Below are 255,478 nucleotides of genomic sequence, written 5' to 3' on the forward strand. Positions count from 1 at the left end.
GTTCCTTCAGGGAAAATTCACTGAGCAAACTAAATTAATTATTGAAGGAAAAACTGTACTGCGGTTGGAATCATCTTACGCTAACCTTATAAGGGACGTTCCAGTTCTCAAAAGAAGTGAGTTTGGAGGAATATGCTGACTTCTTATATCTATTGCCGGGTGAAAGTGCTGATCTTTAGTTTTACTACGATTTTCATTTTGCTGCAGAAGTCATCAGTTCCCTCTATTTACACCTGCTCTATGTGACTAGTGGGTTGTGCTGCTACTGTCTTTTTGTTACACAAAGAAAAGCCCCTTTGTGCCATCACCTCATTACCAGTCAAACTGGGCACTTTATCTGGGTCTAACTCCTTCAGTCTCTGTTTCCCTTGTGGATGTTTTTTTCCAGGGAATATTTTCTATGTCTGGGTCTCTCCTTGCTCTGACTTGAAAGTGAAATGACTTTGTGGTCAGGGTCTAGACTGCAGCATTCTCCAGAAGCTCATATGTCCCTCTCCGTAACCCAGGGATTGGCAACTTTTGGCATGCGGCCCATCGTGGTAATCCTCTGGTTGGCTGCGAGACATTTTGTTTATGTTGACCGTCTTCAGGCACAGTCCACTGCAGCTCCCATTGGCCAGCAACGGCGAACCGTGGCCACTGAGTCAGGGCCTTGAGTCAGCAGTGGGGAAAGCCCAATTCCAGGCATGAGGTGTTGGAAGAGCAGGAAGACAGAGCCTCAGGGAGAAGGGGCTGGGCCTCCCTGACACTGGGATGAAGACTGCGTATGCGAGAGTTCTATTCTGAAAGACTGTGCAGCACTTAACCAGCTGGACTGCAGAACTGGAATGTTTTGAATATCTGGCATGCATAGACGGGCATGACCTTTGACAGTCATCCAAGCCTTCTGGAGTAGAACCCAGCCTGTCCTCACTGTGTTGATTGTTTGTATTACTGTAGTACCACAGACCAGGACATCATTGTCCTGGCATTGCCAGGTGCCAGGTTTTCTGCCCACTCTGTGTCACTTTTACTCCACACATCAGTAAAGAAACTACCATTTTTGCTGCAGCGAAAAAGTGATGCTTAAGGAGAGCAGCCTGAATCAAATGGCTTGGCATTTTTCTCCTCTCAGCTTTGCCATACAGCAGGGGTCGGCAACCTTTCAGAAGTGATGTGCCGAGTCTTCATTTATTCACTCTAATTTAAGGTTTTGCATGCCAGTAATACATTTTAACATTTTTAGAAGGTCTCTTTCTATAAGTCTATAATATATAACTAAACTATTGTTGTATGTAAAGTAAATAAGGTTTTCAAAATGTTTAAGAAGCTTCATTTAAAATTAAATTAAAATGCAGAGCCCCCCGGATTGGTGGCCAGGACCCGGGCAGTGTGAGTGCCACTGAAAATCAGCTCACGTGCTGCATTCGGCACGCGTGCCATAGGTTGCCTACCCCTGTGCCATACAGGATTCGGTTTCTAGACAATATGATTGATATACTGAGTTCTGTATATTTTATTAGGTGAAAAGTACCCACTGAGGCATAGTATCATTTCCAAGGGTGACCTTGTGACAGCAGCAGTGTACATAAAAATGATAAGTCTGGGTAAAATCCCTGGCTGAACAGTCTACAGGGATGGCTAGAAAACTATTGATAGATGGGTCAGATTAACAGATAAGTGCAGAGTCAAAGCTTGATAAACAGTAAATCTGGGGAAGCAATGGGTTTAAATGAACATAAAGAAAATTAAAGGAAAAGTGGAATGCAGCAAAGAAATTGGAAGTGGGGTAGTGGGGACAAGATGCCTTAAAAGAACAGGTATTCTTCATGAGGAACTATGGCCATTCCAAAGTGTTTGCTAGTTGTTCTGGGTTGGAGAGGGAGAAGGGAACATTGCCTCTAATAAATAAACTACTCAGGGTTTCTTCTATGCCCAGTGAATTATCTTTCCTTGCTTTACTTTGTTGTTTGTGTGCTGTGAGTTTTCAAGCAGTGCAGATAAATACCACATTGATTTTCTCTCTCACTTTTAAGCAATGATGTGGAGTGGTTTTTTGTTTTTGTTTGTTTTTTTGGTATAAAGAAAAGAAAGTTTTCTCTTAACAATCACTCTGCTAAAGAGACAGACTGAGGCCCCAGCCAGAACACTGAATCCAAACACCTCCAACGATGAGGGAGCTGCAAATTGTGTCTGAATGTTGCATCTCCAGCCCATCTCTTATACTAAATATGTTGAGTCTTGGCTCCTAAGGGAGCATGTCTATTCCAGCCCAGGTGTGAAGATGGAAAATATCAGACAGTGGATCATAAAATCCATAACTTACGTGATCACGCTTTATGTTGTTGGTGTTTGAAGTAGCTGAAGTGGGAGTACAGAAATAATGCTTCCTGTTCTGTATTGTTTAGCTTTCCTACCCTCCTACAATGTGACAAGGCCATATATTAAAGTGGATGAGCTAGGAAAAGGGCATGAGACAGTCAAAGGAAGAGAAAACAGATTATCATCTCTGCTGAGGCACATGAGATGAATTGGGGTAGATATGCCTGCTACAAAAACTACCTTTAGTAATTCACCTGCTGATAAATGTATTGGTTGATCAGGAACAACCATTTCCATGAGAGAGAAGTGTGGTCAAAATATGAGATTAGAAGCCAGGAGCCTCCTGTGACTTAGTCCTAGCAGCCACCCCAACTTTGTGTGGTCCTGACAAGTCACTTAGGACCTAATTAGGAGTTGCAGTTCTTCAGCACCTCTGAAAATCAGGACTTTAAGATCTCTGTCTCAGTTCCCCATCAGTAAAGTGGCCTGCCAGGATGGTAAGGATTACATAAATGGAACTGTGGAAAGCACATTGAAGATTAAGGTTGCGATAAATGGTGCTCCTTGTTAGACTTTAAATAGTCACCAGTTACCACACTGTATTCCCCCTGTATTTGGAATGGACAATAATTTGATAGCTATGCGGTCTCGGTTGCCGAGTGTTGACTGATTAATAACCAAGGTAGGCACTCAAGCATTGAGCACTTTGAAGAACAAAGCACTGTCTGGGCGCAAAGTGTTACTTCAGAAAGCTATCAGTGCATTTTAATTTTTGCTGAGGCCCTTGTCATACCTCCCTAGAGCTTCACCTCATGCCTCCTAATCACATTTTTGTTCATCTCAGCTTGCATTGTGCTCTTGTATCTCCGTGAGAGTCTCTTGTAATATGATTCCCTCCTGTGTGGTTTTACCTCCTACAATTTACATGGCTGCATACTGTGCACTCTTTACAATGATTTCATTAGCATAAAAACATAGAGTATAGTCTCATTTTAAAAATTTAATCCATGAACAATTCAAACTAAAAATCTATATGTACTGTAGAAAAGAATTACAGGTGTGTTCCATTTTGTTGATGGGGTGGTATTATTCCTGTGAGACTTACGTACGCCAGGTGCTGTGCAATGCTTTGGACTGAAAGATATTACAGAAATATCAGCTGTGGTGGTGGTCATTATGGAAAAAAATCATGTTAAGTGTGAAAGGGAGCTCACACAAAGTTTGACCCTGGAGATCTCGGGGCTTCAGAAGAGTTACAACAAGGATAAATGTGACCCATGTACTTTCACGCGAAGTTTTGGAACTGTCCAGCTGTATATGGCAAAATTGACTTTCTCAGACAAAACTAGTGAGTTTAATTCATCTCTGTGTAAGTAGCCAATAAGGTTAAGGAAAATAAGAAATTTTAAAAATAGAACAAACCAAAAACTCCTTGCAAACGGCATAGGTCTGTTCCTGAATAGGTATGCTAAAATTGCTAAAAATGCAGAATTGTTTAATAAATATTTCTGTTCTGTGTTGGGAAAGAAGCTTGATGACCGCTTACAGTGATGATGAATCAATTCCATCAGTAAACAGGGAGGATGTTAAGCAGATAAGTGTGTCTGTGCAGGCACAAGTTTATGTGCTTTTGTCTTGGATTCATAACAAACTTGTATGACACTTGATCACGTGATAGGTGTCCTGGATTCTAGGCAACACAGAGAGAGCGATTCATAGATTTTAAGGCAGGAAGGGATCTTATCTGACCTCCTGTATAAATCAGTTAAAGAATTTCACACAAAAATTTCTGCATCAAGCCTAGAGCTAGAGCATATTTTTTAGAAAAACATCCAACTTTGATTTTAAAACTGAGTGTTGGAGAATCCACCACATCCCTAGGTAAGTTATTCCAATGGTTAGTTACCCTCATCATTAAAAATTTGTGACTTATCTCTAGCCTAAATGTATATATCTAAAAGCTTCTGATATAGTATGCCTTTGCTAGATTAAAGAGACCTCTATTATAAAAAATCTTCAGCCTACATAGGAGCTTTTAGATTGTTATCAAGCTAGATCGAGCTTCTTTAGTCACTTTTTAAGGAAGGTTTTCTGGAACTTGGATCAGTCTTGCAGTTCTTTTCTTGAACCCTTTCCAATTTGTCAACATCTTTTTTGAAGTACGGACATCAGCAATGGACATAATTCTGGTAATGGTTTCACCAGTGCTGTAGCCAATGGTGGTAACCACCTGTGACCCACAGGTGCCTAGGGTAGCCAAGAAAATGCTAAGGTCAGGGCAGGTTGCAAAAGGAGAGCAGATTCTCCCAAAAGAGGTGGTAAACATTGAAGTTAGAGTCACCAACCAGCAACAAACTGTGCTCCTGATTACCCCCCACACCACTGGTTATTAAGAAGCTGAAAAAAGTAATCACACAGTCCCCATTATTGCATTCCAGTTCTCTTGCTCCCAATCAGCACATCGGTCCAGTAAAGTGAGAAGTTGTTTAAAAACTCTGCTCACTGTACAAAATGTTCTTCTGATCCCCAAAGGGCCAGCCACATTATTAGTTTGGATCTTACCCAAAATACTGTGCTGCCAGCCAATCTTTTAATATCTAAAACTAAAGGTTTATTATAAAAGAAAAGCTTTTAAAATAAGAGAGATGTTAAATGGTCCAAGCAGTCAAATACATATATAAAACTTCAGTGTCCACATATCAGGTTCTTAGCAGCACTGGTGAGTTTGCTGGCTTGTAGAGTCCCTCTGGAACACATCCAAAGCTTGGATGGGTCTGTCAGTACTTTGTTCAGTGCTTCAGTTTGTAGAGAACTTGCTCCAGAGGTAAGAAGCAGGAGACAAAATGGAGAAGATGCAGCTGCCTTTTTATATCCTTTGCCATGTGGCTTTTTTCCCAAACACGAACTTACAGCACATTGGAGTCCCTGTCCACCAGCATGTCCCTACATGTCCTGCTGACTCATAGGTGAAGCCCCTGGCTTCTCTCAATCTGTTCATTGTGTAGCTGATTGCCCTTGATGGGCCATTGGACAGGCTAGAAAGTGCTGATGCCATTCTGTTTGGGGATGTCGGCCAGAAACACAGCACAAGTTTGAAATACAAATATACCATACATATTTATAACTCAGAATACAAAGGTGATACATACATATAAATACAATTATCATATTTTTACAAATTATAACTTTTCCACTGATATGTTACATGGCATATCTGGTAAGATTCATTGCAATTTTATAATATTGGTGTCACTAATATCATATAGTGTCTCAGATATTCCATACAGCATCACACCTCCTCCATGCTCCTACTCAGTATTCTCCTTAATAATGTCCTCAAGATACACCCAAGGATAGTATTCAAATTCTTTGCGTTAGTATTGCACCGGGTCTTTGTCAGAATCAATACTTTCCAAGATACAATCCCTCATCCTATAAGAGTGACCTACATTCTTTGCTCCTAGATGTATAACTTTGCATGTGACTATACTAAAAAGCATGTTGCTCAAAGGAGCCCAGTCCAACCTTACCAAGTGATCCCAGATCACTCTGCAAACAGACATATCCTTAGCATTATGTACTACTCCACCTGTGTGTCATCTGCAAATTATTTATTAGCAATGATTTGTATTTTCTTTCAAATCATTGAAGATATTGACTAGCATTGGGTTAAGAACAGACTTGTGAGGTTCCCCCAATAGAAACACCCCTTTTTGCATGATGATTCCCAATACACAATTACTTTCTGGACTTATCGGTTACCCAGTTTTTAACCCATTTAATATGTTCTACATTGATTTTGACAGTGCTAACTTCTTAATTAGAATGTGACGCAATACTAAGTCAGATACCTTCCAGAAGTGTATTATGTCAACACATCTACCTCTATCAACTAAACATGTAATCTCATCAAAAATATTGTTTGTTTGACAAGATCTATTTTCCCCTAAAACAATGCTGATTTCTCTGAAATATCTGTCAATCTCAAGGCATGGATGGAACTCGGCTGCTTTTGTTTCTCTATTTGAAACCAAACCAAATGAAACTTCCACACAACACTAGTAACTGCTTATCAATTATCTTGTGTTGTTACTCCAGTCTAGCTGTAAATTCTAACATAGTTTTGAGGGGCAAATTTATCCCTAGTTTAACATAATTGGCTTTATGGGTGTCACGCTAGGGATGAATTTTTATCTCCTCATTAATTCCAAGTGGATGCGGATGTGGGTGTGTGTATTTTTGTTACCTTCAAACTTCTGTTTGTGTTCCTATGATGGGGTGTGCATCCCACACAAGCCCTGATCTGGCCAATGAGGGTCGGAGCAGCCAATTAGGTCACCTGAGAGGAGGAGGACCAGGGTTAATTGAGAGTGAAGCCCAGCTGGGGAAGGGCTGGGCCAGCATCATAAAGCCAAGAAACCGAGAGCAGGAAGGGGCTTCAGGCGAAGAAGTCTGCAGTCACTCTCTGGGATGAAGGAAGTCATCACGGGGAAGTCTAGGGGGAGAATTAGCCCTGGGATTCTGCCCTAGAGTAAGGAGTCTAGGAAGAGGCCAGGAGGGGGTGAAGTAGCCTCGGGGAGTAGACTAGGCTAAAATAGGTCACAGAAGATTATAGAGGCTGAGTAGGAAGGAGCTAAGTGAAACAGGGACAGTAACTGAGGACCTGGATTGCTCGTTGTAGGGTCCTTGGGCTGGAACCTGGTGTAGTGGGCAGGCCCAGGTTCCTCTGCCCACCACTGGTATAATGGCACAGAGCCCCAAGCCCAGGGTCGAACACTGTCCAGAGAAGGCATTTCGACAGTGGGACTTTGTAATCCTGGAAGGGGTAGCGAAATGGTGAACTGACCAGAAGGCCACATTATCAGAAGAAAGATTATTACAGAGTGAGCAACCAGCCCCAAGGGGGCAGCCGAAGCAGCAAGAACTACTATCCCAGACCTAGACAACAGGAGGCATGCCTGTGGTGAGTGGCAACCCATAACCAATTAACTACTTTGTAGCTTCTTACTTCCTAGCCTTGATCTTTTTCTGAGTCATGGGTCAAATGTCATTAACTACTAGACACTGACTAAAAGTCAGAACCTTCTGTCTATCCAGAAGCAGGACTTTTAACCCCCTGCTGAGAAGGAATCTTTTAAAGGACACTCTAAAGGAGACAAAGCTGCTGTCTACTTGTAGAAAACACAAAGGGAACAAAAGAGCTTAGATTGAAAATGTAATGCTCTGCTGGCCATTTCTTGAAAACTCCATGGATGTGGCTATTTTCTGAACCTTGTGATTATATGAATCAAATTTTACTTTACAGTTGTCACCTCAATCTATTTGATAAATATGACCTGAACACACATTAGTCTGGGGATGAGCTAAAGCGTACAGAGCCACATCTGGATCTGGACTTTCACCAAAGGCTAGGGATGACTGGTCATTCCACCTCAATAAAGGCATAACAGAACTAGAGGGGGTTCCAGAGAAAGGCAACAAGAGTGATCCAGGGACAAGAGCATGGGAAAACTTATATCCAAAGAGAGATTGACAAGACTGGGATTGCTTGCCTTTGAAAGAAGATGAATAAGAGGGCCCATGATGAAAGTATATAAAATAAAGAATGGAATAGAGAAGGTAGATCAGATATTTCTGCTCTCCCTGTCTCATAATAGAAAAGCAAGGGGACACTCAATGAAACTAAAAGGGAAGAAATTCAATACCAATAAAAGGAAATACTTTTCTCCCACAATATATGATTAAACCATAGAACTAATTGCCACAAGAAGTCGTTGAGGTAAAGAATTCAGCAAGGTTTAAAAAAAGGATAAGAAATTTGTATGGGTATCAAGAATTTCCAGAGCTGTCATAATAGTGCTAAAAATTGTGTGTAAGTGATATTAAGTCTTGTGCTTCCAGGCTTATCCCTGTCTCTAACCAATAAAGATCAAGATGAGATCTAATATGGAGGACAGGTTGCACTACATCTGCCTATTGCAAGATTCTTTCACCTTCTTCTGAGTCATCACTGTCAGAGACAGGACACTGGACTAGATGGACCTAGCTGCTGATCTGGTATGGACATTCCTATGTTTGGAGCTGGAGTTTCAATTGAGGTCATTGTCCAACTCTTCTCATACAGTGCCAGCTCCTGAGCTAGTGTAAATCAGTGTAGCTTGTCTGACTTCAATGGAGTAATGTTGATTTACACCAGCTGAGAACCTAGCCCATGATTTATAATTTGCTCTTTTGCCTTGACATGAATGTATCAATCTGTAGATTAGGTGTGCACTGTCACAACTCATGTCATTTGAATGAAATATGTCTCTCAGAGTAACAGCATTCTCACATAATTTGCACTACAGGAATCATTAGTACATCCAAGTGTCTCAAAAAGTTGTTTTTATCTTGGGTTCAATAAAGATTTGCAGTCAATTCTGAATTTGCACATCAGTCAACAAGATAATAGCTAATGCCAAAATGTCATGTGCTTCCATTTTGGGGGAGCCCAACTTGTGGCACCCAAAAGTAGTAAACATTTTTCCACATATGAGATCTCCTTTCTCTGGGAAACATTTGTTTGATTTCCTCAATTGTTCAAATATTAGCATAGATGGTAAAGTTACACTTAGATCTTTTAAAATCACCCATCTCTTTTGAGCTTGCTTTCCAGCTTTTAAATACAGTATTTACTCACAAACATACAACTTCATTTCGGTCTCAGATCTGCACCATGTTGCTTCTTTATTTCTAACTGCATCATCTTTATCATCTCTAGATACCATATGCCTGGGCTTTAGAAAAAACACACATAGTTCCAAAAACTACCACTAGATGTCCACACAACAGCACATCATTTCACAGCTCTTCTTTTACACCTCTTTGAACCGATTTCTCATGGCTCTCTAGTTAGTAATAGTCTCAGTTTGAGTTACATTTCAGCCACCTTATGTGATTTCTGTACCTTCAATTTTCTTCTCAGCATGCTGCAATATAATTCCAAACCATTCAAGTGTATTGTACAAAGAGCCTAAATGAACAGGCCTAAATGTAACATCTGAAGCATCTGGTGTTGGCCACTGTTGGAAACAGGAGACTGAACTACATGGCCCATTGGTTAGATCTAATATAGCACGTCCTATCTTCTTGGAGTATCTGCAGGAAGTGTTTTGAATAAATTTGGCACAGCCTGGTAAGTCTATTTACCTGCATCTGGTCAAATAGCTTCAAAAGCTGACAGACTGGTAACAAGTTACAGCTTATGATGCAAAGTCCTTTGCTAGCTATTGTTTGTTTTTTGAAGGAATCAAGGGGCTCTTGAAATCCCACCACTGAAAGGGCGGTCTTCAAGAAAAATATCAATCGGAGGTGGCAAGTACCTAAGAAACATTCACCTTCTTGGCCTGCTTGTGCCTACCTCAAGTTCAGATCAAAGGAAAGACTAGAGCACATTTTAAAATTTTTATAACAGGATGTAAACAGGTTGGATATTAGGAAAAACTTTTTCACTAGGAGGATGGTGAAGCATGGGAATGAGTTACCTAGGGAGGTGGTGGAATCCCCTTCCTGAGAGGTTTATAGTGGCCAGGCTTGACAAAGCCCTGGCTGGGATGATTTAGTTGGGGATTGGTGCTGCTTTGAGCAGGGGGTTGGACTAGATGACCTCCTGAGGTCCCTTCCAACCCTGACATTCTATGATTCTATGAAAATGATTTTGGGGGGCCCAAGAAGTCATGGCCTAAGGCCATTTCTCCACGTACAGCGCTGCAGCGGCGCAGCTATGCCAATACAGTTGTGCCACTGTAGCATGCGTGGTAAAGATGCTCTATTGCCGATGGGATACAAATAAAAACCCCACCCCCATGAGTAGCATAAGAAACTCTCCCACCAAGAGTTACGCTAGCACTTATGTCAGTGTAACTATGTCACTCGGGATGGTCTATTCACACCCCTGAGTGACATAAGTTTTGCCAACATAAGTGGTAGTGTAGACATAGCCATAGTGTTGATTTTTTTGCAATGATTCTGCAGAGTATGTTAAATGCTGATAGGCAAAAGATAGAAATATATCTCTCATTCACAAAGGGTTTTAGATTCTTCATCTAAGCAATCAACTCCTTATCTAGTGAGCTGTTATGATAATGGCACACACAATTCCTGTACCTATTTACAACTGATAGTCTGACTGTGAATTTGGATATAAATAATGATTACGGTCCTCCATGAGGAAGGGAAGCATTATCTGCATTTTACAAATGAGGAAACTGAGGCGTAGAAAAATTAAGTGCTTAAGTTGTCTTACCTGTGAACCTAGTGCACAGCTGTCATGACAGAGACCCAGAGCTTTGGTAGGATGTGGTGTGGCATGCCTCAGAATGCATCTACATCTTGGGGAAATCCCTCAGAGCTCAGGAGCTCTATAGATGATGAGTGTGCCATACAGTCAAAGCCAACGGGCACACGGCCATAGTGACAACAGAATGAGGCAGGAAGCAGTTGGTGTTTACTTTCTCAGCAAAGGTAGAGTGAGGAGAATCTAAAGACGGAGGAAAGAGCTGAATGAAAGAAGGAAGGTGGATAAGACAAGGTGCTTGATCTAGACTGGCACTCCTCTGGAGGAATGTACCGGAGCTTTGCAAGTTAGTAGCACAGTGGTAATTTTGGAAGTGTGAAATTGAAAAACAGATGTGTGGAAAAAAAGTTTAGCTCTATCTACTAAAATATCTGAAATAGGAGCCCATGAACGAGGGGTGGATTCTCCTCTGGGGAAAAAACAAACAAACTAGCAAAGTGTGGATTTAGTCTTGTTCTACCATGCAATCGTTCATAAAAACAGGAAGGCGAGATGTGCACCTCCCTTACCCCATTGGGATGTTGTCTCTGAGGCTGATGATCAGCAGTTGCCTCGGGGGCACCCGATCATTGAAAAATAATAGAGGTTAGACTAGGAAGCATAGATGACTTGTCTATGAATTTCTCCTATTGAAAATAAAACTCCTCATTTGGCAAACCTTTAGCCCTGACATGAAAACAAAATTGGAAAAATGAAATCACTCCATAAGTGCAGACATGTTCTGAGCTGTTGAGTGATACAGAGCATCCTGAATGTTTGCTCCAAGGCAGGTTGGAGCCAATAGTTTATTTACTTTGACTCTAAAGTGTATTTTCTGCCATTTTGTAGCCAAGAACAATTGGAAGAGCACCTCCAAGCTGGCATGGAATGAGGAGCTCACAATGCTTTATACAATATTAAAACTGTATGGCTAATATAGCTGTGTCAGATGTGTGTAAGGGACACAGTTATTTAGGAAGTGTTGGGTGTTTAGCTGCAAAGCAAAAATGATATGAATCTGAGCTTGGAATTTACAACATTCTGTTTTCAGAGCCAGTTTACATTCTGTTATACTGAAATCTGGAGCCAAAGGAGATATGTCTGGAAGCAATGGATGCAGTGAGCCCATCTCAGCAAGACTCAAAACTAGAATCATAGAAGTGTAGGCAGGAGCAGCGCCAGAGTTTCTGGTTCCACTCCCATTGCGCCGCCGAAGAAGGACCCTCCGCCGAAATGCCGCAGGCGACAGCGGCAGTCATTGAGCTGCTCAATTGCCTGCCGCTGTTTTCTGCGGCATGTCAGCAGAAGGTCCTTTGGCGACGCAACGGGAGCGGAACCTGAAGCTCCCATGTGCCCCACAGGGAGCGCACAAAATGCCGCTCCCCGAATCATGGCGCCCTAGGCGACCGCCTAGGGTCACCTAATGGAAGCGCCGGCCCTGAGTGTAGGACTGGAAGGGACCTCATAGGCCATCTAGTCCAGCCCTGCACTCATGGCAGAACTAAGTAATAACTAGGCTAGTCCTGACACGTGTTTGTCTAACCTGCTCTTAAAAACCTCCAATCATTCAGATTCCACAATCTCTCTAGGCACTTTGTTCCAGTGCTTAACCACCCTGACAGTTATGAAGTTTTTCCTAATGCCCAGCCTAAACCTCCCTTACTGTAATTTAAGCCCTTTGCTTCTCGTCCTATCCCCAGAGGTTAAGAACAATTTTTCACCCTCCTCCTTGCAGTCACTTGAAAACTGTTATGTCAGCCCTTAATCTTTGCTTCTCCAGATTAAACAAACCCATTTTTTTTCAATCTTTCCTTGTAGCTCATGTTTTCTAGATCTTTAATAATTTTTGTTGCTCTCCACTGGACTTTCTCTAATTTGTTCACATCTTTCCTAAAATGTGGCACCCAGAACTGGACACAATACTCTCCAGCTAGGGCCTTATCAGCACTGAGTAGAGTGGAAGAATTAACAACAATGTACCCATCTTCTTATTTTATCAGCACCAAAACATGGATCAGCAACAGCTAACGAGAGGTGCCAGCTAATAACAGGAAAGAAGCAGAACTGTACACTCTGATTTAGGCAGCAACATGTAAATTTGAAACTGAAACTGACGTTTGTTGAAGGGAAAGGTTTTAAAGTCAAGATGGTTCTCTTTGAATCCTCCAGTCTCCCATTAGGGAGATAAAAACGCCAAAGTGGTGATAGTCAGTGGCACCGGAACGGGGGTGGGGGCAGGGAGCCATGGCCTTCCCACTTTTTGAAAGTGGACGGGCCTGCCCACTCCACTTTTCCTCAGGGTGGACCCTGTCCCCTTCCCCTCCTCTTTGCCCTGAGGCCCCACCTCCCGGCCAGGCCAGCGTGGCGTCCAGGCAGTTGTGAGAACCATGTGGACCCTCCACCTGCCCACGGTGCGGGTGGTGGTGGTGGGGTTGAGAGTAGCCCCCAGTCCGTGGCCCCGCCCAGCCCAAGGCAGGTGGAGGGTCCATGACTGTGTGCCGGCTCACCACAGGCAGCTGCCCATGGCCCTGTGCGGCTCTCCCTGACCCGGCTCCGGATGGGGGGGCTTGGAGCCGGAGCCAGGCCATGGTAAGAGCTGTGCAGGCAGGGGAGCCGCGGACCCTCCACCTGCCCTGCGTGGGGAGTCTGGGGAGCGGGGACACGGGCCGGGGGCTGCTCAGGCCCACTGCACCATGGGCAGGTGGAGGGTCCACTGTGGCTGCCCACAAATGCCCACACAGCTCTAATCATAGCTGGAATGTGGCTCTGAGGCACCGCTCCCCGTCCCCTGCCCCCAGAGCCGGGTCGGGAAGTGGGACTGGGGGTGGGGACATGAGCAAGGGGCTGCTTTTGGCCCCCCGGCCCTGCTCTGGCCTCTGACTTGGCCGGGAGCAGGGCCTCAGAGGGAACAGGAGGGGAGGGGCAGGCCCTTTGGGGAAGGGGAAGGGGCTCAAAGGGGCTGGTGCCCCCAGCTCCCTCACTTTTGGGAAAGGGGCGGCTCCAGGCCCCAGCAGGCCAAGCGCGTGCTTGGGGCGGCAAGCCACGGGGAGCGCTCTGCCAGCGCCACGAGGGCGGCAGGCAGGCTGCCTTCCGCGGCTTGCCTGCGGGAGGTCCGCCGAAGCTGTGGAACCAGTGGACTCTCCGCAGGCAAACCGCCGGAGGCAGCCTGCCTGCTGTGCTTGGGGCGGCAAAATCCCAAGAGCCGCCCCTGTTTGGGAAGGCTCCGGCACCCTTGGTGATGGTAGTGATAAATTTATCACTTTCACTCCTTACTTCCCACTCTGTTTGTCAGTTGTCTTTCAGCATATTCACTGAATATCAGAGTAAAACCCTGGGCACTATAACATGAATATTATGGATCTGGGTCACCTTGAAGAGTTACATGGTGCTAATAACTCTAAAGCCTCTGTTGTCTCAAGTGGAGGGGATCTAGCAGAAGCAGTCTACTTAGGAGGGGGTTGGATGCCTTTACTGCACCATCCCCTGCTCTCCAAGGAAACCCTTCTGTAGGTGTTCAGCAGGAGTTTCCTTCCATAAGGCTTTGTGGGTGGATGGGGGAAGCAGGGAACCATTTTCTGGCTACAGATATAGCAGCATCTCCTACTCTGCCCATGAATAAAGAAATCTGGGTGGGAGTATTCATGATGTTGTAATTAGCACTGACTCCTACTGAGTCCTCTCCTGCAAGAGCCATTCTGCCAGGGGGCTAAGGAGAACAGCAGAGCCACAAGGAGGGGTAACCATCCATGCACAATGGCTACTGCCTGTGTGGATCTGGAGGACAAGCAGGGTGAGGTAGTATTTTTTATTGGACCATTTTCTGTTGGAGAGAGAGACAAGTTTTCGAACTTATACAGAGCTCTTCTTCAGGTCTGGAAAACTTACTCAGTGTCACAGCTAAATACCAGGTGGAACAGACTGTTTAGCATAAGTACTTAACACACTTAAAGGGAGCATTCAAGGTGAAATGTCCTGTTAATACCCCTCCAGACATAGAGAGTAAAGAAAGTGTATGTGGGGGTTGTTATTGTTGTAATAAGCCATAAATCCAGTATCTCTATTCAGTTCATGATTTTTAGTGTCTAACAAAGTTATAAATTTAAGTTCCCAGGCTTGTCTTTTGAACATGTTGTGCAGGTTTCCTTTGAGGATGAGGACTGATAGGTCAGCTATAAAGTGATTGCTTTGTGAAAAGTGTTCACCCACACTTGATATGGTGTTTTTGTCTTTGATCATTTTCCTGGGTGAGTTCATTCAAGAATGTAGTGATTATCTGGTTTTGCTCACATAGTTGTTTTTCAGAGATATAGCACATGTTGTGATAGGCAGGTGTAGGACCCAGGGATCTTGCAAGGTGTGTTGTGGGGGGTGTTGATCATAGTAGCAGTGGAGTTATGTCTGTGGATTTTGCATCTGTTGTTCTGGCAGAGTCTGGTGCTGCTTTGAGTTTGTGTCCTGGTCTGTGGTGAGCTTGCTTCTGATGATGAACTTGGAGAGGTTGGAGGGTCTGTTTGAAGGCCAGAAGAGGAGGTTCAGGAAAGATTTCTTTCAGGATGGGGTCCCCATCAAGTATGGGTTGTAGGTTGTTTGATACTCCATATGGGTTCCAGTGTGGGGTGGTAGGTGACTTCGGTATTGAAGCAGATTTTCTTCGGCTATTTGGGTGGCCTGTTTCATGATGCTGTCTACTTCTCTGGTGGAGTTTGGTGAAAGCGTCCTTGAGTATGTTAAAGTGTATATACCAGAATTTCTCCTCAGAGTGTATTCTGGATCTGAAGGAGACCTTTTCTTTGGCTCCAAGGGATCTCTGGGGTTTTAAGAGCTGTGTCCCCTGCCCTTTCAGTAGCCCCTTCTTCCCAAGCCCCTCTTCCTAGAGAGGATGGTGTCCTGAAAACTGCAAGATAAACCTTCTAGAGTTTCCCATCACACCCTCCTGTGGGCTTCTCCCCAGATGTGATCTGGGCCTCAGAATGCTAATGCCAACTACTCTTTCATGTACTCGGTAATAACATGAAAGGACTCCATGTTTCTAAAACTAAACTGGCTCTTTATTAAGAAAACTATTTACAGAGATGCTGCTCCTGTATCCAGCCATGTGCATACAGACTGACTTCCTCATACCTTATCAAATTTCTGTCCCCCACAACCTGTGCAAGAGGTTGCAACATATTCCTGTTTCTATCATGTTTTATGTATATGGATTAAATAATTTTTCATTTTGAAAGTGAATTTCATGCTTGGGAAAGATATGACAGCCTACGAGAATAAGTCCTCTATTTAGCCACAGAAAAGGCCAGGTTTTCTCATGGCTGTGCTTGAACCCAGCCATAAGGAGACACCTCGAGGGATTACAAAGTAGTTCAGTGTTCATTCCATTCTCAGTGTTTCTGTTGTGGGTCCCAACAACAAGGCCGGTTCTTATGAAATGGGGTACCTGTCCAGTAGAAATGAGCCCAAAGCCACTCATTCCTTTTTTCTCATAACATTGATGGTAACAATATTTAGTCACTACTGACCTGGGTTATCTAGAGCCATCCATTTCCCTGATCCTTTTTTAAAATAAATAATTTCCAAGCAAGGCTTAAAACCATGTCCTTCCCTCCCAGCATTGCCACTGAAAGTCCCTAACACCCAAAGGTGTCTTGTATCTCAGTGAGGCACCTAAAAATGGATGGAAATGGTGCTAAATGGTGCACCGTGTTCTACCACCATTGCTCTTTGGCATCCAAGGACGGATCAGTCAATTCAAATGTTAAGACTGTAGCAAAACTGGGTTAAATGTGAGCCATTCCTTATTCTGGCCACAACCACAATCACTATCACTACAACAGATGTATGTTCTATTTTCTCTACTCATTACAGTTTTGTCAAGAGAAGGAGACATCCATCAGTTCCAGGATGACACATACTAATGAAAAGCATTACTCAAACCTTTTTAGCAGTGAGAAACCCAACAAAACCCTCTACTCAAAGTTTCCATGTGCACCTTAATACTATTTGTGGGAGCACTAATCATCTGTGCTGTTTTGTCATAGCTCGAAGCCCTGCTGCTGGGAATAATCATGGTCATAAAATGCTAGTCAGTGTGTCCCAGCCATGGAGGTGGAGTCTGTCTAGTGGTTACAGCAGGAAACTGGTGGTCAGGATTCCTGGGTTCAGTTCTTGGTTCTATCAGTGAATTGATGTCTGCAAGTCAATAAGGCCAACATTTTTCAGAAGTAGCCACTAATTTTGGGTGCTGTTCCTACAATACCTGATAGTCATGGCACCCAGAATCAGGAGACATTTTTTGTAAAATGGGCCTGAGCCTCAGCTTACTTGTGTATAGACAGGGCATTTATAATAACTAACACGTCTGGGTCTATCTGCACTGCAGCAAAAGACCCACAGTCAGAGCTGGTCCCGGGTCAATTGACTTGCACTTGTGGTGCTCGTGCTGACAGGCTAAATATTGCAGTGTAGACATTTGGGCTTGGGCTAGGGTGACCAGATGTCCCGATTTTATAGGGACAGTCCTGATTTTTGGGTCTTTTTCTTATATAGGCTCCTATTACCTCCCACCCCCCGTCCTGATTTTTCACATTTGCTGTCTGGTCACCCTAGCTTGGGCTGGAGCTCAAGCTCTGAACCCCACAAAAGGGAAGGGTCTCAGAGCCTGGGCTCCACCCTGAGCCCAAATGTCTACACTGCTATTTTGAGCCCCACAGCCTGAGTCAGTTGACCTGGGCTTTGAGGCCTGGTGCTGAGGTTTTTTGTTTTTTTTACTGAAGTGTAGACATGCCCCTTGAGGTAATGAGGCTTTGATAAAGTTTGTAACTCGCTTTAAGAGCCTCATATGAAAAGAGCCATCTATGTGCAAAGTATTCCATTTATTATTAATGATGAGGAAATCTACAAAAGCTGTTAAAAATCAAATGGCACCAACTGTACTTGAAAGTGCTGAGGGGTAGCAGACCTTCCACTCCCTGCTTAAAAAAAAATACCACTTTGTTCTTCTTCAGATTCCCTCCTTAAAACTGTCCTCTGCCACAATGGCCACAGAACGCTCAAGAACAGTTAGGCAGCTGGTGCACTGGGACTGCTACTTATACTGATTACAATCCTCTGACTGCTACTTTGTGCTCTACCACCTTTGTTGTATTCACCTGTGGCCTGTAATCTGAGATTTAGATTGTAAACTCTTTGCGGCAGTGATTGTTTCTTTGCTATGTCTTTGTGCAGTGCCTAACACAGTGGGTTTGGAGCCTGTGATACAACTAACTGGCTTTCTAATCCACATGTGGTCAGATTACTCTAGTTTTCCTGATTTATTTGGCCTGTCCATGGTGGCACGTGGAGCCCACTGGATAGCCCATGGCTCCGCCCCTTCTGCCTGCAGCATTCCCCATGGCCAGAGCCTCAAACCCTCCCTCCGCCCTGCCTGAAGGAGCCCCGAGTGCCCCCCTCATCCGGAGGGGCCCCAGGCCAGCTGAAGCCCTGACCCTCCCCCCCACTTGCCCGGAGATACCCCAAGGCCCCCCACCTGCCCGGAGGAGCCCTGGACCAACTCCCTCCCTGGGGAAAAGCGCTCACTCTCCTTCCAAAGAAGCTTTTGATATGGCCCATGCAGGTTCTGGGGCGGCAGAGGAGGCAGTATCTGTTACTTAGCTTCTTGGGATCATCAGTAATCTCTCTGGAGTCCAGGGAGATTACTGATGAATCCAGGAAGCTGAATAGCACATACCACCTCCTCAGCCACCCAAGAACCTGCATGGGGCAAAATAAAGCTAAAACTTCCCCCACCAAACTCCTCAACCAGAGGTCTGGTGGCCGTGACAGCACCAGAAGAGGCTGAGCCTCCCCTGGCCTATCATACCTACCACCCATGTGCCTGTCTCTGCCTGTCAGTGTTTTGATGTTTCATTCACCTGCTGTTCTAATTTTCCCCCTGCAGTGCAGCCTCAGTAAGCTGTTAAGATACAATATAGGAGAAATAATGTAGGAGATTATTGTATTTCTCCATCTATACACGTGATACCCATTCTGATACTAGTTCATCCACTAGGCAGAGTCTCATTAAAAATTAGAAACAGAGTCATCATAACTCATTTTCATTACATTCCTAATACTGTGTTCTTGTCCTTGGTTATGTGATGAATTAGCTTGTGAATATGATTGTTCCGTTGCACTCTAATGAAGTATGATAGCCATACTCAGATTACCTTTTTATTTCCTGCCACCCCATGCCCTTTTCCATTTTGCTACTGAAAAGGAGGCAGGAAAAGGGAGAAATTTGGGAGAAAAGAAACTGGGAGGCAATGAAATTTTTTTTAAATGTTTGGGGGAAAAAAACAACTTTTTGCAAAAATTTCGGATTTAAAAAAAGGCCACTTTTTGAATTTTTTAAGTACCTCTACTAAGCACTGAATCTGGTAGGCCCCCAAACTGGTCCATTATTTTGTGATAAAATTCAAATCTTCTAGAACATTTAAAGAGCACCATGTAGAAGAGTCCTGAAGCTCAGAAAATGTTCAGCTCTGAATATCTATGTGCTTTAGTCTCAGCAATTTTTGGGAGCCTTCTCAAATTGTCAAGAAGGTTAGGCAGTGAGAGGCCTTTCAAGTGCCCTAAATGCTACGTCTGGTTTTGGATTATTAAATTTACAAAAGACTCTTGATCTTTTTCCACAGCTTTTCTTCTTTTATTTTGTTAGCAGCAGCCATATCTTCTTTTGTATGGTGTAGTATTGTTTGACTTAGGGTGACCAGACGTCCCAATTTTTGGGTCTTTTTCTTATATAGGCTCCTATTACCCACCACCCCCTGTCCCGATTTTTCACACTTGCTGTCTGGTCACCCTAGCTTTGACTTCATATTACTATTATTACTTATATGGCAGGAATACGTTGTGACAGAATGTGCCCCTGATCTGTGAAGTCACCACTGATAGTGGAACAGTTTGGATATTGTAAAATGTCTGTGGCTCAAATCCCAGCTCCAATGAAATCAATGGCAAGATTCCCACTGACTACAGTGGGACTTGGATTTGTCCGTGTATCTGTGAGTGTACCTGTGCACATATGTACAGTCACTTTCATTAGTTACAATCCCCTCTTTCTGAATATGAGTTGTGTTATTTACCATACCTGCAAAGCAATTCACTCCAAAGCCCTCTAAGTTGCTTTTAAGGATCATGGAGCATTTAACTACGCTCCCCTATCTATGACTGTCTCTGAATAGCTGAAAATGAGATACTGGCAAGGACTATCACCTACATTCTAAGTGGCTTCCTCCTTAATTTGTTGATCTCAGAGAACAAGTCAAAAAGAATTATCAGGTCTGACATGGAACTAATCCATTCACTTTTAACTAAAATATGCTTAACAGAGCAAAAGGGAAATGGAGTATTCTAAAGACAGCGAAATTACCTCAGCAAAAGAAAGATGATTTCATAAGTACTGCTGCTGAAATGGCAGAAAGTACATTATTAAAGGAATTATTATTTTGACCTCCAAACAATTTAATCTAAGAGGCCATAAAAAGCAGATTTTAGTCAATAAGTGAGTGTTAAGATAAATCCATAAAGAACAAAAATCATAAATAAAAATTGGGAAGGTTGCAGGGTATGAGCACAGCTACAAAATATTTCATTTCTGCATTGTTAGCAATATCCAGATAAATATGGAATGTGCACAAAAACTAGAATCATAGGACTGGAGGGGACTGTGAGAGGTCATCTGGTCCAGTTCCCTGCATTCATGGCATGACTAAGTATTATCAAGACCATCCCCGACAAGTGTTTGTCTAACCTGCTCTTAAAAAATCTCCAGTGATGGAGATTCCACAGTCTTCCTAGGCAATTTATTCCAGTGCTTAACCACCCTGATAGGAAGTTTTTCCTAATGTTCAACCTAAACTGCCCTTGCTGCAATTTAAGCTCATTGCTTTTTGTCCTATCCTCAGAGGTTAACAAAAATATTTTTTCTTCCTCCTCCTTGTAACACCTTTTATGTACTTGAAAACTGTTATCGTATCCCCACTCAGTCTTCTCTTCTCTAGACTAAACAAACCCAGTTTTTTCAATCTTCCATCATAGGTTATGTTTTTTAGACTTTTAATCATTTTTGTTGCTCTTCTCTGGACTTTCCCCAATTTTTTTTTTTGCAACAGTGTTACACTGTTGACTCATATTTAGCTTGTGGTGCACTATGACCCCCAGATCCCTTTCTTTAGTACTTCTTCCTAGGCGGTCAGCAACTGATTGTTCCTTCCTAAGTGGAGTACTTTGCATTTGACCTTATTGAATTTCATCCTATTTACTTCAGACCATTTCTCCAGTTTGTCCAGATCATTTTTAATTTTAATCCTATGCTCCAAAGCTCTTGCAACCCCTACCATCTTGGTATCCTCCACAAACTTTATAAGTGTACTCTCTATGCCATTATCTAAATCATTAATGAAGGTATTGAACAGAACTGGACCCAGAACTGATCCCTGTGGGACCCCACTCACTATGCCCTTCCAGCTGGACTGTTAACTACTCTCTGGGAACAGTTTTCCAACAAGTTATGCACCCCCCCCCCATAGTAGCTCCATCTAGGTTGTATTTCCCTAGTTTGTTTGAGGTCATGCGAGACAGTATCAAAAGCCTTACTATATACCACATCTACTGCTTCCCCCCATCCACAAGCCTTGTTACCCTGTCAAAGACAGCTATTAGGTTGGTTTAGCATTGTTTGTTCTTGACAAATCCATGCTGACTGTTGCTTATTACCTTATTATCTTCTAGGTATTTGCAAATTGATTGTTTAATTATTTGCTCCATTATCATTGGGTGTTACTGAAGTTAAGCTGACAGGTCTGTAATTCCCCGGGTTGTCCTTATTCCCATTTTTATAGATTGGCACTATATTTGCCCTTTTCCATTCCTCTGGAATGTCTCCTCTCTTCCATGACTTTTTGAAGATAATTGCTAATGGCTCAGATATCTCCTAAATCAGCTGCTTGAATATTATAGGATGTATTTCATCAGGCACTGGTGACTTGAAGACATCTAACTTGTCAAAGTAATTTTTAACTTGTTCTTTCCCTATTTTAGCCTCTGATCCTACCTCATTTTCACTGGCATCCACTGTGTTAGATGTCCAACTGCTACTAATGTTTTGGTGAAAACCGAAACAAAAATGTCATGTAGCACTTCTGCCATTTCCACATTTATGTTATTGTCCTCCCCGCAACTGAGTAATGGGCCTACCCTGTCCTTAGTCTTCCTCCTGCTTCTAATGTATTTGTGGAATGTTTGCTTGTTACCCTTTATGTCTCTAGCTAGTTTAATCTTGTTTTCTCCCTTGGTCTTTCTAATTTTGTCCCTACATACTTATGTTATTTATGTTCATCCTTTGTAATTTGACCTAGTTGCCACTTTTTGTAGGACTCTTTGTTGAGTTTCAGGTCATTAAAGATCTGGTTAAGTCAGAGTGGTCCCTTGCCATATTTCCTATCTTTCCTACACGGTTTGCTCTTATGCCCTTAATAATGTCTTTGATAAACTGTCAACTCTTGAACTGTTTTTCCTCTTAGACTTGCTTCCCATGGGGTCTTACCTACCAACTCCCGCCATTAACAAATGTCTAAGCTTTGAAAATGGTTGAAGCAGACTGTAAGAGCCTTGAAATAAGAAGAGCTAGGTTCTGGTCCCAATTCTGACAATGGTGGTCGAGCAACAAACTTATGTTCACTGTGTCTCAACTCCCCCATCTGTAAAATGGGGAGGTTTTACTTCCCTATCTCACTCAGAGCCCGTTGGACTTAAATAATTAATGCTTGTAGAATGTGTTGGGATCTGAGGGTGCAAAGCACAATAGAAGTGCAAAGTATTACAGGCTCCCATTATTAAATCCCCAAGGATGGTTTGTTGCATGCAGTCATTCACGACAAAAAGTTTGTTTTTCTTTGGCACGTAAGAAAGTGATAAAGTAGGACTTTCTTCTTCAAGTTTAGATTGAGTTTTCACTGATCAGAAGAACAGAAACGTCTCTTTTCTCTGCACTCGTTGGCTTTGAGCCATCTTCATGAAGCTGTTGCAGTAAACATCATCTGACAGTATGTTACAATCACATCAGCACTGTGAACCATAACTTGTTGATGAAGTTGTGGAAGTGTGCCTACTAGGTATAGAATGTACACAGAGTACTTGATGCGTTAAATGTCAGTTCCCAACAGCTTGACATCCTAGAAAGAAAGTGGATAATTCATTTCCATACATCTTAGCGCATTCTTTTAGAATAGTGACAGCAGAAGCAAATTCTGTTTCCAGGGGTTGCTGGAGCACCTTCCTGGATGGGAGATAATTTGGGAAATGCTGTGTCTGATTGCAGTGTGCCATTTATAGTACTTAACCTGATAACCAAGGAAATGGATTACAAAAGTAACGCTGGTCAAATAAAATGAAACATTTCTCCCCTAAAATAGTTATACATGAGATTACTCCTGCTACCAGACACTCAAATTGGTGGGTCCCTTCTTATGAAACTCCAGATTCACTGCAATTCTCATCCCCTGAAAAAATTGTCTTGACCCCACGAAGACCGACCACCCCCATCTTTGTCATACCCATTGCACTAGAGGCTATGCCACTTGTGAGCTCCCTGTACAGCTTTTGTTTCTTTCTTTTGAAATGGAGGAATGTATTTTACCATGCAGGAGGCTCTGGGTTCCCTCTTGAATTGAAGCAAATCAGGGTAATATTTAATTTGATTAATGAGACTTTTGTTCTATTTTTCTGTTTCAACATGTAATGTTTGAATAATGTTAATCAGGACTGCTGCATTCATTTACTTGAAGGGCGTTTATTCTTTGTTTCTCTCTCTCAGAAAAGATGGAAGAACACCAATATAAGAAGACATCCCTAGGTAAGTCACAATGTGTAAATAGTACTGCTGAGAGCATAACATGGGCTTAGTTGTGCTATCATACAGCAAAGCCTATAAGGAGACCATATTTGATGCAATGTTTGCTGTAGTAATTTTAATCTGCAATATGTATGTGACACTGATAGACTGGCCAACCTGTGTATGACCTACAACAATTTAACAGGAGGCATTAACAATTGTAATCAAGACAATCTACTTGTATGTGAATTTCAAAAACATGTACTAGACTAGCAATCATCAACTCATTCATTTGTAGTAATAGAAATCAAAGGTAGATGCTAAGTGTATTTGTGTTTACTTATATCTTGTTAGAAGTTTAACTATGTAACCAGATTAGTTTATAGATGCTAATTCCCTTTCATGTCTTAATTGCCTTAATTATGTATGTGACTGTGTCCAGTTAACCTTAAGATCAAAGATGTAACATACTGCAGGAATATTAGCTAATATTATCTGTCTTCAGATTATCTCTGATAATAATATAATAGGATGCTATAAGAACTATAAAAGAGAAGCCTCTGACTGATTCTGGAATCTCTAGTCTGCTTAAACTTTGAACAGGGAAAGTATAAGTTGTAAGACCGAGATCTTCCAAATTATTATTTGGAATACCCTGGAAAATGCATGGAAGGACTTGAACACACTTTACACCTGGACTGCCTATTGGAATATAATCCTTTAAATTCATTCCAGAAAGACTTTTACAAATCAGCAGCCTTACCATCTTTGCTATAAAACTGATCTAATGACTTTACACATATTTGTATGGCTATTGATCTTGTAACCATTTGCAACTCTTTGCTTTCCTTTTCCTTTTATTATTAAACCTTTAGTTTTAGTTACTAAAGGATTGGCATCAGTGTGATTACTGGATAAGATCTGAGACTTATATTGACCTGGGGATAAGGGTCCACATCTTTGGGATTGGTGAACCTCACATATGGTGAATCAAGTTTTCAGTAACCCCTCCCTATATTAGACTTGGTTGTCTAGATAGGAGTCAAGGGCTGGAATGCCCAAAGGGGACTGTGTTTAGCTGCTTGTTAACCAGTGTGGTACTATAGAAGCTGTTTTGTTACCAGCTTAGTGAATCTAATTATAGAATAATCCACCATTCTGGGGGGATTATCTGCCCTATTTCTTGCAGCCTGCCCTGACTGTGGCATTCTCAGTGTGGCCCATCCAGACACCCGGTCACAATGTACCTTATATCATCCCAGTCCTGCTTTGAGACCCACATGGGTGCACCTCTGAGCCTTGCATGGGGCACAGGCCTATGAAGTTCTCAGTGGAGGATCAAACCCAAAGTGTGACTAAATTATTTAAGTCTCAACATATTTTAAGCATATTTCTACTAACTGGGATCACTGCAGATTTGATGTGTCCCATAAGACTAGTGGCTGATGTTGGTTGGCCAGGAGAATCTCATAAGGATCTACCGTCTATTGTCTAAGCTTTGATGTTTACTAGAAAGGGCTAGTGAAGACCACTAGACTGTAAGGCAGAGGTCCACTTCTCACTACACGATGAAAGCATGGGATCCCTCTGTATTCTCTAGGATGATTGCAAACTCAGGGTGAGATTCACAAAGGTATTTAGGCACCTGACTCCCATTGATTTCAGTGGGAGTTAGGCACTTAAGTACCTTTGAAAATCCTAAACCTCAGTGTTTTAGGAAAGGTCACTGATTACCATTGGAAAGGCCTGAGGCTCTCTGAATCTTAGGAAGCAAGGGCCTGTTATCCACTGGGTTGCTGTTAAACTGCCATCATTGCTCATCACCTACTTGTTTTCTCACAGACATCACTTCTAACCTTGATAACGACATTTGCCTCATGAGTCCAGGAGCAGTGACCTTTCGAAACAAATTAAAGGCTGCTGACTTGTCTGCCAACCAACTTGGAAGAAATGTTTTCCAGAACTAAAACATAGTTCCTTCCCTATTTGGCTGACACAGGGATCAGCTGATTTCACAGGAGAAAATCTATACTAACCAACTGAATTGAGATATTAGTCCATTTATTATCAATTAGATGGCAATCTCTTTGGGGAAGGGACATTTTCTTACAATGTCTTTGTACAACACTGTCACAGGATGGTCCCCTGAGAGTCCTTTGCAGCCTTAATCACAGACCACAACCACTCCAGGTCTTCTTAATCACCAACCTACTTTATTATATATTATATTTACAGTCAGTAGCCAGCTTCCCCAATTACTTCTGGGGAATGGTACAGTTCTACACACATCTGCCTTCCTTCAAGCTCCCAATTCTTCTCTGTAGCACGTCCTTCCTGTTTGCTTATATAGTCTCAACTGCTGACGGGTTAGTTTCACCCAAATAGTTCCTCAGCAATATCTCTACTCTGTTAATTGGCATCCTTTGCCAACAGCCTATCTTTCAATCAGGTCCCATTTGATGTATACTGGTGGTGATTTGAGTGGCAGGGTGCCGAGTTAGCTCCTGCATCAGCACACCCTGTTCCAAATACCTAACGCAATGGAGCTCTGATCCTGCTTGGAGTCTCTGGGTGCTGCTGCAGTACACAAACATTTCTTTCCCCACCCAGTGGGCATGGAGATGTAAACTCATTTGCCTGAACTGGTTTTGGAAAACTTGAAGAAATCAAATTAAATTGCAAGAAATCCTCATTCACTCCTTTAAAATTTGTTTTTAAAGCTCTTTTATGCTTTCATTTTATTTATACTTTAAGGAAGTGGAAATGTCCAAAATGATCATTACCGTTATGACAAATTCTAAAGTTTTTTTCAAAGACAGATTTTACTCATTAAAGACAGGAACACAGAATTGCTCTTTGGCTTTGTGACAGGGGACACTCACCTCTCTTGAATGCATCCTGTTGGTTGGGTGTGAACCTTTACTCCCTCTCTCTGTCTGCTCTCGGCACCCCTTGTAGGCTGTTATCCTCATCAGGTGGGTCTTCAGTGGCCCAACCCTTCTGCCAAATCTCACACAGTCTAAAATACCTGAACAAGCCCTTTCCAGGGTAACAAAGGTCCTACAAGGACTATCACTGTGCCCTTGTTGGCATCTGCAGCCTTGTCTCTGGGCTCAGTCCTCGGCTCCTTCAGTCTGTCCTTGCCGTTATAGAGCAGCACCTCCAGGGCTTTCTGTCTGGAGACTCTTTGCCTTTAGCTGTTCTGTGATGTCTGAGCTCTTAGACAGCTGACTACTTAACTTCAGTAAACTTCCAGGGATGGAGTGGGGGTAACAAAGTTCAATGAAGAGTTGGCTCTCTCCAGGATCTTCAGCCCCATCTCTGGGCCTGTTTAAATTCTAGCCCCTTTCTTGGGCTTTTAGTACTGAGTCTTATCTCCTCCTTGGGGCTTTGGCCACTTCTCCAGTGGCCAGTCGGGGGACGCAGGCCTGCGCACTACTCTGTGTCCCACCCAGGGACCCTACAATTAGCATCCATATGCCAGTACCTTTAATAGTTGCTGCTACTATTCCCTGGGCTACTTCCCACTTGGTCCCATCACCTTATTTGGTTCTCTGTCTGTTCCCTGCTTCAGCAGGGTATCTCCCAGGCCACCTTGCCTGGAGAGTTTCACAGCCTTCCAGCCCTTCCTGACCCTTCTGGTCTCAACCAGCAACTGACCTGCTCAGATCCCGCAGCTCCTTTTATCGGAGCCTGCTGTGCTCTGATTGGCTGCTTGCCTGCAGCCTTTCTAGGCAGGCCTGGAGGACCCATCTTCATTTCTCCTTTTCTGGGGTGGGTTTCTGTAGGACTGTGAGGCCTCCAGAAGGTGACTTCAAAGGGCCTGGTACACCCCGCCACAGGCTTTTAGAAAAACATCATTTGCCACTTTGTAATTTTATGTGAATTATTTAGATGGCCACTGTATTTTATAATCACAGATTTTAACATCAATTGGCTGGATTAATCCCAGTTTATACCATCTTTTAAGCCCCTGTGAAGCCTCCTCTGCTAAAGCTGCTATAGACCCTCTGGTGTAATTTAAGTTGCCCATTCATGACACATGCTCTTTCTTTCCCAAGAAGGGCAGGCAGCTGAGAATTTAAGCATCTCTGGAAATCAAAGGTTGGTGTTCATGAAGGGTGATTTGGAGGAGAGATCTCTTTGGGTTTGTGCCATATTTCTTTCGTTGTTGGCCCACAGCAAAGTCCCCAGTGGTTTCTGTGAGTTTCAACAGTATCTGTCCTTAGGTTGAATTTGTTCAGAAAGAGCTGAGCAATGGCATTAGCATAACTTTCCAGCGTATCAGTAAAACATCATATAACCCACAAAAAGATTTACAAACATTAGATTTGCAGTGTATAAAGTTCTTAGTATTGGTCACTATGGTTACGATCTGATTAAGCACTCCTCCACTTTTGTACATTTATGCATGAGAGTAACCCTGTTGAAGTCAATGGGATTGATTCACATGCATAGAGTTTGGAGGATTAGGGCCTTTGTCCTCATTACGAGCCAGTGAAGGCTCCATTTTGTGGACATATATTGTCTTAGAACATGGTCTCCTACTGTGTGTACTTTGTCATGAATCCTGCTGAAGGCTTCTGGGACTTTGTAACAAACATTAATGTTTCTATCAATTAAAATTTGTTAATACATGTTTAAAAAACATCTGTCAACAAATAAGAATTTTGTCAAAATTATATTATGGTTGCAACTGCAGTTTAGAGATGATACACATGTTTTACTTAACATTCCCTTTGGTTCTCTGTAGTCACCTTGTTCAATTTCAGAAGTTAAGGCAATGGCTTGCTTTGCTTGACCTTGAGGCTGTGTTTATAAAAGCCCAATAAATGTACTTTTCCAGACGTTTATTTATTTACTTAGCTTACAGGTAGTTTATTTCCTATAGTATAGAGACATTTCAGGAGCAAGAGAAAATGCCAAAATGGTTTAGATACCATATGTAGCATTATGAACCCCTTTCAGGCTGGCTGCCAAAGCTGTTGCTTGCCTTCCTAAAAGCTAGGCAAGGCTATGTCATTCTTTTCTGCTTCAGTCCAAATGAATTGATATTGGAAATGTCATTTTCTTTGTGTTCCTCTTGCATCCCTTTTTATTTATGTATGTGATGCCATTTCGGTTGCTAAGGTATCTTTCATTCCTGCAACATATTGGGTTATATTAATCTCCGGTCTAGCTCCAGCGCTGTCAATGGATTGCATCAGAAATGAATTTGACCCATTATATTTCTTTTTGTAACTGACGGGACAATAGCTGACTCTAGGGATGTGTTTCAAATGCAAACAGAAAGAAAACGAACCAACGTGACTTGGTCATGCAAATTGCTGAGCTCTTGCTTCAGTTAGATAGGAGGGTGCTCTGCACCTCTTATGCAGTACTCTTCCCCTTACAGAATTAGTCCAAAGGTGCGTGTGGCGTAGCATCCTCATTAGCACGTGTTTTTTTTTAACAAGGATTATTTGCCATCTACTTCCTTTCAATTTTGTGAATAGTGTGATTGATCTGCTAAGCAGGAGACTACAACTCCCATCAGCCCCCTCCCCGCTGCACTTCTCTTCCCTGTCCAGGAAAGAGGAAGGGTCCTGGACCAAAAAGTGGCTCCTGGCTCAGCTGTATTTGGAAGCAGCAGCTGCATGGCAAGCCAGGAGCTGCAGAGAAGCTGGGTGGAGGAACTGTGGACAAAGTTGCATATGAAACAGGTTCTGACTGCTGGATGTTACAGCTCTGTGTGGCACTTGGGGGGAGGGGGGGCGGTGCTGCTGTGGCTGGGCAGGGAGACAGAACAGAGGGTCCCCAAGAGAAACACTAGGTGAGCCTGATATGCAATCTTTTACTTGCTTGAAATAGAGACTGAACTGGAGAGGGCACCCCAGGCACTAGGCCTGAAAAGCCTTGACTCTCAGCTGGACTGCCCCCAGGGACCCAAAGAGAAACCACTATTGCTTGACCTGTAACTGTTTAAGCCTCTGGACCTAGGGTATTTGCAACCTTTCCCCTTTCCTGCAACTCCTATTAAAATACCCTTTCACGTAACCATATGTCTGAGTGGTTAGTGGGACCTATCAAGGGTCCCAGTATGTCTACAAGGCCTAGTTGCTGAAGCACCTGCAGTGAGTGCATCCAAGTCAGTGTACACCCGGCACACTACTGGTACCTTGGAAGTTTGGTATATTCCAGAACTGAGCAGCCCCAGTAATTACTAATAGCCTGTTTCCTTTCAGTGTTTCCTATGCAAGAGACTGGCACCATGGAGGAATGTACAGGTTAATTTCTTTTGAAACAAGCTACTATGTACACTTACCATTGTAGCAGCCCATGTCTATATTGTGCTAGTGGTGGATCACAGTGTAAAGTGCCATGTAAACACACTCCCACTCTCTCACACACTCACACACAAAACAAATGACAGTATCTGTGAGACTGATGGAAAATTTGCAGAGTTTCCTCTGATAGTCTTACCTACATTTTTCACTGTTGCCTTGTTTAAATTATTTTTGTTCCATATGATACTTCTCCAGTTGAAGTCAGTGAGAGTTCTGTCATTCACTTGAATGGGAACAAAACCAGGCCCTAGACTGGCCCTTTAACAGGCAGCGTTTCTTTCCTTTCCTGGCAGTGGATAAAGCGCTTTCAGTGAATATGCTATACTGTAATTAGATTTTCAAAATGCTTTTGGAAATGTTCCATCTCAGAGATTGATGGCTAAGATGGAGTCATGGTAGAAGTAAAATAGGATTCTGGGTGGAAAAATGGCCCCAATAAAGAGTTGTCATGGATGCAAACTTTATTGGTTGGAAAGGGGTTCTTAGTGGACTGCCTCAGGAGTCATTTTTTCCAATATTACTTTTGTTGTATCCTTCCACAGTTAAGATTGCAGGCATTTCCATTCTAGTTCCACCTGTTCAGTTGCTTGCAAGTTTCTGAATGTTTCACCTTTGGGGCTGAAATAAACTAGACATGAAGATCAAGATTTTCAAAAGTGCCTAGTGATTTTGGGTGTCCAATTTGAAGATACCTTAAAGTCACCTGATTTTCAGAAAGTGCTGAGGACCTGCCCTTTGAAAATAATGCCCCTTTATGGTGTTTCAAATTGAGAATCCAAAAATGTATGCACCCAGAATCATTAGGCATTGTCAAATCTTGGCCCAATTGATCTCTGTTCAAAGGTGAATGATTTCTTTGTGGAATGTTTAACTAAAAATATTGAAGACATTTTCAGTGCCAGGAAAGTTTTTGGGTTTTTTTTAATGTACTTTTCCAATTATTAAAAAATAGTTTGACCAGCTCTTGAGCTGACATGGTTGGGGTTTAAAAGTGGAAATTTTGGCAGGGAAAGGGCATTCATATCACTGAGAAACAGTGCATAGCCTTTGTTATAGATCCAGGCCAGTTGGGTACAAGAAAGTAGTAGAAGGCAGATATACTGGCCCCTGGATTAGCAGGTTTCTGTTCACTGACTGACCAGAGCAGGGGCTGCTCCAGGCTAATGAGAACACCTGACTCTAATTAACCTGTAAAGAGTCAGATGAGTCCATTAAGGTAATGTGACCACCTGACTCTAATTAAGGCCCTTTTGATACTATAAAAGGGCTCACTCCAGTCAGGCAGGGGAGAGCCAGGGAGCCAGAGGAGAGGAAGTGTGGCTGAAGGGCTGGTTAATGAAGACACCCTCAAGTCATTGGTAAGGCAGCCCTAAGGTAAGGGTGAAGAAGGGAGAAGCAGGAGAGCTGTGGGGAAGTGGCCCAGGGAAATGTAGCAACTCTGGCAGTGAAAGGTCGGCTGCCAACAGTTGCGGCCATTAGGGTCCCTGAGCCGGAACCCGGAGTAGAGGGCAGGCCCGGGTTCCCCCCAACCTGCCACTACAGAAACACCTCCTGGGAGGGGAAGTCAGGCCCCTGTCAGGACAGGAGACTAAACTGTTCTGAAATAAACTCCCAGGGACAACAGAGACTGTGGGAGTTCTCTCACCAACCTCCTTGCTGGCTTATGATGAAAAGGGCTCAGTAGACTGTAACCCTGGCCCTAGAGAGAGAAGGGCTATGTGGAGGGTTGCAGTGAGCCACTGAGGCTAGCATAAACCGCCTAGAAGCGCAGGACCCACGGGGGCAAGGTCAGAGCTCTGCCACACCTTATACTGGAGGATTTTTAATTTCACTGAACTATGAGAATTTGGAAAATTATGTATGGACCATGTGTGGCAATTTTTTTTCTCAATAAAGCTTATTAAGTGCACAGGTACAGAAAAAGCATACTCTTTCCCCCATAAACATTCAAAATCTCAATAATGTTTCCAAGTTTTCTGAACCCACTCTATAGCAGCTCAAAAGTAACTTCTTTTTGGGGAGGACTGGTTGCGTAGGGAGGTTTTGCAGTCCCCCAGTAGAAGTTCTGGATGTCATTGTGCTCCTGGCTGATGTGAAAAGGGGTTCTTTTTCCCTTTTGGAGAAGATAATGCCTCTATGGCTGCTAGGTTTTGTGTCCTCTAAGACTGCAATTGTCTCTGTATTCCTGCCTCACTGCAATTTGCACAATCTGACCCTGTAGATGCATTTTTGGACTAATTCCCTTCATCTCCCACCAAAAAATGTTTCAAGGTAAGAGAAAATAATGATGTGGGTATTTAAAGAAGTTGCTCCAGAGTGAAAGAGAAACCCTTCCCCAGAAAGAGCAGTAATGATCCACAATGGGAAGAAAGGAAGGGAGGAAATAAATCACTCCTGCAAAACTGAGTCTGTAGGTAAAAAAGCAAAAGAAGCCAAGTTTAGTGCCACTGGATATCTTGGCCCACATTCAGCAAAACTCTCAAGTAGAACTAGTCTGAAAATGGAAAATATTTCCCACAAAAAATATTCAGAAAAAGGTAAATATTTTCAGTTTTTTAGACATTTGTGTGTGAGAAATGTTTGCTGTTTTAACTAAAAAATTCCCAGTTTTTCAACACTGAATTTTTTGTTTGTTTTTCATTGAAAACCTAGACAATGTCCAAAGAAATAAAAAACGTCCATAAATTTTATTGAAATAGAGCCATTTTTTCAGTAAAAAAATGAACAATGTGTCAAACAAAAAATGTCAAACAGCTCTACACTTAAATATATGCTTAAGTCTTATCTGTTCTGCCTACCGGTTTTAACAGTACTGTATATATAACTAGCAAGTTGACCGTGAAGCTGATTTATTGTTAGAACTAGCTGAAGTTTTCAGACTCTCCATTTTTCAGCTAATTTTTTTGTCAATGTTGAATGTTAATGAAAAAGGGGGATGGATTCTTCACAAAAAAAATTCATTTTGGTGGGAGATGAAGGGAATTAGTTCAAAAAATACATCTACAAGGTCAGATTGTGCAAATTGCAGTGAGGCAGGAATATAGAGACAATTGCAGTGCTAGAGGACACAAAACCTAGCAGCCATAGAGGCATTATCTTCTCCAAAAGGGACAAAGAACCCCTTTTCACACCAGTCAGGAGCACAATGACATCCAGGACTCCTTCTGGGGGAGTGCAAAACCTCCTCACACAACCAGCCCTCCCCAAAAAGAAGTTATTATCTCAATTTCTACAACTGGACAAGATATGCACAGAGTACTACAGACCAATAAGTAAAAGGGAATGTTCAGCGAAACACATTTAACATTTCCAAGATATGTTTGCTATTTTTGGCAAAATTCCTGTTTTGTCAATGTTTTTTGAGTATGGATTAAAGAGTTTCAACAATGTTTGTTACAAATGTTGATGAGGCTTTCCGGGACACTGTAGAATTGTCCCACCTCCGCTCAGACAGCTCCTGTGCTGTTGAGGAGGAAGAACGGCCCAGGGAAGTAGAGCAGTCAATGGGAGCAGAGGGAAACCTTCCCGTAGTCAGGACCCTCCTTCCAGATGGTGCTGGGGTTGCCTCTCGCACTGAGGTTGCCTCTCCAGGGGAGGGAACTCCAGTTTCTAGGAAAAGGCAGGTGTTAGTAATGGGAGATTCGATCATTAGAAACATAGATAGCTGGGTTTGTGATGACCGGGAGAACCGTATGGTGACTTGCCTGCCTGGTGCGAAGGTTGCGGATCTCTCGAGGCATCTAGATAGACTTATGTGTAGTGCTGGGGAGGAGCCGGTGGTCATGGTACATGTAGGTACCAATGACATAGGGAAGGGTAGGAGAGATGTCCTGGAAGCCAAATTTAGGCTGCTAGGGAAGAGACTGAAATCCAGGATCTTTATGGTGGCATTCTCAGAAATGCTCCCAGTTCCACGCGCAGGGCCGGGTAGGCAGGCAGAGCTTCAGAGTCTCAATGCGTGGATGAGACGATGGTGTAGAGAGGAGGGGTTCACGTTCATTAGGAACTGGGGAAACTTCTGGGATGGGAGGAGCCTATACAGGAGAGATGGGCTCCACCTAAACCAAAGTGGAACCAGATTGCTGGCACTAAACATTAAAAAGGTTGTAGAGCAGTTTTTAAACTAGGAGATGGGGGAAAGCCGACTGCTGCAGAGGAGCGTGTGGATCGGACACAGACTTTTCTTAGGGGAGAGTCTGATGATAGAGAATCTCCAGGTTATAGTCAGGAGCAGAGGACTGAAAAGTATAATGTAAGGGCCGGATCAGACGATAAACAGTCACATAAAAAAGAATCTGGCACATCAGAAAAAGGCAGGCTAATAAACAGGGACAAGTTTTTAAAGTGCTTGTACACAAATGCCAGAAGTCTAGATAATAAGATGGGTGAACTAGAGTGCCTTGTGATAAAGGAGGATATAGATATAATAGGCATCACAGAAACCTGGTGGACTGAGAGCAATCAATGGGACACAATCATTCCAGGGTACAAAATATATCGGAAGGACAGAACAGGTCGTGCAGGGGGAGGAGTGGCACTATATGTGAAAGAAAGTGTAGATTCAAATGAAGTAAAAATCTTAAGCGAATCCACATGTTCCATAGAGTCTCTATGGATAGAAATTTCATGCTCTAGTAAAAATATAACATTAGGGATCTATTATCGACCACCTGACCAGGACAGTAATAGTGATGATGAAATGCTAAGGGAAATTAGAGAGGCTATCAAAATTAAGAACCCAATAATAGTGGGGGAATTTCAATTATCCCCATATTGACTGGGAACATTTCACTTCAGGACGAAATGCAGAGATAAAATTTCTCGATACTTTAAATGACTGCTTCATGGAGCAGCTGGTATGGGAACCCACAAGGGGAGAGGCAACTCTAGATTTAATCCTGAGTGGAGCGCAGGAGCTGGTCCAAGAGGTAACTATAGCAGGACCGCTTGGAAATAGTGACCATAATACAATAGCATTCAACATCCCTGTGGTGGGAAGAACACCTCAACTGCCCAACACTGTGGCCTTTAATTTCAAAAGGAGGAACTATACAAAAATGAGGGGGTTAGTTAGACAAAAGTTAAAAGGTACAGTGACTAAAGTGAAATCCCTGCAAGTTGCATGGGCCCTTTTTAAAGACACCATAATAGAGGCCCAACTTCAATGTATACCCCAAATTAAGAAAAACAGTAAAAGAACTAAAAAAGAGCCACCATGGCTTAACAACCATGTAAAAGAAGCAGTGAGAGATAAAAAGACTTCCTTTAAAAAGTGGAAGTCAAATCCTAGTGAGGCAAATAGAAAGGAGCACAAACACAGCCAACTTAAGTGCAAGAGTGTAATAAGAAAAGCCAAAGAGGAGTTTGAAGAATGGCTAGCCAAAAACTCTAAAGGTAATGACAAAATGTTTTTTAAGTACATCAGAAGCAGGAAGCCTGCTAAACAACCAGTGGGGCCCCTTGACGATCAAAATACAAAAGGAGCGCTTAAAGACGATAAAGTCATTGCGGAGAAACTAAATGGATTCTTTGCTTCAGTCTTCACGGCTGAGGATGTTAGGGAGATTCCCAAACCTGAGCTGGCTTTTGTAGGTGACAAATCTGAGGAACTGTCACAGATTGAAGTGTCACTAGAGGAGGTTTTGGAATTAATTGATAAACTCAACATTAACAAGTCACCCGGACCAGATGGCATTCACCCAAGAGTTCTGAAAGAACTCAAATGTGAAGTTGCGGAACTATTAACTAAGGTTTGTAACCTGTCCTTTAAATCGGCTTCGGTACCCAATGACTGGAAGTTAGCTAATGTAACGCCAATATTTTAAAAGGGCTCTAGGGGTGATCCCGGCAATTACAGACCGGTAAGTCTAACATCAGTACCGGGCAAATTAGTTGAAACAATAGTAAAGAATAAAATTGTCAGACACATAGAAAAACATAAACTCTTGAGCAATAGTCAACATGGTTTCTGTAAAGGGAAATCGTGTCTTACTAATCTATTAGAGTTCTTTGAAGGGGTCAACAAACATGTGGACAAGGGGGATCCAGTGGACATAGTGTACTTAGATTTCCAGAAAGCCTTTGACAAGGTCCCTCACCAAAGGCTCTTACGTAAACTAAGCTGTCATGGGATAAAAGGGAAGGTCCTTTCATGGATTGAGAACTGGTTAAAGGACAGGGAACAAAGGGTAGGAATTAATGATAAATTCTCAGAATGGAGAGGGGTAACTAGTGGTGTTCCCCAAGGGTCAGTCCTCGGACCAATCCTATTCAATTTATTCATAAATGATCTGGAGAAAGGGGTAAACAGTGAGGTGGCTAAGTTTGCAGATGATACTAAACTACTCAAGATAGTTAAGACCAAAGCAGATTGTGAAGAACTTCAAAAAGATCTCACAAAACTAAGTGATTGGGCAACAAAATGGCAAATGAAATTTAATGTGGATAAATGTAAAGTAATGCACGTTGGAAAAAATAACCCCAACTATACATACAACATGATGGGGGCTAATTTAGCTACAACGAGTCAGGAAAAAGATCTTGGAGTCATCGTGGATAGTTCTCTGAAGATGTCCACGCAGTGTGCAGAGGCGGTCAAAAAAGCAAACAGGATGTTAGGAATCATTAAAAAGGGGATAGAAAATAAGACTGAGAAATTATTATTGCCCTTATATAAATCCATGGTACGTCCACATCTTGAATACTGTGTACAGATGTGGTCTCCTCACCTCAAAAAAGATATTCTAGCACTAGAAAAGGTTCAGAAAAGGGCAACTAAAATGATTAGGGGTTTAGAGAGGGTCCCATACGAGGAAAGATTAAAGAGGCTAGGACTCTTCAGCTTGGAAAAGAGAAGATTAAGGGGGGACATGATAGAGGTTTATAAAATCATGAGTGATGTTGAGAAAGTGGATAAGGAAAAGTTATTTACTTATTCCCATAATACAAGAACTAGGGGTCACTGTTGTGTATTTGGTTGTCATGGGTTTTGTTACTATGGCAACTGAGTTAGACTATTAAGGGATAGCTCAGCCGGTTTCAACCGGCTGAGTGAGCTCTCTGTTTCTGTAAATAAAATGGAGGTTTTGGTTAGCTGTCTGTTCTCTGGCCTCAAGTGATTGCTTCCTACACCGGCTGCCCCAAGGATATAACACTGGCGACGAGGATGGGATCCTGGTGCTGCTCCAGTAACAGAAGGAAGTAGAAGTCAAGGTAAAGACCAAACAAAGAAAAAAAGCTGCTTGTTTGCACTGACTGTGAAAGTGAAACTAAAAATCATGGCTACTCTGACCAGACCCCTGGAGCCTTTTGATGAGAATACAGAGCAGTGGCATGTGTATACTGAGCGTTTTGAGTTTTTGGTATTGCAAATGACATTACAGAAGCGAAGGTGCCAATATTCTTAACTGTTGTAGGGGCTAAAACCTACTCTCTGCTACGCAGCTTACTACACCCTGTTAAGCCTGAGACTAAATCTTACAGTGACATTGTGGAAATCCTGGGGTCTCATTTCTCCCCAAAACCACTGGTAATTGCTGAAAGATATAGGTTCCACAAAAGAGACCAAAAGGAAGATGAAACAGTTGTACAATTTGTAGCCATTTTAAAAAAGCTAGCAGAACACTGTGAATTTAAAGAGATGTTAAATGATGCCCTGCGTGACAGGTTAGTGTGTGGCCTCTGCAGTGAAGCTATACGGAAGCGCCTACTGACAGAGGCTCAGCTTACATTACAGAAGGCTGTTGATATTGCTGTCTCCATGGAACTGGCTACAAGGGAGGCACAATACATCGGTGCACCCCCTAGGGTGCAAAAAGTGTCACAAGAACCGACCCACAAAACTGTGCAGAGTCAAGAATGTTACCGCTGTGGTAAGCCAGGACACCAGGCATCAGAATGCTGGTGTAAGGACCTGGTGTGTCGACACTGTGGCAAAAAGGGACACATTGAGTGTGCCTGTAAACAAAAGAAAAAGAGGCCTGTGGTCTGGCCGACAAAAAGAGGAACTTTGCATACCCTAGAGCAGACCCAGGATGATCAAGGTGACACCGCCTCACAAGAGGAAGTGCCACTGCATGTTTTGTCTTTGGCAGCGGGCTCACATGAATACTGGGTAACCCCCTTATTGGAGGGCAAACCTATACGCATGGAACTAGACACCGGTGCAGCTGTCTCGCTGGTTCCTGAGACTGTGTATAAGGAAAAGCTACAGCATCTTCCGCTTAAGGCAACAAAAACTGTTCTGAAGACGTATACAGGTGAAGCTGTGCCCATGTTGGGCACTATTGATGTTAAGGTGGAGCTCAATGGACGGGCGGCTAAATTGCCACTGTTTGTGGTGAGAGGTAACTACCCAGCCTTAATGGGTAGGTCTTGGCTTGGGAAGATTCAGCTGAACTGGGCAGAAGTGCACCGGATGACTAAAGAAGAAACCAGTCTAACCCCTATACTAAGGAAACATGCTGCTGTTTTTGGAGATGATTTGGGAAGTATGAAGGGAATCACTGTGACATTGAACATTAAACCTGGCAGTCCACCAAAATATCTGAAAGCCCGAACTGTGCCATATGCCAACAGGCCAAAAGTTGAAGCAGACCTGGAGCGCCTGGTCACCAATGGAGTCCTAATACCAGTTACCCATAGCTCATGGGCCACTCCTATCATTCCAGTAGTGAAGAAAGATGGCTCTCTCCGGATTTGCGGTGATTTTAAAGTCACTGTCAACCCAGTGTTGTGTGCAGAGCAATACCCGCTTCCCCGCATCGATGACCTCTTCGCAGGCCTGGCTGGGGGACAAAAGTTCAGTAAGATTGATCTGAGTCAAGCATATTTACAGATGCACATCGATGAAAAGTCCCAAGAGCTGTTGACTATTGTGACTCATAAGGGGCTTTATCGATACTGTCGCCTACCCTTCGGAATCACATCGGCTCCCGCCCTGTTCCAGAGGGCTATGGACCAGATCTTGTGTGGCTTGTCAGGAGTTCAGTGCTAGCTGGATGATATCCTGGTCACTGGAAGAAATGAAGAGGATCACTTAAAGAATTTAGAGGCTACCCTACAAAGACTGGAAGAGTATGGCCTACGAGTTCGCAAAGACAAGTGTGAATTCTTCAAGCCCTCTGTTGAATATTTGGGACACATCATCGATTCTGCAGGTCTTCATAAGGCCCCTGCAAAAGTTAAAGCTATTGTGGAGGCTCCCCCACCTCGAAATGTAAGCCAGCTGCGCTCATTTCTAGGACTACTGAACTATTATGGAAAGTTCATCTCACAGTTAGCCACACTGCTAAAACCACTTCATGAGCTCCTTGGGCAGAACAAGGCCTGGAAGTGGACTGAAGCCTGTGATGTTGCATTTAACAAAGCTAAGGATGCATTGTTAAATTCTGAAGTTCTAACGCACTTTGATCCATCCTTACCCCTGCAATTGGCCTGCGATGCTTCCCCTTATGGAGTGGGAGCGGTCGTGTCACACATTATGCCTTCGGGAGAAGAAAGACCTATTGCTTTTGCTTCACGCACTCTAAGCAAAGCAGAAACTAACTACGCCCAAATCGAACGTGAGGCATTAGGAATTGTTTTTGGAATTAGGAAGTTTCATCAGTACCTGTTTGGGCGAAAGTTTACTCTTCTTACAGACCATCGACCTCTGACATCAATTTTTGGACCCTACACAGGCATTCCCCCATTAGCTGCTAGTCGTATGCAACGTTGGGCATTGATACTTTCTGCACACACATATGAAATCAAAAATATCGGAAATCCACTCTGCATGGCAATGCAGATGGCCTCTCAAGGTTGCCTTTACCGGTCAAACATCAAGATAGTGCCCAAAAGGAAATCTTCTACTTTGAACAGGTAGAGAATACACCCATCACTGCTACTCAGATAAAGAAGGCAACCCGCGTTGACCCAGTATTATCCCAAGTTATGGACCTGGTGATGCATGGAAAATCTCGACAAACCTCTCCGGTCTCACCCGACCTTGTTCCCTACATGTCCAGGCGGACGGAGTTATCGGTCCAATCTGGTTGTTTGTTGTGGGGGAGGCGTGTCATTATTCCACCACCCCTGAGATCACAGATGTTAGAACAGCTACATTCCGGTCACTGTGGAATAGTGCGCATGAAGGAAATTGCACGAAGCTATTTTTGGTGGCCTAGATTGGACAGTGCTATTGAAGAGAAGGCAAAAGCTTGTATGTCATGTCAGGGTGTAAGAAATGCACCCCAGTGGGCACCCCTACACCCATGGGACTGGCCTGAAAACCCGTGGCAACGTATTCACGTTGACTTTGCTGGCCCCCTTGAAGGAAGCATGTTCTTGGTGGCAGTAGATGCCCATTCTAAATGGCCAGAAGTCTCTATAATGCAGTCCACTACTGCAGAGAGTACTATTCAAAAACTACGAGGACTCTTTAGTCGTTTTGGTCTGCCAGAACAACTTGTGAGCGACAACGGACCGCAGTTCGTCTCTCAGGAGTTTCAAAATTTTATGAAGGCAAATGGGATACACCACATCATGTCAGCACCATATCATCCGTCCACCAACGGATTAGCTGAAAGATTTGTGCAGACAATGAAAAACGCTTTGAAATCAGCAAAGGGACAACACTCCATTCAAAAGCGTCTGGATACCTTCTTACTTTCCTATAGAAACACACCTCATGCTACGACCCAGGCTTCCCCAGCCTTTCTAATGATGGGACGACAGCTGCGCACTTGCTTTGATCTGCTGAAACCTTCTGAACCCAGACAAACTGTGCAACATCAGCAGGAATATCAAGTCATCAGACGGGCACCCAGAGCAAAAGACCGAACCTTTAGCCCAGGACAGCCAGTTTTGGCTCGGAATTATACTTCCAGAGCTAAATGGGTCCCGGCCACAGTCATCACTCAAACAGGACCTGTTTCCTATACAGTCCGGACTGCAGAGAATCTTACCTGGCGGCGACATGTAGATCAGCTGTTGCCAGGTCATGCCAGTCTTCAGGACGCATCTGCAGTTGAGGGGTCTGACTTCACCCCTCCTGGTGAGACACCGAATCATGAGTCACCTGTTCCTGACTGTTCTCCTCCATTACCGCCGGCGGCTGAGATACCCCTTTGCCCAGCACGAGCTGATACCACCTCCTCACCTATTCGTGCTGCGGACCCTGAGCCCCTAGTACTTTCGGGTGCAACAACACCAGAAGTTCGCCGTAATCCACCTAGAGACAGAAGGCCTCCTCATCGGCTGGATCTTTAGTTAGGGCGAACCCATGGTTATGGGGCAAAATAATCCCCAGGGTTTAGCCGGGAATGGAGGCAGTCTACCCTCCTTCTCTAGTTTAGTGTGTGTTTTATTTTGGGAATGTTCTTATTAGGGGGGGAGGAATATATTGTGTATTTGGTTGTCATGGGTTTTGTTACTATGGCAACTGAGTTAGACTATTAAGGGATAGCTCAGCCGGTTTCAACCGGCTGAGTGAGCTCTCTGTTTCTGTAAATAAAATGGAGGTTTTGGTTAGCTGTCTGTTCTCTGGCCTCAAGTGATTGCTTCCTACACCGGCTGCCCCAAGGATATAACAGTCACCAAATGAAATTAATAGGCAGCAGGTTTAAAACAAATAAAAGGAAGTTCTTCTTCACGCAGCGCACAGTCAACTTGTGGAACTCCTTACCTGAGGAGGTTGTGAAGGCTAGGACTATAACAATGTTTAAAAGGGAACTGGATAAATTCATGGTGGCTAAGTCCATAAATGGCTATTAGCCAGGATGGGTAAGAATGGTGTCCCTAGCCTCTGTTCGTCAGAGAATGGAGATGGATGGCAGGAGAGAGATCACTTGATCATTGCCTGTTAGGTTCACTCCCTCTGGGGCACCTGGCATTGGCCACTGTCGGTAGACAGATACTGGGCTAGATGGACCTTTGGTCTGACCCGGTACGGCCTTTCTTATGTTCTTATGTACAAAGTTAGAGGCCTTCAGCAGGATTCATCAAGGAAAAATGTATAGCGAAGTCACACTTGAGCTCATAGTCTGTAGATGTAAAACAAATGACCCTTGGATAACATCATGCCTTAGTCTCTCTCTCTACTTCTAACTAGGTATTTGTACCATATTCATCACCATAATATCAGTGGACATGTGTTATTAACCAATATGTTATCCTTTATATTGCATTAGTGCCCAGAGCCCCACCTGAGATCCAGGCTCCATTGAGCCAGGCACTGGACAGACAGATTGAGACTGTCCTTGCCCTAAAGAGCTAACAGTCCAAATAGACAAGACAGACAAAGGTGGGAGGGGAATAGAGGCTTTGGAGAGATGATGTAACTTGCCCAATATCATGCAGCAAATCAGTGGCATAGCTGGAAATAGAACCCAACAAAGCTACCTCTGAACACATTTATGGATAGAATCCTAGAAGATTAGGGTTGGAAGAGACCTCAGGGGGTCAGCTAGTCCAGCCCCCTGTTCAAAGCAGGACCAACCCCAACTAGATCATCCCAGCCAGGGCTTTGTCAAGCCTGACCTTAAAAACCTCTAAGGATGAAGATTCCACCACCTCCCTAGGTAACCCATTCCAGTGCTGCATCACCCTCCTAGTGAAATAGTTTTTCCTAATATCCAACCTAGACCTCCCTCACTGCAACTTGAGACCATTGCTCCTTGTTCTGTCATCTGCCACCACTGAGAACAGTCGAGCTCCATCCTCTTTGGAACCCCCCTTCAGGTAGTTGAAAGCTGCTTTCAAATCCCCCCCTCACTCTTCTCTTCTGCAGACTAATTAAGCCCAGTTCTCTCAGCCTCTCCTCATAAGTCATGTGCTCTAGCCCCATAATTACCTCGTTCTGGTAATAATGGCGTGTGTCGGGGGGTAACTTCATATGTTCTGGAAATTTTATAACTGGAGAAAACACTGGGGGGAAAAGTCTCTAAAAGACTTGGTTAGAAGTGCAAGAAATTTCCATGACTACTGAATACCATAAACAAGTCTAGATGGAAGAGACCCAGAGGTATGACATAAGGCATAAAAATAGATAAGTACATACATATTTGTACAGGGAGAAAGATGTTTTAAGCTTTGCCATTTTTGCACGTGTCCGTAGCGTGGCAAATTGTCAGCTTGGATTCTTTTTTATTCCCCTTGGTGAGGAGGGAGGAAATACGCTTCTAGATCCTCAGTTGGTGTAAATCAGAGTAGCTCCATTACTCAGGTGACAATAACCTGAAGTACCTCATAGCAAATAGCTTAAAAAGTGAGGTCAATTTCCACCTCTTGTAGCAAGAAGCATTTATTTATTTATGGAGAATACATCTGAGTGCTGACCACTGATCCAAAACAGTTTTGGCTCTTCTGGTTGCTGGCCAGCAACCAGAAATTTCAGTATCTGTCTCTTTCCAATCCCTATACATGTTATAATTCCGACCAATTCAGGGGACCTGACAATCCCAAAGCAGTAGCACAACAAGTTGAGCCCTCCCATAACTACTCTATCTAAGTCAGTGGGAATACTGTTAGGCTCATTTTATCTAGAAGTCAATCATGCAACAGTGGTAATTAATTTTAGGAAATAAGTGCTTGTTCTAGGCAGTAGCACTGGGACCATCTGAGATTTGCCTAATATTCAGCCTGCATATTCCCATATATATTTGGCACACTCTTTAAAAAGTTCCCTGCGTATTTGCTCACAGCACTTTTTTTTTAAAGGGCTAAGCGCAGATTTTTAAAGTTATTGCTCTTTTGCAGTGCTCAGCATTTAGGAACCTAATTACCATTGACTGTCAATGGGATCTTGGCTTCTAAATGCCTAAATTCCTTTTGAAAATGAAACTTAGGCTCCTAAATCAGTAAAACAGAGCATCGCAATGCATAAATACCTTTAAAAATCTGGGTCTTAGGGTCTTGTGAAAGGGAAGATGCAAAAGACAAAGACATGAGTGAGGACAGAGATGAAACAGAAATATAAGGAGATGAGATCCTAAAAGCCCACATGGTGATGTGTGGATGGAATTCTACAAGTTCATGCTGAGTTTTAAGGAATAAACATACTTAATCAGCTGATACAGAGAATGATAGGAACTCTCGGAGCCAGCTGGGAATTCAATCACTTCTCCCTGCCTGTTGCTGCCTTTGCCTGTGACTAGCATTTGCAGCTCATCTTTGTATTTTTGAAGTATCAGATGCTGCTGCTGACTGAGTTCCTGGAGATGGGGATGTGGGCTAGATTGAAGCTGGATGTTATTTCTTTGCTATTATGGGAGGTTTTATTTTTGGTTCTTTCACCTCTGAGCTGCAGGTACAACTTATAGGTTTGGGAGGGGGATAGAAGAGAAACAACGATGGCCCTGAACTGCAGCGTTCCGATTCAGATCCTGACTTCCCCCAAAGCTTTGGGTACCTTGATTTTGCCTATGATACAGGCAAGGGGCAGCTGCAGAGTTTTAGATCTGGATCAGGAATTGAACTTCCCCAAAATTCAGAGGCATTTAGAGAGAGGGTCAAACCAAAAGCCCAGATCCAGAGTGGAGATAGGGGAAGGTGACTGATAGGGTAAACTGGAAAGGGAAGCAAAAAGAAGAGACGGGGAAGGGATGATGGTTCTTTTTTAGTCAGCTGCTCCTGGAATCAGAGCTGAAGAATCTCTTTCTCTTAACACATGCAGCCAGAACACTATCTGTCCCAAAGAGTTACTGCAGTAACTGTGCTGGGCACCTGAAGAGTCTTTTGAAGGACATAACTTTTCTGATTATAGTTCTATTTTTCAAGTTCACAAGGTGAGTATTGTATATAGGATGCAGCTGACTACAGTGATTAATAGCCCATTCTTCCCAGAGTTCTTCTGCAGATCCTTTGGCATTTCATGCATTCAGCAAGTTTATTTCCACATAACTGCAATCTCTCTTGGTCGCTCAAATCCATTTTCGACCATTATGAAGAATAATCTGGATGCTAGTCCATCTCTGCTGTTGTCAAGGCTCTATGCAGCAGGCGCTCTCTCTCTTTCCTTCTTCATAAGCTTTAAAGATGATATCGTCTTAGTAACACACATTAACTATGCCAAGTGTATATAGGCTGAGATTGAAAATAAAATAAGGCTTTGTCATTAAAAGAAAATACCTTTGGAACTGTTACTCCTTTGTTCAAAAGGAAGTGGCACGTCCCTTATTCTGTACCATTCTCGTTAGGACCCCTGGTAGGGAAGATATCTTTAAGGCAGTGGTGCAAGTACAGGGTCCAGTATGTCGTACCAGTAAGATATTTATAGCCAGTACGCTGTACTGGAAAGACACAGGAGGTGCAGAACGTGGGGCCACCAGGCAGCCGCATTCCAGCAGCTCCTCCAGCATGGCTGTACCACCCCTAGCCCTGCCCCCAGCCCCGTCCTCCGGCGGTGCTGCTGTACAGACCCCAGACAGGACTCAGGAGATGCAGCCACGTGGAAGGGCTGGGAGTGGGGCCAGGGTGGTACAGCCGCGCCAGGAGGAGCTGCCAGTGTGGGGCCTCCCGGTGGCCCCAGGTTCTGCTCCTTTTGCTGCTGTGGTTCCAGAGAGCCCTGCGATTCAGAAGTCTTCAGTGCAGCGGGAGGAGGACAGAGCACCCCCCCTCCAATGGGATGGATCATGGGGAGAGGACGGGGAGAGCGGGGGGGCCCAGGCTGGGGGCAGGGCAGGGAGGAGTCACTTGGGGAGGTCACGTGCCCCTTAATAGCCGGTGCCCCCCTTTGTGTCCCTCCCATAAGTGCAGCGTACCAATAAGAAATGAATTCTGCTTGCACCACTGCTTTAAGGGGTCTGAATGAGAACTGGTCGGATGCTGGATGGTTTAGCACTGTGATTTCCAAACTGATCATTTGAGCACTGATGGTAATTGGTAGTGAGATTATAGAAACCATTGATTGCCAAGTGTCTGGTTCAAATCTAATACGTGCCACAGGACAAAATATGGTTGTGCTTCCCTTTGCTTAAAATACTTATGCTGTTGGCTGCTGCACATTTGAGACTGTTATGGGAGAGATTTTCAAAGGGGAATTTGGTGCTCAACTCCCCCTGACTTTCAATGCCAGTTGGTTTAAGTTGTCTCTCTCCCAATGTTGCTCTGTACCAGCTGCTCTTGGAAGCAGATCTCATCAGCACCAGCGTGGAAAGGGTGGAGTCAAAGACAATGACATAAAGGGTTGGTGAGGGGAAGCTTGCTGTGAATGTGGGGGGGAGTGCATGGAGGGATGGGAGGGAGCGAAGGGAGTTACTGAGACTTGGTGGGGTGTGTCTGTCCTGTGCTCACTCATTTTGGTGGCTGGCACCTGAGTGCCCACATGGCTGGTGTACATGCTCCAAGTCCTGCCCCTCTCCTAAACTGGGTGTCTCCATGAGGTGTTTCCTACCAGCTCCCTGGCAGCCAGCCTGATCTCATGCACTGTAGTGGCCACTCCAACCCATCCTCCAGCTCCTGCTCTCACCTCCATTAGATATTGTGGGGGTGGAAACATATATCAGGCCCCCTGAATATTTCCCTCACGGGGAGGTAGGCCCTCCCCACCCCCCGGTTCTGCTGCCCCTATGGTGGTTGACAAAAAGGAGGAGTCTGTAGTGTCAGAGCCGCTGCTGAGGGGATGGCAGCTTGTGCTCTAGCACAGTGCTCCTGGACACCTTATGGTTCAACAGCAATGTGATTGTCAAGAGGTAACTCAACACTAAGCTAGGGGTCGCGCCTGCTGGCTGTCATGGGCATCCCGTTTGCACGCCGGTAGCACAAACGTCTTCAATGCCACCTGGCTGAAACTCTTCTATGCCTTCTCCTGACTCCAGCGTGTGTACTGCAGTGTTCTTCTCTCTGGCCTTTCCAAGCCTCATCTCCCCAGACTGCATAGTGTGCAGAATGCTGCTGTTCATTTTCTCCCCTGTTAGACAGCCGTGGTGCTCAACCTTTTCCAGGCCAGGATTCCCATATCCATACCAGGATCCCAACTAGTGAGGACCGGCTTCCCATTTAGCATCATGGGAGTGACAAGGTGATTGTGATCTTCCCAGCATGCTTCTTTTAGTAGCATGTAGTGTGCCCAGGTATAGATAGCAGTGTAGACTGAGAGGCATGGCTTAGGTGAGTAGAGTAAAGACATGCCTGAAGGGTGGGGGTATGTACCTGATTATGTACCCTACATGGCTTTCTATTCACTCAAGCCTGCCTCCCCATCTACAAGGCTAAAAATAGCAGTCTAGTGTCCTCCCCATGCTACAGTCTTTTCCTGCCGCCAGTGGTGTGCAGTGTATACATAGCCCCAGATAGCTGGTGGAGAATCCCTGGTCTATTAAAATGCAATCACGTCTCCCTCAGTACCAAACAGTTCCACTAGCTGGCCACTCATTGCAAGCTCCAGTTCAAAGTTGCTCTGCTTAGTTTTAAAACTTTACCTGGACTTGCTGTAGCATAACTTTCTAGCCTTCTCTCTCTCCTCTCCTTTCTCTTGTCTGTCCCTGATCTCCTCTTCTCTCCATGCAATCTAACTTCGGTTGGAGAGAGTTATTTCTCCTCTGATTATGTCGATTAATATACAGCACTTGTCCCAATATGTAGGCAAAGTTAACAATTGCATTGAAAACATGGTGGTTTTTCTCACACAGTCAAGCATTGGTCTCTGTCATTGTTATATTTAACCCTGTAAAGTCGTTTGAGATACAGTGTATATGAAAGACCCTGCTACACAGGAGGTGAATTCTATTACAAATGTCTATGCCATTGTTTGTTTGGTATAGTTAGTAGGAAGAAGATTGTTTCTCTGAGTGTCCTTGTCCTTCTTGCTTTAGCACCTGTGTTTGCTAGCTGAATATCATCCTGTATAAAGGTTCATCCTCAGTCCTGTGACTGCTGCTAAGCTGTCTTTCCTCCCCCAGCAGTAAATTCACCATTACCAAAAATGCTGAGCCTTTGCTTTCACATCACATCCCTCAGGGACAAGGACAAAATTATCTGCAACAACGTGCCCCAGTCGTACTAGAGGCCATAGGCTCCCTTTCCTTTGCTTTCAGGGATTGGAATTTCTACTCTCTCCCTAGGCTGACACTGCAGGGTGACTTTAGCATAAGTCAGTGGCACAGTAGTAGTGCTTATGGAGGTAGTGGGGGGTAGAGGACGATGTGGTGTTAAGGAAGCAGGGAAGCATTGATATTTACTAGATGTGGGCTTGAGAAGCAGTGATCTAGATCCAACCCCCTGCAAAGTTTGAGGATGCTTAGATCTGGGGTTTTGGTTCAGCTGACTGGGGCGGGGGAGGGGGTGGAAAGGCCAGCTTTAAAATTCAGAACAGAATCCAAACTGTCCCAAAGCACAGAGAAATGCTCTGATTCATAGCCCTTTGTACTAACTGCACGACTTCTGCTAATATAGTAGACTGGCGTTAGCACTTGCTTAGCATAAATGCACCGTCTCCTTTCTGCACAGGTGCAGCAGTTTCAGCTCATTCACCTAGCTGCCTGATTTCCTCTTGGCAGAGGAGGAAGTGGCAGATGAAGCAAATCTGCCTGTACCAGGCTTGCATGGGCGGTGCATGAGCCCCCACTTTGGGGAGGCTAGTCACGCAGCCCTGCCCCTTCTTCCTGAGGCTCCGCCCCAACTGCCCCCCTCCCATGGGTGGAGGAGTCTCGATCAAACTGCCCTGGATCACCTGCTGGCCCCAGCACGGGCCACCAACCAGCCCCAGCCACCTGCTGGCCTCCAGCCGGAGCTGAGCTCCCACTCACCTGGGGGAGATGACAGATCATGGGCAGGACCAGAACCAGGGCCTGGGTTAGGGAAGGATTAGCCTCCCCTGGCTTATTATACCCACCACCCATGTACATGGGGCTTACACATTCTTTCCTAGTGGCACAATGAAAGATTCTCTCTTCCCTTCAACTCCCACCTCAAGGCTGGTATTACTACCCCAGCTGCAATTTGTGACAGTGGGAAGGCAGGAAAAGAGAACTTGGGAAGGAATGTTTTATTCTAGCGCCTTCATTTCTGTAAATGTAGCGAGTGAATGAACCGGGGGGTGGGGGGATTAATGAGACATTATTTGCATACTTCTAATAGAACTTTGCTTTTTCATTAGTCTTTCCCCAATATTTGTGAAAGCCAAGTTTTGCTCACGCATGTGGAGGCAGAAATTTCTGGCCTGTAGCTGAGAGTCATTTAATCCCCAAACAACTTTTCCTTTTTGTGGCGCGGGGTGAGGGGACGGAGCAAAAGTGGTTTGTGAAGGCTAGGCCAGGAAACAAACAAACCATTTAGCTTAGGCATGCAGCTTGAATGACAAATACTTAAAGGCATCCCTGCAGCAAACAGGCTGAACAGTTCCAACTGCTGTTAATTATTTGTATTTGGGGGGAGGGATAGCATGTAGGAGCCCTAGTCATGGATCAGGGGCCCACTGTATCAGGTGCTGCACAAGCACAGAACCAAAAACCAGACCCTGCCCCCAAGAGCTTACAATGTCAGTATCAGACAAGAGATGGATTCAGGCAGAGTGAAGAGGGACCACATGAAAACAATAAGACAATGTTGTTGAAACAGAGAAGACTGAGGGTGAGGGAAGGGCTATAATGCACAAGCAGTGTGAACCATGTGATAGCAGCATACAGCCCATTAGTTCCACTTCTTTATTTATTTTTTGGTGAGTGGGTTGACTAAAGAGGGAATCAGCTAAATGGAAGGAAAAGGGGAAAAAAGGGGGATGAGAGGGAGAGGAGAGTAGGAGAGTGAACAAATTTGTCCAGTCTCATTGTTTCCCTGGACTTGCTTTCAGGGTGGATGCCATTGGATTCCTGTAAAGTAAATGCTTACTTGCTGCAGAACAGGTGGCATTTTAAAGGGCCAACACTGTACGTATATACTATTCAAAAGTGTGTATGTGTGTGTGTGTGTGTGTACACAGTATATAGTCCAATTGAAGCCAAGCACTAAGGGTCAAGCGCTGCCCTCAGTTACATCTATAGACTGCCTTGGACTTGAGTTTCACAGTGTAACTGACAGCAGAATGTTTAGGCAAACAGGGCCCTAATTTTCCTCTCACTGGCATAGATCAATAGTAACTCCATGGAGGTCTGTAGCATTACACAGGAATAAAACAAAGATGAGTGGAGGAGAACCAGGCCCCAGGATGTTTGTGTATACACCCGGTTAACTTCAGCACTTTAATTTATCATCTTATGTTGCAGCTCGGTGGGAGACGTTCACCTTCCAGGGCCTGATTCCATCCACTAGGAAAGGCTTGCAGCAGCACCGCTATGCTCTCTGTAGATTACAAAGAGAGGCAGGAAGTCTCTCTTTCAGATTCAGAACATAAATAATGTTAAAAATCATTACAACAGCACTCTATTATGCAAACACTGGGCTCAGTTAACTACTGCTAATACAGGGTGATGCAGATTGCTTTGCCCTGCTGCACGGGGAGACAGCGGCATCCCAATAGGAATCCTTGCACCACTGCCCTCTCTATAAATTTTGCTCATGGAGAGAAGATCTGAGCTGTGGTTGGAGGGGCTCTATAGGAGCTGGCACAGGCTGCTGAGAATAGCATCGAAATAGCTCATGCCCCAAGAGTCCTGGCCATATCTCGTTGTGTGCTTGTGGTTAAGTTGGCTATAGGCCCCACAATGGAGCTTCAGCCCTTTGTGATGCATCAGGTGTGGGCTGCACCTATATTCGTATCACATTCTTCTCTGCAACTTCAGTTACTGATATGATTTGAAGGTCAATGCCGAAGACAAGGCTGTGTAATTAGTATCTCTCGAGTCAGAACCTTGTATCTTAATACATCTGATTTACAGTCTGATTCAGTAGATTAGCTGCAGACTGTGCAGCTTCCCAAACTCCATGGTGTAATGAATATGCATACATTCAAGAGTTGCAATTATCAAGCACCCACTGATGGGGAAACAAATCCATAGGACCAAAGTTTGTAGTCCCAGTTGGAGAAAAGCTCCCACTGATGACAATGGGAATTTTGCTCAAATATGAACCATGTGATTTGCCCTACAGAGCAGCAGTTAATATGTCCTAGGCTTTGATGGAGCTATTTTAGTGGGAGCAGCACTGCGAACATTTGGGTTGGTTTTAATTTTATCTGAACTAATTTGCGCATTCCTAAGTGGCACAGGCAGGAACTCTATGGTACAGTACCTACGTTTGTGTTTATTCTAACAGCAGACGTTTGTGCAAGCCGCTTCTCTTTACTGAACTAAACAGATTAATTAGCTAACTTCAGGAAAACAAAAGGATTAAATTATCAAATTGCTATGTTCAGCTGTGTGAAATTGTCATGAAAATTTACCAGACAGATACAACTGGGATATTGGGGAAGAATTGTGCACAGCTACAGTTAAATGCCTTTTTCTACAATTCAGCTTAACCCTTTGTTGCGGTATGTGATAGAGTTCTTTGTTCAGGACTTTTCAGGAAGCAGCATACAGAATCAGAGCCAAGGCTATTGTATTTAAACTCTGGATTTAGGTTTTATTAATAGCTGCCAATGACTTGCAAAGAGACAGTACCACACAGATTTTTTTAAATATAAAATTATCTACATTTTAATAGAAACAAGCCAAGCATTTAAGACCACACAAGAATTAGTATTCAATTCTCAGAAACCTAGACATACCTAGGGACAGTGAAGAACTACACTACGTTACATCTCAGGGCTCTGCTATGACTAGGCAAGTTTTCCTCTCAGTAAAGAGGGATTTGAGCGGCAAAGGTTGGAGCTGGAGCCTGATCAAGTCTTATCCAAAGCTGAAGTAGGTGAGAAGGGTCATATTACAGTGTAGGCGTGTAAAGTAGATCAATTTGGGGTGTGGTTGGTACATCACCACAAGGGGCCACTTCACTCTATATTGTTTTCTTTCTCCTGGCCCACCCAAACCAGCCCCCGTTTTCTTGGGGCTTGCCTAGACTAGAGTTTTGTGGTCCTTTTGTAACTTGAGACAATGGACAATTAACTCAAGTTAACTAACACGACTATAAATGCTAGTCTAGACACTTCAGAAATGTTTGTTCCAGGACACACATGTTTGTGACTTACCCTGGGGCTCAATGTAGGGCAAACAAGAGGTGATTTGCAATTTTAGACTTGGTTTCGCAAGTAGAGAGGACATCATAGAAGAGCTGGTTGTAGTACATAAACTTGGATCAAGTGGTCACAACATGATTCAGTTTAAATTAAATAGAGGCCATTAACTATGATTTTTTTTTATTTCAAAAAAGGCAGACATTAGCAATTAAGGGAATTGGTTAAAGAAGTCAGTTGGACTGAAGCGTTCAAGGACTTAAATGTGGAGGAGGCTTGGAATGTCTTTAAATCAACTATACAAAAACTCTCTGAAATTTGCATCCCACGCATGGGGAAAACACTTGTAGGGAAAGGCTCCCTACAAGCAGAGAGCCTATTGGGAATGGAAAAAGGGATTGATCATCAAAGAAAGCTCCATTGTAGAGTTAGAAAATGTAGGAATAAAGTGAGAATTGCTAAAATTCCAGCTGAATTAGCTCTGGCCAATGAAATTAAAATAGAGGTTTTTTAGTTATATAAATAAAAAGAGAATAAGGGAGGATGAGGTTGCGCTGCTATGTAGTGTGGATGGGAAGGAGACTAAAGATAATCTAGGTATGGCTTTAAACCTAAATGACTACTTTGCCTCAGTTTTCAGTAAGGATGATAATATGGGACATGAGCATGAAGGCAAGATGGATAATGGAAATAAGTGATATGGAAATTACAGGTCTATCGCATCTTACGCGCATTTAACATGCGCGATTTCAGCTTTGTGCGGTCGGGAGAAAGAAAAAACAAAAAATGGGCGATTCCACCAGCATCAGACGCGAATCTGCTGTTCCCACTAAAATATTTTTTTGGGGGGACTTGACAGCAACAGCATGTCTTTAGGCCTGTGATAAGGGTCTCCCCTATAGTAACCCTGGAGGACTGGCAAAAAAAAAAGTTTAAATAGTGTGTCTGCCTCGGAGTGAGTGTGAGATGGGAGAAGCGAATCTGCTGTTCCCATTACAGTACTCAGTCCCCCTGTGCCTCTCATACTGTGCGCATCTCGCCGCGCTGAGTGAGATTCTGCTGTGCCTGTACTGTTTAAAAAGACAGTACGTATTTTTCGTACTGTATAACATGGCCCCTAAATGCAAGGCACCTACTTCATCTGGTACTCAACCGAAGAAACAGCGATGTGTTCCAACGCTGGAGGAAAAACTGGCCGTGTTGGACTTATTGAGAGATGGTATGTCCATCACCAACGTGGCGCGTAAATACGGCCGCAACTAATCTAGCATCCGTGCCATCAAGATTCGAGAGACAGAAATTCTTCAAGCCGTGGCATCAAGTGCTCCAGTAACTGCTAAGGTGATGAGCCAAGTACGTGATAAGACTTTAGTGAAGACTGAAAAGGCATTAAACTTATGGCTGGAAGACATGAACCGTAAACGTGTGCCTATCAATGGCAACATGTTGCGAGAAAAGGCTCTTAGCATCTATGCGCTGTTCAAACCTCCCGCCGAAGAGGGACAGCCTTCTGATAAGAAGGAATTCAAAGCCAGCCAAGGTTGGCTTAACAGTTTTAGGAACCGCTTCAACCTCAAAAATGTGCAGACTGGCAGATGCAGCTTCACCAGTAATGAGGAAGCAGCAAAAGCCTACCCCGAACAATTAAAGAAAATCATAGAGGAAAGGGGCTATCTTCCAGAACAAGTTTTTAATGCTAACGAGACTGGGCTCTTCTGGAAAAAAATGTCCACCTGCACTTACATTTCAAAATCAGAAAGACAAGCCCCTGGCTTCAAAGCAGCTAAAGACCATGTGACTGTGTTGCTTTGTGGCAATGCGGCTGGGCATTTAATAAAGCCGGGCTTGCTCTACAGGGCTGCAGATCCCCATGCACTAAAAGGCAAGAACAAAAATCTCCTGCCTATGTTCTGGCAATCAAATAAAAAGGCTTGGGTGACGGCAGCATTATTTCTGGATTGGTTCCACAAGTGTTTCATTCTGGAGGTCAAGCAGTACCTTGAAGAAAAAGGACTTGACTTTAAAGTGTTGCTGATCGTAGACAATACTCCTGGCCATTCTGCGGCACTCCGGTTTGCGCATAACGATGTTGAAGTCGTCTTTCTCCCCCCCAATACCACCTCCAACTTCTCGATCAAGGCGTCATTAGCTGTTTCAAGGCCACGTACACGAGGCTTACATTCTCACAGATCCTTACCGCTATGGATGCTGATCCCAATGTTAATGTGATGGAGTGTTGGAAGTCCTTCAACATTGCTGATTGCATCACTTATATTAAACAGGCAATGGATGCAATCAAGCCTGAAACAGTTAATGCATGTTGGCGAAACCTATGGGAAGACTGTGTGAGTGAATTTAAGGGTTTCCCGACCATTGATAAAGAAGTGCAACTCATTGTTCAGGTGGCCAGGCAAGTGGGTCGTGATGGCTTCGTCAACATCCTCGAGGAAGAAATTGAGGAATTAATTGAGGGCCATAGAGAAACATTGACTAACGAAGAGTTAGAGGAACTGATAAAATCGTCTACAGAAGGCGAAGATGATGACGAACAGGAAGAGCCAGCAACTTGGAATCTTCATAAATTTTCTGAAGTGTTCCAAGCAGCGAAACACTTGAATTATTTAATTTCTGAATATGATCCCTCTATGGAACAAAGCCTCAAAATCACACGTAGTATTATGGATGATTTGAGACCATACCAAGAAATATTTGAGGAGCTCAAGAGACAACAGCGACAGTTGCCAATCACCATGTTTTTAAAGAAAAAACAACCAGCAGCAACCGAGCCTACACAATCAATTTCTCGAGCTGAACCAGAGCCAACCACTTCGTCTATGACTCGCTCTCCATCACCCAAGCCTGGCCTATTGTCTCCTGGATCGACATCAAGCCCTGACAACTCAATAATAGTGTTGTCAGGGGAAGAGGAAGACTAATCATTGGAGTGTGTACAGTACAAGACTGGTGACTGTTCAGGTTTAGAGTACTGTACTGTGCTGTTTTCATTTTTTATTCTTTGATTCTTCTGTCTCTGTTATGTTATTAAAAATACTGTAAAATTATATTTTGCATATGTAGTCTTTATTATATACAGTACTGTACATTGCCATATACAATACATAGTACTTTATGGGTGATATAAGGGATTTTCAAGGGTCATTTTGACTATACGCAGTTTTCGCTTTACGTGCTGACCGCGGAACGTAACCCCAGCGTAAGATGCGACAGACCTGTACCTCATTTGAGGTGGAAGAAAAACTTAAAGAGCTTAATGCACTCAAATTGGAGTAACTGGATAACTTCCACCTCAGAATATTGAAAGACTTGGCATATGAGAGTGCTGGTCCAGTAGCAAGAATTTTCAGTAAATCTGTCTATTTGGGGGTAGTACTGTATGATCAGAGAATAGCTAATGTCATACCTATATTTAAGAAAGAGAAAAAAGTTGACCTCAGCAGCCTGCAAGGCTTTAGAACAAATTGTGAAGGAAAGAATAATTAAATTCATGGAGGTAAATAGTAAAGGGGATGTAATGCAATATGGGTTTGCCAAAGGCCAGGATAACCTGATTTCCTTCTTTGAGAACATAACTGATTTTTTTAGATAAGGGAAGTGCAGTAGACCTAATATTCTTGGACTTCAGGAAAGCATTTGACATGGTACCACATGGGAAATTATTAGTTAAATTAGGGCAGATGGGGATCAGCACAAGAACTGTAGGGTGGATAAGGAACTAAAGAGAAGAAGGAAATGGGTTGTGCTGAAACATGAATTATCAGACTGGAGAGAGGTAACTATGGAGTTGCTCAAGGATCAGCCTTGGGACGAATCTTATTCAGTATTTTCATTAAGGACCTGGGCACAAAAAGTAAAAGTGTACTGATGAAATTTGCTGATACAAATTTGGGAGGCATCATTAATACAGTGGAGGATTGGAATATTATACAGGAAGAGCGGGTTGACCTTGAAGACTGGAGTGACTGAAATGGGATGAAGTTCAATAGGTCATGCACATCAGATCTAATAATAAGAATTCTTGCTGAATTTCTAATTTCAGTTGTTGGGTTTAGTGTGCGTGTGTTTTGGCTTGTGATATACAGGAGGTCAGACTGGTTGACGTGAGGTGTCCTTTCTGGCCTTTAAGTCCATGACTCTAAATCTCAAACGTACATGGGGTGTCTAGACTAGCATTTACAATCATGGTAGATCACTTGAGGTAACTGGCAACCAGTTCACTCAAACCGAAGCAGGACCATAAACTCTGGTCTATGCAAACTCTCTGTGTGTCTCTTTCTCTCTAATCACACCTAACAGTGATTCTCTGCCAACTAACTCCAAACATTGTACTTGTGCATATCTGGGCTATGTGGTTTTTGTGAAGTCTGCAGCAGGGCTACATGTAGTTCAGAAGTCAGCAGAACCCATCATGCACATAGAAACTGATATCTTAGGGCCAGATTCTGTCTGGCCCTTAGGTCCTTGCACCTTCCCTACACAGTGTACCCTTCTCCTTGTGCAGACCCCAAAAGGGCCAGGCAGAGTGCTGCCACCTCTTAGTTCTCCTGGTGGGATGGTGTACGGCGCCCCAAAGGGAACAGGGTAGTGGTAAGGACATGGCTCCCCCTCCAGGTCAGCAATGTATCCTCCAGGCCAATCCATTTTGGAATTCTCATGAGTCAAACACAGTGAGAGAAAGGAAGAAAAGCACATGCCCATATCCCCCAAATACTTTACCCCAGTTGTCTCAAACTTCCCAGAAAAATTATACACTCCCATAAGGTGAGGCCTGTGATATTTCAGGCAGATTGGTTAAGTTCTTGTAAAGTTAAAGTCAAGATCAGGTTTATAATAACAGGATATTTTCTACCTTAATAAAGGAGAAATTAGCTTCTCTGCATAACGTGTGCTGCCTCCGCAGAGGACTCTAATGTATGCTCTTTGCATTTTTTAAAAAAAATAAAAGGGCAAAGGCTGGAACTTATCTGAAAAGCAGCCAGATCTCCTCCTGCTGTGGATTCCATGGCTGGAGCACCACTGACTCCAGCAGTCCCTAGTGATAGAGGGCCCATGGGACTATACGCAGCCAGGTGTAGTTTACAGCAGCCCTTGGGCTACTCTAAGCTATGACAGGAGAACAACCATCCCCAGCCTGCTTGGTGCTCCACCCTGTGAGGGCCTGAGCTTCCCCAGCTTGTCCTACCTGAAAATCTGGGACCGTCGGACTGACTCTGGCCATTAGGCCACACTCCCTTGAAGCTAAAGGGGAACAAGCAGACTTAGCTACGGGACTGCAGTAACCCTTGTCCCGCCCCCAAAGGGTGACAGGGAACACAAGTCCCATGACAGGGAGAAAGAAAAGATAAAATGTGCGTGCACGCACATATGTATGTATGCAGGGATAAAAGATTGCATCATAAAAGCTAGACGGGCCCTAGGCAGTTCCAGGATCAGGAAGCTGCAAACAGCTCCCCTAGTCAACTAGTGGATACTGGGCACAGCTATGGATTGAAGCTCTTATTTCTATTTCTGAACACATTCAAACATTCACTGTGGGATTGAAAATTCAGCTCAGACTTGTGTTATGGGATTTGTGATTGCTGAGGAGAGACTGTGATAGGGGAAGAGTGCAGATGGACTAGAGAGAAAATTTTCAAATGGAGGAAATGGGATTAAAAGTGGAAGAGATTGTTCAGTCTGAAAAATAAATACAAAGAGTATGTGCAAGAGGAGAGGGGAAGAGCTGATAGGGGAATTGTGACTCAATGCACCAGCCCCACAGTGGTCCAGCAGGGGTTAACCCCACACTCTGGGCCAAGGAAGCTGGGGGAGCAGCTCAGCTCAGTGGGAGCTGACTGCTGAAGAGGGAGGATGCAGGTTGCCAGCTTCAGCCTGGGAGCCGCTGAATCTCCAGACCGTGGAAGCCAAACGTGCCGAGACCCAGGCAAACATCAGGATGGTGGAAGGTGCCCAAGTGTGGTCGAGGTTGCCGGGAGCTGCCCAAGCTGAGGAACCCTGAGACTCCAGGGATGCCTGGACAACCATGCGAGGAGATGGGGATAGGAGGTGGCCCAGAGGGACGATCCATAGGGCTGGACGCTGTCAGTGTCTTGTGCAGGGCCGGCTTTAGGGCGATTCACCTGATTTCCCTGAATTGGGCCCCACCCCCCTAAGGACCCTCTGCCGAAGTCCCGCCGCTGTCTTCGGTGGCAGCTCTTTCAAATCGGGCCCCGCAGTGCCTAAAGCCGGCCCTGGTCTTGTGGCTGGATTCCCTGCTGACACTGTGGTGGAACCCTCCACCACTGTTAGGGTCTTCAGCTGGTATCTGGTGGAGTCAGGTGGGCCCAGTTCCCCCCTACACCCTGCTGCTAACCCCATCCTGGGGTGGCAGCTCCCCCACCTTAAGGCCTAGAGGCCTGTGTTTGTCTGCCATCTGCCAGAGCCAGGACATCGGACCCTAGACTGCTTGTTGCTCCGTCCTGCCTGAGGGCCTGAGCTCCCCAGCTTGCTTGTTGCTCCACCCTGCTTTTGTATGCAGGGATAAAAGATTGCATCCTAAAAGCTAGACTGGCTCTACAATATACATGTAAAAATGTATATAAATACCCACATACATATATCTATATGGTATGGAGATACAATGCATATATGGTGTGTAAGGGACCCACTATGCCAGCTTATCTTTTAGAGTGCTATCCCTAATACAGGGCATAGGCTTACTTTTAGCTTTGGAAAAAGTGTTGCGTAAAAAGAAATATATTGAATGATTGTGGAGATGGTGGCAATATGGGTTTGAACTTCAGAAAAATCATATTTGCAATATCAAACTCAGTCCATATCTGCCCTCAGCAACACTTGGGTGATTCTGTTGTAAACTATTGATTTCACTGGGTGTCACTCAGAGGAGAATCTAGTCCTGCCTGTACTCCTAACCCTTCCTCAAAAAGAGTCTGAGAGTTTGCAATTTTTTTCTGGATTCCTTTATCCCTGTTTAAACCCTAACAAGTATACCATGTTTGTAATGGAAACATTGACAGACTTTTGATGACTTCATGTGTTACCCAGGGTTCTTTCCACCTAAAGCTTTTGTTAACTTTACTCTGTGCAAGGTGTTGTCAGGAAATAAATCAACGGAGACACATCCGTCTGACTTCTAGATGGCTGGCACAAACAGTACAATATAAGAGTGCTCTCAATTAAAGTTGTACTTCATTTGCTGTCAGCCACTTACACACGTCCGCAACAGGTTAGTAAAAAAAAAAAACAAACCCAACCTTCAATAACTACCAAAGTTTGGTGTGGCTCTCAGGTGGTACAGCAGCAGCCTTCTAATTGGCTCGTTTTTCAGCTGGTGACCCTAAACTGTGTCCGTGAAGAGATCCCAAAGAGTCCCTGCAGAGTCTGCCTACCCCATATTTTCTCCCCTTATTTATTGGGTTAGTGTAACAATAACATGTCGATAAAAAGCTTGTTAAGCAAACAGCTTCAATGTTTAAGCAAGAGGTTTCCACAAACCATTAATTAGACAGATGTTTTTGCAGTCTGCATGTCCTGAGGTCCCTGACAAACATACCCCAAAGGGCAAATATAGATAAGCTTCCTGTTTTTCCAAAATTTCAGCACTTTCAGCAGAGATCTTATCAGGATGGACAATATCTTGAACCCATCCCTCCTGGCTTCTTGCTTAGACATATTAAGACCATTGCAGAGGCCTGCAGAGACCTGGTGATTTAGCTGCTTTTGGCAACAAGTATGATAATCAATATTACACTGTTGGTAGTGGTCCCTGGCCTTTTACTGGTCTGTCAGAATCTCCCTGTACACAGGTTCTATTATTAACAGTTGTTTCTCTGTGAATGTGCTGTGCATAATGTAGTTGGAAATGAAACATCTGTATGGTAAATGAATAAAATGAACTCACTCCTTTTGTTTTCACTTCATTAGACAAGTGGGTTATGTATACTGTGTGCATATTACTTTATGGATTTTAAAGTAATCAAGTGGAGCATTTCAAAGCTGTGACATGGCAGACATTGTATCTAGATTGCTTGCATAATTCCCTGAGGCCTCACCTGCTTTTTTTGTTTTTTGTTTTGTTTTGTTCCAGGAAGAATTATGTTTTTGCAAAAACCAGTGTAATTGTTTACTAAACCAACACAAGGGAAAACATTAGTCTGAAACACACAGTTTTGGAGGAAAAAAATCCTTGCAGTGGATTATTTTCTTTCCTTTTCTGGGTTTAAAAAAAATTTTGTACAGAGGTGAATGTCTCATGCTCTCTTCTTCTTCAAACTGAACCATGGGGCAGGTTGTGACTGGGCTGCAGAAATGTTCCACCCCACCCCATGGTAACCCTTGCACAGGGCCCAAGCACAGTCACGGTGGCTGCATGGTTCTGAGCACATGGCCAGCTCCTGACAAGCCACCCCAAAGAGTAGTGATGAGGTGGGGCTTCCAGACCAACTCAGGCAACTACAAGGGATAACGGTTCAAATTATGGTCTGGTCCAGATTACTACACTTGGGTCCAATCTGTTCATCCTCATCCTCCAAATCTTTGGAAGGTTCTGAACTGGAACTGGGGACCTACTGTACATCACTTAACTAATCAGACAACTGTGTCTCTCTTGTTTTTAGGAGCTCCATAAACGTTAGTGAGTCCTCACAGCATCCCTGTCAGGGAGGTATTATTCCTATTTTACATAGAGGGAAACTGAGAGAGACATATTCTTCCATCACAAAATACAAATAATGCCCTGTGATAAATGAAAGGGGAGCAGGGGTAGCTCCCTTTTATGGATCCAACCAGTCAGTTAGCTATAAAATCCCTCTTGGTAGCTGTTCTCTACTTGCTTTGCCTGTAAAGGGTTAAAAAGTCTGACTGCATGCAGAGGTAAAAGGAAGTGAGTGGGCACCTGGCCTAAAGAGCCAGTGGGAAGACTAGAACTTTTTAAAATTGAAACAAGACTCCCCTTTTGTCTGTCTGTTGTTGTTCTCCTGGAGAGCAGGGACAGGGATGGATCTATGCTGTAAAAGCTTGCGCCAGGTATGATAAATCATCAGATCTACCTAGAAACTACTCATTTGAAACCCCAGATATGTAAGTAGATCACAAATTGTCTAGGAAGATGTGACCAGGTTTATCTCTTTTATTTCTTTATGGCTTGTGGACTCCTCTGTGCTAACCCCAGGTGCTTTTGTTTTGCTTCTAACCTTTTAGCAGGACCTCAAGAGAGTTTTCTTGATGCATCATTCTTGTAATTGTTTGTTTTTTTTAAATCTAGCAAAAAGCCTAAATTCCAAATGTATTTTCTTCCTTTTTGTTTTTAATAAAATTTACCTTTTTTAAAGAACAGGACTGGATTTTTGTATCCTAAGAGGTTTGTGCATATGTTGTTTAAGTAGCTGGTGGCAACAGCTAATTTCCTTTGTTTCTTTCGCAGCTCTTCCTCGGGGGAGGGAGAGGGAGAGAATGAAGGGGCTTGAGAGTACCCCATAGGAAGGAATTCCTAAGTGCACCTTCTTGGGTTCTGAAAGGTATTTTTTTAATGCACTTGGGTGCTGGCAGCATCTGCCCATCCAAGGTCAGAGAGAAGCTGTAACCTTGAGAGTTTAATACAGTAACTCCTCACTTAAAGTCGTCCTGGTTAATGTTGTTTCGTTGTTACTTTGCTGATCAATTAGGGAACATGCTCGTTTAAAGTTATGCAATTCTCCCTTCTAAGGTCGTTTGGCAGCCGCCTGCTTTATCCACTGCTTGCAGGAAGAGCAGCCCATTGCAGCTAGCTGGTGGGGGCTTGGAACCAAGGTGGACCGGTAGCCCCCCTATCAGCTCCCCACTCCCCTAAGTTCCCTGTGCAGCATCTGCCCAGCAGGCTAGCAATTGCTGTCAGTTCAGCTGTCTCTCCCCACACTGCCATGTGCTACTCCTGCCCTCTGCCTTGAAGCTGCTCCCCGGCACTTCTGGTTGCTGTGTGCAGGGGGGCGGGGGAGGGGGAAAGAGGGGGGGCTGTCAGGGTGTCCCCCTCCCCCCTGCTTCTGCACCCTGCTTACCCCATCTTCCATAGAGCAGGGGGGACACATGACTGGGCTCAGGACAGAGGGAGCTTGCTGACAGCAGCTGCAGTCTCAGCAAGCTGATCTAATTAACAAGGCAGTGTACTTAAGAGTAGGGTCAGCGTACTTAAAGGGGAAATGTGCATTTCTCTCTCTCTCTTACATGGTGTGTGTCTCTGTCTCTCTCTGCAATGCTGTCTCCCCTCCCTCCATTCCTGCTGCCTTGTAGAGTGTGAGAGTTAACCCCTGAGGGCTCAGCCAATTGTTAGTTCATAATTTAGCAGTAAGGTATTCCCTGGGAAATATCCCACCCTCTGACTCCTCCACCTCAACCAAGCTTCACAATCATCTTCACTGTGTACCAGTATTAAATTGTTTGTTTAAAACTTATACTTTCTGTGTGTGTGTATGTGTACATATGTACACACACACACACACACACGTGTCTTTTGTCTGGTGAAAAAAAAATTCCCTGGAACCAAACCCCCTGATTTACATTAATTCTTATGGGGAAATTGGATTCGCTAAACATCATTTTGCTTAAAGTCACATTTTTCAGGAACACAACTACAGTGTTAAGTGAGGAGTTACTGTACAAGCCTGGAGTGGACAGTATTAATTTTTAGAATCCTTGCAGGCCCCCACCTTCTGCACTCAGAGTACCAGAGTGGGGAATCAGCCTTGACATTACAACTGTGAAGTCTGTCAGTACAATTCATATTCTGGGAAAGGAGAAGATGACTCCAGAAATGTTAAGTAACTTGCCCTGCGTCACACAGTGAGTTAGTAGTAGAGTTGGGACTAGTGCTTATAGTACTGCCAACCTTAAGAGATCAAGAGAATGACCCAAAATTATATATGTAATATTGTGGTTTTTGGTCTGTCATGGACTGGCTGCCTCTTTGAGGCTAGCTGGGATGAGCCTTGCCCATGACTTAGCAGTTTCCTTCAGCCTCACTGATAAGCTGGCAACATAAGGGCTAATCAGTGACCCCAACTGAATGTAATGTGGCTTAATTAGAAAGACTGACTGTGGTGGTGGAGCAGCTGCAAGAGCACTACTTAAATAGAACTTGGAACTTATTACAGAGGGAGGGCTGTGGAGGGAGGAACAAGGGAGGCCCCTTTCTGGGAAGAGCCTGAGAACATCAGGCTGAGGTATGCACAGAAAGCAGAGTAGGCTTGTCTGCGGGTGTCCTGAGCTAGGGCCTACAAGGATAAGGGAATAGAAGAGAAGCCCAGGAGAGAGAAGGTAGGAGTTATCTTTTTGGGTAGGTCCTGGGATAGTCAGAATGAGTCACCTACAGGGAGCAGGGGAACCCTGAGATAGGGCCTACAAAGATCAAAGAGATCGCTAGGGAAGCTGATGAAGTCCTTGCTGTAGGGAGACAGTAAAGGAATCCTGCTAAGAGAGGTTCTGCCCAGGCCAACAGATGGGGCTAGCAATAGGGCCTGAAAGGGGCAGAAGAACTATTAGTTTGGGCATTTGATTTGTTACCCCATAAGGGGAGTGAACTATTGTGACACACACAACTCAGAGAGGGAGTTAGGAGAAGACACGGTCTGGGAGTGGCTGTCACAGCCAAGGAAATGGCCACCGACAGGGGCGAGGGGGGCATGAGAGGTGAAGTCTCCTGCAAGGCCACATCCAGGCACAAGGGGTGCCCTAGAGGTGAGGCTATGCACAAGGCATATGTCTTTTGCTTTTTGAAACACCCTGCCCACCCAAATGTGTTTGTGACAATTAGCATTGCCCACTCCCAAATTTATCAGGTAAGGTGATTTTGGTCCCTGTGCTGGAGCTGTCACTCCCACAGTGTCCATCCCCTTCCCAGCAATCAATTCTGCCCCAACCTCCTAATCAATCCTATCAGTTCAGCCTTCTCAACCCCTATCACTTCAACCCCCACCCCTCTGCTCCTCCTGGGCTCTTCACCCCTTTCTGGGGAGTGAGGGAGCAGAGGTGCCCTGAGTTGCTGGGCTCTTTAGTTTCCCGTACCCCTTGGGTGAGAATGGCTTAAGGTTGCTGAGCAGAGGGGGAGAGAGGCAGCTCTTCCTACAGCAGGTCTGGCCGGTTACTCTGGCCCAGGAGGCAGACAAAGTGGGTAGGCAGCCACTCAGAGGGTTTTTTCCCCCACAGGCAGGGCTCAGATTCGCTAAAAGCCTGTACCATCTCACATCATCCCCTGACTGGGCTCCAGACAAAATCCCATCACTTGTGGGGGGAAAAAATCACCAGAATTGGCACCAGTGAGCTTATGATCTTCTGTCCTTTAAGTTCTTGTTCATGCCATAATATCATATTTTCCCCACGGTGGTATAGTACATCGCATTGAAATAATTGTTACATAGGCATACACAGCAGGCTGCTCCCCATGCATACTTACTGACTGATGAATGCACACCCCATTGAGTGTTATTGCTTACTTAACGTACTTCGATTTTTCCCTGATATCTTGAGAATTATTGAACATCCTTTCTCAGTTCACAGCAACCCTCATTTATTTATGAGCACACTTCATATCAGCTTTTACTCTGTTCTCACTGAAAGTAAAAATCAAGATGCTGTACAATTTTATGTGTAGCTATTATAATTAACTGAATTGCCATATTGAGGTTGTAAAGAACTAGACTATGTCTGGCCCTATATAGACATGCACAATACAGAAAGGGGAATTGGGGGAGAAAAGCATGTAGAGTCTGCTAGCTTTCACCTCTACCAGGGGCCAGGCACAATCTTAGAACTAGAGCTCAAAGCAAGAGCTGTCCTCCTCCTCTGTCCACCATCATAGCTGGCCCGTATGTACAAGTAATGGAGGATGTATTTCATCTTGTAAGAGGAAGTGGAAGAAGCTGCTGTCTGAGCTGTGCTGCTTCAGAACCTGAGAGGAATTCTGCCTGGCTCTGGGATGTGTCTCTCCTGCAGTATGCATGCAAGTCCCCATGTGCTGAGGAAGAGCTGGTTGAAATTTTTTTGATGGAACAGTTTTCTATTAGAAAATGCAGCTTGGCAGAAATTAAAATGTTTCATTGGAACGTCACTTTTGACAGACACAATTTTTGACAGAAGAAGGGTGAAATGATTTGTCTTGATTTTGTTTCATGTTGAAAAATTTAGTTTTGACTTTCATTTTGTTTTGAATTTTATATTGAATCAGTGTTACTATTATATTTAATGTTTTGATATTATTAAAAGCATGTTTTTACTTAAAAATAAATCAATTTGACCTTATTGCAACAAAATGTTTCACTGGTTCCAAATATATATCTTTGAGGCTGTACTTCAAAGATCCAATCTGGCCTCAAAAGATTAATGACTATATTAATCAGAGCTGGGTGGATAAATCATAACAAATAATTTATTCAATTAAATTCTCTTCTTTCTGTTTACCAATTGTTTACTAACAGATTGTGTCTAATTTATTTGTTGTTTGAAACTATTTGCTGAATAATTACAGTGAATAATCCCATCTCGAAAAGTGCTCTCAAATTTAATAGAAAGTGATTTTTAGTTTTAAACCATCAGATAGAATTTAATAGAGAATGATAACACTGTAATAGAATTCTACAGATTGATTCAAGAGCACTAGAAGGAAATCTTCCTCTATTAAATTCTATAGGTGTTTGGGGGTAATTTCTGTAGAAATTTACTTTTTTCATCCCTACATTCTAATTATAGAGTTTATTAAAGTTATTTTTCTAGGAGAAATTCTTGACCTGCAGCTCGATGTTCAAAAGTAGTTCATTGAATGTAAATCAAACCTCAGACTTCAGTCTGTATCCTAGGTCACATAGTATGTTTCTGTTTCTGTTCTGACCAGGTAATCTTAACCACCCAGAGAGATTGCTGATGCGAATACTGATGATTGCAAATGCAAACTACGCTTGCCATCTATATGATACAATATTTACTTAAAAATCAGTGTTTAAGTGACTGTTCCTGCCAGTAAAATCATATAGATTTGGAATATTTGCTGAAAGTGAATTTGCAAAGGTGGAAAAGCAAATTCATTAGAAAATATTAACAAATGCATGTAACCTTTTTTATTTATTTATGTATTTCTTTTGAACCAGCTTTCATTTTTATTCTTTAAAATGTCAATTTTGGAAAATATATTTTAGATTGTTATAATTCCTGTATAAAGTTAGTCTGCTTTTGAAAAAGGATACATTATAATATTTTTCCATATTTAAGTTGACTTCATGGAAGCAATACTGTGACAACGTTTACTCAATCTGCTATGATGCTGATGCCTCTCCATGGGATACTGTTGGTTCTCTGCCCTACCAAAACTTATCCTTTTAACCTAGGGATAGCTTGTAGACCTAATTATATCTGCTCCACGCTGATTTCTTACTTACTGCTGTTGTTCCCCAGGCAACACTGTTCCATACCCTGGTCTTTACCACTCACATGTACATAAACCATGCCCACTCTGTGTAGCACTGTGTCTCTACCTAAGAAAGGCCACATAAAGACTGATGAGCCTGTTAAAGCCTTGGCTAACAAAGATGGGCAATTCCTGGTGCGTTTAGTGAGCATTTGAATCCTTTTATTGTTTGTTTTTCTCTGTGATGCTTTTGCCCTAGGATTAAATGTTCTTTGCTCTGGAATAGCTCTGACAGCTCTCCTTCTCTGGGCTTTAGGATGAAATAAGTGGATTCCCCTTCTGAATAACCAGGAGAAAGGCAGGTATAACTGTGTATTTAGTTATGGTTTTAAAATTTTAAACTGAAATAACTACAAACAAGGTAGGGTGGCCTAAAATCAAAAAGCAAGTGAAACACAGTCACTTTCATTCAACCATCTTTACACTGGTCTCATAATTTCTGAATGCTCGGTTTGGCAATATTGCCAGTTTGGGTACTTCTGCATTAGGGCTGAAAAAGGGTAAAATTTGTAGTTGCAATTATAGCTTTGATCCACAGGTGGCACATGAACTCTTGTAAATGGAAACAACAGGTTTTGCTGTAAAGAAGACTTTTTCAGTTATTTTCGGGCTGCTGTCACATTGTGGAAATTTGCATATTTTTCACTTAAACCCCCAACAAGGAGGTACCAAAAAACTAAATCCTACACATCAAACATATTGTTTGCCCATCAGACAATGAAACTATAATTTAAAAAATCCTGTAGAATCTAGAGTCAACACTTGTTTATTTTCTGTCTTTGGTTGTGTTCTCTCCCCGGTATATTGTTAGCTGGTTCTCCATATCTTCTGTTGGAACAATAGACTCTCATATCTTCCACCCAACCCCCACTCATCTCTCCATATGCACCACACCAGTATTTTATAAAATTTTCCCATTAATTGTTGTGCAATAATTAAAACTTGAAACTGTGGCCCCCTTCATCTTTGTTCTTCATCAAAAACACTCTCCTCGATTTTTTTACTCTTCCATTTGCCTATCCCTTTCCCCTCACTCTGTATTCCCTGAAGATGAGTTTCATTCACATTGCCCTCCCCAAGTCTCTTCCCTGCCATCTCATTCGTTCTTGACCTCACTTCCCTCCAAGCTCTCATTCTTCCCTCTTTCCATATCATATTGTGTATTTTTCCCTTCAGTTCCTTTGTTCGCTCTCTCTTGTTCACTCTATTCCATGAATCTGATTCTCCACTACCTGGCCCTGTGTATTGGCTTTTACGTGGCTTCTAAGTAGGTGTGAAATGCTACCAAATCAGAACTCTCCATACACTGACATCACTGGTTTCCTGACTGTACAATGTATAAGGTAGTGGAGGATAGGGCCCCATCTCCCTTTCTCCTTATGTTTCTGCTTGCACCCCTCTCCATGTTCTATCTTTCTTGTCAATTCCCTGACCTATGTCTGTCTTATTCTCTGCCCTCACAGCCATCCCTACTCAATCTTTTGTCTTCCAAGTCCCCATCAATCAACTGATCATCTGACACTCCCTCTCCCCATTTCATTCAATCGAACCTTTGCCCAAAGCCCTCTACCAGCCTATCTTCTGTCTCCTCCAGCACACTGATTCTGTGCATCCTCCCTCCTGCGAGGAGTAGCTGCCACTGTTGTGTAAGGGTGGGGCTGCAGAGACCAAAGGCCATCCTCCAACTTGGAAGGGGGGCTGTGGACTGCAGGGGGCTGAACAAACTGGAGCTGCCTGCAGCTTACCGCAGGATCTGGCTGTCATGGTATGTACTGTCGAAATAAAATAACTTAACTGTTAAATACAAACTCTCCATGCCTTTAAGAAGAAAAACACAGCTCCCAATTGATCTTGTGCCTCTGCAACTCCAGCAAATCAATACTGTGTGTCAGGGCCGCCCAGAGGGGGGGCAAGAGGGGCAATTTGCCCCAGGCCCCGGGCCCCACAGGGGCCCCCACCAGAGTTTTTCGGGGCCCCTGGAGCGGGGTCCTTCACTCGCTCCGGGGGGCCCGGAAAACTCTTGCGGGGCCGGGCGCAGAAGCTTCTTCTGCTCCCGGTCTGCGGCGGGTCCTTCCGCTCCGGGGCGGAACGACCCTCCGCTGGCGAATTACCTCCGAAGACGGAGCGGGACCCGCCGCCGAGTTCAGCTCGGTCTTTGGCAGTAATTCGGTGGCGGGGGACCCTTCCGTTCTGGGACCCGCCGCTGAAGTGCCCCGAAGACCCGCGGCGGGGGCCCCCCTCCGCCGAATTACAGCCGAAGACCGGGCTGCGCTTCGGTGGCGGGTCCCGCTTCAGCGGTAATTCGGCGGCGGGGGGGGGCTGCCGCGGGTCTTCGGGGCACTTCAGTGGCGGGTCCTGGAACGGAAGGGCCCCCCGCCGCCAAAGACCCTGGGCCCCGGGAATCCTCTGGGTGGCCCTGCTGTGTGTGACAGAGGATGTGGAAACTCAAGGCATAGATCTATTAAAAGGAGACTTTTAATACATTAAAAACTTTAATAATAAAAGTTCCTCCTTGAGTTGTATGTAAAACCCAAGGGGAAAATAAGGAAGGACATCCTGACTGCAGGGTCAGTGAATTCTTCCTTCCTCCCTTCAGTCACCTTCATAAGCAGACACTGGGTTGCTCTTACCCTTGGGCAATGTTTCTGGCAGAGCTTTCTCTGGAAGCAGGAGGGAAAACCCCCAGCAGCTGCTGGATTCTATTTTAGGTTACAAGAGAGGAGTGAGGTGGACCTTGTAAGTACTATTTATGTGTTTACATACACACTCTGATGTTAGGGATGCAATATTGTAAGTCAGGCTGTATTGCAGCATCCAACAGAACAGTGGGGAAACTGCTAGATCTCTGTTCTGTTTATTGCTGGCAGCTCCTTGCTTGCTGCGGACCTGGGTAAGTAAGATGAGAAATGTTTTAATAGAGAGGAAAAGATAAACACATGGAAAAGGGTGTGTGTATGTGTGTGTGTTGGGGGGAGAGAGAGAGTGTGTGAGTGGGAAGGGGGTACACCTTTTTAGGAGTTTAGTGGCTAAAAATGTACAAAGAGTGGAGCCCAGGGACTATAAAGCTGGTCTCTAGAATTACAATGAAACAGTAATGCCACTCCAAGAAAGGCTGAGATAGCATTTAGTACCTGTTTGATTTCAGCATGAGGGTGTCACTGTCAATCAATCTTCCACCTTAAAGGTAGATTGCATGAAGGGGTGACTACTTCGTATAACTGTTAATATGAGAGCTTTTAAAGTTAAATTAATCTAATTACTATGGGATTTTAATTTAAAATCTGTTTTCTGTATCAGAATAGGCTCCAGGGCCCAGCTGCAAAAAGGTATGTAGGTGCCTACATCTGAGGCTGTCGTCCAGTGTTTAGAGCACCCCTGGAGTGCTGGGAGACCTCTGTCCATTCCCCTGCTCCAATTACTGTTTCACTATTTACCCACAGTAGAGCAGCTTAAACAGAAGGGACTGAGGGAGACGGACATCAGAATGCCCTAGCTCAGTGGTTAGTGCACTCTCCTGAGGGGTGGGAGATGCCTCTTCAAATCCCTTCTCCCCATGAGGCAGTGGGGGGATTTGAACCTCGGACTCCCACCCCCCAAGTGAGTGCACTAACCATTGGGCTAAAAGCTATAAGATGGGCACCCTCAAGAAGCATCTTAGGTGCTTAAAACGTCAGACTCCAGGAGACAGGTTCCCATCCAGGGATCACAAAGCAGAGATAGGTGCCTCACTGCAGCTCAAACTTAGGTACTTAACTCGAGAGGGGTGGGCGTGGCACACACCCCTCCTATTGGCATCTCCCACTGGCTAGCTGAGTGCTTTCTTGCCTAGTGTTCTGGCTTTTGTGGCGTGCCTCTTTCTCCCCACTCACTATACAGGGAGCCCAGACACCTAGCTCAGACATTATGGATAGCACTGTTGTTCCAGTGACTTTTCTAGGTGCCTAAAAGTTATGTGATATGACAATCAGCATTGCGACGCCTAAGTCCCTTTGTGGATCCCACCCCAGCTTCTTGTTGCCTGTTCCTCTTCTTTACTGTTTTCATGAGTCTACCACTCATATTTCCTGTGCTACAACTGAAGTGTGATTAGCATCTCCCCACCCCCATCCCATTGCCTTGCTCCCTGTAAACAGCGGTTGTACTTCTCCCTCACAGTTGTATTTTGTCTTTCTACTTGCTGTTATGCATGGACCTGAGTCTGTTTCCCCTCTCTCAATTCATAAGGAACCTCCCCTTCCCCCCAGAAAACTTGTACTTTGTCCCCCTGATGCCTGGAAATCCATACTGTGCCTTGCCCAACTTTCTACAGTCTTCTTCCAGCCTGGGTGCAGGCTGCTTTTTTCATAATTTTCCTCCCTTTTTGTCTCTTCAGTGCTGCTCTGGGTGGGTGGATGTGTTGGGAAGACATCCTTTGCTACATGGTTCCCTGAGATCAAGCAGGGCCACCTGTAGTGCTTATCTAGTGCTCGCTGCATTTGAGAGAGAGAGAGACACACACACACACACACACTACTACAGCTGCTGTCTAATGGATTATTCATCAGCATAAAATGGGCTTTTTAAAACTATTTTCAGAGTTTTCCCATGTTTTCTTGGATGTATGTCTGCAGAAAAATCACATCACTCCTTATTGGATGTAGCTTTATGTTTACCCACAACAGGAATCTGAATGCATTCTACCAGTAGAAGGATCTCGGAAATTAATTGGAGAGATTGTGTAACCAATATTGAAGTGTTGTGCTGCATGGGTCAGCAGACTTGAACTCGATTATACAGAGATGGTGTGATGGGATGTTTGCCCCACACAGGTGAAGAAAGGGTTAACTTCATCAGGGAGCAGTGAAGGGGAGTCCTCTGAATGGCCCAGAGAGGCTGTGTGAAGTGCAGCCATTAGGAAGGAGGCTGCAATTAGCAGCCAATCATGTCCCAGCAGGCTCACATAAAAGGAGTAAGGGTAAGGAGTGTGAGGCTGAAAGAAAGCTAGCACCCTGGACAGGTCAGTCGCTCCAAGGGACCAGCAACAAGCGAGAGCTCCTGGCAGGCTGCAGGGAGTGAGTAGCTGAGTGCCCTGAGGTAAGGGTGAAGATGGTGCTGGGGCCGTGGGGAAGTGGCCCAGGGGATCAGAGCAGTGGTGAGAGGAACTAGAGGAGCAGCAGGAGGCTGCCATCTACAGGGTCCCTCCATGATAGATGGATACATGGTTTAGCCATGTCATCAGGCAAGCACAAGGTGTGTCTTAGATTGGATTCTGCCTGGAGGAAAGAGAAGGTGTGGCTGGAGGACAAAGACTGTCCTATCACTGAATGTTTGAAAAGGATCTGCCATCATGGAAACAACTTACAATGGGCAGACAGCAATGGGAAAAAATGGGTTGCCTTCTGCAATCAGACACAGGAGATTCTGAGTAAGGTTATCTTTAAGTTACCTGTGTGTTGGCTGGCTACAGTATAAAGAAAGGAAATTTGCCTGGGGTTGATGAGTGCCATATTTTTGGGTTTGTTTATACATGTCTCCTAAAATATCACTCCTGTCCCCTTGCACCATCTATTTCAGGAGAGACAAATAAATGCATTTTTTCTTACCATTATCCATAAAGTCATATTGATTCATAGCACTAAAGTTTTAAAGAGTGTAACTTCAAAAACAACCACCGTCAGACCCAGGAGTGTGGTAATGGAGGAACTCTTAGGCATGCTATTTGGAGACATCAAATGAATATATATCAATAGCTGCAAGCATTCCAGAATTCTCTAACAGAACTGTGAATGAGACTGCAATCTCCTGAAGAGGTGGAAATGCAGGTGTGTTAAAAAGAAAGGCGGTAAGTGGCAAATAACCAGGAGGAAGAAAACAAGCCACTTACATCCAATACTCTGAGCCTACTGAATGTCTGCTGGGACTGTTTTTGACTTTCACTGAAGTCATTGGGTCCTTGATTCAGCAAAGCACTTAACTCTCCTATCTTAAAATTAAGCGGGTGCTTAAATGCTTTCCTGAATAGGCATGGATTTAAGCACATGCTTAAAGCTAAATGGCTTTGTTGAAGCATGACCTTGCAGCCGAGGTCACTTGGCATCTCAGAATTAGGTTGTTAATGTTTTATAAATTCAGTCTCATGCTTTGTCACTTCATGAATTTTTAATTGATATATGAAAATAATATTGGTTGCTCATACAAGGTTACTAAATATGAAACACAATATGGATTTACTATACATCTTTTTTTCTAAATTTGTGAAATGAGGTTACAGTGGGGATTTTAACAGTTCACATGGTATTTTGATAAAAAGAAGAATGTAGCTTTTGTAAGCTTTTTCCATGTTTGTCTTTGCAAGTACTTAACATGGTTTTTCATCCTATTTTCCCCCTCTACAGCATGGATACATAAAACTTCTTTATATGTAATCACAATAATTCAGCATAATTGAAAATTTTAGTAGATATCCATATCAGCCAGAAGCAGACTGCAATGTCTAGTCCCAAAATATTCTTGCCTAACCCTCTTCCATCAACCCACAACACACCCCTCACTCAGCCTATGTGAATAAGTATCACATACTTCCCAAGCCAACAGCTCCGTGATCCTGGCAAATAATTCCTGCTGGAGGAGGCTAGTCAAAAGATCTACCCCTGACTGTAGGTAGATCCCAACTGAAGAAAGAGACTGAGCTAAGTGTAGCAAAGTACCTGCTTCTCCTCAGCGGGCTCAGTCACTTTTTGCCTTGGAGACACAGGCTTGGGCAAGCAAAGTCCTTCCAGGTCGCGCAGGGTCTGGCTGATCCTTCCCTCAGTCAGTCCCTTGTGCTGGTTTTCTCCCCTTCTGGGGACAGAGTGCAGCCTTCCTTGCTGGAAGAGTTCAGAGTCCTGCTGCACCTACTTGCTGGCAGCTTCTCTGCTGCTCTCACTCTCCCACCCCGCTTCCATGCCAGGGAGGGTTTTAAAAGGTCTCCAGCAATTGGGGCCAGCTGAACCTAATTAGTTCCCTGGTAACCCCTGTTCCAGCTGAACCTTATTTCTCCATGGCTACCTCTCCTCAATGGATAGGGAGAGGCCTTTTAACCCCTCTGGGACTAATTACTACCCCTCCCTTTGTAGCCATTTGTCTTGGGTTTGCCACATATTCCCCCCCCCACCCCGCTCAACACTACGGGATTGGGCTACTTGGGTCGGAAAGCAGTGCACCCTCAACAGGCCATCCACATTGCCATGTTGGGTTCCAGACCTATGTCGTACTTTGAAGTGGAAGGGTTGAAGTGACAGAAACCATCTTGTTACTCTCACATTTTTGTCCTTGTTTTGGTACATCCATTGCAAAGGGGCATGGTCTGTGACCAGGGTAAACCTCCGTCCAAGTAGATAGTAGCAGAGGCTTTCTATGGCCCATTTTACTGCCAGGCATTCCTTCTCCACTATGGCGTATTTCCGTTCCCTAGGTAGGAGTTTCCCACTGAGGAAGAGGATGGGGTGTTTGTCATCTCTGACCATTTGTGAAAGCACCACCCCCAGCTCTACTTCAGAGGCATCCATTTGTAGGATAAACTCCTTCCCCCCAGTCCAGGGCTACTAGTACGGGGTCTGTGCAGAGGGCCGTCCTCAGATCTGCAAAAGCGGCTTCGGCTGCAGCAGACCATTTTACTATGTCTGGGCCCCGAGCTTTGGTTAGGTCCGTTAATGGGCATGCCCTGGTGGCGAAGTGGGGAATGAACCGTCTATAGTACCCCACTAGTCCCAGGAATGCTCTGACCTGTTTTTTCCAGAGTGGTCGGGGCCACTTCCGTATAGTTTCTAACTTGTTGAGTTGGGGCTTCACCACGCCTCTCCCCACTATATACCCAAGGTACTTGGCCTCAGCTAACCCGATCAAACATTTGGAGGGATTTGCAGTCAGTCCTGCCTTCCTCAGGGTGTCCAGGACTGCTTCTACCTTCTTCATGTGCGTCTCCCAGTCGGGACTATATATGATGACGTCGTCGAGATAGGCTGCCGTGTACTTTCCATGGGGTCGTAACAGTTTGTCCATTAGCCGTTGGAAAGTAGCGGGGGCCCCATGCAACCTAAAGGGGAGAACAGTGTACTGATATAGTCCTTCTGGAGTTGCAAAGGCCATCTTCTCCTTGTCGGCCTTGGCCACGGGGATCTGCCAATAGCCCTTGGTAAGGTCAAGGGTAGACATAAACCGTGCCTTTCCCAATCAGTCAATCAGCTCATCTATCCTGGATATAGGATATCAAATCGGGACACCTCATTCAGCTTGTGGAAGTCATTGCAGAACCTCATACTGCCGTCCGGCTTAGGCACTAAAACCACGGGACTGGACCATTGACTATGAGATTCTTCGATGACTCCTAAGGCCAGCATCTTCCTGACCTCTCTCCTAATCTCTTCTCTCTTGGCCTCCGGGATCCGGTATGGCTTGACATTCACCTTCACTCCAGGCTCTGTGAAGATATGATGGTGAACCTCAGTTGTCCTGCTTGGCTTTTCCGAGAACACATCCTGGTTGCGTTTGATCAGGCTGATCACTTCTGATCATTGTTCTGGAGTCAACTCCGGGGATATTCCCACCAGGTCGGGCTGGTTGCTTTTAGAGGATGGTGCCCCCAGCGCAACCACCGGAGCTTCTCTATCCTGCCAAGGTTTCAGCAGATTTATATGGTAGATCTGCTCCAGCTTCCGGCGACCTGGCTGTCGGACCTTATAGTCGACTTCTCCTATAGCTTCTATTACCTCATATGGCCCCTGCCACCTGGCCAGGAGCTTGCTCTCCGCTGTGGGTATGAGCACCATCACCGGTCCCCTACCTGGAACTTCCGGGTCATCGCTTGACGATTGTAGTACGTCCGTTGTGCCCCTTGGGCCTTCTCCATGTGTTCGCGCACAAGGGGGGCAACTCAGGCTATACGGTCTTTCATCTGCAGCACATGTTCCACAACGTTTCTCCCCGGGTTCGGCTATTCTTCCCAGTCTTCTTTAGCCAGGTCCAGTATGCCCCTGGGGTGGCGACCATATAACAGCTCGAAGGGGGAGAATCCAGTGGAAGCCTGAGGAACTTCCCTTACGGCAAACAGTACATAAAGCAGCAGGGTGTCCCAGTCTTTCCCATCACGACTAATCACTTTCCGTAACATGTTTTTCAATGTCCTATTAAAATGTTCGACAAGGCCATCGGTCTGGGGATGGTAGACCAATGTTCTAAGGGTCTGTATGTGGAGCATGGTACATAGGTCCTTCATCAGTTTAGACACAAAGGGGGTCCCTTGGTCCATCAAGATCTCCTTAGGTATTCCTACTCTGGAAAAAATCTGGACTAATTCTTTGGCTATGGTCTTGGACATGGTATTCCGTAGGGGTATGGCCTCGGGGTACTGGGTGGCATAATCTAGCACTACCAGAATGTACTGATGGCCCCGGGCTGACTTCTCCAATGGCCCTACTATATCCATAGCTATTCGCTCAAATGGAACCTCAATAATTGGCAGAGGTACTAGAGGGGCCCTTAAGTATGGTCGGGGCCCATGTGTTTGGCATTCCGGACAGGAGATACAATATCGCCGGACTGCCACATAAATGCCAGGCCAAAAAAACCTCTGTAGAATCTGATCAAGGGTCTTATCTACCCCTAGATGGGCCCCAAACAGATGACTGTGGGCCAGATCCATTACTGCCCTCTGATGCTTCCGGGGGACCAAGAGTTGTTCTATGACTTGCTCTTGGACCCGGACTACTCTATATAGCAGATCCTTCTTAATCATATAATATGGCCCTGGGCCCTTAACTCTCCCCTCCACTGGGACCCCATTTACCTCGACTACTTCCTTATGAATATTGTGGTATATGGGATCATTGGCCTGATCCTGACCAAAATTCCCGCATGCGGTCCCCATTTGTCCAAATTCTGGGGGGTCTACCTCTGTCTCCCCCTCGGGGAAAGCCCCTGGGGAACCAGGTCCAACAATAGGGTTGCTGATGGCCGACCCAGTCCTGCTGTCAGCTGAGCCCCTTCTTTCCCCTGCCAGCGTAGACTTCTGGTACTGGGTCAGGATCCTCGTCCCCCTCCTTTTATCCGCCCTCCGTTTCCTCTGAGTCTTCCAGCTGGGGAAGTCCAGGGAGAACAAATTCTGGCTAAACAAATTCTGGCTGGGGGAGAGTCATCTATCTGGGCCACACCTTGGGTCCCAGGGTCATTATTTTCTTCTACCTCATCCCCGGGGAGTAGGCCATCAAACCCCGGGAAGTCTTGTCCGATAAGGACAGGGTAGGGGAGTTCGGAACTACTCCCATCGTCAACTGGGGTTTCCGAGAACTTCTATGCTTACGGGGATGGTTGGATAATAGTTGACATCCTCATGCACACAGGATATTCCCGAGCATTTGGCCCGGGATAGTTGGTCCTGCCTGACCAGCTTCCCCGAGACTAATGTGATTGCACTTCCTGAGTCAATTAATGCTGTGGTCTCTATACGATTCATCTTAACGGGCCTAGTGTATCTATGAGGGACCATCACAACCCTGACTCTAGGACTTATTAGATCACGTGGTCCCCCTATATCTCCCAGTTCACATTGCATAGGCTCTCCTAGATTTGGGCATTGGGCAGCAATATGCCCCAGTTCGCCACAGGCATAGCATCAGTACCCCGCTCGGGGCAGCCCCTTATTTTTCGGGCTGCTGGGAATTATCCCCTGAGTCTTGCTCCCCCAGTCCTCCAGTCTCTCCGGGACTGCCGGCTGCTCTTCCGCCTCCTTCCTCCCCTCCATTCTCCGGCCTGGCGCTAGGGCAAACCGGGGCCTTGGCGCAGAGACTGGTCTCCGATTCTGGCGCCTCCCTTCCCCGGTGGCCCGAGAAAGTTCTTGGGCTGCTAAGTGTCTCTCTACGAGAGCAACTAGTTCATCATAACAGGAGGGATCATTTTGGCAGACCCACCCTCGTATGTCTGGCAGCAACCCCCTCATGTACTGGTCAAATACCAGGATTTCCACTACCTTCTCCGGCCCATGGGTCTTGGGGTGGAGCCTCTTCCAGGCGAGGTGTATCAAGTCAAATAGCTGGGACCTTGGTGCTTTGTCATCCCGGTACTTCCACTCATGGAAGCGCTGGGCCCTTATGGCCGGCGTCACGCCTGTCCTCGCCAGGATTTCTGCCTTCAGCTGGGGGTAATCCATAGCTGCTTCTGTGGTCATGTCAAAGTAGGCCTTCTGGGCCGCTCCATACAGGAATGGGGCCAGGCCTCCCGCAGTGCCGTCCTCTCGAACGTGAGGAGATATGCCTCTATATCATCATCTGTTGTCATCTTCTGTAAATAGTTGCTCGCCGGTAGCAGCCGGGTCCCCTGGGCTCCGTGCGTCAGCGTGGTCAGGGCTTTCAACTGGTTCACTACTTCCTTCAGGGTGGCTCAATCTTGGGCTGCCTGGTTCATCAGCAGCTGGTTTGTCTCCTGTTGGACACGTACTGACTCTTGCTGGGCCGCCACCTGTACTCTGGTAGCCTCTTGTTGAGCCACAGTGGCCTGTATCAACGTCTTCACTACGTCCTCCATTTTTTTTTTTTTTGTGATTTACCTTGCTCTGAGATGGCTTGCCACAGAGCCTCACTCACTATCACATCCCACTCCTGACACCACGTGTGGCAAAGTACCTGCTTCTCCTCAGCTGGCTCAGTCACTTTTTGCCTTGGAGACACAGGCTTGAGCAAAGTCCTTCCAGGTTGCGCAGGGTCTGGCTGATCTTTCCCTCAGTCAGTCCCTTGTGCTGGTTTTCTCCCCTTCTGGGGACAGAGTGCAGTCTTCCTTGCTGGAAGAGAGTAGAGTCTTGCTGCACCTACTCGCTGGCAGCTTCTCTGCTTCTCTCACTCTTCCCCCCTCCCCCGCTTCCATGCCAGGGAGGGTTTAAAAAGGTCTCCAGCAATTGCGGCCAGCTGAACCTAATTAGTTCCCTGGTAACCCCTGTTCCAGCTGAACCTTATTTCTCCATGGCTACCTCTCCTCAATGGATAGGGAGAGGCCTTTTAACCCCTCAGGGACTAATTACTACCCCTCCCTTTGTAGCCATTTGTCCTGGGTTTGCCACATAAGCTAATGCAAATACTACAAGTGAATATATAAATTGGGTATATGTGTGTAAAAAAGTTCTCTTTGGCATCTGCAATGTACAAATACTTTATGTACAAAAACTCAATTTACTTGTGCACTCAGCATTTCCAGGTACAACTTAAGTGCATGTAAACGAGCGCATATGCAATGTATTTGAAAATCTGGCCCTCAGCAGTTGTCTCTGTGGGTGGTGGATACCATAGGCTGGGGGAGGCTGTGACCCCAGACCCCACCCTTCTGCTTGAACTTCCTGCTCTGTGTGCAGCTCCAGTTCCCCTGTGCAGTGGCCCCAGCTCAGGCTGGGGCTGTGCTGCTGCCCTCCCAGTGCTCCAGAGCTGGGGAGGCCTAGCCTTTGGTGGAGCTGGTGGCTGCAGTGGGAACACGGAAGGGGAGGGGCCTTGGGCGGAAGGGGTAGGGCTGGGCCTGGCCTCCCCCAGACTGCAGTTCACACACTGCACACGGTTGTGTCCAAAAAGTCATGCAAATATTCACCCATTCTTTTAGCTGACTCTCAAGTGCCATAAAAGTTAGCTGACAATGTTTTCTTTGCATATGTGATGGCACATATCTATAACTTTAAATTATAACCTTCTTGCAGCAGAGACTGGAATGAAATCCTAATCCCAATGAAGTCAATGGGAATATTGCCAATGATTTCAATAGGGTCAAGATTTCACCCCCCTCTTTATATTTGTGTTTACAGCACCATATGCACCGATGACACTAATTAAATAGTAAATAATAGTGTCATTTGGTTAAAAGGGACTTTGGAATAGTCCTTTCAGTGCTGTGGAACCAGTTTAAGTGACTTTGACATATAAATATCTAACTACCTTTTCACATGCCAATTGGATTGTGCAGGGAAAGACAGTGGCTTCAGAATGATTAATGAAAAGTCAGCACTCAGTGGTAATTTAATTAGTTTTTCTATTAAACAAATTACTTTTTTTGCTACTAACTCATCCTGGATTGACCTTCAGATAACATGTCACTAACTGTATTAGCAGAAGTATTACAGGGCCAGTGGGCATCGCACCTGATTCATGTTTTTTTGCTGCAGTTTGCACATTTCCTTTCTGCCTGCTCCAGAAAAGACTTTACTCTCCCTGTGTGTTTCTTTGAGCCCACTATTTATTTCTATTACCATAGAACCTAGGAGCCCCACTCATGGACTAGGGCCCCATTGTGCTAGGTGCTGTACCAACACAGAACAAAGAAAAGGTCCCTGCCCTGAAGCACTTCCTAGGGCATGGGAAGGAGTAGCATTCACACTCAGAGTGACCAGGGTGACAGCAGGAAATGTCATGTTGGTGCCACACTATTTTTAGTGGGTTTAGTTCGGAGGGGATAAGCTAAAGAGAAGGGCGTTGAAGGGGAGAGGAGGGTAAAAGGAGTGATTCTGAGGTGAAGGGACTGTGAGGGTGGGGGAAGGGGACGAGTTGGAGCAAACAGGCGTTCAGCACAGGGCACAGAAAGTCCAGTCAAAAGTTAGGAAGTTTGCCAAAGGGCCCTTCTTTGGTGGTTCCTGCTGGAGTCTCTGGCTGGGTACTCTTTGAAGCTTTCACCCTACCCCATGCCCTGTGGCACTGGGTGAGACGCCACCTGGATCCTAAGGCCCCAACTGATGGCTGCATTGCATGACAGTGACACAAACTAACCAGAGCATAAAGCTAAAATTGACCCATTGGTTTTTAAAAACATATCCTCCTAAGTCTACACAATAGTTTTTGTTGAGGTGGGATTTAAAGCCATTACCACATACAGCTGTACAAATAACCATTTTTTTTACCGTTTGGTGGCTGAGACAAAAAAAATGGGGGGGGAGGTTGAAGGGTGGTGGGTGTTGATTAGTTTGGGTTGACTTGAAAAGAAAATTTTTGGTGAACCAAAATCTGACTTTTTTATTTCAGGTTGAACAAAATTTAGTTTTGTTTTAACCTTTTCTTGAAGTCAAAACCTATTGTTCTTAAAGTGTCAAAATAGACTATTTTGATTTTTTCTTTTTTGTTTTCAACCACAATAATTCAGCAAATTCAACATGAATTCACAAAATATTTGTCAACCCAAATCTGCATTTATTTTTTGCAAAAAAAAAAAAATCATCTGAAAAATTTCAGCCAGTTCTATTTCCTCTTCCCCAACTCTTTTCAGGTATTTAAAATGCTTTCAGTCTGGCTTATCAAATACTTAAAGTGTCATTGGGAGGGAGGGAGACAATTAATGATGCTGTGCTCCAATGGGAATGGGAGGGCTCTGGGTCCATTCCCCCTGCTCCAGTCACTCTGATTGTTTATCCACAGTGGAACAGCTTCAACAGGAGAGACTGAGGGCATGCCACATCAGAATATCCCATAGCTTTGTGGTTACAGTACTCTCCTAAAAGGTGTGACGGAGCAGGGAATTGAACCAGGATCCCCCACTGCCCAGCTGAGTGCTGTGATCATTGGGGTAAGAGTTGCAAGGTGGGCCTCACCCACTCCTTCTCTGGCCAGTTTATGTGGAGCGAAAACAGCATCTAACTTATTCCTGCAAGCCATACCCTAGGTTCCCTAACCTGCCTGGAGTCAGGTGGCAGGTTCACGGTCATGGATCACCAAGAGAAAGAGGTGCCTTCTTGCAGCCCACACTTAGGTCCCTATCTCTGAGAGAGGGATGGGAGCACTCTCCTATCATCAGCATCTCCCATTGGCTAGGCGAGGAGGCTCTACGCTGTGCTGGCTTTAATGGATCACATTCTAAGGCACCTCTCTCTCCCCATTCACTGAATATGGATCCCAAGTGCCTAATTCAGGCTTTGTGAATCAGTGTTGTTCCAGCCACCTAAAAGTGAGGCACTGTGATCCTCAGTGTTGCAAAAGCTAAGTTCCTTTGTGGATCTGAGCCCTAGTGTTACTGTGCATGAGGCCTGGGTTACACTAGGAAACTAGGTAGATTTCTCCTGTCACCCTAGCTACCGCCTCTCAGGGAGGTGGAGTATCTATGCCGATGGGAGAACCCCTCCCATTGGTGTAGAGAGCATCTTCATTGAAGGGCTATTGTGGCACAGCTGAACTGCTGCAGTGTTTTAAGTGTAGACAAGCCCTCAGTTCACCATCTGTAAAACCTTCCTTTCTGTTTTGTCTATTTAGATTGCAAGCCCTGTGAGACAGTGACTGTTCCTTATGTGTCTTGTCATCGGCTTGCAAAATAGAGTCACATCTCAGCTGGAGATTCTAGACACTATTGAATACAAATAATTAAGTGTGCAGTTACTGTCACTGTGCCACAGTGAGTCACAGCTGAAGATGTAGGGCAGACTCACTCCAAACTGATGGTTATTCTGTCATTAGATATACCAAGCCAGTAACAAAAGTAAATGTCTGTCTCACCACACTGGTTAACAAGAAGTCAAAAAATGAAGCCTCCTTAGGCATCTCAGACGTTATTTCACAACCAAGACACTAGACTTTGAGTGATTATTGAACACCACTTTTGTCAAACAAAGAGTTCTTCTGATCTCAAGAGATCAGCCACATCGCCGGGATAGTATATAACTCAGATCTTACCCAATACTCACACTGCTGCCAATCCTTTAGTAACTAAAATCTAAAGAGTTATTAATAAAGACAAGAGTTAAAATGGTTAATAGATCACATACCTACAGTAATTGCAATGATCTTATATCAGGTTTGAAGCAGTGTTGTTATAGATTACTGGATTGTAAAATCTCTGGTAACTTCCAAAAGACTGAAAGGTCCTCAGTCCATAATTCAAATGCTCTTTTTAGTTATATAAATGCACAGTCCAGAGAATCAGAGCAGGAAAGAGGCAAAATGGTGTCATTCCAGGGGTCTTTTATACCCTTTGCCATGTGCCTGGAAATTTTCTGTTTCCAACAAAGCTCACAGCACAATTTGTGGAAAAGTACTGGCACAAGATGGAGTCCAGGATCACATGAGCATATCACATACCATTACATGGCTTGCTGACTCATAGGGACAGCCACTGGCCATATCTGTGGTAAGCTGTCCACTGAAAGACTTATTTGGGTGGAATTAATTTCTTCTATGGCCAATAGTGAGACTGAAGTGTCTTTAATGGGCAATCAAGCTTGAATAGTCCATTCACAATGTGCTGGCTAGACTGGATGTACCCTACCTTGTGGGTGTTACCCCAGGAACAAACACAATGGTGAATCAGGTATATGGCCAATATTCATAACTTCAGAAACAAAAATGAAACATGCATATAAACAGGATAATCATATTTGGCATATCATAACTTTTCTATGGACACCTTACATGGCATGCTTTTGTACAAGATTTGTTGCAACTGTGTAAAAATGGCAATATAAATGGTCATATTTCAATCATAGATCTCTCTGTGCCTTTCTACAATCTTGCTAGTGTTGGTACAAAAATCTTCTCAGTAGCTTTTATGATCTGGAGCACCTTATCTTCTGCCTCATTTGTTCTGCATCTGACTGAAATCTAGAGCCATGCAGAGGATAGAAGTTCTGTTTTGTGAAGGATTTTGAGATTTTGAAATTTGGCCTTGTTCAAAACAGGAATGGAAAAAAACACACATTTCAAAATTCTCTGCAAAGGAAAAAAAATTAATTGTTTTTGTTTTGGGTCATTCAAACCATTTTGTTTCAATTTTGACTTTATTTTGTATTATAATATATAATTTTTTTAAAAAATTAAACCATTTCAACATGAAAAACTGAAACATGTTGTGTCAGAACACATTTCAATGTAATTGGAACTTTTTTCCTGGTCTTTTTCCAAAATGAAATTCCAGCAAAATCAACCTGATTTTTTTGAAGCATGTTGGTTTTGATGAATACTGTTCCATCAAAGTTCCCTTGATCTGCTTTACTTAAATCTTCATTTGAAAGCATCTTTTCTCCCGTGATATTATAAGTATTAAGTGATGGGCATTAGTATAATAATCTAGATATTCCCATCTCATTTGTTGGCTTTATGAATACTTCATCTTTTTCATCATAAACTGTATTTACATGTCTCTCTCCTGAGTGTGATATACCACCCGGTACTGTGAGTACTGTTTACAATATTGTCATCTTTAATCTGGTAAAACATTTGATACACTTTGTAGGAAAGCACTTTATTGAAATCAAATTGCATTATAGCTGTATTTTCTAACATTTACAGAACAAATTGACCATATTGTCAGAGCTTAATAATATTTGTTTTGAAATTCAGAGAGCCGATTCCCAAATTCTCTGTGGTTTCACAGTTTGAAAAGTCCAGCAGTTTCTATTACTTTCTTTCTTTTAAAAACTACCAAAGGGAACATTTTTAATTCATAGCAAGGGAGAAGGAGCAACTGATCTGTCTGAAAAGTTAGCCAGGCAGTCAGTGGTTTCTAGGAGAATAATGAAGAAAAGTTAGCCAAGTTTATTAATCTACAAAACAACACTTACTTCTCCTTGAGTGCTGGCTCTGTTTACTGTCAAACTGGTCATATATAAGGGTAGAACAGGTTTCAATCAACACTTTATGCTGCATGTCCAGTTTTCAGGCATTCATGCGTGACCTTTTCTTACCCTGCAGGTACAATTGGTTTCTGGGTGACATATATTTTATTAACTTTTCCACCCTGTGATTGCATTGAAGTAATACTAGTTGTGCCCCCAGTGTCACATCAGGTGACAGACTATCAAGTTGCAATTTACAGAAATGGACTCTTGCACTTTTCAGGAGGATGGGGAACTCTTTTACAGGGCAAAGAAACCATCGGTGTCACTGACAGAGGGGGTCCCTCATGAGTCATGAGCAGTTTTCAGTCTGTAGGGCCCTTCAAAGCGAATTCTATTTTTATAGATCCCTCACCCTCCTCCCAGACTGATTTTACATTTCTCTAACTCTGCACTGCTGCGTGATCAAAGGAGTTTTGTTTCCCTAGCAGCCATTCTGTTTCATCACTCCACTGTAAAATGTCCAACTCCGCTGCGGAGGATGAATGAAAACAATGCATTGGGCAGCCAGGAATAGCTTTGGGAGAAATTGACTGGTGGCACATATACTGCACAGACATTGCCAACAAGGAGTGAGTTTTGTGTGGGATGCTGTGTAAGGGGCCAATTCAAAGTGGAGAAACGTTAAAATTCAGGCTGCTCTGTAAAACAATTAGGTAATAATAATGTCCTCTTACTTAACAGGTGCCTGGTTGAAAGCCCATTGAAGTCAATGGTAAAACTCCTATTAATGCCAATATATTTTAGATCAGGTCTAAACTCCATGTATGCACAGAGTCTGCAGACTTTGACCAAAATAATACCTTTGACACATCTTACTGCTATTAGCACCGTAGATTATGGTAGAGTGAGCTGGATTCCATTGTAGCTTGCACTTTATCAATAGACAAAGGGGTTACACGGGAGTAACCACGGGCAGAACTTGGCCCGCAAAATCTTTGATACTGGTGGTAATGTGAGAGAAGCCAAAATCCATGCTGATTCTCAGAGCTCAGGTTGAGCTGTCAGGACTGGTGGGGTGAGGAGAAATAACCTTTTGCCTGTGAAATAGAGCACAGAATTTGGGATCACTGTGAAACAGTAAACACAGAACCTTGCTGTACCACTCAGATGGTGCCACTAGGAAATGAAACAGTTACCCTTCATCCTCCTCTCACCAATGAGTTCCTGCAATGGAAACGGTGACTGACCGTATCCATGGCCCAGTGTGAGATCTCACAAGAAATTGTAAATATTTTTTAATAGTTATAGATTAGTAACCAAATGTTGGTATTCCTTCAGTGAGAACAGTGGGGACAGGGTTTCCTCTTTAGTAGAGAACGGCCTGACATACCAGGTCTGGATTCAGAGCCAATTTTCAGCAGGGTCTTCAGAGCTAGGCTCAAGTCACTTCTCAAGACCCATTTCAATTGCAACACCTATAATAAATTAGTCTGTTCAATAATAGTAGTGGTGGAACCCTTAGGACTCTGGGTGCTTAATGCCTCTTTCCTACCCTTTGTCTATGTGTCTTCTTAGCTTGTAATATCTTAGGGGCAGGGACTGTGTATTCTTTTATCTGTGTACAGTGCCTAGCACTGTGGATGCCACTGTAACACAAATGATTTCTAATTAATAATAATAGAGATGTCAATAAAACGTATTAGGGCTATTGCACTCTGATCTCCCAGTGGCTTCGTATATGTATTGACCAGGAGAACTGAATTAATGGGGACAATGCAGCACTTCCTCTAGAAACAGCCCCCTGTACTGATGAGAAATTGCCCAGAACTACCCTCTGCGATTCATCTGAAGGAAAGGAAGCGAGTCACTGAAACCACTCCATTCAACCCTGCCAGGATTCACAAATGAATCCAAAAAATCTTAACCTCAGTGGTATCAAAGGCTGCTGACAAAGTTAAAAGAATCAAATTTGACTTTTGTCCAGCACCAGTTTGATAAGTTACCCCAAGGTGTCTCCATACAATACCCAGAACTAAAGCTGGACGGAAAGGAATCAAAGAACTCCAAATAACACCAAGAGCAGCTTGCCACAATCTTCTCAGTAACAGTTCCCAAAAAGAGAGAGAGAGAAAGTGTAAGTGTGTGTGTGTGTGTGTGTGTGCATGCGTGCACATGCGCGCAATAAGCGGCAAGACTATCAGCATTAAGAATTAACCTAACCACTACTCCTGGGAGGGAAAACCGTACCTTATTCTATGTAAGGAGACAGTGGCAGTCATTTGCCTCTAGTTTTTATAGGTTGATTCACTGTGTGTATTTACATGCAGTTTTTCTGTGGTGAAGTTGATTCACATCCTGCTTTTTTCCATAGCTGGGCGTATGAATTCTGTGGTTTGCATGTTTGTCACTGTACTCCCCTTATGTTACTGGTGCAGATTTCATAAGAATCATTAATGTTTTAACTCTGACAGAAACAGTATGGATTATCTGCTGCTACTGTAGAACACCACCACTCACAAAAAATAACCAGTATGCCCTCGGTCTCAAACTTAGGCTTCCCATATCTCCAGTTCAGACAATAGCCAAGCTGCCCAGCCTAGCAATGATGTTAACAACTCACCTCTGTAGTGTACCCAGCCAGTTTATCATGTCACAATTACAAATGAAAAGGTGATAATTCTATCCATTCCCCATTTCTAAAATTCCAAAAAAGTTAAAAGGGCGCTTTCTAAGTACCACAGTGAGTAGGAGGGCACTAATAAGCCTTTTTCTCTTCTATTCCTTACTTAACATCTTTCATCCAAGAGGACCTCAAGATGCTTTACAAATATGAAAGAATAAAACCTCACAACACTGCTGTGAGTTAGGGAAACATTATTAATCCATTTCAGGTGGGCGGGGGGGAACCTTAGGCACAGCAAGGTAAAGTGCCCTGCTTAAGATAACAGGAGCCCTGCGCAGATACAAATTTATATCCGCAGATGTGGATATCCGCAGATATAGGTCGGTATCTGCAGAACCACAGGGCTCTCCCAGGAACTGCAGTGGTGAAAGGAACAGAACATGGGGCTGCTGCTCCCAGGAGCCAGATCCCTGCACCAGCAGCACCCAGGGGCGGCTCCAGGCCCCAGCATGCCAAGCCGGGAGGGCGGCAGGCGGCTCCGGTGGACCTCCCGCAGGCATGACCTCTGGCACAGTTGTACCACCCTCAGCCCTTCCATGCAGCTGTCTGCATGACTGCGTCTTCTGTCTGGGGTCTGTACAGCTGCGCCAGAGGACAAGGCTGAGGGCTGTCCGTGGATACCAATTCATATCTGCAGATATTTGCATCCAGGGGTATAAATTTTCATCCACACAGGGATCTAAAGATAACACAGGCAGTGTGTGGCTGGGCCAGGACTAGAACCCAGCTCTGATTCCAAGGCGTGGACTCTAGTTATGAGATCTTCCTTCAGTTATATAAAATAGAGAAATGTACTGCTATAGTTCAGTGTAAGGTGAGTTACAATATAATACAGGTTAACATTCACTATAGTTTAGCTGATTTAATAATGGCACATACTTATCACCATATTTATCAAATGTCCCAATTTAGAGAGACCTGCCCTTGAATCTGTAGTCATATTTCTCTATTAGGGCGTTCTGTCTGAAAACACTACCCCAGCTTCTATTTTGGACTCAAATTTCCTATCATTTTCTTGCTGTTTCTCAGGGATGAGTACTTCTGCAAAAGTGAATTCACTGTGACAGAAGCCAGCAGTACACTGGTAAAATGATAGTAATGGGCAAACTTCAAAAGGTTTACAGGTTCAGTCATATGCCTAAGCTTATCTGAACTTCTTTGGTGTGGAAATTGGGCTGGAGACTCATGAAAAACAAATTCTCACAACATTTCCAGTAGATTCTAGTTTTCACTGTGTTTGAAATATTTGAAGACTAATCTTTCTTGTGGTATTTCAGTCTCTGTTTCTGGTGTAGTTTGAAATTAGGAAATGCAGATGTTCATGATCATTTAAACACACAGGGCCAGAGCTTCAGCTTAAATAGGGAGGATACCACTGACTTCGCTTACTTACACCAGATAAGGAGTTTGGGACAAGGGTACCTAGAGGAGATCAATACCTTCTTTATCTGAGCAGGTTCACTCAAAAAGGAGCAAGGCGGCCAACCAGCAGCTTAATAATGTAAGGATGACAAGGATAAAAGTAACTTTAAAGCCTGCACTGGCTTACACAAAATTCAACTCCAGAGATGTCTGTGGTATTGCACAGTTTATAATATCAGTGCAGAATTTTGCCTGTTATTTTTATGCAGGGTTGTTGGCCTTGATATGAAAGTCATAAGGTACGAATTGGTGGGTTTATCTCTACTCAAAAGACTCATTAATCACTGAATGTACATGTGTATAATTATTCTGCTGGAAATCTCAATGCATTTTTTTAATGACAGGTTTCAGAGTAACAGCCGTGTTAGTCTGTATCTGTAAAAAGAACAGGAGTACTTGTGGCACCTTAGAGACTAACAAATGTATTTGAGCATAAGCTTTCGTGGGCTCTAGCCCACTTCATCAGATGCATAGAATGGAACATATAGCAATTAATATATATATATATACATACAGAGAGCATGAAAAGGTGGAAATAGCCATACCAACTGTAAGAGGCTAATTAATTAATATGAGCTATTATCAGCAGGAGAAAAAAAAACTTTTGTCGTGATAATCAAGATGGCCCATTTTAGACAGTTGACAAGGAGGTGTGAGGATACTTAACATGGGGAAATAGATTCAATATGTGTAATGACCCAGCCACTCCCAGTCTCTATTCAAACCCAAGTTAATGGTATCTAGTTTGCATGTTCTCTGTATGTGTATATATATCTCCTCACTATATCTTCCATTCTGTGCATCTGATGAAGTGGGATGTAGCCCATGAAAGCTTATGCTCAAATAAATTTGTTAGTCTCTAAGGTGCCACAAGTACTCCCATTTTTTGAATGTGTGTGTCAATAGCTAAAGGTCTATCATGTCTTTTAAAATCCTGTTTTCAGAACTATAAGTGGGCTGTAAATATTTGTTCTAATTTAAACTGTTGCGTAGAAAGATTCAGCCAAGGGAGTTAATTTTTTTTTTAAACAAATTAGGAAAAATTCCATATGGCAATTTTAGTTGAATCTGTCACTGAAGGAAATATGAGACGCTAACAGTGCAGTCACAGAATAAACATAAGGCCATGGTGCTCCCCCCACTTTCGTCAGGGGATGCTAAAAGTGTGGATTTGGGGAAGAAGATCCACGGCATGCTCACTCTTTGCCCTGATCCTGCAGAAACTTTTTCACCCCATGTGCTCCAGATTGGAGCTCTGTGGTTGTAAATGCCAGGGCTGTGAGCAAGGATCTCTGAAGCTTCGTTACCCATCTTAAACATTTTCTTACACTGTTTCCTCCTTTGTATTCTTTAGAGTTATGCAGGCCTTCTGTGACCTTGTTATAGTTGGATTAAATAGCCTCTCTGCCAAAATTAATTTCTTCACTTCTGATATCAGGGCCTTTTAGACTAGCTACCTTGTTTTTTTGAAATCACTCCTAATACAGTTCAGTATCTATGTTAGTTTTGCTATGATTCTTCTCCCAAAGACGTTGAACTTAATTTTAGTGTGGTCACTATTACTTGGTGGTTCTGCTAGAGTGAATCATCTCCTGAGTGGTTTTTAGGATTAAGCAGAGAAGAGAGTCCTCACTTAAGTTGTCTGCAAGTTAGTTGTTCCAAGAAGCATCCCTTTGTGACAGTGTGTCCAAACACTTGAAAAGTAAGGCCTCTTTCAGGAAAATTAAATCCAACTCCAACCTCTGCAACTCCACCATGTGCTGTTAAAGGCCTACAAAGCTGAATTTATGCATCTGTCCCTTAGTCCTTCACCCTGTCCCGCTCCTTGCACACTCCTTCCCCTCCCTCAGAAAACACTGGTATAAACACTCCCTGGTGGAGAGGAGCAAGTCGTGGGTGGAGGGGGCTCAGGGCAGAGCTTCACCTGACTACTTTTGGGAGGGGGGGCAAAGCACACACACGCATGTGCACGCTGAAGCTAGGTCCCTTGGTTCACTGGTTCTCTCCCCACACCTGGAGCGGTGCCTGCTGCTGGTGCTGGGGGGATGGGCCAGGTTAATGTGGGAGCTCCAGCTGCTGCTAGCGGCCACTCCAGCAACCCTATAAAATATGATGAAAATCTCACACTCTTAAATTAGATTATAATTTTGGGCAAAACGAAGCAGGCCAGTGGTATTCTCTAAGTAGGTGGCATTACCACGTTCCATTGAAAAGAATCCACGCACTGTACCAAATGCAAATACATCCCCTTCCTGGCACCTGAGTTTCTTAGTGAGTTAAAGAACAGCTACAACAAACAATTCCATAAAACTCAAATCAAAACTTTCTCCCAAAGCTTAGCTGTTCCTAAGGTTTCACTGAAGAGACCGCTCTGTTCTAGACTCCCAGTATCTTCTGCACACTCCCATCTCCTTTTTAAGCAAGTGGATTTAGTAAGCTATACCTGTTCAGATGAGTTAGTCAGCAGGGCTAAGCCAGCATCTCTTAGCGGGGTTTCAGCACTCTTTCACAGGGTGGGTCACTAGATGATTATATTGGTCACATAAGTAGGTACCTTTTAAACTTTGGGGGTGTTATTTAAATGCAGGGAGAGGGTAGGTAGTTTTCACTTTAATACAGATGGGTGCTGCATGTGTCTGCCTAAACTCACACTTTTGGTCTGTGATTCAGATTTGGGGGTGGGGCATTTCTTAGGTCCTCTGGATTATCTCTAAAGTCTCGGTACTTCCAATGGTAACATAGCAGTGGGTGCAGCAGTGCCATGTGGTCACGTGGGAATGTGGCTGTGGTAAAATTAACATTGAATAGAGGAGAGGAGAAATAGGAACCTGGCTCCCATCCAGGTCGTATAAACAGAAGGCAATTCTGAGCCTCACCATCTCCAAATTCACTTACAGCAGAGAGAGTATGTGATTTTCCTAATTTAAAACACACAATTATTTTATGTCAATTTTTTCTTCTCTCCCCCACCACAACCCCTCCCCTCCCAAAAAAAGTAAAGTGTGGGTAAAGAGCGTCAACCAAGAGGAAATCTCAAGCTTTTCAATTTGCCATTTCAGACAGGTATATTGCTCCGTCAGCTGGTAACCAAGTCAACATTATATGCAGATCATTAAGCATTTCCACATGCAGCCGAGCTGTGTATATCCTAAATTGTGGCTTCTTGTAATTATAGTTTTTAATAGTGTCTAACAATATTAAGATTCCAATCAAGGCAATAAAGCATAACAAATATTCATAGATACAGTACCACCAAGAAGCCCTAAACTGGTACAGGTAATAAGAGAGCCTATGCCCCAAAGAGGGTACAGTCTAAACAGACTAGCCAGACAGAAGGTAAAAGAACCGAAGTGTTGTCATCCCATTTTGCAGGTGGGAAGCTGAGGCACAGAGAGATTAAGTGTCTTACCCAAGGTGTGATGGTCCTTACTCAGGGTGTGATAAGTAGGGGAGCATAGCCTAGTGGTCAGGGCTTAGGCACATGACTTTCAGGGGGATTGTTGATAGGGGAGCTCAGGCACTCCCACTCCACCGGACCCCATCCCAGGGCCCTTTGATCTGACAGCCAGGGGTGCTTAAGGCTGCTCTTACTGGGCCACTTCTATCACCCTCCCTGTAATTGTCCCAAAGACACTGTCTGGGTTAAGGAGGCGTGAAGGGTGTCTGCTCACCAAAAGGCACCTTCTGGTGGCTGTGCATAGCATAGTAGCGTCTTCTCTCTCAGGTGGCAACTGCCTCCTCCCACAGTGTGGCTCACCCTCTTGGGCCAGATCAGCCTTCACGCTTTCCCCTGCTGGGCTTGTCCAAATTAACAAAACCCAGAGTTCATATGAGATAGAGAGGGGAATACTTCCCTTCCGTCTGTAGCAGGTCCTCCCTTCCCTCAGGGAGAGATCTTTAGACAGTTGTTTTAGGGAGAGATTTTGCCTTTCCCTCAGCTCTTTTCTGCTGGAGTTGCAGGTCTGGTCTCTTCCCTGGTCTGCCAGCAAGTGAGCTGCTCCCCTGCCTTTTAGCTCCTCCTCCAGTTGGTGCATTTCCTACATGTGTGGCGGGGTGGGGCTGGCTGAGCCCAGAGCAGTTCTTTAATCCCTTGTTGCCCACTGTGGTGTTTGTACACCCTATCAGACAAGGTCACACAGGAAGTCTGTAGTACAACAGGTTGCATATCTCTTGTGTCTCTTAGGCTTCTGCCTTAAGCACAAGGCCCTCGCCCCCTGCTTTTTGTGTTATACCAACGTACATAAGAATGGCCCTACTGGGTTAGACCAAGGGTCCATCTAGTCCAGTATCCTGTCTTCCGGCAGTGGCTAGTGCCAGGTGCTTCAGAGGGAATGAACAGAACAGGTAATCATCAAGTGATCCATCCCCTGTTGCTCATTCCCAGCTTCTTCCCAGGTAGACTTAGTTTACATACAAACACCTTATGGAATGGCCACAATTAAAAATGCAACATCTACCAACAAGTATTGCTTGATGGCAATTAAAATACTAAATTTATTTCCTATTCTAAACATGCAGGAAAATGATGGTATCTGCTAGCAAATGTTGTCTTTTTAATATTTTCCTTTGTGATTTGGCCTCAGGATTACATTTCACAGACCCAACAAAATAAAACGAAACAGGAACAAGTGCACTCACTGTTTTTAAAGTAGCAGTGGTAAAATGTTGCTCAGGGAATAAAAAGGATATGAATTTGTGATGACTGGTTGCAATTTAAGTTTTCTAATGTCTAGTTTTGATATTGCCGGTGTGTTTACACCCCAGAGGCTAGGAGATTACTGCTTTGAGCAGGCATTCCATAGGCTTATTTTGGCATAGCGCCGTGTTGTGGACATTGCATGTATATATCAGGAAATGCAGAGGTAGGAAGAAGTTGGCTAAAAAGTAGGATGACCAGACAACAAGTGTGAAAAATCAGGACAAGGGGTGGGGGGTAATAGGACCCTATATAAGAAAAAGACCCAATAATCGGGACTGTCCCTATAAAATTGGGACATCTGGTCACCCTATTAAAAAGACACAAAGGGTATGTTTACACTGCAATTAAAAACCTGGAGCTGGCCTGTGCCAGCTGACTCAGGTGCATGGGGCTCAGGCTAAGGGGCTGTTTAATTGCAGTGAAGAAGTTTGGGCTCTGGCAGGAGCTTGGGCTCTAAAACCCTGGAAGGTGGGAGGGTCCCAAATGTTAACGTTGCAATTAAACAGACCCTTAGCCTGACCCACAAGCCCAAGTCTGCTGGAACAGGCCAACCATGGGTTTTTAATTGCAGTGTAGACATGCCCAAAGAAATACAGAGTTTGGGGATTCTCAAAGTACATTTCTGAATCCAGTTTCATGTGTTACGTTGTTGATATGGGGTAAATTTTCAAAAACACAAAGGAGGAGTCATTAACAGTCGATGAAGTTTGTCTCTTAACTCACATTTGTGTCTTTATATTAGTTAAATCAAAGCAGTTCACTGGAACTGAGACTCCCTGCTTCTTCAAGAGAGCTATGCTTATGGAGAATACTGCTAGAATCAGCAATATTTTACCATCTAGTAAAATGTGAAGGAAAATGCCCAAAGCTAAAGGACTCTGATTTTATTACACAATCTCAAAAGGGTTTTTTTGTTTTTAATCTTTTGGGCACTATTTCAGACAGCTTTTATTCCAAAAATTCACAGGTTTCATTCCCCTGCTTTTTAATTTTTGAGAAATCAAACTGTTGTAAATCTTCCTTAGCGGGTTTTCAGAAACGTGATGGGTGCTGGATCAGCCATTTCATTTTTGAAGCCAAAGTGCAGCTTGGCATGATGTAAAATAACCCGTTGTTTGCTTTTGTTAACCATTGCCCCCTTTTTTTTTCCTGGCAATAGGCCAGAATTATAAATGGTCACATAATACCATTTAAGCTAGGTGGAGATAGAAAAAGAAAAGTAGCAAATGGAAATAACTAACCCAGTGGGATATTATTTCCTTAAACATGTGGGGAACTCGTATATTCCAGGTGATGACATTTTAGAATTGTTTCTGTTTTTTCACTATTTTGTTTTGAATTCAGATTGGTTATGTGAACAGTGCCTTTGCTCACAAAAGGCAAAGTCAAGAAAATAGCAACAGTAAATAAGAGCTCATCGAACAGGCCCCCTTCAAAGCACTGGGTCTGAGTTGTTTTTGACATAGAGTGGCACTCCGAGTAAAAAATGGCATTACATGTTTCCAAGTCACTGATGAAGCAGAAACAAATTATCTTGAATGCTTATGGATCAATGGTGTTTTAAAAGGCCCAATTTCACAAAGCTGAAAACAATTCTGAGCCAAATCAGCTGAGAGAGAGAATTTAAACAGAAAAATGTGAATGGCAATTGGGAACTGCTTATTTTAGTAAAAGAATATTTTACTAGATGCCCCAAATTCACAATTGAGAAAGAAGGCTACCCTGGTTAAAAAAACACCAACCTGGCTTGTAGGGGAAGTAAAAACAGCTATAAAAATACATCACAAATGGGGGGAAAAAGGCAGTTGATAGCAATGAATATAAATTAGAAGCAAAGAATTGTAGAAGATTAATTAGGGAAACACAAGGTAAAATCTATGACTAGCATAATTAAGGACAAATATGAGGGTTTTTTTAAAGTATGTTAGGAACAAAAGTAATCCTAACAATGGTATTAGTCCATTATTAGATGAAAATAGTAGAATTGTGAATAAAGATGTAGAAAAGGCAGAAATGTTCACTAAATATTTCTGTTCTATATTTGTGAAAAAGCCAGATGATATATTCCTATCATATGGTAAATTCTTTCCATTCCAACTGTAACTCAGTAGGATGTTAAACAGCAGCTGTTGATTGGAGGATAGCTAACATGACATCAATTTTTAAAAAGGGCTCCAGGGGTGATCCCAGCAATTACAGGCCAGTAAGCCTGACTTCAGTACTGGGCAAACTGGTTGAAACTGTAGTAAAGAACAGAATTGTCAGACACATAGATGAACATAATTTGTTGGGAAAGAGTCAACATGGTTTTTGTAAAGGGAAATCATGCCTCACCAATCTACTAGAATTATTTTGAGAGAGTCAACAAGCATGTGGACAAAGGGAATCCAGTGGATATAGTGTACTTAGATTTTCAGAAAGCCTTTGACTAGGTCCCTCATTAAAGGTTCTTAAACAAAGTAAGCTGTCATGGGATAAGAGGGAAGGTACTCTCATGAATTAGTAACTGTTTAAAAGATAGGAAACAAAGGGTAGGAATAAATGGTCAGTTTTCAGAATGGAGAGAGGTAAATAGTGGTGTCCTATGGAGGTCTGTACTGGGACCAGTGCTGTTCAACATATTCATCAATGATCTGGAAAAAGGAATAAAGAGTGAGGTGGCAAAATTTGCAGTTGATATAAAATTACTCATAGTTAAGTCCAAAGCTGATTACAAAGGGTTACAAAAGGATCTCACAAAAGTGGGTGACTGGGCAACACAATGGCAAATGAAATTCATTGCTGATAAATGCGAAGTAATTCATATGGCAAAATATAATCCCGACTATACATACAAAATGGTGGGATCTAAATTAGCTGTTACCCATCAAGAAAGAGACCTTGGAGTCATTGTGGATAGTTCTCTGAAAACATCTGCTCAATGTGCAGTGATAATTAAAAAAACAAACAGAATGTTGGGAATCATTAGGAAAGGGATAGATGATAAAACAGAAAATAACATATTGCCTTTATGTAAGCCATGATACGGCCACATCTTGAATACTGCATGCAGATCTGGTCACCCTATCTCAAAAAAATGAGATTTGGAAAAGGTACAGAGAAGGGCAACAGAAATGATTAGGGATATGGAACAGCTTCTGTATGAGGAGAGATTAAAAAGACAGGGACTTTTCAGTTTAGAAAAGAGATGACTAAGGGAGGGATATGATACAAGTCTACTAAAATCATGATGGGTGGAGAAAGTAAATAAGGAAATGTTATTTACTCCTTTATATAACACAAGAACTAGGGGTCACCCAATGAAATTAATATGCAGCAGATTTAAAACAAACAAAAGAAAGTATTACTTCACAGTCAACCTGTGGAACTCTTTGCCAGGGGATGTTGTGAAGGCCAAAACTAAAACAGGGTTTACAGAAGAACTAGATAAGTTGATGGAGAATAGGTCCATCAATTACGATTAGCCAGGATGGGCAGGGATGCAACACCATATTCTGCATGCCCTTAGCCTCTGTTTGCCAGAAGCTGGGAGTTGGCGACACCTGATGATTGCCTGGTCTGTTCATTCCCTGTGAAGCACCTGGTATTGGAAGACAGGATACTGGTCTAGATGGACCATTGGTCTGACCCAGTGTGGCCGTTCTGATGTTCTTATATAGAATCCAGATGTATCTGCCCCCTGCTGTAACCCACTAGACCCTACCCCCTTCCAGATCTGGGATAGAACTAGGGCCGCCCAGAGGATTCAGGGGGCCTGGGGCAAAGCAATTTCAGGGGCCCCTTCCATAAAAAAATTGCAATACTATACAATACTATATTCTCGTGGGGGCCCCTGTGGGGCCCCGGGCAAATTGCCCAACTTGATCCCCCCTCCACGGACAGCCCTGGGAAAAATAAACCTTCCGCATCTCGGCACAAACCCAGTTTTGAGAAAACTTCTTTACAAGGTATCACTGGTTCTCAGCATCAGCTAGTGCTAAAAGGTACTAAAGCTCATTAAAAGGGTTGGACAAATATTTTCCGTCAAAACTTTTTTTGGAGGGAAAACTAGGGGTTTTTAAAAAGCAGAAAAAAATCACGGACAATGTCTGCTTTCCTTCAAAATTTGTTGTGTTTTTTTTAATTGAAAAGCTGAAATTAGTCTGCCAAAACCTGAATATGGTTTGGGGTTTCAGAAGTGGGTGGCCAAATATTTGCTGCTTGCTGTGTTCGATTGCTTAAAGAAACAATAAAAAAATTCTGCTTAAAAAAAATCCAAAACTTTTTGAACCACCTCAGCTTGTGACCAAATGCCTGAGCCCATCCAGTCAGAGATTTTTCCAGGTTTCTGATACTCTGCTGGCTTCCTTGACTCATATCCGTCTCCATAACTTTGGGTTCATTTAGGTTAGAACATAAGAACAGCCATACTGGGTCAAACCAAAGGTCCATCCAGCCCAGTATCCTGGCTACTGACAATGGCCAATGCCAAGTGTCCCAGAAGGAGTGAACCTAACAGGTAATGGTCAAGTGATCTCTCTCCTGCCATCCATCTCCACCCTCTGACAAACAGAGGCTAGGGACACCATTCCTTACCCATCCTGGCTAATAGTCATTAATGGACTTAACCTCCATGCATTTCTCTGTTTCCTAGAGACTGACTCCATGGGGGCCCTCACAAACTGGATACGGTTACTGTGGGTTTGTCTTTAGTATAGCTTATGTACATACTCCACAAACTGAGCATTTGAGCTTGTCCAGAATCTGGGATGAGCCTATGTTGTGAAAACTGAAATGCTCAAAATAGCACATACATGTGAATGGACACAGGGTGCTAAAATTAAATTAACCCAGAGGTTCTCAAACTGGAGGTCAGGACCCCTCAGGGGGTCACGAGGTTATTACTGGAGGTCGTGAGCTGTCAGCCTCCACCTCAAACCCCGCTTTGCCTCCAGCATTTATAATAGTGTTAACTATATAAAAAAGTGTTTTCAATTTATAAGGGGCGGGTGTCACACTCAGAGGTTTGCTGTGTGAAAGGGGTCACCAGTACAAAAGAATCCCCGACGCATCCTGCTCCTTGTCTCCTCACCGTCCCCCAGAGACCCCCCCAACCACCACCCCGGGATCCCACCTCTGCTTCCTGTCCCTGACTGCCCCGACCCCTATCCACCCCCCCCCCTGCTGAGTCCTGACAGACCCCCCGGAATGCCCACAATCCAACCCTCCCATTCCCTGTCCCCTGACCACCCCCCCAACCTCTGCCCCTGTCTCCCTCCCTGTCCCTCCCTCCCTATCCCCTGACTGTCCCCGGGATTCCCTGCCCCTTATCCAACCCCCCCAGCCCCAGCCCCTTACCCCTAGCTCCCCCCTCACCCGGAGCCTCAGCGCACCGCATCCAGGACCATCCCTGAACAGCGGTGCAGCGTGCCTCCAGCGGGGCCTGAGCTCCTCCCCGCTCAGAGCTGTGTGGTAAGGGAGGTGGGGCTGCAAGCTCCAGCAGGGCCTGAGCAACCTCCGCTCAGCCTGGAGCTCGCAGCCCTGCCCCCTTACCACGCGGCTCTGAGCAGGGAGGAGCTCAGGAGCCCCGCCGGAGCCACGCTGCAGCTGTTCAGGGATGCTCCTGGTTGTGCTGAGGCTCCGGGAGAGGGGCAGAGGCAGGGTCAGGCTGAGGAGGGAGCCTCGGTTGTTCACGTGGGGGTCCCTGCGGAGCCCGGGGCCTGGGGCAAATTGCCCCACTTGCCCCCCCCCTCTGGGCAGCCCTGGATAGAACCCAGGAGTCCTGATGGGGTCTCTCTCTCTCCACAGAGTTAGTAACAAAATAAAAACATACATTAAAATTTTAACCAGTGACTTGCCACAAGGTGTCAGAGCATGTTAGTATTAGAGCTCAGTGGGTCTAAAGTTTATTTAATTTTCTTTCTTTTATATAGGAATTAGATACAGCGCTCCTGTCAGCTAATTGCTAAGTTATCTGCCAAAAAATTAGAATTTTCAGGTGCCTAAATAGCTCTTGGAATTATGGATAAATAGCCTCCCCCCCAAAATCTGAAATGGCTCCCCTGAGAGCACAGTTCCCTGCTATGCTCCCCCAAAAGAGTTGCATTAAAAGGCAACTCTGCAAGTGACCCCCATGCCTCTCTATTTCCTTGGCCACATGTATCCTATCATGTCCTTTTTCTGACAGCTAGTCTAAAAATAGAAAACAAGAGCTCACTACTGCTGCCACCTGAGGGTGGTGAGTTGAGATCAGCTTGTAGAAGCATGCAGTAGCGACAGCAGCTGAGACCTCAAGCTCCTAGAGTGACCTCTTACCTTTATAGACCTGCCCTTTAATCGTACACAGCTATTTTAAAGTTTAGTGTGATAGTAAAGAGACCCATTTTAAACCCTTCACCACACAACACAAAGCCTTCAGTATTCATCATTAACTATTTATTTCTATTCTCCTGGCTCCCAAACTGCTTTTCCTCCCTGCAGCCGCCAGCCACCTTCGAGCTCTCCCTCTTCTCTCCCCCGCTGTCACTTGATTGCAGGAGCTCAGCGGATGGTCCAGCTTTGCTCTTTCGCTTCCTTTCTTCACTTCTTTGGATGGCTGCATTTGCCATTGAGCAGCGTGATGGAAATTCCAGCAGCTAAAGCCAAAGCCCCCTGAGAGCAGTGGGAGATTAGCCTGGAGTGTCAGGAGTGGAGGCTTGGCTCATGAGGACCCCAGGCACTGCAGCTGCCCTCACCTACATAGTGAATCCCCCAACCCATCGCCAAATGTCTCATTCACATTCTGCAAGCTGGCCTCACTGGCTCACTGTCTAGGAGAACAGAAACCCTTTGTTAGAGCAGGAAAATCTCTTCAATGCTGCACTCTTTGCATGGCTCCCAGTGGGTCATGTTGAAAGACAACTGGGCAGCCCCTAGGAGTCTCTCCAGGAGCTCCCTGCTCAGGCACTTGGCACCTACAGGCAATGGTCTCTGACAGTGTCATTGCAGAGAGGGGCTCAGCAGATGGTCCTGTCTATGGCTTCCTGAGTGGGAGGGCGTTTGATCATGTCATTTAAGGACTGGCTGTCAGAGTCAGGGCTCCTGGGTTCTCTGGCTTTGGAATTGGGTGTGGTCTTGTGGTTGGAGCTGGACTGGTATCAGTACTGTGCTTCAGTCCTGCCTCTGTCAGTGACATTGTGGGTGACTTTGCAGCCAGTCGCTTTCCATCTTGGTGCCCCAGCTAACAGGGATACTACTGACCCACCTCAGAGGGGCTGGCAGGGGTCACCACTGTCAGGACTCAAGTTGGAGTGAGTTGTGCTCTTGGTAGCAAAGGGCCCAGATTCAGTCCCCGTGGATGACCAGGGTGTCTGTATGTGGCCATGCTTGTACTCACCTAGCATTACAGGCTGTTTAGCCTGTTCCTGGCCATGCGTGGGCATCTGCTCCTGGCCCTCTCCGGCAAGCAGCTCTATCACACACCAGGACATGGCCCACCAAGGACAATCTATCAGCTCCCATCTGGTGTTCAGCTCCAGGATGGATGGTGAGCCTTAGTCAGACCATAGAAAGATAGGGTGGTGTCCTCCAGTGGGAACTACTGGAGCTTCAACCTCTGCCCCCACCTACACCCCTTTCAAAACTGGTCCCTGATCCCCAGGTAAAGAAAGTAGCTCAGCTGAGGCCAGTATGGGTGGAATTACTGCCGGGACTGATTCTAAGAGACGAGGCAATTTCTCCTCTGCTCTAGGGAGATTCCCACAGGAAAAGCAGCTGGAGTGGGAGAGAGGGCAATAGAAGCACTGCCCCTCAGCCCTGGAATAGCAGGCAGCTAGGACTCTGGGAGCCAAGGTACTGGTGTGTCTTGCTGGAGCAAGCAGAGCCGGAGAGCAGAAAAGGACAAATTATACAAAAGTTAGTGTCACGGCTGGGTCATGGGCAGCCAGACCTAGCGATCAGAGCCAGAGTCCACATTCACAAGACAGGAGTCAACAGTCAGCTGGGTCAGGATACTGGAAGATGCAAAGCCAAAGACAATATTGCGATCAGAACCACAAATCGGATGCCATGAGTCACACCGAGTCTGGATGCCAGGAAATCAAGCCAGGGCAGCGGGAGCAGGAACAGGTCACACATGGTCCAGAAAAGGGAGGAGCTCGGGTGTTCAGATAGCTTCCTGTTCCTGCTGCTGGCTTAAGGAGGGCTCGGGGGCAAATTAGCTGCTCTGGGACTCCCCCAATAGGACCTCAGGAGTGGAGCCTCTAACTGGGGCTGGACTTCAGAGGTCCTAGGTAAGCAGTTGTCAGCAGGCTTCCAGGTGGACAGCTGAAGTGTGGCTGCTCCCATGAACCCTGCAGACCCTGGTTGAAGACCCATGGGTCATGACAGTCAGTGATCTCTCCCCGCTCAAACCTCCTGCAGGAAACTGTCGTCAGGATCCCAGGCACATCCTCTGAGAATAAAATAAGGATGTCATGATGAGAAATAGGTCTCTGTACCAGGGCTAGGATCCAGGGATAGGGAAAGTTCCCAGCCAGGCTATGTAGCAGGGCGCCCTCTTTGTCGCAAAAGCCCCAAGTGCCCAGAAGAGTGAACGGTTCTTACCTCCAAGAGATGCGTGGGATCTTCCATCTAAGTTTCAATGAGACCCATGTTGCTTGGTTTGACAGAATGAGATCACCTGTCTCCACTGCTTCCTGAACTAGGCTGGCTGCAGGATACATCTGTGTGAGAGGCTGGGACAGGGCCTGGAAGACAAATGTGACAGTCATGGTCCAGGAGAACAGAGGGTCTGAAACCAAAAGAGTAAGCAATTAAATCAACTGATTCGATAGAGAATTATAGTACCATACAGGGACATCAGCTAAGGTCGGTTAGGAAACCTGAGAATGTGCTGGTCAAGAATATCCTTGTGTGATGTAGGTCCGTGGGGGTATAATGAAGTGTGTATGTGTGCTGAAAATAGGTTCCTAAACTATGTTTTGGGATCAAACTTGCTAAACAAGTTTGGCTTAGAGGCAGGAATGTGGATTCATCTGTCTGGGTCAAGCTTTGTAAGCCATAGATGATGAAAGTACATTGACATTTAATGTAAACAAAGCAACCAAGCTAACAAGTGGCAGCTGGGGAGCACACCTGGGGACTGAGTCTGCACCCCCGGAAATTTTCCTGATTCTGGAAGCACAGACAATGGACTTCGGGTAATAGAAGCGGGGCAAAAGACATTTGAGTTCTCCATCACTTAGGGAACAGAGGGAACAGCACCCTCTGATTGTGGGAACACTGGGTCATCTGGCCCGGAGGGCTGGAGATGCTGGTAACTTGATGTTAGTCTAGAAACTGCTGTGGCAAAGATTGTGACTTGCTAAGATTCAGTTTTAGTCACTACAAAGCATATTTTTTTTGTAACCAAACTTGCTTAGAATCACTTAACTCTCTGTAACCAAACTTGCTTAGAATCACTTAACTCTCTGTTCTTTGTTACTACGCTTCCCAAACTATCTCACTGCTGTGTGTTCAAGTAAAGTGTGAGTCTCCAGCCTACATAACAGGCTGAGGTGTGCCCTGTCTCTCTGGAGGCAGCAAACCTAATAACTTCTGTGAATGTCCAGAAAGGGGACTGGACACTGCAGGGGGTGTCTCTGGGGAACTGGGGTTCATTGACTGTTACCTGCAAGGCAAATTTTAGTCTGGCAGAGTCTTGAAGAGTTTGTTGGTAAGGCAGAGAGGCTGGCGTGTCTGGAAGCTGACACAGCTTGGCAGTAGCAAAGCTCTCACCTGCTCAGGCAGCAGGGTAACAGGGTGTCCTAAGCAGAACCTCAAAGATGAAGAAGTTCCAGGTGGTTTCCTGTTCATAGACCAGAGCAAAATAGCCAAGGGGGGAGGGGAGAAGAGAGTGTACCAGGGGAAGTGCTGGGGTAGGACCCAGTCAAGTTCCCAGCTCTCTCCCAGGTTTGTGGGTGAGACCTAGGACAGGTCTCTGTTCGACAAAGGACAACTCCCTGCTCCTTATAGTCATTGAGTCCATGGGAGAGAAGGGCTGATTCCTTCCTTGTGAATCTCAGCAGCTCCCTAGGAAGGAATCACTGTTCTTTTCTGAGGACCTCCTGGGCCCCACAGGAGTCTGATGCTCTACTCCCCAAGATGGGCTGGGGTCTTGTAGTAGGTGCCCAACAGAACCAGGCAGAGGCCTGTTTTAAAGCGCCAGCACCTTCCCTGTCTCCCTGAAAGAGGAAGGGCCCCAACACTTCACTGCACTGTCTGCCCTCACCAAGGTGGCCCAACAGGCTCTCAGGTAGCAGGGGACAATGGAAACGTGGATTATCCAGTCTCTCATTTCCCAGCCTCCCTAGGGTTAAGGTAAAATTCCTGATGCCTCTCCCCATTGTGCTCACTTCCAAGATGTGCTGGAGTTTGTGCTGGGGTTTGCTGTCAGCGAGCTCTTCGGTGTTATATCCTTGGGGGCAGCCGGTTTAGGAAGAAATCACTTGAGGCCAGACAACAGACAGCTAACAAAACCACCATTTTATTTACAGACTCAGAGAACTCACCCAGCCGGCTGAAGCTGGCTGAGCTATCCCCTAATAATCTAACTCAGTTACCATAGGAACCAAAAACCATGACAACCAAATACACAACATATTCCTCCCCCCCTAATAAGAACATCCCCTAAAAAAAACACACACTAGACTAGAGAAGGAGGGTAGACTGCCTCCATTCCCGGCTAAACCCTGGGGATTATTTTGCCCCATAACCATGGGTTCGCCCTAGCTAAAGATCCAGCCGATGAGGAGGCCTTCTGTCTCTAGGTGGATTACGGCGAACTTCTGGTGTTGCACCCGAAAGTACCATGGGCTCAGGGTCCGCAGCACGAACGGGTGAGGAGGTGGTATCAGCTCGTGCTGGGCAAAGGGGCATCTCAGCCGCCGGCAGTAATGGAGGAGGACAGTCAGGAATAGGTGATTCGTGATTCGGTGTCTCACCAGAAGAGGTGAAGTCAGACCCCTCAATTGCAGATGTGTCCTGAGGACTGGCATGACCTGGCAAAAGCTGATCTACATGTTGCCACCAGGTAAGATTCTCTGCAGTCCGGACTGTGTAGGAAACAGGTCCTGTTTGAGTGATGACTGTGGCCGGGACCCATTTAGCTCTGGAAGTATAATTCCGAGCCAAAACTGGCTGTCCCGGGCTAAAGGTTCGGTCTTTTGCTCTGGGTGCCCGTCTGATGACTTGATATTGCTGCTGATGTTGCACAGTTTGTCTGGGTTCAGAAGGTTTCAGCAGATCAAAGCAAGTGCGCAGCTGTCGTCCCAACATTAGAAAGGCTGGGGATGCCTGGGTCGTAGCATGAGGTGTGTTTCGGTAGGAAAGTAAGAAGGTATCCAGACGCTTTTGAATGGAGTGTTGTCCCCTTGCTGATTTCAAAGCGTTTTTCATTGTCTGCACAAATCTTTCAGCTAATCCATTGGTGGATGGATGATATGCTGCTGACGTGATGTGGTGTATCCCATTTGCCTTCATAAAATTTTGAAACTCCTGAGAGACAAACTGCGGTCCGTTGTCGCTCACAAGTTGTTCTGGCAGACCAAAACGACTAAAGAGTCCTCGTAGTTTTTGGATAGTACTCTCTGCAGTAGTGGACTGCATTATAGAGACTTCTGGCCATTTAGAATGGGCATCTATTGCCACCAAGAACATGCTTCCTTCAAGGGGGCCAGCAAAGTCAACATGAATACGTTGCCACGGGTTTTCAGGCCAGTCCCATGGGTGTAGGGGTGCCCACTGGGGTGCATTCCTCACACCCTGACATGACATACAAGCTTTTGCCTTCTCTTCAATAGCACTGTCCAATCCAGGCCACCAAAAATAGCTTCGTGCAATTTACTTCATGCGCACTATTCCACAGTGACCAGAATGTAGCTGTTCTAACAGCTGTGATCTCAGTGGTGGTGGAATAATGACACGTCTCCCCCACAACAAACAACCAGATTGGACCGACAACTCCGTCCTTCTGGACATGTAGGGAACAAGGTCAGATGAGACCGGAGAGGTTTGTCGAGATTTTCCATGCATCACCAGGTCCATAACTTGGGACAATACTGGGTCAACGCGGGTTGCCTTCTTTATCTGAGTAGCAGTGATGGGTGTATTCTCTACCTGTTCAAAGTAGAAGATTTCCTTTTGGGCACTATCTTGATGTTTGACCGGCAAAGGCAACCTTGAGAGGCCATCTGCATTGCCGTGCAGAGTGGATTTCCCATATTTGATTTCATATGTGTGTGCTGAAAGTAACAATGCCCAACATTGCATACGACTAGCAGCTAATGGGGGAATGCCTGTGTAGGGTCCAAAAATTGACGTCAGAGGTCGATGGTCTGTGAGAAGAGTAAACTTTCGCCCAAACAGGTACTGATGAAACTTCCGAATTCCAAAAACAATTCCTAATGCCTCACGTTCGATTTCGGCGTAGTTAGTTTCTGCTTTGCTTAGAGTGCGTGAAGCAAAAGCAATAGGTCTCTCTTCTCCCAAAGGCATAATGTGTGACACGACTGCTCCCACTCCATAAGGGGAGGCATCGCAGGCCAATTGTAGGGGTAAGGATGGATCAAAGTGTGTTAGAACTTCAGAATTTAGCAATGCATCCTTAGCTTTGTTAAATGCAACATCACAGGCTTCAGTCCACTTCCAGGCCTTGTTCTGCCCAAGGAGCTCATGAAGTGGTTTTAGCAGTGTGGCTAACTGTGAGATGAACTTTCCATAGTAGTTCAGCAGTCCTAGAAACGAGCGCAGCTGGCTTACATTTCGAGGTGGGGGAGCCTCCACAATAGCTTTAACTTTTGCAGGGGCCTTATGAAGACCTGCAGAATCAATGATGTGTCCCAAATATTCAACAGAGGGCTTGAAGAATTCACACTTGTCTTTGCGAACTCGTAGGCCATACTCTTCCAGTCTTTGTAGGGTAGCCTCTAAATTCTTTAAGTGATCCTCTTCATTTCTTCCAGTGACCAGGATATCATCCAGATAGCACTGAACTCCTGACAAGCCACACAAGATCTGGTCCATAGCCCTCTGGAACAGGGCGGGAGCAGATGTTATTCCGAAGGGTAGGCGGCAGTATTGATAAAGCCCCTTATGAGTCACAATAGTCAACAGCTCTTGGGACTTTTCATCGACGTGCATCTGTAAATATGCTTGACTCAGATCAATCTTACTGAACTTTTGTCCCCCAGCCAGGCCTGCAAAGAGGTCATCGATGCGGGGAAGCGGGTATTGCTCTGCACACAACACTGGGTTGACAGTGACTTTAAAATCACCGCAAATCCGGAGAGAGCCATCTTTCTTCACGATTGGAACGATAGGAGTGGCCCATGAGCTATGGGTAACTGGTATTAGGACTCCATTGGTGACCAGGCGCTCCAGGTCTGCTTCAACTTTTGGCCTGATGGCATATGGCACAGTTCAGGCTTTCAGATATTTTGGTGGACTGTCAGGTTTAATGTTCAATGTCACAGTGATTCCCTTCATACTTCCCAAATCATCTCCAAAAACAGCAGCATGTTTCCTTAGTATAGGGGTTAGACTGGTTTCTTCTTTAGTCATCCGGTGCACTTCTGCCCAGTTCAGTTGAATCTTCCCAAGCCAAGACCTACCCATTAAGGCTGGGTAGTTACCTCTCACCACAAACAGTGGCAATTTAGCCACCTGTCCATTGAGCTCCACCTTAACATCAATAGTGCCCAGCATAGGCACAGCTTCTCCCGTATACGTCTTCAGAACAGTTTTTGTTGCCTTAAGCGGAAGATGCTGTAGCTTTTCTTTATACACAGTCTCGGAGATCAGTGAGACGGCTGCACCGGTGTCCAGTTCCATGCGCATACGTTTGCCATCCAATAACGGGGTTACCCAGTATTCATGTGAGCCCACTGCCAAAGACAAAACATGCAGTGGCACTTTCTCTTGCGCTGAGGTGTCACCTTGATCATCCTGGGTCTGCTCTATGGTATGCAAGGTTCCTCTTTTTGTCGGCCAGACCACAGGCCTCCTTTTCTTTTGTTTACAGGCACACTCAATGTGTCCCTTTTTGCCACAGTGTCGACTTACACCAGGTCCTTACACCAGCATTCCGATGCCTGGTGATCTGGCTTACCACAGCGGTAACATTCTTGACTCTGCACCGTTTTGTGGGTCGGTTCTTGAGACACTTTTTTCACCCTAGGGGATGCACCGATGTATTGCGCCTCCCTTGTAGCCAGTTCCATGGAGACAGCAATATCAACAGCCTTCTGTAATGTAAGCTGAGCCTCTGTCAGTAGGCGCTTCCGTATAGCTTCACTGTACAGGCCACACACTAACCTGTCACGCAGGGCATCATTTAACATCTCTTTAAATTCACAGTGTTCTGCTAGCTTTTTTAAAATGGCTACAAATTGTACAACTGTTTCATCTTCCTTTTGGTCTCTTTTGTGGAACCTATATCTTTCAGCAATTACCAGTGGTTTTGGGGAGAAATGGGACCCCAGGATTTCCACAATGTCACTGTAAGATTTAGTCTCAGGCTTAACAGGGTGTAGTAAGCTGCGTAGCAGGGAGTAGGTTTTAGCCCCTACAACACTTAAGAATATTGGCACCTTCTTTGTTTCTGTAATGTCATTTGCAATACCAAAAAGCTCAAAACGCTCAGTATACACATCCCACTGCTCTATATTCTCATCAAAAGGTTCCAGTGGCCTGGTCAGAGTAGCCATGATTTTAGTTTCACTTTCACAGTCAGTGCAAACAAGCAGTATTTTTATTTGTTTGTTTTGTACCTTGACTTCTACTTCCTTCTGTTACTGGAGCAGCACCAGGATCCCATCCATCGTCGCCACTTGTTATATCCTTGGGGGCAGCCGGTTTAGGAAGAAATCACTTGAGGCCAGACAGCAGACAGCTAACAAAACCACCATTTTATTTACAGACTCAGAGAACTCACCCAGCTGGCTGAGCTATCCCCTAATAATCTAACTCAGTTACCATAGGAACCAAAAACCATGACAACCAAATACACAACATTCAGCATGGCATCCAAGTTCTGCACAGGCCTTGCTCAGAGCCTGCCAGCGGAGGGAGACCAAGGGTCAGGGTTATGGAACCTGGGCCTACACCTGCCAGGATGACAGCTGGCTCTGCAGTCCTTGCCCAGAGCAGCTCTCTGCAGAGGGCCTGGTGCACAGCAGGGTAGAGAACAGCCAACCTGCTAGGGATGGGAGCTAGGCTTCCTGGCAGAGTCCAGGAACTGAAGCACAGCATCTGCAAGGAAGGGATTCCCCACAGAGGGGTAACATCATCTCCCACAGAGCGGGAGTCTTCCCCTGACACTTTATTAATCGTAGAATATCAGGGTTGGAAGGGACCTCAGGAGGTATCTAGTCCAAATCTTAATCCTGTGGCCTGTTCCCATCTGTGCCCACCTCACCCCCATCTCAGCAGCTCCAGCTACAGAAGAGTGCAAGGACTAGAGGCCTTCCTGCTTCTGGGACAGAGGAGTAGGTTGATGATCTACCTGCATGTGGCTGTTGGCCTTCCCCATGCCCATGGTCTATACTCCATGTGGGGCAGCGCACAGGAACTGCGATTCCTGTTCCGGATCTAGGGGCGGCTTCAGTTTGCTGGCAGGAGACTGTACATGACACCTTGCAGTTGGGGAAGCACACAGGCACTAACTTGGGCATGGGAGTTTGAGGAACAGGGCAGAGGGCCTGTATGGGGCAAGTAGGGCAGGGATTTAAGAAGCAAGAACAGAGGATCAAACACTTTCTAAATGTGGGCCAGTATTATCCCCACTTCAGAGATGGAGAAAGTGAGGCACCAGGTGAGAGAGAGCTGGGCCCTGTCTTTAATCCCCACCCAGCCCCACAGCTACCTCCCCACCCCGGGCTCAGCAACCCCTCCCATCTCCCTATGCTCCCCACCACTCTCCAATACCAGGCTGTTTCCATAATGGAATCACACTTGTGACAGAGTTCACTCACTGCTAGGTGCCCCTTCCTTGCCAGGCCTGGTGTCACAGCTTTCTCGCTGGACTAGCACCCCCACCGATAGTCACTCTGGCAATCCTGTTTTTTTTTTGGCTGGGAACTCAGCCCTCCAGCCAGGTGACTATCCGTTATCCACTCTTTCCTGGGTCACACTCATCCCAAAGTAAAGTCCAAAAATGTCTTAAACAGAAATAAGGCCTTCCACCCTCTTGGGGGCTCTTCCTCAGCCTGACTTCAGCTTGGCCTGCACTTGCTGGGTTTGGTAGCCCTTACTATGGCATTGTACATCCTCTTTCTTGGGGACGGTGGGAGAATCCAGTCCTGCCCTGGACTTCTGACCCAAGGCCCTGTATTGAACTTTGTAATCAATTTGGCCTGGCTCCAGGCTTTGCAGCCCCCAGCCACCCTGTTATATACCTGTGGTGTTTAGATGTTGCTTGTCATTATTAGAACTGGGAGCTGTTGGGAGTCTGAAAGGACAGGACACAGGAAGGAGGGAGGAGGAGTTGAGGAGGCAGGTGAGAGTTACAGAGGAGCAGCAGCAGCTTGGTAAAGAGGTTTCCACTTTAAAAATAAAGTCCTGTTGAAGTTTGTTAGTACCTTGCCTGGTTGATTCAAAATTTTGGTGACGAGGATAGATCTTCTGCCTCTGAACCCACCTGCACCCTTTCTGCAAAGCCCAGGTGAGCCTCCAATTGCTTTTACTGCCTGGATCCATATGTTTGAGACTTACCTGCTTGCAATCAGTGCTACAGAGATTTCTGACGTAAGAAAGCGTGCTCTGCTAATCCACTGCCTTGGAGCAGAAAGGCAGCGTATATTTTACAGTTTTCTCCTTGCAGATGATAAATATGAGACTGCACTCACTTCATTAAAGAACTTTTTTGTGCCAAAAGTGAATATAGTAGCTAATCGCTACAGATTTTGCCAGCATGAACAGAAACTAGGGGAGACTATAATGCAGTATATTGCTTCCCTGAGGAGTCTGATTGTAACTTGTGACTTTGGGAATATGGCAGATGAGATGATTAGAGACCAGCTCATTGAGAAAACAACCATGCTTCGTGTAAGAGAACGCTTATTTCTAGAACCACAACTTACACTAGAAAAAGCAATAACCATTGCTACTCAGATTGAGTCAGCTATACCCTCAGGCAAATCACACTCTATTCAGCTGATGTTGGACACTGGCTTAGCAGTATCTATACTACCTGATTCCATCTATTTGCATTACTTTAAAGATGTGCCTCTTACTGAACCCAAACTTCAGTTGGTGTGCTATTTGTATTCCAGTACATGGCTGCCTGCCAGTAATAGTCACTTTTGGTGATTGCTGTGTAACTGCAGAGTTCTACATTGTCCACAAAGGCACTCCTATCCTTGGCAGAGATTTATTGGCTGCTTTAAATCTGAGGGTAGTTAATGGACGAATTGATCTTCCTCAGCAAAGCACTTTTGCAGTACATACACCAGTTTCAGCTGGGACCCAACATCAGGTTGAGGAGAAACTCAGCTGTGCTTATGGGTTTCTGCATAAAGTTAAAATGCGGAATAATGTGATGCCTGTACGACCGAAATTACGGTGCTTACCATTTTCAGTCAGGGAAGCTATGTTATGTAGTATCTACAGTATTTTCAGTGTAATATTTCTGCCAATAGTATAGTGTTTTGTTTCCTATTTGTTCCTGTGGTTAGAATAACAATGTTTATTTTAACTGGGAGAGTTTCTTAAGAGAGGAGGGAATGTGGTGTTTAGATGTTGCTTGTAATTATTAGAACTGGGAGCACTGGCTGTTGGGAGTCTGAAAGGACAGGAAACAGAAAGGAGGGGGGAGGAGTTGAAGAGGCAGAATGAGTGGTACAGAGGGTGCAGCAGCAGCTTGGTAAAGAGGTTTCCACTTTAAAAATAAAGTCCTGTTGAAGTTTGTTAGTACCTTGCCTGGTTGATACAACAATACCCTCCTCCTTAAAATCCGGCCCAAGCCAGAGGCAAGTTCTACTGTTGTCCAAGCTTCATCCCTCACCATCTCATCGGTGTCACTGACTACGCACATGTAGAACCTGGGCATTCGGCATCGCCAGCTTCCCTGCCAGCTCGCTCACCAGAATTAAGAGGCAATCCTTCTCTTCTTCAGTATCCCAATGCTCTTCCTGCAGCCACTCATTCTCATTAACAGCTGCTTGGAGAGCCTTGTTCTGAAGCCACTAGCTTCTCCTATAGCCTTTTTGCTACTGCTGCTGCATCCCCCAAAACCTTTTCTGTCAGGGTCTGAGGACCCACCATGGACTGCTCCACCCCTGTGTTTGTCCCTACTTCAGCCTGCTTCATCTCTGGGCCAACCATTTCATCCTTCACCTCCCTGCAGCACCCAACAGGGTGGGTTGGTTGAGGGTCTGCAAGGTCCATGGGCATCACTGTGTGCCTCATGTGTGTTTGTGCCAGAGGACACCTCCTCCTTTCTTACTACCTTCTTGGGGCCCTGGCCTCTCCTTTTGCCACTCAGCAATTTCCTAAGCAGGCAGTGTCTTTTGATATGGCCTATTTATGTGCACCAAAAACATAGAACTCTTGTCCCCATCATGCAGGGATGAAAGTAACTTAAAGGACTTACCAGTACTCTGGAGTCTTGAGCAGACAGTGGGGCCTCAACAAGAAGGGGTGGGGCCTTTAGAGCCCAGGGCCCTTTAAATCGAGATTTAAAGCACCCCGGGCTCCAGCTATGGTAGTGGCGGCTGGGAGCCCCGGCCCTTCACGGCCGGAGCTACCAGCTGCAGAAGTGGCTGGGAGCCCCAGGGCTCGGGGGCCATTTAAAGGACCTGGGACTCCAGCTGCTGCTACTCCAGCAGAGCCACGGGCCTTTAAATCGCTGTCTGAGCCCTGCTGCTGGAGCAGTGATGGCTGGGGGCTCCGGTGGTGATTTAAAGGGCCAGGGGCTCCCAGCCACCACTACCGTAGCGGAGCCCCAGGCCCTTTAAATTGCCGACAGAGCCCCAGAGGTCCCGGCTGCCGCCGCTACCCCACTGTGTGTGTGAGACAGAACCTGAGTGTGTGCCGCTACCCCAGGGCTCTGGCAGCAGGGCTTGGGCGGAGATTTAAAGGGCCTGAGGCAGTAGCAGTGGCCAGAGCCAGGGGCCCTTTAAATCACCGCCTGAGCCCTGCTGCCGGAGCCCTGGGATAGCGGCGGCGGGGGTCCGGCAGCGATTTAAAGGGCCAGGGGCTCCCAGCTGCCACTACCGCAGCAGAGCCCCAGGCCCTTTAAATGGCCGCTGGAGCCCTGGGGGTTCCAGCCACCTCTGATATCTGGGGGCTCCAGCAGCAGGGCTATGGCAGCCATTTAAAGGGCCCAGGGCTCCAGCCGCTGCTGGGAGCCCCAAACCCTTTAAATTGCCGCCTGGGGAAGCTGGTCCGGTACGCCATACCGGCTCTTGCTGGTACGCCGTACCGGGCGTACCAGCCTACTTTCACCTCTGCCATCTTGGCATTAGGCCACGCTTGTACACTTTTTCATGCCCTGCTCTCCTGGGCTAACCTTCTCAGCACAGCCCAGGCATGCTCTCCACGTCTGCTCTTTTTGTCCATGGGCATAGCAGACCACACGTTGTGTCTCTGGCCTTCCAGCCCCCGAATACCCTTTTCTTACCCGACCCTTCTGACTGCAAATGAGTTCCCTTTACAGGATCTCTGATGGGTATTGCTGCTGCTCCCTCTAGATTGGCATCTGCGTCTGTATTTCTGCCTGCACTTCCTACTGCTTCTGTTGGTTTTCTAGGAGCTGCTGGAGAAACCCCTAGTCCTGCTTAACCAATCCTTGGAACTCAAGTGGGAAATCCAGTGACCAGGTCGGTCCCATGATACACCCGCTTACGGGTGACAGGGGGAATTCAATTCTGACAACTATCCCAATCATAAACGAATCTACTCATCGTTATGTTCCCTCTGGCAGCCAGGCACGGAATCACAGCCCTCTCGCTGAGCTAGCATCCCCCATTGATGGTCCCTCCAGAACCATGGCAGTTTCTCTGCCTGGTAGCTCAGCCTCCGGCCGTGTTGCCACCTTTAGTTCACCCTTCTGGGACCCAGCTTGTCTCACACTAAAAGTCCACAGGTCTTTCCACAGAAAGAAGTCCTTCTGCCCTTGCTGTGGCTTTTGTGCAGCTTGAAGTCCCCTTGCTGGGCTTGGTAACACTCTCCAGGTGCATGTATGCCCCGTTCTTTGGGGCCAGTAAGGGAACCCAGTCCCACTCTGACGGTAGCAGACTGTGGCCCTCTACCCAACAGCTAGGTCTGCTCCTTTCTCTTTGCTGCAGTTTCCCCTGGGCACTTCCTACCTCTCTTCTCAAGTTTCCCCTCTAGGCTTCCCTTGCTGCTTTGAACTTCCCACCTAATTCTCATTCCAGTTCAGAGCCCAGCTGGGTTTTATCACTGCTGAAGTCTGGCTATTTAGTGGGAGGTACATGGTGCCTTTCAGGTAGAGCTCATTCTGTAATCAGCTTGGCTAAATCCCAGGCTGTGCAGCCCAGGGGAAAGCACCCTGGTACAGGCCTGCTCTGCCCACTCCTGCTGTTACTGGGCTGGGGTCCTTGCTCGCCATTTCAGACCTGTTTTCCAGAGGGGCTGAGTACACACAGGCTCCTCTGGCTGGAAATGGAATTTTATTTCTATGATGACTCTGACATTCAGGCCCTTCAAGAGACAGTGTGTGTGTGAGACAGAGCCTGAATGTGTGCGTGTGAGACACAGAGACGGTGTATATGTGTGTGTGCTGGCTGCTGAGGAAGTCTATGAGAGAGCATGCACTGTCTCTTTAAGGCACTCACCAGCAAGCTCATTTTTCAGACTGCAGCATCTGCCATCAGCTCTTCCTGAGCCCTGTTCCCCTCCCACCCCCCTGCTCTGCGGACATAGGGTACATGGACAGGGGGACAGTGGGGGGAGGGGGACACCCTGACATCACCATATCCCCTTCCCCACTCCGCACTGCACAGCAAGCAGAAGGGTCCTGGAGCAGCTGGCCAGGGACTCCAAGGCTTCAAAGCAGTATGGGGAGGGGCACCTGAACACATGCTGATGCATATGCGCGGCTCTACTAATCGAGTGCGCTTCACTCCTGGGTGGCCGCGTGACCATGCAGCTTAGAGGGAACACAGCTGGGAATGGCTGACAGGCTATGGATCACTTGATGATTACCTGTTCTGTTTGTTCCCTCTGGGGCACCTGGGATTGGCCACTGTTGGAAGACAGGATAAGGGCTAGATGGACCTTTGGTCTGACCCAGTATGGCCGTTCTTATGTTCTTATGTAGCAGCTAAACAGACTTTTTAAAATCAGCAAGTCCAGATAACTTGCATCCAAAAGTTTTAAAAGAGTTGATAGAGGAGCTCTCTGTACCATTAATGTTGATTTTCAACAAGTCTTAGAACAGTGGGAGTGTTCCAGAGGACTAGAAGAAAGGTAATGTTGTGCTAATGTTTAAAAAGGGTAAACAGAATGAACAGAGTAATTTTAAGCCTGTCAACCTGATATTGATCCAAGGCAAAACAATGGAGTGGCTGATATGGGACTGTAGTGGGTTGGTGGTGGTGGTCTTCCCCAGTTTGGGTCCGTGGGAGGCCATTCCGCCTCACAATGTCCCTGTGTGTCGCCGACCATTGGGGAATTATTGGGGCAACACACAGCCTTGGGCTCGGGCCTGCAGTCAGGACAGAGTAGCAAACACAGTTAGGAGTCCAAGCCCTTAGTCAGGGTGGGGTGATAAGAGTCTCTAGCTCAGGCCTGTATTTAGGGTCGAGCAACAAGCAGTTTGGAGCCCAGCCCTTAGCCAGGGAGGGGCAACAAGTCCTTAGGGCTTAGGTGTGGGTAGAGCACCCAAATACAATCTGGGGAGGCTCACGAGGGGGTGAAGCACCCAAATACAGTCTAGGGGGGGCTCAGGTGGGGGTAAAGCACCCAAATACAGTCTAGGGGGGCTCAGGCAGGATTCGCAGAGCCAAGTGTCCTAGCTTGGTGAACAGTAGGCTGATGAAGGCCTTGTGGCCTACGGAGTGGGAGTATTGCTACCTCAGCGGTGGGGTGGCAGGGGCGATGCGAGCCTGCCCAGCTCTGCCACATCCCAGCCCAGGTCCCTAACAATGGCGGAGTGGTCCACCACTGGGTCAGCAGGGATCCGCCTGCAACATGCTGACCTTGTACCAGAACAGCAAATAATAAAGTCATACTTCTAGGAACTGATCATTCAAGCCATACTTACAGGACAAGGACTCTATCTTGGGAAGCAGGGACTCTGAAAAAGACATGGGAGCCATGGTGATTAATCAGCTGATGATGAGCTCCCACTGCAAAGTTGAGACCAAAAGGACTAATGCAATCCTTGCATGTATAAACCGAGAATAATCAAGTAGAAATAGAGAGATTATATTATCTCTGTATTTGGCACTGGTCTGACCACTACGGTACTGGTATAGACGTAGAAAAGTTGGAGATGGTGCAGAGAAGACCCACAAAAATGATTAAAGGAGTGGAAAACCTGCCTTATAGTGAAAGACTCAAGAAGCTCACTCTATTGAGCTTAGCAAAGAAAAGGCTAACGGGTGACTTGATCACAGTTTAAGTACCTACATGAGGAACAAAAATTTGATAATAAAAGGCTCTTCAAACTAGCAGAGAAAGGTATAACAAAATCCAATGGCTGGAAGTTGAAGCTAGACAAATTCGGACTGGAAATAAGGTGTACATTTTTAATAGGGAAGGTAATCAACCATTGGAACAACTTACCAAGGGTTGTGGTGGATTCTCCATCACGAGAATTTATAACTCAAATTGGATGTTTTTCTAAAAGATGTGCTCTAGTTCAAACAGGAATTAATTCACGGAAGTCCTATGGCCTGTGTTATGCAGAAGGTCTGACAAGCTGATCACATGAGCCCAGAGTCACAAAAGTACTTAGGCACCTAACTCCCATTTTTAGGTGCCACTGTGATCCATAAACCCCCCACTCAATAGTTGCCCAACTCTATAAGTGCCTAAATGCACCCAAGTTTTTGCAATAAACGTTCCCTAGGTACTTATGTTTCTGCCTCTGGGCATGTGCATTGCTGCCTCACTCTAGGTATCCAGCTGTCTATCTCTTACCTCAGTTCAGAGTGGTCCATGAACAAGGAGCAGATAGGTACTCCTTTGCCTTACTTGCGTGCAGGGCCTGAGCGAGTAGACATGCTCACGGGATGCTTAGATCTACACAAACATCACTGGTGTGGGAAAGGGAAGGAAGACCACCCCCCTATAACCTTTAGCCCAGTGGGCTATGCGATAGTTTGATGTGGGTCACTCTCATACTCTCCTATTTAAATTGTTCCACTTTAATTAAAAATTGAATAATTAAATATTAATTGGGCGAAAGAAAAGGTTAAAATGATGCTAAACCCAGTGATTAGGATACTTACTTGGAGGTGGCAGATCCTTGTTCAAATCTCTTCTCCACACCCAGCATAGGGAAGACTCGAACTGGGGATTTTCCACATCCTGGGTGAGTACCCTAACCACTGGACTAAAGGTTATAAAAAAGATGGGCCTCCTGTCATTCTATCTCCCACCCTGCCCTGATTTTGGGTAGATTGGGCAGCCTCTGAGCATGCCTAACAGATTGGGCCTTACACAGACATTAGGTAGAGGAGCACCTATCATCTGCAGATTTGTGGCCGCCTACCTGCAGCCTTTGCAGCTCTGTGGCAGTCTCTGCAGCCAGGACTGAAGCGCTTATCTCTGTGAGAAGGATGGGGCTTAGGATAGACCCTTCTCACCTCCATCTCCCATTGGCTAGTTTAGGCAGCTCCCCACTTAACATGGTGGCTTTGTGGATCATATTCCAAGGTGTCTGTTTCTCCCTGTGTATTCTATAAAGAGCCTAGGGCCCAGATTTTTAAACGTATTTGGGTACCTCACTCCTGAAACTAATGTAAGTTAGGAACCTAAATATCTTTGAGGATCTCTGCCTAGACACCTAACTCAGACATTGTGGATTGCAGAGTTGTTCCTGTGATTTTTCTAAGTGCTTATTTTCCTTTGTTGGATCTGGGCCATTATCCCTTGTAGCTTTGTAATCTATGAAAAGTGCTATCATTAAAAACAATCGCTGCACGTGCACAATGTAAGATTTTCCAAACCTCAACTAAGCCAAATTAAAATTGTTTTCCACTAGAACAATGGAAGACACCTCTCTTCACTAAAGGCTACTGTCAGCCATTTGGTGCAAAACCAGCAGATAAAGTTCAGATAAAACTGGATTCTTTTTATTAAAAAAATGTTTTTTTTCTCTTCATCATGAAAAATTGGCAGTACCCATGTTTGATCAAGCTTTCAAAAAACAGACAGAGATCAAGCATGGGAAATTTGGAAATTTATGAGCAAATGAATACCAAGTCTTTGAATGGAAATGGTTGTGCAACCTTAACTTTGGCTGTTACTAGAGCTTCAGCTGTAATGTTTGTATGTATAGTCTTTAATGTAGTACTTGCAAAAGCTGTTGGATTGATAGGATTGTCAAATGAAGGGCTATAGAACAGATACAATATGGCAGCTCAAGTTTTCTCCACATCGTTAAACCTATGTGCCTTACTCATGAGTGACCTGGAGGGCCCATATCTAGAAATCAATATAAAATTTAGTGTCTATTATTCATATTCAGTCTAAGGCCCCTATCCTAAGTCTGCTAACAAGGCATTCTGTTTTAACATGTGCATGTGTGCATGTGTGTGTGTGTGTGAGAGAGAGAAAGAGAGAGAGAGAGAGAGAGAGAGATGTGGCCACTTGCCCACCATAGCATAAGGCCACTAAATGGCCGGTAGAAATTTTGATTATCATTGACCTGTGCTGTAGAAGTGAGAGACCACACTCAGTTACCAATCCCCCATGCCATGCAGTAATATAAACAGATACTTTTAAAGAGAATGCAGTTTTTTCCAAATATGCATGTTTCCTCATTGCTATTTTATTCTGTCATTATTTTCCCCATCTTTATTTACCCATAATTTTCTACAAAAAATTGACAGAATTACTCTCTCTATATAATTTTTCAAGGCCAAGATAAGCATCCTTGAAACAGATGTTAAGCATTAAAAATAGCAGAGTAATGATGAATAATTGGGATGATCTGAGGTATAGATGAGACGAAACGGAGGAAATAATTTAAGAAAACAATTCCTATTACCTTCACTAAGGCAAAGTCAAGTGAAAAAAAAGAGCTAATCACTGTGGAAAGTATCCCACCTATTCATGGGGTTCTTGTGTTTTTCTTCACCACAACTCAAACACAGGCAGCCCTCTGTTCTCCCCTCACCTCCAAACTCCACACACTCTGGTTAGTAGCTTTTATTTTTATTTCTCCTAGGTTCGTGATGCAAACCTTCAAAGCCAAAGGACTTCTACCATGGGCCCAATGTTATCAGTATTATAGATGGGTCAATGCAATCTCATCTCGTCCTTAGGGCTCTGTGAGTTTGAGCCATGCTGTGAAGTGATGAGAAGAGCACCGCTCACACTGAGCTCCTAGAAGCATTGGGTCTCCTCTATCTCAGTTTTACATGGCTGTAACTCTACTGAGTTCACTGGAGTCGCTCCTGATTTACACTACTATAGAGGGGTACAAAGAGACCCGCTGTGCCTGCAGAGGCCTGCAGCAGGAATACTGCCTCCAGTGATGCCAGAGGGAGCATGCTCCTTGGCATTCATACTGCAGCACTGGGGTGCTACTCTGCACTGCCAGCTAAATTGTAGAAGGTCTGAGGTTATGATCAAGCCCCTTCAGCTACACCCCCTTCAGCCTGGCCCAGAGAGTGGAAAGCAACTCCTTGCACTCCACAGTGTTTTACAGCTAAATTATGGCTGCCTTCTATGGGATTACAGTGGGGATGGAGGAGACAGCTCCATATGCTCAGTCTCCCAACTAACCTTAGGTGTAAGTCCCACCTCAGAAGCTGCAACAGGGCTTGGTGCTTCATGAGGTCTGGAGTTAATACAGGAGCTGCTCTAACCACAGAGGAAACTGGAGAGAGAGTCAGAGCAAAAAGGTGTGTGTGTTGAAGTGACAGAGAAAGCCACAGGGGACTGGGGCCTGCTGGGGGATGACAGGCATGGGGCTTGAAGAAGACAAGAAAGTGGAGTTAATAATATGGACATATTGGGTAGATGGCTGAAGGGGGAAGGCATGAGAAAGAAGCATTTCAAAATGGAGGATGACACCTGTTTGAATTTGTACTTTGAGGTCCAAGTGACTATTATTCCATCCCTACACCCAGTGCATGCACATAGGGAAGATATAATTTGGCCTTTCACCTATATCTCCCATATATAGAATAAATAATTATGCTACATTTTACTTATATATTCTCACTACATTTTGTTACCTGTTTGGATGGCCAAGCCTTCAGAATTCCATTCCTGGGATGAGTCTCACCCGGGGCGGCTCTAGGCACCAGCTAAACAAGCAGGTGCTTGGGGTGCCAAAATATATGGGGGTGGCAAAATATATGGGGCCCCAGCTCAAACCTGAGGCAGCGTCCTGGGCTGGATCCTGACTGCCCCGGGGGGGGGGGCAGTAAACAGCTTGTTGTTCTGCCGCTGGGGTGTGGCAGGGCAGGGAGCCAGCTAAGTGGGGAGCATGTCTCTGCTGTTCTCCCATGGGCAGTGGCCACCCTCCCCTCAGGCGGGAGCTGGTAATGTGGCCCTGCCCCGGCTGCAGAGGATGGTCCGCTCCTCCTTGGCTTGTCCCCGCCACTGCAAGCCGACGAGGAGTGGCCTGTCCTGTGCAGCTACCGGCTCCTGCCTGGGGGGTGGGGGGATGGCCGCTGACCGCGGGAGAGCGGCGGGGACAAGCCGAGGAGGAGCAGCCCGTCCTCTGCAGCTGTGAAAGGGCCGCTCTACCGGCTCCCACCCAAGGGGGGGGACACTGACCAAAGGAGAGCGGTGGGAGCTGGTAGCGCGGCCCTGCCCTGGCTGCAGAGGACGGGCCGCTCCTCCTCGGCTTCTCCTCGGCACTCTCCTGCAGTCAGTGGCCACCCCCCAGGCGGGAGCCGGTAGCGCGGCCCTGCCCCGGTTGCAAAGTACAGGCGGAACATGGTGCCTGGGCGGGTCGCTCCTCCTCGGCTTGTCCCCGCCTCTGCCTCCTCCTCCTCCTCCCCTCCATGCCGCCTTCTGCCAGAGGAGGGGAGAAGGGAGTGGAGCCAAACTCGTACTGGGGCCAAGATGAAGACCGAGGATGAGCGGGGCTGGGATCCAGCAGCAGCCCCAACCCCCAGCCGTGGGAGCAGCAGCGATGGGAGGTGAATCCACCTCAGGCCAGATCCGCAGTAAGGTAAGACTCGGGCCTGATGGGAGGGTCCCTGGGTCCCCTGGGGAGCTTCTGCCTGCTGGAGCCCCAGAGGCTGCTGCCTCCCTCCCCAGCCCCACACAGCGTGCCGGTGCCTGGAGTCTTCTTCTGCCTCCCCCCCTGCAGGGGGCGAGTGACCTAGCAGAGAGGGGCAGCATCTGTCCAGCAAAACCAGCACCTCTTCCTTGTCTCCTCCAGCCCCAGAGCTCTCTCCATTGCATGCCCCTCGGGCTCCCAGCTGGGTGGCCTCAGCGCTGGGAAAATGCCAGCAGGGCTGGGTCCATTGTGTATCTGAGCTCGTGGGGAGCTCTCTCACCCCAATGACTAGCGCCTTACCTACAGCAAGTCGGTGCAATAGGAGCATGACGTGAAAAATATCGTGTCACGTTGTGACACGGCCACTCAAATCATGATTACTTGTGTGTACTGTGCTGCTCTATTGGCGCCATTCACGCTAATTTCAGTTTTGCGTCGGTGCCAGTGGTTATAGGGCTAAAATGTCGGGACAAAAACAAAAATGACTTTCCAGTGCTGCCTACCAGCAACAAAGAGAGAAACGGCAAAAAGAATTAGAAAAACTATCTCGTACTTCAAAAAAGTATTTTACAAAAGTAGACAATCAAGGAGAAAGCTCTAAGCAATGCATTGAAGGTGATTATTCATCAACTGATGAAGACCAATCGAACCAAAGATTACCTTTATCAACTGATAAAGATGAACAACAATCTGACCAAAGATTATCTTCGCTAACTGATAAAGACGAACAATCACAATCCATCCAAAGATTTACTACTTCAGCTGAAGAGTCCAGAAACGAAGAACTGTTATCCAAATCTAAAACTGAAAAACAATTATTGGAAGGTGGAGAGACTGACATAGGATCGGATCCAAGTACATGGCCGACAATAATTACGGATGCAATGTGAATGATTATTGTGAAAAAAGATCCTTCAAAACTAGATCCTACATTTGAATATCCATTTAATGAATCAAATCGTCGATTTATGCCATCCAGTATGAAGAAAAAAAATGAAAAATGGGGAACAAACTAATAGATCGTGGTTAGTGTATTCACGGACCAAAGATGTAGTTTTTTTGTTTTTCCTGCAAACTGTTCTGTAACTTGGACATACTTCTGGCAACTGCAGGTTTTAATGACTGACAAAATTTGCATCAGCATTTGAAAGAACATGAAACATCAAAAAATCATTTATGCCCATTGACAAATTGGATTGAGCTGTCAAACAGATTACGTTCCGGTACATCAATCGATGCGGTACAGCAACGTCAACTAAATTCAGAAATTCTACGTTGGCAAGCGGTGTTGGAATGTTTACTGGCAATCATTAATTTCCTAGCCGAATAGTGCCTCGCATTCCGTGGATCTTTGGATAATTTATATTAGAATAACAATGGAAATTTCTTAAAATTGGTTGAGTTATTGGCAAAATTTGATAATGTTATGGCTGAGCATGTACGAAGAGTGAAAGATGGAGAGATTCACACCCATTATTTGGGTAAAAATACACAAAATGAGATAATAGAATTTATTTCTAATGGAGTGTGTAATGAAATTGTATTGAATTTGAAACATGCCAAATATTACTCAATTATAGTTGATTGTACTCAAGATCTGAGCAAAACCGAGCAAATGTCAATAGTTTTATGATTTCTGAAAACTGATGAAAATGCAGAAGTGAAAATTTGTGAACACTTTCTAGAATTTATACCAGTGAATGAAACTACTGGGAAAGCCCTCACAGATGTAATTCTACAGAGATTGGAACACTGTGGAATACCTTTAGAAAATATGCGCGGCCAAGGGTACGATAATGGCTCAAACATGCGAGGACAACATGCAGGTGTACAGCAAAGAATATTGAATTTAACAATTGAGCTTTTTTCATTCCTTGCCATGCTAATTCTCTCAATCTGGTTGACAGTGATGCTGCCAAATCATCTAAAGATGCCATTTCGTATTTTACCACAGTGCAAGCAATTTACAACTTTTTTAGTGCTTCCACACACTGTTGGGCAGTCTTGAAGAAGCATCTTGAACAAAAATTCACACCTAAACCTCTAAGTCAAACTAAATGGGAAAGCATGATAGACGCTATTAGACCATTCCGATATTCATCAGGAGAGATTTACGATGCACTATTCAAAATAAGCCAGGACTTGTCATACGATCCTTCATTTCGACATGAAGCTGAAACATTGGCTCAGAAAATGAGGCAGTTTCAATTTTCATGTTGCACGGTTATTTGGCATAATATTCTAAATCAAATTAATTTGACCAGCAAAGTTATGCAGAACATAAACCATAGACATATCTGAGGCAAAGACGATTTTGAATGAAATGCTGGAATATTTTTAAAAATACCATTCGGATGAAGGATTTGAAGAAACTGTCAAAGAAGCAACATCAATAGCAGAGGATCTTGATTTTGAACTGACGTTTGCACCTCAACAATTCATTTGTCCTCGGAAAAAAACAAGACAGTTTTGTTATGGGGCTCATGATGATCCTAATCTCAATCCAAACGAAAGGTTTAAAGTTGAATGTTTCTATTGTATTTTGGATGTAGCTATAACTTCCATTGAAGAAAGATTGTCAGTTGCATGGTCATTGTGAAACTTTTGAATTTTTATACGATATTGGAAATATTAAAAATCAGTTTTCCAAAGAAGACCTCATGAAGCACTGCCAAGACCTACATTTAGCGCTCAGTACTGATAATGCTGTTGACATTGATGCAGTAGAATTGTATGATGAATTAATAGCTTTATCTGAGCTAATAAGTCCTAAAACTTCTGCTCTAAAAGTATTAGAATTTATAGCAAGAAATGATTTTTTCACTCCAAACACTGCTATAGCATTACGTATTCTTTTAACATTACCAGTATCAGTGGCTTCTGGTGAGCACAGTTTCTCAAAACTGAAATTACTAAAAAAATATTTGAGGTCCACCATGTTTCAAAATTGTTTGTCAGGACTCGCATTAATTTCAATTAAAAGTACTATTGCAAAAAATTTAGATTTCATTGACTTATTAAAAGACTACGCAAGCATAAAAACCAGAAAAATTAAGTTAATATAAATTCTTTTAATTTATAACTGGAAGACACTAATGTTTTTCATTACAGTGTATAGTTGAACTCAAATTGTTTGTAATTGTATTTTTGTTAAAATTAAATGTTAAAGTTACACTAGTAGGAAATTGTTTTATTTCACTAACTAAAAATTCTGTTTTCATTTTTAAAAAATTTTAAACAGTCAAAACAAAACTGCAAAGTGCAAACGTGTAAAAGCCAAAAAAAAAAAAGTGGGGGGGCAGCAAAAAACCTAGAACAGGCCCTGGTCTCACCCCTGGTCTGACCCCTTTACACCAACTAGAAAGGGATGGAGTGACATCTGGCCAGCGGAGGATTCCTTCAGTTGAGGCACTGTGGGAAGACAGCCACAAGCTATCTTCTGAGGATCCCTCCACAAGTCCTGAGGTAGGCTTGAGTGCCAGAAGTATGGCTAGGGTAGTAGCATGTGGCACTGTGGAAATTCTAGGCAGTGCTATGGCTCCTAACTAAGGCATCCTGGGGAGGCTGTAGTATGTTAGACTGGCCCTTAATATTGTCTAAATTACACTGGGAGGGGGCGTCTTCCAACCTCCAGAGCAGTCCAGAATCAAGAAGGTGGCTTAAGCCATCTTAGTTCCACCCCTCACCTGGGTTGTGAGTTCTGTGCTTTGCCACTTCAAGAGACACTGCACAAAATCTCACTCCTGCACTTTTTTAAAAAAAGGAAGTATTTGGTTTAGCCACAAATGACTTTCATAATTTTTGTTGGTTAGGAAATTTTCTCCATGCTAGTCATAGAAATTAGAAATGGTTATTGTGCCTCCTCCTTAGATCCAATCCTGCAATTGTCTGTGTGCAGGTGCAGTAGTGCAACTGCGGGCAATATGTTGCACCATTGGGGTTTTAGTCGTCACCTTGCCAAGCCCAACAGTACAAATTTAGTTTTTAAAAATCTTTCCTTGTAAATCAGTCCCATGCCCTAATTTTGCCTTTTCTTTTTTGAACTCCCTCCAGGTTGTCTATGTCTTTACTTAAGATGCCTCGAATGGAATGTGGTGTTCCTGGTCTGTCTGTCTGTAGCTGAACAGACGGCTGTCAACACCCCCTTCCATGACAAGATGGCTCTGCTTTATGCAGCCTAAAATTGCAATGGCACCTTTGCTGCCATTTAGCAATATCCAATTGGCTGCCCAGCATTTCTCGTACTGAATATCTGCTTTGACATTATTGATTTTCAAGTTTCTCCCTCTCATTCAATCTCTCCACCAGATGCACGAGTTTGCACTTTTTCAAAATGAATTTCATTTTATTATTTCCTCCCCATATGTTTCTAATTTCTCTAGACCTCTTTGCATCATTTCTCTGCCCTGACTGGTAATAACATTCCCTCCTAGTTTAGAATCACCTGTACATTAATTTACATGCACTTTACTCCCTGTTTTAGATAATTAATTATATTAAATAAGGCCAACCTAAATCAATCCATTAAAATCCCCAGTGGACCTCCCCCTGCAATTTGGTATATAGCTGTATATCAGTATTGTTCTTAATTTAGGCTTTGATGTTACAAACCACTTAAGCCTATATTTAAATTTAAGGATTGTGAGAAATAAGAACATAAGAACAGCCATACTGGGTCAGACCAAAGATCCATCTAGCCCAGTATGCTGTCTTCTGACAGTGGCCAATGCCAGGTGCCCCAGAGGGAATGAACAGAACAGGTAATCATCAAGTGATCCATCCCCAGTCACCCATTCCCCGCTTCTGGCAAACAGAGGCTAGGCACACCATCCCTGCCCATCCTGGCTGATGGACCTATCCTCCATGAATTTATCTAGTTCTTTTTTGAACCCTGTTATAGTCTTGGCCTTCACAACATCCTCTGGCAGAGTTCCACAGGTTGACTTTGCATTATGTGAAGAAATACTTCCTTTTGTTTGTTTTAAACCTGCTGCCTATTAATTTCATTTGGTGACTCCTAGTTTTTGTGTTATGAGAAGGAGTAAATAGCACTTCCTTATTTACTTTCTTCACACCAGTCATGATATTATAGACCTCAATCATATTCTCCTTTAGGAGCCTTTTGTGAGGGACCTTGTCAAAGGGTTTCTGAAAATCTAAGTACACTGTATCCACTGTATCCCCCTTGTCCCCATGCTTGTTGACCCCTCTAGTAGATTGGTGAGGCATGATCTCCCTTTACAAAAACCATGTTGACTCTTCCCCAACAAATTATGTTCATCTATGTGTCTGAAAATTTTGTTCTTTACTATAGTTTCACCCAGTTTGCCCATTACTGAAGTCAGACTTACTGGCCTGTAATTGCCAGACTTACTGGCCTGTAATTGGAGCCCTTAAGTGTGTGTTTAATTATTATTAACTGCAATAGGAAGTAAGAATGTGCTTAAGTACTTTGCTGAATTGGCGCCTCCATTTTCAGTCCCTTCCTTTCATTTCCCACCTTTCTGGTTCTGGCCAAAAACAATAACAACAACAACAACCACCACCAAACACAAAGCCCCAACCCAAACCAAATAAACAAAACATCATATGGTCTTTCACACTACTTGTGACTCATGCTTCCAATACCCTATTGTTGTTTAATTTTTTTCTCTTAAGATTTGGTCCATTATTTTATTGCAGATTGATGATAAAAGTACTGGGCAGTAATAGCCAAGTTCACTCATCTTCCTGTGTAAATCAATACCTTATTTGCTTTATTCCAGGGTTCTGCAACTTCCGTGGTTCTCTAGACTTTCAAAAATAATTGTCAATGGTTCCGTAAATTAGCTGACTTGTTCCCTCAACACTTTAGGATTAGTGCTACCAGACCTGCTGATTTATACAGTGGATGTTTGAAATGTCCAGTTATCCCTATTTTACCAGATTTTCATTACTTTCCTACTGTCCAAATCCCTTTCTCCTTTGAGGCAAACTTATACAAGGAATTCAATGTCTTAGCTATTAAATAGGCATTATTGGTTTAATCTCCCACTTGATTTATTAATGGTCCTAATTTATCTAGTATTTCTTTTCCCCTAAAATATTAGTGAAAGCCCTACTTATTCCCCTTCGCCTCTTGACTTAGCAATAGCTCAGTTCAGTTTTTGCTGTCCTTGTCCCTTTCTTTCTCCTCTCATCTACTCTCTCTTCTCTTCTGTTTCCTGCTGTTTGTTTCAATTTATTTTTTATCTCTGTCTGGAGTAGTCTGGCATTGTTGTCATTGACCCACAGCTACAAATAATCAGAAATGTAGCTGTGCCACAAGGATCCAATCAATCACAGAATTCTGTCCTTTGTCTCCCATGGCTGATTCTCTACCCTCTTTCATTTTTCCTATTTTTTTTAAATTCCACAATGGAAGGGGGATAGTGTTTAGACTGGATGCTTGTGTCAGAGTTGCCAAAATACTATCATGAGAAGTAATGAGCAAATATAACATCCTGCATAACCTATTTCAGAAAGGTAAAGGCAGGGAACGTCTCCCTAGGAAATGGTTGACTACATTCTATATAATTTGTAGTTGCTGACTCAAGTTGCTGGGTGAAGCTTTTATCTTCTTCTCTTTCTCGTGCATTGGTAGGGGCATTGACTACATGCCCTAACAGGTCCTCTTCCATCTCTAATTTCTCTGTAGGATTTTCCTATTTCAGTAATTATCTTTGGATCCCTTACTTGTTGGTCTCCTCTCTCTCTCTCTCTCTCTCTCTCTCTCTTTTTCCTGGTGGCCCATTTTCTACAGTCTGTTGCTTTGGAAATGCCATCACTTTACAAATTGAGGGCAAGTTACAAGCTATGCTTTGACTGCTAGTCCTGTCAGGCTAGAGGTATTTGCATTTAGATGATGCTTCAGCAATGACAAGTGTCTTCTGTCCCATACCCTTACTATGTGAACCTGACCCCTCCTCTCTCCTTTTAATATAGGCAAGATGCATCCCAATAGTTCCTTTTCACATACAGATCATAGAATCTCAGGGTTGGAAGGGACCTCAGGAGGTCATCTAGTCCAAGATATTTCACTTCAGAACATAAGCTCTTAATTACCCAGAAGATGAAGCTGAACATTTCTGTAACATTTTAAAGAGTCTGTTTCATACTGAGAATCTCCATTCATATTCTCCTAAACTTCATTTTCCGCCCTTCAGCTGATGCATGTGCACAACTCATTTTGCACTGGTTATTTATCCACATTGACTGAAGAGAATGGATACAGTAGTGCACTTTCTTCTTTCTTGCATGACAGGAAATATTCTCATGCATGGAAAAACTTCCCAGTGAGTAAGTCCAGCATGTAAACACACTAGGAGGATTCATTGCTGTAATCAGTGGCAGTATCTACTGCTTCCAAGCAATTTGCCCACTTCTGGTTTTGTTCTTTCTTTCCTGCTGCCTCTTATGTTTAGGAATGTACTCCCAGTTAATGTATGCCAAGCCCCCTCATACTGCTCCATCAAATAACATTGGAAAGCTCATCTGTTCATAAAACATTCCAGTCCTCACCTGTTCATAAAACATGCCAGCCCTCACCTATTCATAAAACATTCCAGTCAAAAAGGACTTAGGCATTATAGTGGAAAACCAAACAAACATGAGCTCTGAGTGAGTTGCTCTGGCTAAGAGGGTGAATGAAGTATTTGGATATGTAAGCAGAGGAATATTGAGTAAGAGCATTGGGGTGGGTATTCCCACTGTATACAGCATCAATGAGACCATTACTAGAACACAGTGCCCAGTTCTGGTGTCCACACTTCAAGCAGGATGTTGAAAAATTATACAAGGTTTCAAGAAGAGCCACAAGACTGATTCAGAGTCAGGATAAATGTTCTTTACAGTGAAAGACTTAGGAAATTCAGTCTATTTAGCTTATCAAGGAGGTTAAGGGGTGACTTGATTGCATTCTATACATACCTACATGAGAAGATTTCTGATGTAGAGGGCTCTTTAATCATTCGACAGAGGCATAACAAGACCCAGGGTCTAGAGGGTGAAGCTAGATAAATTCAGGCTAGAAATGTGACACACATTTTAAAGAATGAGGGTAATTGGAGCAACTTGCTTAAGGATATCATGGATTCTCCATCACTTTAAATTATTATCAATGCCTTTCTAAAATATAAATATATGCTCTATAATCAGCAGATACAGACTCAATGCAGGACTGGACTACTGGGTGAAATTCTGTTGTCTGTGTTATGCAGGAGGCCAGACAATTTTATCATAAAGGTCCTGTCTTACCTTAAAGTCTATGAACAAAGACCTTGTCCAACTCTGAGCTGACTGAGGTATTTAGCGATAGCCCTGAGAAGGCGACAGTGTGGGGCTGAGTCATCCTAGAGAGAACTTCAGGTGGGATTGTGCCTGGATGGATGGAGCCCTCCTTTAGCTCACAGTTGCGCAAGGGAAGATACATGCTTGTGCTCCGTTAGAACAGTGTACCCTGTTTTCCAATAATGTATCCAGCCCACTCAGCAGACCAGTGCAGAGGTGGAATGGGGCTAAGGCAGTGGTTCCCAAACTTTAACAACCTGTGAATCCCTTTCACTAAAATGTCGTCTCGCGAACCCCCTCCTAAAAATGAATATTTAGAGGGATTTTCTCCTTTACCTGAGTATAAATTATAAAAGCAGTGATCTTGGAAATATAAAATTTGTTTTTATAACATGCTTATTACACACTTTATTATTAATTATTATTTATCATTACAGTATTTTTATTACATTATGAAAACGGCAACACTCTTCCAAGATCTCACTTTCGTAGCTTGTATCACTTTGAATAAGCTGGTTATAAGACAAGGCTCCTATGTTTCATCAAGGAGTATCAGATGTAAAACAGCATGAAGGTATTTAAGAAGCCAACTCAAAGAGTTCCTCCTACACAAGCATTCAGGTCTTGAGCAGTCCAGGCAAACAACGCACGTTACAACAAAGCTTAGCTGCCTATTTAATTTTAAAAACAGCAAAATATATCCACCTCCCTTTCCATTTCTTATAAGGAGTCTTGAAGTTTAAATCACCTCAGTATGATAGATATGCTTGCTTTGATCTGCTTAGCTCTTGGAAGTTCAGGGGCTCTGTGCTGGTGGCCCCGTGCTGCCCACGGTCCCTAGGGACAGCTCTGTCCGCCATTAGGGAATTTTTCCCCAAGAACCCCTTGTAACATTTTGCAAACCCCAAGGGGTTCACGAACCCCAGTTTGGGAACCACTGGGCTAAGGTCATTGATTCATAGAGTCCACAGCCAGAAGGGACCACTGTGATCAGCTAGTCTGACCTCCTATAACAAAAACCACAGAATTTTCCCCAAAATAATTCCTAGAGCACATCTTTTAGAAAACAGCCAGTGTTGATTTACAAATTCTCAGTGATGGAGAATCCACTATGACTGTTGATAAATTGCTCCAATGGTTAATTAGTCTGGCTGATAAAAAATGTATGCCTTATTTCCATGTCTAGCTGCAACTCCCAGCCATCGGATTGTGTTATTCCCTTCTCTGCTAGATTGAAGAGCCTGTTATTAAACATTTGTTTCCCATGTCGGTACTTATAGGCTGTAATCAAGTCATCCCTTACCCTTCTCTTTGTTGAACTAAATAGATACAGCTCATTGAGTCTATCACTATAAGACATGTTTTCTAATCCTTTAATCATTCTCATGGCTTTTCTCTGAATCTCTGAATCCTCGCACCAGTTCCAAATACAGAGGTAAAATAACCTTTCTACTTCTACTCGAGATTTCCCTATTTATGCATCCAAGGATTGCATTAGCCCTTTTGTTTGCAGAGTCACAATAGAAAGTTCATATTCAGCTGATTAGTCACCACAACCTCCAAATCTTTTACAAGGTCACAGTAACAGTTTACTTTCACTATATTAGAGATAATTCCATGCAAACTACAAGTGTTAATGCAAAGTTAAGGTTGAGAAATCAAGCAGGCAAGAGTCAAGAAATGCAGGTAACTCTGAAAGCTCAACCTTTTTTTCTGTCTGTTTTGTTTAGGCCTTTAAAAGGTTTCTCTTTATAGCATTCTTAGTTCTTTGTCATATATTATAATATCTTTCAGAAAAAAACATTTATATCATCTTGCATTCTGCAAGTTATAGTCCAATACATTCCAGTCAGTGTTGGAATGATTTTTAAATCTCACTGAGATCTATAAAACAAGACAAATTTGAACAAATTTGGTTCAGCAGTTATAAAGTTAGACTATAAGTCAGGGGCAGGCAAACTTTTTGGCCTGAGGGCCACATCAGGTTTCTGAAATTGTATGGAGGGCCAGTCAGGGGAGGCTGTGCCTCCTCAAACAGCCAGGCATGGCCTGGCCCCTGCCCCCTATCCAACCCCCCCGCTTCTGACGGCCCCCCCGGGACCCCTGCCCCATCCACCTCTCCCTGTCCCCTGGCCACCTCCGGACCCCCCACCCCTGACTGCCCCCCAGTCTCTCCATCCAACTCCTCCTCTCCTTCCTGATTGCCCTCCGGGAGTCCTGCCCCCATTCAACCCCCCTGTTCCCTGCCCTCGGACCACCCTGACCCCTATCCACACCCCCACCCCCTGACCAGCACCCCAAACTCCCCTGCCCTCTATCCAACCCACGCTGTTCCCTGCCCCCTTCCCACGCTTCCTGGAGCACTGGTGGCTGGCAGAGTTACAGCCGCGCCCCCCCAGAGCACCGGCTCAGGCCGGCTCTGCAGCTGCGCTGCCAGGCAAAAGCTTGCAGCCCCACCACCCAGAGCATTGTGCCAGCGGCAAAGCAAGGGAGCTAAGGCTGTTGGGGAGGAGGAACAGCAGGGGAGGGGCCAGGGGCTAGCCTCCTGGGCCAGGAGCTCAGGGGCCGGGCAGGAGGGTCCTGCAGGCTGGATGTGGCCCACGGGCCATAGTTTGCCCACCTCTGCTGTAAGATCTTTGGGGCAAAAACTCTAATCATGTGTCTGTAAAGTACCTAGCACAATGGCATCCCAATCCTGACAGAGGCCTTTAGGTACTAGCACAACACAGATAATGAAAAAGGAGAAGAAGAAAAAAGAAGTTATGAATGTTTAAAGTAGAACATCCAGAGGATGAATTGGTCCAAAGTTTGAGAGAATCTCAAATGTCATGTGGTTCTGAGTTTGATATCTTAAATTTTGTACGATCTCAACTTTGAGATGATCCTCCACCTTGAGACAATCTCACATGTATAAATAATAATAATTGTAAAATAATATTAGCGGCTCTAAGCCTTTCTTGCTATTACTTCATATATCATCCATCACATAATTTTGGTTTGTTACGCTAGTAATTAAGAAAAATGCTATCAGGACTGTCTGATGTTGGATTTTGGAGGTGGTTTTTTTTGTTTGTTTTTTTTTAGATGGGACTCCCCACTATAATCAGCTCTGTTTGTTTGTGGTCATTCAGAAATTATCAGAAAATGTGCAGTAAGGAAGACATCTGGTCTTCCATGCCTGGTGCAGCATCTATTGTTGTACAAATCACATGGCCACTTTTAAAACAAATGTATCAGATAATCAGAATATTGACAAGCTATGATTACTCTATATTCTTAGCCCTTGCAGTTTCTAAAATGTCCAGCAGAGAGCTCTTTCCCTCTAAAATTCTTCTGTGCTACAGTTTGTCTGCTGTCTTTACTGTATTTGCAAGAACATGTCCCAGAAAATTTCAGCACTAGCAAAGCATGCATCAAATAGGAAAGAAAAACTACATTAATGTAACATTCAGAGTCTGATTCAAGGTCCTGTGGAAGGAAAAGGTGACTGAGTTAACTTGCCATTCCTTCCTTGGCTAGGTACGTCCCTGCAACATCTAGCTACAACAGAAGACTCAGCTACAGGTGAAGTTTCAGCCTACAAGTCATTTCTTTAAATAATGTAAGTTTAAATTTAATTATTTGATCATTAAAGGATATTATTTTTATGTAATTAAAACATAAAAACTGGGAGAGGTCAGCTGTTTTAATACTTTCTGCTGTGACTCTTCTAAGCTCCTTTGTCTCACTCTGTGCCACTGAGTTTCAGGTAATTTGAAAACTGCATTCTTGAGGTCACAATCTCCTGAAGGACTGATACACATGATGCCTGAAAACACAAAGAGGATGCCACTGAGTCATTAAAATGCACAGCGTGGTCCATTAAAAACTTGACCACTGCATGCACTAGTGAAATTCACCACTAGTATTTTCCACTCTAAGTAGAGGGAACACTGCAAATATAATGGTAAAAAGGAAATTGTGCACTCTTTATTTTTTTAAGGGCGCCCACTGTATGGACTCAAGATGCAGTTGTTCCAGTTTTTAGGAATATTGCACCTTGCATAGAATTCTTATTGTTCATTAAAGTCCAATTTCAGTGATAACACACAAGACTGACTGAAACCGGTGTTCATTAAATGCTTTCACTTAAGTTTTTTTATATTTTAAACCCTGCAGGACTGAGAACTTGCTAATTCGTATTTATAAGTACACTGTCTTCTTTTTTTGAGGAATGTATTATAAAAAAGCCCTTGGAAACCAGCAGCAACAGTTCTCTTTTGATTGCCAGTAACTAAACAAAGTTTAAAAGTTTGCATCCAAATGTTAAGTAAAGAAGAAAGAAAAGAAAAATGTGGAGGTGAAAAGTTGTATGTTAAAGTACAGTATTACTCCGAAAAGTGCCTCTTAGCAATGCCCTTGTGGATTCCATATATATAATCGCTCCACAACTCCCATACCAAATTTGCTCAGTGTACAAGTAAAAATATGACATTTTTCCTAATAGCTAAATAGAATTGGTCAAACCGTGTTCAGCACAGTTTATCTAATGAATTAAACTCCCTTTTTTTCTGTTCGTTAATTGTGTGCAAACAGACGTTAATTTTTGTGAATTCATTATTTATTTGTATTTGCTGAAAAATCTGACCATTTTTTAGTTTTTAGGTTTTCCAGAAACTTCAGCAATTTTCTATTCATTGTTTATAGGGTGTGACTGATCACCTAAGTGTCATTGTATTGGTTCGGTTCCCTGACTGGATGACTGCACTTTTTAATCAGAAGATTAATGAATAGTGAATAACCAATACTGTTGTGCATTCATGAATACCCTTGTTCCTGTGACTACAAGCATTTGTATGAAAATCAGCCATTTCTCCAATATCCATAGAAACAAAACCTCATTGAATGACAAACAAAAATGAGCACAAAGTTGATGGCAGCAAACAACTGTTCTGAAATCATATGGAAGTTCATGAACTTGGTTTTACCATACATGCCTAACCCTATGACTAAACACAGCATCTTAGGATGGAGCTGTCTCTTTATATGTGTTTCTACAGAGCCCTCCATAATAGAACCTTTCATCATAGGTGCTTTAGGTGCTATGATAATAATATCTATTGTTTAACATGTTTTTTCTGCTTATCAGTTCTGAATTTAACCAGCCTCATAACCCAACTGAGGAGTAATATCTGTATAGTTAAAGTGGAATTGGAGTGTACAACTTTTAGGGAGGCAGAGTGGTGCTGTGTACAGGGCTTATGACTAGGAATCAGAAGAATGTGTTCTATTTTTAGCTCTGTCCCTAAATTACTAGGATCCCATTGCTTGGACCTGCTCACTCAACCTTAGAGCTAGTCAGAAAAACTTCAACATAACGGTTTTTTTATTGGGAAATCAAAACACTGAATAAAATTATATCAGTTTTGCTGACATTTCATTTTGGAGAAAAAAAGTGGGGGTGGGGAGAAGAGAGGGGAGTTCTGACAGTGTCACAACCTCCTGGTTCAACTTTTTCAGAATGAAACATTGACATTTTTTCCTTTTTTAATGGCTCTTTGTTTTGAAATGTTTTATTTTGTATTGGTTTTTTACAATATGATGCACTTAAAAAAAAAGGTCAAAATTGAAATGAAGCATTTCAATTGATTGGAAGCAAAAACATGTTCAGGATTTTCTTTCTAGGAACATTTCAGAATTTTAGGGTTTTGTTCCAAATCAGGACAAAACAAATGACAAAATCCTTTGTGAAATGGAATATGTGTTCTCTGCCAAGCTCTACTCACATGCTCTGCCTCTCAGGCTCTTCATCCTTCAAATGGAGATAATAATGCTTATCCATCCGTGTAAAGAGACTTTGAGAGACTGTCTTTTTGTTCTGTGTTTGTACAGTGCCTGGCACAAAGGGGACCTGGTCCATGACTGGGGGTCCTAATTGCTATGATAATACAAAGAATAAATAATAATACTGCTGGAAAGTGCTATGTAGACAGTGAAAGCCCCATTACCTAGATTCCCTGCCTCCTACCCAACCCCTGAAGTGTCACTGGATTCAGGATCTTGTATTCACAGAAGGGGAAGAGTTTGGATTTGCACCGGAAAGCAGAAAAAGCTACTGCCAGCCTGGGGCGGCTCCAGGCCCCAGCACGCCAAGCGCGTGCTTGGGGCGGCAAGCCGCGGGGGGTGGTCTGCTGGTCGCTGCGAGGGCGGCAGGCAGGCTGCCTTCGGCGGCTTGCCTGCGGAGGTTCCGCTGCAGGAGGTCCGCCGAAGCCGCGGGACCAGCGGACCCTCCTCAGGCAAGCCGCCGAAGGCAGACTGCCTGCAGTGCTTGGGGCGGCAAAATGCCTAGAGCTGCCCCTGCTGCCAGCAGCAGACAGGAGGCTAAGATCTAAAGGAGGGGAATCCTGAAAAGCCGGACATGTCAGGAATGAGGTGGAGAGACAGAAAACTGAGGAGAAAACCAAAAGCTGGAGGTGAGGTTCTCTTATGGGAAGGCCCTAAACTCTGTTTGGAAGAGTTGTGGCATAGGCAAGTTTGCCACACAGCCATGCTTCCGGTTAGTTCTAGAGTACATTCAGCTGTGTGAATACATCTCTGAGAAAATCCCAGCAGTTGCCATCAGAGTTGCTGGGAGCCAGAAGGCTAGAGAAAACATCTGCATGGGCTTTGAAGCCTCCTAACATGCTCAACAACTGAGTTTGATCTTTGCCAATGACGATGAAATCAATGTGGCTTTGTTGTATAGTAGTGCTGAGGACTGTGAAGTCCCAGCGAACCTCAGAAGCTATTCAAAGAGAGTTCTTTAGTGATGCAGGTGCACGCACCTCTAGTTGTCTTATATTTACTTCTGTCTGCCTGTGTGCATAGACAGACCCCTCGGCATAGTACCTGAGCACCTCACACACAATGAATTTATGGTCAAAGCACCCCTGTGAGGTAGTATGATTATCATCAGCATGCAAAGGAGGGAGAAATCAGACTTTGGAGGGGCTTGTTTTCCACATCTGAATTTTTGGATTAGTTTTACAATTGTGTTGTCCATTCTGCATTGAGTGACAGCTGTTCGCAAGTCTGTGGGGGAAGACAGTACATCTCACTTTGCTCTTTCGTTAGACTGGTGATGTGATTTGCTTGAATTGGGTTTGATTTTATGCTTTCACATGCACTGATGAATAAACCAATATTTCTTCACTTTCGAATGGCTGTGTTTTGTGCTGTTGTCTAATTCCATCCTGCACAAATATCTATAGATCTTTTACATTACAATACCTTCCACTTACACTTTATATCTTCAAAGCACCCTACAATGGGCCAAATTCATAATACTGAGTGTGATGGGGTGTGCAAACTCCACACCAGAGAACAAGGGGTTAAGGACCAGTCCTGGGCCAAGGCAACCCCGCCCAGTCACACCTGCAAGGCCTGCACAAGCTGCAAGGCAGAGCTTAAAAGAGGAAGCAGAGCAGCTGAGAAGGAGACATGCAGGGGACAGGGACAGACCTCTGCTCAGGGGAAATAACAGCCAAGGAGCTTGTTGCCTGACAGCTCACCACACTGACCTGACCAAGCCTGCAAAGGAGAGACTGGTGACTCTCTGGGAGGGTCAGAAACTTTATTTTCCGTTCAGGCCTTAAAATGACTCTGGGACTAGGGAAGGGGGACCTCAAATAGGGAGGTAGCTATTTAGCACCCTAAAGTGTAGAACATACCTGCCCACAATTGGGGTCCGTATTGGAGCCCGGTGGAGAGGGTGGGCCAAAAATTGGAGTCTGCCTCCCTCTGGTTGGGGAATCCAGCAGTGGAAGGCTCTGAATACACAAGAGTCTAGAGCCCAAGAGTCTAGAGTCCCAGAATACACAAGAGTCTAGAGTCCCAGACCTAAGGAGAAAGTTCCAAAGGCACCAAGAGACTTCTCCTTTATTAGACTTTTCTTTCTGTATACCCTGAAAGGGGTGGATTAGAATTCATGGCCTGGCAAGAGGGCTGAGCTGCAAAAGAGGGGACTGACCCTGCAGGATGATGGTGTAGAAGAAAGGAGGACCAACAGCCCCACCCATACCGACCACTTGGCATGACTGCCGGAAAGGGTCAGCTTTTCACACTGGGCCATTATCTCACATGACCCAATAGCTAATCTTCACAACTCTCTTGCTAGATACGTAAGTGTTCCTAGTAGAACGGCTCAAAATATATAAACAAACAACCTGGAAAACTTTCAAAATGTTGACATTGTTTCTATTTCAAAGACTTCAAAATGGTCTCATTTTTCAAAATAATTACAATTTTTCTACCAAAATGTTTACCAAAAACTGTTATCAGAATCATAGGCGCCACTCGTGGAAAAAAAAATAGTGCCCAGCAGCCCTGTGGATCAGCGCCTCCCTCTTCCCCCTCCAGTGCCTCCTGCCCACCATGATCAGCTGTTCAGCGACATGCAGGAGGTGCGGGGAGGGAGGAGTGGGGGCAGGGAGAGGTGGGGGAGGGGCAGGAAAAGGCAGGGCAGTGGCGGGGTGGGGCCGGGAAGAGGTGAGGTTGGGGCTGGGGGAAGGGGTAGAGTGGGGGCAGGCCCTGGGGTGGAGCAGGGGAGAGCAACCCCCCAGGAACTGAGGAAGGCGGTACCTATGGCCAGAATTGTTCCTTTACACAACCAGTCAGTAGCAGAACCCAGGTTAGAATACTGGAGTTTTTATTTCCCAGTGCCATGGTTAGACCATGCTGCCTTTCTGTGTAATCAGAATCCAGGTTAAGAACATGCCATTTGTTCCTGGACAAAGAGGCCTTGTTTCTTTTCTTTTATTCTATTTAATTTTTAGAAACAAACAATTTTAAAATGGACATTTACTTCCTCGATGAGCTCATATTTAAGTGGTAGAAGCTCTCTGACCATGCTGGCTAGCCCTGGGAGCTGATAGTGTTAGTGAATTAAAGCCTACACTGAATTTATTTATGGGAAAAGAATGTTGCTAGATATACCTGCTGAGACTGGCGTTCTTCCTAATGGAAGACATGGAATGAGCTAAGTGAACGCTTGGGTCTTTTAATGCTGAAAGCCTACAGTGCCTATGTTTCTAATTTGCAAGTTCCACTTACCATCTGCTTGTTGGCACTGGTCTGGAGCTTGCAAATTGGTAAAAATGGATAAAGCAGACAGAGAAACGAAAACCCAGATATTGTTAGTCAGAAGTGGAATAGATAAACACAAAGTGCACATTCTTTGTTCTATTGCAGTCCTGGGCTAGATGCAACCCTGATAGTGCAGAGAGAGATGCAAACTGCTCTTCCTTTCACTAGCAAGTGCTGAGACACTCAGGGGGGATTCATGTCCCAGCAGAGGACAAGTGGTGTTTCCACTGGCTCTTGTTATCTTGGTTGCTGCTGGCAGGGGATAGAGGGTGGCAGCTTTCAGTCCCTCCAGGGATTCCAGGAGAATCATAAGAATCAATAATCCATTCTCAACTAGGCCAGTAGGATAATAGTCCTCAGACTAATGTGGATTTAATATCTTGTAAGAAACTGATTCCTCTGACTATGCCAAATCAGTACAGATGTGCTGGAAAAAAACTATAGCACCATCCCTGCATAAGTATCATGAAGTCTTTTGGTAGGTACCATTGTGCCCTACATTTTATGCTAAGTGGGAATGCTGAGCACCCAGTTTACGGGTGCAAGATTTGGGACAACAGGAATTGTACATCCTGGCTTCTGTCTGCAGGTGGCAGGAAAAAACAAAACCACTTACTACTCCAGGGTAGTACTACTTAATTTGATGATAGATTTGGATACCAAATCCACCAGACTCAAGATTTTGCATTGCTGTTTGTGGCTAAATTAAGCACCATCTTATCAGTCATTTTGCCTATAACATGAGAAACATGTCATAGCAATAGAAAAGGGCAATTTGAAGAGAAAACAGTGCTTAAAATACTGGGATTGCACTTTGACTCTAACCTCACTAATCAGTTAAAGTGAACAGGAATCCCCAGTGGGTCAGACTCCTCGTTTCAGACCAATGAACCTCTTGACATTGGGAGTTGGGATTTCTTGAGAAAGGGATGCATTGTTTTCAGGGGAGGACACGTTGATGGCGGTGTACCAAGGCGTGAATGAAATTAATTTAATTCCCATGAGGAAGTTTGTCTGCTTCCTAGCCTCGATTCTTCACAAATTCTCTCTGTGGGTTCAAGATTATCACATTATCTTCACAATATCAAGGCCAACCAGTGTTCAGTTTTACATGTTCATGTAGAAGTTCACCTTTTATTCACAAGAAACATCTTATTTCATGGGTCATAAATATTAAACTAATATAAATGTAACCTCTGTGCCCTCAGTGCTTATCATGTGCGAGTGAATTTAGGATCTAAAATCTCCAGGCTGCAGTCACTTTCTCTATTTTTAGCATCCTGTGCTACAGTCTAAATGAAATCACCAATTGTCGTCAGCCTCCAGCACAGATTCAAAAATAACACCTTCATTGACTTTTCTGAGCCGTAGCAATCAAGTTAACCCTGAATATTCCAGCATGATTTACAAACGTGAATAGCATGGTCTGTGAAAATGTGTGCAAGAGCCAGACTGCCTCCAGTGCTACTGAGACAAGAGGTGTGGGCCTCTTGGAGAGATCCTTGCCATTTTTACTTCTTGTCTATGAACTCTTTCTGCAACTTTGCAATAGTATGCCAGCCGGGGCATTCCTGGCTTGTTCTTCTTTGAGAATCCAATGGCATCTTGCAGAAAAGAAATACAGTCTAAGAGTCACTGCAAACAGAAATGTCCAAATGATTTTCTGGTGTAACTTTTGAGATGCAAAACTTGGCTGGGAAAATACATAAGTCATAAGTCTATTTGCCTCACCTACTTACTGTGTGCTTATCTGGAACAGCTTGTGAAATTCTTTGGTATCCTAAGGTATTTAACAGATATGGTCCAAGACTCTTTGATAGCTAGCCAAAAGCAAATGATATTTCACAGCTCTCATATCACAAGAGAGCTAAAGCTGATCTAAAACTTTTCTGACATAAGAGCTGTCAAATATAGCTCCTTTCAAGTGTAAAAACCCCCACCCCAACAAATAAAAAAATCCACAGGAATGTTTTGTTATTGACAAGTGACATTTAGAGTGCTATTTGTCTAACGCTCTGTCAACATCCCAGATCCTCTTCACCCCACCCGCAACATTCTTTATGGTCATCTTGGTTTTAGTACTTAGGGCAGGTCTGCACTATGGCAGGGATACACTCTGAGATCGATCCACCGGTGGTAGATTTAGTGGGTTTAGTAAAGACCCACCAAATTGACTGCAGATCGCTCTCCAGTTGATCCCTGTATTCTAACCCCGACGAGAAGAGTAAGGTAAGTTGACAGGAGATTTTCTCCCATCGACCCCCCCATGGTGTAGACCCCCGCGGTAACTCGACCTAAGGTATGTAAACTCCAGCTACGTTAGTCACGTTATTCAGTGTGTCCTCAACTCCCAGGATCTCAGGTCAGTCAAGACTAGCATCATGTGACAATTGTAAAGAGTCAGAGAAAGAATTGCTTTCTTCTGACACTGAACTTTATTAGAATAAGGAAAACAGTATTATCTCTAAAGCTACTTTGCCTCTTTTCCTTCTTCATCGTAGGGCTTCAGCGTAGAACCTTCCTCAGTCCCTGTCTATATAGCTAAAGAAACAGTTCACATAGCCTGCTTCCTTCTTCAGACTTAAAGGAACAGTGCTCTTCCTCACAACTAGAGATGAGTGTGAACATCTCCCGAGGAACCTACTAAAGTTAGGCAAATGAGCAGCATGATTGTGGCAGAATATACTCCTGTGTTCACACCCTACACATTATTATAATGTTTGTACAAGGTATGCCCAGTGGGATATCATTTAAAAGAGCATAATTTGTTGATCAATAATATCATGGCAGAATGCATGTAGCAGCATTGTATGTGAAGTTATAAACATAAGCTGAGATCATGACTAAAGGTATGTTTTCCAGATAAGTCTGGGGAGTGGCCAAACCAATTAATCAGAGACAAAGGGAAAGCTGATGCCTCAGACAGGTGTAAACAAGGCTGATGGGCTGCTAAGGAAACAGGTGCAGAAAGTTACATTTTAGTAAAGAAGCAGCATGGAGTTTCCTTCCACACATAGTGCCTGTCACCTGGCTCCCACCTGGAATTTTTTTTCAAGATGGGTGCTGGAACTATAAAAAACAGGGGCAAACACCGCACAACACCTCCTTTTCTACCTCCCCCTGCCCATCACATTCTCTGCACATGAAAAGGCAAAGGAAGCAGCTGTTGGATTCTGGGGGAAGGGTCCTGACATAAAGAGTTTGGTCAGTAAGACTGCTGAAAGCACGTGATGAAAAAAACTTTGCTTTGAATTCAATATAGTTTAAGTTAGGGACCAGTAAGGATTTTATCTTTATTTTTCTTGTAACCATTTCTGACTTTTATGCCTCATTCCTTGTACTCACTTAAAATCTCTTTGTAGTTAATAAACTTGTTTTATTGTTTTATTTAATCTAGTATGTTGAAGCTGAAGTGTCTGGGCAACTCCATTTGGGGTAACAAGTTGTATGCATATTATTCGCTTAACTGAATCATGGACTTAATATATTTGCACTATCCAGGAGAGGGCTGAGCAGTACAGGACATATGTTTCTGAGGGAAAATCTGAGACTGGGAGTGTGTTGAGGTCACCCTGTGGTAATCTTCAAGGCTATGAAGAGCCAAGCTGCGGCTGGCTGGCTGAGGGTGTAGGTATGGAATTTGTTAAAATTGCCAAAGTAAATAACAAAGAATGTATAGGGCAGAGAGACACCGGAGCCCAGATCTCTCTGGTTAAGGGAAGCATGGTCCAAACGACTAACATGTTAGCTGATCAAGAAGTTGAGCTTCTAGCAGTGGGCAGACATAAGATTCCTGTACCGGCAGCCAAGGTGTTTGTGAAATGGAAAAGTTTAGAAGGTGTAGGGGTACTGGATTATATCCCCATTGAAATGCTTGTTGGGAATGATATTTTGCATTCGGCTAAGGCTATTAACACGGTAACCCATCACAAATGGGAATATTGTGCTGGGATCCCAGAGGGGAGTGGTAAAGTCCCAGAAATTACTGAAGTGGGAAGGGTAGATCTCTCTAACTCTTCTGAAGCAGAAGGAATCAGTGTATTTCCAGGTGTGGGAGGCAGGCGCGGCGCCAGGGTTTTTGGCGCCCTAGGCGGGGGTCCTTCCGCGCTCCTGGTCGTTGGCAACAATTCTGCGGCGGGGGAGTCCTTCCGCGCTCTCGGTCTTCAGGGCACTTCGGCGGCGGGTCCTGGAGCGAGTGAAGAACCCGCTGCAGAATTGCCGCCGAAGACCCGGAGTGCGGAAGGACCCCCCCGCTGCCGAATTGCCGCCAAGGGCGGCAAAATGCCGCCCCCCCAAATCCTGGCACCCTAGGCGACCGCCTAGGTTGCCTAAATGGAAGCGCCGGCCCTGGTGGGAGGGGATGAGGCTAGCTCCTGCATGGCAGAGAAAAGCAGCATGCCCTTAGGGCTAGAAGGCATGGAGAAGGAAGAGATGATCCCCGTGTCTGAAGAAGTTGTCCCAGATATCAGCTGCCACCATTTTGCATTTGAACAAAGGATAGATCCCACTCTAGAGAGCATAAGTGGATGTGCCATAGAGGGAGAAAAACGGGAGAGGTGTTTTTTTTTTTAAGAAAATGGCAGATTGTATAGAGAAAATGGAAAAAACAAAAGCCATGGGCAACAGCATGAGCAGTTGGTTGTGTCTGCTCTTGCTAGCACATGATTGTCCTTTTGCTAGTCACTTGCGGGCACAGAGAATCTATGAGAGTTTACAAAAAAATTCTACTCTGGAATAGTTAATGATGTGAGGAATTATTGCTGGTCTTATGAATCATGTCAAAAGAGAAAGGGACCTGAAAGACCCCAGAAAGTTCCCCTATGCCTCTTGCCTGGGTTACAAGAGGCATTTCTGAGGGTAGCAATGGACACTGTGGGCCTTATGTCACATCCCACCCAAAGGAGGAAGAAATATATCTTGATGGAGGTAGATTTTGCCACAAGATAGGCAGAGCTATTGCTTCAGGATAACACCAACGCAGAGGAAGAGCTAGTAACTGAATATATCCAAAGTTCAGAAGAGAGTTAAAAGACATGATGAGTATTGTTCAAACTAACCTCAAAGACAGTCAATCCAAACAAAAGGCATGGTATAATAAGCATATTTGTAAACACTCTTTTGAAAGAGGAGACTTGGTGTTGGTATTAAGCTCTGTGGAAAAAATACAAAGAGGTGATAGAAGTAAATGAAGATACATATGTTAAAAAGCCTCATGGTAATGCTGTCCCACAGCTAGTACATGTAAACAGACTTAAAGCCTGTCTCTGCAGGGAAGCCATGGTAAACATGCTCTGCTGTGTAAAAGGTGAAACTGAGGAACACCAGCTCGTTGATTTAATGGCTGAATGCCAAAATGACTCATCTCTGGAAAGCCTTGATCTCTGTAGTGAGTTAACACCAGTTGAAAGGGCAGAGGTATTGTCTGTGCTGCAAGAAAACGAAGAAGTGTTTTCTGACAAGTCAGGGAAGACACACTTGCTGACTCATAAAATCAGGGGCGCCCGGGGGGGGGTGGTAAGTGGGGAAATTGGCCCCAGGCTCCGCAGGGGCCCCCAAGAGAACGGCTGAGGCTCCCGCCTCTGCCCCCATCCTGGAGCCTCAGCGCATCAAGCAGCGCCCCCGGACAGCGCTGCAGCCTGACTCCGGCGGGGTCCCTGAGCTCCGCCCCGCTCAGAGCCCCGTGGTAAGGGGGCGGGGCTGCGAGCTCCACGCTGAGCGGAGGAAGCTCAGGCCCCGCTGGAGCTCGCAGCCCCGCCCCCTTACCACACGGCTCTGAGAGGGGCGGAGCTCAGGAGGCCCCGCCGGAGACACACTGCAGCTGTTCAGCGACGCGGGGAAGGGCGGGGGGGTTGAATGAGGGACAGGGAGTCTTGGGGACAGTCAGGGCACTGGGAGGGGGCAGATGTTGGGGGGGCGGTCAGGGGACAGGGAATGGGGGGGTCTGTCAGGACTCAGCGGGGGGGTGGATAGGGGTCGGGGCAGTCAGGGGACAGGGAGTGAGGTGGGACCACAGGGGGGTGGTGGAGTTTCTGGGGGACGGTGAGGGGACAAGGAGCAGGATGGGTCGGGGATTCTGAGCGGCCGGTCGGGGGGCAGGAAGTGGGTGGGGGTCAGATGGGGGCAGGGCCAGATTGTTTGGGAGGCACAGCCTTCCCTACCCTAAAGCTCATTCAGCAGTTTGAGGTTTGCAGAAGAGCCAAGCTGTTAGCTTTTCCATTAGGGCTACCATCCCTGTTCTGCTACCTCCAGGTCAGCCAGGGCTAACCTTACTGCAATGTTGTAAGGGGGGAAGTGTGACAGAATATACCCCAGTATTCACAGCCTACACAGTATTTTAATAATCTTTGTACAAAGTATGCCTTGTAAGGTATAATTTTAAAACTCATCATTTGCTTGCCAGTATTGTCCTGATAAAATACGTGTGGCAACAACATTTGTGAAGTTATAAGATTCTCCTCTATGATGTTATTAACATATATTCCAAACCTCACAGCCCTGCCCAGGCAGAAGTCAGAAAGGAATGTGTGCTTGCCTTAACTTGCCTTTAAGCAATAAACAGAGTCATCAAGCAGGAAGGGAAAACAAAGGAAGTTCAAACAAAGGAAAAAAACAGCAGGGAATATCCTTCCACATAAAGTCTTTGTCTCCTGGGTCTCAGCTGGAAATGTTTTTCAAGAGAGGGACTGAAACTATAAAAAGGAGGAACAAATAAAAGCCACCCTCCTTCTTGCCCATAGCATTCACTGCACCTGAGAAGACAAAAGGAAGCAGCTGTTGGAATTTGGGGGAGGGGTCCTGACCTGAGAGTTTGGTCAGTAATCTTCTGGAGCATGTGGTGAGAAACTTTGCTTGAATCTAATATAGAGTGTTAAGTTAGGCATCAGCAAGTGTTCTATCTTTATTTTTTGTAACCATTTCTGACTTTTATGCCTCATTACTTGCACTCACTTGGAATCTCTCTCTTTGAAGTTAATAAACTTGTTTTATTTAATCCACTGTGTTCAAGTTGAAGTGTCTGGGCAACTCTATTTGGGCTAACAAGTTGTGTGCATATTATTCCCTTAAAGGAATAATGGACTTAATATATGTGTAGTGTCCAGGAGAGGGCTGGGCAGTACAGGACATACATCTCTGGGGGGAAAGCTGGAGCTGGGAGTGTGGTGAGGTCACCTTGGGGTAACCTTCAAGGCTGGGGAGAGCCAAAGTGAGGTTGGTTGGCTGCAGCGCACACAGACATATCTGGGAGTGACTTACATGCTGGAAGCTGTTTGTGAGCAGTCCAGGCTGGAGGCTACCCCAGCAAGGCATTGTAAAGGGCACTCCAGGTTACAGGGCAGGGGTGCAGACCTACTCATTGGTCTGGATTGTACCCTGATCTGTCATAATGATGCAAAGTGACATTAGTAATGCTAATTTAAATAAATTTACCCCTAGAAGATGGTGTTCAGTTCTGGCCACCCCATGTCAAAAGGATGTAGCAGCACCAGACATGGACAACAAAATGATACTGTCAATCTCATAAGCAAAACAGAGTTGAACTGGGACATTACCAAGGTTCATGTGCTGGGGCTGCAAGAGATGGTATTAGTAATTCAGTGACTGCACCACAGTGGTCCAGTGTAGGAACATAGCGTTCCTATGTTAAGCCAACATAAATTCAGGTGCTACCTAGAACTTGGGTAAAATGCAACGTAATTACTGCTGGTTTATGATGGCTGGTGGATCTTCTTAGCACCAGTAGGATATGAGTGTCTCCAGGATCAGATGGAACTAGGGGATGGGACAAAGAAGATCTTGCAGGAAAACCCAAGAAAAGCCAATCTTGAGGAGAAAGTGTAGGTTGAGGTTTATGTTATTGTTTGAGTTATAAATAAGTGTTAAGCCTGGACTATGGAGTGGTTGTGTACTGTCTGAAGCAGGGTGGAGCCTCCACCTGTGTGCTGTGACTATCTCTTGGGTCTGTTCTGAACTAATGTTTCAGCATAGTACTAGAGGGCATAGCGCTGCAGCAGTCTCTCTCTTTCAGATGAAACATGAACCTGAAATCCTGACTACTTGTGATCATTCAAAAGCTGATGTCCCTTTTTGTACAGGGGCCGGGTGCCTTTGACCTTACTGTCCTGACCAAATTCAGGTGGGATAATTACTTTGTGCTACCTAAATTCCTGTGTTGTTGTTCTACTCTTGTCCTAAGTTGTGTCTAACATTTTGGTGTGCTACAGAATTCAACAGCTGTGCATTTCAATGCCAGAGATAGTTTATGTCAGGGGGTGGGTGAAGGTATCTTTGCATAGGCACTAAATCAGCAAAGTACTTCATCAAGTGAGCATCCCAGTGACAGTGGCTAATACCAGATGCATCAGAGGATGGTGCAAGAAACCCTCTAGTGAGTGATTAGGCATGTGTGAAAACCACTTGCTGAATCAGGGTCATAGTTCGCAAGTCCATATGGGGCCTGATCCTTTTTTCACTATGTTGTCAGAGATCTGGCTGGGTTTCCCCTGCTATCAACCCATCAGACTGCTCTGAGGGGAATTCTGGTTCTCAATCTTTGAGTATCTTATGCCTCAGTAACCAGAACAGAGGCCAGATGCTGTTCCAATCTTGCCGCTGTAGGCATAATTTTGGCATGCAGCCCCTCTGTTTAGCACCCTCTCCTGGGAGCTGTGACCCCAGGGCCCAGCTGCCTAGCCCCTGGAACTAGTGCTGAAGATGTGTGTTTCCTGGGCTCCAGCTGAACTCTCTTAGAGACATGTGGTAATTGTGGCATATAACACAGACACGTCACACAGCGTTCTACAATGCTGTTGCTCTTCACTTAATAAAAATCAGAAATTTATTATTTTTGTATAGATCAGTAAACACTATGTGACCCAAGAACCTCCTTAATGCCCCTAAAAAGGGATACAGGTATCTCCTGATTCTGGTACACCAAAGAATGTTACATGATGTCTCAAATGAAAGCAGTGGCACACTGGTTATTAGGAGCATGGTGAAAGGTATGTACAGGTACTATGCCAGAACTTACGTGTATATACTGAAAATCTGTTCCTTGAGTCTGTATCAAGGTGTTAGTCAGCAGCATAGGTGAAAAACAGGAGTCCTGTCATGCAAGAGGTGTTTATTTACCAAACTGTCTCTCAGGATGTAAATTAAACATTCTAAGCCAACACAATGAGTGTCCATTTGCATACAAAGGCAACTAAGATGTGAAATCAACAGGGAAGCAGCACACAGGGAAAACAAGCCAGAGGTGGTTATCTTATCTCGGAGTACAAACAATGGACTTTGTAGGAGGCAAAGGAGACCCCACCACCCACTTCCACATTCTGCTCACAGAAGTAAACTAACAATGTATTTACATTCATGAAAATGGGATCTCAGCCAACCTGAGTTGAAAACGTTGCAGAAGGCTATGGGTGAGATAAGCTTCTTTAGACTGGAGGTTATCCTGTTAGTTAAGTTTAATCTCTAGAAAGCATGATATGATTTTGGTTTTTTGTAATCATTTGTTTCCAACATTCTGACTCATTATCACTTGAATCTCTGATGATAAACTTATTTTTGTTACACTATAATTATATTTTAGTGCTGTGGTGTTAAGCTGGTTCTGAGTTGAATCTCACGAGCTGATGTGTGTACCTTTCCATTGGAAACAGCAGACCTGGTATTTCTGTGAGTAGCCACTGTCAGGGGTTGGATATCACAGGGGAACACTTCAGAGGGACCCAGGAACTGGGGTGCACCTCTTGTTAACCTGTAAGGCAAAGGAAGGGCTGGCACAGTGCCACAGCAAAGTGTCTGAGTGTCTCGCAGGCTGGTGGTGTCAGGGAGCTGACGTCCATCTAGACACAAGCAAGACTCCTTCCCAGTGGAGGCAGGGCGTAACAAGGCAACTTGCCATCCTGAGTTCCCCAAGAACTGTTGTCACACACTTCCTTCTCTCAGAAGCAGCAAAGAATCCTGTGGCACCTTATAGACTAACAGACGTTTTGCAGCATGAGCTTTCGTGGGTGAATACCCACTTCTTCGGATGCAAGTGATCCTTCTCTCAGTTTCCTCATCACTCCAGGCATTCTTTGGGTTGGGGTCAGTGCCCTTTGGTCCTTCTGCACCAGTGCTGGGCTTGTTGTGAAACATGCAGGCTTCTTCTCCAGCTCAACTGCTCTTACCTTGTCTTGTCCATATCCTTTCTTCCTCCTGCCCAAACTCTGTCTATCTTTTCTCCCCAAACCCACCCCCAGTGAATCCTTATTTAAATCTCAATTGGTCACCTGTCTTCATTTGTTCTGCTCTTGGAAAACTTCCATTCTCTACTTCCCTCCCCCACTCATTTGTAGGGTAGAACTGTTTTTTCCTATGCCTGAGCTCATCCATTATTCCAAAGGGGTTTTTTACTCCCATTGGTGATAATTGAGTTCTAATTGACCCGTCATTGTCCCAGGCCCGGGAGGATGTGACACAATACCTGCCAGCTCCTGCTGGATTGATAGACAGAGGGGCATTCATCATACAGCAATTTCATGATAACTTCATAATATGAGCAAGAATTCACAAGTTCTACAGACTCCCCAAAAAGTCACACATGTCATGGGCAAAAGTTCCATTGACTTAAATGAGAATAGGGTTGGGACCAGCATTTGTAAAGCTTTTGGAGTTCTTCTGGACAAAGGTCCTTGGACTTTATGAACTGAGCATGCATAGTACATGATGTCCTAATTTTTGAACATTCATTATTACTTCTACAATATGGGTAACACTTGTTGGTTCAGGAGACAGAGCTTGCTCCCCTTGCCCAAGATGGTGGAGTGAACTCCTTCAGTATTTAAGGGCCATCGCAGATCTCACCACCTTCTGCGCTTAGTGGAAAGGTGCATTTCTTTAACCTTGCCTTCACTAAAAAACTTATTGCAACATGCATATATAGATTTTTTTTTAAATTCCAAAATAAAACACTCCACTGCAGATGCTTGTCCTCTTGGGAGAGGAGGAAAGAACAAACAGCACATAACAGATGTTAGTCATATTGCATAGTGCACTCCTGGAAGGCACTCAAATATGAAGGTGATGAGCATGGCATAAGAACCTGTAATTAAAGAATAGAATAATCCAATTTTTTTTTCAAACAAGGAAAAGTGACTTTTCTGGTCTGCCTACATGGTAGGTTTGAAAATTTGAAACAAAAGCTTTTGGGGGTTATCTCAGCCTCAAAAAAACTTATCTAAAATTCCCCCATTGGTTAATTGTCCACTATATGATTGTGGTGTCCTGTGAAGCCGCTGACAGTGACAAGATACTGGACTAGATACCTGGACAGCTGATCTGATCAGGTCTAGCAATTCCTAAGTTGCTATTTATCTCATAGGCCAAGGATGAGACATTTCAGCCTTTAGAGCACATATTGGGAAAAGAGTATGATAATTTACATTCAGTCCCACAGGATAGTGCTTAACAAATACATGGTGCATTGTATACATAGAGCACCTCTGAAATGCAACCACCTTTGGAATGAGACAATGGATGTAAAACAGAACGGATAAGTAGAAACAAGGGTTTAGAATGGATAGGCCAGGGAGTGGTGATGGGTTTAGAGTAGGGTGACTCTCATTTTATAGGGACAATCCCGATATTTGGGGCTTTTTTCTTATATGGGCAGCTATTACCCCCTGCTCTCTGTCCTCATTTTTCACACTTTCTATCTGGTCACCCTGGTTTAGAGGGGAGTGCCTGTCAATTCCATACTATGATAGGAAATGCACCAAAGTATTCTGGAGTCCTTAAAACATCTGCAACTTCTTTATCATAGAAATAGATAATAAGTGAAAGTGACGGATCAAGAGTTCTTTTCAATCAAAGAAGCATGCATTGTTGTTTAATGAAGCTTGTGACTGAAGGCCATGTAAAATGTGCTTAGATTCTGCATTAATGGGATCATTAATACAGCAATTAGCTTACTGTATACACAAGAGAAAGGCTTCACTTTGGGACAATTTACAGAGCTGCTTAAAAAAAATGGGTGGAATATTGCTATAAAATGGAGTCCTATTATAGCAATTCTTAAGCTCACCCCAAATGTGTTATTTTCTAATTATTCTCCTATTATTCAAACTGGAAAAAATCTCCATAAAATGACACTTTCTCTAGTATATAATTTGGTTACTAGGGTTACTAGATGAGATGTGTTTGTAATGATTTTCAATTCCCAAATACTCTTTCCACCCCCCCATAAGATGACTAAGAAGGATCTGCCTTAATAAATTAACCATGGCAAACGCCGACAAATTAAGAAATGCAAGGTTAAATACAAACATCGATCAAAGGCAAGAGCTATAAATAGATAATGAACTAGTGAAACAATGCCTGCAAAGCAACAGGCTCTGAGAGCTTTCATGATTGCTCACAAATGCTGCTTGAGTACTTTGTAAATGTAGGGCAGTGTTTACCAAAAGAGGCATGTGCTGCTTGCACACAATCAAAGGAAATGTCACTGTGTGGCAGAAAGCCTTGTCATTTTTCCTGGGTCTGGTGAAGAAATACAGGCATACAAATAACCTTCCAAACAGGAATGAGGGAGCTCTGAAGCCAGTGTTATGATCTGACTAGAACAGATAATTCCGCTACATACGGTGAGATGGGTAGAGTGACCTTTTAGCTTAGTGACCTTATTCCACACGCACTGCCTGTCTGGCAGCTTGATTAGCTGAGTGCTCTGTTTCCAAAGAGCTGGTGCTGCTCCCATTGGCCATTATTTAGTAACAAATTCATCTGCTGTAGAATGTTTTCTATATTGTTCTTCATTATTAGGAAGGCCATTTACTGCACATGAAAACAGGATCTTTGTTATTCAAGGATCACATTTTAAACGGTGCTTCAACCTGGCCTTCAATTTTGCAGTGAAATTGCTGTACATAACAGTGGGTGCAAATGCTAGCACTTAAACATCCAGTTACTTCACTTGGAGGCATGATTGGGTAGTCAGGAGCCAGATCCTCAGCTAGTGTATATCCGTGTAGGTCATTGACTTCACTGGAGCTACACTGCTATACACCAGCTGAGGAGCTGGCCCTCGGTATCTAAATGTTAGTACTGGTGCCTGAAGTTCTGGGCCCACAGTCTTTGTATCTGCAATATTGGGGGCTGTTTTTCAATATTATTCCTAAGAGCTCACATGTCACCTAACCATGATCCTCCACTGGTTGCTGTCAAAGGTCTTCGGAGCCAGGGATGATGTCTTTATATGAGTTTGTTCAGAGCCTGGCACAACAGGACCCCGCTCCTGCCTGGAGCCTCTGGATGCTACTGGAATACAAATACTAACAATATGACATCACACATACAGGACTGCAATGTAGAAAGATTATGTGGGAAATAAGTAGCCTGAGCAAATGTACTCTGGTGAGAAAGATCCCATTTCCATGGAATTGCCCCTAGCGATAACAAATAATTGATTAGTGTTGGAAGCACTGTGGGGGATTTGGGACATCGGGGTAAATGTAGAACTGGAAAGCTGAAGCTCAGAAGAGGTTTTTGTTTCTTTTTCAGAGGTGCCTCTGTTTTTCTGCATGAAATGACAGTCTTCATTCTTGTCCATCACTCAAAATGACCAGGTGGGTGAGGTAATATCTTTTATTGGACCAACTTCTGCTGGTGAAAGAGACTTCCACTCCTCTCTTTAAAATAGCAATAACAAGACTTCCTTGGTTCACGGAGGTGTTGTAATATTTAGATCATTAATATGTTGAGGCATTCAGATACTACTGGTCATGAGCACCAAAGGCAATCCTATTTTAAATATCCCCAAACAGCTGGTATTCACAAGAATGTCCATTGTTCAATAGTCTCAAAAAGAAAGTTTATTTACAGGGAGAAAATTTACAGGGTATAAATAAGATAAACATGTAACCTCATTAAATCAACTTAACAAGGTAGTTGGTAATGTGACATAATTGTTAGTTGCAGAATTTTCAAAGTATACAATCTATTATCTGCTAGAGTTCATGCCACACTTCTGCCTGTTTCACTATAGAGCTAAATTATTTCTTTGGAGAGCTAATGCCTTTCCCAAAACGAATGGCAAATGGCACTATCAGCTCAGATATATATTTTCAGAAGGGTGGATACCTGTTTGTGGGCTCAAATTGCACCAGTGCTTTTGCACCTGCACTTCAATCACGGCCACAGCTCAGAATGGTTGTAATGACCTGGTCATGGGTACAGATCAGATGTTACAGGTGTATCTAATCCAATGTGATCCTACAATTAATTTTGCAGGTGCAAAAATGCAGACAGGCATATGGGAGCAGTTTACATCTGCAAGCAAGGAGGTTGGGCTGCAGCCTGACTGAAAATATACCTCTCTGGGTGAAATCTGCCACTCAACTGTGCTCAAAGCTCAAGCAAACAAGCTTAGAGAGGGGAATTATATGGGGGAGGGGAGAGCCAAATTCATCCACCCAACTTGTGGGCAGGTGTCAGGGCCCTATTTATATAGCTGCTTTTCCAGAACAGCATATCCAAACCTTGTGCATCCCTTACACAGGTGTTGTAGCCACTGGATCTACCTTAATTGTGGACTCGGTGCCCCAACTTTCCCATGCACTGTGCCATGCAGAGCTGGCATGGAGCATGATGTACTGTGCACTCCCCCTTCTCATGCAGCAAAACACCTTTAACTTGCATGGGGTTGGTCTATGGGAGGATGATGCCATGAGGAGCAGCTGATCTCTCCAGCTCCAACTTTGCTATCCCCTTGAAATCTGTGCAGGTCAAATCCCATGTGTGTGTCCCCACACAAAATACTCTAAGTGCATTAAGTCAGTGGACTGCATCCACAGTACCGAGGCTAGTGTCGACTTCTGGAGTGTTGCACTGTGGGCAGCTGTGGGTAGCTATCCCACAGTTCCCACTGTCTCCACTGCCCGTTGGAATTCTGGGTTGAGATCTCAATGCCTGATGGGGCAAAAACAGTGTTGCGGGTGGTTCTGGATACATGTCGTCAGGCCCCCTTCTCCCTCCCTCCGTGAAAGCAATGACAGACAATCATTTCACGCCTTTTTTCCTGGGTTACCTGAGCAGACGCCATACCACGGCGAGCATGGAGCCCGCTCAGCTCACTGTCACCGTATGTCTCCTGGGTGCTGGCAGACGTGAGACTGCATTGCTACACAGCAGCAGCTCATTGCCTTTTGGCAGCAGATGGTGCATTATGATTGGTAGCCATTGTTGTCATACTCCTGGGTGCTCTTTTAGCCGACCTCGGTGTGGTCGGTCAGGGGCGCCTGGGCAGACATGGGAGTGACTCTCAGCCAGGTCATTCCCATCTTCTACCAAGCACCCAGGAGATGACGATGGCTAGCAGTCATACTGCACCGTCTTCTGGCAAGCAGCAGGGCCGCCCAGAGAGGGGGGCAAGTGGGGCAATTTGCCCCAGGTCCCGGGCTCCGCCCCTCTCCCGGAGCCTCAGTACACCCAGGAGTGTCCCTGAACAGCTGCAGTGTGGCTCCGGCAGGGCTCCTGAGCTCCGCCCCGCTCAGAGCCGCGTGGTAAGGGGGTGGGGCTGCGAGCTCCAGACCGAACGGAGGTTGCTCAGGCCCCGCTGGAGCTCGCAGCCCCACCTCCCTTACCACACGGCTCTGAGCGGGGAGGAGCTCAGGCCCCGCTGGAGGCATGCTGCACCGCTGTTCAGGGATGGTCCTGGATGCGGTGCGCTGAGGCTCCGGATGAGTAAGGGGCCAGGGCCGTGGGGGGGGTTGGATAAGGGGACAATCAGGGGACAAGGAGGGGGCAGAGGTTGAGGGGGATGGTCAGGGGACAGGGAATGGGAGGGTTGGACTGTGGGCGTTCCGGGGGGTCTGTCAGGACTCAGCGGGGGGGTGGATAGGGGCGGGGCAGTCAGGGAACAGGAAGCAGAGGTGGGGTCCCGGGGTGGTGGTTGGGGGGGGTCTCTGGGGGACAGTGAGGGGACAAGGAGCAGGATGTGTCAGGGATTCTTTTGCACTGGTGACCCCTTTCACATAGCAAACCTCTGAGTGTGACACCAACCCCCCCCCATAAATTGAAAACACTTTTTTGTATATAGTTAACACTATTATAAATGCTGGAGGCAAAGCAGGGTTTGAGGTGGAGGCTGGCAGCTCACAACCTCCAGTAATAACCTCGTGACCCTCTGAGGGTTCCCAACCCCCAGTTTGAGAACCTCTGGGTTAATTTAATTTTAGCACCCTGAGTCTATTCACATGCATGTACTATTTTGAGCATTTCAGTTTTCACAACATAGGCTCATCCCAGATTCTGGACAAGCTCAAATGCTCAGTTCGTGGAGTATTCACATAAGCTATACTAAAGACAAATCCAAAGTAACCATCTCCCGTTTGTGAGGGACCCCATGGAGTCAGTCTCTAGGAAACAGAGAAATGCATGGAGGTTAAGTCTATTAATGACTATTAGCCAGGATGGGTAAGGAATGGTGTCCCTAGCCTCTGTTTGTCAGAGGGTGGAGATAGATGGCAGGAGAGAGATCACTTGACCATTACCTGTTAGGTTCAATCCTTCTGGGGCACTTGGCATTGGCCATTGTCAGTAGCCAGGATACTGGGCTGGATGGACCTTTGGTTTGACCCAGTATGGCTGTTCTTATGTTCTAACCTAAATGAACCCAAAGTTATGGAGACAGATATGAGTCAAGGAAGCCATCAGAGTATTAGAAACCTAGAAAAATCTCTGACTGGATGGGCTCAGGCATTTGGTCACAAGCTGAGGTGGTTCGAAAAGTTTTGGATTTTTTTTAAGCAGAATTTTTTTTATTGTTTCTTTAAGCAATCAAACACAGCAAGCAGCAAATATTTGGCCACACACTTCTGAAATCCCAAACCATATTCAGGTTTTGGCAGACTAATTTCAGCTTTTCAATTAAAAAAAACACAACAAATTTTGAAGGAAAGCAGACATTGTCCGTGATTTTTTTCTAAAAACCCCTAGTTTTCGATCCAAAAAAGTTTTGACGGAAAATATTTGTCCAACCCTTTTAATGAGCTTTAGTGCCTTTTAGCACTAGCTGATGTTGAGACGCAGTGATACCTTGTAAAGAAGTTTTCTCAAAGCTGGGTTTGTGCCGAGATGCGGAAGGTTTATTTTTCCCAGGGCTGTCCGTGGAGGGGGCGGGAGCAAGTGGAGCAATTTGCCCCGGGCCCCGCAGGGGCCCCCATGAGAATATAGTATTGTATAGGATTGCAATTTTTTTATGGAAGGGGCCCCTGAAATTGCTTTGCCCCAGGCCCCCTGAATCCTCTGGGTGGCCCTGGCGAGCAGCCAGGACATGACGATGGCTAGCAGTCGTACTGCACTGTCTGCTGCCAGCCTAAGATGTAAAAGATAGTTGGAGTGGATCAAAACAAGAAATTGACCCGATTTGTTTTGTGAAATCAATGGCCTGCTAAACCCAGGGCTTTGAGTTCAATCCTTGAGGGGGGGCATTCTGTGTGACAGTTGTTTGTGTTTCTCCTTGATGCAAAGCCACCCTTTTTGTTAATTTTAATTCCCTGTAAGCCATGTCATCAGTTGCCCCTCCCTCCATCAGAGCAATGGCAGACAATTGTTCCACGCCTTTTTTCAGTGCAGAACCAGAAGCTGAAAAAGCAAAACCAGGCGAGGAGGCGACGGCAGCGCGGTGATGAAAATGATGAGGACATAGACATGGACATAGACTTGTCACAAAGTATGGGCCGGGCAATGTGCACATCATGCTGATGAGCTCTGCATGGTCACCTGTGCTGATCAGCTCGCCACGCTGGCCAAACAGGAAATGAAATTCAAAAGTTTGCGGGCCTTTTCCTGTCTACCTGGCCAGTGCATCTGAGTTGAGAGTGCTGTCCAGAGCGGCCACAATGGAGCACTCTGGGATAGCTCCCGGAGGCCAATACCGTTGAATTGTGTCCACACTACCCCAAATTTGACCCGGCAAGGCCGATTTCAGCGCTAATCCCCTCGTCAGAGGTGGAGTAAAGAAATTGATTTAAAGAGCCCTCTAAGTCGAAAAAAAGGGCTTTGTCATGTGGATGAGTCCAGGCTTAAATCGAGGTAATGCTGCTAAATTCAACCTAAAATCGTAGTGTAGACCAGGCCTATGTGTGTCCTGGGCCAAGAGCTGAGTGACAAAAAGTAATAGACCATCACAGGGTAGGAGTGGCTGTCAGCAGGGGGTACCAGAGGAGAAGACCCTGTTACACCATGCCTTTCTGGGGTGTGGACGGGGGCATGCTGGTAATGAGATACCCTTCTACATACAAGAAACTAATAAAAAAGGAAAATAAAACTCAGAAGGGAGAAGGGCCTAGAAATGGTGGAGCAATGAAAGTGACATAATTACAGAAAAACAATTAATTAAGTTTCAGAATAGCAGCCGTGTTAGTCTGTATTCGCAAAAAGAACAGAACAGTACTCCTGTTTTTAATGAATTAAATGAAAATAGCAAATGTTATAAAATCATTATAAACGATTCTGAGCTTTTAATATTAAAAGAAAATAGAGTCCATTATTTAACTAGCACAAAATAAGTGGATGAATAAAACTACAATATTAGCACATTCTTAGCACCAGATGACCCCAGAAAGTCCACTGTCCATAGACTACCCCACAGCCATAAGAACATGATTGAATCTGCAGCCCCCAGGAAGAACAATTACAGTTGCAATTGGTTTAATTGCCCAAATACCACCAGAATAAAGCCTGAGCCAGTTTCCTTGCCGGAGTTAGCTCCATTGACTTCAGTGGAATTATGCTCGCAAGGAATCTGGCCCTTTACATAGAACAGCTTCCTTCCTATAGCATATTTGGTTTTCTCTTGCTTTCTGGAGCAGTGTTTGAAATATCATAGATTTAAATCAAAACCATTAGTATATTAGTACCTTTAGCTGTGATAAATGTCTACATTATCCTCCCTTATGAGGAAGAGAGTGAAGCCATGAATTTTTCATGTCAGAGCTAGTACAGTCACCCATAGATTACATTACACTGTTGACAAAATGTTAGATTAAGGCAGGACTATTTTTAGAATCAAATATGTTACCTTCAAAAGCAAGGTGAAGCCAGGGATTGAACGGGACTCCATCATATACCATTCTTACTATATTGGATGACAGAGATGATAATACATTCATTGATTTCATTTTATTTGTATCTAGCATTCCATCTTGCAAGGAACTTTATAAACTGTGGGACAGTGTTGCTTGCCCCTTCTGGAGTAGCAGAGCTCTTTGGATCTGGCCAGTGGCTTGTGCAAAGAGGGAATGCTGCCCACAAGTTGGGTGGATGAATTTGGCTCTCCCCTCCTCCATATAATTCCCCTCTCTAAGCTTGTTTGCTTGAGCTTTGAGCACAGTTGAGTGGCAGATTTCACCCAGAGAGGTATATTTTCAGTCAGGCTGCAGCCCAACCTCCTTGCTTGCAGATGTAAACTGCTCCCATATGCCTGTCTGCATTTTTGCACCTGCAAAATTAATTGTAGGCTCACATTGGATTAGATACACCTGTAACATCTGATCTGTACCCATGACCAGGTCGTTACAACCATTCTGAGCTGTGGCCGTGATTGAAGTGCAGGTGCAAAAGCACTGGTGCAATTTGAGCCCACAAACAGGTATCCACCCTTCTGAAAATATATATCTGAGCTGATAGTGCCTTTGCTATTCCTTTTGGGAAAGGCATTAGCTCTCCAAAGAAATAATTTAGCTCTATAGTGAAACAGGCAGAAGTGTGGCATGAACTCTAGCAGATAATAGATTGACCACTTTGAAAATTCTGCAACTAACAATTATGTCACATTACCAACTACCTTGCTAAGTTGATGTAATGAGGTTACATGTTTATTTTATTTATACCCTGTAAATTTTCTCCCTGTAAATAAACTTTCTTTTTAGAGACTATTGAACAATGGACATTCTTGTGAATACCAGCTGTTTGGGGATATTTAAAATAGCCTTTGGTGCTCATGACCAGTAGTATCTGAATGCCTCAACATATTAATGATCTAAATACTAATGACTGTATAAAAACAATTTCTAAAAAACAACTTCTATAAATTCGACCTAATTTCGTAGTGTAGACATACCCTTAGTTCCACCCCTTTTGGGATAAATTGAGACCAGCACCACCATAGACTGGTTGCTCACATCTTTATCCCATCGTCATCTCCTGTGTGCTCGGCAGAAGATGCTGCATTACGATTGCAAGCCATCATCATCTCCTGGCTGCTCGCCAGAAGACAGTGCAGTACAACTGCTAGCCATCGTCATCTCCTGGGTGCTTGGTAGAAGATGGTAATGACCTGGCTGAGAGTCACTCCTATGTCTGTTCAGGTGCCCCTGACCGACTTCACCGAGGTCGGCTAAAAGAGCACCCAGGAGTACGACAACAATGGCTACCAATCATAATGTACCATCTGCTGCCAAAAGGCAATGAGCTGCTGCTGTGTAGCAATGCAGTCCCATGTCTGCCAGCACCCAGGAGACATACGGTGACGGTGAGCTGAGCGGGCTCCATGCTTGCCGTGGTATGGCATCTACTCAGATAACCTAGGAAAAAAGGTGTGAAACGATTGTCTGCCATTGCTTTCACGGAGGGAGGGAGAGGGGGGCCTGACGACATGTATCCAGAACCACCCGCGACACTGTTTTTGCCCCATCAGGCATTGAGATCTCAATCCAGAATTCCAATGGGCAGCGGAGACTGTGGGAACTGTGAGATAGCTACCCACAGCTGCCCACAGTGCAACACTCCAGAAGTCGACACTAGCCTTGGTACTGTGGATGCAGTCCACCGACTTAAAGCACTTAGAGCATTTTGTGTGGGGACACGCACAATCGACTGTATAAAATGATTTTTAAAAAACAACTTCTGTAAATTCGACCTAATTTCATAGTGTAGACATACCCTTAGTCCCACCCCTTTTCGGATAAATTTAGATCAGCACCACCATAGACTGGTGGCTCACATCTTTATCCAACTTCATCCTTCTAGCTTTTGCCTCCAGGGGTTTTCCTCAGTGGACCAGTAGGGGAATTTAGGCCTGTCCTCTACTCTGGATTCCAGTTCAGGAACCCTGTCATAAGCAGCTATGGTCCGTCTATTCAGAACTGCTGCTTCCTACCTCAGCCTAGCTAGGTCTTTCCACCAGCCCCTTCCTAGACTCACTACTTCACAGATTCCCCAAAGGGAAGTAGGTTAGTTACAGGTAACAAAGCAAATGCAGCAAGCCTACCAACCCCAGCTAATCTCTGGCACCTAGCAGTCTCAGGGTAGCCCCAGCACAGCCCTGCTGAGGAAGTCTCAAGATAGCCCCAGCCAAGCCTTCCTGCCAGGAGCCAGCACAAGAATGCCACTACTGAGTTGATCTTTCTCTCTTTTGACTTCTCCCTCAGGCTTGCTGCCTTTTGCAGGTGTGAGGCTTTGGCTACACTTGCATTTCAAAGCGCTGCCGTGGCAGCGCTGCCGCGGCAGCGCTTTGAAGCGCTAAGTGTAATCAAAGCACCAGCGCTGGGAGAAAACTCTCCCAGCGCTGTCCGTACTCCACTTCCCTGTGGGGAATAACGGACAGCGCTGGGAGCGCGGCTCCCAGCGCCCAGGGCTTTGACTACACTGGCGCTTTGTAGCGCCGCAATTTGCAGCGCTGCAGAGGGTGTGTTTTCACACCCTGCTGCAGCGCTGCAAATTTGTAAGTGTAGCCAAGCCCTAAGAATGGGGCTGATTGAGCCCACAAGTTCTCATTAATCCCTTCCCAGCCTGTGTGGGGTCTGTATGCTCTATCACAGCCTCCAGTATCTGCATGCATACATTTCAGCAGCTCTGCATTTACCAACAAACATATGTCTAAATATGGTCAAAACTTCCTTTCCACTCAATGGTCTCTCTCCGTGCAAAATAGGGGTGCCAGGTGTCCAGTATTCAACCAGAACACCCGGTTGAAAAGGGACCCTCCCCAGCCCAGTGAAAATGAGCGAGTGAGTGAGGGTGGGGAAGTGCGAGTGACGGAGGGAGGGGGGATGGAGTGAACAGGGTGAAGCCTCAGAGAAGGGGCAGGGCAAGGGTGTTCGGTTTTGTGCGACTGGAAAGTTGGCAAAAATGCATGACAAGGAACAGCTTCTCCCAGGATCCCAGGACAGGACTGACTGTCAGACAAATCTGTGGAGGCCAGTAATTCCCCCAAAACCCCAGGTCCCAGCCTGACCCATGGAGAGAGTCCTCCTGCACTCCCCTCTGGCTCCTGCCTTCAGAAAGGCAACACAGTCATCTCCCCTCCGTATTGCCATTCACTGCCTGGCCTATGACTGCAGTGTGTGAGCCAGATTTTCATTCGGTGTAAATCAGGGTACCTCAAATGACTTCGGTGTAACTATGCTGATTGACAGTGATTGAGAACCAGGTTCTGGGACTTTTTTGATGAGGTTTGCAAAGCACACAAATAAAGCTAGTGCTGTTTCAAGCCATGTTACTTTTATGCTCCCCTTTAACCATAGGGTGTCAAGTCTCTCATGCCATTCCCCTTCTATAAGCTCCAGCCAGATCCCTGTGTCTGGAAGGGACACAGACAGACAGAGGGGTATTACAAGATGTTACTTTCCCCATTTTTTGCACCATCCGTTTCTTGCCCTCCACAGAAGATAAACACTAGGGCGCTTAGACTTGGACGATATTGCAGATAATGAGCTCAGTGATATTATTAGGTCTCTCTGAGTTTCCTTAAAGTTTCACAAGTTCCAAGGAACTCTTCTGAGTGTTCTATTGATCAGTTTGGGCTGTGTGGGTATGTTTAAATAAAAAGGGTACAAGTTGCCTTCCCCACCATCATCCTTGTGCAGGGACCACACACTAGTCCAGTCCATATTCCCCAGGGCATGAAAAGACTGGGGCTTCTGGTGCCAAGAGTGGAGATCTAGATTTCCCACAGACATAGGAATAGCATGAGGTCCTGTCCTGCCCTCCTAGTACTTGTCAGTAGAATTGAGTTGGCACAGGGGGAATACCCAGTGAAGAGGGTAAAAGAGTGCTGTGGTGGGCTTTGTTGTGTTCTGTGCCATAGTACTATCACAGGTGCTGACCTGGATCCCCTGCTTTCACCAGGGCGATTCTGGAATAATTCCAATGAGTTATATTGGCGTAAAGCCAGTGTAAATGAGAGCAAAATGAGAACACTATGCTTTTTTTCAGTCACAATGTCTCTACAAGCTGTTGCCAGTACACAGACCTTCCTCCCCCATTCCCTACAACGCCCATGGTGACTTTAAAGGCTCCTTCTTCTTCAGGTCACATCTCTGGATCTCATGTCTTTCCCAATTCTTCTTTCTACATCTCCTTGCTTTTTTGTGTTTTCCAACATACTTATTTGTTCCCTCTCTAGAAGAGATGAAAAAATTCATGTTGAAGTGACAGAATCCATTTCCTCTGTGAGCCTTTTATCGCTGATTTTGACTCTACTTCTCCATCCTTTTCTAGGGTAACTTCTGATGTTCCCATTATTATATCCGCTTTTTCCATGTTATTCATCTGTATATACTAAATTCCCATACTTTGCTGAATATCTCCTCTATGAGTTTTAATAGGTATGTCCAACACTGCTTTAATTTGATCATCATCTATCTTACTTTTAATTTCTCGTTCTCAAAACTTCATTTCTTGCTGCATTAACTCCATTCCTCTCCTTGGCTCTTCAGCCACTAATGAAATGAATCTAATGAACATCCATAAAATACCATTTCTCATGTGTCCATGAAAATGTTATTATCATTTTTGATTACAACATAGATGGGCCTGAATGGAATCAAAGAATTAAAAATACCCAACCCAAGCTTTAAAAAAAGAATGGATCATTTTGTAACTTTCCCCCATCTCTAAATGTTGTTTTATAATCCACAAATCTCTTCAATATTAGGAATTTACAGATCATTTGTCTTACAATTCCTGTGGTGTCATAACAAAGCTGAAATATGTATGTGTCTATTTACCTCTTTAGAAGCTTAGTCAGCTATTAGTAGTAAATTGTGCTGATTACAATGATCTAAACCAGATCCTGATTTCAGTCATACGGGGTTTGATCTGGAATATTTCTATTAACTTCATTTCCACTGTGTGGAATTATTTTATTAATGTTTATTTTGAACCAAACAGATGATCTGTAAAAACACAGTTACTAAATAGAATGTACAATATGTGCAGCAATAGCAGTCTGGTCTAATACAGACTGATTAGTGTTCCCAAACCAAACATACATTATAACTCTTTGCTTAGCCGGTGCATATCACCCTAAATTTGCTCATTTTCTCCCAGTTATTTTCCCCACTTGACATAATGTAAATCATTCATTATATCCTAGGCAGACACCAGAACATCATCTTTAAGGATGACTTTCCTCACTGCACCAAGTGATAGCAGAAGTCATTTCCCCAAAGCTAAGCACATTACACCTGTATCCGGCAGACCTAGTAGGCAGAGGCAGATTAAATATTCAGAACTGGAGACATAGGACTGGTTTACACTGGGAATTTATATTAGTGTAGCTGTGTCACTTGGGGTGTGAAAAAAATCCCACACTCCTGAGAAATGTAGTGATGCTGACCTAATCCCCAGTGTCAGTGGCAGATTAGCCACTGGACCAATGGGGCCTGTGCCCAAGGGCTCCAGGCAATTGGGAAAAAAAATTGGAAAAATCCTGCCGGGGTGCAGGGGAAGCCTCCTGCGCCTCGACCCCCACTCCCCGGTAGGAGCGCTGGTGGGGTGGTGGAGGGCGACTGCTGGTGGAAAGGGTGGACAGGGGCCCCCACTTGCTCGGGCCCAGGACTCCACAACAGTAATCTGCCTCTCCCCAGTGTAGACAGTTCTAGGTCAACGGAAGAATTTTTCCATCAACCTAGCTACCACATCTCCTGGAGGTGATTACCCACACCAATGAGAAAACCATCTGCGAAGGTAGTGTCTATGCTGAAGCACTACAGTGGCACAGCTGCAGCGGTTTTAGTGCAGACATACCCACAATTACATCAGATATAAGCAAAGTATGTGATAAATGTATTGACTGCCAATGTCAGTGCTAGCATTCACCCTCCTTGACAGAATCTACTTTAAATAACCACTCAGAGGTTTCGTAGGAGCTATGTTTAGCTAAATGTAACCCTTCTGCCAGGCCGAAACAATAGCAGCAAGGGCCGGGTTCAATACATAGGGGTCCCTTCCCCACAACATAATGCAAACCAGCTCTAGCCCCCACCCAGTGACCTGGGAAAATCTTACACACACCTCTGGGCGCCTCGAGGAGGCAATACTTCCCCTCTCGCAAGCACAGACTCTTGGTGTAGCAGAAAAGGTTTAATTACATGAGATAAACAACAAGCATTAAACTGGGAAAATACCTCAACTAGAGTTCATAGGTCAAACCGTGAGCAAAGACCCACCCCAGCAAATTGGGCCGTGTCCTTCTCTCGGGGCCCTTGAGTCCAGCAACCCCCCAAATCACCCACAGTCCCAAAAGTCCCACAATCCAAAAGTCTCTGTCCCGGGTCAGTGCAGCCCCAGAGTTCAAGAGTCTCTCTGCAGAGGTCCCCCTCCCCAGCCTGGGTAGAAAGGGGCACCTTACGTGGGTTCGGGGCCAACTGCCCTGCCTCTTCGTGGGGTTCTGCTTCCACTAGTCGTCCCCGCAAACAGCTCAGCTCCGCTTGCTCTGTGGGCTGCTCCGCTCTGCCAGCTGCTCTGGCCCACCAGCTGTCCTGTGAGCCACTCTAGCCGTCCTCACGAGCTTCTTGGCTCCACTCACCCAGGGCTGCACAAACTGCTCCACTCCGCTCTGCCAGCTGCTCTGCTCCACGGTATTGCTTCAGGCTCCCCCACTCATAAGCACAGTACTCAGTGCTCTCAGCTCAGCAAGTCCAGCTCTTCAGTGATTCCAGCTCATAGTAGGGGAGCCCCAGTGCCAGTGAGTTCAGCTCAGTAACCTGTATCTAGATTCTTAAGGGAATCAAAAATTAACTCTGACATTCCACAGTGGAGAGAGGCACCAGTGGACTGGTGCTTCTGGCTCACACAAGAAGCCTGCACCACTCAGTACAGATATCTGTCCCCAGCTTCTCTCCTTTCAATGGGTTTTGGAACTCATGTGCCCCATCTAGCAAGCGCTATCCAGCTGACAATGAAACCCCCCATCACAAGACAATTTTGTAGTTCCCCATTTACCCAGGGTGACAACATTTCATTCCTCCTGCCCCAATAACAACGAAATTGGGGCTCTCACAGCTGTGAAAATAACCATCCCATGCTGCTTTGCGGTATGCTAAGTGGGGTGGGAGTGCCCATGCAAATAACCGAAATACCAATGCAACACTTTAAACTTCGTTCTGCACTCCCCATAATTTACCACCAGATGTCAGGGTGGGGCTCATCCTGACTCTGCTTACATAAATAACTGATGTTTTCTTACTGTGCCCATCCCTGTAGTATCTAAGTGAATCTATGAAGAATCTTTTTCTGTAAACCTTAAGAAGAGAGACCCAGAGGTGTGTTTAATCCTTACATTGCTTCTCGGCAATCAAACTAGGCTGATGACTGTCTCTTTCCCATTTAGGTTATGGTCCAAACCTTCAAGCTCTCTGCACCTGAAACTCCCACTGAAGTCATTAGAAATTCCTCATGCAGGGCTTGTGAGATTGGGTTTATGAGATTGTGAGATGGGGTGTTTTAACCCCACACCTGGGTCAAAAGGGTTAAAGAACTGCACTGAACAAGGCTGGCTCCACCCCTCCAGCCCTGTCAGTCATGTGAGAGGTGGAATAAGGGTTTTAAAGCAGGAAGTTCCAGGCAGTGGTGGGCAGCTCTGGGAGAGAGTAGTAATAGCTGTACAGCCCCCAAGAGGCACTCCTGGAGGACTTTGGGGAACTGCCCTCAAGAAGATCATTTGCTGATTCCTAGGCAGCAGGCCCTGGTATACCAGCCGGGCAGGATAGGTTTGGCAAAGCCCTAAGGTGAGCTGTTAAGTGTTCTGTGCAGCACCCTTCCTGGGGGTAATGAACTGGGGACTATGCTAAAATAGCTTGGGGGTGGGGAGCCAGGAACCTCCATCTCTTTCAAATGCCGACAAGACTCTTGGGCTTCATTTAGTATTGAGAGAACTCTTGTTTATGTGGGCAGAGGTGTCCTGTGGATTTAGCTGTGCCCAGATGGCAGGAGGTGCTGGGCAGTAAGCAGAGGCGTGTAACAGCCCCCTATAATCTCTGGAATCAGTTGTTCAAAATTCTTATGTGCCAGTCAGATTGTTCAGTCATTCCTGTTGATTTATAATACAGCATATTATAAAGTGGCCTTATTTAAAAATGTCTCTTTTATCATTTTTTAAATGTTAATTTAGCATGCATTGTCCCTACTGCCCCTGTAGAGTCTTTGTATAGTTAAACACCAATATGTGTGGTGCTGGTCTGTTGTGAATTTAACAATTATAGTTCCTGTTCTGTACTGTCAAACGCATGTGGAGAATCAGGCCTGCCAAGCGGGAGGTCTGGGCTCAGGGTAGCTGCACACAGAACCCCGTTCTCCACTCTGTAACAAAAAGCGATGCTTTTTAACTGCTGCTTCCTGTTACTGGTGGTCCAAGGAGGATCTGACCATTTGCACCAGTGGCAGCAGCATCTTCCTTTACCTGCTCATCTAGCTGCAGGGGGCGGGGGGGGGGAGAAAAGAAGAGGGTTAAAAAATGTTGCAGCTACAGCTAGAGCAAGTGCTGAGGCAGGCATTGGTAGAAGCAGGAGCCAGCAGCTTCCTAGGTCTGGCAGCAGAACACAGAGATGCAAAGGGTTGTCTGTCTTTAAGAGTGAGACTCAAGGCCAAAGAGTGAGACTTTCCAGGTGGTGTGTTAGGTCATTGCTTAAGACAGGGACTCTCGTCTTCAGGCCTTGGTGACATCCAATAGTCCAGGTTTTTAATCCAATCAGCAGGTAATAGTTTGTTTTAAAATGTACACTGCTTAATATTGCATATGAAACATTTAACTGTCCTAATTCATACTGAAGTCTAGGGCTTGAGAGAATTCTATATGCAATGCAAACTAGTGGATTTTAATAAAAGCAATTATTGGCTGATTGGAACAAAATCCTGGATGGTTGCAGATCCCTGGGGACATAGGCGGCACCTAATGGAGGCTGGGGGAGGCTAAGTCTTCCCAAACCTCTCGCTGCCAGAGGGGTGGGCAGTGGCGGATTACCGCATGGGCCCATGACCAATTTGGGGCCCCCAAAATATCTCTCCCCCCCTCCTCAAGGCCATGGTGGGGGCACAGAGCTTTTTAGGTCTCAGTGCTGCAGTGAGGGGGGGAAACGGAGGGTGGAAAGGAGCGAGTGGGGAGTGGGTATCAGGGGAAGAGGTGGAATGGGGTGGGGCCAGGGGTGGGGTGTGGCCAAGGGGTGGTACTGTGGTCCCGGCCGGGGCTGAACTCTCAGCCCCTCTTTGTGGCCCCGACCAAGTTCTCAGTCCTCCACCACGGCCGGAGCCATGGGAGAGCTGAGAGCAGCGAGCAGGGGCGGGGCTTCGGCCAGAAGAGGTTGGGCTGGGGGCTAGCCCTCCCCAAGGGGAAGCTTCACCTGCCACCCATGCTGGGGACATGAATTTGTGTGGTTTAAATCTTGAACTGTATTTTGCAGAACCCTCAAAGTTTCAGTCAAGTCCTGCTAATTATTTTTGGGCAAACTCCAATATTTTTTTACCATAAAGTATTCACACACACACACACAACCTCCAATGCGAGCCTGTAGTCTACATGGTTACCAGAGTACACAAGTTTGGAAAGCAGTTTAGCCCTGTATCTGAGGCCCTGGATGTACTGTTGTCTCTTGCAGCGCCCGCGTAAAAATATTTTAAATCTTTATATATTCAAAATGAGTGAGATAAACTTAGGAATGTGTGTGAGAGTGAGATAGCATGCTAATAAGTGAGTTTCACATCCAATGAGTGAGACTTGACATGTCTGAAAACCAGGAAGCGAAGGTAAGGCAAAACGTGAAAATATCGGATCGAATCTAACATCATAGCATTAACTTATAAGTAAAAAACAGCTAAGCATCCATACACATGTTTAACTAAGCGGGGACCTTTCAGATACATGCACTGTGATAGAGCAGTAGTCCCGCCATTTTTAAAATTAAAATCAACACTTCCTAGCAGTGTAGGAGGTCATTAAACATTTCAGTGCATGGCCCAGCATCTCTTTTTCTAAAAAGAGGTGTCAGGATGTTCAGGCAAATGAGCCATTCAATTGGCTTAACTTTCCTGCCCGCTTTCTAATTTGCTTTTAATGAAGATATAATTAAGAGGTAATGTCACTAGAGCAGAACATTGTCACAGGATAATGGCCTCCTGCTGCTACATAAATGGAAAATGCAGTAAATACAGAAGGAAAGCCAAGATGTTTATGTTCAATGCAGGAGACATTGATCCTATGACACTGTCCTATTCCAATAACTTTAGTTGTGTATTACAAAAGAAATGCTGTACAGTAGATTGTCATTTCTGGCCTCAGCCTGCTGCATAGGAATCAATGCCAAGGCTCCTGTTGGGACTTTGCTGGGGGTGGGAGCATGCCCTTCTTCCGAGAGCTACTGGAGGGGTAGGCTAATAATTGCTCACTTTAACCTCATTGTCCAATTGCATTCTGATTGCAGTAGGAAACAGCAATTGCGTGTTACAGTGGACCAATACAAGGGAATAATATATCCATAGTAGAATTGTTTTAAAGGGTTTACTTTTCATAATAAGTTGCCTTCTGATGAGTGGTATTAAACTTTTCAGTGAATAATGTCCATCTTCTGGCGTCTGATTAGCAGAAGATGCTAATCAGATACAAAACGGAGTCCATTTTGTAACCTAGCAGTTACCACTAGCTACCACTATATTTCAGGAGGCAAAATTATTTTCATTCTAACCCCCATTGTCACTTGTTCTTAGTTTTCCAAAAACTTTTCATTTGGGGAGAAAATTCTCTGCCCTAAGGTGATTTTAATATCTATAGATAAAAGCCAAATATATCTATAGCCATTTTTGCATTATGAAGGGTAACAAAAGATACTCTCGCCTAAAGCTAAGACCATCTTTTCAGGCAGAAAGCTGCATGAAATAATAGTAGTTATCCTAAAATATGGATAAACCTTGAAAGTTAACTTCCTGTGAAATTAGTATTTTTAGATGAACCGCCTTTGCTCTGTTTGAAATACTTCGGGTTTTAAATTCACAAAGTAAAGAAAACAACTTTTACACCTCCCAGTGCACCCAAATAATAATAGTGCCTACCTTTTGTGCTCAACCGGTCTCAAAGAAGGTCAGGATCACTATCCCTCTTTTACAAATGGGGAAACTGAGTGACAAAGAGATTAAGTGACTTCCTAAAGTCACCCACCCAGCGAGCCGAGACTTGAACCCAAGTGTGCCAAGTCCCAGGCTAGGGCTTGATTGACTAGCCCACACTGTTCCAAAGAGAAACTAGAGCATTGAAAATAGTGTGCATGCATGTGACTCTATCTGATTGCTCTCAATGATACTGCTGTAAATCCATGAGTAACCTCACTGAAGTAAGTGGAATGCTTCTGCATTGGCACCAGTGTCACCCAAGCAGAATTTGACCCAGAGTTTGCAGTGTAACTTTGTAAATCCATCAGGCTCTGATGTAACCCTCTGAGTAACTGTCAGTTACCTAATTTGAACAGTGATTTCTTCAAAGGAACCCAAAACATTAAATACCGAAACTATACCCATGAAATGTTAAATATACATAGTTAAAATCAAAGGTTAGGAAATGCAAAAGTTAGGGGTCCTACAGTAATGTTAATGCTACTGTTTACACATATGAGCCTCAATCCTGAATAGGTTCTATTTGTGGTTCCCCAATTTTTTGGGGGGGGAAAGGGGGAATTCAGCCACCAGTTCAGTTCAGAGTAGCTTGGGGCCATCCTCTGGCTGGGAATTGCCCTCTGGGAATGTCCCTCTAGTCACCTGCTATGCCAGGAGCTGAGGGGAATAGTGTAGGAGCTGGCTATGCTGGCTTGGGAGATCTGGCTGTTTTCTGGTTCCTTTGTACCGCAGGAGTAGTGAGAAGGGATCATAGCTGTGCACAAAACAGAAGCTGTATAGTATTTTCTATTCCTGTTCTTCTTATTGCTGTTTGTTTGATACATACCGTTAACACACACTTAGGATGATAAGTTCCATTCTCTTTCAATTAGATTTATGTTCCTAAGTACCTAAGTCACTTTTGAAAATGAGTGTTAGGCTTCTGACTCACTTAGGCACTTTTGATAATATCACTCTGTGTCTCCAAGGCCTGTCCTACGTTGGTGTGGTGCAGAGTCACCCCAGGGATAGTTCTGGGAAGTACAGTGCATCCCTGAGCACCATACCTGCCAGAGCTCCTGAGGGCAGAGGAAGTGTGTACACTGTGGCCACCCCTTAGTAGAGTACACACTCTGGCGAGCTCTATTGCCTCGTTCAAGGCAGTTGAGGGGCGTATGTGTGAGGCTACAGCAGGAGGTATTAGTGGGGCACAGTCCTGATGTAAGCAGGGTCTGAATGAGCTCTTCCCTAACATCTAGTGATGAGCTGGGGAAGAGGACTTCAGGAACTGACCTTGTTTGCATGGATACACACCCCCTGCCTAAGTGAGCAGCATGATCACCTTTGGATGGTGCTGGATCACAAGACACTTTGTTATTCAATGCAGGGGAAATAAATGGTTGTTTTCCTTGTTGTGTGAATCAAGGGCAGCAGAACTGTGCTTGGCATGCCCTGAACTCTGATTCTCCAATGACCAAGGACAACAACTGTGAGTGAGGTGCAGTGGAGGGAGAAGGCAGGAGAATGTTAAAGGAACTTTTGTTTGTTGGACTTTCTGTCTGCCAGGTGAGAACCTGAGGCAAAGGACACTGCCTCGCATTCTCCCTCATGGTCTTATGTTTATGAATCCCGCTTGCAGCGTTTTCCCAAGTTAATGTTGGGTTACTTTCTCCTTTTTTTTTTTAATTAAAAGTTTCTTTTCTACACACAGTCTCAGTGCTTTTGAGAGGGGAAGTATTGCCTCTTAGAGATGCCCAGGGGGTGGTGTGTATTTTCCCAGGTTACTGGGTGGGGGCTCAAAACGGTTCTGTGTTGCATTGTTAAAATGGAGCCCCTAGATATTGAACCCAGCCCTTGCCGCTGCCGACTCCACCTGTTAGAAGGGTTACACACGCTATCAGGAGAACACATGGGAGGAGGGAGTCTTCACTGTAGCGCAAAGGTGCCACAAGGCCCCTTCTAGAGAATATTACTGATGCAATAGGCTCTCTGTGAGAGGCCCAGGTAAAGAATCATTCTGGGAGAGGCAGGGGGCAGAAGGGATAATGGCAGGGACCCTGTGTATCCCTGCAATAGCACATGGACGCCTTCATAACAGGGGTGCAAGTTAGCACAACACTTTGTGTTGTCCTTGACGATGCCAGGGCCCTGGCATCACACTAATGCTTATACAGGCGTGAATCTGAGCCAGGGAATGCAACTGTGCCTGGCTTCTGTAGTCCCAGCAAAAGGCCAAGTTAACATTGCTGTGGGAACCTTAGCATAAATAGCAACAAGGGCAAAACTTCCTTCTCTTTATTCCTAAAATCATTGTATCTTCAGGGCTATCCTAGAAGAACGGCCATACTGGGTCAGACCAAAGGTCCATCTAGTCCAGTATCCTGTCTACCGACAGTGACCAATGCCAGGTGCCCCAGAGGGAATGAACAGAAGAGGTCATCATCAAGTGATCCATCCCCTGTCGCCCATTCCTAGCTTCTGGCAAACAGAGGCTAGGGACACCATTTCTGCCCATCCTGGCTAATAGCCACTGATGGACCAATCCTCCATGAACTTATCTAGCTCTTTTTTAAATCCTGTTATAGTCTTGGCCTTCACAACATCCTCTGGCAAGGAGTTCCACAGGTTGACTGTGCATTGTGTGAAAAAATACTTCCTTTTGTTTCTTTTAAATCCTCTGCCTATTAATTTCATTTGGTGACCCCTAGTTCTTGTGTTATGAGAAAAAGTAAACAACACTTCCTTATTTACTTTCTCCACACTAGTCATGGTTTTATAGACCTCTATCATATCCTCCCTTAGTCATCTCTTTTCCAAGCTGAAAAGTCCCAGCTGTTCCTTACCCCTAATAATTTTTGTTGCCATTTTCTGAACCTTTTCCAGTTCTAATATATATTTTTTGAGATGGGGTGACCACATCTGCACATAGTATTCAAGATGTGGGCGTACCATGGATTTATATAGAGGTAATATGATATTCTCTGTCTTATTATCTATCCCTTTCTTAACAATTCCCAACATTCTGTTTGCTTTTTTTGACTGCTGCTGCACATTGAGTGGATGTTTCCAGAGAACTATTCACAATGACTCCAAGATCTCTTTCTTGAGTGGTAACAGCTAATTTAGACCCCATCATATTATATGTATAGTTGGGATTATGTTTTCCAATGTGCATTACTTTGCATTTATCAACATTTAATTTCATCTGCCATTTTACTGCCCAGTCACAAAGTTTTGTGAGATCCTTTTGTAGCTCCTAACAGTCTGCTTGGGATTTAACTATCTTGAGCAGTTTTGTATCATCTGCAAATTTTGCCACCTCATTGTTCACCCCTTTTTCCAGATCATTTATGAATATGTTGAAGAGGACTGGTCCTACTACAGACCTTTGGTGGACACCATTACCTCTCTGCATTCTGAAAGCTGACCATTTATTCCTACCCTTTGTTTCTTATCTTTTAGCCAGTTACCAATCCATGAGAGTACCTTCCCTCTTATCCCATGACAGCTTACTTTATTTAAGAGCCTTTGCTGAGGAACCTGGTCAAAGGCTTTTTGAAAATCTAAATACACTATATCCATCCACTGGATCCCCCTTGTCCACTTGTATACTTCAGCAGTAGTATACCAGAGGGCTGTCATCAGGACAAGTGGATAATGCTGTACACTGAAAAGGAAAACATGCCACTGGGGCAAGAACAAGAACCAATGAGTTTCCCTTTAAATGAATAGGAAGCTTGCAAGATTTCCCCTTATCCCATGGGAGCATTTCACTTTCCGGTGGGTAGCAGCATAAATTACACCTATTGGTGGAAATAAAGATGTTTTATGGTTGTCCAGACTGAACTATGATTGATTAGCAGTCTAACAAATCATTCCATTCCTCCCACTGGCTTTTAAGCTACACTACACACAACATTCATTTTTCCTTTAAAGATGCTGGGGAGGGGACAACAACCATAACCATAACACAGATGAGTTTTAAACACCCTGTAATTTTCCTCCATGGAAAACACAATTACAGCAGATGTTCCCTGTAAGGATGTCTCTGGGAGCTGGGCTCATGAGCATTAAGTATGTATTATAAGATGATTATTACACTGGAAGGAAAAATAACAATTGCATAATAAGATGTGGGGTGTTGGGAGAGGGGATGAAGAGTGAACTTGTGCTGTTTCTTGAAAGGTACTGTTATGAAAGGTGCTATGAACATTATTTGGCATGACAGGGGGTACTGGTACAGAGTATTTCCAGCGAGAGAGGGTGAAATTGTAACAAATCAGTATGCATGCGCTTTTCTCTGTTGATATGTTGTTGTTTTTCTATTACATTAAAGGGGAACATCTTTTATCTCTTTGTGATTAGGGTGGGATGTGACACTGCCTAATGCAGAAGGGAGCTGTAATATCAAGAAGACAACCGTGAAATAGCACATTACACACTGAACTGAACAGCAGGCTCATTTACATTCTTTTAATTTGGAAATATGAAAACTCAGGAACTGTGCTCTCTCCTTGTGTTTCCTTATTTGGACAACATGTGAATTTCATGTATGATAATTTAGCATTTAACTGGTACAAGAAGTGCAAATGCCAGGAGTGAATGTTTCAAAGCAGACAGCAGTAACGACAGCTTTCTTTGTAAATAACATGTGGTGTAAACCAATTCTAAGCATTATACAGCACACGCCGCTTTCACTGCCTGGGCCTGATCCTGCAGAGCCTTACACACACCAGTCATCTCTTAGAAAGCTGGTGTGAAGTTTGTAGGATTGGGCCCTTTGCCCTTGCTGCTCTGGTGTGAATGCTATGAAGTGGGCAGCTGGATGTAAAAGACTAAACTTGACCAGGCTCAAGTTTTCCTGTGTTTTGAAGTAATTTTCCAGTAGCCTTCAAAATCAAAGAATCACAAATGACGGTGCTAGGAGTAGGAAAAGACCTTTGGATCAACAACCTCAATCCTGTGCTGAGCAGAATCTTTTACATTACTCTCAATAGTACTTTATCCAGCCTATTTGTGAATCCCTCTGATGATGGTGACTCATGTTCAATAACTTACTTACTAAGCAGCTTATTCTTTTGCCTGTGTAACAGGCCTTATTAGTAAGACATTTCTTGTGTATCTAAACTGAGTTGTTTGTTCCACTTTTAATTTTAGACCCTTTTACTGTCTCAGCTACAGGGAAGGTCCATTCTCATACCACACAGATATTAGCACAGTCTTATCCTGTTCATCTCAATAGCACCTTTCCCATATAAATGACATTCCATGAGCCTGTCTTCATATGCTATATCCTCTCTTCCCTGTCTCATTTTAGTTGCCCGTCTTTGAGCTCTCCCTAACTTTTTAATGTCCTCTTTAGAATGAGAGGTTTAAAAATGCACGCAGCATTTCAAGTGTACCCAGGCTACATAATGCTGCATTTATTACTACTTTTGTCATATAAGAGATTCGTTTCTATATATGCACTCTGGGATAGCAGTTGCTTATATTGCAGTGTGAGCTCATACACACTTTATTACAAACCCCAGGTCTTTTCCTATATTAATGTTTTCTAAATAGCAATTTCCCATTTTATATCCATGTTGATTGTTGTTATTTCTCCCTAGGTGCATTACTGTCACATTTATCAATATTAAATAAATCTCATTTTGTTGGTATCAGTCCACGTTTCTGAGTTCGCCAGAGAGTTCCACAATTAAGATTTACTATCCCTAACTTTTAAAACATATATAATATTTGTTTTCAGTAGCAAATTGCCCCATAAGGACCAAATGTAAAATATGCAGTTCAGAGGAAACAAACTTTGAGAGAGAATTTGAGTGGGGGGGACCAAACCATAAAGGGAGCAAAAAAGTTTAACCTCTTCTCACAAGATATTAAGAAGTCCTTCTGTACCTCCCTTGCTAATGCGCTCTCACTTGTATTGTTATTAATTAGAGCTGTCTGGAGGACAACAATTCCATTTTGTGACAACATTTGAATAGGCTTTGCACAGCTTGATTTTTTTTTTTATAATTCCACAGATAATATTGAAGTTTGTTTTTAAGCATTTTTTCTGATTTTTATCCATTTATATTTTCACACTTGCCCAAAGTAATGGGGGAGGAGGTCACACAATAATTATTTAGTGACAACCGATGTCGAGATTCAAAAAGTTAAAGCTTTATAACCACTAAAACACAAATTGTCAACATCACATGTCAAAATACACAAAGTAAATCTCTTTAAATCCAACTCTAAGTTCTAAAGCAGCATTTTTCTTTCTTTGCTTATCTTTATATTTCAATAATTATTGATGGAAATATTTTTTCCATCGGTTCAAGTGTATACGGTGAAATTGACATTTACTGACACTTACCGAAGAAAATCTAATCCTTCCAAGCCTGTTTTGATGACATTTTTTCTTCTGCACTGGAATGAAAACAAAACCTTTGGAACACTCTTGTGAAATGGAATTGTGTTGAAATGGTCATTTTCCAATAAAAAACGTGGTTTTCAGTTCAGCTTTGGGTCTCGCTCTTGTCAGAAGTGACCCGAAAGCCTGGGATCACAAAAATCCTTGAAATCAATACGTCTTTGAAAAAAGCATATTTCAATGAAATTTCATTTAATAAAAAAATGATCTAACCAGATCTATTATTAATATTTTGTCATGCCTAAAGGCCTCACCCAAAATCAAGAGCGTATTGTGCTAGGCACTGTACCATATACATAATAAAAGACAGTCCTTGACTCAAAGAGCTTACTATCTAAGGCAGTCAAATGATACAGGAGGTCCAAGAATGGTAGGTATTTTCAGTGAAGAACTGTAGCAAGGTGGTCCCCTGCTTCTGCCCTTCAGGGCTTAAAACAGCCCTAGGAGAGGTCTGTGGCTGGGGCAAGAAGCCTGGGCTGATTGGGGAAAGCAGGCTCAGCTATGGGAGCCAGAAGCCCAGACAGTCTCCCTTTGCCTGTAGAGGGAGAAGGGCCTGGCTGCAGGGGAGCTGAACAGGGTACCTGTGTGAAGCAGGGCTGGGGAAAGGCAGAGGAGATGGAGAGCTCCAGCCTGGAAAGCCCCAGGCTGCGGCCTAGCAGAAGGCCAAGGGGTACTAGGGGTTGCAGAGGGCAGCCCAGGGGTAGGCCAAGGCAGCAGGTCCAAACCCTCTTTGCCAGTGATGAGTAGGCTGACACTGCAGTCTGCCCCAGGATGTGGGGGCTAGACGATGACTGGCAGTAGCCTGATACTGAGGCAAGGTGGGGCTAGTGGGTGGAGGTTCCCTGGGGAGGGGAGACCTGAGAGAAAGGGGTTACTGCCAGGGGGCAGCACCCCAGATAAAGGGGCACCGGGTTCTGGGAGAGACATGGGGGCCAGGAGGCAGGATATCACCGGCCTGCAGAGGGTGCACCAGAGCTGGAAAGAGCTAATTCCTGGAACAGACAGCAGGAGGCGCTGCAGGGGTGAGTCCGCTCATCTACAAGAACTTATTAAGAAATTAAAAATGTTCGATTTATGTGTGAATTTTTCCTTTGACTTTTTTCAATGAAATGAAAGCAGAAACACTGAGGGTGGGGGAATGGATTTTTTTTTCCCAGTGGAAGAAATTAAAAGGGAAAGGTGGAGGGGAGAAAATGAAAATGGAACATTTTTCACTTCTTGTTGAAAATTAGGAAAATTTCAGCTAAAATAAAAAATTTGCAGGAAGATTTTCATTTTGGAAATAAATCATATTTGACCAAATAAAAAAAGCAACCAGTTCTGACAAATTTGGGAGAAACAAATTACTGTTATATCAGGGGGAAATGAGAGTCACACAAAGATTAGGGCCCTAATTAATCCCTATTCAGCAAAGTACTTAAGCATATGCCTAAAGTTAAGCATATACCAAAATCACATTGACTTCAATCAGTTAAGTGATTTGGTGAACATGGACAGACTTAAGCATGTGCTTAAATGCCTTGCTGAATTGGGGCTCCAGGGTATGTCTACATAGCAAAGAAAAAACCACGGCTGGCCCATGCTAGCCAACTCAGGCTGTGGAGCTGTTTCATTGCTTTGTAGACCAGGGGTTGGCAACCTCTGGCACGCGTCTCGCCAGGGTAAGCACCCTGGCAGGCCGGGCCAGTTTGTTTACCTGCCGCATCCGGAGGGTTCGGCCAATCGCGGCTCCCACTGGCCACAGTTCGCTGCTCCAGGCCAATGGGGGCGACGGGAAGCGGCGGCCAGCACATCCCTCGGCCTGCGCCACTTCCCGCAGCCCCCATTGGCCTGGATCGGTGAACCATGGCCAGTGGGAGCCGCAATCAGCCAAACCTGCGGACGCGGCAGGTAAACAAACTGGCCCGGCCCACCAGGGTGCTTACCCTGGCAAGCCGTGTGCCAGAGGTTGCCGACCCCTGCTGTAGACTTTCAGGCTCGGGCTGGAGCCCAGGTTATAGGACCCTGTGAGGTGGGAGGGTCCCAGAGCTCAGGCTCCAGCCTGAGCCCAGAAGTCTACACAGCAATGAAACAGCCTTGCAGCTCGAGCCCTGCAAACCCAAACTGGCTGGCCCATGGGTGTCTAGTTGCTGTGTATTCTAATTGTGCCTAATGTCTCCAATACCATTGTGCGATGACCTTCTTCAAGTCCCAGATCCAGTGAGCTCACAATCTAAAAGATCAGACAGGTATAGATTTCTCCTCTTTAGAAGTTGTGAGGGGATAGTTAGGGATAGTCCAATAGGACATCCTTGATTATTCAATATTTGGTCTCAGGATCTTCTTTTTAACTGTTAAGACTGTACATTTAATTGTTGTGGGGTCAGCAGTAAAAGTGGATTTCTTTGAAGGTAAATGTCAAGCAGGTAGGAGAATAACTGTCTCTCTGGTCACTCAATAACAGACCTCAAAGTGGCAATTCTTAAACAAAAAAACGTCAAAAACAGACTCCAACATGAAGCTGCAGAACTGGAATTAATTTGCAAACTAGAACCATCAGATTAGGCCTGAATAAAGACTGAGAGTGGTTGGGTCATTACAAAACCTAAACTTAATTTTCCCAATACTAATTTCTCCCTACTATTACTCACACCTTCTTGTCAACTGTCTGTAATAGGCCATTCTTTTACCACTTCAAAAGTTATTTTTCCTCCCTTGGTATCCTGCTGTTAACTGATTTATCTCGTTAGACTGACCTAACACTTGGTAAAGCAACCCCCATCCTTTCATGTATTTATACCTGCTCCTGTATTTTTTACTTCATACATCTGATGAAGTGGGTTCTAGCCCACGAAAGCTTATGCCCAAATAAATTTTGGGCATAATAGTCTCTAAGGTGCCACAAGGACTCCTCGTTTTTTAATGTTACTGAAGGGACTCATAATTTATTTAACCATGTCTCAAACTTTAAAGTACTTTCCTTCTCAATGTTCTCTGGCCTCATGACTAGCCCCACTAAACCTGTGGTTCTCGTTTTATTCCCTGGCATGTTCTTCTTATTTAAGCTTTATTTTCAGCTAGCAAAGTAGAAAAAATTACTTCCTGCCTGAAGCCTTGTTTTTCAGATCTGTGACATGAGATTCTACTCCTAGTAACTTAAAGGAAATATTTTCCACTTTGCCCTCAACAGTACTGAGAGAGACCTTTAGCCCACCTTGTCTTTTTGCACCAAATCCAAGCTCTTGAGAATTGTAGATTTTCTGCTGCTAGAGAATGCAGCATTGCCTCCTGTGGGATCTCACCCATGTGACTTGAAGACTTCCTTAGGGGTCAGAGGCTTGTTTTAAGGTCCAACCAGCATTTCCCTAACCTTGTAGGGGTTCCTCTTATCTCCTCCAGCAAAAGAACTATCCACCAAGCTGATCCATCAGCGCAAACCATCAGAGCAGAGCAGCTCTGCAGAGCTTAGCCAAGCAATCTGCCTCCCTTGCCCCTTGCTGGTTTTTTTTTAAATAGCATCTCTGAATTTAATTCATGGGGGCTTACATTGTTCTCCAGATTTACTTTATTTCTGGAGAGGATGGGCACAGGGAGGAATTTAGTGCAGGTGACAGGTGCAGGATTAACAGCGCCAGAAGCTGAGCTCCTCTTTTTATTCACAGAATAGGTAGAACTGGAAAGTAAAATTGAACACTTTCCCACACTGTTTATTTGTATTACAGCACTGCCTACAGGCTACAATGGAGGCTGTCCCCCCTCCTCCAGTTGTGCTAGGCACATCCTCAGTCAGCTGACTTCAAAGCAGATGGCTGGTGAAGTCAATGGAGCTGTGACAATTCACACCAGCTCCGGATCTACCCATAGTGAAAGGTAGTTCTTGCCCTGAGGAGGGGATTCAGAGGATCAGAGTGAATTGGTTTGGCCAAAACCACACAGCAGGTCCACAGCTGAGCTGAGGCTAGAACTCGGATCTCCTAACAACTCTAACTAGACAGCAGTTCTGGTTTAGAAAGATGACATACAAGCAGTGGTATGAAAGCCTGGTGTGCTCAAGCTTTCATGATTGCAGGGCTGTTGTAGCCATGTTGGTCCCAGGATATTAGAGAGACTAGGTGTTTGAAGATTGATTTCTCACCCACCTTGTCTCTCTAACCTTTGAGACTATATCAGGATTAGGATTGGGCTAGTTTTTTAGGGGGTGGGATATGGCCATCACAGCTGTACAGCACAAGAGCACCAACTCATTTCAGATCAACCATGAAAGAAGCATTCCAACAGGACCCCATTTTTTTTTCTCCTCATCACCCATTGGGACTGCAGCAATAATCATCTTCTGTTTGTGATCTGTCACCTACTTTTCAGCTACGGTCACCTTCTTTCTAACTTCGCCTTAACTCTTAAAAGGAGGGTACATTGCAGACTATCCCCAAATGAATGCTTAACAGGGTGTGTATGCGTGTCACACATGAAGAGTTATGCTTTTTTATGCAGTTTGCATCAAAACTTTTACCAAAATCATTACAAAGCACGTGTGCCCTGTAACCTTTTTTCACCATCTATAACTACAGTACATTTTAAAAAATGTCTTGGATTTTTCTGACATGATCTATGTTTAGACTTTGCAGGAATCAATTTTTATTTCAGTTTCAATGGTAACATTTATATTCTTTATGATTAATTTTTATTTTTATCTAGATAAATATTTTTCATTCAGGAAAGTGTCTCCTATTATTATCATCTGAAAAAAGCAGAACCCTTCTTAGGTGCTGCTAGAGAGACTTCAGTTAGATTGTGTCTGCTAACAACTCATATGCCACCATATTTCACCCTAAATCTATATAGGAAGGAGATGACAGTTTTTATTAAACTGTTCCTGTCACAATGGACCCATAGCTTGAACCCATGTAATTATCTTTTCTGGCATGTGTCACAATGGAGCAGCACATGTCATAAGTAAAATTCAGAGTAGTAAAGAAAGAAATCAGGAAAAAACTACAATACTAATTATTTGCAATTAGGGAAGATGTTGAGTGAACAATGCAAATAGATGCATTAAAAAGTCTCTCGTTCATACGACACTGAGTTTAAAGGAATAAATAGAGAGGGTTGTTGTGAACATATTGTACATTTAGATAAAACAGGAAAAACCCATATGGGATATGATGAAGTGTTAACAACAAGATCATTAATAAAATAATATACCTTCTAGAATCAAAAACTATTAGATTAGAGGAAACAACAGCAGGTTAGCCTCTGGGAATTTAAGTAAAGGGAAGGATTTACATAATCAAAATCAGCATGGCAGCAGTGTTGTCTAGGGCTGAGAGCAGGGGAGTGAGAGTCAGGAGGAGAGCTGTGCTGTATTCCAAACAGTGCAACTGACTCAGACCCTGACCCTGCAAAGAGGTCTCAAATCCCTTTGCCTACCCAGAGCCCCACTGAAGTAGTAGTGGGCATCTTCACAGACAGAAGGATTCACACACATGGATCAGCTTGCAGGATTGGAGCCTCACGGTATGTCTACACTTAAACCACTACCACGGCACAGCTCCAGCGCTTTAGCCCTGCAGTGTAGACCTATCCCAACTGGAGGGGGTTCTCTCAAGTAGGTAGCCTTCCTCCCTGAGAGGCAGTAGCTAGAGAGATGGAGGAATTCTTCTGTCAACCTAGTGCTATCTACATCAGGCGTTAGGTCGGAATAGCAATGTCTCTCAGGGCTGTGGATTTTTCACACCCCTGAAAGATGTAGCTATGCCGATCTAAGTTCCTAGTGTAGACCAGCCCGTAGTATAGGAGATTGGGCAAGTCACTTCACCTCTCAGTGCATCTGTAATGTTGGGGCATAATAACGCTTGTCCACCTTGGCAAGGAACATTGAATTTCCTTAATGAACCATGCTCGGTAAGTTCCAAGTAGTGTTGTTACTATATTTGTCCTTCAGAAATGTAGCAAACATTGGGAAATTTAATTCCCAATCTTTACACCTGCATCAATCACATTGGAGTCCAAATGTGAAGTCCGAGAAATTCCTAACTTCATATGAATATTTATTAACATAAAATAGGGTACAATCTGTAAAAAGCATGTGGGTCATTGGTTCAAAACTGCGAAGTGGGGGAATTGGAGATGGATGCCCCCATGTTGACACTGGTATATGTGCTGAAGCTTTTCTCAGAGCAGATCAAAAGGCAGAGGCTATAGCTATTTTATTTTGGCGCCCTTATGATCCTAAGTGCTTTGAGAAAATAGCCACTAAGCAGTTTCGGCAAAGTATTTGTGGAAAAGAGCTTAAGAATTATTGAGAGTGAGAAAACAGCAGATATTAATGAGCATTTTCTGCAAGCTAGTGTATCACCAGAGAATTTACAAGTCCTAATGTGCACTCAATATGAAAAGTACAACTTTAATTCTGTCCTGGAGAATACTTCAATCTTAAAGAAAATTACTGGCTTACTAAGTGGGGAATCTAAATTACTGTCTTACTAAGTGGGGAATCTAAATTACAATTGTCAGCAGTAATCCTCCTCTACCTCCCCATACAAAAGAGACCAAATCCATTAATCTAAAAGTTTTTATTTTATACACTCATGCCGGGAACTGTTTCCAAATTGGGATGAAAGAAAAACATTAAACAAACCATAAACACTCTGCTCAGTAAATAAAGAGGAAGCTAGGTCAGTTTAACCTTGATTTATACAGGGGACCTGATAAAGCAGCAGTAACAAAGGATAAAATGTACCATGACTATTCTGTTTTTCCATACACCAAGAACAACCATATACTATGTCAGCAGAGACCAACAGTGGTCCTCTCCTCCATGCCATTCTGACATCATTATACTCACTCAGCTCTGAATATTGGACTCTAGTTTTTTTTCTTTATTTGCTGTATTGCCATACCACTGCCACCCTTTACCTGCCTGACCTCACTCTCCCTGTCCACTGTGCTTGCCCTGCTTTTTACCACCTTCTTTGCACCCTTCCCCTCCGGTTCTCCTCTTCCTTTGCATACACCCTCTCTTCCCCCTGCAATCTCCCATTCCTCAATTCCTGGTCCCACCTGATTTGCTGCTACTGATCCTACAGAATTTTCCAGTCTCTCTGTTCAGCCTCTGCTAGCTTTCTCCTTGCTCCTAACCAGGGTGTGTGCTCTCTTAGTAAAAGCAGCTGTCTAGCAACAAGCCATATCCTCACTGAGTTATTACTGGTCAGTGCAATAGCCAAAAAAGCAAAGACCTTTCCACCATTCCCACCTTCAGGTGCTCCTGTAGCTGTGGTTGTTCCACTTCCTCTTTCCTCCCTCACTAGCACTGCTAATTGCTGACCATCTATTTCTCCTTGATGATGGAGACAAAGCTGATGATCCTCCTCCTCCTCGTCTCTGCAGCAGCCAGGGCTGCCTTTGGGGGTGGAGTCCCACTTCCTCTCATGTGACAGAATATACCCCTGTATTCACATCCTACACACGATTGTAATAATCTTTGTACAAGGCATGCCTTGTAAGGCATCGTTTGAAAGCTCATAATTTGCTGGTCAGTATTGCTCTGATAAAATAGGTGTGGTAACATCGTATGTGAAGTTATAAGATTCCCCTGTGTGATGTTATTAACATATGTTCCAAACCCCACAGCCCTGCCCAAGCAGAAGTCCATAAACAGGTCTGTCCTAAACAAAAGAATGTGTGCTTGCCTTAACTTGCATATAAGCAGTAAACAGAGTCAACAAGCAGGGAGAGAAAACAAAAGAAGTTCAAACAGGTGAAAAAAACCCAGCAGGGAATATCCTTCCACATAAACTCTTTGTCTCCTGGGTCTCAGCTGGAAACATTTTTCAAGAGAGAGACTGAAACTATAAAAAGGAGGGACAAACACCCAAGGCCCCACCTCACTCCCTGCCCATCACATTCACTGTACCTTAGAAGACAAAAGAAAGCAACTGTTGGAATTTGGGAGGGGGCCCTGACCTGAGAGTTTGGTCAGTAATCTGCTGGGGCATGGAGTGAGAAACTTTGCTTGAATCTGATATAGGTTGTTAAACTGGGCACTAATAAGTGTTTTATCTTTATATTTCTTGTAACCATTTCTGACTGTTATGCCTCATTATTTGCAGTCACTTAAAATCTCTCTCTTTGTAGCTAACAAACTTGTTTTACTATTTTATCTAATCCATTGTGTTTAAGGTGGCGTCTGGATACTCTATTTAAAATAATAAAATAGCATATTATTACCTTAAAGGAATAATGGACTTAATATGTTTGTGCTGTCCAGGAGAGAGCTGGGCAGTACAGGACATATATTTCTGGGGGACGATCTGGGACTGGGTGTGTGTGCTGGGGTCACCCTGTAGCATAACCTGGCTGGCAAGAGACAAGGTGTGGTTGACTGGATCCAGCATACACAGGCATAGCTGGGAGTGACTTACATGCTGAGGCTGTTTGTCAGCAATCTGGGTTGGAGGCTACAGCAGCAAGGCATTGTAAAGGGCACTCCAGGTTACAGGGCACTAGTCTGGATTGTGCCCTGGTATGTCACATCCAGTCTCCTCGTCCAGCAGTTTTGTAGATGCCCCCAACTTGGACATTGCCAGGAAATCTGCATCCTCTCCTGGTCTCTGTTCCTCCAGATCGTCATCACTTAAAGGCAAAAGCTCTGGTGCTTGCACATCAGTCAACAAGTAGATCTGATCCTCTGTCATCTTACAACTTGACCATCAATTAACTGGCTTTAAAAGACAAGGATTTAGTTTGCTAGAGCAGCAGTTCTCAACTGGGAGTCTGTGGCCACCAGGGCATCCCCGAGCCCCTTCGCGGAGCCCCACCACTGAAACCCAGTGCCCCGAGTGGGGCTGAAGCAGGAAGCAGCACGGGGCTGAAGGCCCGAGCACCAGTGCCACCCCATGGGGCTGAAGCCAGGAGAAGCACATGGCTGAAGCCCTGAGCCCTGGTGCCCCCCCCCCACCCTCCTGAGAGGCTGAAACAGGGAACGGTGTGGGGCTGAAGCCCCAAGCTCCCCGCTACTGCATCCGGGAGCAGTGCAGGACTGAAACCCTGAGCTCCCCCCTATTGAAGCCGGGAGCGGGGGCACGGTTGAAACCCTGAAGCAGACAGAAACCTTGAGCCCAAGGGTAGTTGCCCCCCTAAACTGCAGTGCCTTACCCAGAGTGGGGCAGTCCTGGGGGAAGCTCCACCACCCCACCCCACCTCCTCCTCCTTCCCCCCAGCCCCCCTCAGATCCTGCCCTCTGGCCATGTCCTAGGTGGGAAGCCGGAGCCAGGCAGTGTGGGGCAGCTTCTCCTCTGGCTGGGGGTGCCATGGAGTGGGCATCCATGGCATTCCCCCATCTGCTGCTAGGGCCCAGGGCTGTGGCTGCTTGTGACGTTCCCCTCTGGTGTTATGTGAACCGGTAATCTGCTAGGTCACTCCAATCCTTGACTCTGGAAGCCAGCCTTACCCTGCACTACTGTGAGAACCCCCACTCCTGGGTTGTTCATACTCAGCCTCTGGCATGTCAGCTGCTCCTTGGATTGTGCAATCGAATGATACTAGCCAATATCTCCGGTCCCAGACACAACCCTAGGAACCTGTCCGCTGGACACTGCAAACTTATATGAGTTCATCAACTTAACAAAGAAATTGATATGTACCAGGCTTCTTATCCCAAGGGGAGTCCCTGACACGTTTCAAACCAAACGCACTGCTTCAGGTAGAATAAACAAACAGCTTTATTAACTATAAAGATAGATTTTAAGTGATAATAAGTCAAAGCATAACAGGTCAGATTTCATCAAATGAAATAAAAGCAAAACGCATACTAAGCTGATCTTAACATTCCAATGTCCTTACAAATTTAGATGCTTCTCTCCACAGGCTGGCTGGTTGCTCTTCAGCCAGGCTCTTCCCTTTGATCAGCGCTTCAGTCGCTTGGTATGCTGTGCTGTAGGTGGAAGAGAGAAAGAGAGAGAGAGAAAGAGAGAGAGCATGGCAAACTTCTCTCCCTTTTATCATGTCCTTTCTTCCCTCTTGGCTTTGCCCTCCCCCTCCAGAGTCAGGTGAGCATTACCCCATTGCAGTTCCAAACTAACCAAAGGAAGGGGGTGACTCCCTCGAGAGTCAAACAGATTATTTTGTTGCTGCCTAGGCCAGCATCCTTTGGTCTTGTGAGGCTGGGCTGGGCTTGTCCCATCCATGCCCTGATGAGGTGTGAACTGCCTCTCTGCTCTTGGAGAGTTTTTGCCTGGGCTTACGGTATTTTAAGCCATGAGGATACATTTTCAGCCTCATAACTACATACAGGAAATTATAACCTATAACATTACTGTAACAACAATGCTCAGTGCATCATGAGCCTTCTGAAGATTTTCCTCGTATGTGGACTTGCAAAGTCTATATCTATGTAGGACCATGGGTGGCCTGGCCATTCCCAGGGTCAATGCTCCTGCACCCCAACAGCAGCATGTGGGGCAGGGGAACAACAAGCAAACAAAATAACCTCACTATTGCCACTCTCGCCTCCAGCCCAGGGCCAGGGGTAATGTGTCCCAGTGCCTACCTTTGTCCTTGGAGAAGTTGGCTGGGCCCAGTCCGCTCACCAGTGCTCTGGCATATCCTGTCACTCAGGCATCAGGTGAGGAGAGAGGCGATGGCAGGCGAGGAAAGAAGCAGCAATGGCAGCGGCTCTGGGGATCCTATATGGCAGCTCTACCCCCTTCTCCAGCCAGAACCAGCATGAAAAGTCCCCACTACTGATAAGCTGCCACCACCAAACTGCCCCTGCAGCAGCTGTTTCAAATCTCCCCCGCACTAAGCCGTCAGCACGGGCACCCCAGAGACCCTGCGAGCCAGCAGCAGATGGAAGCAGGGCTAATCTCTGCTTCCTGGGCTGCACTGTGAGCTGGGCCTCATCCTGGGACCAGAACTCCCCACACTCTTGCCACTGCCTCTGAAATGGGGCCATCGCACAGTTATTGGAAACTGCAAGATAGAGTGGGGCCACTGACAGGAAGGCAGCCAGAAAGGGGCGGGGGCTGGAGAACAGAGAGAAGAAGACAAGGGGAAGGTGGAGAAGGGATGGGAAGACTATCCAACACAAGCCCAAATGTATATTGTACAAATTATAACCAACCTGACCTGAACTCAAGATTTGTAGTTGGGACTGGCCGGGTTTCAAGTCTCTAATTCTCCATCATCTACTCCTGGGGGTAATTTCTGCACCACTACGCACACACATTTCATGCCCCCCAGATTTTTCTGTTTCCCTGCAGAATAATAGATTCTGTTGGGAAGCAAAGGGAAGCCACAAGAGGGGTCACACACCCCTCACCGGCAGCGGTCCTGAGCAGGCATGTCGGTTTGGGCATTGGTAGCAGTGGGAAGAGATGTAAATCACCAACTGTGGGGAGGGTGAGGCTGGGCATGCATGGGTGTGTGAGAGAGACTGTCAATCTCACTCACTATCATGGTGCATCCGGCATGGAGGGGCAGGGCCCCAGGGTGTTTCTGGTGCAGGTGTGGGGCAGGCTCAGCCCTTGCTCTGTGTCAGGGTTGGGTGCAGCCTCAATGCCAAGTCTGTATCCCGGAGGGGAGGCTGCAGGGTGATTCTCCCCAACACACACCTTTGTGCAGCCAGTGGCCTGTGCTCCCCATTGAGAGGCAGCCCCAGTGCACGCCCCTTGCCCCTGTTGTTGTGCCCACCCTGCAGAGGCATGGGGCTGACACAAGGAGCTATGATACAGTCTCCCACAGTATTCTTGCCAGCAAGTTAAAGAAGTATGGGCTGGATGAATGGACGGTAAGGTAGATAGAAAACTGGCTAGATGGTCGGGCTCAACGGGTAGTGATCAATGGTTCCATGTCTAGTTGGCAGCCGGTATCAAGTGGAGTGCCCCAAGGGTCGGTGCTGGGGCCGGTTTTATTCAATATCTTCATTAACGATCTGGAGGATGGTGTGGATTGCACCCTTAGCAAGTTTGCAGATGACACTAAACTGGGAGGAGTGGTTGATACGCTGGAGGGTAGGGATAGGATACAGAGGGACCTAGACAAATTAGAGGATTGGGCCAAAAGAAATATGATGAGGTTCAACAAGGACAAGTGCAGAGTCCTGCACTTAGGACGGAAGAATCCCATGCACTGCTACAGACTAGGGACCGAATGGCTGGGCAGCAGTTCTGCAGAAAAGGACCTAGGGGTTACGGTGGACGAAAAGCTGAATATGAGTCAACAGTGTGCCCTTGTTGCCAAGAAGGCTAATGGCATTTTGGGTTGTATAAGTAGGGGCATTTCCAGCAGATCGAGGGATGTGATCATTCCCCTCTACTCAGCACTGGTGAGGCCTCATTTGGAGTACTGTGTCCAGTTTTGGGCCCCACACTACAAGAAGGATGTGGACAAATTGGAGAGAGTCCAGCGGAGGGCAACAAAAATGATTAGGGGGCTGGAGCACATGACTTATGAGGAGAGGCTGAGGGAACTGGGATTGTTTAGTCTGCAGAAGAGAAGAATGAGGGGGGATTTGATAGCTGCTTTCAACTACCTGAAAGGGGGTTCCAAAGAGGATGGATCTAGACTGTTCTCAGTGGTAGAAGATGACAGAACAAGGAGTAATGGTCTCAAGTTGCAGAGGGGGAGGTTTAGGTTGGACATTAGGAAAAACTTTTTCACTAGGAGGGTGGTGTAGAACTGGAATGGGTTACCTAGGGAGGTGGTGGAATCTCCTTCCTTAGAGGTTTTAAGGTCAGGCTTGACAAAGCCCTGGCTGGGATGATTTAGTTGGGGATTGGTCCTGCTTTGAGCAGGGGGTTGGACTAGATGACCTCCTGAGGTCCCTTCCAACCCTGAGATTCTATGATTCTATGAAGTCTCTGGGAGCCTTGGCCAGGACACCATTTAGGAAGGGCAAGGTGGGCACCTGCGCCTCCAAGTTTCTCACCAGAGGTTTGCTTGTGGTGCACGTCCAAACCCCAGGCAGAGCTCTTACCTGCAGCACCACACAGGCAGGTCCCTTCCTCCAGGAGCTGGGTGCAGCTCCCACGGTCAGTTTCCTCTGCTGCACTAAGGCCTCTGGGGGCGAGGCAGGCAAGGCATGTGCCATTCAGGATGGGAGGGGGGGCACACGGTCCCCAGTGGTGGTGGAGGGAGAAAAGGGTGTTGAAGCCTGCGGCAGGTGCAGTGGGGTGGGAAAGGGGAATCAATCTCCAAGGGAAGGGAGAGGTGAGGGCACAGGGCTGTGCCCTGAGGGAAGGGGCAGTGAATGTGGGAGGAGCAGCTGAGGGGGAACAGTCCCTGGGGCACGGATCCTGAGGGAGGTGGAATTGAAGAAGGGTGGGGGACTAGGAGCAGCTAAATGGTCTTGAGGTCCGTTTGACATCAGAGAAGCGGGGAGCACTCTCCCCTCTCCCTGGGAAGAGACTGGGGACAGACCCCACTAAGCTAACGCATTCTCTCAACTGACTAATCTACTCTCTACCTTCCTCCCTATCTCTCCTACTTTAAGGTAACCTATAGCTTGATCCTGCAGTGAGGATCCATGTGGAGACAGGGGTTTCTTTAACTCTCTCCTCCTGGTGGAGTTGTTTTTGTTGTCTGTATTGTTACAGACATACTTGCTGACAGGTATTTTGAAACAAATTATCAAAATAACTGAAACGGGTGTGATTATATTGTATTATTTTGACCAAAAAAAAAAGCAGAATTTTGCAGAATTTTAAAATATTGTGTGAAGTTTTTTTATTTTTTTTGGTCCTGAATTCCCCCAGGCCTAAACATCCCTCATATTATGTGACAATATTGCCCCTCCCTCATATGATAGGCTTAATTCTTTGTCCCAGGTCAAAATGAACAAAGAGCTACAAGAATTTGAGTAGCTTTTTAAATTCCTGAAACTCTCTCTTGTCTCTTTCCAAGCTTCTCCTTCCTCAGGAGTTGATGCAAGAGTTCTAAAAGAGCTGACCCATTTGGAAGAAACCTGTGATAATTTAACATACCTAAAGATGCTTATAGCTCAGTTGTGTTCTAGGGGACTAGGGCCTGTTCAGTTGCCAAGGCCTTGTCTATCCGGTAGCCTAGGTACACCACTTCTGTTCTCATAAAAAAGCATTTAGTGAAGTCCCACTGCCTCCATTCTTTGAAATACCTTCTCCAGTGCTGACAAATATTCAGCATTGCTGCTCACTAAAACACACAGTATACCTTTCAACAAATTTTCCATGGCTGTCTGGAAAATTGCACTTGCTGAAAATATTCCATATGGCAATTGACTGTACTGGTATAAGCCCATATGAGTGTTTATAGTGGTAAATTTGGTACAATCCTCCTCCAGCCTCATCTGTTGGTACACCTGCAACATGTCTAGCTTATTACATTTTGACACCTCCTCCCCTTCCCCCAATATCACTAGTAAGTCCTCTGTCTGAGAAATCAGAGCTCTCTTTGGGCTTAAAGGGGAAAGTGATTGTCTACATTAATATGGTCACCACTGTTACAAAATTGTGATAAATCTTGTACAAACTATGCCTTGTGAGGTATCAGTGGAAAAAATTGTAATCTGCTGAATATTATCTTTTTGTAATATGTATATCAACACTGTGTGTGGAGACCCATGTTGTGGGTCTGAAAAACGTCTATAGGTTAGCTCTTTAGAAATAACAAAGGAGCTGTAAATGAGAGCATCTGTACATCTTCCCTGGCACATAGGCAAAAGTGCAAGCTAGAATTTGCAATTGATATGAAGGACTGATGGCCAAGCATGCACATCATGAAACTGCCTGATCCATGACACAGCCATGCTTTTTCCAGCAAAAAGAGTCAAGATATAAAAGGAGAGAACAAGGGCCCCAGGCCACCTCTTTCCTACCCCATCTCTGGACTGGTGAATTCTAACAAGGGGAATTTTTGAAAAAAAGTGACTGAGGTCCCCAAGCTATTTGAGCAACCCAGAAGACTCATAGAAACTAGCAGATTTAACATCCCCGCTATTATTTTGGACTGTATGCTCTGATCCAACTGTAAAGTATATTGTCTGTTTTAGCATATAATAACTCTTCTTTAGTTAATAAATCTGTAGTTAGTTTACTAAGGATTGGCTACAGTGTTCTTTTTGGTATGGGATCTGAAGTATCCATTGACCTGGGTAAATGATTGGCCCCCTGGGGCCCCCTGGGGCTTCATCATAAAGTCCAGTTTGTCTGGGTGGTAAAATAAGGCTGAGATGTCTGTGACTTCATGGTAAAACTAATGTAGTGATCCAGGAACACAATGTTGTTACTGGCGTGGTGAAATCTAATGATAGAATATACCATCCATTTGGGGTGTCTTCCCTATTTCTGTTAGTCTTTCCTGAGTTTGGCATGCTTAGCTGTGAGCCACTCCACGCACCGTGACAAATGTATTGACATTCTCTATCCAGTTATTCGTGGGCAGTTGTCCATATCAGAAAATAACCAAAATTGTCATTTAATTCAATCTCTTGTTGGAAGCCTCAGCAGAGAAAAGCTAAAAGTAGAATGGGCTTCGAGATGCAAATAGCCTCTTGCTCCTACAGGTGTTTCTTTTAGGTCAGAGCCCACACACAGCAGCCTATTCTGCTGCTGCCAGTATTGTATTTTGCCTGTGGTAGGCTGAAACCTCTACTGGGGATTAAATTGTCAAAGTGGATGAAACGTGGCAGAAAGGTCATTTTAACCTACAATCATGTTATCTGAAATTGTTGCTGAAAGAAAGCAAAAAGGGAGACAAAGGAATGATGTAAAATGTTTTCTTTAAACTAAAAGAACAATCTTTTTACAATGAGAGGATGTATCCATTTATGGACTATTGGATTCTTGTTTTGATTGGTCAGTGATGATAGAACAAAGTCCCTGCCATTATTGGACTTTGTGTGTGGGGGAGAGCACTTGGCTATTTATACAGTTCAGCATGAACAGGGCTTTGAGAATGGCAGGGAGGTTGGAGCATCATGATCACCTGCCTCAGTGGATGGACTAGACAACCATTTAAGGTCCCTTCCAGCCCTACATTCTATGATTCCATATCCTGGGCCCCAAGGATTTACCATTGCTTTATTAGGTCTTCTTCCTGATCATGAAAGATGTTCTGGCCAGGCCAAATGATCATAGAATCATAAAAGTGTAGGACTGGAAGGGACCTTGAGAGGTCTTCTAGTACAGTCGCCTGCACTCAAGGCAGGACTAAGTATTATCTAACCTGACAGGTGTTTATCTAACCTGCTGTTAAAAATCTCCAGTGATGGAGATTCCACAACCACCCTTGCCAATCTATTCCAGTGCTTAACCACCCTTACAGTTAGGAAGTTTTTCCTAATGTCCAATTGATTCGCCTTTGCTGCAGTTTAAGCCTATTGCTTCTTGTTCTACCCTGAGAGGTTAACAAGAACGGTTTTTCTCCTTCCTCCATGTAACAACCTTTTATGTTTTTGAAAACTGTTATGATGTCCTCTGTGTCTTCTCTTCTCCAGACTAAACAAACCCAGGTTCTTTTCAGTCTTCCCTCATAGACGTTTCTAGACCTTTAATAATTTTTGTTGCTCTTCTCTGGGCTTTCTGCATCTTTCCTGAAATGTGATGCCCAGAACTGGACACAATACTCCATCTGAAGCCTTATCAGCACAGAGTAGAGTGGAAGAATTACTTCTTGTGTCTTGCTTACAACACTCCTGCTGATACATCTCAGGGCTAGTCTACACTTACCTGCCGGGTCGACGCGGTGAGTTCGACTTCTCGGAGTTCGAACTATCGCGTCTGATCTAGACGCGATAGTTCGAACTCCGGAAGCGCTGCGGTCGACTCCGGTACTCCACCACTGCAAAAGGCGGTGGCGGAGTCGACCTTGGAGCCGCGGACTTCGATCCCGCGGCGTCTGGACGGGTAAGTAGTTCGAACTAGGGTACTTCGAGTTCAGCTACGCTATTCACGTAGCTGAACTTGCGTACCCTAGTTCGACCCCTGCCCTTAGTGTAGACCTGCCCTCAGAGTGATTTTTTTTCTGCAACAATGTTACACTGACTCTCATTTAGCTTGTGATCCATTATGACTCCCAGATCCCTTTCTGCAGTACTCCTTCCTAGGCAATCATTTCTCATTCTGTATGTGTGAAACTGATTGTTCCTTCCTAAGTGGAGTACTTTGCATTTGTCCTTATTGAATTTCATCCTATTTACTTCAGACCATTTCTCCAGTTTGTCCAGATCATTTTGAATTTTAATTAATTCTGTTACTTTTAATTCTGTCCTCCGAAGATAAACCACATCTACCACTTCCCCCACCCCATCCACAAGCCTTGTTACCCTGTCAGAGAAAGACATTAGGTTGGTGTGACAGGATTTGTTCTTGAAAATCCATGCTGATTGTTACTTATCTTATTAAGTTATAAATGTTTGCAAATTGATTGATTATTTGCTCCATTATCTTTCCAGGTACTGAAGTTAAGCTATCTGGTCTGCAATTTCCTGGGATGTCCTTATTCCCCTTTTTATAGATGGGCACTATATTTGCCCTTTTCCAGTCCTCTGGAATCTTTCCCGTCTTCCATGACTTTTCAAAGATAATTACTAATGACTCAGATATCTCCTCAGTCAGCTCCTTGAGTATTCTAGGATGTATTTTATCCTGATCCTGGTGACTTAAAAACATCTAACTTGTCTAAATAATTTTTAACTTGTTTTTCCCTATGTTAACCTCTGATCCTACCTCATTTTCCATGTCCACTCACCACACAACTTTTTGGTGAAAACTGAAAAAAGAGAGTCATTTAGCACTTCTGCCTTTTCTGCATTCCCTGTTATTGTTTTTTTACCCCTCATTGAGTACCGGGCCTACCCTGTCCTTGGTCTTACTCTTTCTTCAAATGCATTTGTAGAATGCTTTCTTGTTACCCTTTATTTCTCTAGCTAGTTTAAACTTGTTTTGTGCCTTGGCCTTTCTAATTTTGTCCCTACAAGCTTGTGTTATTTGTTTATATTCATCCTTTATAATTTCCCAATATCGTGAAAATTTAAATTGATAAAAATAAAAAAAAGCTTTAAAACCCATAATATTGTGCAACTGTGAAAGTGTAAAGAGATAAAAATTGAAAATAGTGCTTAAAAATAAGGATCAATATTATCCATCAAAATCATAAGAAAAATAAAAATTGAATTGTGCCTAGCCTAATTATGAAAGGTGCAGGCCGAGGGACGTACTGGCCACCACTTCCAGCAGCTCCCATTGGCCTGGAGCGGCGAACCGCAGACAGTGGGAGCCGCGATTGGCCGGACCTGCGGATGCAGCAGGTACACAAACCGGCACGGCACGGCCCGCCAGGGGCTTTCCCTACACAAGCGTCGTCCCAGATTTGGGAAACACTACTCTACATTATCTATAAAACCTTTCCTTTGTCTCCATCCATAGTCCATGCCATCAGCCCTGATTCAAGAAGGTACATAAGCACATGCTGAAATTTAAGCAGGTGTGTAGTCTCATTTACTTAAACTTGAGCACATGCAGTGTTTTGCTGGATCAGGGACTGAAGGGATATGGTGACTGTCTACAAGTATTCAAAGGGCGTACAACAGCAAGAGGGAAGAATTATTTTCGGTGATCCTAGAGGATATAATTAGGAATAATGGGGTTATGACAGGCTTGACAGAGCAATATCAGTCAGAGAAAGGCACTAATATAACTAAGATGGCATTTCAAACATGAGCAGGTATGGTTTATTTTCAAAATGTGAACAAAGCGGTCCTCCCGGGAACAGAGAACTTCACCAGCCCTAGAGATGTAGCTATAGCAACCTTCACAATATTAACTTTCGTAATCCACAGGTGTTGAAGATGCATAGATGTTTTCTCATAATTCATCTCCAGATAGATACTCTGATCTGCATAATAGCCTGTATTTATGCCCCAACTACTGAGTACTTACAATTCTCCCTTACATTAGCAGCATGCCCATTCTTTATTTTATAGGGGGAGACTTGAAACTTGCCCTTGTTATCTGATAAAGTAGACAGATCCATTCTCTTTTGTTTGTTTCTTTGCTTTAAATATCATTGCCAATAATCCTCAAATAATTTCCCACAGCCTTTATCTGAATGACTTGTGGAAGAGACAGAAGCTAAACAAAAGAAAATAGTCATGCTACTTTCCTGTACACATTACATGCAGATGAGTCAATTACAGACTACATCAAGGACAGACTGTTTCACTACAGAAAGCATAAAGAGACTGAACCATTCCTATGTCAGATCACATTTAATTATCAACCACAACATCATTAAACACACCAGGCCAAATTCTGTCCTGATTTACACCCCAGGAAAAATCATTGAAGTCGGTGGGGTTGCGTGAAATATAAGTCAAGGCAGAATTTGGTCCACCATCAAACAACTCCAAAGAAGACTGGACCTTTGATGATAATAAAAATCTTCACTTCACTGGTACAATAAAAGAAGAAAATTCAAGGCTCCAAGAGCAAAATGACCCTTCATTGTATTCCCTGCTAATCTGCTAGGGAGTTCTCTTCACAAGATAGTTCAGTCACACACTCATAATTTCCATCAAAGCCAGTTAAGGACATGTAATGAAATCTGTAAATCCTGTATCACTTGCTCCTTGCCCTCTTTTTCCTTTGTTCTCTCTTTCTTTTACCTTCTGAACATACTACCGCTTAGCTGTCCCCCTTCATTTCTTTTTTGTAGGCAATGGTAGCATGGCCTTATTCATTGTATTACAGTAGGTCTTTCTGAAGACTCTATCTGAGACTGTGGTCAGATTGTACTAGGCACTTTAGTGTGTATATATGCAATAGGCACCTACACACATGCAGTAGTGTGTGTGTGTGTGTGTATAAACTACAAACTATATTACAAGAATGTGAAAGTTGCAGAGTCAAGCACTCATAAATTAGGAAATGCCAGAATTAAGGTTGCCTGTTCAACCTTAATCCCCCCACTTTGTGCATATGTGTTATGATACAATCTTTAATTACATGATCACATCAAATGTTGCAGGGCATGGGTGACACAGCTTACTCTTTAGTCTGGATTGTACCCTGGTATGTGTTGTCAGTAGCTACCAGTGTGGTGCTCTGCTCTTGTTCAATGATGATAACAGTTGGCTGTGTGCATGTTCCCTCTGTGTGCTGCCCCGGCTCTGCACAGATAGCTGACACAGCAAACCCCGAGAGAACCCCCAAAGATCACAGACTCTAGTAAGGTACGAAGGAACCTGAGCCAGGTTTATTGTCAAATGAAGCACAGTAATAGTTTCCTATAGACTCTACAAGACATACTACGAATATGCGCCCCCTGGCAATGGACACAGCTCAGTCAGTGGCGGGACTTTCCACTGCCCCTTAGGCTGCACAAAGATGCGCACTCTGGGACCTACTTTTATACAGTTAAGGACAGATTACTCATCCCTACTGACGTATTGAGGTACAGCCCCTTGGCTCATTAGGGTGATGTCTCCCCTTTGATCATGTTGTTCCAGACAAACAGATCTATCCATCATGCTGTCCTGTCTTTAAGATGCACCTGCCTGTTCCTTGTTATGTCTATGGAGTGTCCTTGTATCGGGCTGTCCAGGTGCCATCTTGGCACAAGTTCCTCTTGTTAGCACTTATATGTGTGAATGCACCTGCTTCTAACAACCCTCTTTTCGCCAACTTCTGTGAGTGAGGCCTGCCTCTGGCTCACAGCCCAGCTTTTGCTTACCAATGCCTGGAAATACTTTGATTCAGGCTTCAGGCCACAGACTAGGCCTCTGACACAAGAGTTTATGTTTCAGGGCCTCATCTTACTACAGTATGTCACAGCATGCTTATGGTATGTCACAGCTTTCTGGCCAGTTCTACTAAAAATTGTGTCTTGAGAGCAGGGTTTGAATAGTGTGCAGCAAATAACATATGGACCCATGCTATTTTTTCCACAGGATCCTTGCCTCCTTCAATGCACAGGATGGACAGTGCTTGTTAATGAGCAGTTATTCAACAGCTTGTCTAATTTGAATTTGTCTAACTTCAGCTTTCAGCCATTGGTTCTTGTTATGTCTTGATTCACTAGATTAAATAGGCCCTTTAGTAGACAATCTTTTCTCCCTGCAAAGGGACTTTTGCTCTGTAATCAAATCAAATCACTTCTCGATCTTCTATTTGTTAAGCTAAACAAATAGAGCTCATTATGTCTCTCACTGTACCTCATTTTCTCCAGCCCTCCAATAGTATTTGTAGTTCTTTTCTGCACACTTCAGTTTTTCCACGTCCTTTTAAAAATGTGGACACCAGAACTGTACTCAGTATTCCAGTATGGCTCTCACCAGTGCCATAGACAGGAGAAAAATCACCTGCCCACTCCTACTCACTACTCCCCTATTTTTACATCCAAGGATCACATTAGCCCTTTTTGCCATCGCATCGCATTAGCAGCTCACGTTGAATTGCTTATCCACTGTGATGCCTAAATCCTTTCCAGAGTCACTGCTTCCTGGATACAGTTTTCCTTTCTGGAAGCCTGGCCTGCATACTTTGTTCCTAGATGTATCACTTTGCATTTGGCTGTTTTAAAAACACTTTTTGTTTGCACGGACCCGCCTTCCCAAACAATCCAGACTTCTCTGTATGACTGTCCTGTCCTCATTATGATTTATGGCTCTGCCAATCTTCGTTGTATCTGCAAATTTTATCAGCAGTGATTTTAGATTTACTGCCAGCCTATGGATGGAAATGCTGAATTGTGTTGGGCCTCGTACCGATCCCTGCAGAGCTCCACTAGAAGCACCCGCCATTCAATGAAGATTCACCACTGACAACTACTGTAGTTTTTTAGATCTGTCAGTTAGCCTGTTTCATGTGTGTTTTATTGGTATTTTAGAGGACTAAGACCTATTTCTCATAAAACCACATTAATTATATTCCTATCTTTAAATCTTTATTAATTGAATCCCATATCAGCTTTTCCATTATTTTGCCCAGGACTGATGTCAGGCTAGCCAGTATACATCCTGCCTCCCCATTTTGAACGCTGGTACAACATTAACTATCTTCCTGTCTTCTGGAATTTCCTTGGTGTTCCTAGGTTTATTAGAAATTAACATCAGTGGGTGAGAGATCTCCCTAGCCAACTCTTTTAGGACTCTTGGGTGCAAGTTGTCCAGGCTGGTTAATTTAAAAATATTTTTCCCTAGCAGATGTTAACATCCCTGTCAGTTACTAATGGATTGGGAAGTACTTCATCAGCCTCATGTGATACAAATACATCATCCTGCTACTTTCCAAATATAAAACAAAAATATTTGTTGAACACTTCTGCCTTTTCTACATCATTATTAACATTTTTTACCATCTCCATCTAGGACTGGACCTACACTATTATTAGGATTTCTTTTGTTCCTAATATACTTAAACTCATTCTTCTTGTCTGACCTTATCCCTTCCAGCCATGGATTTTTCCATGAGGTCTTTAATGTCTCTGATCAGATTTGTACACTTCATAATTTTTAATTCATATTGGTTGCTATCTATTTCCCCCTTTTCAATTTGTTATATATTGATTTTTTATTACTCATTGCTGTGTTCACTTTGCCACAGAAGCAGGATGGGCTTTTAGCCAGATTTATTCTCAATCTTGATTGTGGAGTTGTGGCTTCTTGGTCATCTGATAAACTCTTCTTAAAGAGGTCTCAATTTTCATTCTCCACCTTAACACAATTTTTCTTTCTACCTATTACTCAAGATATAACTCAATCTGTTCTCTGGTTTGATTCAGTGATCTGTAGCAGACTCCCATCAGTTCTTCCTCCAGGACTTTTTTAGTTAGTACATTAATCCATATGAATTCAAAATCCCGTGACCCTGAGTATAACTCTAAACCAGATAATGGTGTCTTTAGCATAGAGTGCCACCTTCTCCATCTCTTTTTTCCTCTCTATCCTTCTGAAACAGGTTGTATCCATCAATTTTAACTCTGCAGTCATGTGAATCATCCCTCCAGGTTTAGTAATGGCAATTCTATCACATTTCCTGTCATCAATGAGAATTTTCAATTCCTCTTGCTTGTTACCAAGACACCTAACATTGATATAAAAAAACTGAAAAATTCTTCTCTTCACTTCCTTTATGACATCAGTTCAGTGTGTCTGAGGCACATAGAGTAGGATACAATCCTTGACCCAAGGAGCATATGCTCTAAATAAAGGGGTATTATTATTCCCATTTTACAAATGGGAAACTGAGGCACGAAGAGATTTGGTGATTTGCTCAAAGTCACACCCGAAGTTTAAGTCAGAGATTAACTCAGACCTTGCGATACTCACAGCACCACCTCAACCACAGGACCCATACTTCCTTTCAAATAGTTTTCAACCCACGTTGCTCCCATGTGCAAAAGCCTGTTTTTAGCAAGCTCAAGTAATTTTGTAGCTATCTAATGGAGTGGTGAATGCTATATATCTGAAAAACATATGTTCACATTAACCTTCAATATAAATAAATACCTGCAAAAATACAACAACATTTTGGGAATCAAGATCAGTGCCTCTTTATATTCAAATATCTTGATTTTTCACCTTGGCAAGCACTTTGGTGCAAATTAGTGTGCAAAAAAATCATTGTGCTAGTGATTCTGACCTGGGTTTGGAAGGTCTCTATCAAGAATTAATTTGACAAAGTCTGAGATAGTGCAGATACTTTCTCATAAAGAGCTCCATTTTTTCAAAATAGGAATATGCAAACTCCTTTGCTGTAGGGATACCTAACTTTTAATTGCTGAATTTATTGCTAACTGCAGCCATTTTATAGCAAACACAATATACTTAAAGTGTGAATAAATTCAAAAAATGATTAGGCTTAATTATCAACACCCCCGAGATTTACTATTTTTATTGGCTTTCACTATTTTTAGTAGTTTTTAAAACCTTGCATGGGTGCTATATTTTAGAATTAGAGCTCTGAACGCCAGCTGGTTTTCACTCAGCTAAGTGTTTTATCTAGAAGATTAGATTACACACCCTAGGGAAGAAAGAGACTTAAATACATTGTACAGCAGGTAACATGCTTGGGGCTGTGTATTGTGTCATTAAGAGCAATATGAGAAACCAGCAAGGCTGATCTTAATCTCACTGATCACCTCAATTAACACAATCCCTACAGTGTCCTCCTTGAAATTCAGTCCCTCTGGTTTCTTGTTCTGTTTGTTTAGTTAGGATAATCTTCTTTATAAAACCATAGCAAAAGGTACAAAAGTTCATATTAAGTAAGTGGGGATGTGGCAGTTACAGAATGAAGCCACACGCCTAATTGACATGGAAATCAACCAACTGACTGTTTAGGCTTCCAAGGAAAGACATGTACTAGGTAGGGACCTTTTAAAAAAAAAAAGGAACAAGGCTAATTATAAATAGAATGCTAACGTGATTATATTCATAACAACCTGTCTATACTTACAGTAAATATCTTTATCATTTGGAAAATATCTTCTTCTGTGTATCAACATAAGCAAGCAGCACAAATAGGGCCTGATCCTGCAACTCTTTACTCATCTGACTAGTCATTACTCATGCGGGGGCTACTTGCATGAATAAGGACCACTCTAGTGAGTAGAAGTTTGCAGGATGGGACCCATAGATCTTGATGAAATAATTTTGCTATTGTCCATTTTCTTCCTCCCCAATAGCGCATAACAGAAATTACGCGTATCTTATTTTGTATCAAAATTGTATGTGAGGCTAAGAAAAAAATTAGGGGTGCAGTACAAAGTATGGGAAGCTAGTAAAGCCTGGGTTTGGAGACTGACCGTCATCAGCTGGTGAGGGGCACAGGACAAGAAACTCTACATCCATAACTGCTTCCTGCTCGCCAATCTTCTGATGCCCTGGATGGCTTTCAATATGTGTCACATGGCCAAGATGCCACTGAAAACTAATCAAATCATAACGGGCGAGAGACTCTGTAAAGCACCTTCCCCTTTGGCTATGTGGTGGTGGGCTTGTATCTTCCTCTACAGCGTGTCCTTTAATAAAACTTAATTTCATCCCAGTGATCCCATCTGTGTCGATATGAGTTTTATTCCTCCCTATGTTTCAGAAAGGCAACTGATAGCTCAGCGCTGTGGCAACAGCCACACTTCTTTCCCCTTAACATAAGGGGTTGTGTTTGGCGGGAGGCAGGTGAAGGGTGAAATGTTCCTTTTTGAACATTAAACACTTAATCGGTTGAATACTTAAATATTTCACCTCTATCAATTTTTTAAACCAGTTCAGGTCTTAAAGCTCACTGCGTGACTGCCATGAAATGAACAGTAAAGGCTCCAATAGTGAATATCTGCAGCAGCTAGATTTGAGTCCCCTGCCAAAAGTTGTAAAGTGCAATGCACCTGTTCTGAGCTAAGAAACCTCTGTCTTTTATATTACTTCTTCCCATTGACTTCCAGGCTATACGTAACAGTGATGTGGCAGAGGAGCACAAATGGTAAATATTCTCCAAGGGGGGAACATTCTTCTGCTATTGATGAAACAAACATATGTAAGAATTTCCCATCGACATTCATTTACAATGGAAGGGCTGCCTCATTTGCATCACGGTGTTTTATATGTAGATGGGCTAAAATAAAGTTATTCTCAGATGCCTATAAATATTGAGGAGTGCTCTCAGACATGGGTTCATACCAGTTTTTCTTTCGTCTCACATTCTGAAAGCTGTGCATTGTGGTCGCTTGGATTTCAATGGAGATCTTGAGGGAAATTTGTGCCTGTGCTTAACAAACAGATGACATAAAAAGACAATTTCAAGATGAATAATTAATCAAACTGGCACAACCCAGGTGAGCAGCTGGTGCATTATAATTAGAGATGGATGAGAATCAGAGCTTCAGGTCCTAGCACTCCCTGAATTTTGGGGAAGTTCTGATCCAGATTGGGATTGCAGCTCCGTGGCTTAGACCCATCTATAACTATGCTCAAAAGGGACAGGTTTGTCCAGTCAGGATGCATGGCAGGAGTATGATTTTGTGATGACATTGAAGCTTGTCTAATGCAAATTGCAAGCCAAGGAAATGGGCCTGTAAAAATGAAGAGAAGTGACTCTTAGGTCACCTTCCCCTCCTCTTACCCCAAATGATCAGCAGTTTTGTAGTGTTGCTTTAGTGCATTAGTATTGCTTGTTTCAAATGTTGTGAGCAGAACTGATAACAAAATTGGTCTTGTCCTTGAAATCTCATTTTTTGACATTCTTCATGGGTGATCCAGCTTTCTGGAGATTTTCCACATTTGAGAGGGTTGAGGGGAGAACGTGGAGAGACCAGTTAAGATGGCTTAGGGTCCCTTTGTGCCACCATGGCATACAGAAGAACCATCATGGGACTGTGGGTCTATCCCATAGACTGTTTTTGGAGTGGAATTTCATTAGTGTTCAAACGCTAAGACAGGAAAGAGGGTAAGGCAAGAGTAGGTAAGAGCATATGGGATGGCTAATGAAAAGAGAAAGGAAGCCATGTATGACTATTGCAGACAGGTGAAAAACTATCATCCTGTCTGGTCTAGTGGGGATTAGACAGGGTAGTTCAGTGGACAGGACACGGGCCTAGAAGTCCTGAGATCTGGATACTGCAGTCTCTGTTACAGACTCCATGTGATACCTTGGGCAAGTTGCTGTGCCTCGGTTTCCCTTCTCTAAAAATGAGACTAATTAAACTTATTGGTTGTTACAAAGTGCTTTGTGTTTGATGAAAAGCATTATGTAAGCACTAACTTTTATTATTCTAATGAGGCTGCAAAATGATGTCTTTCTTGCAAAATGATCTTTAAAACATGAAGCATTAGGATGGTGACTGAAATCATTAGTATCAAATTGCTCTGCTTTTGCCCTGTCACACTGAAACTTCAAAGCAAAATTGTCTTGTGGGTGTTTATAAGGTTTTATAAGGATAACTTGTCTTAGATCTTTAGTGAAAAAATAATCAGACTTTTTCATACTGAATGATTATACAGCGAAGGAAAGGATCAATATTTTCCTACCCTTCTGTGCTGAAGCTCTGTTTTGATTCTTGAATTTTAAAAACACTTGCAATTGAAATGAGGAGGAAATGCCAATAATTGTTAACAGACTATTTAGAAAATAATTATAGGCTGGATTCACCACTGCATAGATTCATTTGAAGGCAATGTGCTCCTACATAAAACCAGAGGAATTCAGTGGGGCTTCAGGTCCTATGCTTGAACAGTGACCGTGCTGGCAGCTTTTCTGCTGCTGTTTGACTTAGATTGCAAGCTATTTGAGGCAGCCATGAGCTTTTTGTTCTGTGTTTGTATGGTGCCTAGCACAATGGGGTCCTGATCCACGACTAATAATTAATTATATTGTAGAGCCACAGCAGTATTATGTCACTGGAGTGGCGCAAAGTAGCCAGAGTGATCCATGGTTTGCAAAATGGAAATGGAACAGTCAAATCTTTCAGAACTTGTTTCTTTTAAGCAGCCAGTTTGCTGACTTTTTTATTGTCAAAGACCATAGTTCCTGGGTTCATGTTACATAGTACCTAGTACCTGATAAATTAATTGACAATAACACTGTTGTTATGACTGGAGTCAAATGAAGGAAAGAGCAGTACTGTGGCTGAGATGCAGCTGCGGAGTATTATGATTATGCAATTTTATGTCAAGCCAGTTCATTAGCATTTAAATCGGTTCTTAAATATTATCCTTGAAACTTGCAGTAATGTAAGCCTTAAATCCAGTGATGATAGTCGTGTGAGTTTAATGACTAATTTTAGCCTTAATTTTGAACCTGCTAAATTGCTATTATAGAGCCATGCAATTTCACAAGGCTGCTTTAAAATGCATGGATTTGTGCTTTGCCTTTAACAGGTAAAAAGTAGACCTTACCCCACATCCATATTTTGAAATCAGTAGCAAACTGTGCAACACCTTGACATAAACCTCTCATTGATTACAGTTACACTCCTGACAAATTGAAACCCAGGACTTCAGATATATCTTTTAAGCCATGTATCAGACATAAAGTATAAATCAGAGGAGCTGGATGACTGTGGATTGAATACACTAGCCTTTCACTTCTGAATACCAACTTGGGTTCAAAACTGGTGTAAATTACCAGTGAAATGAGTCTGTCAGCCTTAATCCAGTCCCAGTGCACATTTGATCACCTCACACAATTTAGCACAATTCTGTGTTTCTGTCAGCCTTTGCTCATCAAAGGCCCAAGTCTGTAATAGTGCAGGGATCATAGAATATGAGTGAAATACTTTGACCAAGTTGTGCAAGGACACACGGCATGACACAAACCATCTGCACTATCTGGATATACACAGTATAACAGTCTCTCACCATCATCAATGCTAATATTTAGCACATTGTTTCCTTGGTTAAAAAAAAAAAAACCAAACAAGCAATAAAAAGCTTTCACATAACCAGAAAAGATCTGAACAGATCCCATTTTAAAACTCAATCCAGTGATTTTTTTGGTGACCTTTCCTGATTAGGACTATATTTTCATCCATTTATTTGGCTCTATTAGGTAATGCACTGTCATGAAATGTGTAATCCTCATGAGTTTTATGGGTTAATTAATTTATTTTTCAACTGTGGTTTCTATGGATGAGTAATCTGGTGACACATATTTCAGTCACAACTGAAACTAAAAATTCTTCAGAAGCTGACAAGCTAAACAAATGGACACTTTAGTAACACTGCATTGCTCATCTGCTTGAGTCTATGTTTTAATTAGCTGGAGAATGATAAGATGTTTCATTAGCTGGAAATTACTAAAGGCCCCAGGGGAAAAGAAAAATATGTAATGAAATGGAATGCTTATGCTATTAGTCTCAGTAGGTTGTCTCCACTCATGTTATAAAAGAATCACCCCATAATCTTGTCTTCTGAGAACCCTGATGTGGGAACAGCTTTAGATGATGAAGGAAAGTTCCACAACAGTGATAATGACACATCTCCAATATCACATTAAAAAAGTTGCTCGGTAACTTCATTGTTGATAACTACTCAGGGAGAAAATCAGTATTCGATGTGGTAAAGGCGAGGTCAAGCTCTGTATAATTCTGCTTAACAAGCAGTGCTGCAGGGAACCCAGAGATGGTGTGAAATTACTGTAGTAGAATTATATTTTATTAAATTAAAGCTTCAAAGTGAAGGGAGTGACCACGATTTATCTCCAATAATAAAAGTTTGATTACAAACCAAATGTCACAGGTTCAGTAAAGTGCTTTTCACTTAATACTAAATTCACTTCTTTTACCAAGAACATTTTCCCACCCATTAAAACATTAGGCATCTGTGTTCTTGTACAGCATAAAATAGGAAACTCAACAATCTGGGGTTTCTTCCTCTTTATTTTAATATTTCTTCACAAAGGACTTGCTGTACCTGTAAAATTAATGGATCGAGTACCTAGCTAACTACAATTTTGCCATCCTTAAAGGGATGTGGAGAGATGGGACTGAAGCTAATTCCTGGAGCCAAGTCCCTTTGAGAAAGTTTGAATCCAGGTCCAGATACGAACTTTTCAGGTGGTCCAAAGCAGAGCCGGGGGTCTCAGCCTCCTTTGGGAAAGGGTTAATCCATAGGTAGATCTGAACTATGGGGCTCATGCCCATCTCTAATCTTCATTGTATCAGACATGTTTCTCATTATGGTCCTGATCCAAACCCCAAGGAAGTCAGTGGGAGTCTTAACATTGTCTTCATTGGCTTTGTATCAGATCCCATAATATCGGGGGAAAAGGTCTAATAACCTGTTCTTTTGGCTCTAGGGAGGGCAAAATGTCTTATGTGTCGTAATGTCATCATGCTTCAGGTGTAACTTTCTGTTTTCTTCCCGTTCTTTTGGAGATGCTTTGCCTCTTTCCACAATCTGTTCTTTCAGTGACCATAAGAATTGGGGAACCTGCTTCTGTTTTAGTATTTTGCGAATCCTATAGAACCGTGTTTTTTCAAGGTTTTCTTTTCACAACACATGTTTTTTCCCTTTTCATCTTAAACCATTTTTTCCCGCAAGGGGAATGTAATGTTCAGAAAACATGTACTCCTAACTGGAAGTCAGTGTTAGGTTTGACACTCATTCTTTCCCTGCTTGTAGGGTTACCAGCGGAATATAAAATGCAGAACCAAACTTAATTCAAGTCTCAAAAGTTTTGGGTTCTATTCTGAGGGCTTGCTTCATTTCACAGCAAGACCAATGGCCATTTTTTAATTGACTTTGATGGGAGTTGGATTAGGCCCTTCATTTTGACCTCATGGTTATCAAATGGGTTCTAAATTTGGCCATTTGGGTTATTCCATCTGTAATGGAAAATTAAATGCCCCAGAAATGCCATCTTACATGTGTGATTCATGTGTTTCCATGGCCCATAGCACTATGGAGGCCCTCTAATATTTCAGAAGAAAAACTCCCTCTGTGGATCCAAAGATTATACCTGCCTTATTTGAAATACCTAACTAGTTCTACTTAAGTCAATGGGACTGCTTAGCTGAGTATGGCAAGAAAGATTGGGCCCTAAAAGAACACGTATGTCCATGCAGTTTAACCATAACTACAGTGTGATGCCTCAGAAAGAGGCCTACAAGCGTCTCTTATACAAAGCCAGCAGCTCATAGCATGTCCTAGTAGATTCCTGGCAGCCACAGAAAGGGGATATGCGCCGAACCCCTGACCCCCTCCTGCATCCCAACCCCCTGCCCCAGCCTAGAGCCCGCACCCAAACTCCCTCCCAGAGCCTGCACCCACACCCCCTCCCACACCCAAACTCCCTCCCAGAGCCTGCACTCCTCACCCCCTCCTGCATCCCAACACTCTGCCCCAGCCTGGTAAAAGTAATTGAAGGTGGGGGAGAGTGAGCGATGGAGAGAGGGGGATGGAGTGAGCAGGGGGTGGAGCCTCAGAGAAGGGGTGGGACAGGGGCATGGTCTCAGGGAAGGGACGGGGTGGGGCAAGGTTCTTTGGGTTTGCATGATTAGACAGTTGGAAACCCTACTGGGCAGGCATGTGGAAGCCATGCAGGAAGAGTGCACCCAGCTGTACAGCCGGCAGTTCGGTGGCCACCAGCCAGTGCAGACGCAGCACCTCCCAAATGTCAGGCTGACCACATCTGCACGGGCTTGTGCATGCATGGGGGCCCATTGACTGTTCTGCCTTGGGGCCCAGAATTGCTGTCGGCAGGCCTGGCAGCAAGTTTTTAAAGGTGATATTTAACTGTAAACCTTAATACATGATGTAACATTTGTAATGTAACACATGACATGTAGTTTTGCTGCAATCTATCATACTGTCCTTTAGAAGACAAAAGATCACCTGAAAAATATACTTTTGACAATGAACCAGTAAAAATATATTGTTTTCTTTCAGTGGAATAATGGCTTGAATTAGAATAGTTCAAGGTAATGTAGAACTTGTATAATTTTGAAACACTGTATATCCTTTAGGCCAGTGGTTAGAGCGCTCACCTGATGAGAAGGGATTTGAGCAGAACCATGCCACCTCTCTGGTGAGCACCTTACCCGCAGCACTATAGAATATTCCACCCTCTTGACGTGGGTCCACTTTAATTAAATAATTGAATATTAATTGGGCCAGAGACTGAGAATGACACTCCAGCCCAGTGGTTGGGGCATTCACCTGAGAAGTGGCAGATCCCTGTTCAAATCCCTTCTCATCCTGCAGATGGGGTACTTGAACTGATGGTCTCCCACATCCCAGGTGAGAGCTCTGACCACTGGGCTACAGGGAAAAGGGAGAGTCACTTGCCCTCTCAGCTGCTTTGTGTAGACTGAGGTGGCCTCTGAGCATGCCTACCTGATCAGGCCCCATACATGAGTTAGGTGGAGGGGAGAAGCACCTATCTTCCCCTGGTTTATGGGTCGCTAGCAGAGATTGCTCCTCCCTGCAGCCTGGACTTGGGCACCTGTGTCTGGGAGAGGGCAGGGCATAGGAGACACCCCTCTCATCAGCATCTCCCATTGGCTAGCTTAAGTAGCTCCCCGCCTAATGTGTTGGCTTTTGTGGATCCCATTCTAAGGCACCCATCTGTCCCCATTCATTGTATAAGGAGCCCAGGCATCTAACTCAGGCTTTGTGGGTCGCAGGTTGTTCCCGTGATTTTCTAGGTGCCTAAAAGTTAGGTGTTGTGCCTAGGCCCCTTTGTGGATCCAGGCCTATGTGCTTTGGCCACACCCCCTCCTTGCTCCTAACATTGGCCCCTATAGTAGGAGCAGCAGTGGAAGGTAGACTAAGAACCTGGTATGCCGAACTGTACATTCGCTGGGGACTCCCCATGCCTCATGAATCCTCAGTTATGGAGATAGAGATCGTTTCCTCTTCCAAAGGAGCAGAGCAGGGCTGAAAATCTGTCCCTTTGTATTACATCTAGTTCTATATATGCAGTAGACCTAGCTCCATGAAATTAATGTAACTATGCATTGTTAATGCTTCTACAAGTAAGCAATAACAACAAGAGAGGGTGGTGTTTGTTTTTTTTCATGTTCTGTGGATGCGCCTTAACGTATTCAAGGTGCATGTTCGAATCACTTCATTCCTGTTTCCCTAGCTCAAAAATAGTGAAAGTGATACTTCCCTTTCTTTTTTAAAGTGCTTTGAGATGTCTGGATGAAAAGAGCTATATAAGAGCTAAGACTTATGATTATGACCATCATTATTATTGACATTTCCCTGCTATATTTTAATTTGGTAGAATTTGTTATATATATGTCCTCTAAGAATGAACCTGACTTAGATTCACTTGAGTTAGTGAGTGAAAAAGTGAATTATTTTGTTAATTTCCCATAGGGAAAAAGAAAAGGGTCTCTGCATATTCATACGTGTCAGGAAGCTCAAATGATGTGAAGAGGTCTTGAGTTACTCAGCAATTAAACTTTTGTGGAATAAGGGGAGGTGATCATTAAAACACTGATCTGAGCAGTGGGAGAGGGAATTGCTACATGAGATAATTAGATGACATCATCTCAAGAACACACCGCCTGAGCTATTGGTTTTTCTTGCAGGATCAGGAAATATGCTTAGTAGGTGGGCTTTAATAAGGATGATTAGCCAGGGCTTTGTACAGCTGTACTTGTGGTCTTCTGAAAGACAGGAAGGAGAAATGGCTTGTGGGGAGATAAGCAAAGGGATTCCTCTTGCTCTCTCCTCTGGCCTGTGTGTCTCTCAGTTGCTCCAAGCAAAAGTCAGGGCTTCATTTGTAAGAACGGGTGTTTGTAACTTTTATTAAATCTCTTTTTTATTGTTATGAACATATGCATCCACTGATTAACAGATATTAAGGCCAGAAGGGACCACTCTGATCAGCTAGTACCTCTCCTGGATTAACACAGGCCAGAGATATTTTACCGAGAGGTAAAGCCCATAATTTCTGGTTGATCTAGCATATATTTTAGAAATATATCCAGTCTTGATTCAGATATTCAGGTGATGGAGAATTGCCACACTGGATCAAACTAATGGTCTATATAGACCAGTACTCTGTGTCTGAGAGTGGCCAGCACCAGAGGTTTCAGAGGAAGATGCAAGAAACTCCATAGTGCATAATTATAGATTAACCTGCTAATAGAGAAATGTTCTTTTTAACCCCATCCATTAGTTTATGCCCTGAAGCTTGATTTTATTTCCCTTATTAAAAATACATTTTTATCCTCTAATGTAACTGTGGATGTTCTCGTTATCCACATTAATGTCTTATTTTTAATCACACTAGAATATCACACAACCCTCTCTTCCGCACCTCTCTTTAACAAGCTACCCTCTTGCAACACTATTAGTGGTGGATGTTTGGTGTAATCATCTGGAGGCGCTAGATCAAAGTGCTGGAAGGCTGGCATCCTTCCAGAAGCTGAGATAAGTGGCCTGTTGTAGTAGTGGCAGGATGTGTGTCTGCGGGTGGAGGAGAAGAACTGTGAGGTGGCTTCACTTTTCTATTTCCTTGCTCTTGTGGGTTCGTGTCAGGCATGTGTTATGAAGTCTTATAAAACTTGGCTTGAGAGTCTTATACTGATAATTATTTCTGTTAACGCATAGAGGTTGATTTTGTTTGCTGCGTTTATGCAATCAGCCTCATTTACATTAGTCGGACAACTAGGGGAGTACAGAATTCAGGACCTGGTCCATATGTTGGGGAAAAATGAAGGGAAATGGATTTGGTATTTTCTGAAATAGAAATCACTTTCCCTGTGCCTGGGAGTCACCAGAGACCTCAAATAAAAAGCAATCTGTCAGTGGTTAGGTGACACTTCAGAATAAACATTTTCTCCTCTATGGAATAGCATAAGGAGGGGGTTCTGAGTGGAAGAACAAAAGCGCTGCAAATGAGATATTTGCACTAAATTAATCGAGAGACACCTATCCACATTACATTATATTTTCTCCTTTAAAAAAGGGAAACCAACCCAGAAATCAACCTTTAATAACTGGAAGAGAAACAGAAGTATATCTACAAACTGCACAGAGATTGGAAGCTCTTTGGGTGGCCCACAGGGAAGCTTTAGGAAGGTAATTTTGCTACCAAACGAGTGTTCAGAAGGATGAACTGAATATGCTTTCAAAATGTATGATTGCTGTAAGTAATTCAAATTACCTACCCTAGCTCATATTACATCTTTCTGTAGAGATCACAAAAGCACTTAATTTTTTACCTACAACATGGCAGAAATCCCTGAGGAAAGTCTAAATCCATTTACAAGGACTGCCATGAGAAATATTGTGAAAGTACTGTAACGCTACCACCCAGCACACCTATAGTTAAAGGTCTGACAGCATTTCCTGCATATTGTAAAACCTTTTGTTCAGAAGTTTATCACTGAGACCTGCAAAAATTCACTCCAGGCTGTAGCTTGGCCTAGAAGGGTTCAGCCAAGGAACATTATTTCATGGCACTTTGGCTTCTTCTTTAAAGTTATGACTGAAAAAGGAGCTGTGGTTTCCGAGCCTGCGTGTGCTCCTATTACTCAGAAAATGACTTTGATTTGTAGAATGAAATTGTGCAGGTTCTTAGTCTAGAATGTTGGTTATTTTTTTAAATTCAGAGATTTTGTGGCAATTGCAGATACTACAGGCTGTGCAGCATATTCTCTTTGAAGTATGAAAACGTACATAAGCGCTGTGGCCCAAACCCAGTAGCCTTCATTCAGGTAAAACTCCCAGTAACTCCAGCAGGAGGATTTCACTGAGTAAGGACTGCAGTGTTTACCACTGCTGCAGCGTTTCTGTCTAACCTATCTGTAACCCACAAAACATAGGAGTGGTTGAGCAAAAACTTTGCAAAAACCCCAGAAACCAAACAACTCTTGTCTGGTTTCAAGTTTTGGTACAAATTAGAAACTCTGCTCAGATCTGTTGAACGGGTTGAAGACCTCCTGAGTGAAGCTGGGTCCAGTTTCAAGCAAAGTCTGTTCTGAGTTAGGGTTTTGACTTGAAACCTGGTGAAACTTTTTGCTGAGTTCTGCTTTGGGGGGGTGTGTGTGTGTGTGTGTGTGTGTGTGTGTGTGTGTGTGTGTGTGTGTGTGTGTGTGTGTGTGTGTGTGTGTGTGTGTGTGTGTGTGTGTCCAAAAACTCAAATTCAGAGGAATGAATCTATGTGAAGTGAAAATCTAAAAGAGATTCTTCACACAACCCCCTGAGAAATTATACTGCTGAGTTATGCATGGTTCTATGAATGGTACCTCATATGTTCTGTTTTAATCCACTTCTAAAAACACTAAGGGTGTGATCCTGGCCTCACTGAAGTCAGTAGCAGGAGCAAAGAGAACTCTCTTATTCCCCTTCCGCCAGAATACTTTGAGTGTAACTGACGGTGCTGCTCCAGAGCTGAGTGTAGACTCTCAGCGTATATCTACACTGCAGTGTAAGTCCAGGTTGGTGGGACTCAAGTTTCACACTGTTAGGGAGCTCTGGGCTTGAGAGTCTACCTTGTATTTTAACCCTATGTTAAGACCTTTCTAACTCATGCTCGAATCTAGGGCTTTGGTGTCCACACTGCAGTGTGCAGAGCCGAGTCAATGTAAACTGGGGAAAGGTCCCTCCTCCTCCCCCACACTCACTGGCGGCGGGAAGTGGCCCCAGCCCGCTCCGCTTTCCTTGCCCCTGCCCCTGCCCCAGCAGTGTTGCTTGGGGGTGGGGGGGCTGTGGAAAGGTCCCCACTCCCCTGCACTCACCGGCGGCCGGAAGCGGAGTGCTGCGGCTGGGAGCTGACGGAGTGAAGTGGGCTGGGGCTGGGCTGCTCCACTTCCGCTGCTGCCAGTGACTGCAGGGGAATATCCCTTCCCACATGCCCCCTCCCCCGAGCAACATGGCTGGGGATGGGGCAAGGGAAGCAGAGAGGGCTGCTCCCCGTCTCCTGCCAATCCCCTGGGCCACTCTGGGCCTGCAGGGCCCCCAAAAGTGCCCCCCACAGCTCCTGCCTCCCAGACCCTCCAGGTCTTCGGCGGTGGGATCTTCAGTGCTGCCGAAGAAACCCAGAGTGAGTGAAGGGCCTGCCACCGAAGACCCGGAGCACTTCCGGGTGAATAAAAGCGCCGCAGCAGGTGGTGCCTTTTTTTTAATCGCTCCCCCTGTCCCCTCCACCTGGCTACGCCACTGGGTATGGGGCTTTTGTTTTCGACAGAGTGGATTGCAGATTGTTGGGATAGAGAGGACCAAGGAAATTGTCCCATGGGATATTTGTGGGATACTTTCAGCTGACTCCTTGGACTTGAGTCAAGCAGGGCTGTGTCTACATTGCAAAGCAATAGGGCTCGAACCCTGGGTCCAAGCTCAACTTGAGCTCGGATGCTCCAGTCTGCCGTGTCCTGGGACCCTGTGTTCGAGCCCTGGGTTAGCACAATTGCAGCGTAGATGCAAGAGGTGGTTAGGCTTAAGCCTAGGCTCATTGCAGTGTAGACATCACATGCATTCAGGATATTTGGTCTGACTGCTGGACTGAGTGTTTTTACCTGTTCTACCAAATTAACTGCACAACTGAATGTTCTTAGGTTTTCTTTCTTTTTTCTCTCTTCAAGTTGTCAGATAGGGTTAGCACAGGTGTTAGCAGTTGCTCTAGTTAATTGCTGGTAGTTTGAATGTAACATTAAAGCTTGGCACCAGCAGGAAATCTTTCATTATAACCCTCATAGGAAAGTTATAGATAGTTAAGGGGGAGCTCAGCTGAGTGAGGTGGAGGAAGAAGAATCAGCCTGAGGAAGGAAGGTCTGGATAGTGAATCCATCTCAACCCACCTAGCTCCCTAGTCACTTTAGTGTAAGACTTGCATGGGCTGTTATAGATAGTTTGTAGTCAGGGAAATGACAATAGGATTATCCTTCCCTATTAAATAGAGGTTTGAAAGAAAACTTATGCCTGGTCTACACTGTGGGGGAGGGGGGATCGATCTAAGTTACGCAACTACAGCTATGAGAATAGCATAGCTGAAGTCGACGTATCTTAGGTCGACTTACCTCCCGTCCTCACGGCGTGGGGTTGACTGCTGCCACTCCCCCGTCGATTCCGCTTCCGCCTCTCGCCACGGTGGAGTACAGGAGTCAATGGCAGAGCATTCAGGGATCGATTTATCGCGTCTAGACTAGATGCGATAAATTGATCCCGATAGATCGATCGGTACCCGCCAATCCGGCGGGTAGTCTAGACATGCCGTTAGATTCATTGGTATGTTTACACAGCAACTAGACACCTGCCACTGGCCCATGCCATCTGACTCAGTCTCATGGGGCTTGGGCTGAGAGATTGTTTCATTGCCATGCAGATTTCTGGGCTAGAGATGGAGCCTGGGCTCTCAGACCCTGTGAGGTGGGAGGGTCCCAGACCTTGGGCTCCAGCTGGAGCCAGAAGTCTACACAGCAATGAAACAACCCTGCAGCTCGAGCCCCATGGGCCTGAGTCAGGCAGCATGGGCCAACCACAGGTTTTTCTACATACCTTATGTAGTCTGTGTAGACATACCACCACCAAGGGTTAACCCCTGGGAGAATCCTCGGTGATTAGGTAACAAAATCAATGGAGATTTTGCCTCACACAGTAACATTTTAAATTACATTAAAAAAATACCTTGTACCTGAGTTGTGCTGTTTTTGCTTATCTTTTATTCAACCAGAGTTCAAGAGGCAATAAGTACAAGTATTGCAAACTTTGTGTCAGCCCACTCACAGATCCTGATACCTTGGAACATGGGAGGGTCTTTGTTACCATTCCAAGATACTGGCAGGCATCGCTCAACATTATGTTCCAGCATAAGAAATACTGATTTACTATTGCTGTCTTCCACTTGTGTAAGTATTTTACTGTTGTAAAAAACAGTCGCCTTCCTCTTAAATAAATGTCAAGAACGATCTCTTTTTGTTGCTCTAGCTGAAAGTGCTGTTTTGAGTGACTAATAATGTTTACAACGTACAAGGATTTCCCGTGATCCGAAAGTGTGTTCTTTATAAGTGGGCCACAGTGGCAAGCAGCTCTCACTTGTATGTCAATTATTTTATTCAAGTCAAGGTTGATTTGAAGTAAATATTTCTGTAAAAAACAGGCGGCCAGCTGCTTAGGCCATCCTGCCCCTGTCAATGAATGAAAGTTTAGGGCCAGATCTTCTGGTGTGGCACAGCCGCTTCCACTGTGTTATCAGGGTAAACTTGCCCCAAAAGTTAGTATAACCAGCCCAGCATAAGGGGGGAATTCTCTGATGGCACAGAGCTAGCAAAGGGCACTTGCAGCATTCCACCTCCCTGCTGCCAGTCAGAGCAGGGGAAAGGAGAGGTGTCTAGACCAGTGGTTCCCAGACTAGTTCCGCCGCTTGCGCAGGGAAATCCCCTGGCGGGCTGGGATGGTTTATTTACCTGCCGCGTCCACAGGTTCGGCCGATTGCGGCTCCCAGTAACTGTGGTTCGCTGCTCCAGGCCAATGGGAGCTGCTGGAAGTGACAGTCAGCACATCCCTCGGCCCGCGCTGCTTCCAGCAGCTCCCATTGGCCTGGAGCAGCAAACCGCGGCCACTGGGAGCCGCGATCGGCCGGACCTGGGGATGCAGCAGGTAAACAAACCAGCCCTGCCCACCAGGGGCTTTCCCTACACAAGCGGCGTAACAAGTTTGGGAACCACTGGTCTAGAGGAAAGTGGGCACAGCTGGGATGCACCTATGCCACACTGTATTTGGACCTGTGGGTCTTTTTTCAGTGATGTAAATTAGAGCAACCTAAGAGCTGTTCTAACTCAGTGCAGGGGGACTGACTCGGCACAGAGGTGCAATATGAGTGTGGAAACAAAGGTGAACTTTAAGCCACTGTTCTGTGTACACACACACACACACAGAAAAAAACCTTCATGCTTTGCAGATCAGTCAAACCCAGGTTCTGGCCTATAGGGCTTAACATGTCGGGAGGCAAGAAGAGGTAAGGTTACATGATGTAGGTGATAAACATAAGTGAAGTTACCACTGGATAGGGTTATCAGATAGCAACTGTGAAAAAACGGGATGGGGGTGGGGGGATAATAGGGGCTATATAAGAGAAAGTCCCAAAAACCGGGATTGTCCCTTTAAAAATGGGACATCTGGTCACCTTACCACTGGAAAAACTGCTTGGAGAGGCTCAAATGTTTGCAGGGTCTGCTCTTGTTGTTTAATATCACTGCAAGCAACAACTCCAGCTCAACACCGAATAACCATCAGCACCAGATGAACTATTGTGGAACATCAGAAGACAAAAGACTTGGATGATTGCTTCCCTCCGCAACCCATGAAGAGGAGACGTACAAAGAGTTCCTCCCATCAGCTTAGCTGGCAGCTCACAGAAGGAGGAAAGGGAATAAAAATCCCTGACAAGAAGAAACTGTATCTCTATGCTGCTTGGACTTTCGAGGGTGAAGTTTTCTAGGCATAAGCAAGAGATCCCCAGCCTGGGTTAGCCTATGGGACATATAGACCTTGCTTGTGATAGAAGCTTCTATTATTTTTTTAAACTTAAGATTGAAACTTATTTGTGAGTATATATGATTACCTACTTTAACCTTGTAAATAATTCCTATTTCCTTTTCCTAGTTAATAAATCTCTAGATAGTTTATTATAGGACTGGCCACAAGTGTTGTCTTTTGGTGTGAGATCTAAGGTGCAATTGATCTGGGATAAGTGACTTGTCCTTTGGTACTGGGAGTAACCTGAATATTGCTGTGATTCTTGGTGTAAGTGACCATCTATCACAAAGGCAAACTTACTTGGGTGGCAAGATAGTACCCAAAGGGGACTGTCTGTGACTCCATGGTTAGGCTGTTATATTGCCTGAGGATTTTACACTTAATAAATGGTTGGTGAAAACTAATATAGAATTCACAACCAATTTGGGGTTTGTTCCCTGCTCCTGAACAGTCTGCCCTGAGGTTGGTATTCGTGCTCTTGAATCACTGCAGTACAGCGTGACACCTCTGTTAACAGAAGACTCATTCTGTTCAGAAGTTTTACACCATACAGAATGAAAACTTGGACCACTGGTATTTCCTGTTGTGCCTGAATTTTGGCAAGGATATACAAGTGTCTAAGATTGCCTTTCAGTTATTCTTTTAGAAAGGACTCTCGGGAACAACTGATGTGAAGTATTTCTCTCACTCATCTCAGTTGGGATGGACTCTATTCTTAAGGCCTGTCTGCACTGGGGAAATTGTCTAACTGGTTTTGAAGATGGTTCAGTTTAAACTGATTTAAAAGCTGTAGGCCTGGGTTTAGGAAGTTTGAGATGGTCTTGACCCATTTTTCTGAACAAGTTTCAAGACCTTACTAGGGTATTAATAACAGAATTGGTTATACCATGAGTCTGGAAATATATTGGACTTAAAGAGGTATATAACATCCATGTTGGTTTGCTACAATGGAATTTTTTGTTTTCAATAAGAGCTTGAGTTTTCCAGCCTTACTTTACGTAGATATTTTGATTCTATACATCACAAAGGGGGAAACAAGTTTTCAGTGGAGTGTTTATTAGCACACACAAAATTGTACATGCACACACCTTTTGGTGCAGTGACTCATGCAGTTGAAAGGTGGTAGAATTTCCATTTGTTGACATAGAGGTTTGCCCACGAAAATTCTACCTCCTGCATGCATAGGTTTTAGTCCCAAAACTGCACAGTTATAGATGTGAGGGTTCAGTTCTTCATGCACTGGTGGAGGCTACAGGGTTGAAAAGCGGGCTGTATGGGGCTGATAATAGGCTTCTGAAGAGAATTGCTGTTGGAAATGCAGTGGCTGGAGAACTATTCTGACTGTTTGGCAGGATATTCTGGGCCACTTGAGGAAAGAGGGTGTGATGCATAGAAAGGAACTTCATTCCTGAAACCAAGGCTCCCAGTTCTGAGGTGAGTAGCATCTGGGTTGTGTGATGTCATGAATGAAAATGGATAGTTTCATAGAAGACAGGGATGTTTTCTGAAAACTGATGAAACGTGTGAGTTTCAGCCTGAATCATATACATGTGTTTCACTCAGGCAGGAGCTGACAAAAACTGGACCCAGATTTAAGGGTAAAGAATTATTTTTGGTGAACCTCAAAAGCTTCAGTGATTCAGTTCAGATATGTACCACAATGATTGTATGAAGAACCTGATCTAACTCCCATTGAAATAAATGGGAGCCTTTGCATGGATTTCACGTGGATTAGGCCTTTGAAGAATCTGATTTAGAAATCTCGCATTTAATTTAATTATACTTGTAATAGTACTGCACAGACGCGGGGGGGGGTTTGAATAATATAATTTATTGGACCAACTTTGGTTGGTGAAAGAGACAAGCTTTGTATCTCCATGAAACGTCCTTCAATGTCCCAAAAGCCCTAATTGTGGCTTGGGGAGGATTCCCATGGTTGGGGAGGGTCTAGCATATCAGGTGGGGCCACATGCAGAAACTGGAAGATTCCAGACAGCACTGCAACCCATAGGGCAGCCTGGGGAAGCTGCTGTAATTTAGACAGATCCTGCTCCCATGGCTGTCCAAGTTACACCAAGAGCCACTCCAGCCCCCACAACAGCCCAGGATCAGGATGACACAAAGGTGCCTTGTAGTTCTGTGCTGGTAAGAGATGCAGCATATAATCTCAGCCTAGATGTCCACCAATTGTTAGAAAAGGCCTGGAAAGGGAAAATCTGAACGCCTCAAATATTCAGCAATCATCCAATTATTTAACAAAAATAAAAAATACAGTCAGCATCCCATATTGCTGATCAAATTCATGAGCCTTAAAGACAATTTAAGGATGAGCTAACCTAAATAATATGGAATGTCCCAGCGCTGCTTTCTGAATCACTGAGTCACTTCCACTGTTTAAATGTCACCTTAATTCCTTTCCATTTAAAATTTTAATTGTACAATTGACTCTCTATATATGATACTTCAGGGTCAGATTCAAGAGCAGATTTACCATGAAACAAACTGTGCGGTGGAACGGGGCCCCCAAAGACAGGGGACCCCAAAATGCAGGACAAATATCTGATAACCTGCCCCTGAGTCCTGGCTGGCAGCGCAGCAGGGCCATGCTGCTCCCGGAAGCGGCCAGCTGCTGGCACGTCTCTGCTCGCCCCTGGCAGTGCACGGAGATCCGTGCCAGCAGCAGCAGCACAGCAGGGCTAAGGCGGCTCCCTGCCTGCTCTGCCTCCCTCCCTCCGCGCTGCTTTGCTCCTGGAAGCAGCTGGCATATCCCTCCGGCCCCTGGGTAACTCCCCTTTTCACCCCCATCCTGAGTGCCAGCTCTACAGCTCCCATTAGCCAGGAACTATGGCCAGTGGGAGCTGCGGGCAGTGGCACATGGAGACCTCCTGGGAGCCGCTCCACCCGAGGTAAGTGCCACCCCCCAATCCCCATCCTGTACCCCAAACCTCTGCCCCATCCCAGAGCCAGCACCCAAACTTCATCCCAGGGCCTGCTCCCTGCACTCCTTCCTGCACCCCAACCCCAATCAAGGTACCTCACTTTATTTTCATTTACTTATAATATAGGAGGAGGATGAAGAAAAAAAGAATGAAAAATGTGCAGGGGGGGGAGGGGGAGATAAGAATTTTATTTCTTGGCTGGGTTCCCGGGGGGTGCCCCGAAAATGAAGCTGAGCACAGGGCACCACTAACTCTAAATCCACCACTGGTCAGATTTACTAAGGATTCTTTAGAGAAGTAAAATACACTATACCATGTCACTGAGGATATTTTCAGGTCAAAACCACTGGCCCATTCATATCTGAGATTACTTCCTTTGGCAGCAGGTGGCATTCTTGTCTAAAGTTAACCTAATATTTAGTTACACAGTGAGAAAGAATATAGACAATGGGCCAAAATCACTGAATTACTGCTGCATGCATTCTATACAACAACACAGCTTCGGCCAGTCCGAATCCTGCAGGGTGATCACATCAGAGTGCGGTTTGAAGGTGACTTAGCTTAGTTACAAGTATCTCCTCAATCGAAAAGGCAGTGCATGGTGGCAGCATAGAAAGGTCCAAACAAACAAACAAAAAGATTGGGCCCTGTGTTCATCATCAGGAATAGGAAGGGAGCCACCAAATGAGGGAAAATAGCCAATCAATAGCTGAAAGTTTAAGCACTGATATGCAGGTGCAGAGGAACCTGGAGGAGGGGGGGGGGGAGTGAGCGGAGATGCCAGACCTGTGCAGGAGGGAGGCTAGGCTGGAGGCGGGGGAGGAAGAATTCCAGTGACAACTTTGAGGGGTGGGGGTCAGCAGGGTTCGAGTGAGCGGTGACATTCTGGGAGGGGGAGGCGCCTTGAGTGAGCAGCTGAGGGGAGTCCTCTCAGGCAAGTAGCTGGAGAGAAACCTGTGGCGGGGGGGCTTGGAACAGCCCTGCGCAGTGTCCCGTTTTCCCTTTGGGAATATGATCACCCTAGATATGAGTAGTTGTGGCCTACTGACTAGAGAGCCAAAGCTTCCTTCTCCTCAAACTCAAGGTTGGCGTTTCCACTCTATTGATTTCTATTCTTGCCTTTCTGATAAAAGTTTTGGTGCAGCTAAACTGCAGCTTCTTTACAGGGTTTTTTTGGTCTGATAAATACAAATTAATTAAAACTAGCTCTTGTTCTGACCTAATTTTCAGACTATGGGCAAGCTAATACACAAGCTTGGCTGTATTTGGTGGATTTAACTTGCTGTTTTCCTGAGTTATTAATACTTAAAAGGTTATGTAGTGACGGTTCCCTCCCCCAATATTGTAATTTGATTAAAATCTTATTGAACTGAACTTGCACATGAAAAGCAATTTACCTTGGCTTTTATTGGAGATAAGTGCATTTATTTGTGATAGCATAATGTATTTTCTATCTGCATCTCAACTGCACTGTATTATCATATGAACCAAAATAGATTTAATCAAATTTAATTTGTGTTGTGAATTTTAAGATGTTGCACCAATTAGCCAGAATAAATCAGAGCGTTTGAGGAGAAAGATTAAAGTTGATTAGGGTAGTGCTGGCTCTTAGTTGGTCGCTCATCCCTTTGTATATCTCATCTCACCCAGCTACGTTGCTCCTTTGTGAAATGGTGTTATTTTCCTCTCGTCTCCTCACATATAGTACATTTCATAGGTGATTTTTTGCGTCTCAGGGAAGCAAGAGCCACAGGTAATTTTACCAGCTTGTTCTGCCTGTATGTACCTCAGGCCTGAGCTGTTAGATTCCTGTTCTAAGCTGTGGGCCTTTTCTTGGCAGTGACTGCCAACTATTGTGTGAAGTGGATTTTTTAAATGCATTAATCTCCACTGGGTATTGATATTGCTTTCCTAGCACTCTATGACCATATCCTTCTGTTGGCTCCTTTCCATTGAATCCTTGACTCATTCCATTGGATCCCATTCTCTTGACATCCACTACAGGCTTCTTGTCCCCACCTACAAGGCTGGATTACTTAGCAGTGCTGTTGCTGGCACTTGCATGTTTGGAATGCAGTAGCTCATTTCCTCGACTGTGTTCACATCCTGTGCCCCTGTGTACACTGAGTGCCTACCAAGAGGCTGATCAATATGGAGAAGGTCAGTCGGACACTACTATCTACCCTTTCTCATAAGGATAGCCAAAGAAATTGAAAAACAGCTACCGTAAAAGTGATAAGAGAATATACTTTAGTTATGCTATGAATAATTAACCCATGGAACTTTCAGCCACAAGATATTTCTGAGTTTCAAGGGATCAGTAGGATTCAAAATAGGATTAAATATTGATAGGAATAATATATACATACTTAATTACATGATAGGTTAAAATTTTATAAGGGATATAAATGTGCTTGCTTCAGGTCATAAAACTAATTGCCTGGGGTTCGGACGAGATTTCTAGAGGCATTTTTGCATAATTGTGTATTATGGGGATTTGACATCTTCCCATTGCAAAGAGGATACTGGGCTGAATGGACCACTGGTCTGATTCTCTATGGCACTTCCTATGCTCAGCCTTTTCATAGATAGGTACCTATTGATGCTCTTGCTCCATTCTCATCAGTGTCACGGCACCTTGGCACCAGTCCATCCTTTTTAAAGAAGACTGAGTCTTTTTTTCTAATGAATATTTTCTATATTGCCACTATTGGCCCCATAATTCTTACCTTTCTTTCTTCTCCCCTTATAATGGGATTCTTCCCCACCCCCCATAGGATTTATTTGTCTGCATGTCAAGGGGGTGGTTTTCATTACAGTATTTTAATTGTAGGTCAGGATGTTTCAGTTGTGTTGTACAGTGCCTGGAATGTCAAAGGGTAATAAATATATTATTATTAGTTATTGCCCATGTTAATTTAATATTGTTATGATGTCTTATTCCATTTTCTTGGCTTGAGAACTCTTGATTGGCTTTCCAGATTGCTCAGGCTAGTGAACCTAAGCAAAGGCCATTGTAAAATAATAAAGTGAAAAGAAAATGTCTCGAGGCAGTCCGACAGCACTCTCTCAACTGAAAAATGTGCTGTTTTTACATTTTGAGACAGTTTCTCGGACATCGAGACTGGGTGATGTTAAACAAATCACACTAATTACAATCTAGAGAGATTTCACTGACCTGTTGATACCTGACAGCAGCTGCCAATTACAAGTGTGTTAAGAAAAGAACATTTTCTGTGTTAACTTTTCCCTTTTAGGGAAATAGAAATTGTTAGCCCACTAACTGCAAGTGCTAAAGAGAGCACAGTGTAGACCAGGGATCGGCAACCTTTCAGAAGTGGTGTGCTGAGTCTTCATTTATTCACTCTGATTTAAGGTTTTGCATGCCAGTAATACATTTTAACATTTTTAGAAGGTCTCTTTCTCTAAGTCTATAATATATAACTAAACTATTGTTGTATGTAAATTAAATAAGGTTTTTAAAATGTTTAAGAAGCTTCATTTAAAATTAAATTAAAATGCAGAGCCCCTCAGACCAGTGGCCAGGACCCAGGCAGTGTGAGTGCCACTGAAAATCAGCTCACGTGCTGCCTTCGGCACCCGTGCCATAGGTTGCCTACCCCTGGTGTAGACGAAGCTCAGGACTGGGAGTCAGAGATCCAGGTTTTGTTAATGGAGTTGACTAAGGGTACGTCTACACTACGGGATTATTCCGAATTTTCATAAACCGGTTTTGCAAAACAGATTGAATAAAATCGAGTGCGCGCGGCCACACTAAACACATTAAATCGGTGGTGTGCGTCCACGGTCCGAGGCTAGCATCGATTTCTGGAGCGTTGCACTGTGGGTAGCTATCCCGTAGCTATCCCATAGTTCCCGCAGCCTCCCCCGCCCTTTGGAATTTCCGGGTTGAGATCCCAGTGCCTGATGGGGCAAAAATCATTGTCGCGGGTGGTTCTGGGTAAATGTCGTCAGTCACTCCTTCCTCTGGGAAAGCAACGGCAGACAAGCATTTCGTGCCTTTTTTCCCTGGATTGCCCTGGCAGATGCCATAGCATGGCAATCATGGAGCCTGTTTTGCCTTTTGTGACTATCGCCGTATGTGTACTAGATGCCGCTCACAGAGGCGATTCAGCAGCGCTACACAGAAGCATGCTTTTGCTTTTGCATGACAGCAGAGATGGTTACTAGCCATACTGTACCATCTACCATACCATAAATTGGTAATAAGATGATCATGGTTACCAGTCCTTTTGCACTGTGCCATTTGCTGCTGTCATAAGTGCCCCTGGCTGATCAGCCAGGGGCGCAAAAGCCAAAATTGGGAATGACTCCCTGAGTCAATCCCTCCTTTTTGGTATCTAAAAATAGAATCAGTCCTGCCTAGAATATGGGCAAGTGTACTAGAGAACCACTGTATCATAGAACCAGAGAGCACAGCTCCTCTGTGTCAGATCCCACAGAAATTATGAGCTGTATGCTATTCACAGGGGGTGCTCCTGCAACAACCCCACCTGTTGATTCCGTTCTTCCCCCAGCCTTTTGGGGCTACCATAGCATTGTACCCCCACTTGTGTGATGAAGTAATAAAGAATGCAGGAATAAGACACAGTGACTTGTTAGTGAGATATGAGTGGAAGGCAGCCTCCAGCTGCTATGATAGTCCAGACAGGACAGTAAGGAGTGTGGAGGAGAGGAGCCCAGCATTCCTCTGCTAGTCCAGAGGCAATTGAATCTTTTCTTTACACATGAAGGGTGGGGGCTGATGGAGCTCAGCCCCCTGTTGCTATGATGACGATGGTTACCAGCCATACTGTACCATCTACCAGGAAAAATTAGGACCAGGCGCCCTTGATTGACCTTACCGATGCTAGTCGGCATAGTTACCAGTCCTTTTGCACTGCCCCATGTGCCAATAGGCTGAGGATGAGGACGGGTACCAGTCGTTTTGTACCATGAGCCACCCATGGCGGGGGGGGGGGAGCAAGGAAATTGGCGTTGAGTGCTGCAGCATCGCCTCTATCTGCAGCATTCAGTAAAGATAGGGTGACATGTAAAAGAGTCAAGAGAGGATTGTTTTCCCTTTCACTTCTGGGGGTGGGTGGGGGGGTGCGTAGATTGCCGAGCTATGCCCTGACCCACTGCGGACACTGTGTTTGACCCTAGAAGCATTTGGAGCTCAGCCAAGAATGCAAATACTTTTCGGAGATTGCAGGAACTGTGGGATAGCTTGAGTCCTCCAGTCCATGAGCGTCCATTTGATTCTTTGGCTTTCCGTTACGCTTGTCACGCAGCAGTGCGCTGAGCCACTGCTATGGCGTCTGTCTGGAGATTTTTTAAAAATGATTTTGAATTTCGTCTTCTGTAATGGAGCGCTGATAGAACAGATTTGCCTGCCCTTATAGCGATCACATCCGCATGGTCCATGCGGGAGCTCTTTCTTTATTTTGATTTTTAACTGCATCGCCACACGTGCTGATCGGAGCTCCACGCTGGGCAAACAGGAAATATTCAAAAGTTCGCGGGGCTTTTCCTGTCTACCTGGACGCTGCATCCGAGTTCAGATTGCTGTCCAGAGCGGTCAGTGGTGCACTGTGGGATACCGCCCGGAGGCCAATACCGTCGATCTGCGGCCTCACTAACCCTAATCCGATATGGTAATACCGATATTAGCGCTACTCCTCTCGTTAGGGAGGAGTACAGAAACCGGTTTAAAGAGCCCTTTATACCGATATAAAGGGCCTCTCAGTGTGGACGGGTGTGGCGTTAAATCGGTTTTACGCTCCTAAAACCGGTTTAAACGCCTAGTGTAGACCAGGCTACAGTCTTGCTATGTGATCTCAACCAGATCGCTTAAGAACTGATCCAATGCCCACAAAAGTCAAAGGGAATTTGATTGACTTCACTGGGCTTTGGATTTGGCCCTAAATCTTTCTGGGTATGATTATATACTGCCTGGTAACTTGTGCAGTCAATGACATCAGCTAAAGCAGCTATAAAAATTTACCATTCTGATTTGGCAAGATTTTGCACAGATGCAAGTGTCTACATGTGCTGCAACAGAGGGCTAATCAGGCCCTGTGTTTCCCAATCTATAAAACAGGCATAAGAACTTACCCGCAAAACCTGTCAGTAGCATCTCCCGGCTCAGTTCACTAAAGTAGGTAAAGCGCTCTGATATCCACATAAAGGTAAAGTAATATTATAAGCATTGTTAGAACCAAGCTGAACTTTGCTGGACTTAATTTTGAGGTTTATCCATTGGTTCTTAGAGATTTAGAGAGATGCAAAAGATTGTTTATTGACCCACACAATGAAATGAGAAGTAATGATTTGTTGCTGGGAATTGAAGGAACTTGACTCCTTGCAGGATCATTCTCTTATGGCAGTTTAGGCTGGAGGTGGAATTTCCAGCTCAAGGAGACATACCCACACTGGCTCTGAACGAGCTAGCGTGCTGAAAATAGAAGTGTAGCCACGGTGACATGCGCATCAGGAGGGGCTAGCTGCCCAAGTATGTACCTAGAGTCTTGGACAGATATATACTAAGGATGGCTAGTTCCTTGCATTGCTGTGGCTACACTTCTATTTTTAGTGCACTACTTGATCAGAACTAGTGCAGGTGTGTCTCCTTAAGCAAAAAATTACACATCCAGCTCGACGTGTAGACGTAACCCTTAATGCTGAGTCTAAGCACTAGCATGCTGTCTTCTGTACTGGTGACACATAGGGCTAGGTTTCCAGGGTTGTGTGTGGAAAACTGGCAATTGTCTGCACAAGGGCAGATTTTGCATACATGACTCAAACTGAACTACTGTCTAAGGGCTAAGTACTGCTACATGGAAATTCAATGGGAGCTGTGCCCGCATAACTGAGGACAGACTTAGGTCCTAGGAGTTGTTTCAAGCAGGTGTGCAGAAGAGTTTGTAGCAAGTACGTTTTCAAAGGGAAAATGTGAATCAAAGAGTAAGCAAAGATGTCATCTATTACCTGCAATTGAGCAGGGCTTGGTAATTATTAAACAGTTCCTTAGGAAAAATTAGAGAAGGGCTTTACAGAAAGAAGAATTTGCAGGAGGCAGTTGTTATATACTGGTTTCACTGACTATACAAATAAAGCCTCTGCACTTTGCTGTGTATATTGATTTATTTTGAACCCAAGAAGTACACAGCACATTGAGCCAGGTGATGTCACTGTGGACAGTAATTTTGTCCCAGTCATTCTTTTCAGTTGTTCCTAATCAATGAGAGTTTTATTTGAATCTATAATTGTTTGGGCCGAGTCAACTAACATGCTGAGCAATGGCTAATCCAACCAAGAAACAAATTGAGAAGTTGAGTCACATTCCATGGTAGGGCACAGATTTCTCTTTCTCCAGAGACCTTCTGGAGTGTGACTGGTTTTTCAAGCTACAGTTGTTCATTGATTGTATAGGTGAGTCTCTAATGGTGTTCAAGAGGAGAATTGTTATTAAAAAGAGTTGCTTCCACAAGAAATGCCCAGCATTGGCTTCTACTTGACAAGCTGGAGGAGAGTTCAAATCCCAGGCAATTTGCAAGCTCTGAGTTTAGGGTGTCCCTCTTTCTCACACTATGTTGCTGGGCATTTCCCCAATTTTATGAACCCTAAGTTTTATGAGTGTTTTGAGTTTCTCCCAAGGCCTTAACAAAATCAAAGTTCTACTGCATTAATAATAATTCACAACTGCAGCCATGAGAATAATACTTTACCCATATGCCTGTGTATAATGTGCTGGAGGAAACAAGTGTCCAATTTTAGTCTGGGGTGTATGTAGCAATGTAATTGTTATTGTTTCAGTATTGCCAACTGCAAGCATTAAAAAGTCACAAGTCAGACCTCAGAGCAATCATATGATTGGTTTAGAAATTATGAGATTTGTTAAAGTGATCATTTGAGCCTCATTTTACATGTTTTCTGGTTCCTGAGCCTGTAGGGTATCCTTGGATCACATTTTCAAGCTTTTCTACTCAATCACGAGGGCTAGAAACTTACTTTTAAAAACGAAAGCTGAGGATCCCACCTATTCACATGAATCCAGGAGCTGAGGCCTTGAAAAAAATCAAATATCATGAGATGCATGATAAAATTGCAAGAGTTGGTAACACTGTGATTGTATTTTGTATGGGACTGCACCTTTAAATTGCTAGCAGTCCACTGTCTACAGAGGTAGCTTCCATTTGCAAAGGAAAACTGAGGTAGAGAAGACAAGAATACTATGTTCTTTCATGGATACTTTGCTTTTGTTCCCGCTTTGTTGTTTCTCTTAATCTAAAATAAAAAAGTCATTCAAATGGAAAGTTGATGGTTTCTCTTTGGGTATGGAATGCATAAAATATCCTACATGAGAATGCCATTACTGCATGGACATTTTATATGCAGGGAACTAGAAACCTGTATTATTTTGACACAAAGCAGCTGGTAATAGGACCTAACAGAAATTATCTCAGATCTGTTGCATAGACAATTTTGACTTTTTTAGCAAGGCTAAACTGCAGATCCAAACACAACTGAACCTTTGATCCAAATTAGTAGCTGGGCCCTATCTTTAAATCTCACAAGCCCAACCCATAGACCTGCATACCTCCAAACTTTGTGGAAGTTCATATTCAGATCACTAACAATAAATAGAAAACATTTCTTTTTCAGCTTTCATCCAATAGAACGGTGTTTTTCAAACTGTGGTCCACAGCAGACTATGTTTAAGATTATCAAAGGAGTCCGCACTGCCATTCAAAATTTCGTAGGGGGTCTGCAAATGGAAAAAAAAAGGTTGAAAACCACTGGGATAGAAGATTGGTGTATCTGGAATATTAAAGTCACCAGTGGATCCCCTGTTAAAACCTGAAATCACACACACAATAAATCTCTGTATTGAGCTTCCGCTTCTTGAAGTTAATTTAGAGCAGAACGTAGCCTCACAAGATATGCAGAATGCAACAGGAAGGCAAGGAAATGTATCAACTATCCCCTGATAGAAAAACACCTTTCCTCTGCGTGGAATGCATAAAATGACACTTTTAAATGAAATTCTGCTGTTTCAGTGGAAAGGAGTAATTTTTCCAAATACCTCAATTTCCTTAGCCAAACCTCCAATCTGTGCAGTGTCATCCATACCACAGTGACTCTTTCTGCCAGCGTCTGCTAAAGACAAGGAAAATATTTCTTTCCAGTGGGTCTCAGTCTGAACCCAACCATCTACAAATGCAGGTTTAATTTTGTTTCCCTGCTTTAAATATTCTCTTTTTCGAAAAATATCAATGATGGCTGTTGTGAATATTAACCAGTTGGAAGACCCCCCCCAGTTTACAGAATGCAGGTGTGCACTGAACTAGTCAGAGTTTAGACCATACATAGCACGCTGACACCTTGACCTGACTGAGGCCTCTAGTGCTACTGAAATACAATGGTATAGGGCCAAATCACATTTAGGCAGCTGCATATGATGGGCTGTTTTTCAGAGGTAATGAACACTGCATCTCCCAACAACTTCAGTGCACATCAGAAAATTAGGTCACATCTATTCGGATACTTAACTATGGCTCTCTGGCCCAGATCCTCAAAGGTATTTAGGCACCTAAGTGCCTGCCTTAAGGCTTCCAAATTGGACAACTCTGGCCCTAAAGTTCATGTGTTGTTTCCCCCCTGCCCCAGATCACCCAAACCCACAAGCAAACTTCTATCACCTGAATATCTGGCCCAAGTTCAGACCTAGAGTAAGTGGCAGCAGTTCCATTACAGTCAATGGAGTTGCCTCCATGTCCATGATGAACAGAACTAGGTGTCTTACAACCAGTTACTCTTAGGCCTGGTCTACACTAAGAAGGGGGGTCGAACCAGGGTACGCAAATTCAGCTACGTGAATAGCGTAGCTGAATTCGAAGTACCCTAGTTCGAACTACTCACCCGTCCAGACACCACGGGATCGAAGTCCGCAGCTCCAAGGTCGACTCCGCCACCGCCATTTGCAGAGGTGGAGTTCCGGAGTCGACCAGAGCGCGCGGGGAGTTCGAACTATCGCGTCTAGATTAGACGCGATAGTTCGAACTCCGAGAAGTCGAACTCTCTGCGTCGACCCGGCAGGTAAGTGTAGACTAGCCCTATGTCTCAGCAAGAATTCTCTCTAGGGTTGGTCTGGTACTAGTTAAACATTAGATCTAATCCAATCTCCTGTAAAGATTTTTCTGATCCCGTAAGATATCACTCTCCAGAACTGTGTTGATTCCATTTACCTTTTTCTTTCTGGGGAAAAAGCCAGGAGTTAATATATCACGTGAGCCCCCACAGTGGATTGTCACCAAAGGCTCAACCTGGGACCTCCAGCACAAAGACCACAAATCAAGAAAGCAGATAAACATGTGCTTTAGTGCATTGCTGAATTGGGGCCCAGAAGCATAAGTCTGCTCTAGGGTTACGCGTATACAGTGGATTCCTGTTTTTCTCCCCTATTTCTAGCAGCTAACACTAGCTCTTATTTCCGTCTTCTTCCTTCAGGCAGGCCTCCCATATGTCCTGAGTATAATTTTCTGCTGACTGCATTTCATCTATTTGGTCAATGGTAGCTTTATGGCCGCTCCCCCACAGTTTATTGTCTGTGGGAAGGCTTAGTTCCCTGCACTGTAATTCCTTCCACTTCTTGACTATGGCACATGTAGGTGATGAGAGAAGAGATACGGCAAGTCAGCACAACGCAGAGACTCTTCCAAAATAATAGTTTTTCTTACATCCAGAAATAAAGAAGTGGGCAGGGCGAGTTTGCCAACAAAGAGTTTGTGGTGAACATTGCCACTGCAACCTCTCTCTCTTTTACACTTGAATGGAAAAAGGCCCTGAAGTGAAGTGGTCAACTAAAGGCAGCAGATTATCCTCAATGCTGGTGGCTATTTGTCATACAAAAGAATTGCAATCTGTCAGGCGAGCACGGGGAGCAAATGTGGATTTAAGCGCATATACCTTTGCAGCTATATGTTAAAGCACGTCAATGTTGATAAAAGAACTACAGGATGATGCACGGGGCTCAGTTCAATAAAAGGGGGAAAAGGAGACTCCTGATTTTCTTTTGAAACTTTGGGGAGGAAACTGGCTGCATTCAGTGTGCTCAATGCACACACAAATAGATGGATAATTGCTGGGTTAGGAACTGAAATAGCAGCATGTGGGCATGATTCAAAGAAGTAAGCAGGTGCATGGAAAAAAACAGCCCAGCCTTGGGCAAAATGCAGCTTTCTGCTAAATGAATCGTATATTCACTGTTGAAATCCCCTCATTCTGTAAAACATAAGTCAGCAGAGAGTGTCAGATTGTTCCATCCAAAATGCCTTCTCTGGACACCACATTTTGATATATCCCAGTCTGTGGCTTATCAGATTTCAGGTTAGTTACCTAGATAGCTGGATGCACTCCCACCATGTTGTATTTTGGGGAAGTCAATCAATTAATATCAAGGCTAGGTTAACTAAAGTTCATATCATTATTCAGCGTTCTTAGCACTTTACATCTCTCAAAGCACTTTACAAACACTAATTAATCCTCAGGATGCCCCTGTCTAGCAGGTAAATATTCATTATCCTCGTTTGCTAGAGGGGCTAGCTGAGGCATAAAAGTTAAGGCTCACATTTTGAAAGACTGGCCTTCAGCAGGTTGTCTGAGGCCATGGCGAGAAATCAGCATCAGAGCCCGCATTTGAACTTGTGAGTGACTAGCTCAAGGCCTGTTCTCAGAGCCCTGGACAGTGTCTCAAAGCACCAGGAAAGAGAGAGAGCTGTTGAGTGGGAAGGGGGGTATTAAAGAGGGGGGGGAGGGGAAGGAGGCAAAGAAATTGAAATAGAAGGGGACAGCCAGAGGGAGCAGGATGAAGAAGAAATTGGAGCTGAAGGTAGAAAGAGAAGGAGAAAATAGAGGCTATAATTTATAACAATTTTGATAGTATTTGGTATTCTAGAAGTGCCCTGCAGTGTGAGGCTCAACTCCTATATCGTTCTTATTGAAGGTACAAAGAGAGTTTATTTAACAGCTAAATTCTTTTATGTAAATATTCTATAGCACAGCAATGACAGCCTATGGTAATTGCAGCCAGCCAGTCTGTTCTGTCCCCTTCAGCCCAATCTGCAGGCTAGCCTTTGGTCCTTGCAGTCACAGCCACACTCACCTCCTCTCACAGCTATACCATACAATGCTGAAGTGGCATCATGGCATCTCATATGTGTTGTCTCTCAGGTATCCCATATCAAATATGCTCAGCTTACAAATCAAAGGACTATTATTCCCCCAACAGCCAGCTCTGCAAACACATCCTGGGACTGGTGAGCCAAGCTGGGGTTCTGTATTTCTTGAACAGTTTCACCTGTGATAAATGTCCTGCCAATCAAAGCCTGCCATCAGTCACACCTGTGCAACCCCATTGCCTTCCATTTGTGGCCTCTGGGAGCTGTGTAAACCCATTGCCTTCGATGGGCTTGCACAGGTGTAAGTGATTGGCCTTGTCACTGGAACAGAGTGAAGCTGAGGAGGCACAGAAGTAATGGAATATGTCAGGCCGCTCCCATAACTCTGTTGGTTCTGTAGCTCTAACAGAAATAAAAAGCAACAAAAACTAATTTTAGTCTCCAGAATAAGCAGATGTGTCTCTGAATGCTCACAGGGCAGCAGCGATGTTGAGGAAGAAGGCGGCCATTTTCAGGGCCCAAATTCAGATATAACGTATGCATGTACAATGCAAAGTGCCATCAGTGGAGCTGCACCCACTTACACCATCTCTAAAGTTGGCCCTACATATCTGTCTCTGTGCAAGGGTGGTGGGCTGAAGAGCAGTTACCAGAGAGCAAAATTAAACCTCTGGCTGTGAGAGAAATGTTGAACACTGAAGGAGGCAAAAATTTGTGGGATACCTGCCAGAACTCTGTAAAACATAGGATTTTTACTCAGTTCCAATACTTTGTAAGATGCAGAGGGCCATTTCAAGCTCTCTCTCCCCTAGCATCCCTGGTTCTTCTTCCAAGTGTAAGGATAATGAGCATTTTCAATAGCGGATACGTTTCAGGAGCCTGGCTGTCTTTCGGAACGATGAGCCATCACACTGAGGAGTGGGCATCGTTTCTGACAGCTCAATACCAGCTGCATTTCCACTGAAAATCATCTATGTAGAATGCACATCTTGTGCTATCTTGCATAAAACAGCCAAATTAGGTCACACAGAGCCTGAGCCTACAGCTTCCACTCAGTCAAGTTGCCCAAGCGACTTCCCTGGGACATGAGAAAGTGTTTTAGGATTGGGCCCATAAATATACAATTCTGTTTTTTTCTCTTGCTTTCATGCAAGGTCTTTATAGTTTCACAGGGAAGGTCTTAGTCCTGCCTCTGCTCAGAGCCACGTCGATGGAAGCAAAAGAAAACTAAAGGAACTGGCCAAGATCACAGCCTGAGCACGTAACAAATCTGAAAGCTGCATTCAAGACTTTCTGTTGCTCAATGAGTGCTCTGTGGCACGTCTCCTTGCTGCTGTTTGTGATATATAGTTCCTCCTCTTTCCAGTTCTTATAAAACAACCAAATGAATGTAACATTTTATGTTACAAAAGTACAAATCCATAATGAGCAAACTAATAACTGATGTATACTATTGAATGATACTTAATACTGAAACACTACTTTGGCTCACTGGGGATGCTGGCCTTTTTTCCAATGCCATTTCTGTTTCAAATGCTTTCAAGGGCAGACACTTCCGAGAAGGAGCCAAGCCTGATGGTGTTGCAAAATTGGCATGAACATTTGTCAGCCAGGTACAAATTGACACAGTCAATTGTAATGAAAAGGTGAATATATTACTCTCAGCCATTCAAAAGCAAAAAAAAAAAAGAATGGTTTGGGGCAAGTACAATTTTGCATCACTGCGGGGAGATAGTGGCAGGGGTGGAAAATGCCCTGCCCTGGCTGAACATCATTGGCACAACTTCAGAGCTAGACTTTAATTTTTTTTCCTCCAAAGCTTTTTCATCCTGTTTCTCACTCTACCTGAGTCATGACTGCGTGGTGAGCTAGGATATGACTCTACAGTACTCCAGCTTGCACATAGTATACCCTGGAACATCTTGGAGCACCCTTCGAAAGGGCTTCTGTTTCATTGCTCTCAGGGATGCCTCCATGACCTGCAAGTGGAAGAAGCCAGGTATACAGGGAACCCTAATCCCTACAGTGGAGACTGGCAACATCTGTGTAAAGTTGCTCTCGGCCAATTTCACAACAGTGAACAATGATTTAAATGCGTCCAATTCAAGACAGGGCGGATCCTGTCTGCTCCGTTCTGCCTCTGCTGCTGCAGAGTATCAGAATTTCACCAGCCCAAGGAGTTAAAGCTAACATTTTAAATAACGAAAGGATGACAGATGGATCCGCTCTTATTTCCTTCATTGTCCCTCCACTACATTTTCCAATATTAAAGCAACAAGCTGTTCTCCTTCAGGATCGTCATTTTTAAATGACAAAACCATGAGCGTCGTCTCCCCTTGAGGTCTGAGAGCCTGGATGTACAGTAGAGGCTCAAAATCTCATCAGTTTTACACTGAGCAGGCTCTCCTGCAGCATGTGAGGTCTTGGTTATTCGCTGTGGGACTAACGAAGCGCATTCAATGTGGCATTTAAGCCTGGCTCTGAGGGGAAAGGAGGAAAGACGCTAAGAAAAAAGACAAAACAGTTGCCAAGATAGAACTACGACTGATAGAAAAAAATGGCATCAAGGGGAAACACAGAAAAACTTCTGCAGAAGCAAAGGAGATAGATAGAAATAGGGAGAGGCTGGTGGAAGTGGAACAAATGGAGCCCAGGCTTGCCAACCTCACTAGGAGTTGGGGGCTAGCCCTCAATACACTGTTTGGAAAATGTACTCCATGTTAAGAGTTGCAAGCACTCCAGCCAGCCTGTAGTTCACACTTGGTGTCCCTACACACAGGGAAGTGTCCAAGGAGATGCACAGCCCCACGGGAAGAACTGGATAGATTGTACCTCAGGAGTTCTCTGGCTTGCAGCGGCCTGGTGTTTGCTGTGCTCTTCATCCTGTACACAGTTAATGAGGCCTACTCCTCTATGCCCCTTTTTGTGGTATCTAGCACCCCCCCGGAGGGCTAGCAGGCAGCATTCCCCATTACATCCTCTCTACCGTGGGCACACAAGCAAGACTCAGGCATAACTTGGTCATTATTACTTTATTATTTCTTTAGTACTTAGGTACTTGTGGCCCTTTAGAGCTAGCACTTTACAGTTAGAGTACAAAATGTCAACAACTGGGCCTATTTGGAAAGTCCCCTCTGAGTTTATCTAATTGGGAAAGATGCTACTAAAAAAATCCATGATCTACAATGAGTTGTGTGACTTCAAAATGGAATGGGCACAGGGTGTTATCACTGTGTCCCAGGCACCCTCAAGGCTAAAGCAGGTCTATACAAAAGGGTGTAAGAGCTGAGGTCAAAATTGGTGAACCTGAGACTAAAATGTTCAAAAGTGACTAGTGATCCTGGGTGTTTAGCTAACATTTCATACCTTAAACAGGCCTGGATTTAAGAAATTGCTGAGTGTTCACCTCCAGAAATCATGCCCTTAAATGTGTCTCGGGTAGACCAACAAAAAATGGAGGCAGCAGAAGTCACTGGTCACTTCTGAAAATCTTGGCCTGGGCACATTAAGTTATCCTCCTAAATTCATATTTAGCCATCTAAGTAAAGGCAGCCTGATGGTCAGCAGTGCTGAGCACCCACAATTCCCACTGCCTGTAATGTATAGGAAAAATCTGTGACAAATTATCACCCTCAGTGGTTGATTTGCATCTCCTAGGTTCACTTTGCAATTAAAAGGGCTAGAAGCTGAAAGCTGAGATTCTCCTTTAAAGTTCCTCCCAGTTGGTGGATGTCAGACTGTGGGCTTGGTGTGATGACAAAAGCCAACTCTGCTACCAGATCCTATGCAGCCAAGGCAGGAGGTAACTGTGAAGAAGGGACTGCAAAAAGTAAATTCCCAGGTGTGAAACATGGCAGACTACAGAGGAGAAGACCCTTGGGGTGATCAGCACCTTCTGTGAGAGGGCCCTAGGAGAGCATGGACCAAAAAACAATGTTAGCTACAGATCCAAGGAGAAAAATATCAGAGGTCTGACTCAGGAAAGGTAGAAAGGAAGTGAACACTAACACAAAGATGGACGAGTTGAAAACCTCTGGAAAAAATACTAAGTTAGACCAAACAAAACATTCTCACTAAAGCCACTGGTGTTTTTGAAATCATGTCCTTTATTACTCCACTAGCTGCATCACTGTAACATGACATTGCACCGTGGGAAAATTCAAAAACAGTTGAGCCACCAACTTTTATTACTGGGAACACTGATGAGCTGGGGGGGAAAGGATATCTGTAGCAAATACCCCGAGCATGCATAATAAGACTAGGTTGCTTCAAGGAACAGCTACGTGCAACATTAGACTAACTTCCTAATAAACTATACTACAGAGTTTAAAGAAATCTAATTTTATCTCTGCCTCCTACTCAGTAAAGCTCCCTATCATGCTTTTCCTTTGCTTCAGTTCTCTGTCTTTGCTTTTTAATCAACTACTTAAGAGCTTGGGAATAATGTTAATAATGGACAAATTAGATACAGAGAAAGGATTTTTTTTTGTGCTTTTAAAGTTACCCAGCAGGTCTGCCATTAAAATAAAAACTCGATATGAAGAGGATAATCACCCAGCAACTTGAGTAGGCTACAGCAGAACATGCCAGTGACTCCAGCTAAGTTAGCATAAAGCTCCTGTCATTAGTCGGTGCTGGAATGGTAAAATATTTAACAAGAGGAACTCCTCTCCCCTTCAGCACTTTCCTTATATAAACTAATTAAGTGGCAGTATGATAAGAGTTGCCCCCTCGATCTGAGCCCTGCTTTTAGCATGCCTACGCAAAATGCCCATAGCCCTGATCTTGCTTCCAATTAAGTCAATGGTAAAACTCCCATTGATTTAATTGGGGCAGGTTTGAGCCCTGAATGCAAAACAACAACAGCAAAGCATTTTAACAAGCAGGCCACTAATGGGCAAATATAGAGTTGAAAGAGGAAACTTTCTCCCTCCCCCATTTTTTTCCTGGAAGCCGAAGATTATAGGGAATATAGAACTTTCAGTTTGACTTTCATGAGCTATTGCTGACATACAGAGCCCAGGGTGCAGCACAATGAGCCACATTTGTGTGAACGTGGTTGTAGTAAGAGGAGGCCCTAAGATATAAACCTTGGTATCAGAGGCCTGGTATGAGGCCTGAGGCCTAAACTAAAGTAATGGTCAAGATTTTGCTAACATAAAGCAAAGTTAAGCTGTGAGCCAGAGGCAGGCCCTGCTCACAGAAGCTGGCAAGGAAAGGGCTGATGCTGCAAAAAGAGACATGCCTAAAAGGTACTGGACACCAGATATCAGAACATTCGCATACTCGTACACTCCACACAGATAACAAGGAACAGGCTGACCCATACCAATGACAGGGCCAAAAGGGTAATATGATGGATAGAGTTGTTTTGTTCGAACTAACATGTACAAGGTGAGAGGCGGCACCTTACTACGTAGAGGGGTTGTACCTTGCTACGTAGAGGTGTTGCACCTCATACGTCAGGAGTGATGTGTAACTTGTTTGTACCTGTGTATAAGAATTCATCCCTGGGGCGGTGTCTTTGTCCGGCCGAGGGGGCAGTGGAAAGTCCCACCACTGACTGAGCCGAGTCCATTGCCAAGCGGCACTCTCTCGTAGTATGCCCTGTGGAGTAACAATCTGGAGGGAACGGCAATTGTGTCCATACAGCAGTAAACCTGGCCGACATGCCTTTGTATCTTACTAGACTCTGTGGTCATTGGGGGTTCTCATTGGGTCTGCTGTGTCAGCTAACTTCGAAGAGCTGGGACAGCACACAGAGGGAACACACGCACGCAGCCGAGTGATATCAACAAGGAGAAAGCAGAGCACCACACCGGTAGCCTCTGACAACAGTGGTAGCATGGCTGTGAAACATTTATTTAGCATGAGGTGAATTATTAGCTCCAGATCCATGCGTGGCAAGTCCCTTCTGCGTGCTGAGCTGCCCTACCAATGTGGAAGGTAATGGTAGTGCATAGCAAATGAGTAGTAGCTTGTCAAATAGTTTGTAAGCCCTCCAGTGGCCTACATGGTCCTCTGTGTTTCCAAAGCCACCAGAACCCTGCCAGAGCAGCAGCCTGTATACAAAGCAAGGCCATCCATGTTGTGTCTAGTTAGTTAACATGGTTATTTGGACCCTACTGTGCCTGTGTGGTTCCTTCATGTTCTGTTTGTTGTGTAAACAGCAAAAGACACATAGGGTCCAGACGGCTCCCCAACATTGCCTCCCTGCCTGAGACATGCAGAGACCCCTCCATGAGGCTGGGATGTTACCTACAGAGAGGGGTGGGGCGTGGCAGGCATGGTTCCGAAGGACAGGCAGCTCCATGTCACTCCTTCCCTCAGCCCCCTGGAGACACAACACAGAATATACTATAGCTTGAGTCTCTAGCCCCTTTTCCATAGATCATTTCCCCACCCCCTTCCCCCGCACAAAACTGAGCCCATCCCCTTTGACATGATGTCCTGGGGGGAGTGGCCAGCAGGGAAAGGCGATGTGATGTCCGGAAGCCAGAGATCATTTTTGCCATTTTGGGGGGAAGAGGAGGAGTTAGAATTCAAAAGGCCAAGTTAATGTTAACTTCTCTCACCCACCTTCCCTGCGGTCTCCTACATGAAGCAAACCCAGCCAGAGACTAGGCTACACTATGAGAATAGACCTACCATTTGGTAGGGTTGATTCCTCTATACCTACCAATGCCCTAGGATCTGTGCAATTCTCAGAATACCCATGGGCACTCACATAGAGAATGAAGGCTTTGGGAGCTGGATTCAGGGTCGTCCCTTCTGGTGGCTGCAACCTACTCCCACCCCCAGGCAGGTTGCAGTAGAAGAGGAGTTAACCGCAGGATTAGCTCCCACAGGAGAGGAGGCTGCAGGTAAAGGCTTTTCCTTTCTCTAAAACGCAGGGGCTTCTGCAGTGACTGAAGGAAAGGAGGGCATGTAGTAAAAACAATGCTCTCCTCTCTGGCCACTGATTTGGGCCCTAATTTTGCTGTCTCGTGGGGGACAATACTGTCATGACTCCATGTGCTGCAGACAATAGGCATAGTTACTACACATCTACAGTGGGAGAAGAGCCACTGGAACCCAGCTCCTTCATAGTTGGCATAAATACAGTAAATTCACTCGGGAGAGCTTGAGAAAGTGGACACTATGAGACCTGGCTATGGTTGGACTTGACTTGGTTTCTTTCTTCAGGTTACACTCAATATTCATACTGGGTCTAGCAACCGTGACTCTGTATCTGCCCTATAAGAAATACACAGTATTTTTTTTAAAGCTGGACTTCAGCAGACTTTATTGCCATCTACTTTGGATGCCACCAGATCAACACTGGGGGGGCATTTTCACCATGTTTGTGCCTGCCTTCAGCCCCAAAGTGCCTCTTCTGCTCCGTCTTACCCAGCTGCTTAGCACTGCAAATGCAATGAGGAAAAGCTGGCTTGCATTTTACAGTGTTCATTTGATGAGCTCAGACTGAGAACCCTAAATGTAATGCTGCCTAAATAACCAATGGCGAAGCACCCCTCTGCAATGCTGGAGGGAGATGTAAACAAAGCAGCATTTCACAGTGGAGTCAACACCCACTTGCAGAGGTTCACATCTTTTAAAAGCGAGGTGGCACACACAGCATAGATCAGGGACAACATTCCATGATTAGTGACGCTGGTCTGGATCCAGAGTGATTGTGCTGAAGCCCGTGGAGTCACTCTAGCTCAACATCAAGACAAGAGGAGAATCTGATATCAGATTCTTTGGGGCATCCCTTAACTAAACTAACTAACACACACACTCTCTCTCTCCTACTCCACCCCTACCTTCCCTCCAAAGCTTTTAGAATGTCCTGGCTTCAGAATGTTTTGAGCCTCTTTCTCTAATTCAAATGGTCATAAACAGACAGTTAAGGGTTAATGCCTCTTTTACCTGTAAAGGGTTAAAAAGTTCACCTAGTCTAGCTGACACCTGACCTGAGGAACCAATGGGGGAACAAGATGTTTCAAAAGGAAGGAGGGAAGTTTTCCTTTGTTGAGAGTTTTCAGTTTCAGCCGGAGTGAAAAAGATCAAGGAACCAGCCTCTTATCAAAGTAGTAAGTTTTAGAAAGGGATAAATAGGTTTATGTTTATTTTCTTTGTAACTTGTCTTGATACCATTAAAGGAATTATCAAATTTGGGTATTTTTTTTGTGTAACTAAATTTGTGCCCAGGGGAACATCCTCTGTGTTTTGAATCTGTTGTCTGTGAGAGTAGCTGGTATGCTAATCTCTCCCAGAGGGTTTTCTTTTACCTTTCTTTTCTTTAATTAAAAGCCTTTTTCTTAATACCTGATTGATTTTTCCTTGTTTTTAGATCCAAGGGGGTTGGATCTGGATCCACCAGGAGTTGGTGGGAGAAAGGAGGGGGGATGGTTAATTTCGCCTTGTTTTAAGATCCAAGGGGTTTGGATCTGTGTTCACCAGGAAATTGGTGAAGTCTCTCAAGGCTACCCTGGGAGGGGAAGGTTTTGGGGGGAAAGGGGAAGTTCCAGACGGAGGGATCTGGATGGTGGCAGCGATACCAGATCTAAGCTGGTAATTAAGCTTAGAAGTGTCCATGCAGGTCCCCACATCTGTACCCTAAAGTTCAGAGTGGGGAAGGAACCTTGACACAAATGCTAAACCCAGATTGTGGCTTTGGGATTCTGTGGGGAGCAGGTTCAACTCAGGCAGAATCTCTGGTGGGAGTAAACAATGGCAGCTCCGCCATTTGAAAGGGTACAGAGCACATCTCCCCATACATGGTTAGGGAATGGTTATGGAGCCTTTCCCTCTCCATGCTTCCCCAGCCTGCTGGCACTAGCCTGACCCAATTCCTTTACTCCCTGTGGAGATTTTGGCTGGCTCCTGTGCAGGAGCACAAGGCAGTTCCGTGTGCTTTCTCCATTCAGGGCCATCCATGGTCTGAGCCAACCTGTAAAACTTGGGTTTGTTCACATGTTTATTGTTTCTCTTTGACCCCAGATCAAATGTGTGCTCAGTTTACAAGGAAACAGACTTTTTTTTTTTTGGCCCACTAACTTCCAGCCCTGAAAATTCAACCCAGGATGGGAAAGCCAAGCTGGCTTCTTCTCGACTCATGCATCCATCACCACTGATAAATATTCTTCATTCAGAATTCATCTACCAATTCTGCTGAAGATGTGTGACCAGACTAGACTCCAGCTTGCTCTCCATTAGCTGTATTGACTCTCGTCGGCAATAGGGATCAAACTTATTGTCGCTGGTAAAATAAGCCAATAACAAGCATGAGACACACAGCAAGCAAATCTTTTGGGTCAGAAGATGACATTTTTGCAGGGTTTTTTTTACCATAACAGCACTTTAAAGGTCAGATAAATTGTTCAGCAAAATCACTTTTTTAAAAAGCCCTGACTTACCTGGCTTCTTCCATTCTTGAACTGAGGTTTTTGTTAATTATTCAGGGAGAGAAGTGGACATCTGTTGGCTAGTTAATCAATTATATATATAAAAAAAACATTGACAGAAAGAAACTTTTGGAAATGTCAACATAAATTTAGGGAAAATAAAAATGTCCAGTATAGCAGGAACTAACTGGCACCCTCATTAACATGGTTTGACAGTGTGATCAAAGACTGAATTAGCTTGGAGATCTGAACTACACCATCATGTTCCTGTTCCAGGGTGAGGATAGTATGGGCAAAGCTTGCCCTACTGCCACCTGGGTAGTTGCTGTCTTAGGGATAAACAAAGCCACGTCAGTTCTTCATATTGCCAATTGGGAACTTTTGACAAAACAATAAATTAACTTCTTTTTTTTTCTTTTTTTTTTAAAAAGGAGCAGTGCTCCTTCCAGGAGCTATATGTGACCTTGAAAGCATGCACAATAATTATATGAGGATGAGAAAAGAGTGAGTGGGCTCTTCCCTATTAAATCTATTTTTCAAGGTTAATACAACTGCTGGAAAGCTCAGAACTCAAAGACTGCAGAATTTTTCTGTATGTATTGGAAATCAGCTTTGCTCTGGCAAAGTCAAATGATAAGTGCCAAGCAGACATCACCTTCACGTTTTGTCCTTGTGAAATCAAGGGGTAAATTTAAAAAAAAATAGTCTTTGAGAATCCGCCTAGTTGCATGGAGAAAACCTGATTAGCACTTTGATGTAAAAACGCAGCCAGGAACCATGTACCAGCACTATCATTCTGCTAGCTGAGCTCTTCTTTTATATTTTAGGGCCTGATCCCGTGCAGTGGTCAATACCCTCACCTCTCACTGCGGTCTGTGGGGGTTGAGGGGCTAGAAGGAGAAGGAAGACACATAGGAGACGGGGAATGGCTGAAATCTCAAAAGGTTAAGACAAGTTTAGGCTAAACATCCAGACTTTTTTGTGTCGCAAGCTGCGTCTTTTGAGGTTTATCCATCACAATAGTTTGGGGAACATAAGAGGTCAGAGATTAGGCCCCTACAATGAGGGGTAGAGCTATTCTGCTGACTCATGCTGGTTTATGCAAGAAGCCAGATCAGGTGGGTCTTATTTGCTCCATTTCAGGGTATAAAGGGTTTGTATGAGAGGGAGCGGGCATGAAAAACCCCCAGGACCAAGCCCAGTTCAGGATTAAGCACAGGCTGCAATTTGTTATTTAAGATAATACCTCAGGAAGTGGGTAATTTTGGACAGTAAAGCTAATGTAATAATCATTGCATCCTAAGGAAGTTAGGCACCCAACTCCTATGGAATTTGAATGAGAATTAGGCACCGAACCCCCTTAAGTTCCTTTGGCAATCCCAGCTTCGCTGGGTTCTGTGTGCACACTGGGTTGACGGGGCAGGTTCGGGACCCTGCCTCTTCACAGGAAAGAAAAAAGCTCTCTTCATTTTTGTGCTGCAGCTCTAGTGTAGTAGCAGATTTGGCAGCATCCCAAACTTCACTGAGCTCAGTCCTAGACCTATTATTAGTTACGTTCTGTTACAGCGCACCATTTTTAATTGCTGTTTTCTGAGCCAGAGGGAGCCTTGTCTAAATATATCTCAAGCGCTAGCACTGATATTTAGCATAGCTACCGTAATTAAGCATTCGGCCATCGCCAACAAATAAACTTCTCACTTGAGCAAACAGGTGCTCTCAAAACCAGCTGAACGTTTGACTACCTTCCATTTTCTATTATTTTAATATCATTAGGCAGCCTTGGCTTCCTCTCTTGCTTGGTGGTGTGTTTATCTGAACTGCCAACAAAATTACCACTTTTCCATCACAGCTCTTTTCCAATTATGAATGCAGATGCTGACAGCTTGAACAAAGATGCTCAGCTGTGCTAGGAGAGTTTTTCCTCCTTTAGGAGCACTGAAGCACTGCTGGTTTAAAACCACCAATTTCAGTTTATAACAATAGTTCCTAGAAAATTATTTGTTTGTTTTTTACTCAAGGTTTGGCTTTGGTTTGATGACTAACACACACAAAATCTCTCACCTCTTACAGTTCAGCCGACAGATTCCAGAGCAAACTGGTGAATGCAAATCTTTCAGTTGAACCATTTCCTACACATTTCTGACCTGATCCAGATCTCAGGCTGTACTGTAGAAAGGAGTGAATGCTACTCAGCATGAGTAAAGCTGGCAGAATTGGGTCCCCTCAAAGCTGGGGCGGTCCAATTGAGATAATTGAGTGTGGCTGGTACTCAGCATCAGGCGCTTGGTATTTCTTAGAATACTTGTGGGATTTTTTGTTAGCACAGGCGGGACAATTTAGGAGGGAAAGTCTCTGGGTAAGATCCTGGGCTGGTGTAAAACAGTTTAGCTTCGTTGACGCCAATGGAGGAATGCTGATTTACCCCACGGGAATACCTGGCCCTCTGTTTTTTAAACAGAGTGCATTTTTCTGTTTTGTCCCTCCAGAAATATGATCTACTCCAACGCATAATTGCATAGCAATGAGACTGAAAGGTGGATCTGACCTACTTCAGTGGGAGTTGACAGTGCTCAGCAGCTCTGAGGAAGTGCTCAGCACCTCACAGGACTGGGCCCCAAGTGCCTATCCATAGCTCTTAAATATTGGCATCTCTGCCACCAGGGACTGAAAAATGTGTAGCTGGGAGTAAGGGCTGAAATGTCCCAGGTGCCTGGGAGAGTTAATGGGATATTCAGCAGGGGTATGTGCATCTACCTCCCTTTAGGGTCCTTTCCAAATCATTTTGGCTGTTTGGTGATGCCAACAGACCCTGGTCGTTGGCAGGCGGGATTGAACCTGGGACCTCAGTGCATGAGCCTCTACTGCATGAGCTAAAAGCCATATGCCTGTTAGCTAAGGCTGTAAAGCAGACTCCTTAAGCTTTATCTCACCCCTCACCCCCACCCCGACACACATACCCCTTGGTGCCAATACATGGGACAGAACACCACACCTGGGGACGGGGTTACATTTGCACCAAAGATCAGGGGGATAATCCTAGTGCAGTAATTTATATTTAAAACTAAGCCAGAGACACTGAATCACAGCTGCAGTTTCTGAATGAGGACACCATCCCTCAGAGATGATCACCAGCAGTGCAGGAAACACCAAGTCTGAGGAGAGAAGCAAAGGTGAAATACTTGTTCTCTTTCCTTAGAGCTGCTTTCTTGCTTTGCTCATGTGAAATAGGATCTGAGCAAATACAAAATAAATACACACCCCATAATATTTATCAGGTATCAGAACTTCCTAAAAATCACCTTTGTAGTGAGACCGAAGGGCCACGGTCTGTCACCTTTCCTCCCAATGAGTGGTACCTGTCTCGGTATGTAGAGCCATTGATTTCAGTGGGACTGCTCATGGACTAAGGTACAAAATGGGGGGCAGATTCTGACCCCAAATGTTCAGACAGTGTAAAAACATACTCTTAAATTTTCAGATCACACACAGGGATTTAGCCATGTTCATTCTTATTGACATGGGCAAGTTGCACAATTACATCACTAAGCACCATTTAAAAATGTGGGGATTAGATTTGTAGGTCACTCAGTAACGCAAAGTCTCCTGTGTTATTTTAATGATTCCAAATGACCATCTAATGTTACAATCTCAGTAGTTAAAGGGTATAAAGAGGATTTTTTCCCAAGTGCACATTAAAACAATGCATCCTTTTTTATCCAATCTAGTAAAATCCAAGCAAATCCTGTTGCAGTCCTTACTCAATCAAGATACACATTGAAGTCAATGGGAATTCTGACTAAGTATGATCTGCGTGATTTGCTCCAAAGAGAAATCAGAAAGTTTGCCACTACTCACAGCCATATTTTCTCTATAGAGTTTTAGGACCATACACCCTGCAATGTATAACTGCTTGCCACTGCTTTACTGAAAGCTCCTGTCTCCTATTACTGCAGAATCCAGTTACAAGAATAAAAAATAATGTGCATTCCAAAAAGCAATGCATGAAATTGAAATGGTACACCAAACTAGCCAGAGTTTAACCTGCTGATCCTAGCCCAACTTGCAGGAGACGAACAAGGCCAATGACAAGAAGTGGTCCAAACTCTGTAACTGTTGCTACCTGACCCAAAGCCTTCCATCTGCAGTCAAATCGGCTGAGATCCCGGGGAGGTGGCAGTTCTAGGAGAAAGCTGCAAAGACAAAGACCAAAAGAAAAACCAAGCTACAGATTCCTGGGTCTGATCATCTCAGGTGTTCCGTGAAAGCCTTATGTCCATAACCGTCTCTCTCCTTCCACTTCTTCCCTCTTGGTTTCTTCCACTTGGCTTGCGCTGTGCTGTAAAGATGTGCCCCTCTGGCTGCAACACAAGACACGAGGGTTCAGAAAAGCGCCCATGTCCTGTGTTGTAGCCCGAGGTCTCACAATATGTCAGAGGAAAAAGCCTCCAGTGTGCAGGCTCCTTTTCTAAGCAAGGCTGTTCTCTTGCACTTTTGAATTCAACCTTTATGCCAATCTGGGAAAGAAAAAGCAGAAATAGAAGTCAGGTGTTTGTGCCGGGCATGCAGATAACACTGTGTACTATTGCCATTGTCAACATCACTAATGGAAAAAGGACTCCAGCGGCTGGCAAACTGGAGTTGAAGGGTCAAGTTCAGGCCTGTAGGAAGAAAGTGACATTTCACTGACCTCAGTGGAGGTGCACCTGCTCACAGCACGTCTGCATATGTCCCATGGCCTTTGTCACCACTGGGATCTCCTGGATTAAAACACTGAATGTTCTTCTTAGGTAAGTTCTTTGAGTGACACATACAGCTAAGCAAATACTTAGTAACTAACAATTGATCAATATGGTTTGCCTTTTTTCTGTTTGCAAGTTGCCCACGTTGATCACAACGTTCTCCAATTTGTTATCAAGAAAGACTTTTGAATTTCTTCAGTGGATAATTCCAGGTCTGCAGATCATTGTGAACAGTCCGTTGGGAATATTTGCAAACTGTGCTGCGCTTAAGAAAAATAAGCCCTGTTGTGTTATTCTGGTTTCCTGATTAGAGGAGTTAACTAACAAACACAGTGAATATCCAGTTCAAAAATTCATTTTAGGCCAATGTTCAAACATTTTAAATGTGCATTTTTTAGAGTATTTTTTGCTAATAAAGCTCCCGTTCAAATATTCATAGAAAGCAAGCACCAAAAATGGTTATAAGCAGTTGAATTGAAATTCTCTTTTAAATTCAACTGAATATTCACAGGGCATTTTGTTTTTCACTGCTCTCTCAACTCAAGTAATAAATTATTCTTAACTAAAGTTTTCAGAGATGTTGCTGAATTTCTCATGAGCATGGTATTTACTTGCATGCATTTCTTTGTCTGTGGGGCTACAATTCATTCCCTAGTGCAGTGATTTGAGAGGCAGTGCATGAAAAATTTTAGAAATGCCCATTCAGTACAGTACACTGCTGTGCATTACAATAAAGATCAGCAATTAGGGAGCCAGGTATAAAAGACAAAAATTTTTGCTCTCGCTGTTCAACCGATCTATGGCAGATTTGTTGTTATTTCCGTCCCTGAATCCCTACATATCACTTCTTTGCCATCTCATCTTGGTTAGGCACTTTTGCTTCTCCTAACAAACGTTGTGGGGGCTGAGGAATGAAGTGATCTTAGCTGCTCTGTCTATGAAGGTGACCCATTGAAATGCCTACTTGGGCACTGTGATAAGTCAGTGCTTACATTAACAGAGTTTTGAAGATTATATAAGTCATTTGCTCCAGAACGTTAGTACAAACTTCAGGCATTATTCCGTTCAATGGATTCTTTCAGTTTGCTATCTACTTTAAATAGAACTCCAAGCTATCAGCTTTGTTCATGTACAGCTTTATCTCTCATGGAATAAAGTGGAGTTCAGCCAGCCATAGCCCAGATTAGGCAAAGGACAAAGCTTTGAATTCAAATATCTTGCAAAATATGAACACCTCAAAAAGGAAAGCAGGCGGTAACTTTTGGTAAGAATGTGGCTCTCAGGTTGTCTAATGATCAATGCAATACAGCTTTTAACTGTTAACCTGCAACACATAGATCCCAAAACTGTGTTTTATATTCTGCAGTTTTTGCAATGAGAAGCGATTTATCTGGAGATTAGTCATTTCTAAATCCGTATCCTGGATCTCAGCAGGCATAATAAAACTAGAAAATATCAGTTTCATAATCACTTTTTAAAAAAATTCTCCAGCCTGCATCTGTCTTACCAATTCCCTAAACTGTGCCCATATAAGCACTAGAGGAGAATCAAAATGTAGAATACTAGAAACTTGGGTCCCAGAGTTAATCCCTTTGTATAAAAAAAATGATGTTCAGATAAAGTTAAGAGTTTCGCCTCAGCCCATTAGAGCAAGGAAATTCAAGGTTAAAGCTGAAATTGCCTCATGGAAAACTCTGAAAAACCTTCATTCACTTAAGAGACAGTTTCGCTTAATTAGTCTGTACTTCTTTATCTCCTGATTTTCATTCCACAGGGCATTGCCATAGAAAGTTATTCTGGGTTCACCCACTTCGGAGGCCCTTGGTGAGCACGCAGTTGACTGCTCTGGATGCGACTGCGATCACTGTGGGGTGATGGTGGAAGAGGTGGGGGTGAACTGGTTCAACTGACAATCAGAACCTCAACACATCTTCATCTACTCCTCAAACTGAACATAAGCTTTTGTGGGTAAAAAAGTGGGGGGTTTTACCCACAAAAGCTTATGCCCAAATAAATCTGTTAGTCTTTAAGGTGCCATGGGACATCTTGTTATTTTTGTGGATACAAACTAACCTGGCTACCCCCTGATACCCTTCAAACTGAGTTGCTTCACCTTGCAGCTGAAGGAACTGGGCTTATTTAGTTTGCAGAAGAAAGTGGGGGGGGATTTGATAGCAGCTTTCAACTACCTGAAAGGGTGTTCCAAAGAGGATGGCTCTAGACTGTTCTCAGTGGTACCAGATGACAGAACAAGGAGTAATGGTCTCAAGTTGCTGTGGGGGAGGTTTAGGTTGGATATTAGGAAACACTATTTCACTAGGAGGGTGGTGAAGCACTGGAATGGGTTACCTAGGGAGGTGGTGGAATCTCCATCCTTAGAGGTTTTTAAGGCCTGGGTTGACAAAGCCCTGGCTAGGATGATTTAGTTGGGGTTGGTCCTGCTTTGAGCAGGGGGTTGGACTAGATGACCTCCTGAGGTCTCTTCCACCCCTAATCTTCTATGAGTCTATGATTTTACACCACCAACATGGACAACTGTTTTTTTTTCAGGGAAAGGAGGAACCTGTTACCTTAATCCTGCCCTTCAGTAAGGGATGTCTTATTCAGGGTGCCGCCCAGCCATATGGCAGCTGGATTTACCCACCATGGCCACAGGTTTTAAGGCTGTCAGAGAACCTGGATAGTCATCTTTCACCCTGTGGCTATAAATCTTGATTTTTGATGGATACTGAGCAAAAGTGTTTGCCAATCCATTTTTTGAATGGTGTCACACTTTCCCGACCCCACGGAGAACCTGCCAAGTAGGAAAGGGATTGTGATGGGAGTGGTTTGGCGACTGACTCAGGAAGACACACTCATTATTATCTTCCATTTTAGATACAACAGCCATTGAAGAGCAATCAGTCATGATGTTATTAGCAGAGGGTTGTGACTCCTAGTGCAGTAATAAACAGCAGGAACAGATGAACTTTCCTGAGATCACTTGGAAAATGCATTTTTAATTAGAGCAGGATCAAAACCAGACTATCAAATATAAACCTCTTTTAACTTGGAGGCCTGGAAAAGGTTCAGATTTGAATCTCCATATCCAATCCAAGCGCTACAGTTTTGGTGCTGGGTTGGATCCAAAAAAATCAGAAGGGGTCTATTTTACAGTCCCTGCCTGGCTACAGTCCCTAAAATAGACGATAGGATGCTGGAGCCGTTGTTTCTGAACTCTAGTTGTCATTCAGCCTCGATCACAAATCTTATGTCTAGACCTAATCTGGGTCTGGATCTGAATGCTGCGGTCTTGCTCCATCTCTAGTATGAGTGACTTCAACATTTCCTGTAGTTGTTGAAATCAGATGTGTTTCCTGAGCCCTGGTCTTTGATACATTTGTGAAGTTGTGACAACTACCTTTTTGTTCTTGTAGACAGCTGCCATCCCAGGGCACCCCCTTGTGGCCTGAGGAGTCATACAGGCAGCCTGCCTCCGTTTCCCGCTGAGCTTCCCCTGAATAATCCAGTCACAGTCAAGGTTTTTGAAACAATATTCCCTCTCCCCTGGAGTCTAGTTTATTCAATATCATTCAGGTTGCACAAAGGTCCTTTTCTGCTCACCCCTCAGGGTTAGGGTTTCACAGTCCTTCTCAGCAGGGCTGTCCTTACCCATGCACAAACTATGCAGCTGCATAGGGCACCAGGAAAGCTGCCCCCACCCCTGCTCTGCCTCTTCCGCATGGCCGCTGCCCCTGCTCCACCCCAGCCCCACCCCCACTCCACCCCTTCCCCTGAGCAATGTCCCAGGGGACTGCAGCAGGCCGTGCCGCCAGTGAGTGCTGGGGGGTGGCTCCCCCTGCCCCCCATATCCCAAGGCTAGGAGCCAGTGGAGCAGAGCGGAGCGGGATGGGGCCAGGTCACTCCACTTCCCGCTGCCCTGTGAGTGCGAGGTCGGGCCTGCCCTGCACTCACGGGCCAGCAGGAAGTGGAGCGACCCACTGGCTCGTGCTGGGGGGCGGTTTCCTCCCTGCCCCTAAAGCCTGCTCCTGCCCCCCCCCACAGAAGCTTGGGGCCAGATTCACCCCACTCCTGCAGGGGGGCTGCATAGGGCACCAAAATGTCTAGGGACAGCCCCGCTTCTCGGCTTTAAGTCCTGGCCTCCCCACCTCATAGCTCACCTCTCAAGTCTAAGAGTTATACAGCCCTTCCTCGGGCCATGTACTGGTTGGTATCATTCCCCCAGCAGCTTGCTCCAATAGCTCCTCCCTAACTGGGCTTGAAGCCTCCTCTTGAGTCATTCACCCAGTCACCTGAACATGCCCCTAATCCTCCCAGGTGGGTCTAATAACCCCAAACACCTGTCTGCACTGGCTGGGAAAGAGGGGAGCCTTGCCCCTCCTGTGACATACTAGTGCACAATCCAGACCAGTATGGGACTGGCCTGTAACCCTGATGCCTTACAATGCCTTTCTGTAGTAGCTCTCCTCAGCCTCTTACAAAAAGCTTTCCAGCATGCAAGCCACACTCTGAGTGCCTGTGTGTAACTACAGTCTGCCAGCTACACCCTGGCTTTCACCACCCTTGGTTATATTGCAGGGTGACCACAACACTCCCCCAGTCCTGGATATTTCCCCAGAAATGTATGTACTGTATTGCCCAGCCCTCTCCTGGACAGTACAAATATCTTAAGTCCATTATTCCTTTAAGTGAATAATGGCCATCTTATTACTTCAAAAAGTTCCCCAAACACTTTATCTTAAACACAGTGGATGAGATAAAACAGTAGAACAAGTTTATTAACTACAACAAGAGAGATTTTAATTGACTATACTAAATGAGGCATAAAAGTCAGAAATGGTTACAAAACAGATAAAATGCTTACTAGTATCTACTTCAGAAACTCTCTCACCACATTCTCCAGCAGATTACTCACCGAACTTTCCTGTCAGAACCAGTCCCCTACAGTCCAACAGACATTTTCTTTTGTTTTCTCAGGTTTAGAGAATGAGGTTGGCAAAGAGAAAGAAAGGGGTGTCTTGGAGGCTTGTCTCTTCTTTTTCTAGTTCCAGTCCCCCTTTTGAAAAACTTTTCCAGCTAAGACCCAGAAGATAAAGAGTCTGTGTGAAAGGATACTCCCTGCTGGGTTCTTTTCACCTGTTTGAACTTCCTTTGTTTTCCCTCCTTGCTTGATGACTGTTTACTGATTAAATGCAAATTAAGGTAAGCACATATTTCTTTGTTTAGGACAGACCTGTTTGCCAACTTCTGCTTGAGCAGGGCAGTGCGGTTTGGAATATGTGTTAATAACATCATACAGGGGAATCTTAACTTCACATACAATGTTGCCACATATATTTTATCAGAAAAATACTGACCAGAAAATTATGAGTTTTCAAGGTTACAATAGTGTGTAGGGTGTATTCTGTCACACCTGCCCATTTTATAGGGCTCCTGGTCCCAGTCTCTTAAATGAACAAGGGTCTGTGATGGCCACCATACTTTCCCTTTCCCAGACACTGATTGCTCCCTGGCACCATCTTCCTCTCTCCCAGTGACCACTTCTGTTATTCCAGACACCTGGAACAGGGTAACTGGCTTCTTACAGTACCTTAAAGGGCCAGTACTCTGTTACAGTTCTCCTAATTAAAGTTTCACATCAGTTCCACACCAGTTCATTGTGTTCTTCAGAGAGGATAGTCTTACTGGGGTACGCTAAAAATTCAAACATTTTATAGACAAATAAATGTGAGTATGTGCTACAAGTGTCTAATCATTGATAATTAATTTGGTATTTAAGGTAACACTGTACTCCTTACATATTAGGACATTAATTTAGGTGTATGCAGGTGTATGTATTTGTCAAAGCCCATAATCATGTTTCCTGTAGCTATTATTTCAATACAGATGACGCCACGGTACTGAACACAGCACAATCACAGTGGGGGATGGGGAAGCTTTATTTTCAAGAACTAGTCACCATCGACCTGTTTATTATTAGCAAAACAGGTCACTAACCCTGAGAAGTATTGCCATTGTGTGAACACAACTCTCCATAATAGTTAATGAGAACAAAGGGAGAATTCAGTCCTTTGTGAACTTGCGCACTCTATGGATCCGAAAATCAGATAATCCATATTTGCTGTGAGACTTTTTCTCATCCATGCTCTGCTGCCTTATACCTTGGGACATGCCCTTTATGGTGCACATGCACATCTGCTTTGACAGTCATGCAGCAAACGTATCTTGGGCAACTGCCAGAGCCTAACTAGCATAATTCTTGAGAACAAAGCAGCAAGGCATTTACCTTTAAATGTGAAGATTTGCCGGATTTTCTGAATTAAGACCACAATTTAAAACAATTTGAAAATCTGTATCTGATTTGGCTTCTAGATCTGTCTTATAGATTTTAAATCAATAGGACTCATTTTGGAACATTCCTGTTCAAGGATTTTGTGCCAGTGCTGTTAAAGCATCATTAATTCATGTTCTTATCTTTTTTATTTCATAAAGTGTAAGGGGTTTTTTTGTGCACTGTCTATCAGTGTGGAAGCTGCAATCCATCTTTTCCTTTTTCGGCTTAGTATTGTCTCTCTTGATCAAAGCTAGATTATAACACAAGAGTGAATTTCATAAATTATTTACAGAAAAGGGAAAAAGTAATGTGGGCTAAAGTCAATAACATGTCGTATATCACCCAATTCATGAGGAAGCAGTCAAGATTGTTTGGGATAATCTGCTAAAATGCTACAATAAAAAAGTTCATTTAATTTTTTTAAATGGCAGATATCATTAAAAAAAAAAAAGGTTAATGCAAACATAAAATCTCCAGTCTGGCACTTCTCTTCGGATGTCAATAAAAGATAATGTAACCTGTCAAATTTGCAAGCATGTTTTATCCTCGCATCACATTTTATCTTTGCCACTCAAGCATTACCTCCCAGGAAACAGCCACATCTGCTTGGTTATCCGAAAGTCATTCTGATGAGGAGAGCAGGTTGCAAATTAAAAGCTCTTTTCTCTCTCAAGTTTTCAATCCCTCATTATGTCCAGTTCAGTTCGTTCTTTCTTGAAAGGTTAAAGAGCTGGCAATCACTTCAATGGCCCTTGTGACTTTAGGGTAAGGCTTTCATCTCATTTTATTTTAAGGAACTGCCCCTCATGTGTCATACTTGATGATGTCTCTTTTTAAACACTAATACTGACTTAAAGGTGGTGGCATGGTATGTTGTGAGGTAGGGTGATCTTGTTCCCACTAGCTGGTACAAGCTGTGACATTAAAGGGCTTCTGGTCACCACAAATAGGCTTAATGCAGTGTGAAACTTCACAATGTTGTGCTACCTGGCCAGATACTATAGGCTACCACTGCTTCTTAATGTTGATTTACATTTATCCTTCCCTCCAACTCCTCATTTTCTTGGGCTCCACTACTATTTTCTACATGCTTTCCAACACATTTTAATTTGTCTTCTCTAAATTCCATCTTACTATATTTTTAAATACCCAGCCTATATATCACAATTTCCCAAACTTTTCATAGATTCATGGATTATAAGGCCAAAAGGAGACCACTGTGATGATGTAGTCCAGTGGTTCCCAAACTTGGTTCATTGGCTTGTTCAGGGTAAGACCCTGGCAGGCTGCAAAATGCTTTGTTTACCTGAGTGTCCGCAGGTACGGCCACTCACAGCTCCCAGTGGCCGCGGTTCGCCATTCCTGGCCAATGGGAGCTGTGGGAAGTGGTGGCCTGGCCCACGCTGCTTCCCACAGCTCCCATTGGCTGGGAACAGCAAACCACAGCCACTGGGAGCTGCGAACTGCCAAACCTGCGGACACTTTGGTAAACAAAGTGTTTTGCAGCCTGCAGGGGCCTACCCTGAACAAGCCGTGAACCAAGTTTGGGAACCACTGATGTAGTCTGACCTCCTGCATAACACAGGTGTAGGATGTTCCTCAATTAGTGTCTGTTGGAACTAGTGCACATCTTTTAGAAAAACATCGAATCTTGATTTGAAAATTGCTGGTGGGAGAATCCTCCACAGCCCTTGTTAAAGTGTTCTAGTGGTTAATAACCCTCACTACTAAAAATGTGGGCCTTGTTTCTAGTCTGAATTTCTCTAACTTCAACTTCCTGTCATTGGGTCATGTTATACCCTTTGGCTGCTAGTGTGAGGATCCCATTATCAGGGTTTTGTTCTCCATGTGGGTACTTAGAGACTAATCAAGTCACCCCTTAACCTTCTCTTAGTTAAACGGAACAGATTTTGCTCACAGTGTCTAGCACTATAAGGCATGTTTTCCAATCTTTTAATCATTCTTGTGTCTCTTCTCTGAGCCCTGTTGAATTTATCAACATCTTTCTTGAAATGTGGACACCAGAACTGGACATGGTATTCCAGTCTTTTGAAAGCTGATGTAAAAATTTAAACCTAGCTCTAATATGTAAGAATGTAAAACTAGACATGGGCCCAGACAAAATTCAAAGATCTCAATATCTCTGAATTATTTATCTATATTGGAGTTTTTTACTGGTACCCAGTGCTTAATTTGTGCCAGGGCTGAGCCCTGGCACCTCTAGGCTTGGCAGTTCATAACCCCGGCACCTCTAGGCTTGCTACATCAGTTATGAATGTAAAAAATTGTTTGAGCCCTGGTACCTAATTGTTTGAGCTCCGGCACCTCTTTCATTACAAATTAAGCACCACTTGCACCCGTCACTAGAATGTTAGAAAAGTTTGTATAAAGCGCCTGTGACATCTCTAGTTGTTGTGCTTGGTATGCCCTAGAAGTCTGGGTACTGTGCTTCTGAATAAGTTCTGTGCCCAAGTTCCACTCCAAACCCATCAACAAGTGAACTAGAAGAGGCCCAGCATAGTAAGTATCACTCACCACAAAAGAAACCCTTTAAAGCTAGCAATCCTGATTTGAAGATGCCATCAGGTTGGGAAGAATGTTGATGACACAAGATATGCTATGCCAGCTGGTCCTTATCTCCCTTGGCTGTGTTCTATATTTCCATTTTCTTCTCTGCAATGCCACCATCACTAATCCATATTCTTGCAGGCTGTTTGTCTCATATAGAGGCTGCAAGTTTCATAGCGTTCATTCTCCTTTGCCTTCCTGTCCTAACCCCATTCAAGCCAAGAGTAAGGCCAGTTTGAACGCCTGAAGTATTACTGTCATAATTATGGGCCATCATTTTTGTATCTTCTCACATTCAAGCCACAACTCAGGCATAGTCTTCCTACCACAAAAATGTGCTTATGCAATAGCACAAGCTATTCCCTTTTCCCTTGAAGACTTAGCACATTATTTCCACAACTCATTGGTCCCAGCACCAGTGAGAAAGTTGAGATTGTGAAAGCAGTCTAGCGTATCCAGACATATCTTCAATTAAAAATTACAGCAAGAGGTACCTAAATCCATGGACTGCTTTAAAAAAAGGTCATCCATAACACTTGGTATTTCTAGAGTGCCCTCCAGCTGAGTATCTCAAAGAACTGTGCAAACACTGTGGAATTTAGCTTCCCTGTGAAGCTGGTGGATATTACTTCCATTTTTAAATGAGGAATACTGAGACATAGTGATTTACTTAAGATCATATAGGAAGTGTGTGGCAGAGCCAGGAATTAGACTAGATCTGTTTGCATACCCGTGCCTTAACAAGGCAATGCTTTCCAGGAGTATCTGCAGCCTTGTTCAGCAAGCAGGAACTACTGACAGAAGAATCTCAAGAGGTTTGGTATGTAATCTTGGTTTGAATTAGCCCTCAGCAGTTACAATACTTGATGAATCTATTCAGACTTCTTGGATCTGTAAAACTGGGCTGGAAATGTCAGAGCAATGGGCTCTCTTGTAAGATTTGAGATTTCCTGCTTGCAGACACACCAGAGATATTATGAAACCATTCTTTCTCTGGGTGTTTTGGCAGAAGGAACCCAAACGCATAGAGGAAAGTGAAAGCAAAAAATTAGCATAAAATAGTTTTCTAAAGTTTTCCCTCTATTCAAGTTAGCTCCTTTCAGATTCTGGGCACAAGTTCAAAAACTTGTTCTCATTTTATCCAACTAGCAGGAATTCTAAAGTCTTTCCAAGCCTCGTGTCTCTGGCACTATGACAGCACAGAAATATTGTCCAAGCTGCCCACTTCTCAGATTCCTGCATATGGCAAGATTCTCTGCTCTCATATCGAGTACTCTGGTGGCACAAAAGCACCATGTAGTTGGCTTTACTGGCCATCTGTGGATTCACCTTGATGTAGAGCTGGCCCCAATTTGCCATAATGATTCTTAAGAGCTGTGGCAACCAAAAACTGTTTAAAGAAACCACAAGGCTCCTCTAAACTACTTTGGGGACTGGACCATTGTAGCTCCACCCCAAGATCATGGATGCAAATGGATGCTTTGGGGTCCCACTGCTTAGACACTGGTTGCCATATTCATATTTAAGCTATTTTAAATGCTGCGAGTGGTATGTAATTGACCATGGTGAATAATGGAGCAGGTGACAGTGTTTAGATGTTCTAAATTTGCAGAACCGTAGGTGGTTTTGTCCACTGCTATTTCCTTCCACTACAAAGCACTGAATATTGCTTCCCGGTTTAAATAAGCTGTATGAAAAAATTGTTCTCACAGAGCAACTGACAGAAATTTGAAGTGATATAATAATAATGCACAGTCCATTTACTGTCTAATGTATGTGTGGGATTGAATAGCTCTTTGCAATACATTTCCTTCTAGCTAAATTACCGTAACTTCAAACTGAATTAAAGTAGCTAGCTGCCACTACACGGTGGAACTTCAATAGCGAGATCCATCCCAAACTTTGGCCCGTGTGTCCTTTCCTGCACAAATTATGGTCTCAGGGGAAGGATATCTGAGGAAAAAAGGAGTTCAGAGAGGCAGCAGGTTCTAAAAGATACAATATTAAAGGCACATCAGCAAACTATCCCAGCGCAGAGGAAACATAGGAAGAAAAGTGAGAGACCAATATGGCTGCATCGGGAGCTTTAATTACCTACAAATTAAAAAGGAATCATTCAAGAGTGGAAACAAGGACAAATTACTAAGGATGAGTATAAAAGAATAGTATAATAGAATAGCACAAGTCTGTAGGGATGAAAATCAGAAAGGCTAGGGCACAAAATAAGTTATCCCTAGCAAGGGATATAAAAGGCAATAAGGTTCTATAAATACATTAGTAATAGAAAGATGAAGGAAAGTGTAGGTCCATTGCTTAATGATAGCAAAATAATGGATGACACAGAGAAGGCTGAAATGTTTAATTCTTTTTTTTTTTAACATCAGTCTTCACTTAAAAAAAAGTGTAGTTGTAGTCATGTCGGTCCCAGGATATTAGAGAGACAAGGTGGTGAGGTAATATTTTTAATTGGACCAACTTCTGTAAGGGAGAGCTTGTCTCACCAGCAGAAGTTGGTCCAATAAAAGGTATTACCTCACCCACCTTGTCTCTTTATTGAAAAAGGTTAACTGTGACCATGTGCTTAACACAATTAATATTAACAACAAGGAGAAAGGATCTCAGAGCACAGTAGGGAAAGAACAGGTTAAAGAATATTAAAGGGCAAACATGTAGATATCTTCAAAAAGGGGGAAAAGAAGGAGCTGGGGAATTACAGACCAACTTTGGATACCCAGAAAGATACTGGAACAAAGTATTGAACTATCGAGGATAAGAAGATAAGGGATAGCCAACATGGATTTGTCAAGAACACGTCATGCCAAACTAACCTAATTTCCTTCTTTGACAGGATTACTGGCTTAGTAGATGGGGGGAAGAAGTAGATGTGATATAGTTGATTTTAGTAATGCTTTAACGCAGTCTCACATGACATTCTCCTAAGCATACTAGATAAATATGTTCTAGATGACATTATTAGAATGTGGGTGCACAAAGATCATATTCAAAGAGTAGTTGTCAGTGGTTCACTGTCATACTGAGAGGACATATCTAATGGGGTCCCATGGGGGTCCGGCCTGGGTCCAATAGTATTCAATATTTTCAGGAACAGTTCAGCTCATGCTTGTATGCTTCTAAAATGTGCAGGTAACACCAAGATGGGAGAAGTTGCAAGTACTTTGGAGGACAGGATTAGAATTCAGAATGATCTTATAGAATGGAGAATTGGTCTGAAATAGATCAGATGAAATTCAATAAGACATGCACTTAGGAAGGAAAAAAAATAAACACACAAATACAAAATGGGGAATAACTG

The 255,478-nt window shown here is 44.3% G+C and overlaps 1 long non-coding RNA gene across 1 annotated transcript; it reads left to right on the plus strand.

Moving 5' to 3' along the window:
* The first annotated feature begins 13,071 nt into the window (after window positions 1-13,071).
* LOC123364743 lies at window positions 13,072-172,953 on the plus strand. Its single transcript, XR_006577248.1, has 5 exons — window positions 13,072-13,204; window positions 23,466-23,504; window positions 131,792-131,873; window positions 150,917-150,981; window positions 172,082-172,953. It is a non-coding gene; the product is annotated as an uncharacterized LOC123364743 (long non-coding RNA).
* Window positions 172,954-255,478: the final 82,525 nt, after the last annotated feature.

The sequence above is a fragment of the Mauremys mutica genome, chromosome 2, assembly GCF_020497125.1.
Source record: "Mauremys mutica isolate MM-2020 ecotype Southern chromosome 2, ASM2049712v1, whole genome shotgun sequence".
Classification (NCBI taxonomy): domain Eukaryota; kingdom Metazoa; phylum Chordata; order Testudines; family Geoemydidae; genus Mauremys; species Mauremys mutica.